General features: G+C 43.7%; 1 protein-coding gene across 6 annotated transcripts; it reads left to right on the forward strand.

Moving 5' to 3' along the window:
• Positions 1 to 47,996: 47,996 nt before the first annotated feature.
• Positions 47,997 to 203,516, forward strand: PBX1 (PBX homeobox 1). Of its 6 annotated transcripts, none has more exons than XM_069737439.1 (11): positions 48,028 to 48,534; positions 54,034 to 54,102; positions 79,730 to 79,803; positions 170,571 to 170,815; positions 173,304 to 173,494; positions 178,837 to 178,972; positions 180,771 to 180,930; positions 187,816 to 187,887; positions 193,775 to 193,887; positions 195,518 to 195,607; positions 201,732 to 203,516. In XM_069737439.1, the coding sequence occupies exons 1-11, from the start codon at positions 48,344 to 48,346 to the stop codon at positions 201,822 to 201,824; spliced, it is 1,434 nt and encodes a 477-aa protein (XP_069593540.1). In that variant the 5' UTR covers positions 48,028 to 48,343; the 3' UTR covers positions 201,825 to 203,516. The 6 variants fall into 6 exon arrangements, with proteins under 6 accessions (XP_069593543.1, XP_069593541.1, XP_069593540.1 ...); XM_069737441.1 differs by having other exon boundaries at positions 48,029 to 48,534; positions 180,771 to 180,819; XM_069737442.1 differs by lacking the exon at positions 54,034 to 54,102 and having other exon boundaries at positions 47,997 to 48,534; positions 180,771 to 180,819.
• Positions 203,517 to 288,358: the final 84,842 nt, after the last annotated feature.

A 288,358-nucleotide genomic window follows, 5' to 3' on the forward strand; every position in this document is an offset into this window, starting at 1 on the left:
AAATTTACATTTTTATGGGATTATATGACTGTGGAGTTGTGATATTTGACATTTGCATTGTGCAGTTGTCCCTTTCACGGTCCTGACATTCATGCATGAGACATAAGACTTTCGTCTTCTTTAATAATATTATCATCTTTCATTGCATGTAGAATGTATACTACAACTGTGCTATTTTAAGAGATCAGTTTGTGGATAACGAACTAAAAAGTTGTGTCAGAACAACTTTTTTCCTAACGGATTGTAGCTGGATCCGTTCTAACGGATCATTACTGGATATGTGAACACAGCCTAACTGTCAGGGATCATTGGAGATAATGCTGGAGCAGCGGAATATTTAAGGGGTAAGCGATGTATGTTTCTTAATTTTATAACATTCCCTACTCTTTGTCAACTTTTGAAAAGTCCTAGAAACCCCTTTCATCTTTCACTTTGTCTATAGACATCAGCAAACGAATGTTAACAATAAGCAGAATATTCTACAGTATAATGCTGGAATCTCAATCATGATCATACCAAACATATTGCCCAACTTGCTATGAGACTCATTTTTTAGGTTAGTTTATCCTTATTTTCATGGTTTCCAAGGTTGTGATTTCAAGTGTTATGAGCAAGCAAGAAAGTCAGAAACTGTATGAAAATAACGAAAAGGGGATGTGGGCAATGTAGTTTTCGGTAGGAGATGTTAAAAGTGTGGTGCACAAAACTAGGAACTGGCAGAGACGTAATTTTTGCAGTAGGTATCCCTGCACAAAGCAAAAGTCAATGCCATCAGTTGCTACATTTTTAAGAACTTGTGACAAGTGATGAGCGAGTGTACTCATTTCTCGAGTTTTCCGAGCACGCTCGGGTGTTCTCCTAGCATTTTTGGCGTGCTCGGAGATTATGTTTTTGTCTCCGCAGCTGCATGATTTGCGGCTGCTAGACAGCCTGAATACATGTGGGGATTCCCTAACAAACATGCAATCCCTGCATGTGTTCAGGTTGTCTAGCAGCCACAAATCATGCAGCTGCGGGGGATACAAACATAATCTACGAGCACACCCAAAATACTCGGAGAACACCCGAGCATGCTCGGAAAACCCGAGAACCGAGTACACTCGCTCATCACTACTTGTGAAGGGCATTGGCGTCACTCTTTCTGTTCTTCAAAACCCACAGGGGCTAACTTCTAAGCTGGATTCAAGATTTAGATATTTCTTCAAGATTTAGATATTTCTTTATATTTTATTATTTCTTTTTGTAAATACATGTAAATAAAAGCATGAAACATTTTTTAAAGTCAAACTTCTAAACATGTAAAATGGTGAACATGAAATAGACAGAACTTCAGGGTTAACGCCCTTTTCCTTATCCAAACGCAGGACTCACCAGTAGAGAACACTTTAAATATTTCTCCGAGAAGACGCCGTATAGTGGGTTACGGCGGCCTGTAAAATGTAACGACAGTGATATTTCTGCTCACAGATACTTGTTTCAGAGCTGCTGTAAATGCACCCACCGGCCTGAACCGATGTCTCTTTTGTGGCTGATTACAGACTCCGTTATGGTTTCGCCAAGGGGAAAATAGTCCTTAGCAAAATAGAGATTATCATTTGAGAAGGCTAGAAATGAAGTGGTCGGGTCAGCAGCTTCATCTGTGCTAGTGATGATGGACAGTTGCCTTAAGATTTATCTGGGTTTTTATTCCATTTGAAATGTTCCCTACAGTGATAGCAATGATAAGCCTACAAAATATCTATAATGCTGTTTGTTTTATTGTTGCCATGATTATGATAACATTGGAATATACATTAGTGATCGGCAAAGGCAGATCTATTTTTTTTTCTATACCCTTACTTTGTTGAATTAAAGGTACATGTTAACATATGCATTATTATATTTTATTTTTAGTATATAATGGACCTAATATCATACCGAGAAGAGATTTGTTGAAAATCTGAGTGCAACACATGATCTTCCATCTGGATTTGTAAGCAAAAAATAAACTTAACAGTTTATTGACGGTAGGAAAAAAATGGACGAGATATTGATGTAGATTTTCTACAGATCCGCAGTACATGTGAACAGACCCCTAAAGTTTCCTTTGGCTCTGTATCAAAACAAAAAAGAACGATAGAAAGTAGAAAATGCGTATGCAACAGTAATGAGCGAACGTGCTTGGAAAAGGCGCTATCCGAGCATGCTCGGGTGCCAAGCGTCTTCTGTGCACTCGAAATACAGGTTATACATTGAAAATTAAAATAGCATATGGAACCCCTACTACACAGAAAATCTATATGGCAGGGTGCAAGATAAGATGAAAAAAGAAAATCCATAGCATCTCATATTAAATGAATAAAGTGACAAAGTTTGAGGTCTTCATAGACATAAAAGCAGTAAACATATAGAAATAGTTAAACTGATCAGGAGGCCTCGGACAGTCCATCACACGTTTCGCCTTGGCTTTCTCAAGGGGTGCTTATGTTCATGTGCAGTTTTATTTTTCGTGGATTTTGAAGCAGATCTGTACATCAATTCACATAAAAAATACTATTTGAATGCACTTTCTATTGATCTGAATGAGAACTCTACATTGTTGTTTATAAAGCAGATTATATTCTTTCAAGGATTTTAAAACCATGCCGTGGAAACAAAAGAAGTGAAATGTCATTTCTTTGAGAAAAATTCCTCATGGATTCCACAAGAAACTTGACACTAAAGTAAAAAGAATGCGAAAAAAAAACCAACTGCATTGATTTCTGATGTAGATTAGGCCACATTTACATATTCAGTATTTGCTCAGTATTTTACCTCAGGATTTGTGAGCCAAAACCAGGAGAGGAACAATCAGAGGAAAAGTATAATGGAAACATATGCACCACTTCTGTATTTATCACCCACTCCTGGTTTTAGCTTACAAATACTGAGGTAAAATATTGACCAAATACTGCTAGTGTGATTGTGGCCTTACTCTTATAATCCACTTTGGACTCTACACCCCAAACATTGTGTGGTTTTCGAAGTGCTATGTTTTAAACTTTGACTCCAGTGTTAAGGGGCTTCTTTAAAACTCGCAAACTGGAAATGCCACATGAGACAGACAAAACATGCAAATTCAATTTTTTCTAAGGGACTAGAAAACTACGTTGAAGCCACCTTTTGGAGATAACTAACTCCAATGGTGACACCAGTGTTATAGGCACAGAGCTTATTTGCGAGTTCACAATTACCCTCTTCACGACCTTGGAAATATCCATATTCCAGGTCGGTAGGTACTTATATTTCAAAAACCTGACCGGCACATCCAAACATAGACTCAGTGTGAACAGGTGCTGAACCTAGAGTCGCCAACTCGTATATAGTTAAGTAAATAAGGCAGCACACTGCAGCGCTAGAACATACAAACTTGAAAAACTAAATTTGAACTGCATTACTGCACTAGAAATCTGAAAAATGAGAGCTTTTAGCGCATAAAAATGGCCAATTTTATGTGTACCTGGTAGCCCCTTTACGGCATCTCTCTTATACCAGGTCCTACACTTGCCTTACCTCGCTGAGAATAAACGTCTCCATCTGAATGGGTACATGTGAAACCTCTTCCTAGACCAAAATTCTCTCTCTCTGTGGAGGGGTATTGGACCTGCTGTAATTAAAACACCTGTGGCTAGGAGGCGGAGTGCACAATCAGAAGGCTAAAGAATACATTTCAAAAACCTGACCGGCACATCCAAACATAGACTCAGTGTGAACAGGTGCTGAACCAATACGAGTTGGCGACTCTAGGTTCAAGTCTGAGTTCCAAAACACCAGTCCGTCTTGCCGTGCACCCAAACAGTAGTTTTCCCCCACATAAGAGGTATCTGTGCACTCAAGAGAAATTGCACAACAAATTTAGGGTTCAATTTTCTACTGCTGTCCTTGTGAAAATGAAAAATTTGGTGCAAAAAAGAACATTTTTGTGGGAAAAAATATTTTTTTATTTTCACAGCTCTACATCATAAACTTCTGTGAAGCACCTGAGGGTTCAAGGTTCTCACCAAATACCTAAATAAGTTCCTTGAGGGGTCTAGTTTCCAAAATAGGGTCACTTGTGGGGGGTTTCCACTGTTTAGGCACATCAGGGGCTATTCAAACACGACATGGCGTCGCTAATGATTCCAGACAATTTTGCGCTCCCAAAGTCAAATGGTGCTCCTTCCTTTCCAGGGCCTGTTGTGCACCCCTACAGTAGTTTTCCCCCACATATGGGGTGTTGGTGTACTCAGGAATAATTGTAAAACAAAGTTCATGTTGCATTTGCTCATGATACCTTTGTGAAAATACAACATTTGGGGCTAAATGAACATTTTTATGGGACAAATGTGATTTTTTATTTTCATAGCTCAACGTTGTAAACTTCTGTGAAGCACCTGGGATTCAAGGTGCTCAACACACATCTAAATACATTCTTTGAGGGGTCTAGTTCCCAAAATGGTGTCAACAGTGTGAGGAGTTCCACTTTTTAGGCACATCAAGGGCTCTCCAAACACGACATGGTGTCCGCTACTGATTCCAGCCAATTTTGCGTTCAAAAAGTAAAATGGCGCACCTTCCCTTCAGAACCCTGCCATGCTACCAAACAGTAGTTTTCCCCCACATATTGGATTTCGATGTGATCAGGAGACATTGCAGAACAACTGTTTTGGGTCCATTGTCTCCTTTTACCCTTGTGAGGATAAAAAAATTGGGGCTTAATAATTTTTTTGTGGAAAAAAATTGATTTTTTATTTTCACGGCTCAATGTTATACATTTCTGTGAAGAACCTGGGGTTTCCAGGTGTTCACCTTACATCTAGATAAGTTCCTTAAGGGTCTAGTCTCCAAAGTAGGGTCACTTGTGGGGGAATTTGCACTGTTTAGGCACATCAGGAGCTCTACAAACGCGACATGGTGTCTGAACTCGATTCCAGCCAATTTTGCATTCAAAAAGGCAAATTGTGCTTCTTCCCTTCTGATCCCTACAGTGTGTCCAAACAGTAGTTCTTCCACACATATGAGGTATAGGCGTGGTCAGGAGAAATTGCACACAGTTTGGAGTCCACTTAATCCTGTTACTCTTGTGAAAATAAAATCTTCTTGGTCTAAATTAAAAAAAATATAAAAGTTAAATGTTCATTTTTTTCCCCCTTTTCCATTAATTCCTGTGAAGCATCTGAAGAGTTAATACAATTTTCTTATGTAGTTTTGAACACCTTAAAGGGTGCAGTTTTTAGAATGGTGTCATTTTTGGTTGTTTTCTGTCATATAGGTGCCTTAAAATCATTTCAAATGTGAGGAAGTCCCCCAAAAAATGGCTTTGTAAATTTTCTTGAAAAAATGAGAAATTGCTGGTCAACTTTTAACCATTATAACTTTCCCCCCAAAAAAAATTGTTTCAAAAATTGTGCTGATGTAAAGTAGATATGTGGCAAATGTTAGTTGTTATTTATTTTGTGTGACATAACTCTCTAGTATAAGGGCATACAGCTAAAAAGTTTGACAATTTCAACATTTTCATCAATTTTTTTATTTTTGTTGCAACTAACGCAAGTCAAATTGAACAAATTTTACCACTATCATGAAGTACAATATGTCATGAAAAACAACCTCCGAGTCAGTGGGATCCATTGAAGCATTTCAGAGTTATTACCTCATAAAGTGACACTGGTCAGAATTGTAAAATTTGGCATGGTCATGAATGTGAAAACAGGCTTGCGGGTAAAGGGGTTAAAGAGGTTGGCCACTACATTTTTGTTGATGGGTATCTTTAAGATAGGTTATCAATGTATGATCAGTGGGGGCATGACATCTGGCACCCTGGCCGATCAGCTGTTAAGGACTCCGGCTGAAAAGTTCTCAGATAATGCCAGAACACAGCAGCTAGGTCAAAACTGTAGTGGGGTGAAATTGCAGTCTTTGACCATAGCCATAGAAATGATGGAGCTGCTGTGTTTCAGTAGCACATGAGAACTTACAGCTAGCGTTGGTAACAGCTGATCGACTGGGGTGCAGGATGTCGCACCACCAATGATCAGATATTGAAATAAAACAATAGTGGGCAATCACTTTAATCAATAACACAGGTGGTGTGTGTCCAACCTGTGGATCGAGAGCCACATGTTGCTCGCGGGTTCATGATGTGTGGCTCTTGGCTGTCAGCTTGCTGCATTATCACCAGATCTAACAACCAGCTAAGAAGAGCAGGTCTCCAGATGGTGACTTTTGAGAGTAGCCTCGCACAAAAGAGCAGATCTGGATGCACATATACAGTACTTAGGGTTGGAGAGATAATTTAAGTGAGTGGTGAAGTGGAGACAGGATGGCGCCAGTTAAAGGGTTACTTGACGTTAGATGTGATAGCGTGGTGGCAGTGCCCGATGTGAAAATACCATATGGGAGAAATGTGGGAACCCCTGGCTGGAAGTATAGTACCTCAAATGTGATTTCTGTGGGAACATTTTGGCTGTTTTTACACCGCTAATGGGGGTTCTGGGTGTCACTATTGTGGAGGGAGGGAGCGGGATCTGGATGTCACTACGCGGGGGCTTCTGGATGTGGCTCGCAACCCTCTCTCAGAGCTAAATGTGCTGGAGTCGGCGGAACTCCACGTGCACAGGCCGGTCGCAGTCGCAACCTTGGTTGTTATACTCCCGCATAGTACTAACAGTGACAGAGTAACCATGTTAACAAGAATGATTAAGAAGAAAAAAAAAAAACAACGATTATAATACAATAATAGGAAAAATACCAGGAAGAGTATTAATAATAGCAACAATAATTATTTCATTGCTTTATAGCTACTCATGTGCTACTGAAAATTCCCCATTGTGTAAACCAGATTCCATAAGGTGTGATAAATATTATGTATAGACATCTGGACTATCTGTCCGTAACCTGTAACAAGATGCAAATGACATGTAAATCAAAACAAATCTTTTATTCTACAATATCACACATGCTGTTTCTGTCACATAAATTATTTAGAGGAATGCATGGTTTACACACCTTACGCGAAGCCTTTTAAATTGATCAGTGCTGGGGTAAAGGGTAGACAACTGTCTAAAATGCCACCTTGCAACATAAAAAAAATAATAAAAAAAAATCAGTAAATAAAAAACAACCTATAAAACTATACGTTTGGTATCTGTGAACTTCTAATGACCTGGATAATATTAACCCCTTAGTGACAGAGCCAATTTGGTACTTAATGACCGAGCCAATTTTTACAATTCTGACCACTGTCACTTTATGAGGTTATAACTCTGGGACGCTTTAACGGATCCCGCTGATTCTGAGACTGTTTTTTCGTAACATATTGTACTTCATGTTAGTGGTGACATTTCTTCGACATTACTTGCGATTATTTATGAAAAAAATGGAAATATGGCAAACATTTTTCAAACTTTGAATTTTTATGCCTTAAATCAGAGAGATATGTCACACAAAATAGTTGATAAATAACATTTCCCACATGTCTTCTTTACATCAGCACAATTTTTAAAACAATTTTTTTTTTGTTAGGGAGTTATAAGGGTTAAAAGTTCACCAGTGATTTATCATTTTTACAACAAAATTTACAAAACCATTTTTTTAGGGACCATCTCACATTTAAAGGGACTCTGTCACCTGAATTTGGCGGGACTGGTTTTGGGTCATATGGGCGGAGTATTCGGGTGTTTGATTCACCCTTTCCTTACCCACTGGCTGCAATATTGGATTGAAGTTCATTCTCTGTCCTCCATAGTACACGCCTGCGCAAAGCAATCTTGCCTTGTGCAGGCGTGTACTATGGAGGACAGAGAATGAACTTCAATCCAATATTGCAGCCAGCATGCAGCCAGTGGGTAAGGAAAGGGTGAATCAAACACCCCAAAACTCCGCCCATATGAACCAAAACCAGTCCCGCCAAATTCAGGTGACAGGTTCCCTTTAAAGTCACTTTGAGGGGTGTACATGACAGAAAATACCCAAACTTGACACCATTCTAAAAACTGCACCCCTCAAGGTGCTCAAAACCACATTCAAGAAGTTTATTAATAGTGATGAGGGAATATACTCGTTACTCGAGGTTTCTTGAGCATGCTCTGGGGTCATCCGAGTATTTTTTAGTGCTTGGAGATTCAGTTTTTCTTGCCGCAGCTGAATTGTTGTCCAATTAGTACTTAGTATGCTGATGCCCCATATGTGGGGGTAATCCACTGTTTGGGCACATGGCAGAGCTCAGAAGGGAGGGAGAACCATATGACTTTTTGAGTGCAAAATTGTCTGTCACGTTTGGAGACCCTTTGATGTACCTAAACAGTGGAAACCTCCAAATTCTAACTCCAACCCTAACCACAACACATCCCTAGTCCCAACCCGATCCATAATCCTAATCAAAACCCTAAACCCAAAACACCCATAACTCTAATCCCAACCCTAACCTCAAGCGTAACACTAATCCCAACCCTAATCCCAATACACCCCTGTTATGAAAGGTAATTCAGTACCACAATGGACATAGAGGTCAGTGCACATACAGTGACCTGGCAATAACCCAAAAAACAAGAACGAGCTCTGAGACGTGGGAACTCTGTTGACCGCAATCCCTAATCCTCTCCAACCACACTAAAGGCAGCCGTGGATTGCGCCTAACGCTGCCTATGCAACTCGGCACGGCCTGAGAAACTAACTAGCCTGAAGATAGAAAATAAGCCTACCTTGCCTCAGAGAAATACCCCAAAGGAAAAGGCAGCCCCCACATATAATGACTGTGAGTTAAGATGAAAAGACAAACGTAGAGATGAAATAGATTTAGCAAAGTGAGGCCCAACTTTCTGAACAGAGCGAGGATAGGAAAGGTAACTTTGCGGTCAACACAAAACCCTACAAAAACCACGCAAAGGGGGCAAAAAGACCCTCCGTACCGCACTAACGGCACGGAGGTACACCCTCTGCGTCCCAGAGCTTCCAGCAAGCAGTAAAAAACAAATTGACAAGCTGGACAGAAAAAAAACAGCAAACAAATAGCAAAGAGGAACTTAGCTATGCAGAGCAGCAGGCCACAGGAACGATCCAGGAGGAAACAGGTCCAATACTAGAACATTGACTGGAAGCCAGGATCAAAGCACTAGGTGGAGTTAAATAGAGAAGCACCTAACGACTTCACCACATCACCTGAGGAAGGAAACTCAGAAGCCGCAGTACCACTTTCCTCCACCAACGGAAGCTCACAGAGAGAACCAGCCAAAGTACCACTTGTGACCACAGGAGGGAGCTCTGCCACAGAATTCACAACACACCCCTAACCCTAATCCCAACCCTAACCTTAACCCTAATCCCAAACCTAACCCTAATCCCAAACCTAACCCTAATGCCAACCCTAACCCTAATGCCAACCCTAACCCTAATCCAAACCCTAATCCCAACCCTAATCCCAACTCTAACCCTAACTTTAGCCTCAACCCTAGCCCTAACTTTAGCCCCAACCTTAACCCTAACTTTAGCCCCAACCTTAACCCTAACTTTAGCCCCAACCCAACCCTAATTTTAGCCCCAACCCTAACCCCAACCCTAACCGTAGCCCAACCCTAACCCTAATTGGAAAATGGAAATACATACATTTTTACTTTATTATTTTTTCCTAACTAAGGGAGTGATAAAGGGGGGGTTATTTACTTTTTTATTTTGATCACTTTAATAGGATCTATCACAGTGACCAAAATGAAACGAGGTGCACTGTGCATGCACCCGCCATTTTCTTACCACTGGCGGCTAGGAGAGGAAGCAGGAGGACCCAGGGACACCGGTAGGTATGACAGGGTCCCCGATCCCTATTTCTCTGTCCTCTGATGTGCGATCACATCAGAGGACAGAGAATGACATACCGAATTTTTTTTTTGCAGTTGCCGGTAAACGGTTAATTACCGGAGATCGCAAAACAGGGGTCAGTAAAAACTGACCTGATCATGTTCTTTGGAGTCTCGGCTACCCCCGGCAGCCGAGATCCCAAAGATCTGCCGGGTGACGGCCAGCGGGCGCACTGCGCACTGCACATGCGCCCGCCATTTTTTTTGCCGGAAGAAGATGGAGGCGCCCATTGACAACCACGAGGAGCACCGGGGGAGATGGGTGAGCATCGGGGGCGATCGAAGACCCCATTTCTCTGTCTTCTCATGTGCGATCACATCAGAGAACAGAAAAATTAAATGGCAAATCATGTTTTTTTTTTGTTTTTTTTCGGCTGCCGGTAAACGTTTAATTACCGGCGATCCTAACACGGGGTTGGTAAAAACCGACCCGAATCAAGTTCTCTGGGGTCTCGGCTACCCTCGGCAACCGAGACCCCAGAGAAAATCCGACTGTGGGATTGCAATTTTGCAATTTCACTACACTTGGAATTTTTTCCATTTTTGGTACATTATATTGTAAAATCAATGGTGTAATTCAAAAGTACAACTTATCCCACACAAAAAAAAAGCTGTCACGTGAGCATATTGATGGAAAAATAAAAAAAGTTATGGTTCTGGGAAGGAGGGGAGAAAAAAACAAATACTGAAAATCCCAAGGTCGTGAAGGGGTTAAAGGGAATCTGTCAGCTCATTCAACCCCCAAAATTACATGTACAGTGCCTTGAAAAAGTATTTATACTCTTTGAACTTTTCCACATTTTTTCACATTACACCCACAAGCTTAAACATATTTTTCTTGGGATATTATGTGATATACCAACAAAGTAGCGAGTATTTGTGAAGTGTAAAGGAAATTATACATGGTTTTCTAATTATTTCAAAAAATAAATCTGAAAGTGAAACGTGTTTGTATAGAGCCCCCCTGAGTCAATACTTTTTAGGACCGTGTTCGCAACACGTTGCTTGCTGACCATCCTGTCCATTATTTTTAATTTATTTTGATGGAATAATGATCATTTTTGGAATTTCACCAGAAACTTTTCTTCTTTTGACCTAAGAGGTTCCCTTCAATAATTTAAAGTTTCCTGTGTCACAGAATTGCAAAGAATCCATAAAAATCGGATGCTATACTGTGGCTCTGTATGCCATACGATTTTGTTCACACACCCATAGACATAGAAGTCAGAATGTTTGATACTCAAATACATAAGCCAAAGAAGAAAGGCTGTATGTGTATCAACTGCCGCACACCCAAAAATAATGAAAAAGAGTCATTAGTATTTTATTAACATCTATTATACAGGAACCAGATACAAAAACGTAAAAATGAAGATGTCTTTCTAACATGTCGATGATCATAGCGCAGCTCTTAATAGCAGGTTTATATAGGCAGACCGCCATAAATGATTTCCAATCGGTACATGTTTACTGATTAGAGGTTGTTTAGTTCCATCGGTCAGTCTGCATAAACGGACTCCAATTACCAGGTCCTCTTAGCAGCAGACCTTACACCCACATTTACACCAAAACAGCTGAAATCCATTGGGGGGCAGACTCCACCAGACCCCTGAAGATGTTCTTTGGTATCGGGCACCAAGACATTAGCAGCAGATTCTTTATGTCCTGTAATTTGTCAGGTACAGTGTTCATGGAACAGACTTATTTTCCATTACATGTCACGGCAGAGGACTCAATAGGATTGAAATTTGCAGATTTTGAAAAGTAGTTTGAGTTATACCCAAAATGCATCGCGCAGTGATGTACACCATTTACTGTATATAAAGTAGAATAAACTTCAAAACATAAGAGCCATTGTATCTAGAAGTTGGAGGGTCAATCATTACCTTGAGCATTTTGTTAGTGTGGCACGGCATATTATTGCCTTCTTCCAATAGTCTCCACCCTTCTTTTTTTGAGCTGTGCGCACAGGAGCCGTTCTGTCCAGCGTGTCCACATGGACATTCCTTTTCTGAATCCTGCTCATACAGGTATTGTACATATGACCAGGTTTTAAATACATCAGATAGGGATTACATACATTAGTTAGGACTGCTCTGATATGGGTATACCTTGACGTTTGGTAGAGCGGCTTAATATACATTTTTTGCAAAAAACGTATCAACCAAATACCCTGTTTTTTCCATCTTTTTACTAGCACTTGCTGTCCACTGTGATTTTTTTGCAACAGTGTGTTTTTGGTTTTACTGTGCTTTTTTGTGTTTTCAAGTCTCTTGGTGGTGTGAACATGTCTCTACGGGCTTGTTCACTGTGCGCGCAGCTCATGTGTTCTGGTCTCTCTTCTTCCAATAGTGCATTATTGTGCCTTCTCTTCCCCAGGTAAGTGATCCACATACATTCATAACATTAAAGTAAAACATAATTCATTAGACAGGGCAGTCTTTGTCCTTTGGTCCAATTCTGAAAGCTCACGTCAATATTACTGTGGACAGGGGGCAGTATGGGCAAATTAAGCAGTCTGCAAATACACATTATAACTGCCAGCAAAAGCATTTTCAATAATTTGCACTACAGTAGCTCAGTCGGATCTGATGAGATGACCTCGCTCTTACTTTCCATGAGCATCGGTGAGTCTTATGCACCTAGAATCCTTTTTCTGATGCACTAGGTTGTCCTTCTTTTGATCACTAGTAGTGATAGATCATAACCACCATATACAGGGGTAGCACCACAAGACCTGCCATTTTGGAGATAGTCAGACCCACTGGTCTAGCCATCACAATTTGGCATTTGTCTAAGTCAGATGCATATGCATGCCCATTTTCTTGCTTCCAACATATCAATTCTAAAAATGACTGTTCACTTGCTGCCTAAAATATCTCAACCAATGACAGATACCAATATCAAGGAAAAATCAATGTTATTCACATCACCTGTCAGTAGTTTTAATGTCACTGCTGACCAGTGTATAGCGCCAGCATATTTGTAATGCTGGACACAGGGTTAATAGTCGTTTTTATGTAGGGAAAAGTCTCTGAAAATCTCTGCATGTCATTCATAAATAAGGCCCATGTCACAACTTCCAATTTTCCATGGTCTTTCTTTTCTTCATTCCTCTTTCACATCCTCTATACAACAGGCATATGTTTACGACGGTGGGTGTGGACCCACTGCACCGCTGGCAGATGTTACTCTGAAGGGGTGTAACTCTGTGAATACCTAGTCTTCACTAGCGCCTCAGACTGTGAGGATAGGCTTGGGACATTTGGGTAGTCCGAAGGGTCAGAGGCAGAACATGAAGCGCCGAGGGCAAAGACAGAGATGTGGTCAGTCTGAGGTCGGGATGGGCAGCACAGGCTCAAAATACAAAGTTTGGTCAGGATCCGAGAGGTCACACAAAACAAGTGAACAAGTCGAGGCGGTAAAAGGAGAGTCAAAACAAACGCGCACTTTGACAGATTATTAAAGACAGACTGAAACTAGGAACCCAAGTTCAGGCAAGATGTGCAGGAAACTGCCCAATATATTCCCTGCTGGTAGGGGATAGGTCAGGAAGCAAAACTCAGCAGGATACAGTGGGTTAGATTACTGCAGAATTTGGCCGTTCCTCCCTATAGCCAGGTGGAGACTCTCTAGCCATATGAGAATGCAGCAGTGCTAGGAGTGCTGCAAGAGGGAGTTCAACGAGATGGTCTGATACTGGGAGGAGCACAGCAGTGAACGCAGTGAGTAGAACGGCGCTTAGAAGACATGCAGGTTACTGGTGTGAAAGTGTACATAAAAAAAATAAGCGACCATAAATAGGCAATACATACGGTTAGTAAGCTCAGGTTAGGGATGAACAATTAAGGTGTGAGGTGGAATAATCACCTCATAGGTATGTGCTAGACAACGCTATTATACCACATGTAAGTATATTTGGTGGGTGTGGTATGGCATAGGTATGCATATTTAGAGGAAACCACTGAGGATATAGGATACTTCCAAGGAGGCACAGCCCCTGGCAGCCAAGTTGGTTCAAATCGATGAGAAGATTATCTTTAAAATCCCCAAAACAAATTTATTGGTTCGAGGTACCTTTTTTCAAGTTTTCAATACAGAATAGATAATAGATGCCTAGAGATCAAGTTTAAAAAAAAAACTAAAAAAAAGTGCCAAAAAACACACCAGAACCCCCAGCCGGAAGGTCTAAATAACGTGACATAACAGCAATAGCAAGTACAATTAAATAAATCTATATCTAATATACAGTTTGTATACACAACATTTGCTTATCATAGTAAAGTATTAAAAAAATGCTTAAAGGGATTAGCATTGTTTCTAAAACACAGTGACCGCAGTAGTACTGGGGAGTCAGCGCTGGATCCAAAGAAAGAGAGTACCCGCTGAGTTTGTTATTTTAACTACTTTACACATTTTGGTGCCCAATTTACTAATAGTTGATAACCTTTTTAAAAGTGCACATATTACTAGATCTCTATTGAGCAGGACTGGAAAGAATCATTAGCAAGGGTGGTGTTAGCCACAATACTGTTGCATGTAAAAGTTTGGGCACCCCAGGTCAAAATTACTGTTATTTTGAACAGTTAAGCAAGTTGAAGATGAAATGATCGCTAAAAGGCTCAGAGTTGGTGGCCTTAACGTCCATGTGAGCGGACGGGTGATAGAGCGCTCCCGCTGCTAACGCTGACATTATCCTTATAAGCCGCAGCTGAGCGGCGATTCAAGGCGCTTACCGGCTGCAGGAGAGTCCCGGGAGTGCGGCGGTGAATAGAGGCGGCCTCGAGGTCAATAAATATGACCAGGAGGAGGCAAAGAGATGCAGGAGCCGGCGAGGCTGGGATCAGCCAAGATGGCGCCGACGCCAGAGAGAAGGCGGAGAAGGACAACGCGGCATGCCAGAAGAGAATGGCGGCGGCGGCAAAGCTCCAGCAGTTTGCTAGAGTGGAGGCCGCAGGGAACACAGGAAAAGCAGAGGAGGACGCCGGAGCAGACACAGACACAGAAGGAGAGGAGGAAAGCCCAGCAGAGGAGCAGGAGGTACAACAGGGGAGCAGGGATGGTGACATGGCAGTGGTAGTAGGGGGACCTGAAGATAAGGAGTCAGGAGCAGAGCCCGCCCTTAGAGATGTCTTTGCACTGGTATCATCATGCAAACAATCCCTGACCCAGCAGCTACAGGAGGTCAAGGGGGATACAGCCCAGATAAATGCAGCCCTGCAGAAGATTGACAAACGTGTGGGGGCTGTGGAGGAAAGAGTGAGCACTGCAGAAGACCATATAGTGCAGCTGCAGAAAGCGGAGAGGAAGTTTACTCAGGCAATATCGGAGCTGGCTGCAAAAAATGAGGATCTGGAGAATAGGTCCAGAAGAAATAACATTCGTATAGTGGGTATCCCTGAAAAAACTGAGGGGAGGAATCCCACGGAGTATATTGAAAGCTGGCTCCTTGAGACTTTTAGTGATGCAGCACTGACAAAAGTATTTGTGGTAGAAAGAGCCCACAGGGTCCCACCGAAACCACCTGTCCCTGGAGCAAGTCCCCGTACCATGCTTGCCAAAATCCTAAACTACAGAGACAGAGACATTATCCTGAGGAAGGCTAGAGACATGACGGATCTGACAATTGGAGGTCAAAGAATTGCTATTTACCCTGACTATTCTGCCCTGGTACAGAAACAACGGATGATGTTCACGGGTATCAAGAGACGGCTGAGAGAACTGGGAGTGCAGTACTCCATGATGTTTCCGGCACGACTGAGAGTGGTAGCGTTGGATAAGATTCATTTTTTCCAGACGCCGGAGGACGCTACCCAGTGGATAGATCTTAACGCTAAAAAGCTTAAAGGGAAAGGAGATTGAAAATGTGGGGTGGGTTAGTCGGGAGGTATTTTAATTCTTTCAAAAAGGAGAAAAAGAGTTTGACTGACAGTACATTGATAATTGAAATGTGCAGGTTGGGTATTATTCAGGGAATGCACTGGGAGTGCTTATACGGCGGAGAAGTACGAGGGAGGAAGGGTGTGCAGCGTACTAAAGTTTATTTAGTTTCTTGTAGTTGTAATGTAATACAGGTTGAATTATATTGTTCTTCTAAGACTTGAGCCGAATTCTGTTATAAACGGTAGCGGGAGGCGGAAGGAGAAGGTTACGCTAACAAGAGTGTTTGCAATGGGTGATGGTGCCCCACTCTTGATAAGAGGCAGAATGTATAGTATTGGGGGGCGTGGGAGAGGGGGGGGGTGGGGTAAGGGTGGGGAGGGAAGTTAGACAGCTCAGAATCGGGAGTAACGACATAATTAAAGATGATGAGTCACATAATAGGGGACCGCTTTAAGATATTGAGTTGGAATGTGAGAGGTCTGGCGGATAAGTCAAGAAGAGCTGCGAGCTTGCAGTATGCGAAGGATCAGCGGGCTTCTATGATATGCTTGTTAGAGACGCACTTGATACAGGAGAAAGTGGATGTACTGAATAGACGGTGGATACAGAAAGGGTATCATTCTACCTTTTCGACGTACTCAAGAGGGGTGTCAGTGTTGGTGCCGATGGGAGTGCAGTATGAAGAGGTGAAAGTATGCGTGGATGCTGAGGGTCAGTATGTGGTGATACAATGTATATTGTATGGAGTGAGATTGTGTGTTGCGGCAATGTATATTCCACCTCCATATTCAAGTAAGAAGATCAGGGAGGTGTTGGAGAAGGTGGAACGATGGGAACCACTACCATTCTTAATTATTGGGGATTTGAACAATATCTGTGACGACTTTTGGGATAAAAATAAGAACACCCAGAACAGGTCGGAGGGGCACACTACAACATTTGGTACCTATGTGCGTGAAATAGGCATGATTGATCTATGGAGAGTTAGACATGTTGGGGAGAGAGGGTACTCGTGCTACTCGCCGGCTCATGCTACGCTATCCAGAATTGATATGGCACTGGGTAACCGCCTGTTGGACACAATGGTGGGAGAGGTGCGTTATCTGTCGAGGGCCCTTTCGGATCACAGTCCAATTGAGGTGGAGGTTAGGTTGTTGGGGACACGGACCGCAAGTGGGAGAGAATGGAAGATCCATCCTAACTGGTTACAGAGTATTGACTTGGACGGTATAGGGAAGGAGGTGACGGAATTCTTTGCTTTAAATGATGGGAGTGCAGATGCTCTAACTGTTTGGGATGCAATGAAAGCGTTCCTGAGAGGGTTACTATTTAGAGACATTAGTAGGTGTAAGAGGAGGACAAGGGAGGCGGAGAGGGTGGCGATGGAGGAGCTGAAAGCCGCAGAGGACGAGATGGTAGTGCTGGGGACTTCCGAAGCAGAGAAAAGGCTGAGAACAGCGCAAAATTGTATGGAAAAGATTCTGCTGGGAAAAGCTGAAAGGAAGCGGGAGTTTCAGAGGGTGGCTTATTTTCAGGAGGGAGAAACAGTGGGTCACATGCTATCGGTGGTAGTCGCGGCTCAGCGTAGTACCTCGTATGTGCACTCGTTGGTTTCGGATGGGGGGAGCAAGGTATTTGAAACACCTGAAATTATAAAGGTCTTTGCGAACTTCTACGCGGACTTATATTCCTCCAGGGTCAATGAGTCAGCTGGAGATACGGAGACTTTCCTTGAGAGTCTGGGTCTTCCGAAATTGAGTAAGGAGGATAGGGTGAGCCTAGATGCCCCTATCACCGAGGAGGAACTGAGTCGGGCGCTGAAGTCTATGGCCAATGGGAAGGCACCTGGGGTCGATGGGTTACCAGCTGAAATCTATAAAAGTTTGGGGGAAGTGCTGATTCCTAGCTTAAAGGTGGTACTGGAGGAGGCTGGACGCCAAGGGTATCTCCCAGCATCTATGAGGGAGGCCACTATAGTGGTTATTCCGAAGGAGGATAAGGATCTGGGGAAGCCTGAGTCATATCGACCAATCTCTCTGTTAACCATTGATGTCAAGCTCTTGGCCAAGGTGTTAGCTACCCGTTTGTCCAGCGTCATTGCTAACCTTGTACATCCGGATCAGTCTGGTTTTATGCCTGACAGGTCTACAGCGGTTAATCTGCGGAGGCTGCATATGAACCTGCAGCTGAAGTCTGACAACTGTGGCCGAAGGGTTATTGCGTCCTTGGATGCCCATAAGGCGTTTGACAGTGTGGAGTGCGGATATCTCTGGCGGGTTTTGAAGTGTATGGGTATTGGTCCGCAATTTGTGGCGTGGACTCAATTGTTATATTCACTACCAACAGCTAGAATTAGAGTGAATGGGGAACTCTCTCAGCCTATAAAGTTGGCCAGAGGTACGAGGCAGGGTTGCCCACTGTCGCCCCTTCTGTTTGCCTTAGCTGTGGAGCCACTGGCCGCCAAGATACGACAATCGGATGAGGTCCCTGGGTTCAGATATGGGAGTGTTGAGGAGAAAATCGCGTTATATGCAGATGACATCTTACTGTTCCTGGCGGACCCGGATGAAGCCTTGAATGGGGCTATCGAGATCATTGGGAAATTTGGAGACTTGTCGGGATTGAGGATAAATTGGGATTAATCGGTCCTCTTTGAGGTGGATGGGGTGGAGGAGAGCAGAAGTGAGCCATTGGGAGAGGGGCGGCTTAAGGTGGCATCCCTTTTCAAATACCTGGGAATATGGATCTCGATGCCAGTTACAGAGTTTTTGTATAGGAATTTGACACCTCTCATGGGCGCCCTTAAAGCAAAAGTGGATGCGTGGAATAAATTGCACCTATCGGTGGTGGGTAGGATTAATCTCATTAAAATGGTTCTGATGCCCAAATTACTTTACGTCCTACATAATGCGCCAGTTTGGATTCCACGTGGGAAATTCCGTCAGATTAGTGCTCTTTTTAGAAGTCTGATATGGGGGAGGCGGTACCCACGTGTTCGCCTGGAGACGCTTCAGCGACCCAAGGAAGATGGAGGATTGGCTTTACCCAATCCTGAGTTATATTTTCTTGCAGCCCAGGGCCAGCACTTGAAGGGCTGGGCGCGGGAGGCGTCTGCCAGTGCGGTACAGCACTTGATGGAGAGGGTGACGGACCGACGACCGGTGGCGCAGTGTCTGGAGGATGGCACCTTGAAAGTATTGGGGAAATTATACCCAACTATGTTTTTGATACATAAATTATGGACCAGACTGCGACAGATTCGGGGGGTTACGGGGCTGACTAAATTTACACCGATATGGCTTAATAATAATTTGGTTGAGTTTGCGGCCCTTGGAGTGCTGGCGGAGTAGCAGGCCAAAGGAATCCACTTGGTGGCTCAGATAGTTCAACAACGAGGATTAAAGTCCTTTTCACAGCTGCAAGGGGAGTTTGGATTGAGACCGACTGGGGAGTATCAATATGCTCAGATGAAACATGCTTTTAAAGCTCAAAACAAGGGCGGTGGTATTGAGATCCAGGAGGACATAGTTCTGGAATACGTGTGTGGGGAAGGATCCACAAGGGGAGTCATTACCACCCTTTATAAGGACCTTCTACATGCATATTTGCTAGACTTCCCCCTAAAAGCGAGAGCGAAATGGGAAAGAGATTTAGGCCCAATGGAGGATGAAACCTGGGAGTCGGTGTTGGAGTGGGTTCCACGAGTGTCACTGAGCGAGCCGTATAAACTATCGCAGCTGTACATCTTGCACAGAGTCTATAAATCACCGGAAGTGCTGTGCAGAGCGGGGTTGCGTGCTGACTCTGAATGCCCGAGATGTAAGACTGAGAATGCAGGAATATACCACATGATGTGGACATGTCCAAGACTGGTTGCTTTCTGGTTGGTGGTAATGAGCCGTGTGGAAGGGGCGTATAAATGCAGAGTGCCGAGAGATCCGATAGTGTGTATACTGGGACATGTAGAGGAAATTAGAGTGGACAACACCTGGAAGATAGCAATAGCTAGGCTATTATATATGGCAAGGAAGGTAATAGCAAGGAACTGGATCAAGGAGGAACCGCCTACAAGGGGTGAATTTCTGAAATATGTTAAACATGGTCTCAATTTGGAAAAGGGGGTCTACAAAAGACGTGGGAAAATAGAAACGTTTGACAAAATGTGGTCTCCGTGGCTCGAGCTGGGATGAGTAGTTATGGGAAATGGGAGAATGAGGGCCTCTGAAAGGAAGAGAGTGCTAAAGGAACAAGCGGACATAAGTGAGTCAAATGGCTCAAAGAACCATCAATACTGGTAACAAAAGTATAAATGGGTATGAGCTGTCACGGGAGGGGGAGGTTCGGGTTTTGTTGGGATTGTTGGGGATTTGGAAAATGTAAAAATTTTGTAAAATAATGGAAAAATGCATAAATTGTATTGTTCATATTCGACTTTAATAAAAACCTATTAAATAAAAAAAAAAAAAAAGGCTCAGAGTTAAAGATGACACATGACATGACACAAAGGAAGATGGGCCGATGCAAAAGTTTGGGCACCCTTGGAGATTTGTTTCAAATAACTTTGACCAAGGTGTCAGAAGATAATTAGCCTTTTAGGGTTATGGTTTGTTCACTATAATTGTTAGGAAGGGCCAGGTGTTGCAAATTTCCCAGTTTAAAAAAAAAACCTAGCCTCCTCTAACATTGTGCCAAAAAAACAGCTACGGGTTCTTCTAAGCAGCTGCCTAGCACTCTGAAAATTAAAATGGTGGAGGCCCACAAAGCAGGAGAAGGCTTTAAGAAGACAGAAAATTATTTTCAAGTTGCCCTTTCCTCAGTTCAAAATATAATAAAAAAATGGCAGTTAACGAGAACAGTGGAGGTCAAGATAAGGTCTGAAAGACCAAGCATAATTTCAGTGAGAGCAGCTTATAGGATTGCTAGAGAGGCAAATCAGAACCCCCGCTTGACTGCAAAAGATGTTCATAAAGAATTAGCAGACTCTGGAGTTGTGATACATTGTGCTACTGTTCAGAGACATCTGTACAAATATGACCTACATGGAAGAGTCATCAGAAGAAAACCTCTCCTGTGTCCTCACCATAAAATTCAGAGTCAGAAGTATGCAAAAGAACACATAGAAAAGCCTGATGCATTTTGGAAACAAGTCCTGTGGACCAATGAGGTTAAAAAAGAAGTATGTGTGAAGAACAAAGGGCACAAAATTTCAGGAAAAGTACATATCACCATCAATCAAGCCTGGGGGTGGATCAATCATGCTTTGGGGTTATGTTGCTGCCAATGGCATGGGGAATATTTCACGGGTAGAGGGAAGAATGGATTCAATGAAATTTCAACAAATTCTTGATGTAAATATACAGTTAGGGCCAGAAATATTTGGACAGTGACACAAGTTTTGTTATTTTAGCTGTTTACAAAAACATGTTCAGAAATACAATTATATATATAATATGGGCTGAAAGTGCACACTCCCAGCTGCAATATGATAGTTTCCACATCCAAATCGGAGAAAGGGTTTAGGAATCATAGCTCTGTAATGCATAGCGTCCTCTTTTTCAAGGGACCAAAAGTAATTGGACAATGGACTCTAAGGGCTGCAATTAACTCTGAAGGCGTCTCCCTCGTTAACCTGTAATCAATGAAGTAGTTAAAAGGTCAGGGGTGGATTCCAGGTGTGTGGTTTTGCATTTGGAAGCTGTTGCTGTGAGCAGACAACATGCGGTCAAAGGAACTCTCAATTGAGGTGAAGCATAACATCCTGAGGCTGAAAAAAAAGAAATCCATCAGAGAGATAGCAGACATGCTTGGAGTAGCAAAATCAACAGTTGGGTACATTCTGAGAAAAAAGGAATTGACTGGTGAGCTTGGGAACTCAAAAAGGCCTGGGCGTCCACGGATGACAACAGTGGTGGATGATCGCTGCATACTTAATTTGGTGAAGAAGAACCCGTTCACAACATCAACTGAAGTCCAGAACACTCTCAGTGAAGTAGGTGTATCTGTCTCTAAGTCAACAGTAAAGAGAAGACTCCATGACAGTAAATACAAAGGGTTCACATCTAGATGCAAACCATTCATCAATACCAAAAATAGACAGGCCAGAGTTAAATTTGCAGAAAAACACCTCAAGAAGCCAGCTCAGTTCTGGAAAAGTATTCTATGGACAGATGAGACAAAGATCAACCTGTACCAGAATGATGGGAAGAAAAAAGTTTGGAGAAGAAAGGGAACGGCACATGATCCAAGGCACACCACATCCTCTGTAAAACATGGTGGAGGCAACGTGATGGCATGGGTATGCATGGCTTTCAATGGCACTGGGTCACTTGTGTTTATTGATGACATAAGAGCAGACAAGAGTAGCCGGATGAATTCTGAAGTGTACCGGGATATACTTTCAGCCCAGATTCAGCCAAATGCTGCAAAGTTGATTGGACGGCGCTTCATAGTACAGATGGACAATGACCCCAAGCATACAGCCAAAGCTACCCAGGAGTTCATGAGTGCCAAAAAGTGGAACATTCTGCAATGGCCAAGTCAATCTCCAGATCTAAACCCAATTGAGCATGCATTTCACTTGCTCAAATCCAGACTTAAGACGGAAAGACCCACAAACAAGCAAGACCTGAAGGCTGCGGCTGTAAAGGCCTGGCAAAGCATTAAGAAGGAGGAAACCCAGCGTTTGGTGATGTCCATGGGTTCCAGACTTAAGGCAGTGATTGCCTCCAAAGGATTTGCAACAAAATATTGAAAATAAAAATATTTTGTTTGGGTTATGTTTATTTGTCCAATTACTTTTGACCTCCTAAAATGTGGAGTGTTTGTAAAGAAATGTGTACAATTCCTACATTTTCTATCAGATATTTTTGTTCAACCCTTCAAATTAAACGTTACAATCTGCACTTGAATTCTGTTCTAGAGGTTTCATTTCAAATCCAATGTGGTGGCATGCAGAGCCCAAATCGCGAAAATTGTGTCACTGTCCAAATATTTCTGGCCCTAACTGTAACACCATCTGCAAAATAGTTGAAGCTGAAAAGAGGATGGCTTCTACAAATGGAAAATGATCATAAACACATCAAAATCCACAATAGGCTACCTTAAAAGGCGCAAGCTGACGGTTTTGCAATGGCCCTCACAGTCCACAGATATGACCATCATTGAAAATATGTGGCTAAACATCAAAATAGTAGTGCATGCAAGACGACCAAGGAATCTCGAGGGTACTCAAAAGGGGGTACAAACCATGCAGGGTGCTAAAACTTTTGCATCTGCCCAATTTCCTTGTTGTAATTTAAAAAATGTAAAATATATATTTTTTTGTCTAAAATACAAAGGAAATGTGTCATCTTCAACTTTGAGCTTTTTTGAGATCACTTCATCTTCAACTTGCTTCACTGTTCAGAATAACAGTAATTTTGACCAGGGGTGCCCAAACTTTTACATGCCACTGTAACAAGTTTTTTCCTTTACCACTATACATATTCCATTGTTAGTCTGGTCTGTATATTTTTGTACACTATTACTACCACTTCCGTGTCAGCAGTGGGGTCCTCTAGATTTCCTGCCGTAGCTTTTAATTTCATTCAAATGTTAACAGATAGTTTTCACTGATACTGATGCGCCCTGAGCCTGCAGGGCAGATTTGTGATGCAAGTCACTTTTTATGGACAAGCTGAGAGGCTGGGTAATAAAAAGGTCCGAGGTTGGAAGCCAGTAGGGTATGTCAAAAGACAGAGGGTTATTACAAAAGAGTAGTCAGGTCAATGTCCTGAAGTCTTAATATCAGGAAGACAGTGGATCAAGCAAAGGGTCAAAGCAAACAGAACGAGGTCCAAGGTCAGGCAGCAGTAAATCAGAGCACAGAGCAACACGGCAAACATTCACCAGAGAGCAAGAAGCTGCAACTGTCACTAGTCTGAGGCAGAGAGCTGGCTAAATAGCCAGGCCATTATCCGAACAGGAGACAGATGGATGAAGCCCAAGCAATACCCTAACTCCGATTGGAAAGCTAAACTGCCAAGCAAGACACTGACAGCTCAGCACGTCCCAGCATCCGACTGAGCAACTGAGATGTTTATCAAATACTTGACAGCTTAGCATGCCCCGTGTTATGATCTGGTGGTTAGGACAAATAGTGGACCTGGTAGTTAGAGCACCAGAAAAGACCTGATAGCACATTAATACAGGACAAACCCTCACGAGAGCCCCAAAGCCGACCAGGATGAGCCAAATGAAAGGCACGAACCAGATCGGCCGCATGAACATCAGAGGCGAAAACCCAGGAATTATCCTCCTGACCATAACCCTTCCACTTGACCAAGTACTGGAGTTTCCATCTCGAAATACGAGAATCCAAAATCTTCTCCACCACATACTCCAACTCCCCCTCAACCAACACCGGAGCAGGAGGGTCAACGGATGGAACCACAGGCGCCACGTATCTCCGCAATAACGACCTATGGAACACATTATGGATGGCAAAAGAATCTGGAAGGGCCAAACGAAATGACACAGGATTGATAACCTCAGAAATTTTATACGGACCAATGAAACGAGGCTTAAACTTAGGAGAGGAAACCTTCATAGGAACATAACGAGACGACAACCAAACTAAATCCCCAACACGAAGTCGGGGACCCACACAGCGCCGGCGGTTAGCGAAACTTTGAGCCTTCTCCTGGGACAATGTCAAATTGTCCACCACATGAGTCCAAATCTGCTGCAACCTATTCACCACAGTATCTACACCAGGACAGTCCGAAGACTCAACTTGCCCTGAAGAGAAACGAGGATGGAAACCAGAATTGCAGAAAAACGGCGAAACCAAAGTAGCCGAGCTGGCCCGATTATTAAGGGCAAACTCAGCCAACGGCAAAAAGGACACCCAATCATCCTGATCAGCAGAAACAAAGCATCTCAGATATGTTTCCAACGTCTGATTAGTTCGTTCGGTTTGGCCATTTGTCTGAGGATGGAAAGCCGAGGAAAAAGACAAATCAATGCCCATCCTAGCACAAAAGGATCGCCAAAACCTCGAAACAAACTGAGAACCTCTGTCCGAAACGATGTTCTCCGGGATGCCATGTAAACGAACCACATGCTGGAAAAACAATGGCACCAAATCAGAGGAGGAAGGCAATTTAGACAAGGGTACCAAATGGACAATCTTAGAAAAGCGATCACAAACCACCCAAATGACCGACATCTTTTGAGAGACCCGAAATAAAATCCACAGAAATATGCGTCCAGGGCCTCTTTGGGACCGGCAAGGGCAAAAGCAACCCACTAGCACGAGAACAGCAGGGCTTAGCCCGAGCACAAGTCCCACAGGACTGCACAAAAGAATGCACATCCCGTGACAAAGAAGGCCACCAAAAGGATCTAGCCACCAAATCTCTGGTACCAAAGATTCCAGGATGCCCAGCCAACACCGAACAATGAAGCTCAGAGATAACTCTGCTAGTCCATTTATCAGGGACAAACAGTTTCTCTGCTGGGCAACGGTCAGGTCTATCAGCCTGAAATTTTTGCAGCACCCGCCGCAAATCAGGGGAGATGGCAGACAAAATTATCCCCTCTTTGAGAATACCTGCCGGCTCAGAAACACCCGGAGAGTCAGGCACAAAACTCCTTGACAGGGCATCAGCCTTCACATTCTTAGAGCCCGGAAGGTACGAAACCACAAAATCAAAACGGGACAAAAATAACGCCCATCGAGCCTGTCTCGGATTCAACCATTTGGCAGACTCAAGATAAGTCAAATTTTTGTGATCTGTCAAGACCACCACGCGATGCTTGGCTCCTTCAAGCCAATGACGCCACTCCTCGAATGCCCACTTCATGGCCAACAATTCTCGATTACCAACATCATAATTGCGCTCAGCAGGCGAAAACTTTCTAGAAAAGAAAGCACATGGCTTCATTCCCGAGCCATCAGAACTTCTTTGCGACAAAACAGCCCCTGCTCCAATCTCTGAAGCATCAACCTCAACCTGAAACGGGAGCGAAACATCTGGCTGGCACAACACAGGGGCAGAAGAAAAACGACGCTTCAATTCCTGAAAAGCATCCACGGCCGCAGAAGACCAATTGACCACATCAGCACCCTTCTTGGTCAAATCAGTCAACGGTTTAGCAACACTAGAAAAATTAGCGATGAAGCGACGATAAAAATTAGCAAAGCCCAGGAACTTTTGCAGGCTCTTCACAGATGTCGGCTGAGTCCAATCATGAATGGCCTGGACTTTAACAGGGTCCATCTCGACAGTAGAAGGGGAAAAAATGAACCCCAAAAATGAAACCGTCTGAACTCCAAAGAGACACTTTGACCCCTTCACAAACAAGGAATTAGCACGAAGGACCTGGAACACCATTCTGACCTGCTTCACATGAGACTCCCAATCATCCGAAAAGACCAAAATATCATCCAAATACACAATCAGGAATTTATCCAGGTACTCTCGGAAGATGTCATGCAAAAAGGACTGAAATACTGATGGAGCATTGGAAAGCCCGAATGGCATCACCAGGTACTCAAAATGGCCCTCGGGCGTATTAAATGCTGTTTTCCATTCATCGCCCTGTTTAATACGCACAAGATTATACGCCCCTCGAAGGTCTATCTTGGTAAACCAACTAGCCCCTTTAATACGAGCAAACAAGTCGGACAGCAACGGCAAAGGATACTGAAATTTGACAGTAATTTTATTAAGAAGGCGGTAATCAATACAAGGTCTCAAAGAACCATCCTTCTTGGCCACAAAAAAAAACCCTGCTCCCAACGGTGATGACGATGGGCGAATATGGCCTTTCTCCAAGGATTCCTTTACATAACTCCGCATAGCAGCGTGTTCTGGCACAGATAAATTGAACAATCGGCCCTTAGGAAACTTACTACCAGGAATCAAATTAATTGCACAATCGCAATCCCTATGAGGAGGTAGGGCACTGGCTTTGGGCTCATCAAATACATCCTGATAATCCAACAAAAACTCCGGAACTTCAGAAGGAGTAGAAGACGAAATTGACAAAAATGGAACATCACCATGTACCCCCTGGCAACCCCAGCTGGACACAGACATAGATTTCCAGTCCAATACTGGATTATGGACCTGTAGCCATGGTAACCCTAAAACGACCACATCATGCAGATTATGTAACACCAAAAAACGGATATCCTCCTGATGTGCAGGAGCCATGCACATGGTCAATTGGGTCCAGTACTGAGGCTTATTCTTGGCCAAAGGCTCCAAGAAAAAACCACAGCGCCTAGCATACTCCAAGTCCATCAAATTCAGGGCAGCGCCTGAATCCACAAATGCCATAACAGAGTAGGAAGACAAAGAACAAATCAGAGTAACGGACAATAGAAATTTTGACTGTACCGTACCAATGGTGGCAGACCTAGCAAACCGCTTAGTGCGCTTAGGACAATCGGAGATAGCATGAGTGGAATCACCACAGTAAAACACAGCCCATTCCGACGTCTGTGTTCCTGCCGGTCAGCTCTGGTCAAAGTCCTATCACACTGCATAGGCTCAGGCCCATGCTCAGATAGTACCGCCAAATGGTGCACAGTTTTACGCTCACGCAAGCGCCGATCGATCTGAATAGCCAAAGACATAGACTCATTCAGACCAGCAGGCATGGGAAATCCCACCATGACATCTTTAAGGGCTTCAGAGAGACCCTTTCTGAAGATTGCTGCCAGGGCACATTCATTCCACTGAGTGAGCACAGACCACTTTCTAAACTTCTGACAATATATCTCTGCTTCATCCTGACCCTGACACAGAGCCAGCAAGATTTTCTCTGCCTGATCCACTGAATTAGGTTCGTCATAAAGCAATCCGAGCGCCAGGAAAAACGCATCCACATCACGCAATGTCGGATCTCCTGGCGCAAGGGAAAATGCCCAGTCTTGAGGGTCACCACGTAACAAAGAAATAATGATCCTTACTTGTTGAGCAGGATCACCTGAGGAGCGAGGTTTCAAAGCTAGAAACAATTTACAATTATTTTTGAAATTCAAGAACTTAGATCTATCACCAAAAAATAAATCAGGAATTAGAATCCTAGGCTCTGACATCGGATTCTCAACCACAAAATCTTGAATGTTTTGTACCCTTGTAGTGAGATTATCCATCCAAGAGGACAGACCTTGAATGTCCATGTCTACACCTGTGTTCTGAACCACCCAGAGGTAAAGGGGAAAAGTGAGACAGAACACGCTTGAAAGAAAAAAAAAATGGTCTCAGAGCTTCACTTATCCCTCTATTGAGATGCATCAATACTTTTGGCCAGCTGTACTGTTATGATCTGGTGGTTAGGACAAATAGTGGACCTGGTAGTTAGAGCACCAGAAAAGACCTGATAGCACATTAATACAGGACAAGCTCTGGGAAGTGGAAACTCTGCTGACCGCAATCCCTAATCCTATCACGCACACTAGAAATAGCCGTGGAGCGCTCCTATCATGACCTAGGCGCCTCGTCACAGCCTCAGAACTAGCTAGCCCTAGAGATAGGAAAAATAAGCCTATCTTGCCTCAGAGAAAATTCCCCAAAGGAAAAGGCAGCCCCCCACATACAGTGGGGCAAAAAAGTATTTAGTTAGTCAGCAATAGTGCAAGTTCCACCACTTAAAAAGATGAGAGGCGTCTGTAATTTACATCATAGGTAGACCTCAACTATGGGAGACAAACTGAGAAAAAAAAATCCAGAAAATCACATTGTCTGTTTTTTTAACAATTTATTTGCATATTATGGTGGAAAATAAGTACTTGGTCAAAAACATAATTTCATCTCAATACTTTGTAATATATCCTTTGTTGGCAATGACAGAGGTCAAACGTTTTCTGTAAGTCTTCACAAGGTTGCCACACACTGTTGTTGGTATGTTGGCCTATTCCTCCATGCAGATCTCCTCTAGAGCAGTGATGTTTTTGGCTTTTCGCTTGGCAACACGGACTTTCAACTCCCTCCAAAGGTTTTCTATAGGGTTGAGATCTGGAGACTGGCTAGGCCACTCCAGGACCTTGAAATGCTTCTTACGAAGCCACTCCTTCGTTGCCCTGGCGGTGTGCTTTGGATCATTGTCATGTTGAAAGACCCAGCCACGTTTCATCTTCAATGCCCTTGCTGATGGAAGGAGGTTTGCACTCAAAATCTCACGATACATGGCCCCATTCATTCTTTCATGTACCCGGATCAGTCGTCCTGGCCCCTTTGCAGAGAAACAGCCCAAAAGCATGATGTTTCCACCACCATGCTTTACAGTAGGTATGGTGTTTGATGGATGCAACTCAGTATTCTTTTTCCTCCAAACACGACAAGTTGTGTTTCTACCAAACAGTTCCAGTTTGGTTTCATCAGACCATAGGACATTCTCCCAAAACTCCTCTGGATCATCCAAATGCTCTCTAGCAAACTTCAGAAGGGCCCGGACATGTACTGGCTTAAGCAGTGGGACACGTCTGGCACTGCAGGATCTGAGTCCATGGTGGCGTAGTGTGTTACTTATGGTAGGCCTTGTTACATTGGTCCCAGCTCTCTGCAGTTCATTCACTAGGTCCCCCCGCGTGGTTCTGGGATTTTTGCTCACCGTTCTTGTGATCATTCTGACCCCACGGGGTGGGATTTTGCGTGGAGCCCCAGATCGAGGGAGATTATCAGTGGTCTTGTATGTCTTCCATTTTCTAATTATTGCTCCCACTGTTGATTTCTTCACTCCAAGCTGGTTGGCTATTGCAGATTCAGTCTTCCCAGCCTGGTGCAGGGGTACAATTTTGTTTCTGGTGTCCTTTGACAGCTCTTTGGTCTTCACCATAGTGGAGTTTGGAGTCAGACTGTTTGAGGGTGTGCATAGGTGTCTTTTTATACTGATAACAAGTTTAAACAGGTGCCATTACTACAGGTAATGAGTGGAGGAAAGAGGAGACTCTTAAAGAAGAAGTTACAGGTCTGTGAGAGCCAGAAATCTTGATTGTTTGTTTCTGACCAAATACTTATTTTCCACCATAATATGCAAATAAAATGTTAAAAAAACAGACAATGTGATTTTCTGGATTTTTTTTTCTCAGTTTGTCTCCCATAGTTGAGGTCTACCTACGATGTAAATTACAGATGCCTCTCATCTTTTTAAGTGGTGGAACTTGCACTATTGCTGACTGACTAAATACTTTTTTGCCCCACTGTATATTGACTGTGAGTAAGATGAAATCACAAACACAGAGATGAAATAGATTTAGCAAAGAGAGGCCCGACTTACTAAACAGACAGAAGATAGGAAAGGTCACTTTGCAGTCAGCAAAAAACCCTACAAAAGCCACATAGAGAGTGCAGGGAAAAATACCTTCCGCACCGACTAACGGAGCGGAGGCGCCCCTCTGCGTCCCAGAGCTTACAGCAAGCAAGGCAAAATTCACATAAGCATGCTGGACAGAAAAAATAGCAAACAAGAAAAAAGCAAAGTGAAACTTAGCTTCTGCTGGAGGAAACAGGTAACCAGGAAGATCCAGGAGCGAACTAGACCAATGCTACAACATTGACAGCTGGCATGGGGCAAAGATCTAAGTGGAGTTAAATAGAGCAGCCCACTAACGAATTAGCCTCGTCACCTGTGGAAGGAAACTCAGAAACACCCACAGGCATCAGAGAAAGTCCATGGACAGAACCAGCCGAAGTACCATTCATGACCACAGGAGGGAGCCCGAAAACAGAATTCACAACAGCCCCGGCTCTAGACTGGACGGCAGACAGTAACTCACTGCATCCCGACAGACAGAAAAGTGGAATCAAGACAAGCTTGAATTTTTTTGGCACTTGATTGGGGCTGCTTATTCACCACGCTATCCTGCATTGTAACTTTTTATCAATTTTTCTCTGCTGTCCACGGAGATTAGGTACAGTGCCATAGGTTGTAAATTTCTTGATTAGGTTGCGCACCGCAAAGGAATATCACGATCTCAGGAGGAGGATTTATAACCTTGAGATTGTTGATATTGCTCAACAATTTTGGTTCCCTAATCCTCAGACTGTTCTCTTCCTCTTTCTGTTCTCCATGCTTAGTGTAGCACAAACACACAATGCAAAGACTGAGACAACTTCTCCCATTTTTACTTGGTTTTAGGTGTGATTTTCATATTGCCCACACCTGTTGCTTGCCATAGGTAAGTTTGAATGAGCATCATATGCTTAACCCTTCTACCATTGGACGTACTATTCCGTCCATGTGGGGTGCGCCCTACTTCCCAAGGATGGAATAGTATGTCCAGAGCGATCAGCCACGCTCACGGGGGGAGCGCGGCCGGGTGTCAGCTGACTATCGCAGCTGACATCCGGCACTATGTGTCAGGAGCGGTCACAGACCGCCCGCGGCACATTAACCCCTGGCACACTGCGATCAAACATGATCGCAGTGTTACGGCGGTATAGGGAAGCATCGTGCAGGGAGGGGTCTCCCTGCATGCTTCCCTGAGACCCTCGGAGCAACGCGATGTGATCGCGTTGCTCCAAGGGTCTCTTACCTCCTCCTCCCTGCAGGCCCGGATCCAAAATGGCCGCGGGGCGCCGGGAAGCCTCCCTGCTGTGCACGTCAGATGGCTGATCTGACACAGTGCACAGCAAAGTGTCAGACCAGAAATCTGTCACTTTACTGTGATGTCCCCCCCCCTAGGGCAAAGCAAAAAACTAAAAAAAAAAATTTTACATGTGTAAAAAAAAAAAAAAAATCCTGAATAAATAATAAAAAAATATTGTTCCAATAAATACATTCCTGTATCTAAATAAAAAAAACAAAACATTAAAAATACACATATTTAGTATCGCCGCATCCGTAACGACCCAACCTATAAAACTGTCCCACTAGTTAACCCCTTCAGTGAACACCGTAAAAAAAAGGAAAAAACAACGCTTTATAGACGGATATAAATAACCATGGTACCGCTGAAAACGTCTTCTTGTCCTGCAAAAAATGAGCTGCCAAACAACATCATCTGCGAAAAAATAAAAAAGTTATAGTCCTCAGAATAAAGCGATGCAAAAATAATTATTTTTTCTATAAAATAGTTTTTATCGTATAAAAGCGCCAAAACATAAAAAAATGATATAAATGAGGTATCGCTGTAACCATACTGACCCGAAGTATAAAACTGATTTATCCATTTTACCAAATGCAGAACGGTATAAACGCCCCCCCCCCAAAAAAAAGAAATTCATGAATAGCTGGTTTTTGGTCATTCTGCCTCACAAAAATCGGAATAAAAAGCGATCAAAAAATGTCACATGCCCGAAAATGTTACCAATAAAAACATCAACTCGTCCCTCAAAAAACAAGACCTCACATTACTCTGTGGACCAAAATATGGAAAAATTATAGCTCTCAAAATGTGGTAATGCAAAAAATATTTTTTGCAATAGACAGCGTCTTTTAGTGTGCGACGGCTGCCAATCATAAAAATCTGCTAAAAAACCCGCTATAAAAGTAAATCAAACCCCCCTTCATCACTCCCTTAGTTAGGGAAAAATTTTAAAATTCAAAAAATGAATTTATTTCCATTTTCCCATTAGGGTTAGGACTAGGGTCGAGGCTAAAGTTAGGTTTGGGGCTAAAGTTAGGGTTTGGATTACATTTACGGTTGGGAATAGGGTTGGAATTAGGGGTGTGTCAGGGTTAGGGGTGTGGTTAGGGTTACCGTTCAGATTAGTTAGGGGTGTGTTTGGATTAGTGTTTTTTATAATTGGGGGGTTTCCACTGTTTAGGCACATCAGGGGCTCTCCAAACGCGACATGGTGTCCGATCTCAATTCCAGCCAATTCTGCATTAAAAAAGTAAAACAGTGCTCCTTCCCTTCCGAGCTCTCCCGTGTGCCCAAACAGGGGTTTACCCCAACATATGGGGTATCAGCGTACTCAGGATACATTGGACATTAGAGGCTCTGCAAACGCAATGTGACGCCTGCAGACCATTCCATCTAAGTCTGCATTCCAAATGGCGCTCCTTCCCTTCCGAGCTCTCCCATGCGCCCAAACGGTGGTTCCCCCCACATATGTGGTATCAGCGTAATCAGGACAAATTGGACAACAACTTTTGTGGTCCAATTTCTCCTGTTACCCTTGGGAAAATACAAAACTGGGGGCTAAAATATAATTTTTGTTGGAAAAAAGATTTTTTATTTTCACGTCTCTGCGCTATAAACTGTAGTGAAACACTTGGGGGTTTAAAGCTCTCACAACACATCTAGATGAGTTCCTTAGGGGGTCTACTTTCCAAAATGGTGTCACTTGTGGGGGGTTTCAATGTTTAGGCACATCAGTGGCTCTCCAAACCCAACATGGCGTCCCATCTCAATTCCTGTCAATTTTGCATTGAAAAGTCAAACGGCACTCCTTCCCTTCCAAGCTCTGCCATGCACCCAAACAGTGGTTTACCCCCACATATGGGGTATCAGCATACTCAGGACAAATTCTACAAGAACTTTCTCTTACCCTTGGGAAAATAAAAAATTGGGGGAGAAAAGATCATTTTTGTGAAAAATATGATTTTTTATTTTTACGGCTCTGCATTATAAACTTCTGTGAATCACTTAATAGGTCAAAGTGCTCACCACACATCTAGATAAGTTCCTTAGGGGGTCTACTTTCCAAAATGGTGTCACTTGTGGGGGGGGTTTCAATGTTTAGGCACATCAGGGGATCTCCAAATGCAACATGGGGTCCCATCTCAATTCCAGTCAATTTTGCATTGAAAAGTCAAATGGCGCTCCTTCGCTTCCAAGCTCTGCCATGCGCCCAAACAGTAGTTTACCCCCACATATGGAGTATCGGCGTACTCCGGACAAATTGTACAACAACTTTTGGGGTCCATTTTCTACTGTTACCCTTGGTAAAATAAAACAAATTGGAGCTGAAGAAAACTTTTTGTGAAAAAAAGTTACGTTAATTTTTATTTAAACATTCCAAAAATTCCTGTGAAACACCTGAAGGGTTAATAAACTTCTTGAATGTGGTTTTGAGCACCTTGAGGGGTGCAGTTTATAGAAAGGTGTCACACTTGGTTATTTTCTATCATATAGACCCCTCAAAATAACTTCAAATGAGATGTGGCCCCTAAAAAAAATGGTGTTGTAAAATGAGAAATTGCTGGTCAACTTTTAACCCTTATAACTTCCTAACAAAGAAAAATTTTGGCTCCAAAATTGTGCTGCTGTAAAGTAGACATGTGAGAAATGTTACTTATTAAGTAATTCAAAGTTGGAAAATTGCGAAATTTTCAAAATTTTTGCCAAATTCCCGTTTTTTTCACAAATAAACGCAGGTAATATCAAAGAACTTTTACCACTATCACGAAGTACAATATATCACGAGAAAACAATGTCAGAATCACTGGGATCCGTTGAAGCGTTCCAGAGTTATACCTCATAAAGGGACAGTGGTCAGAATTGTAAAAATTGGCCCGGTCATTAACGTGCAAACCACCCTTGGGGGTAAAGGGGTTAAAACAAAGTTGTTTACCCACAATTTTGTAAAGATGACAATTTTGTCCGTCTATTTTGGAGGGTTTGTGTGAAATTGTGTCCAATTTTGCTTTTTCCTTTTTTTTTTTTTATGTTGTTCCAATACACACAAAGGAAATAAACATGTGTATAACAAAATAAGTGTAACTGCAAAAATTTTCTAGGAGAAATACTTCATTTTCTGGAACAATTTCAAAGGTGCCAACATTTTCAGCCACGAGTGTACATACTGTGAAAGAGAACATGCACGGGAAAGGGTAGTACTTAAGATAGAAATCTAAAGTGACAAATTTTAGAAAACGAACACAGGGCATCCTAGCTTCCCTGGAATTATTGAGATCTCTCCGCTGCAGACACCTTTTGAGATCCCAGGAACCACAGCATCGCCCTCCCCCCGCTCCTGCCACTGCTGCCCTCCTGAAGCAGTGGCCCTGTCTCCTGTGACCCCGCTGGATCACCACCCTCCCCCAGTAAGCTAACTTTGGATTATAAGATGCACACACATTTGGAAGAAAAAAAGTGCGTCTTATAATCCGAAAAATATGGTAGTTAAAAGTCCAAAATCTGGCACTATACCAAACATTATCTAAATCAATGTTATTTTCAACAATTATAGAAATGAAATATAAATTAATGGATAATTTTATAGTGTTATTGATTATAGGTTGAACTGCTAAAATAATTTGTAGTAACATTTTAAACACTAAAAAGGGGAGGCCACTATGGCCCATTATTATTCTCACAATTCACATTATTATTCTTACAATTGTGTTCTCAAAAAGGATCATATATCACTTCTCGACATGCAAATTGTAACACCAATAAAGAAAAGTCGTAGAATGATACTCACATTAGACATGTTAATGATATGCAAATGATGAACTTTTTAAAAAAAAACATCTCAAATTTATTTTGCATCAAGTAATAATGTCGTGCAAAGAAATAAACACACTTGCACACCTCGGCTGCTATCACTGAGGTTATTGTCTGAGAAACGTTCTGCCACGCTGAGTGCACTTGGGCAAATCATCAAGATCAGCTGTTGGTAGTTCCTTCTCTAATTGCCGACCAATGACATCACAGATGTGCTCGATTGGAGACAAGTCCAGAGACGCTGCAGGCCATGGTAGTATGCTTAGCCCATGAAGGCTCCTCACAGTTGCATGAGCAACAAGAGAACTTACAACGCAGTAAAGGTAATTCATTGTTGAAAGTCATCATTCAAGAGGATTCATAAACAATTCCATGACCGTTGTCTTTATCAAGGGAAAAAAAAACAAATGTGACATTTGGGATTTTCACTTGACAAAGACGGCCGTATAGCGCTGAAATGCATTGTGAATAACAAAACCTTTTTTCTCATCATTTCTGAAGAATTACTCCAGTAGTGCAGCCCACCTACATGTTCATCCAACTGGATCCAATATCTCCTGGAAGATTTATCCACCAGCAGCAGCGTCGGACTGGAGCACCTTGGGCCCACCAGAGAAAATCATTCTTGGGGCCCACTATGTAGCTACATAGAAATAGATACAAGACCACCAATTGTGCGGTAAAAAGCGCTAATATCAGGGTATAATATAAGGTAGTTCACGTCTTAATAATGTAGCAAGGGTTGGGGTAGCCCCCTCACAGAATATAATGTAGCCCCCTCATCAAATATAATGCAGTCCCCTCTCATAGAATATAATGCAGCACCCCACAAAATATAATGCAACCCTCTCAGGTATGACGCAGTCCCCACCATAGAATATAATGTAGCACCCCATAGGGTATAATGCAGCCCCCCCATATAGTATAATGCCACCCACCACAGAATATAATGTAGTCCCGAGAGAATGCAGTTCCACCACAGAATATAATGCAGCCCCCCCATAAAGTATACTGTAGCCCCCTCATATAGTATGATGTAGCCCCCATAATATTATGTAGTACCTTGAGTATAATGCAGTCCCCCCACAGAATATAATGTAGCCCCCCAGGGCCGTATTTAGAGTTTCTGCTGCCCTAGGCACTTTTAGTGCTGCCTCCCCTTTTGGTGAGTATGACACTATCGGCATAGACTTTGGCAAGAATCGCTGATGTGAAAGTCGCCTTTTGCAGCAGATCCTACAGTTTTTCTGCATCTGCCGCGTAACGGATCACTTACGGCAACACTGCGTTCGGCCTCATTCATTCCCTATGGGATTTGCGGCACTTGCCGTGATCTGGCAAATGTGGTACCATACCTCCCAACTTTTGAAGAAGGGAAGGAGGTATAATGTTTGCGGCGCGCGTAGTGCGCCGCGGCAAATTTTAGGCCACGCCTCTGACCAGACCCATTTCACAACTAGTCACACCCATATCCACGTCCCAACCGCAGCCGTTTAGCACTGCTGATCACACTGTTTGCTTATAATTATTGTATATAAAACAAAAATATGGCCACACAGTGCTCCATACTGTATAATGGCCACACATGATGCTCAATACTGTATAACGGCCACCACACATGATGCTCCATACTGTATAATGGCCACACATGATGCTCCATACTGTATAACGGCCACACACAGTTCTTCATACTGTATAATGGCCACACATGATGCTCCATAGTGTATAATGGCCAGACAGTGCTCCATACTGTATAATGATCCCACATAATGCTCAATACTGTATAATGGCCACAAATGATGCTCCATACTGTATTATGTCCATTGGCCACACATGATGCTCCATACTGTATAACGGCCACACATGATGCTGAATACTGTATAATGACCCCCCCTCCTGTATGCATGGCTCATTCCCCCCTGTATGGCTCATATTCCCCCCGTATGCATGGCTTATATTCCCCCCTGCATGGCTTATATTCCCCCCTGCATGGCTTATATTCCCCCCTGTATGGCTTATATTCCCCCCTGCATGGCTTATATTCCCCCCTGCATGGCTTATAGTCCCCCCTGCATGGCTTATAGTCCCCCCTGCATGGCTTATATTCCCCCCTGCATGGCTTATATTCCCCCCCTGTATGGCTTATATTCCCCCCTGCATGGCTTATATTCCCCCCTGTATGGCTCATATTTCCCCCTGCATGGCTTATATTCCCCCCTGCATGGCGGCTTATCTCTCTGCACCAGCACCCGCTCGGCGCGCCGGCTTATGTCCTCCTTCATCCCCTCCGTCCCTCATACTCACCTGTTCCACTGCACGGCCGTGCCGACATCCCTCGCTCTCTGTCCCGACTCCAGGCGGCGGCGCCGGCGCAGCAGCTTCTTCCTGCTTGAGCGGTCATGTGACACCGTTCATTAAGATCATGAATATGCGCATATTCATGATCTTAATGAGCGGTGTCACGTGACCGCTCGTTCAGGACGAGCTGTAGTGCAGACGCCGAGACCATCGCTGGAAAAGGGTGAGTATTCAAGGCGGGCGGGGCCCTGGAGCGGGGGGGGGCCCTGGAGCAGTGGGGGCCCTGCCAGTAGGTGTCAGTGCCAGGGCCCACCGGAGGATCCTCCGGTTCCCCGGTGGGCCAGTCCGAGCCTGACCAGCAGTAGCTGTTTTTCTTCAAGCCTACATAGGAGTTGTGCCTGTCACAACTCCACCAGGTGAGGGTAACCAGCCCTCTTCTACTCTACCTCCATAGGGTATCACCCTATTGTGCGCTCTGTTTCACACTTCTAGATTTGCGCAAAAACAATTCCAAGGCATTAGATAAACCATGTAACACTGTGAAGACAATCATCAAGAGGTGGCTTAAATTTGGCACAACAGTGACATTGCATAGAACGGGATGTCCCTCAAAAATTGATGAAAAAGACAAGAACACTGGATTGGGAGGCTGCCAAGAGGCCTATTACAACTTTAAAAAAGCACAGGATTTATTATAAGTACCGGTTGTGTGCTGCATGTGACAACAATCTCCTGTATTCCTCATATGACTGGACTGTGGGATAGAAACCTTTCCTTCAAGCCTAGCTATATTTTGCAAAGCCTACATCAATTCTGCTAAAAGAATGTGGGAAAACATGATAGTTTGTAAAGACCAAGGTTAACCTTTTGGGCCATAATTCCAAAAGGTATGTCTGGTGAAAAGCCAACCATCACATCACCAAAAGAACACCATACCCACAGTGAAACATAATGGAGGCAGCACTGTGATTTGACGCTGTTTTTCAGAGCTGTAACTGGGGTTTTAGTCAAGGTGGAGGGAATTATGAACAGTTCCAAATATCAATTTTACAACAAAACCTTCAGGTCTTTGCTAAAATGCTGAAGATGAATTTCATCTTTCAGAACGTGAACAATCCTAAACAAATTTCCACATCAACAAAAGTATGACTTTGCCAGAAGAGGATGCAATGGCCCAGCCAGAGCCCAGACCTGAATCCAATAGAAAATCATTGGGTGACCTGAAGAGGGCTGTACACAGGAGATGCCCCCACAATCTGACAGGCAGCTGGGAACAAGCTGTCAATTGGCATGACATTGGCAGTGACATCCTGTCAACAGAGCAGAGTGGACGAGGAGGTGTGATGTCACAGGAAGCAACTACATAGCTGGCAGGAGCAGTAGGTTACATCTCAGGGGTGAAAAAGAGCTTCTTGCAGGTCATAAGTCAGGTACTTAGCAACTACTAGTGTTGAGCGATACCGTCCGATACTTGAAAGTATCGGTATCGGATAGTATCGGCCGATACCCGAAAAATATCGGATATCGCCGATACCGATATCCGATACCAATACAAGTCAATGGGACATCAAGTATCGGAAGGTATTCTCATGGTTCCCAGGGTCTGAAGGAGAGGAAACTCTCCTTCAGGCCCTGGGATCCATAGGGATGTGTAAAATAAAGAATTAAAATAAAAAATATTGATATATTTACCTCTCCGGCGGCCCCTGAACTCAGCGCGGGTAACCGGCAGGCTTCTTTGTTCAAAATCAGCGCTTTTAGGACCTGAGAATCACGTCCCGGCTTCTGATTGGTCGTGGGCCGCCCATGTGACCGCCACGCGACCAATCACAAGCCGCGACGTCACCGCAAGCTATTAACGCGCTCATTTTTAAAAATGAGCGCGTTAATGGCTTTCAAAGACGTAGCGGCTTGTGATTGGTCGCGTGGCCGCGACCAATCACAAGCCGCGACGTCACCGCAAGCTATTAACGCGCTCATTTTTAAAAATGAGCGCGTTAATAGCTTGCGGTGACGTCGCGGCTTGTGATTGGTCGCGTGGCGGTCACATGGGCGGCCCGCGACCAATCAGAAGCCGGGACGTGATTCTCAGGTCCTAAAAGCGCTGATTTTGAACAACGAAGCCTGCCGGTTACCCGCGCTGAGTCCAGGGGCCGCTGGAGAGGTAAATATATCAATATTTTTTATTTTAATTCTTTATTTTACACATCTCTATGTATCCGATACCGATACCCGATACCACAAAAGTATCGGATCTCGGTATCGGAATTCCGATACCACAAGTATCGGCCGATACCCGATACTTGCGGTATCGGAATGCTCAACACTAGCAACTACCCATTAAATGTGCAAGTGCATTAGAATATGAAATACACCTATCTTCCACACAAATATTGATATATGTTAGGGTTTTTCAATTTTGTTATATTGTACTAGATGGCAGCCCGATTCTAAAGAATCGGGAGTCTAGAATCCATATATACTTTATTTATTCAAATGTAAGAATAATACAATTAATAAATAATAGTAAGAAAGAACAAAAAATGGCTGCACTCACCAGCTCTTGACAATTCTTGTTATTTAAGGTACAGTTACACACACATTAGGAAAATAGCCAGTTAATAATAGGCAATAGTTCTTTGCAGGAATGCAGATATTAATAAATAAGCAGTTTATATTGCAGAGAAATTGCTGGGCAATAATGGACAATGTCCTTATGTGGCAAATAATAGAGCAATATACCCAATGTGGCAAAGAAGAGGTTAATAAACGGCAGTCTCTCAGTATAACAGTCAGTGAATAATAGGCAGTATATGGAGAAAACACCAAACAAAAGTTCAAAATTGGTGTGAAAATGTCACTGAACCACTTCACAACTAAATATATATAGTTTTGGTAAATGGTATTATCATTTTTTTGACGAAATTCGGCAGGAGCTTGAAGAGCAACGTCACTGGGCCCGCCTCCACGCAGTAGAAACTTGCTGTGAGGTAAAAATTCAAAAATCACACCAAAATGGCGGGCGGAGTGTGTCACAGTACGGCACGTTTCTGATTGGTCGCTCGCAGCAGGCGGCAACCAATCAGACACTGGACACTGTTGACGTCACTTATCTCCGGACATTATCTCCGGACATTATCTCCGCACATTAGCTCCGGACATTAGCTCCGGACAAAGCCACGGAAGTTGGCACAAATTGCAGGAAGTAGTATTCTAGGCAATTATATATTAGATATAGCTGAAATGGTTATATTTGATTGTTCTATTTTACTGAAGGATGTTCTCAATACTTTCTTTTAAATCAAAGGGAACCAGACTGTTCAGCTCAAAACACAGAACATTACTGAGCATCTTGAAACCCGAGTACTGAGCTCTGCAGCGCCTATCATAGCCCTAGAAAAGTTAGGATTTTTGTACACAATTATGGTCCACTACATATATATGTATATATTCTCCCTATCAGCAGCTCACTGATGCGTCCCCTGGATGCTCAGAGCTGTGCCTCTTGTGCCTTGTGGGTGCTCAGTGCTGCACCTACTGGGTGCTCGGTGCTGTGCCTCATTGGTGCTTGGTGCTATTCCTCCTGGGTGCTTGGTGCTGTGCCTTGTAGGTGCTCAGTGCTGTACCTCCTGGCTACTGTTTCTCTTGGGCACTCGGTGTTCAGCCTCCTGGGTGCTCGGTTCTCTGCCTCCTGGTTGCTCGGTGCTGTGCCCCCTGGGTGCTTGGTCCTCATCCTCCTGGGTCCAGTTCCTTCCTGTGTGCTTAGTGCTCTTCCTCCTGGGTGCTCTGTGCTGTCTCTCCTGGTTGCTCAGGGCAGTCCTTTCAATGTTCTCTTCTTCCTTGGTGCTGTACCTCCTGGGTGCTCGGTGCAGTCCCTCCTGGGTGCTCAATGCTGCTCCTCCCTGGTGCTCAGTGGAGTTCTTCCTATGTACTCGGTTCTCTTACTACTTTGTGCTTGGTGCTGTCCTCCCTGGGTGCTCGGTGCTGTCCTTCCTGTGTGCTCAGTGCTCTTCCTAATGGGTGCTCGATGCAGTCCTTCTTGTGTGCTTGGTGCTCTTCCTCCTGGGTGCTCGGAGCTGTCCTTCTTGTGTGCTTGGTGCTCTTCCTCCTGAGTACTCTATGCTGCTCCTCCTGGGTGCTCAGTTCTGCTCCTCCAGGGTGCTCTGTGCTGCTCCTTCTGGGTGCTTGGAGCTGCTCCTCCAGGGTGCATGGTTCTGCTCCTCCTGGGTGCTCTTCCTCCTGAGTTCTTGGTGCTGCACATCCTCTGAGCTCTTCATCCTGGGTGCTTGGTGAAGCTCTTCCTCTGTGCTCTTCTTCCTGGGTGCTCTGTGCCCTTCCTCCTGGGTGCACGGTGCTTTTCCTCCTGTGCTCTTCATCCTGGGTGCTCGGTGATGCTCCTCCTCTGTGCTCTTCCTCCTGGGTGCTCAGTTCTGCTCCTCCTGGGTGCTCTGTGCTGCTCCTCCTGGGTGCTTTGTTCTACTCCTCCTGGGTGCTCTTCCTCCTGAGTTCTTGGTGCTGCTCCTCCTGGGTGCCCTTCCTCCTCTGTGGTCAGTGCTGCTCCTCCTCGGTGCTCTTCATCCACGGTGATGATCCTCCTCTGTGCTCTTCTTCCTGGGTGCTCTTCCGCCTGGGTGCTCGGTGCATTTCCTCCTGTGCTCTTCATCCTGGGTGCTTGGTGATGCTCCTCCTCTGTACTCTTCCTCCTAGTTGCTCTGTGCTGCTCCTTCTGGGTGCTCAGTGTTGTTCCTCCTGGGTGCTTGGTGCTGCTCCTCCTGGGTGCTTGGTTCTGCTCCTCCTGGGTGCTCTTCCTCCTGAGTTCTTGGTGCTGCTCCTCCTGGGTGCCCTTCCTCCTCTGTGGTCAGTGCTGCTCCTCCTCGGTGCTCTTCATCCTCGGTGATGATCCTCCTCTGTGCTCTTCTTCCTGGGTGTTCTTCCGCCTGGGTGCTCGGTGCATTTCCTCCTGTGCTCTTCATCCTGGGTGCTTGGTGATGCTCCTCCTCTGTGCTCTTCCTCCTAGTTGCTCTGTGCTGCTCCTTCTGGGTGCTTGGTGCTGCTCCTCCTGGGTGCTTGGTTCTGCTCCTCCTGGGTGCTCTTCCTCCTGAGTTCTCGGTGCTGCTCCTCCTGGGTGCTTGATGCTGCTCCTCTTGGGTGCTCTTCCTTCTGGGTGCTCGGTGGTTTTTCTCCTCTGTGCTCTTCATCCTGGGTGCTCGGTGATGCTCCTCCTTTGTGCAATTCCTCCTGGGTGCTCTGTGCTTTTCATCCTGGGTACTCGGTGCTGATCCTCCTCTGTGTTCTTCCTCTTGGGTGCTCTGTGCTACTCCTCCTGGGTACTCGGTACTGCTCCTCCTGGTTGGCCTTCCTCCAGGGTGCTCGGTGGTGCTCTTCCTGGGTGTCTTTCCTCCTGGATGTTTGGTGCTATCCTCCTCTGTGCTCTTCCTCCTGGGTACCCTTCCTCCTGGGTGCTCGGTGCTGCTTCTCCTGGGTGTTCTGTGCAGCTCCTCCTTGGTGCCTTTCCTCCTGGGTGCTCGGTGCTGCTCCTCCTCTGTGCTCGTTCCTCATGGGAGCCCATCCTCCCGAGTGATCGGTGCTGCTCCTCCTGGGTGCCTTTCCTCCTGGGTGTTCGGTGCTCTTTTTCCTGGGTGCTCTGTTCTGCTCCTCATGGGTGCTCAGTGCTCTTCCTCCTGGGTACCCTTCCTCCTGGGTTCTTGGTGCTGCTACTCTTGGGTGCTCTTCCTTCTGGGTGCTCCTCCTCCTTGGTGCTTGATGCAGTCCTCCTGGGTGCTCAGGGCTGATCATACTGGGTGCGCTTAATCCTGGGAGCTCTGTGCTGCTCCTCCTGGGAGCTCTGTTCTGCTCATCATGGGTGCTCGGTGCTCTTCCTCCTGGGTACCCTTCCTCCTGGGTGCTTGGTGCTGCTCCTCTTGGGTGCTCGTTGCAGTCCTCCTGGTTGCTCAGTACTGATCATCCTGGGTACTCTTCCTCATGAGTACTCTATGCTGCTCCTCCTGGGTGCTTGGTTCTGCTCCTCCTGGGTGCTCTGTGCTGCTCTTTCTGTGTGTTCAGTGCTGTTCCTCCTGGTGCTCAGTGCTGCTCCTCCTGGGTGCTTGATTCTGCTCCTCCTGGGTGCTCTTCCTCCTGAGTTCTTGGTTCTGCACCTCCTGGGTGTCCTTCCACCTGGGTGCTCGATGCTTTTTCACCTCTGTGCTCTTCCCCCTGGGTGCTCTGTGCTGTTCCTCCTGTGTGCTCTATGCTGCTCCTCCTTGGTGCTCTTTCTCCTGTGTGCTCTTTCTCCTGGGTGCTCTGTGCTTTTCACCCTGGGTGCTCGGTGCTGATCCTCCTCTGTGCTCTTCCTCTTGGGTGCTCTGTGCTGCTCCTCCTGGATACTCGGTACTGCTCCTCCAGGTTGGTCTTCCTCCAGGGTGCTCTTCCTCCTGGGTGCTTGGTGTTGCTCCTCCTGGGTGCCTTTCCTTCTGGATGTTCAGTGCTGCTCCTCCTCCTGGGTACCCTTCGTCCTGGCTGCTCGGTGCTGCTCCTCCTGGGTGCTCGGTGCGGCTCCTCCTGGGTGCCTTTTCTCCTGGGGGCTTGGTGCTGCTCCTTCTCTGTGCTCTTCCTCATGGGTGCCCTTCCTCCTGAGTACTCAGTGCTGCTCCTCCTGGGTGATTGGTGCTGCTTTTCCTGGGTGCTCTTCCTCCTGGGTGCTCTGGTCTGCTCCTCCTGGGTGCTCAGTGCTCTTCCTCCTGGGTACCCTTCCTCCTGGGTGCTTGGTGCTGCTCCTCTTGGGTGCTCTTCCTCCTGGGGGCTCCTCCTCCTTGGTGCTCTGTACAGTCCTCCTGGGTGCTCAGTGCTGATCATGCTGGGTGCGCTTACTCCTGGGAGCTCTGTGCTGCTCCTCCTGGGTGCTCTTCCTCCTGGGTGCTCTGTTCTGCTCCTTATGGGTGCTCGGTGCTTTTCCTCCTGGGTACCCTTCCTCCTACGTGCTTGGTGCTGCTCCTCTTGGGTGCTCTTCCACCTTGGTGCTCGGTGCAGTCCTCTTGGGTACTCAGTGCTGATCAACCTGGGTGCTCTTCCTCCTGAGTACTCTATGCTGCTCCTCCTGGGTGCTCGGTTCTGCTCCTCCTGGGTGCTCTGTGTTGCTCCTTCTGGGGGCTTGGTGCTACTTCTCCTGGATGCTTGGTTCTGCTCCTCCTGGGTGCTCTTCCTCCTGAGTTTTTGGTGTTCCTCCACCTGGGTTCTCTTCCTCCTAGTGCTCTTCCTCCTGTGTGCTCGGTGCTGCTCCTCCTCGGTGCTCTTCATCCTGGGTGATCGGTGATGCCCCTCCTCTGTACTCTTCTTCTTGTTTGATCTGTGCTCTTCCTCCTGGGTGCTCGGTGCTTTTCCTCCTGTGCTCTTCATCCTGGGTACTTGGTGATGCTCCTTCTCTGTGCTCTTCTTCCTGGGTCACCGGTGCTGCTCCTCCTGGGTGCTCTTCCTCCTGAGTTTTTGGTGCTCTTCCTCCTAGTGCTCTTCCTCCTGCGTGCTTGGTGCTGCTCCTCCTCTGTGCTCTTCATCCTGGATGCTCGGTGATTCTCCAACTCTGTCCTCTTCTTCCTGGGTGCTCTGTACTCTTCCTCCTGGGTGCTCGGTGCTTTTCCTCCTGTGCTCTTCATCCTAGGTGCTCGGTGATGCTCCTCCTCTGTGCTCTTCCTTGTGGGTGTAGGGTGCTGCTCCTCCTTGGGTGCTCGGTGCTGCTCCTCCTGGGTGCACGGTGCTGCTCCTCCTGGGTGCCCTTCCTCCTGGGTGCACGGTGCCCTTCCTCCTGGTTGCGCTTATAAATCATTACAGCGCCGGCCACGCTACATACCGGCAGCAGGGCGCGGGAGCGCCGCTTAATACCACTATACACCAGGTAACCTACACCCCTATACATTGCCAACCGGCACTGCTATATTACTTCAACTATAATAGATTTATGTCCCTTACACATGCCCATCTCCTGTGTCTCCATAGCATCCACCCAAGGGCTGATATTGCGTTATTACACGCACCACTATCTGGCATTCCAGGTACATCTCATATCCTCTCACACACCTTATCCTCTATGTACCTCCCCTATCTCATGTGTCTATATCCTTTTTCCTGCAGTGTGTAGCTTCGTCCACAAGGACCTTCTCCTCCCCTACTATAAACATAGTAAAGGTAATGTTTTTTTACTCTGTACCCTCGATATTGATTGTCATAAGGTCTGGTTTCCGGATACCTTAGTCTAGCCTTGTGAAAAAGCTTTCTCTTCCCCTTTCTGTTTGGGGAACATATGTGGTGTTTCTATATATGCATGTAACATGCTATGTCACTGCTATTGTAATTTTCTCCATTTGGAGTTTACCCATTCTCCTATTTATGCATTCCAATGTCTCTTTTTTCCAGGCTGGGAACATTATTGGTTTTTTTGTTTTTGTTTTGTTTTGCAATATGATTTATTGTATATATCTTATGTTTATTTTGTTTTTTTGTTTTATTTTTCTTTAGCGATTATATGATTAAGGCCCTGGTTGGGCCGAAACGTCATAGTTACTTCTGGTCGCTTTCCTTGTACTATAATTATACTTGTTAATAAACTTTCCATCACCTTGCAAATATACACATAGAGTGTGCGGTGTACTATATTTTATCTTCCTCCTGGGTGCACGGTGCTGCGCCTCCTGGGTGCCCTTCCTCCTGGATGCACGGTGCTGCTCCTCCTGGGTGCCCTTCCTCCTGGATGCACGGTGCTGTGCCTCCTGGGTGCCCTTCCTCCTGGATGCACGGTGCTGCTCCTCCTGGGTGCCCTTCCTCCTGGGTGCCCTTCCTCCTGGGTGCACGGTGCTGCTTCTTCTGGGTGCCCTTCCTCCTGGGTGCACGGTGCTGCTCCTCCTGGGTGCCCTTCCTCCTGGGTGCACGGTGCTGTTCCTCCTGGGTGCACGGTGCTGCTCCTCCTGGGTGCCCTTCCTCCTGGGTGCCCTTCCTCCTGGGTGCACGGTGCTGTTCCTCCTGGGTGCCCTTCCTCCTGGGTGCACGGTGCTGTTCCTCCTGGGTGCCCTTCCTCCTGGGTGCACGGTGCTGTTCCTCCTGGGTGCACGGTGCTGCTCCTCCTGGGTGCCCTTCCTCCTGGGTGCCCTTACTCCTGGGTGCATGGTGCTGCTCCTTCTGGGTGCCCTTCCTCCTGGGTGCACGGTGCTGTTCCTCCTGGGTGCACGGTGCTGCTCCTCCTGGGTGCCCTTCCTCCTGGGTGCCCTTACTCCTGGGTGCATGGTGCTGCTCCTCCTGGGTGCACGGTGCTGTTCCTCCTGGGTGCCTTTCCTCCTGGGTGCACGGTGCTGTTCCTCCTGGGTGCCCTTCCTCCTGGGTGCACGGTGCTGTTCCTCCTGGGTGCACGGTGCTGCTCCTCCTGGGTGCCCTTCCTCCTGGGTGCCCTTCCTCCTGGGTGCACGGTGCTGCTCCTTCTGGGTGCCCTTCCTCCTGGGTGCACGGTGCTGCTCCTCCTGGGTGCCCTTCCTCCTGGGTGTACGGTGCTGTTCCTCCTGGGTGCCCTTCCTCCTGGGTGCATGGTGCTGTTCCTCCTGGGTGCCCTTCCTCCTGGGTGCCCTTCCTCCTGGGTGCACGGTGCTGTTCCTCCTGGGTGCCCTTCCTCCTGGGTGCCCTTCCTCCTGGGTGCACGGTGCTGTTCCTCCTGGGTGCCCTTCCTCCTGGGTGCACGGTGCTGCTTCTTCTGGGTGCCCTTCCTCCTGGGTGCATGGTGCTGTTCCTCCTGGGTGCCCTTCCTCCTGGGTGCCCTTCCTCCTGGGTGCACGGTGCTGCTCCTCCTGGGTGCCCTTCCTCCTGGGTGTACGGTGCTGTTCCTCCTGGGTGCCCTTCCTCCTGGGTGCATGGTGCTGTTCCTCCTGGGTGCCCTTCCTCCTGGGTGCCCTTCCTCCTGGGTGCACGGTGCTGTTCCTCCTGGGTGCCCTTCCTCCTGGGTGCCCTTCCTCCTGGGTGCACGGTGCTGTTCCTCCTGGGTGCCCTTCCTCCTGGGTGCCCGGTGCTGTTCCTCCTGGGTGCCCTTCCTCCTGGGTGCCCGGTGCTGTTCCTCCTGGGTGCCCTTCCTCCTGGGTGCACGGTGCTGTTCCTCCTGGGTGCCCTTCCTCCTGGGTGCATGGTGCTGCTCCTCCTGGGTGCCCTTCCTCCTGGGTGCACGGTGCCCTTCCTCCTGGGTGCCCTTCCTCCTGGGTGCACGGTGCTGCTCCTCCTGGGTGCCCTTCCTCCTGGGTGCCCTTCCTCCTGGGTGCACGGTGCTGTTCCTCCTGGGTGCCCTTCCTCCTGGGTGCCCTTCCTCCTGGGTGCACGGTGCTGTTCCTCCTGGGTGCCCTTCCTCCTGGGTGCCCTGTGCTGCTCCTCCTCTGTGCTCGGTGCTTTCCTCTGGCTATCGCTGCCTTACTACTTTCACATTCTCCACCTCTGAACCCCGATGATTGACAGCTGGAAGGGAGGGGCGTGACCCGTGCAGCCGCCAATCACAAGCTGCTGTGGGCGTGGCTCCGTGCCTCCCGCGGCCAGTGAGCGCGCAGGGGGGGCGGGCCGTCGGTCTCCATTCTGTGCCCGCCGTGTGTCAGCTCTAGAGGAGAGACACGGAGGAGGGCGGAGGAGCGGAGACTGAGCCCCAAACAAAAGCAGGACACCGAGCTGCGAGGAAGTTCCGTGCTCCGGTCCACACCCAGCCTCCGGGAGCGCGGCCGCCGCGGGAGCCCCGAGCCTCCTCTGCCTGGATCCTCTTCTTCCTGGTGTGCCGGACTTGCCCGGATCTGGACGGATTCCTGCGCCCTGGGATTTACAGGAGGGAGCCACAACAAAGGCAGGAGAGAGGGCAGAACAATAAGAGTTCCCTGTGCGCTGCAGGGTGCGCGGAGGGCGCTGCACGGCGGGGCTCCTGGAGATGGATGATCAGCCCAGGCTAATGCACAGCCACCCGGGGGTGGGGATGCCCGGGCACCCCAGCCTGTCCCAGCACATGCAGGATGGCCCCGGGGCCGGCGAGGGGGAGGGGGGCAGGAAGCAGGACATCGGGGATATATTACAGCAGATCATGACCATCACCGACCAGAGTCTGGACGAAGCACAGGCCAGGTGAGACCCCCGACATGCGTGCGTGCCAGGACGGGAGCCCCCGACACCAGTGGCCAAACTCGGGGTTTACACAGCACCCGAAACTTTTCTGGCGTCTTGTTGTTGTGCGCCAGACACATGCACCGGGCCAGCAAGCGACCGAAAGTGACGGCCCCGTCCCCGGGTCACACCTGCTCGTACAGCCGAACAGCATGACCTGGAAGTGTGCACAGTGACACTGGGCATTGTGCGGTCCTGGAGCTCCCGTATGTCAGCAGACAGTGTGTGCTCCCTGCCCGCGGGGACGGTGTGTCACTGCTCGGACGGAGGATGTCTGGGGTGTCACAAAGTTTAGTGCGCCAGTAGCAGGACCACCGAGGTCATGGGACCACCAGGCCTGTGTAGTAAGGTCACCCCCTGTGCAATGTACAGGGCGGTATAGGGGTGTACAGCTACAATCCCCAATACTCAGGCTCTCACTTTGCCAGGTCACATGTTATACATATCACAAAGTGATGGTTAAACTTCCCTGCTGTGCCTATATGCCCGGCTGTGCCTATATATCCGGCTGTGCCTATATGCCCGGCTGTGCCTATATGCCCGTCTGTGCCTATATGCCCGTCTGTGCCTATATGCCCGTCTGTGCCTATATGCCCGTCTGTGCCTATATGCCCGTCTGTGCCTATATGCCCGGCTGTGCCTATATGCCCGGCTGTGCCTATATGCCCGTCTGTGCCTATATGCCCGTCTGTGCCTATATGCCCGTCTGTGCCTGTATGCCCGTCTGTGCCTGTATGCCCGTCTGTGCCTGTATGCCCGTCTGTGCCTGTATGCCCGGCGGTGCCTGTATGCCCGTCTGTGCCTGTATGCCCGTCTGTGCCTGTATGCCCGTCTGTGCCTATATGCCCGTCTGTGCCTATATGCCCGTCTGTGCCTATATGCCCGTCTGTGCCTATATGCCCGTCTGTGCCTATATGCCCGTCTGTGCCTGTATGCCCGGCGGTGCCTGTATGCCCGTCTGTGCCTGTATGCCCGTCTGTGCCTGTATGCCTGTCTGTGCCTGTATGCCCGTCTGTGCCTGTATGCCCGTCTGTGCCTATATGCCCGTCTGTGCCTATATGCCCGTCTGTGCCTATATGCCCGTCTGTGCCTATATGCCCGTCTGTGCCTATATGCCCGTCTGTGCCTATATGCCCGTCTGTGCCTATATGCCCGTCTGTGCCTATATGCCCGGCGGTGCCTATATGCCCGGCTGTGCCTATATGCCCGGCTGTGCCTATATGCCCGGCTGTGCCTATATGCCCGGCGGTGCCTATATGCCCGGCGGTGCCTATATACCCGGTTTTATGCAATAATGGGTATGTTTAAATTTATTTATTCTTTGCTCTGCCAACAAGCATTCTGTTTTTGTTTTTTTTTTGTTGTTGCCAGAACTTGATGTAAAAAATGGCACCATACATTATAGGACCTGGGATGAACCCCATGTTTTTTTTGGATGATCTCCTACATAAACTGCAATGTTTCCCCTATAGACTCCCATGTTGCTGTAATACCTGGGTCTTTTGACAGCCCCCGTCATGGTGGTGCAGGTATATACTGTATCTCTTCACTAATTCCCTTTTATCCCATTGCTGGGCCTAGCTCAGGTGCTGTCATTCTCTTCCCTGGCTCAGCAATATCCTGTTTATTTCTTATTTGTATGACTCCGTTATTTTCCGGATAGAAGAGAACATACAGATATTTATATACTTATTTTTTAATACAGTATTAGTGTGTAAGTGATGGTTATATAGCCCGGTGCGGTGTAATGTCGGCCATAGCCAACGGATATTGTTATTGTTGTTACTACCTGAAAGATGTTGTAAATATTTATCACTTCCTCTGATACATAGAATCGGCTGCTCACCGCTACATAGCGACAAATCTGTATCACATCAATAGTAAAATAAAATCTGCTCCTAATTAATCAAGGTGCTGGGCATTATCTGAAGTTTAGAAGAAATATAGTAACTTTTTTTTATATATATTTTTTACCAGCTGCTTTTTACAGGCGGATTGCAACAGGCAAAGCCTATGCTGCGGCCTGTGATGCTACGACGGCGTGTGCGGACTGCTCCTTCATTTTTCATCCTGGTGACTGCTGGTTGTGGACTATGTTGTCACTGGCAGCTAAGTTAATTCCCTCACTTGCTCTTGTGTTATTTGTTCGGTCTGAGCCGAGGTTGAAATGACACTAACATGAGCGCTGTCTCACCCTGTGCATGAGCCATTAGGCGACGTAGAATGCAGATTTTGCTGGGAAATGTATTTTACAGCAGTGTGCTGGCTGCCATTGGAAATAGATCCATGAGTTAATCAGTATTTTTTTTTTCTCTTTTTCTGTATTTAGAGGCTGACTGACGTTTATACCTGCAGTATATTCTGTATTGCACAGTACGGGTCGCTTTCTAGACAGCGTTTGTCATTTATACTGCAAGGCAGTTAGCAATTATTGTCGTCTTTTGTAATATAGCATCTGAGAATAAAAGATTTTCCGAGTTTTATATTATTTAGAACAATCTCAAGAGCTGTAACTCTAAGACATGTATAACACATGACATATACAGTGCACTAGTTATTATAATTAATATACCGTATGTACACTTAGGAGAACGTTATATCCTGCTAAGACGAGATACTGTCTATTAATATGTATCAAATATACACCAGTGTGTACATCCAGATCAGCTCCGGGGTCCACGTTATCATAATGTATCATGTAAAGAAAGTCGTTACAGTGGGAAATATCATGATTTTGTATTTTTAAACTGTGTTTATGATAAACTTAATACATACTGTCATATATTCAGGTGGTAAATCTAGGCCCCCTGTTATTTATATTCCTTCTATATTAGCCGTTTTTGGGGGGCTGTCTTTCGTGTCGGGGGGGGGGGGGGGGAACAAATATGTAAATGTTGTGAATGGATGAATCGCAGTCTGTTGTAGAGTAGTTTTTCCGAGGCTGCGAGCTTCAGGGCCGACCATGATGTGTATAAAATACTGTCACTAATTTGTGTTGGTAGTGAATTGGAAGTGGTGTGTTTAATGGCATTTTTCCGTATTTGTGCCCCTTTGAAATCACGTAATCTTCCCAATACCATCACTCTTTGTTTTATAGTGGGCTGGGCGTGCAGGAGTCTATGGGGCCCCTGGTACTATAACGTATACTGTGTTTGGCACTGCTGTAGGACTCCACATACGTCACAACGCCTCATCTATCACACTTGACACGACGGCACCGATAGTGATGATTGCCTGTCAGTAAACAGAAGTGTATTTTTATAAAATCTAAGTGCATTATTATCATCGTGATATAAAAATACCGGTGTGTTGGAGCGGACGCTATAAGCAAGGCACCGTAGAAATGATTTTTTTTAATAACCGATCCCCTGTAGGACAGGTCGTCGGACTCGTGCACGTGCTTCTTCTAATGTTTGGGAGGAGAGCTGTTGTATTTGCATGGTAGTTTATTAGCGTCATGTTTTGTATTTGTGCGAACTCCCTTAGTGTTTACTGTTTTATGGGCTATGGTGAATGGGGGACATAATGGATTTACAGCTGAAGCCCTGTGCCATTGTCATGTGATGTATTGAATCTCCCTCTGCACAGGGCTAGTGAGAACCCTTTCTAGTGCCAGGGGTGACACATGGAGAATTGTGACCCCTGGGCGAATGGAAGTGCAGATCAGATCCTGCAGGAGGGTTACAGGCAGGATACCTGGAGAAAGGTGCACCTTCTCTATGTGCATATTATAGCTGCCTTCAGATGGCTCTGCTATTTTACTTGTAAGCCTGGATCCCTGTGTATACGTTCCTCTATGATTGTATGGGATGTAAACCTTTGCTATTCTGAGATCTGTCCTTCTGATCACTTCTGGGGGACCCCCAATGATCAGCCTTTACTGATAAGGCGACTGGACTGAGGCTGCAGCTTCCAGTCTCCTAAGGAAACCATAAAATGAACATTGATGTCTGGTCTTCCATACAGTTCTATCTTCGTAGATCTCCGCAGTCTCTACTCTTGCTTATATAGAGGGGTCCTCAACCCCATTCTATTATGATATCCATGTGATCCAAGGCCAAGTTTACACTGGGCAGCGGTTCAGCAACTAGCCTGTACTAAAACAAAAAAAAAAAAGCCTTTTATTTTCAAGACATTTTGCTAAAACGGTCTCCCAAGATTCTGTGATGACAGTGGCCCATGTAACACTTTTCCTGCTCCCTTAAACACGCCGGAGTTGGGTGTATCATATACAAATGCGATCAGTCGCATCAGACTCAAGGTCACAAACTGCCGTTATGAAGACCCTTTTAAATGTTAATTTTAGGGCATCATGTATTTATTATTATTATTATAGCGCCATTTATTCCATGGCGCTTTACATGTGAGGAGGGGTATACATAATAAAAACAAGTACAATAATCTTGAACAATACAAGTCACAACTGGGGCATGAGGAGAGAGGACCCTGCCCGCGAGGGCTCACAATCTACAAGTATTTATGTTTATCTACAATGTATTTAGTTGTACTATTAAATTTCTAGTTAGCATAGGAAGTATATTATTTGTATACAGATAAGCGCTGGGTTACACCTATCTGTCTATCTGAAGTCGCATGCTGTGACTTTTTGTCTAATACCAGTCATGTGACTTTTTCACCTCCCCACCGTTGCTTGCAGTCCTCCGCTTGAACTGCAAGCTCTCGGACCAAACGTGTTAGTATGGAGGGCTCGAGCCTTGTATCCGTGTACTGTAGTAGATCCTGCCGGCTTCTCTGATAAATCTTCCGCTCACAAAGTTGTTTTATTTGGTCTTGCACAAGTACAATGTGAGTGCTTTAATTTTCAGGTAAGTACGTTGTAACCTTTCCACGCTAGAAGTGGCTTATTGTTCTTGGTTTATGTGGCCCATTACTTTCTTTTCTAAATATTGACTTGTGGTTTTTCCTTGTACTTATTGAGAAGGTCACGGTGGTGAACCTGACTCCTCAAGGAACCTGCCCAGCTGGGACAAACTTATACTTTCTTTATGCGAACTTCTCGGATTCTCTAGTGGTCCCATAATGTCGGCCAACATTTAAGTTGTTAAATCGGATGTGTCTGTGTATAATGAAAAGCCGAACGCCCAAGCCTACATTCCTGGTAACTCCTAGATGCTCGTGGTTGTAGAACCTTCATGTTACGGCGGCCATACACCAAAGCAAGGGAGAAGGACAACCCTTAAAATAGTGTGTGCAACCATCTTCTCATTGGGATCCATTGATGATTATCTAGTGGCCACCATACTTGATGCTGCTGGTCAACCCCACTATTACAGTCTCACACCCATCTTAATATATACCTGCATATTTTGTGTTCTTATCCTTTTTTGTTTCGAGGCCTAATCTGTTTATCGTGGTTTTTTAAGCTGGTCCTATATCTCCCCCGTCTGTCACACTCCCATTGGGGTTAAAGGATAAAACCTTGATTTTGTTTTGTTACAGAGAGAAAATCGCCAGCGATCACCAGTTGCCAAACCTTCCCTATATCTCCGCCTTGTTGACTCCCCAAGGGTAGGAAGTCAGATATCGGTGTTAACTTTGGTCACCCTTTAAGTTTCACACATTGAGCGATGTTGTGTTGTACAATATTTGCTGTCCTACATGTATAGTATTTCTCCAGCACACATTATGTGACATATTTCCAGTACCAATATGTTTCTTCATCCCTTTATAAAACAATGCAATATGTTGGTAAATGAGTTTGCCAATCAGATGGGTTTCTTTTCTAACCTTTTACGTTGGTTTTTATCCATGACCCCAGTTTGAGGTGACTCTTATTATAGAACATCTATTGGCTGGTTTTCAGGAGACTGCTGCTAAATTCTCATCGAACACATAAAATATTCATGTGACATGGGAAGTCATAGTGTTCAGAAATAATAATACAAATATAGTAAGTACATTAGGAAAGGGTTCAGTTTTTTCCATTGGAAGCTCCCAGGAGTAGAGCCCACTATACAATTTTTCATTAACCTGTATCTGGACGGTGAAGTATTATTACTTTTGTGCTCGGCTGTACAGTGCTTTGGGAATGCCCTATAAATAATCCTATTCTTAGTCTGCACATAAAGTGTATGCTGCCTGACCCATTTTTTTGCATAATTTGCTTGGTCAAGGTGGTGTTGGCTATGCATACAGCTGACACCCTGCTGCAACTACCCGGATTTTAGTCAAAGGGGTTTCCTCGACTTCTATTGAAGATTCGGGAATGTGGCACTCACCATCCATTAAACACTTTTATTATATATCTCCATTAGAAATACATGGGTGTGGAGCTAGCCGGGTGCTTGAAGACAACGGCCGTTTTGCTATGTAACAAGCGCTTCTTCAGGTCTCATACATGAACCGTAGACGCGCTTATTACATCGTGAAACAGCTGTCTTCATGCATCCCATTAGCTCCAAGGCTATGTCTTTTTAACAGTGATTTAGAATACGTTTTTTTTATGAGTGGTGAGTGCCACTTTCCTAGATCATATGAGCTATTCGCACTTCTATTTACGAGTAGATCCCCAATGGATCCACTAGCCAGAGGATAAGACCTGCAAATTAAAAAGTCCTTTATTTTGTGACCGTGCCAACCTTGTTTTATTTTTTTTTTTCTTGGGCCATCAATATCACAGTCCATTCTATCTTGACAAAATGAATAACGGAGTTGCAGTTCTCGAAGCTGGGCTGTTGCGGCTCTGTTTATATCCGGCCTCCACTGTAGCTAAAAGCAGCTGATCAGTGGAGTTGTCGGTTTTCGGACCCCCACCTATCTGGTATTAATTTTGCCCATTTCAATGGTCCATTTAGACAAGCCAATAATAAACATGTATAGGTCACTTCTAAACATGACGGCAATCGCTGGACAAAAATGTTGGCCAGGTGTGATGATTTCATACTAGCATAAGAATCAGTATGATCGACAAAACATCGGCCCATGTGAACAGGTAACGTGCTGCCAATGATCATGGTGATCTGTCCAAGTTGGATATCCATTGACCTGTTTAAAGGGGTCATAAGTGATCGGGCATCGATTTCATAAGCCTTCGACAACTCTTTTAAGTCTGAACGTGGCTTTTCAGGCTGTGGTCAATACTTATCATGACAACTGTAGATTTACAGAGAAGGGGCAGCCTCTGTCAGCCAATTAATGCCCCCACAGTTCGATGGCAGGATGCCAGTGGGTTGCCATGGCAGCCTGGGGCACAACAATGGTTAGAGGCAGGACGTTTCATCTACTGTAGAATGATCAAAGGACTCCGGGGCACAGTCCCATAGTGGGCCTAAAGAAAATAAAGTCACAGTATAAAAAAAAAAACTTCCGAAGTGTAAAAGAAAAACATTTTTTCCCTTAAGATTTTTAATTAATGTGGTAGTTCATGATAAATGTAACGTTTTTATGCCACATGGTGAACATCTTAAAATGTTCTTTATCTTCCACCTCCCAGAACCAAAGATACAAAAGCTATCAAAAAATGTGCCTCAAAATGATACAATGTAATCTGCAAAAATAGAGAGAACTGTGTTATGTCTCGTGAACAAAATACTTTGAAGTGGGGGAGGGGGGTTTGCAAAAACTAAAAAAAAAAAATCTTATACATGATGACAATCGCAAAGTGCTGTGTATAATCTCTAGGCCAAGTTCCCACAATGAGTATTTATTGCTTTATTTTTTATTTTTTTTTACAACTGCATATTTTGTTGCACAATAAGAAAATGCAGTGTATCACAGTTCCAGGCGTGTGGTGTTGTGTGTTTTTATTTATTTATTTTTTTATTACACCAAAAACTGACCTGCGGGGTCAATATTTGTCTTTCAGTAAAGATGCTTTTTTTTGTTTTTTTTCCAGGATTTTCTCCAGACTGCAGTGAGATGACAAAAAAATCCACTGATAAAATTGCATATGCATTTTTATTGCCTCTCCGCAGTGAAACCGCTTGAAATCCGCACATGACTTTATTAAGGCTATGTGCACGCGTTGCGGATTTTTTTCTGCTGAATCCGCAGGTAAAGCGCCCTGCCTTTTACCTGCGGATTGACCACGGATTTCACCTGCGTTTTTACACCTGCGGATTCCTATTAAGGAATAGGCGTAAAACGCTGCGGGATCCGCACAAAGAATTGACATGCTGCCGAAAATAAAACCGCAGCAATTCTGCGCAGAATTTTCCGCAGCATGTGCACTGCGGATTTGGTTTTCCATAGCTTTACATGCTACTGTAAAATGCATGGAAAACAGCAGCAGATCCCCAACATTTGCACATACCCTAATAAAGTTTTATCAAAGCTAAGCAACAGGAAGTATCCAAAACAGCGCAGTTTTAATTAAAATAGAACAGAAAGGAAAACTGCAGCTTAAAAAAATAAATAAAAAAAAAGCAAGTAACATGATTGGAAAATGTATAATTTTGATCTTGCCACCCTTGTGCACAGAGAAAGATATACATACTCTAGCAGGCATATATTCTCAGACACCTGATGAAGGTTATATTAGCCGAAACGCGTTGTTTGCCATGTTTTATGGTTGGTAGCTTTGGTATTTTCTCACTACGGCTCCAACAAAAAAAACCTTTTTAACTGATATAGATATATATATATATATATATTCTCAAATAAAAAAATATATATGTGTAGGCTCAAAACTCTTCTGTTCTATAAAAAAAAAAAAACAAATAAATAAATAAAAATATCTGCAGCAAAATTTCTCAAATAAAATGGGAAAACCGCAGTAACCAGAGAAATAACCCAAATTTAGTCCAATAGTGAAACACTGGCACTTCCTAATCAATTGATTACCCAAATATGGACTAACACATAACCAGAAGAGGTCCAATAATTAAATATTAAAGTCCACAATTTTATTGATAAATAATTTAAAGACCCATAATTGTCACATATAGCAAGAACGAACAAGAGTGCCCTAACCAGGAGGGACACCTGGTCCAAACCAGTGCTACGCAAAAATGAAAAATACTGGACGATAAGCAAGTACATCTCAATATCCCAAATAAACAGATAAGTATACCGCAGCACAATAATACAAGAGCACAGGTTATATATCAGGCAAGTGTGAGTCACGCTATATCCCGTCTAGTGACAGTGTATGGATAATAGCATTGCTGATCTATGTAAAGAAAGCCATATTTATCCCTAATGCGTGCATATTACTAATAGAGAACCCCATACTGTATATTACCCGATTAGTGTAGTACACTGCAGACCCGGTGACGAGATCGGCATCTCTCCTCACCCCGACGCACGTTTCGCATCCTCTTCTTCTGTAACCATAGAAGATTGTTACTGTGCAGTGTGGTACAAACACCTGCAGGAAAAAAAGCATCATTTTGCGTTACGTGTGAACATGGCCTTAGTGTTTGCACTCTCTGATATTTCCTACCTCTGGAGCAGTCTGAGATCCTACTGACCCTTGACGTTCCAGTTCTTCAGGTTCAGCATTTTTGCGGTGTGGTATTATTTATTGCCAAAGTAAGAAACCTTTGTATTTAGGACACCGTGTAAAATCTTTCCTCTTCTAACGATACTGTATGCCACATAGTGATCTGCAGGTTCCCACTCTTCCTTGTCTTGTTAGGCTCGTTAACCCTGCATCTCCTGCATCCACAGCTCTCTAATTTACGTGCAGTTTGTCTTGTGGAGGTCTAATGGAAATGTGTGAGGTGCTAATAACCACTGTGTGATTAATGATGATTCCTCTCTGTGTGAGATTTCCCCCTGGTATCATCTGCCAATGTCCTGGGGCACACCGCATTGGAAATCGGAAGCACTCTCCATTCTGTGTAACTTTCCCTTTTCTGCAGAATCCATCTGTCTTGGAGTGATTTTCTTCCTCCCTTCTTTATTTCTTAGCTGGTGAATGAGGGATCAAGTACAAAATACAGCACTTTCTCCATTAATTAATGACACCCTACTTACTATCTTGATACTAAAAAAAAAAAAAAAAAAACCCTTGACCCTCACATGTATAGTTTGGGTGCAGTAGGTATGCCTAACCACCATCATTTCGCGTGTCATGACTCCAAATCATATTTGTACTGGTAGAGAGGTTGCTTGATAAAACCTTTATATTGTCTTGATTATCTTATTGCCTCTGTATAGTGACGTGAAATGATTTGCTTGTTCGTTTTTTTTTTTTTTTTTGGTTTTTTTTTTTTCCGTTCTCAAGTGTTTCATGTTATGAGACCATAATTGTGAATTGAGGTTCTATAGAAGATATAGAACATTTGTGAGTCCTCATTTAATAGTATAGCAAATATTTCAGGTGTTGAATGCACCTCAAACCAATTGCTTGGTCTGTCTGAAGATTTTATTTATTTTTTATTTACGGTCTTTATTTTACTTATTTATTTAGCGCCATTAAGATATGACTTTTAGTGTTGCATTATTATAGGCAGACGTTGTTCACGGTTCTGGGTTCATTGCTGCAGCGATTCCACCATTTCTTTAGATGGTCCGGTGCTTAGTTATGTTCTAGGTGGCCACAATGTAGCGCTTGTGTCGGGAGACAGGGGTGGACATCGATCAGAGGCCGCCTTAATGGGCTTTAGGATGAGGCATCCCTTATTGAGTTTCTTATATTAATGGGCAGTGAGGACCTGTGTCGTGATTGTTTATCCACATCCACAAGTCTGTGAAAAATGAAGGGGGTGTCCAGGACTTTGGTTTAGGAAAAAAAATAATCGGTCCTTGGTCCTCTTTTCTCTCCATACCAGAAATGGACAGAATTGCCTGCTCAGCCAATCACTTTCTAAAGGGTTTGTATTTTTATATTGATGACTTCTCCTCAGGCCAGGGTCACAGGATCAAAGATTCTCTCGTCCGAGAGTAATTAGTCAATTATGCTATGACACTCCTATGAAACTCTGATCCAAGTTTTCTCAGAGTGCCAACCCAACGTAGTGTGATCCGATTTTCTCAGCCGAGTGAATCGTATCACACTGGAAGGAGCAGCTGAAAAACAAAATCTCTCCATCTTCTCCATTCTGTGAGTCTACGGAAATCGGACTGCACTCAGATGTCGTCCGAGTGCAGTTCGATATTTTCTATGCACCTACAGACTTGATTGTCTTCCAACTTCAGAACTTTGCACAACTTTTTTTATTTATTTTTTTCACAGACCTATTCTGTCAGTGGAAAAATTTGATCATCAGCACTGCTCCATTGAATACAATTTTTCCATGTTCTATCCGATTAAAAAAAAAAATCAGATTGCATTTGTCCAATGTGATAGGTTGTCAATATTGGATCGGTGGGGCACACCCACCATGGATCAGCTACGTGCAGCTTCGGCAGAAGATACACACAGTGTACCGAGTCGGAACAACGTGGCTCTAAACATACTGTAGTGGTCTCTGCTGGAGATGAGTGAACCTGAACTTTAAAGTTAAGGGTTCGTACCGGACTGTTCATACCGGACTGTTCATACCGACGCGTTTCAGAGTCAAACATACAGTGCCTACAAGTAGTATTCAACCCCCTGCAGATTTAGCAGGTTTACACATTTGGAATTAACTTGGCATTGTGACATTTGGACTGTAGATCAGCCTGGAAGTGTGAAATGCACTGCAGCAAAAAAGAATGTTATTTCTTTGTTTATTTTATTTTTTTTAAATTGTGAAAAGTCTTTTCAGAGGGTCATTTATTATTCAACCCCTCAACCCACCAGAATTCTGTTTGGTTCCCCTAAAGTATTAAGAAGTAGTTCAGGCACAAAGAACAATGAGCTTCACATGTTTGGATTAATTATCTCTTTTTCCAGCCTTTTCTGACTATTTAAGACCCTCCCCAAACTTGTGAACAGCACTCATACATGGTCAACATGGGAAAGACAAAGGAGCATTCCAAGGCCATCAGAGACAAGATCGTGGAGGGTCACAAGGCTGGCAAGGGGTACAAAACCCTTTCCAAGGAGTTGGGCCTACCTGTCTCCACTGTTGGGAGCATCATCCAGAAGTGTAAGGCTTATTGAACTACTGTTAGCCTTCCACGGCCTGGACAGCCTTTGAAAGTTTCCTCCCGTGCCGAGGCCAGGCTTGTCCGAAGAGTCAAGGCTAACCCAAGGACAACCAGGAAGGAGCTCCGGGAAGATCTCATGGCAGTGGGGACATTGGTTTCAGTCAATGCCATAAGTAACGTACTCCACCGCAATGGTCTTTGTTCCAGACAAGCCCGTAAGGTACCTTTACTTTCAAAGCGTCATGTCAAGGCTCGTCTACAGTTTGCTCATGATCACTTGGAGGACTCTGAGACTGACTGGTTCAAGGTTCTCTGGTCTGATGAGACCAAGATCGAGATCTTTGGTGCCAACCACACACGTGACGTTTGGAGACTGGATGGCACTGCATACGACCCCAAGAATACTATCCCTACAGTCAAGCATGGTGGTGGCAGCATCATGCTGTGGGGCTGTTTCTCAGCCAAGGGGCCTGGCCATCTGGTCCGCATCCATGGGAAGATGGATAGCACGGCCTACCTGGAGATTTTGGCCAAGAACCTCCGCTCCTCCATCAAGGATCTTAAGATGGGTCGTCATTTCATCTTCCAACAAGACAACGACCCAAAGCACACAGCCAAGAAAACCAAGGCCTGGTTCAAGAGGCAAAAAATCAAGGTGTTGCAGTGGCCTAGTCAGTCTCCTGACCTTAACCCAATTGAAAACTTGTGGAAGGAGCTCAAGATTAAAGTCCACATGAGACACCCAAAGAACCTAGATAACTTGGAGAAGATCTGCATGGAGGAGTGGGCCAAGATAACTCCAGAGACCTGTGCCGGCCTGATCAGGTCTTATAAAAGATGATTATTAGCTGTAATTGCAAACAAAGGTTATTCCACAAAATATTAAACCTAGGGGTTGAATAATAATTGACCCACACTTTTATGTTTAAAATTTATAAAAAATTTAACTGAGCAACAAAACTTTTTGGTTTGTAAGATTTATGCATCTGTTAATAAATCCTGCCTTTGTTTGAAGTTTGAAGGCTCTAACTTATTTGCATCTTATTAAACCTGCTAAATCTGCAGGGGGTTGAATACTACTTGTAGGCATTGTACCTGGCTGATACTTAAGGTACCGTCACACATAGCGACGCTGCAGCGATACCGACAACGATCCGGATCGCTGCAGCGTCGCTGTTTGGTCGCTGGAGAGCTGTCACACAGACAGCTCTCCAGCGACCAACGATCCCGAGGTTCCCGGTAACCAGGGTAAACATCGGGTAACTAAGCGCAGGGCCGCGCTTAGTAACCCGATGTTTACCCTGGTTACCATCCTAAAAAGTAAAAAAACAAACACTACATACTTACCTTCCGCTGTCTGTCCTCGGCGCTCTGCTTCTCTGGTCTGGCTGTGAGCGCCGGGCAGCCAGAAAGCAGAGCGGTGACGTCACCGCTCTGCTTTCCGGCTGACCGACGCTCACAGCCAGAGCAGGAGGAGTGCAGAGCACAGAGCTGGAGGACAGACAGCGGTAGGTAAGTATGTAGTGTTTGTTTTTTTACTTTTAGGATGGTAACCAGGGTAAACATCGGGTTACTAAGCGCGGCCCTGCGCTTAGTTACCCGATGTTTACCCTGGTTACCAGCGAAGACATCGCTGAATCGGTGTCACACACGCCGATTCAGCGATGTCTACGGGGAGTCCAGCGACGAAATAAAGTTCTGGACTTTCTTCCCCGACCAGCGATCTCCCAGCAGGGGCCTGATCGCTGCTGCCTGTCACACTGAACGATATCGCTAGCGAGGACGCTGCAACGTCACGGATCGCTAGCGATATCGTCTAGTGTGACAGTACCTTTACTGCCTGTGGATCAAGTAGCATGTATCAACTACCAAGATCACTAGACGTCCTGTCCAACCACTTTTCTCTTTGCTAAGAAGCCTCCAAACTTTTATGCATTCCTCTTCCACATGTTAATCCATCTGTGAAATAAAGGTTAGGAGAACATGGCACATTATACAGAAGTAGGGAGATGACCAAAGTAAATAATTCAATGATTTTCAGAGTTTCTTCAACTCCAAGACAACTTGCCATAATTTGTGATGTGTTGAATGCACAAAGAAGTGGCAAGAGGCATCCCCATCTGGGTTAAAGCCTATGAAATGGACCTCTGCTACTGCCGGCTGAGCGTCTGCTGTAAAGCTCGACAGTAGCATAACATAATCATGAATATCATTTTGCATCTTCAGCTCCATCTATCGCTTTTACGTAGCAGACTGCAACATGCATGTCATTCATGGAAAGTAGTATGTAAACATTTTTTTTTTCTTTTTTTTTATGTGTGAATGTGTAAAGTGGTTGAAAATCTGCTGATGGTAAGCATCTTTAAAGCTCTGTGGAAATGAGTCCTGTTAGGAAGAAATAAAATTCTTGCTTCCATGTAAAATCTAGTTTCATTTCAAAGCCACCACAGAAAAGTGCCGAGTGATTTTATTCTATTCTTCCACACACACATTTAAGAAGGAAAACTATCATTTTCTCTCAAATTGCAGCTGGGCTTTTTAGCTTTGGGGGGGATGAAAAAAAAAAAAAAAAAAAAACTTAATACATGCAGATGTAAATAGAAAAGAAAAACTGGAAATTTGTAAAACGCACCAGTTAATAGCCACGTTAACAGATGCCTGCTGTATCTTATCATGCATTGGTTTGCTATAAACCCTGCAACTGTTCTCTCTACTCCGGAGTCTGTGAGCAATGCAGTCGCTTGGTGTTGCCCTTAATCTTGCCCATGGTCTATGTGCACACGTCAGGATTTTCTGCAGAATTTTCCTGAACAAAACCGGACTTTTTCTGCAGGAAATCCGCATGCGTTTTTTTTTTTTTTCCGGAGCTTTCCCAATGCAATTAAATAGCGGTAAAAACAGAAAAAAAAAATCGTAAAATTAATGGACATGCTGCGTATTTTACAGCGATGCGTTTTTTTTTTGGCGAGAAAAACGCAACATATGCACAAATTGCGGAATGCATTACAAATGATGGGATGCATATGTATGCGTTTTTATAGCGAAAAAAACCACGAAAAATCCTGAACGTGTGCACAAAGCCTAAAAATTGGGGACAAAAATATAACATCTATTTTTTTTTTTTTTTTATGCAGCATAATGACCACAGAAAAAAAATATTAGGCCTCTAAAGGCTCTAGAAGTGTCCAAGAAATATATCTATTGTTAAAAATATATATATTTAACCCCTTAGTGACAGAGCCAATTTGGTACTTAATGACCGAGCCAATTTTTGCAATTCTGACCACTGTCACTTTATGAGGTTATAACTCTGGAACGCTTCAACGGATCCCGCTGATTCTGAGATTGTTTTTTCGTGACATATTGTACTTCATGTTAGTGGTAACATTTCTTCGATATTACTTGCGATTATTTATGAAAAAAACGGAAATATGGCGAAAATTTTTAAAATTTTGCAATTTTCAAACTTTGTATTTTTATGCCCTTAAATCAGAGAGATATGTCATGAAAAATAGTTAATAAATAACATTTCCCACATGTCTACTTTACATCAGCACAATTTTGGAAACAAAATTTTTTTTTGTTAGGGAGTTTTAAGGGTTAAAAGTTGACCAGCAATTTCTCATTTTTACAACACCATTTTTTTTTTTTAGGGACCACATCACATTTGAAGTCATTTTGAGGGGTCTATATGATAGAAAATAATGAAGTGTGACACCATTCTAAAAACTACACCCCTCAAGGTTCTCAAAACCACATTCAAGAAGTTTATTAACCCTTTACGTGCTTCACAGGAACTGAAACAATGTGGAAGGAAAAAATGAACATTTAACTTTTTTTTGCAAACATCTTAATTCAGAACCATTTTTTTTATTTTCACAAGTGTAAAAACAGAAATGTAACCATTAATTTTGTTATACAATTTCTCCTGAATACGCCAATACCCCATATGTGGGGGTAAACCACTGTTAGGGCGCACCGCAGAACTTAGAAGTGAAGGAGCGCCGTTTGACTTTTTCAATGCAGAATTGGCTGGAATTGAGATCGGACACCATGTCACATTTAGAGAGCCCCTGATGTGCCTAAACAGTGGAAACTCCCCACAAGTGACACCATTTTGGAAACTAGACCCCTTAAGGAACTTATCTAGATGTGTGGTGAGCACTTTGAACCCCCAAGTGCTTCACAGAAGTTTATAACGTAGAGCCGTGAAAATAAAAAATCGCTTTTGTTTACACAAAAATGATCTTGTCGCCCACAAATTTTTATTTTCACAAGGGTAACAGGAGAAATTAGACCACAAAAGTTGTTGTGCAATTTCTCCTGAGTACGTCGATACCCAATATGTGGGGGTAAACCACTGTTTGGGCGCACCGCAGAGCTTGGAAGAGAAAGAGTGCCGTTTTACTTTTTCAATGTAGAATTGGCTGGAATTGAGATCGGACGCCATGTCGCGTTTGGAGAGCCCCTGATGTGCCTAAACAGTAGAAATCCCCCACAAGTGACCCCATTTTGGAAACTAGACCCCCCCATGGAACTTATCTAGATGTGTGGTGAGAACCTTGAATGCCCAAGTGCTTCACAGAAGTTTATAATGCAGAGCCGTGAAAATAAAAAATATTTTTTTTTCCACAAAAAAGATTTTTTAGCCACCAAATTTTTATTTTCACAAGGGTAACAAGAGAAATTGGACCCCAGAAGTTGTTGTCCAATTTGTCCTGAGTATGCTGGTACCCCATATGTGGGGGTAAACCACTGTTTGGGCGCACGGCAGAGCTCGGAAGGGAAGGAGCGCCTTTTTGGATTGCAGACTTTGATAGAATGGTCTGTGGGCATTATGTTGCGATTGCAGAGCCCCTGATGTACCTAACCAGTAGTAACCCCCCACAAGTGACCCCATTTTGGAAACTAGACCCCCCAAGGAACTTATCTAGATGTGTGGTGAGAACTTTGAATGCCCAAGTGCTTCACAGAAGTTTAGAATGCAGAGTCGTGAAAATAAAAAATATTTTTTTTTTTCACAAAAAAGATTTTGTAGCCCCCAAGTTTTTATTTTCACAAGGGTAACAAGAGAAATTGGACCCCAGAAGTTGTTGTCCAATTTATCCCGAGTACGCTGATGCCCCATATGTGGGGGTAACCCACTGTTTGGGCGCACGGCAGAGCTCAGAAGGGAGGGAGCACCATTTGACTTTTTGAGCGCAAAATTGGCTGTCGTGTTTGGAGACCCCCTGATGTAACTAAACAGTGGAAACCCCCCAATTCTAGCTCCAACCCTAACCCCAACACACCCCTAACCCTAATCCCAACCTCATCCATAATCCTAATCACTAACCCTAACCATAATCACAACCCTTACCCCAAAACAACCCAAATGTCAACCCTAACCATAACCCTAATCAAAACCCTAAATCCAACACACCCCTAATCCTAATCTCAACCCTAACCTCAAACCTAACCCTAATCCCAATACACCCCTAATCACAACCCTAACCTTAACCCTAATCCCAAACCTAACCCTAATCCCAAGCGTAACCCTAATGCCAACCCTAACCCTAATACCAACCCTAATCCAAACCCTAACCCTAATCCCAGCTCTAACCCTAACTTTAGCCCCAAGCCTAGCCCTAACTTTAGCCCCAACCCTAACCCTAGCCCTAGGGCTACTTTCACACTTGCGTCGTTTGGCATTCCGTCGCAATCCGTCGTTTTGGACAAGAAATGGATCCTGCAAATGTGCCCGCAGGATGCGTTTTTTGCCCCTAGACTTGTATTGCCGACGGATCGTGACGGATGGCCACACGTCGCGTCCGTCGTGCACTGGATCAGTTGTGTTTTGGCGGAGCGTCGGCACAAAAAAAGTTCAATGAAACGTTTTTTTGTACGTCGCATCCGCCATTTCTGACCGCGCATGCGTGGCCGTAACTCCGCCCCCTCCTCCCCAGGACATAGATTGGGCAGCGGATGTGTTGAAAAACTACAGCTGCTGCCCACGTTGTGCACAATTTTCACAATGTGCGTCGGTATGTCGGGCCGACGCATTGCGACGGCCCCGTACCGACGTAAGTGTGAAAGAAGCCTAACCCTAAGTTTAGCCCCAACCCTAACCCTAAGTTTAGCCCCAACCCTAACCCTAAGTTTAGCCCCAACCCTACCCCTACCCCTAACCCTACCCCTACCCCTAATTTTAGCCCCAACTGCTGTTCTCCTGCCAGCCGGCAGATGGAGACAGATGGCGGGCGCACTGGGGATGCGTCCGCCATGTTCTGCTGCCGGCGGCCAGGAGGAGCAGCAAGAGGATCCAGGGACCTAGGTGAGTATGCTAGGGTCCCCGAATCCCCCTATTTCTCTGTCCTCTGATGTGCGATCACATCAGAGGACAGAGAATTACACTTTACTTTTTTTTTTTTGCGGTCGCCGGTAAACAGTTAATTACCGGCGATCGCAAAACAGGGGTCGGTAATACCGACCCCGATCATGCTCTTTGGGGTCTCGGCTACCCCCGGCAGCCGAGACCCCAAAGATTCTCCCGGTGCCGGCCGGCGGGCGCACTGCGCATGCGCCCGCCATTTTGAAGATGGCGGCCCCCACCGGGAGACACGAGGAGCATCGGGGGAGCTAGGTGAGTATTGGGGGGCCACCTGGGACCCCTTTTCTCTGTCCTCCGATGTGCGATCACATCGGAGGACAGAGAAATTAAAAAGAGATCTTTTTTTTTTTTTTTTTTTTGCGATCGCCGGTAAACGGTTAATTACCGGCGATCGCAAATGCGGGGTGGGTTAAAAACCCCCTGAATCATGTTCTCTGGGGTCTCGGCTACCCTCGGCAGCCGAGACCCCGGAGAAAATCGGCCTCTGGGGGGCGCTATGGACTTTTTCCACAGCGCCGTTAATTAACGGCGCTGTGGTTTAAGTACCCTTAGCGGCCGCCGTTAAAAGGCGTATCGGCGGTCGCTAAGGGGTTAAATATATAAAATGAGATGCCCCATGCCAAGAAGAGGCGCAGTAGCACAAAATTTTAGCACACCGTATATCAACACCTACTGGCTATGTCAATAATCTGGTATGTATGTTCACATTGGATGATCCATACAATAACCAATTGTGTGGAGTTCTGACTGAGGTAACTAGGGTGTGTGAAATAAAGTCATGAATATGGTATAAAAATAAGTTTTACCTATATCCTAATTATGAATTATATCCACCATGGAAATAGTACTACGTCCCTTCCTTTTTTTTTCTGTGCTGTCAGCCACCATATTGAATTGTACCAGCAAAAACCGTCACTTCAGTTCTTATAGAATTGGCCACATCTGTAAAAAAAAGTTGAGTCCAAAAATTACCTTTTTTTTTTTTTTTTCCCATTAAATAAACTTTTTCTAATCTGGGAATTAAAATCTCAGTTTAAAGCTATTTTTACAATATTATTATTATTATTTATTTATATAGCGCCATTGATTCCATGGTGCTGTACATGAGAAGGGGTTACATACAAGTTACAAATATCACATACAGTAAACAAACTAACAATGACGGACTGATACAGAGGGGCGAGGACCCTGCCCTTGCGGGCTTACATTCTACAGGATTATGGGGAAGGAGACAGTAGGTTGAGGGTTGCAGGAGCTCCGGTGTTGGTGAGGCGGTAGCTCCGGTGTTGGTGAGGCGGTAGCTCCGGTGTTGGTGAGGCGGTAGCTCCGGTGTTGGTGAGGCGGTAGCTCCGATGTTGGTGAGGCGGTAGCTCCGGTGTTGGTGAGGCGGTAGCTCCGATGTTGGTGAGGCGGTAGCTCCGGTGATGGTGAGGCGGTAGCTTCGATAGTGATGAGGCAGCAGCGGTGTCAGTGCAGGCTGTAGGCTTTCCTGAAGAGATGAGTTTTCAGGTTCCGTCTGAAGGATCCGACTGTGGTTGATAGTCGGATGTGTTAGGGCACAGAATTCCAGATGATGGGGGATATTCGGGAGAAGTCTTGGAGGTGATTGGATGAGGAGCGAATAAGTGTGGAGGAGAGAAGGAGGTCTTGGGAGGACCGGAGGTCACGTGAGGGAAGATATAATACAATAGGGTAATGACCTTTTTATGTAATATTTAGGCCACAGTCACACATTCAGTATTTGGTGAGTTATTTACCTCAGTATTTGTAAGCCAAAACCAGCTGAGGAGAAATCAGATGAAAAGTATAATAGAAACACGTCACGTCACCACTTCTGTATTTATCACCCACTCCTGGTTTTGGCTTTTAAATACTGAGGTAAAATACTGACCGGATACTGAACATGTGAAGGACTAGTCTACTAGTGAACCACCTCTTATTAATGGCCCCAAGGTGCAGCTTAAAATAAAAAAAAAAAAAAAAAAAAAGTTAGCGCCGTCCCTCTATCCTTGATTGCTGCAGCTAATTAATGGCCACTGATCATCTACAGCCTTAGCGATTACATCTGAGTGGCAGAAATGCTGTACTCGCGGCTGAGTGAAGGAGTGCTGCCGGCCGGGAGGTAAAGGAAGTGTAATCTTTTGTCTGGTTTGTTTTTTTTTACATTTACACAGCGCATAGAGGTTATTGATAAGGGGATATCCATTAGTGAACAACTTTAGCTTGGTAATTATTCATGTGCATGTCGCAAATTAAAATGTATCCCCCTTCCCCATAGTCAAATTTTAAATAAAAAGACTAAAAATAATTTCATGCATTTTTTTTTTTTTTTTTTTTTTTTTTTTTTTTTTTAAATGTCAACACTGGATACCGTAATTGGAAAAATCTTCTACAAAAATATGGTGTCACTTCCGTTTCCCCTTTATATTTTACTCTAGAGTTGGGGGGGAAGGGGGGTGGGGAATGTTCAGTGACTGTGAGGCCGGGGCTACATGGTTTCCTATGCTGTCACATTGCGACCTACTGTGACTTTCCTAAATATTTCCAAATGTCTTGGCTTTTCTGTCACAAGTCGCACACTTGCGCAAGTTCCATGTGATTTCTCTCCGACATGGATTTTTTTTTTTTTTACAGTAAAATCACAGCTGTAAAACTAGGCAAATCGCAGATGATTTTTGGTTGCGCGACTAGTCTGAGAACTGCTGACGTGTGACGGCACTAGGGAACACGACTAGCTCTGACGAAACCGCTCTGATCCCAGGTTTCATGTCTCGAGTGCAGATTACAGTATGAAAGAAATATCTGACCGGTCACTGAGGGCGGCTCCTACACGTTATACTATGAGCCGTGGTATACTAGGCCTCAAGGTTAATATCTTCATTGCACATGGAAACCAACCAGAGCTCAGCCTTCATATTTTTGTACTAGATGGTTGCCCGATTCTAACGCATCGGGTATTCTAGAATATGTATGTATGTATTTGTATGTATGTATGTATATAGCAGCCACATAGTATATAGCACAGGCCATGTACCAAACAGTATATAACACGGAATATATGGAATAAATGGCGCTATAACAATAAATAATAACACAGCCCACACAGTATGTAACACTGCCCACGTAGTATATAGCAGCCACATAATATATCACACAGCCCACGCAGTATCGAACACTGACCACGTAGTATATAGGAGCCACGCAGTATATAACACAACCCACGTAATATATAGCAGTGTGGGTACCATATCCCTGTTAAAAAAAAAAAAAAAAATAGTTCTACACTCACCCTCCGGCATCCAGCGACGCTGTCCTGATGCGCGCGTGGCTGCCGCCAGCTTCCGTTCCCAGGATGCATTGCGAAATTACCCAGATGACTTAGCTAAGTCTTCTGGGTAATTTTGCAATGCATCTCTGGGAACGGAAGCTGGCGGCAGCCGCGCGTGCCTCGGCAGACGACGGAAGGTGAGAATAGCATGTTTTTTTTGTTTTTTTTTTCATTTAACATTATATCTTTTTACTATTAATGACACACACACACACACACACACACACACACACACACACACACACACACACACACACACACACACACACACACACACGTCATGATTATTTACGTATACTCTTTACATATATTAAAGGGGTTGTCCACTACTGGAACAACCCCTGCTTAAACTACGGTAAATGTTTGGCCCTGATAGAATAAAGAAAAGCCTATACTCCCCTCTCGTGCTGGCCCATTCTGGTGGTGTCGCCACTCACGGTCCGGGGGCTCTCGTGTGGTGGAATGAGATGTGGTGCCCGATGCCCAATCACCTCTGATGTCACAGTCTCCGCTTGGGTACCGATTGAACATGAGGAGGAAGCCAGGGATCATCTGGAGCCCCGGCTTCCACTTCATGCTCAATGGGTACCCAAGTGGAGACCGTGACATCAGAGGTGATTGGGCATCGGGCACCACGTATCTTTCCACCACACGAGAGCCCCTGGACCACTAGTGCTGACACCACCAGAATGGGCAAGCACGAGAGGGGAGTATGGACTTTATTATTTTACCAGGGCCAAATATTTTGTTCAAGAAGGGGTTAACTCCTTTAAAGCCTCCTTACACCATGTTATCACTTCATAATGTCATGAATTACCTTTTTCAACAGCTGCCATGTTGTATCCATAACAGAGCAGTAAAGTAAATGGTTAATATTCTGTAGCACATATTTTTTTTTTTTTTCCTCCCCTATTCGTCGGTCAGGTAGCCTTTTAATACCGTGGTGTTTTAGAGAAGTGTTTTAGACTCCTTATCACACAAGAAATAATTTTCTGCTTGCACCTAATATAGGAATCTGCCTCTTCAATCTGACACTGATAGACAGCGAAAACGACTCCTCGGAGCAGCGTTCATGTCATCCTGGGATCAGCTGCCTCCTGAATAACGCTTTGTTTTCTGGTGCATGTGGTAACACTGACTGAAGTCGGCCTTGTGGAGTTCACATTCATAAAGGAAAATTCTTCAGCTGATCGCATGGAACAGCAATAAACACACTAAATTGTAAAACAACTTTTTTATTTTATTTATTTTTAACTGATTAGTTGGTTGATATGATCTCCTGGTTGAAGGATGGGGAAAAAAATCCTAAATTATATGGTCTATGACAATGAGCTACTTCTATAGTGTGGCCTATTGCACTACTTACCGTATCTTTTCCTGATCCTGTGTTGCAGATTGGCTACTTCACCCAGAGCTGCATTCTGAATTCTGCTGGTTGTCATATGACAATTATTCTTTACCTATATCCTTTTCCTGTACAGTGTCTGGTGCACAGGCTACATTTTTTGGCAAGGAATTTTGAGAGACATTTCAGTAATGAAGCAGAATGTAGCACTACATTATATTACAGGATGTAATTGCACCAGTTTAGCAAAAGTAACACTACTATAGCACTTCAGGAAACTTACATGAGCAATCTGCCATTGCTGGCCAAATAAATTTGTATATTCACCATGCCTAATGAGAGTACATCGGTGATGCCCCGTGAGCCTGGCCGGGGACTAGGAGTGATGCCCCGTGAGCCTGGCCGGGGACTAGGAGTGATGGCCGGGGACTAGGAGTGATGGCCGGGGACTAGGAGTGATGGCCGGGGGGCCTGGCCGGGGACTAGGAGTGATGCCCCGTGAGCCTGGCCGGGGACTAGGAGTGATGGCCGGGGACTAGGAGTGATGCCCCGTGAGCCTGGCCGGGGACTAGGAGTGATGGCCGGGGACTAGGAGTGATGCCCCGTGAGCCTGGCCGGGGACTAGGAGTGATGCCCGGGAGCCTGGCCGGGGACTAGGAGTGATGCCCCGGGAGCCTGGCCGGGGACTAGGAGTGATGCCCCGGGAGCCGGGCCAGGATGATCTGCTCCTAGACCATGTGATCACTATTAGGATGTCACAGAAGCCAGCAGAAAACATGTTTCATCACAATAAGAAGTCAAAGCAGTGGCATTTCTAAAGATTTTATTGTGTTAGAAAATAAAAGGTGAGCCCACCCGATCCATAGAATAGTCGATAACTTGCTGATCGGTGGAGGACTGATTGCTGGGATCCCTAGCGATCCCAAGAATGGGGACTTTGCAGCCAAGGCACCAGGTTCTACAGTGCCCTGTCTTGTATGCTCGACCTCAGCTCCTCTCATTATCTGAGTCCTGGAAATTGCCTAAATGATTGCTATGATTTATACAATTAGTGAACACTCCATAGACAGCAGTCCCTGCACTAATCCTCCTGCATATGGTTCATCATGGAGGGCTGTAATGTACGGTATATTCGGAGCTACATACCTTCCTTTTGGCTAGCTCTGTTACCCTCTGTACCTCACATCTGCACAGTGTTGTTATTGGCCTTTTGTGCTTTCCCGCTATTGCATTCCTTTTACATTAGCAATCGATAGTAATAGAAAGTAGGAGGGGGAAATGCTGTATATTCTAGAGCTTTTTACTAGCGCTGTCGGGGAGCTTACATGATCTTTGTAATGTCAACTCGTCAATGGCAAAGGTGTAGGAACGTTCACAGGAGCTATGCTCTCTGACTTTATGCTTTCTTCTGCTGTCCACAGTGATCTTTGCATTTTTATCCAACTTTAGGGGCCTCCTACTAATGGAATAACATTTCTATCTGTGAAATGTAGAATTGTTGTGCGCTTAAATTTCATCTTAAGTGGGTAAAATTGCAAAGTGCAGATTAAAAACAAAAAACATTGCAATTTGCCTTAAATTAAAATTTCTCTGCTCCCAAGAAAAATGGATTTTTATTTGTAATGTGCACCGGCCACTTCTGCAGCCTTTTCTAGGCAAGGATTGCACGCTTTTGCATGCTCTCTGCATTGGTCTAGATCTTGCAGGTGGTCAGATCCAGCGATCTGGGCAGATTCGGTGCCCCTGCGCTCCTCTGGTGAGGCTGATCCCAAGCTGCTATGCTTGCAGTTTGGGAGAGTATTCAGCTTTGACCAGCAGTGTGATCACGCCTCTGGCAAGCACTGTCAATCTTCAGGAGTACACCACCCCCTGGCAGGCAGGGAGGCAGAGGAGCTGTGTGCTCCTGAAGACGATGCAGCCCCTATTAATGAAGTGTTTATTGCATGGGTGGAATGATATGGCAGACACGTCACAATGACAACATTGGCTAATAAACTCTGCTAATGACAGAAGCCATGCCGAGGGCAGAGTCAGCTGTAATATATCGCTCTGCTGAGTGTATAGACTGGTCTGCATGAATTGAAATAAATTGAAATTTCTTATTGTTTTTACAAGTGTAAAGATACATACACCATCGATGGCAGTTTCCCGAATTTGTGTATGACTGATCGTTCCTTTTCCTGACTACTATTTTTTTTTTTTTTCTTCTTGGAGGAAGGATCAGGCGTTTAAATTCAATCTTCTCCCTCGACATCCTCTGTAGAGACTTTGGAGGCCCCATACACATTATATGGTCATCTGATCTCTCTGAAATGAGCAGCTTTGGCTGACTTTTTTTTACTTTTTTTTTTTTTTTTCTATTAATACCTTAAAGGGATTTTCTACTTTAACAAAAGTATCGCCCAAATGATTGCATAGTTGTAAAACCACAAACCCAGCGTATTCTCCCTACCTGAGTGCAGCGCTGGCTCTCTGCTGTTGCTCTGTTCTTTATTTTAGCTGCAGCTGTTGCATTACAGCTCACATAAACCGCTGCAGCCAATCACTTTTGGGAAAATGGAAAATCCCTTTAATGCATTAGTGAATAAAAAAAGTTGAGTAAAGCTCTCACTCCCTGGACAGAGGTGTATACTACAGTACTGACATTGCCTCTGATGTACAGTATAGGCATACAGTGACACATGTTGTCCACAGGCATCTGTATAGGAAAGTGCAGCTGACGATGCTTTTATGTACAGTTTGTGTCCATCCTCTGGAAAAAAAAAAATGCATTCACAATTTCCCCACCGCTCCTGTTCCATCACTGCCTAGGTTCTCCACTGGTCTCTGTACCTCCTGTTTGGGCCGGATGGACGTTGGCTGTAGCAGGTAAATTGTGGTATGTATATATATATATATATATATATATATATATATATATATATATATATATATATATATGTCTCTCCTTTTTCTCCGCTTTAAATATTATCTCCTTTTTCTCCGCTTTAAATATTCTCTCCTTTTTCTCCGCTTTAAATATTCTCTCCTCTTTCTCCGCTTTAAATATTCTCTCCTCTTTCTCCGCTTTAAATATTCTCTCCTCTTTCTCCGCTTTAAATATTCTCTCCTCTTTCTCCGCTTTAAATATTCTCTCCTCTTTCTCCGCTTTAAATATTCTCTCCTCTTTCTCCGCTTTAAATATTCTCTCCTCTTTCTCCGCTTTAAATATTCTCTCCTCTTTCTCCGCTTTAAATATTCTCTCCTCTTTCTCCACTTTAAATATTCTCTCCTCTTTCTCCACTTTAAATATTCTCTCCTTTTTCTCCACTTTAAAAAAAATAAAATTGATGCCACTAAGCCCTGAGTCTGATCAGAAGTTTATTCTCGGCAAGAGTGAAAATGTTTGTGCGCCCCTTTGGATATGTGGCTGTAGTCTAAGGCCTCCAGCATGGTTGACAGGAGTATATACATGTCTATGGGTCTGTATAAAACGCATACAGCACACCGTTGCCATCCGTACGCCATCTGTGTGCTGTAGGTGTTTAACATTGCAAAACTTTGCAATTGATTTTTCTTAAACTATACGGGAAACAAATGGATGGCGCTTTGATCCAAAACAGCGGTACCGGTATTATACGGACGTGTGAATGGGACCTAAAGGCTGTATCTGAGTTTCGCTACTTTGTTTAATATCCCCCTTGCTTTTCCGTTTTTCCTGTCGAAAGGGCGAACCCCGTTATTAGTAAACAGGATCAATTTGAGGTGGGTGGTGTTTGCTGTATGATTGAACTGACACAATGGTGCGGCTTCTTTTAGAAGCCCAAATCAGAGCAAAACTTACGAACATCTATTAAAGGGAATCAATCATGAGTTGTTGTGTTTTTGTTTTTTTAAATATGAGAGCAACATGATGTAGGGGCAGAGGCCCTGGTTCCAGCAATGTCACTTAATAGGTTGTGTGTTGCTGTTTCAACACAGTCAGTGTTTTAACAGGAGATTCACTACAAGGCTAGACATTTCATGCCTCCTGCTGTAACAAGGGTACCGGGAGGGGGATAGTTGTGGCTGGGTCACTTAAAAGCAAAGTTCCGCGACTAGAGTCCACTGAGCACACGGTTAGCAAGCACCCCCAGGCCCTAGTACATGTAAGATGTAAATGGTGCAGTTTTTCCCCACAGTTTACCTGTTCTCCTCCTTGGTCACTGTAGTCCAGGCACTAAGAGTCCAGGGTCACCCCTGGGAATCCAACAGGGAAAACTTTAATTTAGTTGTTTTTAATAAAAAAGATTATGGAACAAGGAAGGGTAGTAGAAACATGGCACAACATAATTTTCCTGTTCTTTCCCTGACACTATATCCATGGGCCATACCCACAACGTCCTCGGTAGCCGGGATGTACAGTCCTCCAACCGCTGGTATCTGGGCGCCTGAGACCCCTTCAGCAGAGGCCCTTTTTCCAGTCCTGGGGGCCTGTGTTGTAAGTCCGTAGTCCAGGGCAACAGACCTCTCCCGTCCGGGGTGTCTGGCAGTGCCCTGTCTATTAGCACGTCTGCTCTGGTAGATGATCCGGGCAGAACTGAGGAAGATGCAGCTTCCTCTCACCTCGTGGCTGCTAGCCCAGCCCCTCTACTGCCGCTGCTGGCCAGCCCACAAAATTATCTGTTGCCTGTCTTTAACTATATACATTTAAATAGGACCATGGAATACAGGAACAGTTCTCATAACATTAATAACGCCTCAATACAGTAACAGACATTATGCATTGCAAACACAGCACATACATTACAGTGAAGTGTACGGGGGGGTCATATGGAGGAAGAAGAACATAACTGAGGGGACCTGCCACCCTCCTACACAACCACGCCCCTCCCCTATTGATTGGTTGATTTCTGTCAATATTCAGTGTACAGAAAGCTGCCAGTCAGTGATGTGAGCGGGGTTATACAGGGCTCAGTATTCTGAGCACTGCTACATCTGCAGGCAGAGAAAACAGGGTTAGTATAAAAATGACGAGCCCAAGTCATGTGCCAAGGGTCGATATTCCCTTTTCGGGTTGCTTAACTATTGTATAGTTTTTCTTAAATTAAAGAAAAAAAAAAAGAAAAAGCACAAAACTTGTCCATGAGACTTTCCTGGTATAAATGAGGATTGTGGACTGCTGCGGTGCTGCCAACTTTGTATTATCTTAGGCAACCTTTCGGAGATCCTTGTCGCTGTAAGTGAATGAATAGCGTTGCCTTAAACTACAAGAAAACGACCTCCATTGTTTTCATGAATATCTATGGAGGTTCTTATTTGTTCTGTTAAGGTTCACTTCACAACGCACCTTCTGTACCGAAATCTTAGTAGTGGAAGTTGATTTGTGTTCCATGAGCCACTGAATGGAACTTCCCAAAGTTAACTCCTGGAAGATGTCGCTTCATTCTCTGCAATGAAGCGAAGGTAGTTGGTATTCTAGAAATGGTGGCTGTGAATATTCTATAGATCTATTGTAGTCGCCTGCCTTTTTCATGATGGCGGTAGAGAATGATATACAGAATATTTTCTAATACCGAACCATAGTTGGTTAGTGTAACACGAATCCATTAGGGGGTGATCAGATTTTTATTTTGTGAGTCTGCCCTCAAATGTAATATTTTCATGTACAAGCTGCCTTACTAGGACTGTATGCCTACATTAGTAATTGTGTTATTGTACCGGGTTAATCGGGCTTTTTTTTTTTAAGAACCTGTTCTTACTACAACTCTTTAAAAACAACTACCGTACATTGATTGTCCGCCTAAAGGTGTAGCAGAGCCGAATTCATCATAGTCCATGTTCCCACTGTTTGTCATGTGTATTTTTGCATAATTACTGCTTTTTATTTTTTTTAAATCATTTTTCAAAGTTAAAGGGTTATTCCCATCTTAATAGATGTTGTCAGAGAAGGCTTTTAAAAGAAAAAAAAAAAAAAAGATGCATTTTTTTTGCAACGTGCTGCTTATTAGAATTGACACAGTCTTAAGATATTAGCTCTTTACTTTTTGTTTTTAGCGCGTTGTCTAGGAGACCGACCACCGCTGCTGTCTGGAATGTAAGCACTGCACTGATGCTGGCCGGGATGAGGAGGGAACCGTGCGCTCCAGCGATCCAAGCTGGCTTCAAGACAGTGGTTGCAAAATGTTTTTCTATTGATCTTGGACGCACTGAGCATGTTGTATAGCAGTGGTGGTCGGTCTTCTAGGAAACAAGCTGCAAAGAAGTGGTAATTGGTGATGAGCGAACGTGCTCGGATAAGGTGTTATCTGAGCATGCTCTGGTGCTGAGTGTCTTCAGCGTTTTTGAATAATATGTTCGAATCCCCGCGGCTGCATGTGTTGCACCTGTTGAACAGCCGTGAGACATGCAGCCGCGTGGACTTGGACATATTATTTGAGCACGAAGAAGTCACTCTGTTAACGTCCCGGCACGTTTGCTCATCTCTAGTGGTCCTATCTCCAGTATTGCTGAACAATTTAACCCCTTTCCGACATCGGGCTTAATAGTACTCCCTCTCCAGCAGACCTCTATGGTTATCATTGCCAGATTGCTATGAGGTCTTCCTGGTTGTTGGCACTCACAGCAAGAGAGCATTTCCTGCTACATACAGGCGTTCTGATCATCGCCTGTATGTAGCAGAGGCGATCGACGTAGTGCAGCTTCTAGCCTCCCATGGAGACTATTGAAGCATGTTAAAAAAGAATGTTTTTACAAATATAAAAAAAAAATATATAAAAGTTCAAATCGCCCCCCTTCCACCACATTCAAAATAAGCAATAAAAAAAATCAAACCTACACATATTTGGTATCAATAAAAAAAAAAAAAAATTAACCTGATCGCTAGATGGTGTAGCGAGAAAAAAATTCAAATGTCAGAATTAAGTTTTTTTTTTTTTTTTTGGTCGCTGCTACATTGCAATTAAATGCAATAACAGGCGATCAAAAGACCATATCTACACCAAAATATCAATAAAAACGTCAGCTTGGCGCACAAGAAATAAGCCCTCTCCCAGCCCTAGATCACAAAAAATGGAAACGTTACAGGTCTCCGAAAATGGCACTTTTTTTTTTTTTTTTAACCTTTTGGATTTTTTTTTTTTCACCACCTAAATAAAAAAGAACCTAGACATGTTTGGTGTCTTTAAACTCGTAATGACCTGGAGAATCAGAATGGCAGGTCAGTTTCAGCATTTAATGAACATGGTAAAAAATAAAATAAAAAAATGTGGAATTGCACTTTTTTTTTTTTTTTTTTTTTGCAATTTCACCACACTTGGATTTTTTTTTTCCTGTTTTCCAGTACAGGATATGTGAAAACCAATGGTGTCGTTCAAAAGTACAACTTGTCCCGCAAAAAAAACCAACCCCTCACGTGGCCATCTTGACTGAAAAATAAAAAAAAGTTATGGCTCTGGGAAGAAGGGGAGCAAAAAAAAAAAAAATAAAATGAAAATGCATAAACGATAATACCTCTGGTCGTTAACCGCATCTCCCAATTTCCATTCATGAAAATTGGCATACCCGTTTACTGCTAGGTTCTCAATCTCCTCTGGCTTTCCGTTTTTCTGCGTCCTTAAAGAAAAACTGAACTCCAGCAAAAGAAAGAAAAGCCTCCTCTGATGTCCTCCATCTTCCGTCACTCTCGTTCTCGCTCTTCGTCACTGGCCATTTTTACTATAATGGGGTCTGTTTGGTTTGTTTTTGGGGAGAGCAAGGCTCGTTTTTACATCTAGCCACACAAATCTAGACTTAAATCCTATTATGACAGTGTAGATGTGGTCCTCGAGGCTTAATGTGTGACATCAGAATGAGTTAACGTTCACATGGGATGGAATTTTCACCGCAGGTTTCAGCTCACTACATTGAAGGGCGACAGCCACAGTAAAAATTTGCAACAGAAACGGACTAAATGTCACAATTTTTTTTTCTATAACGATCCTCTATATGTAGATTTGTTAGATATAATTTTTACTTCTGTACTTATTCATCTGAGGATTGTCCCTGTACAAATCTACACGGAAAATCTACAACATTTTCATATTTTAACAGTAAAAATTTGGAATTTGTTTTGCATATTGTTGGTCCTGCATGTTTGGCCCTAAACCTGATCACCTCTTCTTTGTCCGCTTTGCAGGAAACACGCTCTGAACTGCCACCGAATGAAACCTGCCCTCTTCAACGTGCTTTGTGAAATCAAAGAAAAGACAGGTAAGGGGCGACAGCTGCGCTCTACGGATAGCGGAGAATTCAGGGGTCAGATATTTGACCAAAGACGTTTGGATATAGGAGAGAACCTGGATTTCCATAGGGAACTGGAATAATATTAACCTTATTAAGTACTCGCGTGTTCCCAGCGTGCGATGTTAGATTTTACATTGTTGAATGAGGTCCTCTAAAATGTACCTCCTGCCTCGTCGAAAAGATCGGTCTGCTGCACCGTCCTTCACAACGCTTTACACCGCAGCTCTACTTGTCACTTTTGTCTTATGCATACAATGATTATATCCAATTGTCGTAAAAGAACATTGTCAGATAACAGCCACACCGATGCTGCATTCATGCCAGAAATTCCTCCGTGTGAACACTGTATAAGACCCTACATAGGATAAAGTCCAAGTTTATTGGGAAGGGTTTTCTGCTATTTCTGTTAAGAGCCACTACCCCATTTTTGGTTCTAAGGTCACAGATCCACAAAAAGCTTTCATAAGTCCATATCTATAGTCATGGCCAAAATTGATGGCACCCTTGAAATTGTTCCAGAAAGTGAAGTATTTCTCCCAGACAATTATTGCAATTACACATGTTTTCATACGCGTGTGTGTTGGAACAGCACAAAAAAAAGACAAATTAGACATAATTTTTTTTTTACAAAACCTCCAAAAATGGTCCTAACAAAATTGTTGGCACTTTTCCAAAATTGTGGATAAATGACTATGTTTCAAGCATGCGATGCTCATTCAAACTCGCCTGTAGCAAGTAACCGATTTGGGCAATTTGAAAATCACAACTGAAACCTGATAAAAAGGGAGAAATTGACTCCATCTTTGCAAAAGCATGGCGAACAGAGAGAAAAGAACTGTCTGAGGACTTGACAACCAAAATGGAGAAAGACCAACAATCTCAAGGTTACAAGTCCATCCCCAGAGATCCTGATGTTGGAATCTTTTATTTCTTTTAATTTATTTATTTTTTGGTGAAATTGTGTACAATTTCCTTTTTTATTCTGTTCTAATACACGCAAGTGAAATAAACATGTCTGTAATAAAATGTGTACTTACCAACATTTTCTGTGGGAAATGCTTCATTTTGGCCGGAGTCACACATGCGAGAAACACGTCTGTGTCTCGCATGTGAAAAGCAAGCTCTTGCGCCTGCACTTCGGAGCGGAGCGTGCGGCTCCATGTGTTGCTATTCGGCCGCACGCTCCGCTCTGGAGTGCCCGCGCCAGAGCTTGCTTTTCACATGCGAGACACGGACGTGTTTCTCGCATGTGTGACTCCGGCCTTTCTGGAACAATTTCAAGGATGCCAACCCTTTTCGGCCATGACTATGAATCCTTTAGGCCTCGTGTATATTGTTGAATTATGACCTATATATTTAATGGATTGGATCCCTTTGTTTTGGGATCGATTTAGGAAGCTCTTCCCATAGCGAGCTTTCCTGATCTTATATTGAGGCAGCTGACTCTCGGTAAGGGTTGGGGGATTCTGGAATTCCACTTTTCGACTCCTGTTCTGACTTGCCTTATTTAGTGCATTCCTGCTTATAGTTGTACTCTCCCTTTTTCTCTTGGATTATCTGATTATCCTTGTATTCTCTGTGCTTCAGTTGACATCTCTATTAATTACCGTTGTTACAGTATGTAGTTGTCTATACATATCTGGTACTAAATCCTAGCTCTGCCGCTGCCTGTATGCAGTTTCATAGAATACTTTTGTTATGCTTTGTACTAATACTTAAGCTGATTTTTTTTTTTTTTTCCCCTTCCATTAAACTATTTGCAGACCCCCCCAGCTCTAATAGTCTCCCATTATCTCCCCCACCATTCAGAACTGTGATATTGTACCTGGGTGCGAAATGAATGCCAACATTTAACATATTTGCAAAGGTTATTTGTGGTGGATTATCTCCGTGTGTAGGGTATGAGTTCTGATGATTTACTTGTATGTTCTTTCTCTGTTTAACCCCCAGCTGGTAGGTCACATTGGGTCCCAAGTGTCAAATCTTCCCCCCTCCTCTAGTTAATCCTTGTCACATCCTTTAAGTACACATTTCCTGGATTCTTGTTATGATAACCCAGTCGGTGTCAGCAGGTCATGGTAATCTAATGCCAATAAGTTGTCTACTCATTCTGGTCTGACCCATGATGACTTATGTCCAATGAATATTTGCATTAGTGATCTGAGCATTTATCGAAGTTTAACTTTTTTTTTTTTTTGTTACTGTACCCTCATTTATTTTTGCCTAAGTTACATGAGTAGCCAAGATGGGCTTTTTTTTTTTAGCTAAATAGAGAGTAAGGCCCTGTTCACTTCTGCCATACGTGAGAAATGTATTCTTAGGGCTCTTGTTAGAGGATGGCCAAAAGTGTCTTATTGGCCTTGTTTGACTGGTATTCATGATTGCAAAAAAAAATAATTGCATATACTTTTATTATTATTATTGGACTTACTGGAATGAAAATGTTGTTTTTTATTTTGTGTTTGTTTTTTTTGTCAATGTACTAATGAAGTCTATATTTGACTGTGTGGTTATTGTACGGCAGTGTTCCCCAATTCCAGTCCTCAAGAGCCACCAACAGGTCATGTTTTGAGGATTTCCTTAGTATTGCACAGGTCATTAAATGCTTGCCTGTCCAGATGATGATGATGATGATAATAATCTTTATTTTTATATAGCGCTAACATATTCTGCAGCGCTTTACAGTTTGCACACAATTTGCACACAGTTTGCACAATTATCACCTGTGCAATACTAAGGAAATCCTGAAAACATGACCTGTTGGTGGCTCTTGAGGACCGGACTTTGGGAACACTGCGTACGGCATCTGTAAAAATTTAGAACATTGAGGTTCCCAATAATTTTTGATGTGGCTCTCTAGCTAAAGGTCGGGGACCCCTACTATGGACTATAACTGATTCTGTGAAGTTGATCACCAACAGATCCCAGATCGGTCTACTGGTGAAGGATTCCCACGTGAGATGGCCATTGTACATGCTGCCTAATGCATACGTCAGGAGCTGCTACCGGAACTTGTTAAATGTGGGCCAAAAACAGTGTAAATCCAGCCTGACATGCGGATTAAAGAAAAGTGTGTATTCCCCTCTGAGAATTATCGGAAGATCCAGCAGGTCAATCAGTAGTGGTCGGGGAGCGGAGACGTCCACTGCTTGCCTCAGTGAAAATGCTTCAATAATATCAGTGGTCGCTCTGGCCTCTGCAATGAATGCTTCCTTCCGTCCCTTTTATTTCCACGCTGTCGAAATTAAGATGGCGTGTTTTTTATTTTGGAGACCTATTAGTTCTGCTATACAGTGGGTAAGCTCCGGATTGTACAGAAGTATGTGGAGATTTGGTACCAATAATAGTGTTATGCTTGGTCCTCTAGAAGCATTGCTTGTAAGAGCAAATCTATCCACACATACAAAGTCTGAATGTAAATAGCAAGGAACCTACAAGACGGAAGATGATTACGGAACCGGGCCTATGAATTATGAATGATCCGCGCTAGGCTTCTAGTTGGAGGCACATACAGATCTCTGCTATTTCTTTTAACAGCCTTTATTACTTTACCCGTCTCACCCCATTGTTTATCCATTCTTTTCTACTCCTCTATACTTATTTTTCTTTTCCTAGCGCCTGATGTCGGTTTTCCTCCCACATTAGACTTCTCCTATAATGCCTATCCCCCTGCTTCTCCCCATCCATCCTCTCCCCCAGTGATTGCTAATAGTACGGCCATCAGACCATTCACGTCAGGCATGAATTAGTGTGTGACAGGCAGCTTGCAGGAAATGTTACCTGTTCCTCTGCATTCCAGGCTCTTGATTTGCCTCCAGCGTGGTTAACCCTTTTTTGTCAGAACATTAAGCGCTAATGACTAGTGCGAGTGTAGTATGCTGAAATGCGTGCTTTAATATAAATGTAAATCTGAGCTACGCAACATGGTAATATGGTAAATTTGCTGAAGAGTACTAAATCACACATGCCTTACATTGAAGAAGAAAAAATGCATGACTGCATAATGTGTAATATCTGCTCCGCAGCATATGTGAGGGCCTTGTATCCACACTGATGCTGGTGTGTAGATGTGCCCGGCTTGTGATTTCCCATTGTGCATGGTGTATTATAGCATATACACATGCATGGTAGTCGGTGAGGTGGAGATGCAGTTGTATCACAGTGTAGAGTAGACCAATATGTATGTGGTTCCTTGTTGGTTTGTACTAATTAGGGTAATTGTACCTTTCATGGCCATGTTTAGATATTCTTGGACTCTTATTGCAGTTGTATAAGCAATTATCCATTCCATACACATAAGACCTCAAGTCGTTCAAACTAGGAGAGATCAGCGGGACTGGCTAATAGTCTATTGCGTAGTGGGCCTCCTGACCAGTAAAGAAACTAGAGTCCTTCCTGGTATAATGTCTCCCATCCAGAGCCCTTTCGAATAATGATGTCCCCCATCCTAGACCCCTTGCTATAATAATGGCCCCCATCTTGGAACCCTTTCCGTTTAATGCCCTGACTGGTATATAGTCCCCCATCTTGTCACTTACAGTAATAATGTTCCCCTTTCCATTCCAACACAACCCCTTCCCTGGCAGTAGCCGGCGCAGGAGGCAGCAGCTGACTTCAGTTGGGAGAGATACTTGTAGGCTGAACGATTTTTCGTCCTTCGGTTATCTAATGTGCATGAGGGTCTTTACACCATTATAGGGAATCTTCTTTGCAAGGTAGAATTATGCAGCCATTGAGATCTTATTTTTTTATTTTATATGGATTGGTTTCAACTGGTCCAGTGAACATCTCTAGTCACAAGTTTGAGAACAAAACACAGTATGTCGGTCATTAGTGAATAACATAGATATCTTGTTGCTTTAGAGATGATGGTCACAGTGCTGTTGATGCCTTACAGTTAGGCTGGACGCACACAAAGTGATCGTTCTCTTCAGACCTCGGTGTAGGAGGCTTTATGGCTGCACCTCCTCTGCGGATCTATGTGCTGCCACTCTCTGCAGTATGTCATTGGTAATTTTAGTAAAATAATGCAAACGCACAATAGGCTCTTATACAAGTTAAAAGGTTAAGGTGAGCGGTTCTACCTTCTAATTATGTGGTTGTGAGACACAACATTTATAGAGCCTGAGAAACCAGATGCATCATCTTCCATGAAACAGTAAATTTGAGAAGCAGGAATGGTGTTTCTGCTCCCTCCGGAATATGGCACAATTAGTCATTTGATAAAATTGTAGATTTATTGTCACCGACTCCTGCAGGACCACCATACATAGCAATAAGGTTTAATGTATGGATGTCCTGTAGGAGTTGGTGGACTCTGAAACGCGTTGATGACAAGTGTGGGTTTATCATACAACTAATTGTGTCGCATTCCAGAGGGAGCAGAAACTCTTCCGTTTCTGCTACTCAAGTCTATTGGTAATTTTAGGGCAGAATACCTTTTATAATAGAAAGAACCATGAAACGATTTCATGTTTTAGAAAAAAAATACCCTGTTTGTCCCTGTGTTAGGAGTGTGCTTAAAGGTACCGTCACACATAACGATATCGTTAACGATATCGTTGCTTTTTGTGAGGTAGCAACGATATCGTTAAGGAAATCGTTATGTGTGACAGCGACCAACGATCAGGCCCCTGCTGGGAGATCGTTGGTCGCTGGGGAAAGTCCAGCACTTTATTTTGTCGCTGGATCTCCCGCAGACATCGCTGAATCGGCGTGTGTGACGCCGATCCAGCGATGTCTTCACTGGTAACCAGGGTAAACATCAGGTTACTAAGCGCAGGGCCGCGCTTAGTAACCCGATGTTTACCCTGGTTACCAGCGTAAACGTAAAAAAAACAAACACTACATACTTTACATTCGGTGTCTGTCCCCCCGCGCTCTGCCAGCCGGAGAGCAGAGCGGTGACGTCACCGCTCTGCTTTCCGGCTGGCCGGCGCTGACAGTGCAGAGGAAAGCACAGCGCCGGAGGACAGACACCGGAATGTAAGTATGTAGTGTTTGTTTTTTTTACGTTTACGCTGGTAACCAGGGTAAACATTGGGTTACTAAGCGCGGCCCTGCGCTTAGTAACCCGATGTTTACCCTGGTTACCAGGGGACTTCGGGATCGTTGGTCGCTGGAGAGCTGTCTGTGTGACAGCTCTCCAGCGACCAAACAGCGACGCTGCAGCGATCGACATCGTTGTCGGTATCGCTGCAGCGTCGCTTAGTGTGACGGTACCCTAAGGAGACTATGCGGGAATGGAGTTTAATTGGCATTGCTCCATTTGGAAATAAAGATGCAAATTAGCCCATCCTAGAAGGAGAGAAGCTTTTTTTGGAAGTGCCTCCTCAAGGCCACACATCAGTATTTGTAAGCCAAAACCAGGAGTGGAACAATCAGAGGAAAAGTATAATAGAAACATATGCACCACTTCTGTATTTATCACCCACTCCTGGTTTTGGATTGTAAATCCGGATGTAAAAAAACCTCACCAAATAGTCGGCCTGAGAACCTGACCCAATATTTAATGTCTTACCATTTTAAGACTTCTTGTAACCAGACCGGAATAGTAGCCAAAGCCAGACTCCTCTACAGACGGCTGCTTTGGGGTCTTTGTATGAATTTGGAAGAAACCAGTAAGGCCCCATGTACCTTTTTATATGACCTAGTAACACTGATGTGTGTGAGGCATAATGCTGAATGCTTTGAGTCAGAAAATTAGATGTCACATAAAAAAAAAATTGATCTCATCATGGTTAGCACTCCAAATGATGCGTGCAAATGGCCTTCGCTACAAAGATGATGTGGAATAGCGGGGTCCAGTCCAACTGGCTCCTAACGCTTATTCCCCATGGACCAAGACCTGACTGTTCCTGACTCAACTACTTGTGTATGCGTGTATATATAAAAAATATATATAGACTTCGATCTACGTGACTGACCAGCACATGAACTTCAGCTTTAGAACACCACCTAAAAGCAGACTACATTACATAATATCGCATTAATAATATATTGCGTGAGTACATAAAAGACAAAAAATGAAATTGTATGCGCGTTTCACGGTTATCGTGCAATCTATGACTAATATTCTGCTTTACCTCTACTTTTCTGCCCTTTGACAAGTGGCTCAGCTTCGATGCAAGCCCTCCAACCATTTAATTTTACATATCGGGATTGGGAGAGATTTAAAAGCTGTTATTTCCAAGCTCCCAGACTCTTCCCCCTCTCCCGAAGTTCATCCAAAGTTCACTTGTGGTGGTTTAGGCTTTTCCCTGACTTTTTCACCTTCTGTCATCATAACTCAAGGGCAGACAGAACTTCATCCAAAGGAGGAGGAGAGAGCCATTGCTGAGAACATTCACCCTTCACTTAGTAAAACCCCTGACCAGGCAGCAAAGCTGGGACTGTGCCGCTTCTGTACGCTGTCCGATGGCCCAAAACGAATGACTAGTAATATCTCCACCGTTGAGCCACTTTCCGAAATTAAATTTGGTGATTATGACGAACATCCATAGTATCATTATGTTCACGTGTGTCAGGTGAACTTTGGTAAATGGAGCCAATTCGCCCACACTTCCACGTAGAATTCATGAATAAGTAGTATTGTACCATTTCTTGCCTATTTTTCTTTGTTGTGAATGTATGGAAAAAAATTTTTTTCAGTGCATGCACCTGGGTTATATCACAAACAATTAAGATGTATAACTGATATTTTAGAACAGAAATCCTCATCAAATGATGAATGTGTGAGCAGGGTCCTAGACTGCCAACCTAAAACTTGTCCTGTGTTGATCAAGTATTTGACGAATATGAAATTCCTTGCAGCCTCAAATGTGCAAATTCTACGGAGAATTAAGTTTTAATTGCTAGTTGAGTATTTTTCATATATTAAATTTAGAGAATTTAGGGGGTTGTCTGACAAACCAAGTACGGTACATGTTAATTAATAGATCTTGGAATAAAAATCAGTTCCACAAATGGAAGATAAAAAAATTGTTCCCGTGCTGAGATAATCTTATAACTGTGCCCCTGCTGTGTACTGTGTAATGTCTGTGTCTGACCGTACAGGAACATGGTCTGATCATACCACAGCTCCTTGTCGGGAAGAGTGACAAAAGTTGTGATGGAGACACAGTGGACCTTACTGTGAGAGCAGGATTTGTTGAAATCCATTGTATGATGGATCTGGCACAGAGTTGGGGCTTCGTTCACACTAATATGTACATTTTCATTAATTTTAGATTCCGTGCTGGAGAAAAACCCCCAAAACTCTCACAGGCTGAAATTCAATAACTGATAATAAAAGATCCACCATTCACAATGGGTGATAATCTCACCTCAACTCCTAGCCCCCATTACCACACACAGTGACCTTTGCCCAGATCAAGGCATGACTAGAAAACTAAAAATCTATACACATCAGTAGTCTTCTATTGCGGTTTATGTCCATATGGCAGCTAAATGGAACAACGTAGGAGTCTAATATTAGAACCAGTGAAAGGACAAAAAGCGCAAGATTTGAAAATGACTTGTTTAAGGTTATGTGTTTTGATTGCATTTTTAAAATATTTTTGGCAATATTTTATATGCATATCACTGTGTGCGTAAAAAACAAAACAAAAAAAAAACATAAACTTTTGCACATGCTCATTGCAAGATTTCTAAGTGGAGGGGAAGCGGAGTCAGCTGGGATGTCTCCTATTGTGATTGGTAGATCCTTTATCAGCGGTGTTACCTTTCATTGGAATCCTGTCTCTGATGATACTGAGCCTGCTGTAAGCACTCCATGAAAGTACATCTGAGTCTCAAATAACCCCAGTGGCCTCTGTGAAAAATGTAAGATTGCTAATTTTGTTTTTTAATAAATTGTGATATTAAAAAAATTACATTTAACACACATTTTAAACAATAGGTCATTTTCTGATTTATAGTTTCCCTTTAAAGGTTATTTTACGACACGTTCCCATTAAACCCTTCTATAATTCACCTCTTCCTGAGGCAGGGTTGCCAACTTGACTTTTTATTTTCTCTGAACAGTTTATAAAATAAAAAAATCAGTCGACAATATTTTTTTTTACGAACACATTGGAAAACCATAATAAACCATAAGTGATCCATGTCTAGAGACCATAATTCTGAGAAGACACAAGCTGCATTCACTGTAACCTGTGAAATGATGATTGAAGTCATAATAATCTATGCAAGCTCCTTCAGGTTAAAGAAGATAAAAAATATACCATGGACACCTTACATTTTTTTTTTTTATTATTATTATTTTGCGGACAGGGCCAAATGTGCCAGATTTTTACGAAATGTGTAGGGATTTCTGGATGGTTGGCAACTCAGTCCTGAGGTCTTGCACCAGGTGTTCCCATGTGTATCTTTTGCTTGGAGCTCTCCATTTAGAGTTTGGTCAATCCAATGCATAGTGTTAAGCAGGGGTGTGGAGACGAAGTTGTGAAGTCTGAGTCAGTGTCTTGGAAATTGAGGAGTCTGAGTCGAAGGTTTGGCTTACCGACTCCACAGCCCTGGTGTTAAGGTGGCCATATAGATGAGAGCTGTCGGCTGAACGTTCATTATCGCAGACTGTTATCTCTGTAGGCTCCTCAATACACTTGATCTCTTGACTTAGCGCGAGAGAAAGTCACTGCCGAACTCCTCGTATTCCTCTTATATCCTGTGAAATGATAGGATTGGTTGTTGAAATTCTGACTGCCTAAGTTTTGTTCCACACGTTGACTCTTTCGGCACTATTCTAGGTAATGGCCCCGTTGGTCCTGTTTTGCTTGGGGGTCCGGACAAAATCCCCAACTGGACCAATGAACATGGGAAAAACTGCTGTGTGAAAGCACCCCAAGTTACTTTCCGATTGGGCAATTTTTCATGATAAACTTGCACACTCTTTTCTGCCTTCAGATCTACATTGTTTATTATGATGCTTTTATCGATCAATTGAACGAATAATTGTGTTAGTATCCTTACACCAATTATAAGACCTTCCTTAATCCGTTACATTCTTGGCGGATCTTCGCTTGTCTGGCTCCTAAGATTTGCCCAGTCCTTCTCTCTACTTTTTGACATGAACCATGCAACTGAACTTTCCTGCATCCTAATAGTAGTCATGCAACGTGGCTTTGCGATATAGCTGCATTAAGTCAGCCTAACCCTTTGCTGAACTTCTCTGTCAAGATTTTATGACCAAATTTCAATTTATAGAGCAGACATTCCAAGGCAGCAACAGAAGGGATGCAGAACCCAAACCTCTCAAACTTTCCTTCAAACTCCCCCACATGGAGTCATCTCTTAACTCTTTCTGGCCCTCGCTTCCACATATTATTGAGCTCTTGTACAACCATGCCTATGCTTACTGGCAATGGGCTTATATCCCATACTGACTGCAGTAGAAAAGTGGGTCAGAGCAAAATGTGCAAAACAACGACAGAGGTTTAACGTGAACTGTAGTTTATACAATGGATGAGCAAACAGTTTGTTCATTGCTGGCGACGGTATCCCCTCTATTATATATGCAGTGGATGCCTTCAATGTTTGGAGAAGCCGTGTGAGCACATTCTGCAAATAGCGTTTGTTGGAATGAGCCGAGTTACCTGAATTTGCTTCTCTCACCAATTACTAGGTTGTTGGTATGAAATCTAATATATTTCTATTTATTTCAGAAAAGACAACATATGACCTGTATATATTTAATCTCATGATAAAGTTTAGCTTCACCAAAAGTTCCCGGTTTGCATACAGATGCAGATTTCTGCTAATGATCTTAGGCTATAACGCTGATTCATGCAGTGGATGCGAATGTGTACTGGTCCTGTTGACACTTTATTGGGTTTCCTTAGATTTAAAATTCGCAGCCTGTTAATTTTTTCTGCCCAGATTTTGCACGAAAATGGGGTGTAAAATACCATGGACATCAAATGGATGAAAATAGATATAAAGATGGATTCTGCTCAAACAGAGTAGAATTCCAAACTCAACAAATGCATTTACGGTAATGTAATTAATGTGCATCTAATAAAAAATGTACAAAAAATCTGCATGCAACGCCTAGGCGTTTCGGTGCATGTAGCACCTTTATTCATGGAGAGCGTGCATCATTCTGCAGCTCGTAAAATACCACCTATGCTGCAGAATGACGGAATCTTTCAGGATTTCGGTGCCGAATACTGCCAGAAACCTGAATGTGTGAATATGGTAAAAATAATAATATTATTTATTGTTATAGCGCCATTTCTTCCATGGCGCTTTACATGTGAGGAGGGGTAAAAATAATAAAAACAAGTACAATAATCTTAAACCATACAAGTCACAACTGGTACAGGAGGAGAGAGGACCCTGCCCGCGATGGCTCACAATCTACAAGGGATGGGTGAGGATACAGCAGGTGAGGATAGAGCTGGTCGTGTAGTGGTTTGGTCGATCGGTGGTTACCGCAGGTTGTAGGCTTGCCGGAAGAGGTGGATCTTCAGGTTCTTTTTGAAGGTTTCGATGGTAGGCGAGAGTCTGATGTGTTGTGGTAGAGAGTTCCAGAGTAGGGGTGATACGCGAGAGAAATCTTGTAAACGATTGTGGGAAGAGGAGATAAGAGGGGAGTAGAGAAGGAGATCTTGTGAGGATCGGAGGTTGCGTGCAGGAAAGTACCGGGAGACGAGCTCACAGATGTATGGAGGAGACAGGTTGTGGATGGCTTTGTATGTCATGGTTAGGCTTTTGTACTGGAGTCTCTGGGCAATGGGGAGCTAGTGAAGGGATTGACAGAGGGGAGAGGCCGGGGAATAGCGGGGGGACAGGTGGATTATTCAGGCAGCAGAGTTTAGAATATATTGGAGGGGTGCGAGAGTGTTAGAGGGGAGGCCACAGAGCAGGTGTAATAGCCCTTGGGTTTTTACTGGCGATCGGTGCAGCCCCGGAGACCAGAGTCCATCGTTTCTGGAGGTCCAGTGGCTGACTGGAGCAGTGTACATGCTCATTAGAAAAAGTCTGTACATTGCTCTACTTGCACATTGATCACCAGTACTATCTAAATGGAATGTGTTTGGTCCACCAAACCAAACAGCCACCATTACACCTTACAGCCAAATTTCCTGCTTTTAAAATTATTTGAAAAACTACTTGTATAATATGGGTCCCCATATGATAAATGGCTGACTAGTCCAGAAGGGCATAGTTTCACCCAAACGAGACCCGCGTCGATTGCATTTCTTGTCTATCTCCCAGTGATTAAAGTCCTACCCTCTTACAATATAATTTTTGGACTGATGTATCTACTCTTTCTTGAGCATACTTTTCAAGGCTACGGAGGCATAGTACCCAACTAGCCCCATCTAATCGATTGACATTGTAGAAGGTATTTTGCCGCACATTTGAAGATTAGTCTGTGACATCAAGTAAATCAAATATAAGAGCAAGAATGAGGCTGCTAGGTTTAATGGTGGCCACTTGGGGGACCTGACAGGTTCCCTTTTTAAAATTTTTGTGTTCTGGAAAGCCTTATTGTATGATCCCATTATACCCATTGTTATATTAGTGGTATTAATTCAAGAATCCTGTGTTTCCTCAGTCTACTTGAACTTCTTAAATACCTTTTTTAAGAGCAGGTTTTATTTTTGGTTTGACATAGTCTTGCCCTCCTGTCCTTGAGGAGAATTGAATTGTTGGTCTTTTGGTTGACTGAACCATCATTTGTCTGTCAGGAATTTGGAGCCTTCCATCATCCATCTGACCCCAGCCGCAACTGAGCTGTTATTCATCCTCTCTTCCCATGTCGGTCTGCAAACTTCCCTCCACTCTTTCCTCTCTTGTGAATTGGTCTCTCGTATTTTTTTTTTTTTTTTCCCCACACAGCGTTAACAGGTTTTTGCACTGATAATAAATATCTTGGAAAGAAACCTTATTCTAGAGGAGATCTTAAAAAGAAACGAATGTTAAAAATTAACGAAGCCCCATTTTTTTGGTTATCAATCCATGCTTCATAATTCTGAGGCCCAAGCCCCTCATTTCGTTCCAAGTCTGTGGTTAGGACTCAGTGGGAGTCATCGCCCGCGCTCACACACGATGTAATTTCGCAGATCAAGAGCATAGCCTGATGTATAGAATGTGCCTGGATAATGGGGCTTGTGAGAGAGGCAGCTCCCGATGCTGCATTGTTATGCTAATAGGCTCTCCGCAACACTCATTGTGAGGGCTCAGTGTTTTATTAACACCATAATATTGTTATTAATACATGCAGAGAGCGGCCATGGAGAGGCTAGGATCCCTCAGGCATCAGATCAGTATTCCAGCAGTGCCATGCAGTAAAGAATGGAACACAAAGGAGAACAGATCTCCCATTTTTACCGTTCAAAAACTTCAAGCCACTAAATGGCGTGATCCAATGCACTTAGCATGTACCACTAAGAACTGACCTCCGAGACCTCTATCCAGATTTGCTTGTAATGTTCTGTAGCCTGACTCTTTGGGGGACTGGTCCTATCCATTTATGTATTTGGTTAAAACTGTGGGTTTATAATAAAACCATATATTTGCATTTAGCGCTGAGGCCATTTAATTGCTGTACTCACATGGAGTATGCAAGGGTGAGTATTTGCATATTTCAACAGTATTGCTGCATGTAGGCCCCTTTTTTAATTACCATATTTTTCGCTTTGTAAGACGCACTTTATTTCCCCCAAATATTTTTTTGGGAGGTAGAATGGGAGTGCGTCTTACAAAGCGGATATACCGCTTACCATTACCGTTGCAGGCTGGGATGAGGTGGGTGTCCGCTGCTACCCAGGGTGATGCTGGAGTCTCCGGTGCTGCGGGGCCTCTGACGACATTTTGTGAAAGGCCAGAGCCCCCCGGCAGTTCGTCATTGCTTTCCTGTGCGACAGACTCTGGGAAAATGGCCGCCGGGATCTCGAGAGATGAGATTTCAGCGCTGAGATCTCGTCTCTCGAGATTTTGGTACCGAGATTTTCCATCTGCGCATGCGCCGCCTCCCGGCGGCCATTTTCCCGAAGTCCACAGCTCCGGAAAGCATGGACGAACTGCCGGGGGACTCAGGCCTTTCACAAAATGTCGGCAGAGCCACCTGCAGCATTGGAGACACCCCTGCAGCACAGGAGCCCACCTGCAGCACAGGGCACCTGCACACCCCCTCATCCCAGCCTGCAGCAACGCTCCACTCCTGCCTCCTCCAGCAGCGACCCTGGGACCCCGCTTCACCGCAGCCACCACCCCCGGAGAGCAATAAGACGCATGAATTATAAGAAGCACCACCAATTTATTAAAGGGAACCTGTCACCCCGTTTTTTCAGATTGAGCTATAAATACTGTTAAATAGGGCCTGTGCTGTGCGTTACTATAGTGTATGTAGTGTACCCTGATTCCCCATGTATGCTGAGAAATACATTACCAAAGTCGCCGTTTTCGCCTGTCAATCAGGCTGGTCAGGTCGGGTGGGCGTGTTCACAGCGCTCTTTTCTTCCCCAGCTTTCCGTTGGTGGCGTAGTGGTGTGCGCATGTCCAAGGTCCGAATTCCCTGCGCCCACGTGAAGACACAGCGCGCGATCTGCGCTGTCATCCCTTTCATCGGTGGGGGCGGCTATCTTCCTGGGGCCGCGCGTGCGCAGATGGAGTGCTCTGCTGCACGGGGCTTCAGGAAAATGGCCGCGGGATGCCGCGCGTGCGCAGAAGAGATCGCGGCGGCGGCCATTTTCCCAAAGCCGAGATGCAAACTCGGCTTTGGGAAAATGGCCGCCGCGATCTCTTGTGCGCACCCGCGGCCATTTTCCTGAAGCCCCGTGCAGCAGAGCACTCCATCTGCGCACGCGCGGCCCCAGGAAGATAGCCGCCCCCACCGATGAAAGGGATGACAGCGCAGATCGCGCGCTGTGTCTTCACGTGGGCGCAGGGAATTCGGACCTTGGACATGCGCACACCACTACGCCACCAACGGAAAGCTGGGGAAGAAAAGAGCGCTGTGAACACGCCCACCCGACCTGACCAGCCTGATTGACAGGCGAAAACGGCGACTTTGGTAATGTATTTCTCAGCATACATGGGGAATCAGGGTACACTACATACACTATAGTAACGCACAGCGCAGGCCCTATTTAACAGTATTTATAGCTCAATCTGAAAAAACGGGGGTGACAGGTTCCCTTTAAAAAAAAATTTTTTTTTCCTATGTTTCTCCTCAAAATTTGGGGTGCGTCTTATAATCCGGAGCGTCTTACAAAATGAAAAGTACGGTAACTTAGACAGCCACTTTTATATTCAGGTCTAACTGTTAAAAACAGAAAAAAAAAATAAGTTTGGGGCATAAAATGTTTAATAAAATATATATATATATATATATATATATATATATATATATATATATATATATATATATATATATATATATATATATATATATATATATAATCAGCATACATTATTAGCTAGAACTCTTAGACCTGATGAGGCTGGTGGACTTGGATAGAAAATCATCTCAAAATGCTTGTGTAATCCTGATGTTAAGATGAGCGGTAGAATGAAATGGCTTAGGAGGTCAATATTCAATCTCCACCCACCTAGTCTGACAGCAGTAGTGTAACATAGCAGCAGCAGGGAGGAAGTACACTGATAAATTATCAATCAGTTTAGGCGGCAGAGATTGAGTGTAGACTTAAATATAAGGCAATAAAGCCATTCTGAAAAGATTTATAAAGTCAGATCTGTTTAATAATGTATGCAGTTTGGAATGTGATATCTAATGATGAATCCGCTTTAGAATAATACAATTGGCAGTTCTTATAAGTCGCAGACCCTGTCACTCCAGCTCTGCCTCTCTAACATTTTGTTTGCTGGACTGAAGCAGTGACTTGTTGTATACAACACATGACCGCTGCAGCTAATCGGTAGCTCTCAAGCCGCCATGCAGAGGTCGGTGGCACAAATTTGCTTAGTTCGGATTGGCCGCAGCGGTCTGATTTTTGTAGATATCATCTGGCAGTTCTGTAAAGAAGCATCAAATATAAGATGTGAGATAAAATGGAAAAATTGTTGGGTTCTTCTCCTGGTAATCGCTGGTACTGTCTATAGAAGAGCTGGCCGTAATGGAAGCCTTAAACTAGTTGTATATATCTGATCTCTCCTTGTCTATGACTGCACAGAACCGCTCTTTATGTAGGCCCATAATATTTATTGTAGCCGGCCTCACATTCTATCCAGATGATGCTGTCCTTGTTCTCACTTGTATTGTCATCTCTTTGGATTCTCCGTACACCTAAATCTCAAATGTGCCGAGTGTTAAATTGTATGTTTTCTCCTTGTTCGTTTTTTTTTTTTTTTAATGGTAAAATGTTATCATTGTTAAAGTTTGAAAAGATGCAAGTCAGACAGAAAATGTAAATGGTAAGGGTCGCCTAGGTGGGGAGCAGCCTGACCGGCTAGCTAGACCTCTCCCGAATTTCACAGTTCATCGGAAATTATGGGTTTACTGGACCGAATTCCGCCGACGTGACGGAACGTTCCTGCTGGGCGCCTGGTAAATGTTTTTTCTGGTCAACAGGAGAAGGATAAATCTTTTGTTCCCTTCAATTGTTTAAAGTTTTCTTTATTCCCGCTCACTTCTCATTGTTAAACATTCCAGGAATTCAGAAGGCAGAAGAGTCTGTCCTGGAATTATAAACCATCTGCTTTCAAGTTTCTGAAAGCATTTTTGGAAGAAACAGATGGGTGCGTGCCTGTTGGTGTAGGAGCGCGTGTAAATACCCAGCTAACTACAGAGTCTTGCGCTGGTGACTGGGGCTTTCTTTATACACATGGGCATTAATTCCGGACTTGTGCTGAGTCTGAAGAAATGCAGTGATGCTATTGCGTTCTAGATCACAAACACAAGCTAGAAGTTACATTTTAATGATTTTTTTTTTTTTTTCCCCCAAACAACCATATTTTTAGACCGGAAACTCCTGAAGGTGGCTGTGTGAACACATGGAGAAGGTCTCCGAATGGGTGGTCAGATTCCTTGAAGTAACTGCAAGCTCGATGTGATCCACTAGGATTATTCCCATCCTTGAATTGTGATCACCTATCTCTGAGATAAATGTTAGCATTCTGCTCAGTGGGGTCTGACCAGTGGGAAACCCACTGCCCTGGGCTGTGGAGTCGGTGTCATGGAAATTAAGGAGTCGGAGGTTTGGGCCACTGACCCTGAGAACAGGGCTGTGATTAGCCCAGTTGGGATGGCTACTGCAGGGCATGGCACCCTTTTTCTATGGCAGCTCCCTAGACAATGAATGGAGCACTGACATTCATGTTCCGTGACCACTCTAGTCCATCAGGGCAATTCAAAGCCTGTTCTATGGATCGGTGATGATCTAGACCCCCGCCAATCTTCATTATAATCTATCCACTATTAAAATTTGAAATGTATATTTTTGTAAACCTTTATTGATCTATAAACTCCGTAGGGTCGACATTTGTAATCACTCAGTTGTTTTTTTTTTTTTTTTTTTTAGCAATGATACAATGTAACGTCTCACGCTTGCATTGCTAATGCACCTTTTCTTAAGAAATCCTTATTGCATTTGATGGCTACTGTTTCAAGGTCACTTGTTTTTTTTTTTCCTAAAAAAAAGCTTTATGAAAATGTGGCATTCCTTTCCATTAAACAAAACTCATCTCGGCCCATTTTTTTTTGGTGCCATCAGCAATTATTTAATTGGGACCACCTGACTTTCCCTTGACCGCCATTGTTGTAAGGGTAGGAAAGAAAGATTGGGCATATTGGATTTCAACATGTACAGTCCCGTGTTCTTAACCGATTATCTCACTACTTATTCCTCTACCCCCATTAAAAGAATTGATGTTTATGGCAAAGTTGAGAGAAATGAGCATTTGGCCATCATTTATTCAGTGCGTGTGGTCATATTAAACACATTGGGTAGATTAGCACACAGATGTGTCAATGAAACCTTATCTATTTGAGGTCTGCGGAGTTGTGACTTCTAACCAGTGTTCCCAGTTTATAGATGTTTTGCCTCATGGAATAGTCAACTGCCTGTACCTGCTCTGGCGTGGCCAGGTACACTGTGACTTTATTGACTCTGGCTCTGAGCCAGTTCTTACGGCCTATTCATTGTGAACCTTGTGAATATATGTATCTAGCCAATTATCCACGGACAACACCTTGGGATGCTTCTTCCGAAAACGAAGTTTCTACTTCATTGCAAAGTCCACTAGTTACTAGTCTATGATTTTTTTCTGTCTCTTGAAATTCAACAGACTAAATGTAGCCCAAAATGTTATCAAACATTTAGCAAAACATGAGCACTCACTGCTCCATCAACACCAAAAACAATGGTGGAATGACTTTATTTTTTTATTTTCAGTTTCCCCACTTGGATTTTTTTTTTCCATTTTATCTGTGAAATTTATGCTAAAGTTAATGCAATTCAAAAGTACATCTCTTCCTGTATAACATAAAAAAAAAAAAAAAAATAGATATAGATATATATATAGATAGAGAGATATATATATATATATATATATATAGATAGAGAGATATATATATAGATAGAGAGATATATATATAGATAGAGATATATATATATATAGATAGATAGATAGATAGATAGATAGATAGATAGAGAGGAGATATATATATAAAAAAATAAATACAACCTTCATATGGCTGCCCAAAGAACTAAATAAATGAAATAAAAAGTTATGGATTTTGGAAGAATAAAAAAAAAAACCACAAAAATAAAATCACAAAGTGGAAAATCGCCTGGACATGAAGGAGTTAAGCATATGTTCAGTGTAAGGTACTTGCATTTTTAAGGGGATTGCCTATACTCATGGCGGGCCACATGATGCTACCCAGACATATTTTTCATCTTCTCGTCTCCTACATCTTTTCAATGATCTCCAGCTCCATTGCCAATGTATGGCACGTCATTACTGATGCCACATACAAGGGGGCCAGATTAGCGAAGACCTAGAATGAGCAAGCAAAAGGACTAATATCACCAGGAGGTAAAGTGTTCCAAGATTATGAGTTGTATAAAATGTTTCTAGGTGATGCCAGCGCAGTGCAGTCTGGTCTGGATTCAGAGGTTAGAGTGGTAAATGGCGTGGTTTTGCAGAATCTCAATTGGTAGAATAACATCAGAATATAATAAAGCCACTATAATACCTAATGTATACCATTCTATAAGACCACCTGCAAGATTGCTCAAATGTCTCAAAAAAAAAAAAAAAAACGTTCCCAAAGCACGTATGGCTTTTTGTCTGGACTTTCAAGTGCATATATATAAATTTTGGAAAGGGGAAGAAAAGTGTTTTGTGTAGATCTTCAGTAAAATGGGTTGTCTCTCCTTCTTAAACAGAATCTGTCACCAGGTTTTTGCTACCTCATCTGAGAGCAGCCTGATGTAGGCAAAGAAAAGATGAATCCAACGATGTAAGACTTGGACTACTCGGTGCAGTCGTTCTTGCACTATCAGTATTTTTAGATTTGTCGTGAAGCAGAGCTGAGGAAGCTAACCCCGCCCACATCACAGCTAAACCCACCCACATCACAGCTAACCCCGCTCACACCAGGCACTCTGTGTACAAAGTCCATAGACCATGAGCTGCCTATCACAGGGGGGACGTGTGAGACCATGGCTTACATAGTCAGCTAGTCATGCCAATAATAAGCTGCTAGTGCTAAAACAATCAATGCAGACAAAGAAAACCTCAGACCTTGATGAGATGCACTGCTGAAATCTGTGTTTTAACCCCTACCTCCTGCTGTATTCAGCTTACATAGCAAAACCTGCTGACAGATTCCCTGTTAAATGGGTAAATCTGCAAAGTGCTTGTAAGGCAGGGTTTCTCAACTCCAGTCCTCAAGACCCCACAACAGGTCATGTTTTCAGGATTTCCTTAGTATTGCATAGGAGATGGAATTAATGCTTGAGCAGGTGATGAAATTATCACCTGTGCAATACTAAGGAAGTCCTGAAAACATGACCTGTTGTGGGGTCTTGAGTACTGGAGTTGAGAAACACTTGTAAGGCAAACAACTTTTCATTTTTACCTTTTTATTAAAACTTGTCTTGTCAAGAACAAAGGAACTGTTAAGCCTATTGTTTACTGCACGTTACCTAGGTTACCAGCCATTTTTGTCTTTGTGTATCAGAGGTGGCAGGTTTCTTGGCAAGGAATGTGCACTTGCAACCTATAGCGCTTACAAGCACTGTTCCGAAGCTTGCCAGATTGCTGGACTTTAGTGCCCTTGCTTTCCTCCGATGATACAGAGGTAAAGGTGCCCCTGCTTGCAGCATGGAGAAATGCACGGTTCGGGTCAGTGCCTCAGTGATGCTGCTGTAGGTCTTCAGGAGTGCATCACATGCCATCAATCAGTAAGGCAGGAGATCAGTGTGCTCCCGAAGATAGTGCTACTTGATTTTCACAAAGACCAGTTTTCAATGATCACTTAAAAGGGATATTCGGGGCTTTAAAAAAAAAAAAAGTAACATACAGTAGTTGTTAAGAGGCCTGTCTGTTGTATCTGGTGCCGGTCATTGACCGCTCCTGCCAGAGATTCAGCTGCTCCTTGTCAACAGAGCAGGAGTTTCTCTTTCTGTTGAAAGGATGGTGCTACTACCGTCATGCTGATTGACAGCCGCCTTGCCCAATTAGGCAGCAGGAAGCTGGCTGTCAATCAGCATGATATCAATAGTCCCGCCCTATCAACAGGAAGACTAACTGCTGCTCTCTGTTCACGTGACATCAGTGGAAGTCTGTGACCAGTCTGTGCCAGCGGAGAATGGCGTCGGGCACAAGTCCCGGATATCCCCTGAAGCTTTGTGCACATGTTCTTATACGGACTGATCCCTGTTCATATTATCGTAGGCTTTGTTTGCGGCTCTGACTTCATGAGTATAAGCTGGACTGAGCAAGCTGTGGCACGTGCCCTTGTGTTACACGCTGGGAGAGGGGACATACTGTTCAGGTAATCCGTAGGAGGCAGGAATAGGTTTCTTTTTGGGTTTTATTGAACAGTCATCAGGGTTTTGAGGCTGTAAAATATCGATGATATCATAGACTCTCTTACCATATACCGCGTACACGCAGACTGTATATCTACATATGTATATTTTTGCTGTTCGCCTTGCCTGTGCATTTGCATATGCTTCTGCAAACAGGATGGCATTACCCAAACCATTTTAGCGTCTCGCAGTTGTCATAATTTACACCTTAATGTGGTACGTCTCCATACCATTCATTTCCTCTGTCATAGGTCTCAGGGTTCTGATGCATGTTGGGATTTTTTTTGCAATCCCTCTGTCTGAATTTTCATTACCCACTTAACAAACTCAAGGCCTGTCTAACCAAGGACGCCTCATACATTATGCTAATGATCAAGAGACATGTTAATGATATTTTAGGAGCCTAATTAGTGGAATATATAACTATATGCAATTTGGTAATGGGCTGTGAAGCAGTTGAGAGGGCGGCAGGAATCTGTGAGGAGCGCGCCGTGTGGGGGGATGGGAGGTGAGAATGTATTCTGGGTGTGTTCCAGGTCATGTTCAGTTTTAATACCTCTGCCCAAGATGCACAGTACGGAATTGCTCATAAGGTTAAAAACTATGGTTTTAAAGGCTTTTTTTAGATTTGGAAAGTGTCACATTCTGTATTTGCAGGGATTGCACATGGTCCCTAACCTGAAATGCGAGTCTGCTTTATTATGATCTGTGTTACCTCCAGTTAAAACTTTAGTGAACTTCATCTGACTTTAATGTACAGGTTTTTACCATCTTTGGGTTGGTTCTCCAATATGGATTTTGTTGTATCACTATTTTGTAGTTTTATTGTATTTTTCATGTTACCATAAAATTCAGTTTAAGAAACTGAAAATGGCTAAAGTTGTTCATGTAGTGCTGATTTTAGATGGATTTATAATGAACAACTTATTGTCATTTATAAGGGCATGATACACCACCTCTAAATCTCTCGTCATGAGTGGCTGCATTCATCCACTTCCATCGACACCGCCCAATGACTGACATAATCTTACCAGCCAGACGAACTTTTCCACTTGTATAACTGCATTTAAACTGTGTCTGTCACACTTTCCAATGTTGTAAATGGGCTGTATTGGTCTTTTTGGTTGTCTGAATCTAAAAGTTGGGCATATATCCTAGTTAGTTTAATGGGGAAAGACATGGCACCCCCTTTACAGAACAGATTGTAAACCTGGTTTGGCTGACATTCATGTAGTGCAGACATTTCAAACTGTGGCCTAAGGGCCAAATCAGGCCCGCAGGAGGAGTATGTTTGGCCCATGACACCGGTTGGGTCACCCGCTTGGCATCGCACGTTCGCCCAGCATCGCACTTTCAACAATACTTGCACCATGGAGATGGATACAGCTGAAAGCTATGATGGAGGAGGGAGTGTCAGCTGACTCTCCATTTCTTGTACTGTGTGGACCCACTATGTGGGCCCATTATACTATATGGAGCCCTGTGTGGGGCCCATTATACAGTCTGGAGCCCTGTGTGGGGCCCATTATACTGTCTGGAGACCTGTGTGGGGCCCTTTACACTGTATGGAGCCCTGTGTGGGGCCCTTTATACTTTCTTCCTCCATACTCCCCAGCCATCTCACCTTCTCCTCAGAACTGTTCCTCCACATACAATCCTTTTTCTCCAGACACACACGGCCACATCATGTCCTATCCTGCTCCCACCTTCTAATATTCTGTCTGCTACTCCTCATCGCTGGTGACATATCCCCAAATCCCGGCCCTCCCCAACTCATCCCTACACTCATTTCTAACCCCCTGCCACGAGCCTCCGCACGTTTTCCCAACCATGACAACCTCATACCCATTCATCCAGCCCCCACTCCCCCGCTCCCTCTATCTGGAGCACTATGGAACGCACGCTCCATCTGCAACAAACTGACATTTATCCACGACCTCTTCATCACCAACAAACTCTCCTTCCTCGGCCTCACTGAAACCTGGCTCACCCCCTCTGACTCTGCCTCTCCAGCTGCGCTCTCCTATGGCGGATTCCACCTCTCTCACACCCCTCGCCCCAGCAACAAATGCGGTGGAGGAGTTGGATTGCTCCTGTCCGACACCTGCTCCTTTACTCCAATCCCGCTACCACCCTCCGCTAATCTTCCCTCGTTTGAGGTGCACTCTGTCCGCATCTACTCCCCCTCCAACCTCCAGCTGTCATCTATCGCCCCCCAGAACTAGCCATCTCCACCTTTCTCGACCACTTCACCACCTGGCTACTTCATTTCCTCTCTGTTGACATCCCCACTATCATCATGGGTGATTTCAATATCCGCATTGACACTTCCACCTCAGCTGCCTCTAAACTTCTATCACTGACTGCCTCCTTTGGCCTCACTCAATGGTCCTCTGAGGCCACTCACAAAGATGGCCACACGCTGGACCTCATCTTCACCCGCCTCTGCTCCCTTACTAATCTCACTAACACACCCCTCCCCCCCTGTCTGACCACAACCTACTGACATTCTCTTCCCTCTCCTCTCCTAATGTGCAACCCCCACTCCACAAACTCCCTCGCAGAAATCTCAAACATCTCAACTTACAATCACTCTCGGAGTCCCTTCTCCCTCTCACAGACATAGCCTCCCTTCATGACACAGATGCTGCTGCCACTTTTTATAACACCACAATAACAGCAACACTCAATTCAGCCGCCCTGCTCATGCATAGTAAAACTCGTACAATTAACAGGCAGCCCTGGCTGACCAGCCTGACCAAAGAATTAAGACGGGCTTCCAGGATTGCTGAGCGGAGATGGAAGCAATCCCGCTCTGCCGACCACTTCACTACATACAAGCAGTCCCTCGCCAGCTTCAAGTCTGCGCTCACTGCCGCAAAACAAACTTACTTCTCATCTCTCATATCCTCCCTGTCTCACAACCCTAAACAGCTTTTCAACACTTTCAATTCTCTACTCCGTCCCCCAGCACCTCCTCCCTCCCCCCTCATTTCTGCTGAAGACTTCGCCTCTTTCTTTAAACAGAAGATCGATACGATCAGAGAAAGCTTTGGCCCACAGCGCCCACTGCCCCTCTTAGCTGCTCAACCCTGCTCCAAAATCAGCTTCTCCACCATGACAGAAGATCAGCTCTCCACCCTCCTGTCAAGATCACACCTCACCACCTGCACGCTTGACCCGCTCCCATCCCACCTCATCCCTAACCTTTCCATGGTCTTCATCCCAACCCTAACGCACCTCTTCAACCTCTCACTCACAACAGGTGTCTTCCCCCTCATCCTTCAAGCATGCCAAGATCACACCCATCCTCAAAAAGCCCTCCCTCGACCCATCCTCTGTGTCTAGCTATCGCCCGATATCTCTTCTCCCTTATGCCTCCAAATTGCTGGAGCAACACGTCCATCTTGAACTGTCCTCCCACCTCTCCTCCTGCTCCCTCTTTGATCGGTTACAATCAGGCTTCCGTTCCCATCACTCAACTGAAACTGCCCTAACTAAAGTCACCAATGACCTACTAACTGCCAGGAGCAAGCGACACTACTGTCCTCCTTCTCCTGGACCTGTCTTCTGCCTTTGACACTGTGGACCACTCCCTTTTGCTACAAATTCTCTCATCTCTTGGCATCACAGACTTGGCCCTTTCCTGGATCTCGTCATATCTGACAGACCGAACATTCAGTGTCTCCCTCCCCCACACCACCTCCTCACTTCGCCCCTTGTCAGTCGGTGTTCCTCAAGGCTCTGTTCTAGGACCCCTACTCTTCTCCATCTACACTTTCGGCCTGGGACAGCTCATAGAATCCCACGGTATGCAGGACCATCTCTACGCTGATGACACGCAGATCTACCTATCCGGACCTGACCTCACCTCCTTACTTACCAAAATCCCGCACTGTCTGTCTGCTATTTCAGCCTTCTTTTCTGCTCGCTTTCTACAACTGAACATGGACAAAACAGAATTCATCATCTTTCCCCCATCTCACTCTACCCTTCCACCAGACCTATCCATCAATGTCAATGGCTGCTCACTTTCCCCAGTCCCACACGCCCGGTGCCTCGGGGTGATCCTCGACTCTGCCCTCAGAGCCACATATCCAAGCCCTTGCCTCCTCCTGCCGTTTCAAACTCAAAAATATTTCCCGGATCCGTGCTTTTCTTGACCGCGACACCGCAAAAACGCTAGTGCGTACCCTTGTCATCTCCCGCCTCGACTACTGCAACCTCCTACTCTCTGGACTCCCCTCTAGCACTCTGGCACCGCTCCAATCCATCCTACACTCTGCTGCCCGACAAATCTACCGGTTTCCCCGCTATTCCCCAGCCTCTCCCCTATGTCAAGCCCTTCACTGGCTTCCTATCGCCCAGAGACTCCAGTTCAAAACCCTCACAATGACATACAAAGCCATCCACAACCTGTCTCCTCTATACATCTGTGACATGGTCTCCCGGTACCTACCTACACGCAACCTCCGATCCTCTCAAGACCTCCTTCTCTACTCCCCTCTCATCTCTTCCTCCCACAACCGCATCCAAGACTTCTCCCGTGCTTGCCCCATACTCTGGAACTCTCTACCCCAACACATCAGACTCTCGCCTACCATAGAAACCTTCAAAAAGAACCTGAAGACCCACCTCTTCCGACAAGGCTACAGCCTGCAGTGATCCTGAAGTTACTGAACCGCCGCACAACCTGCCCTACCCTCTCCTAGTGTTTCATCACCCATCCCCTGCAGACTGTGAGCCCTCGCGGGCAGGGTCCTCCCTCCTTATGTACCCGTGTGCCTGTTATCTGCTCATGTTTAATGTATTTGTCTATATTTGCCTCGTATTCACATGTAAAGCGCCATGGAATAAATGGCGCTATAAAAATGTATAATAATAATAATAATAATGTGGGGCCCTTTATACTGCGTGGAGCCCTATGTGAGGCCCATAATACTGTGTAGAGCCTTATGCGGGCTCATTATATTGTGTGGGGCCCATTTTACTGGGTGGAGCCTTATGCGGGGTTCATTATATGGTGTGGGGCCCGTAATGCGGTGTGGGGCCCGTAATGCGGTGTGGAGCCCTGTTTGGGGCCCATAAAACTGTGTGGAGCCCTGATGGGGCCCGTAAAACTGTGTGGAGCCCTGTTTGGGGCCCGTAATACTGTGTGGAGCCCTGTTTGGGGCCCGTAATACTGTGTGGAGCCCTGTTTGGGGCCCGTAATACTGTGTGGAGCCCTGTTTTGGGCCCGTAATACTGTGTGGAGCCCTGTTTGGGGCCCGTTATACTGTATGGGGTCCATTATACAGTGTGGAGGGCTGCTTGGGGATTACATTTGGAGAGTCCTACTGTGATACGGTCGTCATCTTTGTCGGGGGGATTGAGGGAGGGTGGTACAATATGGTCATCATACGTGCGTGTGGAGGAATTAATGGTGGGGGTACCGTACTGGGCACTTTGGAGGGCACTTTTGTTGGCATCACGCTTTATTATCTGTATTCAATGTTTTTTATCCTTTGTTATTACATATTTAAATTAGGCCATTGGGCCATATGCTTTTTACTGCTCTTGCATAACATATTGCAATATTTTATTCTAAGATTATATTAATTAAATTGTGCTTTGTTGGTAGACAACCCCTTTTAAGTTTGTTTCCCTATGAAAAAGTTTGCTATATTTGATAAGGAAAAACTTGCTGAATTGTAGACCTTTTTTAAAAATAAATATCAAGATTGGCCTGTGACTTTGTCCAATCTTTTAATTTTGACCCTCTGTGTTTGGCCGGTTTCACACGTCCATGGCTCCGGTACGTGAGGTGACAGTTTCCTCACGTACCGGAAACACTGACTCACGTAGACACATTGAAATCAATGTGTCTCTGGACATGTCAGCGTTTTTTCACGGACCGTGTGTCCGTGTGCAAAACACGGAGACATGTCAGTGTTCGTGGGAGCGCACGGATTACACGGACCCATTAAAGTCAATGGGTCCGTGTAAAACACATACCGCACACGGACAGCGTCCGTGTGCAGTCCGTGTGCCGTGCAGGAGACAGCTCTACAGTAAGCACTGTCCCCCCCACGTGGTGCTGAAGCCGCCATTAATATCTTCTCTCCAGCAGTGTTCGCTGGAAAGAAGATATGAAAAATCCTTTTTTTTTTTGTGTTTAAAATAAAGATCCCTGTCCTCCCATAGGGGTGGAGCCGCATATTCATGACTGGAAAGAAGATATGAAAAATCCTTTTTTTTTGTGTTTAAAATAAAGATCCCTGTCCTCCCATAGGGGTGGAGCCGCATATTCATGACTGTAATGGGCGGCACCACGTGACCGCTCATACAGGAGAAGCTGCGGCGAGGACAGGACGCTGCAAGGGAGCCGGGTGAGTATTTTATTAACAGCGGGCGGGCGCACAGGGGGTGGGAGGGGGGTGGGGACAGGGATCTTTATTTTAAACACACAAAAAAAAGGATTTTTCATATGTTCTTTCCAGCGAACACTGCTGGAGAGAAGATATGAATGGCGGCTTCAGCACCACGTGGGGGGGTCAGCGCTTATCTCTAGCGCTGTCTCCTGCACGCTCCATGTGGTACCCAGTCGGCACACTGGTGGCTTACGTGAGCACACGGACACGGATAACTCCGGTACCGATTTTTTTCGGTACCGGAATTATCTGGACGTGTGGGACAGGCCTTTGAGTTTGACATTTCTATTCTAATGTGAATGGCTGCCCTTAAAGGGGTGGTCCTAAGTAATTTTCAGTAAAAATCCCTATGTAGTTTATTGGTATGTATAGCTCTGGCAATATAAGTCATGTTATCACGCCCACAGTGGCGTGATAACATGCTAAGGGGGCCAACTAGTCTGGACTCTAACACCCCATCCACTAGTCAAAGGCCTGATTTAAAACAAACTTTAGAAATACTTTTTCTAAAGATCTGTTTATGTATGTAATGTAATACAGGTACTGTTATTCAATGTGTCTACATATGTAGACGCAACTGCTGATGCTTTTGGGGGCACGGGGGACCTGATGGGTTCCATTTAAGGACACATAATCAAAATTATTTTCTAATATTCTTGAATTAAAAATTCCTTACTGTTCCCGAACTACACTATTTAACTACTTTTCTTTTTTCACTTCCTATTTTACTCTTAGTTCGAGAATCCCAGTTCTTGCTGGAATACTCAAACGAAACTTCATCAGGGGGTAGAGACTGCAGTCACTGCCACAGTCACTGTTCCCTCCCTGAAACGAAGCGTCATCACTGATGACTCTTCGTTTCAGGGGCTGGGCTAGTCTATGTTGTCATTGTGCACATCGCACAATGACAGTGCGCTCTCTGTTGCCGGCTCAGAACAGCAGTTACAAGGAGGCAATAGAGCCTACTGTCAGATTACCCGGCATATAGTGACAAGCGCTGCCCCCAAATGTGATGTCACTGGTCTCTGCATGTTGCGTATTCTCACAGTGCGCTCTGTTGCTGGTTTGTTACTGCTGATCTGAGCGAGAGAGTGCACTGTCTTTGTGCACATTACTCAGGGACTAGCCTAGCCCCTGAAACGAGCTTCACACACTTAGTTTCAGGGAGAGGGCAGGGACTGCGACAGTGATTGCACCCTCTGCCCTATGATGCTTCATTTGAGCCATCCCAGTATGCACGAAGAGTTATCAAAAAGGAATTGGGTGGGGGGAAGAAAGTAGTTAGAGAAGGATGATGTATTTTTAATTCAAGTATATTAGAAAATCGTTTACTGTGGCATTAAATAAATACATATCTAGAGTGAAAATTACTTTAGACTTCAGTCCACCCCTTTTTAATGCCCCCATACACAATAGATAGCTGTCACTTGTACGGTTTTTATTTTTGTCCCTTGATTTCCTATACACAGGAACCATCGGCTTGGCAGAGCGCTCGTCTTGACTATGAGAGAGCCATTGTCATTCGTGACAGCAGCTTATCTCTTGGAGAAGAAAAGGATTGGCCACTGGCTATCCAACAGACCAGATCCTTCTCTTCCGCAACATCTGTCGGGAGTATCAGGTGGTCCCCTTAAACATAAAACTGTGAGCAAATATTGGAGATAAAAATGGGTTTGACCAACTTTTCAACAATGTCATTAGCTCGGTTCTCTATTTATTTATTTATTTATTTATTTATTTTTTATATACAGAACCTGACATTGTCAAGCCTCCTTCACACGTCTGCGTTTCCAGTATGTGTGTGAGTTTGAGGCTCTCGTAGACTTGCATTGATGGGTGACCTCTGGCTTGCTCCACAAATCACTGGAGCTAACCCAGTAGGTCCGAAAGGGCTAGAGACTGATGGGAGGGACAGCAATAAAAAATGAAGATGGTGGCAGGTACGCAATGGACTAAAGGTACCGTCACACTAAGCGACGCTGCAGCGATACCGACAACGATGTTGATCGCTGCAGCGTCGCTGTTTGGTCGCTGGAGAGCTGTCACACAGACAGCTCTCCAGCGACCAACGATCCCGAGGTCCCCGGTAACCAGGGTAAACATCGGGTTACTAAGCGCAGGGCCGCGCTTAGTAACCCGATGTTTACCCTGGTTACCAGCGTAAACGTTAAAAAAAACCAAACACTACATACTTACATTCCATGTCTGTCCTCCGGCGCTCTGCTTTCCTCTGCACTGTCAGCGCCGGTCAGCCGGAAAGCAGAGTGGTGACGTCACCGCTGTGCTTTCCGGCCGGCCGGCGCTGACACAGGATGGAGGAGGAGTGCAGAGAAGCAGAGCGCCGGGGACAGACAGCTGAAGGTAAGTATGTAGTGTTTGTTTTTTTAATGTTTACGCTGGTAACCAGGGTAAACATCGGGTTACTAAGCGCGGCCCTGCGCTTAGTAACCCGATGTTTACCCTGGTTCCCAGTGAAGACATCGCTGGATCGGCGTCACACACGCCGATCCAGCGATGTCAGCGGGAGATCCAGCGACAAAATAAAGTTCTGGACTTTCCTCGGCGACCAACGATCTCCCAGCAGGGGCCTGATCACACATAACGATTTCCTTAACGATATCGTTGCTACGTCACAAAAAGCAACGATATCGTTAACGATATCGTTGTGTGACGGTACCTTAAGTACAGGGACCTTAGATTCAAAGCACCACTCCAGCTTTTACAATGTTATTTTTTATGTATCCATGCCGGAAAAACACTGATGACACTGACCTAAAACACTGATACATTGGTAGTGTTTTTATCACATAACTGTTTAACCTTCGTCCGGCTGAGGAGATACAATTGTAACTATTCCGTTTTAAAATTGCAATAATTTTTTTTTTTTTCGAAAAGCCGTAGAGGGCTGAAATTTCGTGACATCTCTGCAGTTTTGGTCCAGAATATATTGGCCAAATATCAATAAAATATATATGAAGGTACAATTGTACCTCTGCAGCCTGTTAACGTTGTAAAATTATGCAGCCTGACGAAGGTTAAACATCTTCTCGTGAAGACGGCTTTAAACATATTTTTAGATCTGTTACCCTGCTTAGGAAAAATAAAACTTTTTTGAGCGCTCATGATCAAATGTATTGTGGCGCCACTTTAGGGGTGAAGAACTGTTGCCCAGTTGCAAAAAATATAGGGTGGTCCAAAAGTAGGTGGACAGTATTTATCAAACATGGTGTAAAGTGAAACTGACACCGTTGCCCTTATCAACCAATCAGATTCCACCTTTCATTTTCCAAAGAGTCTGTAAAGCATGAAAAGTGGAATCTGATTGGTTGCTAAGGGCAACTGAGTCAGTTTCACTTTACACCGTTTGATAAATCCCCCCTTAATAACCCTATTATACATACTGTCCACCTACTTTTGGACCACCAATAATAATAATAATAATAATAATAATAATAATAATAATAATAATAATAATAATAATAATTAATTTATTATTATTGTTACATTAAAGCAGTGCACCGTGTTTAGAAGCAAGTTTACATTATTTTTCTCCCTTGGCTTATATCCTCTCCCACGAGCAAATCTGTGAAATGTAAATGTTCCAGAGCACAAAAGATCTGTAATTGTCATATAATGCTAGAACTAACTCCTGAGCTCTAGATTGCTGCAGAATATGCAGATTTATCAGAACAGGCCCTCCAAAGAGGCCGAAAATGCAAACTCTTCCTAATAAAGTATCTTGAGGGTTAAACTGTAGCATCCCAGGAACATTCCGGAATGAATGCCATGCTAAGCCTGTAGCTCGCTGTACTTTTTGTGCAGGTTTTGTTTCTCTTTTGCAATACGTAATGCTGGTGCATACCCTACATGTGTATGTAATGGAGCCGGGGATAGTTTGAGCTTGTTAGCAGCAGACGTGCCTTTTTATAGAGCAGTAATAGATACCTGTAGAATTAGTAATCTACTAAACCATGCGACGAAGATCTAGTGCGGCCACACTCCATTATATAAGGACAATGTAATGGATCCCCCCATTCCCCACCAGGACCGTATTCATCACCACTTTTCACTGTTAGTAATTGTTAATCTTTAGGGACAGTACAGTATAGATGCTGCTATGTTCCGAAAGTGTCAGGGGATCAGAGAAATGTACTTTTTTGTGTGTCTTTGCTCAGTGTTTACGATATACGTATATATACACCGTATGTTTACATTTATTATCAATTTAATAGTCAAATGTATCACTCTTTTTTTGTTTGTGCAGAGATGCCCCAAAGTTTACTTGTTGCCTTTTTATGTTGAAAAAAAAGTGTGCTTTCTAGTTGTATTTTCCCATTGAAATCAATGAATATTTATTTTTATTTATTTTATTCACTTACATTAATTCCACAGCGCTTTACATACATTATACAGGGCAGCAAGCCATTGGGGCTTACAATCTAAATTCTCTATCACCATGTCTTTGGAATGTGAGAGGAAACTGGAGTACCCCGGAGGAAACCCACGCAAACACAGGGAGAACATACAAACTCCTTGTAAATGTTGTCCTTGGTGGGACTTCAACCCCGGACTCCATCTAACCACTGAGCCAACGTGCTTTAAAGTGTGGTTTCTTGTTCTTTTGAGCACAGAATCCATGTGCCGTTCCCTCCAATAGCAAATTTCTCAGTAAAACCACCCCTCGAGGGCCGAGGTCATGGTTAGCCCTGTCCCTGTTAGGACAGGGCAATTTATCACAGCGCTATCCTGTAGCTGTAAAATTTGGCTTTTATTGATGTACACATTTAGTTTTGCAAGTGCACTGTTGGGTTTATCTGTTCACTTGGTGTCTGTGGCTCCACTTTGCTTCTCTCCATTGGCGCCGCCCCACTTCTGGATCAGCAGTGGAGAGCAGAAGTGGCGTTGTTCGGCACAGCCTACGGAGTTGCTGCGAATTGTGAAAAATCCGAAGTGGCACCAACTGGGAGGAGCAAGGAGGAGCTTGAAGTAACAAGTGCACTTGCAAACCTAATTTCTATATTAATGAAGGACGAATTTTGGATCAGGGGATGGCGTCGTAGTAGACATTTCACTTTTTACGGTGCCTTATCCTGCACTACCTCTGTGTATCAATTACTACCCCCTAGGAAGAAGCGACAAGCGAAACGCGCGTCGGGGTTTTTCTCCCTGCAACCTCCACATCACAGGTACTGAGAGCATCGTGTAATAGTCTTTTTATATTTTTTTTTGCATCTTGATATTACAGGGGCGATGTTGTACTTAGACTTGCTTATAAGCTATGCACTTTTCCTTTAGCACAAATCACCTGTAGCCCTTTTAGGATATATTCCTTTAGACTTTGCATTCACCACATTGTTATCTTTGAAATTTCTTCATGTAAATAATCCAGGGCCTGCTGTTGCACCTGTGTTCAATATGTGGTAACGCCACAAAATACTGTGATCTATTTGTTGCACACTGACGCCCACTACTTTTTATGTGGCTGCTAATATTATCAGTTATGGTGTGGGTTGTTTGGAGCTCACTCTGCCTTGTTTGACTTTCTCTTATGTATATTTATGATTCTAGATTTTATCTACTTGTCAATAAAATCTTCTATTTTATCTTGGGTCTTGTACTTCCCCTTTCTTTGGGTATACCTCTGTGTATGTACGGGGTAGTGTTCCTTACCAATCACCTTGGAAGTAAGAACCCTGTGTAATACAATGTGACGATATTTGGTGATTGCGGTGATAATAATCCTCACTAGGGCAGTCCAGCAATATTGGACAGACAGATGGCATCCACTCGTTTCATGAAGTCTGCTATAATGACCTTGTATGTATACTGTTAGCCAAACTGCTCCCATGCGCGATTGTGTAGCAGTGACCCCTGTGCCCGCACTTTATCCATCTAGCTGGTGATAATGGGCCGTATGGGAGATGTAGTTCATCATGAGCTGTTGGCCAGCGATTTGGTGAATCTGTCCTGCTCTTGAGTTGTCCATGGGTAAGGTTAGTGGTGAGTATGGCAGCCTCATGTCTGCAGCACGTCGGTGTACAGGGACCTGGATGCACACTGGGCTGAATTTTTCTGGGACCTTATATACCCACTGTGTTTTCTAAATAAGGTTTAATGGCAGAATACCAAGGAAACATGGCCGCCCAGTCTGGATTTACATCCTTTTAGGTTTTCACTGGGAAGACTACCAGGACTACCATCAGGATCGGCCTCAACTTCTCTTAGAGGCTACAAATTGTATGGATGTGCTTTATGGTTTTTTTGTTTTTTTTTAATACATTCTTTCTTTTCATAACCATTTCCTATTTATTAATTTTGAACACTAACTCAGCAAAGTGAGGTGGTAATCAAAGATTGTATGCGCCATTTTTTTTAAAAGCAATAGGGCCCCTGTTATCATACATCTCCTCCATCTCCAGGCCGTGAATCGCGCTCTCGTCTGCGCGGGGTTTTTCTCTCCATATTGTCTCGCGCGGCCTTTCTTTTCAGTGGTCTTTCGTCTGTTGTCTTGCGTCCTCTCCTCTCCTTTGCTTGTTCCCTCCTTTGTCGTTCTCTGTCCCCCACAACCCCCTCCTGTTGTTCAGTATCAGCGGCTCTTCTCCCTCTAGGCCTTTTATCTGCTGCTTCTTTTTGTTCCTTGTAAAGGAAATGTTAATTTCTTAATCACTGCGTCCCCCCTTTGCTCGTGGTTGCCATGCCAACACCCCGGGAGTGGATTTTGCTAATTCATGGGAGCTTTGTGTTGAGTCCTGAGCCCTCCTGCTGCTTCCATTTGAATATCCCCGTGGTCTGGATGCGGGAGGTGTGTGGGGGGGGGGGGGGGGAGCAGCACAAGAGCGAATCTATAACCGTCTCCCTACGACTTAGTAAAAATGACACAAATTAATATACAGTATTTAAACCAGAGCGAGATTAATGGATCCCTTCACTGCATCTTAGCTTAACTGTCACTCGCTGGGTGTTTGAGCCCCTGGGTTTGAGGAGGCTGGGAATCCCAGCACATGAGCGGCAACACTGACCGCCTTAGATCTGCCAGCAAATATCAGTACTCGCATCACAAAAATAACCACAAATTGTAAAATTGTATATCCCGCCTATATGTGTACAGATAGTCCAAAGGAACATGTATATAATATATAACGCTTGCATGTATATCCGCTGCTCCGTAGCCCCGATGTCTGGTGTTTGATGCTTATTTACATGCAATAGTGCAAATAAATCTTATAGCGTGTGTGGTGTACCGTGTATGGATATGTATGAGGAGCCCATTAATGTCATATAAGGCTACTAATAGTTTTACATACAATAATTTTTCATATTTTGCATTGTAAATCATTTTTTATTACGGTATATGTTTTTGTTCTAATAGTAGTTTGGGTGATGTTCTCCTTTTGGTATGTGCACTCCTCCACACTAAAATTGCAACAACACAACAGAAAAGTTGTGTCATGGTGAAAATCACAGGATGGATAGACACGTTACAGATAAGTAAATGATGAAAAATGTAAAATAATTTTAATTTATTCAGTATACAGTATGAGCTCCACGTACACACACACACACCTCTTGGCTGCTATCGATCAGATTGTTAATGGTTGTCTGAGCAAGGCTCTACTACATTGCATGTTCTTGGTCACAGAAATTTCAAGATCCGCTGCTGACAGCTCACTTTGCAATTTCCGACCTATAATTGCCCAGATGTACTCCATAGGAGACCAGTACGAAGAGACTACAGCTCAAGATGGGCCAATTTCCTGTTCACAGTAGCGGTAGTAACATGCAACATGGCTTTGTCTTGTTGGAAAACTGCTCCTGGGACACTTTCAGGTTCCCTTGAGACTGTCTCTTTATGCTTTTGCCCAACTGGTCTCCAACTATCACTGTGAATAATGTAAAGGTAGGACTCCACACTGAAGAGTATAGACCTCCATTGCAATCTTGGTATTCACCTTGATGGCCTTTTGGGCGTGGTGGCATGAGGACAATGAAATACATGTAACTGGATGTCTGCCTCGTAGCCCAATGGTTTGCAGACACTGTTTGATGACTTAGGCTTATTATGTGATATCTTATTTCACTTGAAATAGAGAATGGATCAGAAGGAGCCATTCTTCTAATCTGACTTGTCAATGTTGGCAACACCATGAAGAGGCCTTCATGAGAGAAAGTCACAACTGTCCTCTTCCATCGATTTTGGCATTTCTGTGGGAGGCATAATGTGGGGAAGTTGGGCCCTCTAGTCTTAATTCCATATACATTAACAGCTCAGTGATACTTATTTAGTGATGGAACCAGTGGCACTGCCATTTCTCCACTGTGTCTCAGGAACCATTTTTCAACACTAGACCGCATTTTGCTTTTGCTACTGTGAGCAACCTGCATAGCCTAAACATGCTACCATGGCCTGCAACGTCTCCGGACTTGTCACTGGTCAGCAATTACACAAGGAACTGCCAGCAGTGCATCTTAATGATTTGTGTGCCCAAGTGCACTCAGCGTGGCAGAACATGCCTGAGACAACCATTAATAACCTCATTGATGGCAGCCAAGGTGTGCAAGTACCTTCATTTTTGCCTAAGGCCTGCAGCATGGGATTTGTCTCCGATCAAACACATTGAGATGTCAATGGTCGGCAATTGCAAAGGGAGCTGCCAGCAGTGGATCTTGATTGTTTTCCAAACTGCATTCAGCATTCCAGAACATTCCTCAGACACCCATTAGTAACCTCATTGAAAGCAGCTAAGGCTGTACATACGGTGATTTCTGCATGTGGCACTCAGTCGATACTGAATATATTGACGTTTTGAAAATGTTATTTCCATCTTTTCATCATTTACATATGCTTAATACAGTTGTGGCCAAAAGTATTGACACCCCTGCAATTCTGTCAGATAATACTCAGTTTCTTCCTGAAAATGATTGCAATCACAAATTATTTGGTATTATCTTCATTTAATTTGTCTTCAATGAAAAAACACAAAAGAGAATGAAGCAAAAAGCAAAACATTGATCATTTCACACAAAACTCCAAAAATAGTCCAGACAAAAGTATTGGCACCCTCAGCCTAATACTTGGTTGCACAACCTTTAGCCAAAATAACTGAAACCTACCGCTTCCGGTAACCATCAATGAGTTTCTTACAATGCTCTGCCAAAGAAGTATGGTCTAGAATTCCAGCAAACTGCTCCAGGTCCCTAATATTTGAAGGGTGCCTTCTCCAAACTGCCATTTTAGATCTCTCCACAGGTGTTCTATGGGATTCAGGTCTGGACTCATTGCTGGCCACCTTAGAAGTCTCCAAAAAGCACTAGAAAATGGTTTGAGAGAAAGCACTGAAGTGTGTTTGGGTCATTGTCCTGCTGGAAGACCCATGACCTCTGAGGGAGACCCAGCTTTCTCACACTGGGCCCTACATTATGCTGCAAAATTTGTTGGTAGTCTTCAGACTTCATGGTAGTCTTCAGACTTCATAATGCCATGCACACGGTCAAGCAGTCTAGTGCCAGAGGCAGCAAAGCAACCCCAAAACATCAGGGAACCTCCGCCATGTTTGACTGTAGGGACCATGTTCTTTTCTTTGAATGCCTCTTTTTCTCCTGTAAACTCTATGTTGATGCCTTTGCCCAAAAAGCTCTACTTTTGTCTGATCTGACCAGAGAACATTCTTCCAAAACGTTTTAGTTTTTTTCAGGTAAGTTTTGGCAAACTCCAGCCTGGCTTTCTTATGTCTCGGTGTAAGAAGTGGGGTCTTCCTGGGTCTCCTACCATACAGTCCCTTTTCATTCAGTCGCCGACGGATAGTACAGGTTGACACTGTTGTACCCTCGGACTGCAGGGCAGCTTGAACTTGTTTGGATGTTAGTCGAGGTTCTTTATCCAACATCCGCACAATCTTGCGTTGAAATCTCTTGTCAATTTTTCTTTTCCGTCCACATCTAGGGAGGTTAGCCACAGTGCCATGGGCTTTAAACTTCTTGATGACACTGCGCACGGTAGGCACAGGAACATTCAGGTCTTTGGAGATGGACTTGTAGCCTTGAGATTGCTCATGCTTCCTCACAATTTGGTTTCTCAAGTCCTCAGACAGTTCTTTGGTCTTCTTTCTTTTCTCCATGCTTAATGTGGTACACACAAGGACACAGGACAGAGGTTGAGTCAACTTTAATCCATGTCAACTGGCTGCAAGTGTGATTTAGTTATTGCCAACACCTGTTAGGTGCCACAGGTAAGTTACAGCTGCTGTTAATTACACAAATTAGAGAAGCATCACATGATTTTTCGAAGGGTGCCAATACTTTTGTCCACCCCCTTTTTTATGTTTGGTGTGGAATTATATCCAATTTGGCTTTAGGACAATTCTTTTTGTGTTTTTTCATTTAAGACAAATTAAATGAAGATGGTAATACCAAAGAATTTGTGTTAGTATTCATTTTCTTCCTGAAAATGATTGCAATCTGACAGAATTGCAGGGGTGTCAATACTTTTGGCCACAACTGTATGTCTGTTTATCCTGTGGTTGCCTTAATTCCATGGCTTTTCCTTTTTGGTATTGCAATGTCATTGTTGAGGAATGTTTTTGCTTGTGAATGCACATTATATGTGCCACCCGGTTGTCTTTGTCTGCACAAATAATTTTGGGTTATTTTCCCACATTATTTCAGAGCTGGTGTCACAACAAACATCTGCAAAGTGACTTTAGCTGATGATGTGGTTATCCCACTTGTGATTATTTGGACTTCGGCCTCATTCAGATGTCCATGATTTTGACAGATAGAACATGTATCCAGTCTGGAGCTGTTCACTGGTCCTTTTTGTTTTTTTTGCGGATGGTTAAAACTGACTCTTTTACCAAACACCGATGAAACTCGGATCCAAAACGGTGATGAACAACTGTCCCGTGTGTTTTGCATAGAAGAAAAATCAGACGTCTGAATGAGGCCTTAGTTCTAAATATATATATTAAATAATGAACCCACCTTGGCCCCGTCAGTGTGTTGCCTGAGTGTTGAGTAGGGGTTGGGAGAAGGGTCAGTCGAACCATGCACATGGCATTCAGTGCTAATGATGGCCAGTCCAACTCATGGGTCAGAGCTGGTCATGTGTAGCTTCCAATCTTTTCTGCCATGATACCGAGAAATGATTGATGGCTAAATGTGTGTGTGTGTGTTGGAGGTTCTGTGGGTACACACTGTGTGATGACTTGGTGGCAGTGCATTTGGGATGTCCATGTTATATTTACTTGCATAAGTGTATAATCCGTTATCTATCGGGCCAACATTTTCCTGCCACGCTGTACCTCGTAGAATCTGCATGACTAAGTGACCTGGATAAAGCTCCAATGTGGTTTTACATATTTTTGATTGTTTTAGACGCACCTCTGCTTCCTTTTCCACATAGAAAACTACTTGTAATATTCTTTAAATCCTTTTTGTTACGGATTTTGCAATGGATTCAAAATCCACCTAATAAAAACAAACAAAAACCTTTTTGCTGACACAAGTTTAAGGGATTGTTGGACATGGCATTCTAGGACATCTACAATTAGCTCTTTACATAAACCAGAAATCTGCAACAAGTGATTGGTGTGGGGTCTAATGCCCACTATTGCCTGGCAGATAGCTCCACAGACCCCAGCTACTCTTCTCGTAGAGGTATGTTGGGGAATTACAGTTTAGTTTTTTTTTCCTTCCATTTGATTGAGGCATGGCTCAGTTTTTGTCTGAATGGTAAACCCCTTTAATATTTCCGTATATAAAAACCCTAAACTGCAGAAATTAGTCGTTCAACTGCTTCTCTTAAAAGGTTTGTTCCCTATATCAAACACTTCATAAGTAGAACCTGGGGTTCCTCTTGGTTGGATCCCTCACTGATCAGTTGTATTTATCAGGGGAACCACAACTAAGTGTGTCCAGAATGCAGGTTTGCCAAGATCTCCATGGCACGAGCCTTTGTCTACTGTGGTGCTCCACTCTTGCCTATAGCGGAGCGGTGGGTTTCTACTCTATACGGGTCTGGTTACATTTTCTTTTGTCTTTTTTTTTTTTTTTTCTTATGTTCCACAAATGCCTATGAAAACTCTATGCAACCTGTATTTTTCAAAACCTTTCTGCAATAAATTCATGTATTCTCTTTGACCAGTACGTTAGATGCTCTAGACGTGTGGTGAAAAATACAATTTTCTCGGCTCTTCCTCCATCTTTCCCTGCCCCCATTCCTGTCGTCTTATATTCTAGGGGGATGGTAAAAGACTCCTCATTAGACAGTACACATTTTCTGTTTTAATTTCCATCTATTATTGGTCCTCAGGAGACTCCCAAATGTCCTGTCTCTACATATTCTGTAAAAGATGTATGTGCTAATGCATCCCACCGAGCCAATCTCCGGTGTATGCCAGGGCCCCGCACAACATCATGGCATGCAGGGCACTTAGTGTATGCACACTGCTGGATTCTGGTAATGTGCTGCCGTATGATGTGATCCCCTGTCAGTCTCCGCTCTGCTCAGCTACTTTTCAGCCTAGGGCTGCTGAGACTTCTGACAATTTCTTTCCCATAGTTCCTTGCAGTCTGTCAGGAGAGGTGATGGCCATGTCACCTACTGAGGAAAAAGAAGGTTGTGCTTCACCTATGGCAAATATTGGAACAAGATTTTGTTGTCAAGGTGTTAGTAATAATTCCATATATATGACAATTTATGAATTTGTACATTTACTTGTCTTTTTCCACTCAAATTTCCACAAGTGGTACTGATAGAACATACAGTTTCAGCTTCACTATCCTCCCTTCACCACGCATTATATAAAAAGGAACTTTTTTGCAGTTCAACATTAAAAAACAGATGCTCAGTATAATGGTCAGTATATCCTGACAGGAAAACCACATCATGCAACTGATTATATGCAACTTTGCGTTACGCACGTGGTTGTCATTGTACGAGCCCGGCCTACTCGTGGTTGTATCGTACGGGCCCGGCCTACTCGTGGTTGTATCGTACGGGCCCGTCCTACTCGTGGTTGTATTGTACGGGCCCGGCCTACTCGTGGTTGTATCGTACGGGCCCGGCCTGCTCGTGGTTGTATCGTACGGGCCCGGCCTGCTCGTGGTTGTATCGTACGGGCCCGGCCTGCTCGTGGTTGTATCGTACGGGCCCGGCCTGCTCGTGGTTGTATCGTACGGGCCCGGCCTGCTCGTGGTTGTATCGTACGGGCCCGGCCTGCTCGTGGTTGCCATTGTACGGGCCCGGCCTGCTCGTGGTTGCCACCGTATGGGCCCGGCCTACTCGTGGTTGCCATCGTACGGGCCCAGCCTACGAAAAAGCCATCCCACCACTCCACGGTGATCGTAATTGGGACAGTCCTAACTCTAATATTAAAAACCTTACTGTTTGTCAAGTGACATGTATGTGGATAAGAGCTGAGAAGAACTGGACCCAGTTAGTAGACACACAGCCATGGGAGACGACATCAATATAATGTCCAGCTCAAAGCAAAGGCACGCCACACCTTTTTATATGTGCATGGTGCAAACAGACTGAAAAATCCAAAAGATATGAACTGGGATATAAACTGGTGTTCATGTAGCATGTAAGCGCACGTTCACACTGACCACTGAACAGAAAGAAAAAAAACAAAAACAAACACCGAAAAATAATTATTAAATACCCTGCAGTATGCATGTTAACGAAGTACACTATATTATTGTCATGCACTATTGCTGTTTATTTACTGCACGGTATTTACTAATAATGTTTCTGATTTTATTTGTTTTTTTCTGTTCAATGGCCAGTTTGAAAGTGTGCTGACACGCTGCACGCAAACTAGTTTGTATCCCAGTTCATATCTTTAGTTTTTCTCTGACATACACGCGGTTGTCATCCTGCAGGCCCGGCCTACACGCGGTTGTCATCCTGCAGGCCCGGCCTACACGCGGTTGTCATCCTGCGGGCCCGGCCTACAGGCGGTTGTCATCCTGTGGGCCCGGCCTACACGCGGTTGTCATCCTGCGGGCCCGGCCTACACGCGGTTGTCATCCTGTGGGCCCGGCCTACACATGGTTGTCATCCTGCGGGCCCGGCCTACACGCGGTTGTCACCCTGCGGGCCCGGCCTGCACGCGGTTGTCATCCTGCGGGCCCGGCCTGCACGCGATCCTCCTCCTGTAGGTTATCATTTAGCTTGAATCTGTTTATAAGATCATTAAGAAATTGGAGATCTGCATTCACACTTTGACAATTTCATAAACTGTGAAAGGTCCCCATACATCTCCCCTGACAATCAGTTGACCATCGCTCCCATACACATTAGGGGGTGACCGGACCCATTAATATTATGTGTATGGGGGACTTAAAGGGAACCTATCATGTCCTTTTTAGCAACTGACTGTCCCCAGTGCTTTGTTAGTGATGCAGTGTTAGACAGCACTTGATTGTCTCACACAAATTTTCATTAAAAACGGCAGTGTAATCATGTGGAAAAAGCACTTTATATAGTTATGTCGTACGTGCTTATTTAGTCATAGAGGTGTGCTTACAAGAAGATTCCATTGGATGCCTGGTTAGGCAGGGACCAAGTAAGTATAACTTTGACGGTTGAGAAAGAAGTAGGGAAAACATCTAGATTTTTAGCTTTTGCTTGGTGGGACATTAGCCCAGCGGTGTCATTGACTTGGAGTTGGCAATCAAGTCCAGGCCATAATCCAATCTGTTCTTGGAAATGGCTGCCATGCAACCGAACAGTGCTCGAAGTTTATCATGGGTATTTGCCAAGACGTTAATTACATATCCACCATATATGCCATAAATGACTGTCTGACATGCAGGTCCCACTTCTGTCCCCCATCATTTTGGCCAGAGCGTTCAAGCACAGAATGATTGAGAACAGACCGGAAACGCGTGCCTGACCCTTAATAGGAGAAACACATACAATATGACCAGCAGCGATGCTACTGAACGCTCACATTAAACAGGGTACATAGGTATGCTTATTCTCAATTTGTATTTTAATAAGTGTTAACCTAAAGTTCATCCCCTTGCAGAAAGTCTAACCCAAAAATCCACAGTGATCTAATAAAGCACGATCCAGTCCCAGGGGTTGAATAGTTTTGATAAATTGAATATGTTGCTGCTGAAATAGTTAACGGGAGAGAAATGCCGAGTACTACACTGTCTGGAAGTTGACATTTCTTAGGCTAGGGACTGTCACAGATCGATCTGACTACCAATGCGGTAAGCTTTCTCCTGGTGCTGCTGTGAGATGCCGGAACAATACATTTCTTAAAGCAGGAGAATAGACTCCTATATTACCTAATGTTCTCTTCCACTTGTTTAACCAGGCATTTTAATCCATACCCTTCTGTGTCTGATAAACAATCCTCAGTACCCCTCCCTCCCAGACCTGTTGAATCCCCCCCCACCCCTCTTTTCTGTGGAATCCCTGCACCCTCCCCTCGCCCTGGCACAGCACTGCTGCTCGTTAGAATGAAAGAATGCTCAGTTTTAATTAATGATATGTAAATATCCTTGAATGGGCCACATTTGCATATTAAGAGAGATTTGCCGAATCTGCGGAGTAATATATTTTAATTAAGGATTAATTAAAAATAATGTGGATTTCATTCTGCCTGGCAGGAGCATTTGGGCTGTGTGCATATGTGTGCACCCCTAATTCTCTCTAGCTGGTGGGTTGTAAGCACATGCAGGGTCTCCTAATCTGGGGATCTGTTTACTTATCCTCATGGGCACATGATTTGCAGGTGTTTGGGGATTTGGGTTGGTTTTAGTGTGATTTACCTTCTTATCTGTAATAGACGTTTAAAGAATCGCTCTGTTGTGGGCATTTGCTGTATAACTCCGTGGAGGTTCTTAGGATTGGCACTTTCTAGCGGGATGCATAATGGGATATCATTTGCAAACTGGGCATCTTTACCGCCTATAATTGGGCACTTCTGCAACTTTGTCCTTGTTGCTCTGGCGCATATAAAATAACAAGGCAACTTTTAGCCCTCTACTGTTATTTTGTGTCAAGAGGTCTCCATAGAATCCAACTGCAAGCAAAGATTCTGCGTATGGTCTCGTGCTTTAGTGCTGACTACACATAGGGTTTGTTTGTAGTCTGTAACCATGGAGACGAAAGAATGTTGGTTGTAAAAGTGTACCCTTGTAATGTATCAATGACTCTGAACACAAGTCCTCTATCTGACCTGGGATGGTTGGCTGTTCCTGAGATTTGTACTATGCTGAAACGCTACGTGTGTGTGTATATACATTATGCAATATAGTAAATGTATATAAAAAAAAGCATTGATCTAAATCACAAAACGTAGCTCAACAGTACAACAATGCATATCATGAATTAGTCATAACAATGCAAACACTTACATCAAATAGCAGAGGAAATAAACAAGAGCTCAAATAGCAAATAACAAGAATTCATAACTTAATATAAATATTAGAGAATCCAGCGCCTCTCTATCTTGCCTTCTGCGTGGTGGTAGCACAGCGTGTGCGAAGGAGACCCCGGCTGTGGCCGCACACTTCCCCCTTTAGGAAGCTTGTGAGGTTTAGCACTCGCTGGTTTATTTAAAAAACAAAACAAAACACACATTCATAGCAAAGAGGAGAAGTGGCAGGTTTGCTTTTACTTTTTCATTCTTTTATTTGTGCTATGGCAACGTAATGTTCGTGAACTAATGACATACGGTAGTTACTCTGAAATGCTAATGTATGCATTTAGGCTGCATTCACACATCTGTTTGTGTTACCATCAAGAGAGCCTTTTTTTCTTTCCTCAGGTGTCAAGGTGTCAACCTACGGTACTTGTTTGTGTGTGTTTTTTTGTTATTTTTTTTTGCTTCCAAGCCCATAAAAAGATGCCTTGAAGGTCAAACGTTTTTATTAAAGTTTTATCGTTTCAGCAACGGATGGATCCGTTAGGCACAACTAAAATGGACGGGTTTCAGAAGAATTCGAATTTGCATCAGTGTTTCAAGGATCCCGCTAAACTTGAATGACCTATTCCGATCCGAGTTTGTAGACCAGAATAGAACATGCGGAGTGGCTTGGATCTAATACTGTGATCCGTCATTTTAAGGATATATAAATGCATCCGTTCTGCTGTATGGGCCCGATGGCTGTCTGATAAAAAAAAATCGGGACAACAGTTGTCACACAGATGTGCGCATGCACTTGTAGTTGACATCAGAAACGACTTAAAAATTTTTTTAATTCTTTCTAGAATTTTAAAATTTTCCTGGAAGAAATAAAATGAAAAATAAAATATACCATAATTATTTATTATTATTATTATTATTATTATTATTTATATTTTTTCTCTGATAGCCGTAGGACAGACAGTGGTGGATAGATCTCTTCGCATATCCATTATCATTACAGATCCGTGTGACTCGGAGCTTTATTTTATTTTTTTCTTGCAGTCATTATGCACTTTTTGCCTTTTTTACATTGTGATACAATATTGCTGGCTCTTTGCCCTTTACTGTAGATTTCTCTCTTCCTTCCTATTGACCTTTTCTTTCATATGTTGGGCTGCTTTTTGCCTTTACACTCCACATAACCCCATCTAACCTTTCCAGTTCCTTCATTGATTTTTTACCTTCCATCCTATACTCGCTCCTTTTTTATCCTCCTTCTCCCTGACGGTCTCCCTCCCCTCGCGGCTGTGTTTTTCATGCCCCTGCTCCAGCTCTTTTGTGACTTGCCCGCGTCCTCCTGGCTGGCTCATTACATTAAGTGGCAATAAGATAATCACAGGGAGGTGATGCGGCGAGCACTGCTTTGGATTTGCATGGTTTTGATTAGCTGTGCGTAGAGGAATCTGTCTTATAAAATACAGGATGTTGACATTAAATATCACAGCTTTCTCCTTCTCCGTTTATTTATCTGATTTATGCAACATAAATCAGAGCATTTGATTAATGACGGAGATCAGAGCGGCTGCTCCAGACCCTCTTTCTCTGTCTTGTGGTTGCATATTGTACCACGTAGACAATTCTCTCCATGCTGTGTGTGAATAGACACATGTCTTAGAGAATGTACAATAGTTTGCTGGTCATTCCACTTCTATAAGATCATTAACAGATGAAGGATGGATGGTTGTTGTTTTTTTGTTTTTTTAATGCACCAAAAACATCTGCATTGTCCATTATTTTTTTTTATGTTGGGATATTGACCTATATAATAACTACAAGACAGGATCTCCAGATTTTTGGAGCAGCAACATCCTTGATGTTGTAGAAAAGGACAGATCTGAGCCCAAATATATTTCATATGTAATGGCATAGGCAATGAGAATTGGCCATGTCCAAGTGTGACCTATACTAAGCCCATCTATGGTGTCACTCTGCTGAGACATGCCACAATGGCCTCCTTACCGGTCATTAACACCTTCTACAAGCTGATAAGAAAGCCCAGCCAGCAGAGGTGAAATGTTCCCTGCTTCCCTTCTACCAGCGCTTGTTTGTCAGCTGGGAACAGATGCGTTCACATTGCTACTTTTTAATATCTTTCCAAAAATCACTGCAGCATATCCAGCACAAAGACTGTACGGTTGTTGTTGTCACTCTTTACACATGGACCACTGACTACTCTTCTCATGCACCCGCATCCCCCTCCTCTCCTCCTCCCATACTGTCAATGTCTCTATTCCCATAAACCCCAACGACGGATAATATCCTGACTCAAACACCTACAGTATGGCACCTGTTTAAAAAAATTTAAAAAAAGGGGCACCCCACCAGGTCAGACATGGCGAGGAGCGCTCCTCCGCATCTGTGTGCTTTTCCTGCAATACCACGTTGATACACAATTACGGTATAATCTTTGGTAATTGTACCTTTTGTGTTGAATGCCTTTAGTCCGATGCTTAGTGTTTTTCCACCCTTTACCTTGTCTGACACTGCCTCTGCTCCATAGGTTTTGTCTCAGCCTCTCCCCCTCCCTTATTTTCATCCGCCAAATATTTTTTTTATCAGAATTTTTCTGTCCCCTTCCATCTTCTCCACTTAGTCTCTGTATTGTAATTTTTCTCCATTTCCCCGTTGCCTGCTCCTTGTACATTGTCTCTTCTGCTTTCACCGTTTCGTAGCTTTAGCACCCCCGTTACCCTTCCTGCCCTGGCCTCTCTGGTCTATATTTCGCACCTCGCGGCCCCCTCTAACTCAACCTCTGGCTCTGCTTTAATGAGAATCCCTCCTAATTATTTCTTGGGCTGCTGCAGAGAAGCCGCAGAGCTTCAGATCCTGATATCGGGAACGTGACTGTGCTACTGATGGGGACGGGGGATCAATAATTTAGGACGCTGCTTTAATAGCAAAACTGACAGAGCTGGAAGAGGCAGCGATCAGACCCTGGCTGTGTCTCTGTTCTCAGTCTGAGGCTGCCTTCTCTCTAAATAAATGTGCCTTCTCATATACGTGTTGTCTTTTGTGTGGATATAGATGGAAAGAAAATATCTGTGATTTGTGCGAGGTTGTGGTGCTCCTAATCCTCCAGGCTGATGATGGAAGCTGCCCAGCCGGTATCATTCCAGATTACGTCTTTACTCTGTGTGTGGACTTGATTCAATTACTCTAATTCATAAATTGGCCACGCTTATTGTGCGTTGGTAGGTGTAGACCTAGAAGTTGTGTCAAATGGTCTTCTTCTAATATGAAAAGCAGTTTGTCACGTTCCTGGGTTGATGTCCTTGTCGTTCTGCTGCCTCATGACACTGCCTAGAGAGTTGTACCACGTCGTTCTGACCATTTTTTTTTCCGCCAGCGTTTATAGTAGAAGCATTTAAGAGCATGTGTCCGATGTTTATTTCCATCCTCCGTTGAGCGATGAGGAGTCGGTGGCTGTTGTAGCAGGTACAATTGAAATGAATGGGGTGTGAGGTCCAATGTGCTGACAGGACATTAAAAACGGCCCCCGTCCAAGAGGGAATGGATGGCTATAAAGACGTGTGGAATATTTATCACAAAGTGGGTGTAATGTAAAGGCTTAATGAAAGCAGAGTGGAAAAGGAGGAACACAACAGCTGGGGCACAGAAGAGGGTGCTAGGTCAATGTGGTGCCATTTATCAGGACTGAAAGTGAGCCTGACAGCTGATTTATGCTGCTCGAACCATGGGCAGCACATGTCAGGCACAAGCTCTGGCATTTCTGGCTGATTATGCTTTAGTCTAAAACACTGCGACATTTCAGAGAAAATACATACGCTACTTAAAAGCCAGCCGAGGACCAAGCTGCTTAAATGATTAGTCCAACAGTCCGGCATGCATCTTTTCCCCACCTTAATACCCTTGAGTGCTAGGTCTCTCCCTACTTGTAAGCATAAGGAGAGACCTGTCTGTTGAGGAGAACTGGGCTTGGAGAAGTTGTTGAGGAGAACTGGGCTTGCAGAAGCTGTCGAGGATCGGCCTCTTGGATCAGTCTTTCTGGTGGAATTGTCCCTTCTATATGCGATAGTTAGGGGCTATGTCTACACAGGATGAAAATGCTGTGTATTTTCCATGTGAATGAGGTGCTAACAACTTTTAAAAAAAAAAAAAAAAATTGGCATGCTGAATATTTTTATTGTAGAGGTGTGAAAACCGGTGAATTCTGTGACAAATACCCATGTTACAATGTAAATTTTGCTGTGGGTTCACTAAAGTTTTGCGATGTCCTTCTCCGGTGTCCAGTCCTCTGCGGCAGCTGGACCAGGGCAGTGTTCACTTTTCCTCGGCCTGGCATTAATTTGTCCGTGTGAGATCATCGTACTGTGTGAGCCTTAGTCTGTACTAGGCCTGGTAAACTCTAGAGGCTCCACGGATGTCACCCGTGGAAGTGAACCTGCCCTGGTCCGATTGACGTGGAGGACCGGACAAGTCGCTGGACTATGACAGCACAGTTTGTTTTGCTAAACTCTGTTTACTATGGTTTCACGTAAAAATTCACATGTGGAGGCTTTTTTGGCCAACGTGGACATATCCTAACATGTCTATGGTATTTCTTTATCCTGTGGTAACTAAACCACTTCGTGAGGGCTGGTTACCGCCAAAATATTTTGTGCAATAAACTTAATTTTTCAACAATTTTGCAACCACTTATTCCATGATAAATTCTAGAATATCTGCTCTGCCACATCATCTTTATTCCAGCCCCCTGACATCAGGTAAGAAACCTGAAGTACTATAATACAGAGCCCTTGTCACACTGCCACAAGCATACATTGAGGGTATGTGCACACGTTGCGGAATGTAGTGCAGATTTTTCCGCACTGATTTTGGTAAATCTGCACTGCGGAATTACCGCTGATTTACTGTGGTTTTTGTGCAGATTCCACCTGCGGTTTGACTCCTGCGGATTCCTATTGAGGAGCAGGTGTAAACCGCTGCGGAATCCGCACAAAGAATTGACATGCTCCGGAATAAACAACACGGCGTTTCCACGCGTTTTTTTCCACAGCATGTGCACTGCGGATTTTGTTTTCCATAGGTTTACATGGTACTGTAAACTCATGGAAAACTGCTGCGAATCTGCAGTGGCCAATTCGTTGCGGATCCACTGCAAATTCCGCAGTGTGTGCACATAGCCTTACTAACCAAGAATATTTTCACACATGAATATATTTAGCAGCCTATGCATGGTTTTCTGCATGCCCTATTCAGATGAAAATGACTATTTAAGACTTTTAACAGATCTGTCACATGTGAATATAGCCAAGATGCAGTGAACCACCATTTAGTAATAGACTTTTATACTATGATCTTATCTTGTATCCTCTTTCCAATATTAGACATACTAGTACTTCCAATGTCTGGTTCCCATGCAGGGTTGGACTATGGTATCTGGGGCACACAGGAGGAATGGACTCTAGGGGCCCACCCTACAGCTATGTGCAAATATCTGTTAGCCGTTCTCTCCGTTATAGTGGAGCATCGACTGTAAAACACAGGCGGCTCCTGCACATCTACTGTGCGCCACCATAACTGGGATGTATAGCTACGGTAGTTGACATTAAAGGGGTTCTTTGTTACAAAAAAAGTTATCACTGATTCACAGGTTAGTTAGGCAATAACTAGTGATGAGCGAATATACTCGTTACTCGAGATGTCCCGAGCACGCTCGGGGATCCTTCGAGTATTTGTGACTGCTCGGAGATTTGGTTTTCTTCGCCGCAGCTGGATGATAAGTTATTGATCGGTGCAATCAGACCATTGGAAACTGCACCAAAAGAACGGGGAATTTATGTCCCTGACAGGGCACTTTTATCCCCATTTTAAAATGCAGCAGTAGGTCAGAACCATTCATCCTCTTTGGGGCAGTGTGCACCCACTGAGAGAAAGAATGGATCAGTGGTAGAATCGAACATGCCATTCCATGCTAATGGGGGTAAAAGTTCCACATTCTGCTGATCGGCCGGGTCTCAGCAATCATACCCCACCAATCAATATCTTTATCACTTATCCTTAGGCCACGTTCAGGATTTTAGATCACTTAATTGTTCCACTCGTGATTTTGGCTTACATTCAGAGGAAAAGTATAATAGGAACATGTCACCACTTCTGTATTTATCACCCACTCCTGATTTTGGCTTCTAAATACTGATGTGAAATACTGACCAAATACTGAGCGAGTGAACATGGACTTAGTATAGGTTATTTACTTTTTTACCAGAGAACCTCTCTAAGTGCATATTTGCTACTGTGTAATAGTCACAGAACAGGGAGGGGTTAATTGTCCAAGTCATTAACCTCTATTGGAAATAAATAATCTTCCCCTTATTAATATCACAGAGAACAAGTGACCTCCAGACACAACATAATCCACTATACCAAGACCAGTGATATCGCTTTGAAGGAGAAATACCGCCACACCATGACCACACCACATAGTGACCAAATAATGCAACACACAAGGAACAAATACCGCCATACTGTGACCAGACCACAAATTACCACCACATAATGACAGAACAATACCACATACAAAGAACAAATAGTCACACCATGGCCAGACCACTTATTCCCACCACATAGTGACCGAATAATGCTACAATAATGATGAATAAAAGCCACAATACTAATAACACAAATATTACCACTGGTGACCTTGCACAGGAGCTCTGTATAATAGTGTACAGGTAATACAGGGATCACCGGTGAGATTATATGCCCCCTCATTACAAATAATTAAAAAAAGAAATTGAAGTAAACTTGGTACTTTCGTGTCTGTAAATGACCCATGTATAAAAATATTTAAATAACCTGTACAGTAAAAACTGTAAAGAGCAAAAAGATGCAATAAGAAAATAACTAAATTTTATTAATATCAATCCTAAAATTGTATCAATAAAAACGTTGGCTCACCACATAAAAAGCCCTCACACAAGTCCAACAGAAAAGTTAAACACTACAGGACTCAGGATGGCAGAACAAAAAAAAATTTGTATATTTTTTCTAATTACTAAATATGGTAACATTTTTTGGCAAGTTTGATCTCTCCATACTGACCTGCAGAATAATAGTTCCAGGCCACTTTTCTTTTTTTTTTTTACTGCACGATGAACGCCATAAAAACAAGCCCTGAAATAGTGATGAAGTTGCGTTTTTCTTTTTGTGATTTCTCTGCACTTACAGTTTTTCTTCACCATTTTCCAGTACATTCTATGTTAAAATAAATCATGCCATTCAAAACTACAACTTGTCCTGCAAAGCATGAGTCCTCCTACAGCTTTTTCAATGGAAAAATTAGTTATGGCTCTTGGGGAGGAAAAAAACTGAAGAGCAAAAATAGAAAATCACCCCGATCACGAAGGGGTTAGAACGAAGGTTCGCCTGTTATAATTCCATAACGATGCTCTATAAGAGAATTACTATTTAAGCAATTCTTTCATATCTATGTAGGTTCACTGAAGGTGATCAATGCATAGGTATTCTAACTGTCTGTAACATCTAACGTGTCTGCTGGTGTCTGCGTCACACTATGCCTTGGAGAGTATAAAAATTGACAACAGCCTAATTAGCCAAAGGCCACAATTTAATTAACTTTGTATCTAGGGAAACCTTTCTTCTAATTTGAATTGCTGTATACCTGGATTATAAAAGCCTTTATCTGACTATTTCAACACTTGATGCAAAAAAAAAAAATCTAATTTTCTAAATTCATTAATGCGCCAGACTGGTCTATGCTGTGTGCTTCCTCCAAACAGTAAATTGTAAAATAATAAAAACTGAGCAGAAAAGGGAAACGATCGTATTGTTGGATAACCAAGATGTCCTCTGTCCCCAATGGGCAAAACACTGTTTGAATTGATATCATCTGTGCCCAATAGCCGCGAGTCAGAATCATTCACCGTGTTTTCAAATGATTTTGACAAATATCTGATGCCTTGATCATATCAAAGTAGTTGATTTTAGATACGGTTCAATTAGCAGTATCGCATTGTATGAGATCTGTAACGGGAAGAAACTTTAGTATTTGGATTGTTAGACATAGGCACCATTTTAAGAAAAAATGTTTTAATTATTAATGGACACAAGTCATGACGTAGGCTGGTGGCTCGGGAGCTGTTTGTGGTGTCAACATTGGTCAAGCACTTTGTATCTCATATAAAGGCACTGTTCTTTGTATAAGGCATAGCATGTGATGACTGGAGAATCCATTCTAAAGTTTTCACATCTTTAGCTTTCTCTCGAACAGATAATTTGTACCTCCTATTTCGTCCCTTTTTTTAGCTACATTGATTGTTTCAACCCCTTAATGTTCGCCAACTATTGACGAATTCGGCCGTCCTACTAATGTGCAAGGGGTCAGATCAACTGATGAGGGGAGATTTAGATCGGACATGTCCGACTTGGGACCACCGATCACTGTTTCTCGCAGAGATAAGCCACTGGCAGAGATGGCTGGTGACAACCTACTCATAGAGCACACAGGCTGGTCCGATCGAGGATCAATTCTACGGGAGACAACTCTGAACACTGGATCGGATGAGTCCGTCTAATGTACATTGTGTCTTTAATATCTAAGTTGGCCATGTGTATTAGAATCCCGATGCTAAAGTTGGCCAATCCCACCAATAACAATCTAGTGTGTGGTCTTCTTGACTTTTCTTCCCATCCCAGTAGATGATGTTGGGCAGTTTGTAGTTTAATGCCCGGCCCATTTGGTGATCAGGAGTTGAGCGTCTGCTGACAGACTTCTGCAATCTTCCCTATAGAAATACATGACGGCTCGGCCAAGCCGACCGTTGATTTGTATGGGGAACTTGGGAGAGATGACTAAGAGCTGAATGAGTGCCCAGCCTTCGGGTAACGTGTATGGTTTAATTGTAGACCAAAGAAGGCTGATGGTTGAACAGCCACTAAATGGACGATCGCCTGGTGAACGATGGTTGTGCAGACACGGCCATAAACATTATAGCCCATATTGACCGTTCCATTCATTCAAAGTGGCCATACATGTAAAATCATATGGGACGAAAGATGAATTATATTTTTGGGGATGGCCTAGGAATAGTTTAAACACTGATAACTTTCCATACAGTAAAGATAAAGAAGCAGTACTTTAAAAAAAAAAAAAAAAAAAAAAAAAGAAAAAAAAGGGTGCTAACCCCTTAGTGATCGCAATACTTCTTTTTACTGACCTGTGATTTAAGAGACTAGCATCCCCTGACGGGAGACCATCCAGCAGCTGTCGGCTGTACACTGTAGCTGACAACTTGCTACATCAGCCATGATCAGTGTTGACACCGACCATGGTTGTTTAACCCCTTAAATGTTGCTGTCAATATTGATTACAGCATCTACATGGTTAAGTGTGTGGGGGCTTCATCTGTAACTCCATTGGCAACCTGAGATTTTGATTGTGTGGTCCTAATGTTCGCCATGGCAGTCCATGGCCAAATAACGGCCTTAGAGTCTGCTGACCATAGTGACCTGTTCAAAAGTTATCAAAATTTAGGTGGTAAAATTACACACTTTTTCGTTCCGATCATGCCACTTTACATTAATTCCTGAAAAGCATCTGAAGGGTTAATGAACTACCTGAAAGCAATTTAGAATATGTCACGGGAAGGGGAGGGGAGTGCGGGTTTTTAAATTTCTTTCACTTTTGGGGGTTTCCAATATATAGGACCCCAAAGTAACTTCAAAACTGAACAGGTTCCTAAATAAATCTACTATATAATTGTCTAAGGGTCACTCCCGTCTGTCAGATATTCATTGGTCGCGGCCTCTGTCTGTCATGGAATCCAAGTCGCTGATTGGTCTCGCCAGCTGCCTGTCATGGCTGCCGCAACCAATCAGCGACGGCCACAGTCCGATTAGTCCCTCCCTACTCCCCTGCCGTCAGTGCCCGCTCCATACTCCCCGCAGTCACCACTCACACAGGGTTAATGCCAGCGGTAATGGACTGCGTTATGCCGCGGGTAACTCACTCCGTTACCGCCGCTGTTAACCCTGTGTGACCAAGTTTTTTACTATTGATGCTGCCTATGCAGCGTCAATAGTAAAAAGATCTAATGTTAAAAATGATTAAAAAAAAAAAAAATAATCATATACTCACCCTCCGGTGCCTTTCCCGCTCCTCACGACGCTCCGGTCCTAAAGATGGTATGCGACAAGGACCTTCCATGATGTCACGGTCATGTGACCACGACGTCATCACAGGGCCTGCGCGAGAAGGCCCTTCGATGATGTCATGGTCATGTCTTTTTAATCTCACACAATAGCGGATACAGACTGAAACCATGATTGAGTCATTATTTGGGGCGCACATGTGATCCAAGCTTAACTTTTAAAGGGTTTTACACTTATCAAAAAGTAAATCCCAAACCTTTTTTGTCATGAAAAATAACATACGGATAGCACTCCCCGTGTCTGGTGCCAGCTGTCTGCTGCTGCTCTGATCTCTGTGTTTTGATTGCAGCATTGACGTCACGTCGGCAGCTCACCTCACCGCTGCAGCCAATCACTGAGCTTGTGCTTTTTGTGTTGGCCGAGCCACTGCTCAGTCATTGACTGACTGCATTGGTGATGTCCCCACTACAGCCATAACACTAAGGCTCCAATTCATGAAAGCTTCCTCACCAGAACTGTGGTGTAAAAAGCTTTTACGGTAATTATTTTTCGCAATACAAGGAAGCGCTAAAAGTTTGTGAATTGACGTCTTTACACTATCAGCTCCGGCAAAGTGAGCACAGTGGAGGCATGGCTATCTCTGCTCGTAAATTTAATGATGAGAAGTGGCATTCCTTGTGCCACAAATTATACTCTAGTCCGTGACTGGAATAAGATTTGTGGTGAGATGTAGGGAGGTACACACCGCTTTGCTCCTTGTCTGAGTCATTTAGGCCTGCACTTATGAATAAATCAGGTGCCTCACACTCAAAATTCCCGTTTAAGCTGTCTATACACAATGGGGTAGCGGTTGGACGAACGTTCGGCGATCTCTCATGACTGCCATGAGACACATGATATGACACATGAACACTCGGCTTAGCCTATGGTTTTCTTGGAAGGAGTGTTGAAATCTATTGCCAGACGCCTTACAGCATCTTATCCCTCTTACAAACCTATAGATTGAGCTTTGAAGTTCCATCTGCCGAGTCCTTCTCTTCTCCTGACATCGCCTGTCTGGGCAGAACTGGAAGCCCCCATAAACATTGAATGGTCCTGCCAAAATCAGAGGGTTTGTCCCACCTTCATCTATTGTGTGGGGCAGGGCTGTGGCGTCGGTAAGCCAAACCTCTGACTCCTCAATTTTCCTGACTTCCCGACTCTAACGCCCTCATACATTCTCACTACTGAGCATGTGCATAAAGTGTAGCACAGATTCATCTGAACTAAAAGCTGAGATCCTTACATCAGGAACAGAACAGACATTTATAGGACATTTCAGAACTTTCCCAATTTTTTATGAAAAAATATTCAACACATCCTGCACTGAACTACTGTACCCAATTTATTATATAATTTCAGAGTATGTCCATTTTATACCGACTCCACCAAAATGTACACCGACTCAACAGCCCTACAGTAGGGGAGCCTTAGTAACTTGGTAGCCATGTGGTTGCACAATTTTGGTATATTGCTGGTACCACTTGTATATCATCAATACTTTTGTTGATTGAGATTAATTGGTGTGTTAGATTTATAGATATAGACTTCTAACATACTTGTCCTTTTTATTTTGTATCAGGTCTTTTATTCTTTTTTTCTTTTTTTTTCTTCTGAGATGTTTGTGTCACAAAATTCTGTTGGGTCGTGATTTCTCCCCCCTACACATTTGTTGTAATGTAATAGAGGAAACTGCATGTGAAACGGTTTTACTTTTCGTATAAAAAAAAAAAAAAAGAGTAACAACTTTGTAATGGGTAGCCTTTACTTTTTTGTAATACGGTATTTTTGTAAATGCCACAGTTCTCCTGAATCTGGCACTGTTGATCTTTTTCTGTTCTTGCGCTTCTCCGTCCCTGAGAAATGGCCCCCTCTTCCTTTAAAATAAAGGACATTTACATATATTATCCAAGTGGGTGTGTCCTCATTTCTTCTCTATGGGCAACACCCAGTTTGCTAATGGGTCTAGATTTCCATGTAGTGAAGATGAGGCAGTATCTTGGTAACAAAGTTGCGCTAAAAAAAAAATTAACAATGGTAGATTCAGGAGAGCCGAGGCATTTACACCAGGTAAAATAAGTTGCATATTTATGGCATGTGACTGGTCCTCCTTTAAATTTAATAATATGTCTTGTTAGGAACTGTCGCTTTAAGGATTTTAAAAAGTAACACAATGGATGTCCGGCTTGGACGAAAAGTGCATTGTTACGTAGGGATTGTGCGTGCTCGGGTCAGACTGATCACGCATGCACGAGTTGGGTTCTGTTTCTACCGATGCCGGAGAATAAAGGGAGGCGCGCGGGCAGTTATGGTGTATTTATTTCCCTCCCTGCTTGTCTCGCTGATAACTCACTGTAAAGTGGAGAGGGGAGGGCCGGTAGTGGGGGTGCAAACTGCTGACAGCACAGAGGTGTCATGCGAGAGGAATTGACACTGGCCAAGGGGTCTTGTGGGGAATATGATAATAACAATAAAAGAGATATATCGCTCCCCCGCCACAGCCATTCAAACCTTTTTACAGTCAGTTCAAACATATAAAACTTTATTGCTCCTGCGGATAACGGGAAGACTTGGAGGCAGCGTAGAATCTCGGGGCTGGCTGGGTACGCTCGCTCTTATAGCTCTGTAGTGGCATTTTAAACTTTATTGAACAAGACTTTTAGAATTGAAGGAAGTATATAAAACCGTAAATTTATTAGATTCTGTTTTTCTCCCCCCCCCCTTCTCTCTCGCTCACTCTCTCAAGCTCTTCTCTGGAAAGTGGTTGGTTTATCAGCGCTCAGATCCCTGAGCCGCCTGTTACTGAAGTGCTGACATTTTGGGTTCTTGAGTTAATGTGAAAGAAGGTGACAGAGATTCCATTAGAGTCAGAGCTGTTTAAAGGGATCATGCAGCATTTACAGGGAAACTAAGGCGAGATCCGGAGTGAGTGAGGCAGAACGAAGATCCATTATTTAACTGTTTATTTCCATGCCCATTGTATATGGATGATGGGTATTCAGCATAGCGGTAACAGCTTGCACATATCTCAGTACCAGTAGCTGGTGGGACATCCAAGGAACTAAACGATGACGTTTTCATATACCCGTGTATCAATTGGACATGTCGGAACATTAGGGAGACAATGGTAGCAGTCTTCTGCCCATTAACTTTGACGAACATTTCTGTAATGTAGACAATACGATCTAATGGCATCCCATAAAGTAAAATACAGACCCCTTCTAACCTATTCTTGTTTTTGCTTTTTTGTGCGTTCATTTTTTTCTTCCACTTCAAAGAGCTATAACTTTTTTTTATTTGTCAGCACAGCAAAATGAGGGAATTATTGCAAAACTAGATGGTGGCCCGATTCTAACACATCGGGTATTCTAGAATATGTATGTCCACGTAGTATATTGCCCAGCCACGTAGTACAGTCATCTCCAAAACTTTTGAGAATGACACCAAAATTATATTTTCACATGATCTGCTGCCCTCTGGTTTTTATTAGTGTTTGTCTGATGTCTATATCACATACAGAGATATCATTGCAATCATATTATGAGTACCAATAGGTTATATTGACAGTTAGAATGAGTTAATGCAGCAAGTCAATATTTGCAGTGTTGACCCATCTTCTTCAAGACCTCTGCAATTCTCCCTTGCATGCTCTCAATCAACTTCTGGACCAAATCCTGACTGATAGCAGTCCATTCTTGCATAATCAATGCTTGCATTTTGCCAGAATTTGTTGGTTTTTGTTTGTCCACCCGTCTCTTGATGATTGACCACAAGTTCTCAATGGGATTAAGATCTGGGGAGTTTCCAAGCCATGGACCCAAAATCTCTGTTTTGTTCCATGAGCCATTTAGTTATGACCTTTGCTTTATGGCAAGGTGCTCCATCATGCTGGAAAAGGCATTGTTGGGCGCCAAACTGCTCTTGGACGGTTGGGAGAAGTTGCTCTTGGAGGGCATTCTGGTACCATTCTTTATTAATGGCTGTGTTTTTAGGCAAGACTGTGAGTGAGCCGATTCCCTTGGCTGAGAAGCAACCCCACACATGAATGGTTTCAGGATGCTTTACAGTTGGCATGAGACAAGACTGGTGGGAGCGCTCACCTCTTCTTCTCCGAATAAGCTGTTTTCCAGCTGTCCCAAACAATCAAAAAGGGGATTCGTCAGAGAAAATGACTTTGCCCCAGTCCTCAGCAGTCCACTCCCTGTACCTTTTGCAGAATATCATTCGGTCCCTGATGTTTTTTCTGGAGAGAAGTGGCTTCTTTACTGTCCTCCTTGAAACCAGGCCTTGCTCAAAGAGTCTCCGCCTCACAGTGCGTACAGAAGCACTCACACCAGCCTGCTGCCATTCCTGAGCAAGCTCGGCACTGCTGGGAGTCCGATCCCGCAGCTAAAACAGTTTTAAGATACGGTCCTGGCGCTTGCTGGTCTTTCTTGGGCACCCTGGAGCCTTTTTGACAATGGAAGCTCTCTCCTTGAAGTTCTTGATGATCCAATAGATTGTTGACTGAGGTACAATCTTTTTGTAGCTGTGATACTCTTCCCTGCGCACAGGCAATTTCAGGAAAATCAAGCTGGTCAAATGTTAATGTATTTAATGAGATGATGTACACAGAGGTATTTATTAGTGACTAGATGGTGGCCCGATTCTAACGCATCGGGTATTCTAGAATATGTATGTAGTTTATTAAGTTTTCAGAATAATGGAATTTATACTCAGGATTTGGCCGGCCGGGCGTGACCAATTAGCGAAGCGTAGTTTAAATTCTGCGCCAATTCGCGGCTGGACTGCGCCTGTCCCTGATTGGTCGCGGCCGGGCGTGACCAATCAGTGCATCCAGGGCCGGCACCAAGTTTTTGAGGGCCCTGGGCGAAAGAGTCTGTGGGCCCCACAATTAAACACATACCGCGATTCATGATGCACAGATGCAGCCGAGAAATATACCACAGCCACGCAGCGTATAGCACAGGCCACGCAGCGTATAGCACAGGCCACGCAGCGTATAGCACAGGGCACGCAGTGTATAGCACAGGCCACGCAGCATATAGCAATGTGGGCACCATATCCCTGCTACAAAAAAAAAAAATATTAAAAATATAAGTTATATACTCACCCTCCGGCGGACCCCCGGATCCAGGCGAGGCGTTTAGCGATGCTCCTCGCGACGCTCTGGTCCTAAGAATGCATTGCGGTCTCGCAACGTCATCTCGCGAGACCGCACTGCATGGCCAGGAGCGTCCTGAGGAGCAGGAAAGGCGCCGGAAGGTGAGTATATAATGATTTTTTTATTATTATTTTTAACATTAGATCTTTTTACTATTGATGCTGCGTAGGCAGCATCAATAGTAAAAAGTTGGTCACACAGGGTTAATAGCAGTGTTAACGGACTGCGTTACACCACGGCATAACGCTGTGTAACGCAGCCATTAACCCTGTGTGAGCGCTGACTGGAGGGGGACTGACAGAGAGTAGGAAGGGGCAAATTCGCGGCCGCACTGTGCCCATCGCTGATTGGTTGCAGCCGGCACGGGATTTCCGTGACAGACAGACAAACAGACGGAAGTGCCCCTTAGACGATTAGATATACAGTACAGACCAAAAGTTTGGACACACCTTCTCAGTCATAAATACTCCTCGGAGGTCACCCGAGCGTGCTGTGGAAAACCCAAGCAAGGAGTACTCGCTCATTTATCTATCTATCTATCTATCTATCTATCTATCCATCAATCTATCCATCTATACAGTACAGACCAAAAGTTTAGACACACCATCTCATTTAAAGATTTTTCTGTATTTTCATGACTATGAAAATTGTACATTCACACTGAAGGCATCAAAATTATGAATTAACACATGTGGAATTATATACTTAACAAAAAAGTGTGAAACAACTGAAAATATGTCTTATATTCTAGGTTCTTCAAAGCAGCCACCTTTTGCTTTGACTGCTTTGCACACTCTTGGCATTCTTTTGATGAGCTTCAAGAGGTAGTCACTGGGAATGGTTTTCACTTCTTAGGTGTGCCCTGTCAGGTTTAATAAGTGGGATTTCTTGCCTTATAAATGGTGTTGGGACCATCAGATGTGTTGTGCAGAAGTCTGGTGGATACACAGCTGATAGTCCTACTGAATAGACTGTTAGCTGTTTTTTTCTTGCCATAATTCAAATTCTAAGTAAAGAAAAACGAGTGGCCATCATTACTTTAAGAAATGAAGGTCAGTCAGTCCGAAAAATTGGGAAAACTTTGAAAGTGTCCCCAAGTGCAGTTGCAAAAACCATCAAGCGCTACAAAGAAACTTGTTCACATGAGGACCGCCCCAGGAAAGGAAGACCAAGAGTCACCTCTGCTTCTGAGGATAAGTTTATCCGAGTCACCAGCCTCAGAAATTGCAGGTTAACAGCAGCTCAGATTAGAGACCAGGTCAATGCCACACAGAGTTCTAGCAGCAGACACATCTCTATAACAACTGTTAAGAGGAGACTTTGTACAGCAAGCCTTCATGGTAAAATAGCTGCTAGGAAACTACTGCTAAGGACAGGCAACAAGCAGAAGAGACTTGTTTGGGCTAAAGAACACAAGGAATGGAAATGGAAATCTGTGCTTCGATCTGATGAGTCCAAATGTGAGATCTTTGGTTCCAACCACCGTGTCTTTGTGCGACGCAGAAAAGGTGAACGGATGGACTCTACATGCCTGGTTCCCACCGTGAAGCATGGAGGAGGAGGTGTGATGGTGTGGGGGTGCCTTGCTTGTGACACTGTTGGGGATTTATTCAAAATTGAAGGCATACTGAGCCAGCATGGCTACCACAGCATCTTGCAGCGGCATGCTATTCCATCCGGTTTGCGTTTAGTTGGACCATCATTAATTTTTCAACAGGACAATGACCCCAAACACACCTCCAGGCTGTGTAAGGGCTATTTGACCAAGAAGGAGTGCTGGGGTGCTACGGCAGATGACCTGGCCTCCACAGTCACCAGACCTGAACCCAATCGAGATGGTTTGGGGTGAGCTGCACCGCAGAGTGAAGGCAAAAAGGCCAACAAATGCTAAGCATCCCTTGGAACTCCTTCAAGATTGTTGGAAGACCATTCCCGGTGACTACCTCTTGAAGCTCATAAAGAGAATGCCAAGAGTGTGCAAAGCAGTAATTTCAGTTGTTTCACACTTTTTTGTCAAGTATATAATTCCACATGTGTTAATTCATAGTTTTGATGCCTTCAGTGTGAATGTACAATTTTCATAGTCATGAAACTACAGAAAAATCTTTAAATGAGATGGTGTGTCTAAACTTTTGGTCTGTACTGTATAGATGGATGGATGGATAGATAGATAAATGAGCGAGTGTACTCCTTGCTTGGGTTTTCCACAGCACGCTCGGGTGACCTCCGAGGAGTATTTATGACTGCTCGGATATTTAGTTTTCATGGCTGGCAGCTGAATAATTTACATCTACTAGCAAGGTTGAGTACATGTGGGGGTTGCCTGGTTGCTAGGGAATTTTCACATGTAATCAAGCTGTCTAGTGGCCGCAAATCGTTCTGCTGAGGCGCTGAAAACAAAATCTCTGAGCAGTCATAAATACTCTGAGGTCACCCGAGCGTGCTTGGGGAAAACCCGATCAACGAGTATACTCGCTCATCACTAGTATTTATATATGTAGATTGGTACTACAATAAATTGGTTTGCTAAGTAGAGGCTAATAAAATGTCTAGAAGTTGTGATGCCACCTGCAGGTTATTGTTTTTTTCTTTTCTGCAGGTTTCTGAAAATGAGTGTTTAAACTGTTGATCAAATCGTGAATGTGTTGTTTGTTTGTGTCTTTTCTTGCTGAAGGGGGCAAGTTTACCTTTCAAGTGGTGTATTATTTGTGTGTGTAGGGCAAAGTAATCACCGAAAAAGCAGTTCATGTTTATAAATGTGTTTGCATATGTGACTCACCATTTGTGTGTGTGTGTGGGGCGAAGTAATCACTGAAAAGCAGTGCATGTATACAAATATGTTTGCATATGTGACTCACCTGCAGTGAAGTGTGCAATTCTTGAATTTGCCTGAAATAGGCAGGGCAAGCACTTTGGCAAGCTGGAAAGACCCCAAGGCAAATGCCACCTACAGGCAATTTGACCTTTGAAATGGTGTATCATTTGTGTGTGTCAGTGGAGTATAAACGGAGCAAGTGTGCAATAGAATAGGCAGTTCATCTTTACAAATGTGTTTGCATATGTGACTCGCCTACAGTGAAGTGTGCAATCCTCCAGTGTGCCTGAGATTGGCTGGGCAAGGAGTTCGGCAGGTTGGAAAGCCCCCAAGGCAAATGGTAGGATTTGTTTGTGATGTCTGTAAGCAGCTTTGGGGTAGTGTGGTGCCACCTGCAGGTCATTTTACCTTACTGCAGGTTTATGAAAATTAGTGTTTAAACTGTATTTTGTGATCACTTCGTGGATGTGTGGTTTGTTTGGCTATTTTCTTGCTGAAAAGAGCAAGTTTACCTTTCAAATGGTGTATCATTTGTGTGTGTGGGTGCAGTATGAACGGAGATTCAAAGTAATCACCGAAAGAGTGTTTAGAAATAATATAGAAGGATAGAGGGCTTGTATTTGCATGATGAGCTTTTCATCAACACCGTCTTTTGTTTTTTGTCTTTATTTTTTCACAACTTTCTTATGGAGGTGTGGCAGCCAACAAAAAACAAGTTCTGTCCTCCCAATCACTCTTTTTACTGTATTTACAGTTCCAGTTATTTCATTCTATATATTTTGACACATCAACCAATGGAGAAATATGCTTTATATATATATATATATATGTACTAGATTGTGGCCTGATTCTAACGCATCGGGTATTCTAGAATATGCATGTCCCCGTAGTATATGGACAATGATGATTCCAGAATTCGCGGCAGACTGTGCCCGTCGCTGATTGGTCGAGGCAACCTTTGACATCGTCGCCATGGCAACCATTATGACACCTACGTCGATACTGTGCCCGTCGCTGAATCAGAAACGTGAGATGTCTACGTCCTTTATGACATCATCGTCGCTGTGCCCGTTGCTGATTGGTTGAGGCCTGGCGGCCTCGACAGATCCCGCGTCTCTGATTGGTCGAGGCCTGGCGGCCTCGACCAATCAGAGACGCGGGATGTCTACGTCCTTTATGACATCATCGTCGCTGTGCCCGTTGCTGATTGGTCGAGGCCTGGCGGCCTCGACCAATCAGAGACGCGGAATTTCCAGGACAGACAGACAGACAGACAGACAGACAGACAGACAGACAGACAGACAGACAGACAGACAGACAGACAGACAGAAAAACCCTTAGACAATTATATATATAGACTAGATTGTGGCCCGATTCTAACGCATCGGGTATTCTAGAATATGCATGTCCCCGTAGTATATGGACAATGATGATTCCAGAATTCGCGGCAGACTGTGCCCGTCGCTGATTGGTCGAGGCAACCTTTATGACATCTACGTCGATACTGTGCCCGTCGCTGAATCAGAAACGTGGGATTTCTACGTCCTTTATGACATCAACGTCGCTGTGCCCGTTGCTGATTGGTCGAGGCCTGGCGGCCTTGACCAATCAGAGAACCGGGATTTCCAGGACAGACAGACGGAAAAACCCTTAGACAATTATATATGTATATATACACACACACACACACACACACACACACACACACACACACACACACACACACACACACACACACTAGATGGTGGCCCGATTCTAACGCATTCTATTTTAGAATATGCATATCCACGTAGTATATTAATTGTAAAGTGCTGCAGAATATGTTGGCGCTATATAAATAAAAATTATTATTATTATATTGCCTAGTGACATAGTATTTTGCGCAGCGACATAGTATATTGCCCAGTTACGTAGTATATTGCCTAGTGACGCAGTATATTGCGCAGCAACATAGTATATTGCCCAGTTACATAGTATATTGCCCAGCGACGTTGTATACAGCACAGAGCCACGTAGTATGTTGGCCAGTCACGTGGTATATTGCCCAGTGACGTAGTATACAGCACAGAGCCACGTAGTATATTGCCCAGCTACGTAGTATATTGCCCAGCGAGGTTTGTCACAGGTTAAAAAATAAAAAAATAAACATATACTCACCTTTCCGAGGGCCCCTTGTAGTCCACGGCAGCTTCCGGTCCCAGGGTTGGTATGAGCGCAGGACCTGTGATGACGTCGCGGTCACATGACCGTGACGTCATGGCAGGTCCTTCTCCCATACCATCTTTGCCACCGGAACTTGCAACGGAAGATGGCCGCCGGCGCAAGCGACTACGGAGGGTGAGTATAGCAGGTTTTTTTTTATTATTATTTTTAACATTACATTTTTTATTATTGATGCCGCATAGGCAGCGTCAATAGTAAAAAGTTGGGGACACACAGGGTTAATAGCAGCGGTAACGGAATGCGTTACCCGCGGCATAACGCGGTCCGTTACCACCGGCATTAACCCTGTGTTAGCGGTGACCAGAGGGGAGTATGCGGGCGACAGGCACTGACTGCGGGGACACACACACACACACACTCACGTTTTATTTTTATTTTTTTCTCTCAAATTGGAAAACTAAAAAGTAATAAAATATAGATGGAGATAGCTGGACTTTTTAAATATCTTTTTTATTGTTTTTTTTTTTTTGTTTTCCATTTGAGCATGTGAACCAGCGATTATTTGGTAGTTCTGTGAACTGCAATGCTGTTGTATGAATAAAGATGATGGTTTTCCTATGAAGCATAGCTGTGAGCAGAGTTTCATTATACAGCTAGGCCTCTGGCTTCCTTTACAGCCCATCGGTATCCTGTAATTGCATTGTAGGCTGCCAATGTAAGCCTTTGTGACATTGAAGTGGTTAAAAAGCAATAATTTGAGCAGACTGCAATGGCTGATGTTAAACAGATGCTGGCTGTGTTACAGGCTCAGCTCTTGAGCCTGTAATATGCATAGGGACCCAACTTGGAATGTACAGTTAGATCCTTTTTTGGAAAAGATTAAAGAGGTTCTGTTGGAACATAATGAAAATATTGTCATGTATAAACGCCTCCTAAATACCATTAATTATCATATATGATTCATTTTGCACAGGGAAGTGATCTCTATAGAAGTACAGTGACTGCAGTCTTGTTACAGATAAGTTTATTCTAGAATGTTAATAGGGCGAGTGCCTGTGAGCATGTGCAGAAGGAAGCTCCGCTGCTGTGACCTGCAGATAGTGGACACTACACGGTATCTACAGGTCACAGCAGCGGAGCTTCCTACTGCACATGCTCAGAGGCACTCGTCCTATTAACATTCTAGAACAAACTTTTGTCTGTAATAAGACTGCAGTCACTGTAATTCTATAGAGATCACCTCCCTAGGCAAAATGAAAGAGATTTGCTAATTAAGGTACCGTATTTAGGAGTTTATTCATAATGACCTTTCTCTTTCTATGTTTGTTTTTTCTAATACCAGAGAACCCCTTTAATATCGGTCTGTAATGCAATAGCCAAATAAAAGCTAAAGTACTTTCTCTGATCAGCACATCTGGTTTGATAGTTTGTTTGTTTTTTTGCACATTTATTATTTTTTATATCCCGGCAATGACTTGCATATGAAATATGTGAATTTGAATAATGAAATCCGACTGATAATTGCAATAAAATTATGAAATAATTAAAAACACCACAGGTGTGCTGTCCTAAGAAAGTAACCAAGCTGACTTGCAGAATGGCAGGAACTCTAGTGGTGCTGCCTAATGTCTGCGTGGTGTCTCCCAACCCCCTCAGTCTTCTGTTTCATTATACAGATTAGCCATTTGGAAATTAACCTCTGTTCTGCATGAATTAATACTGCTACTAATTATTTCTATAGTCTAGATAGCAAAACACGCAAGATAGGTAATATAAGACCTAAGTGAAGTTTGTGGTTATACACGTAAGTTTTGTACTTGAGGTTGTCCACAACTTTATTATTGATGATGGAGTTTTTATGTTCTCCCCGTGTTTGCGTGGGTTTCATTGGGTTCCCCGATTTCCTCCCACATTCCAAAGACATACTGATTGGGAGCCCCAATTAAAACAGCGATAATAATGTCTGTAAAGCACTGTGGAATATGAACATGACTATACAGTCGTGGCAACAAGTGTGGGCACCCTTGAAATTGTTCCAGAAAATGTAATTATTTCTCCCAGAGAATTATTGCCATGACGTTTTTTGTTATACTCCTGTTTATTTCCTTTGTGTGTAATGGAACAACACAAAAAAAGGCAAATTGGACATAATTTCACCCAAAAATGGGTCTGACAAAATCGTTGGCACCTTTCCAAAATTATGGGTAAACCACTTTTTCAAGCATGTGGTGCTCATTCAAACTCACCTGTGGAAAGTAACAGGTGTCGGCAATATAAAAATCACACCTGAAATCAAACAAAGGGAGAAGTTGACTCAATCTTTGCATTGTGTGTCTGTGTGTGTGCCACCCTGAGCATGGAGAACAGATGGACAAGAGAACTGTCTGAGGACTTGTAACCTTGAGTATTGATATTTTTCAACAATTTTGGTTCTCAAGTCCATATCCAGAGATCTTGATGTTCCTTTGTCCATAGTGCGCAACATAATCAAAAAGTTTACAACCCATTGTGCTGTAGCTTATCTCTCTGGATGTGGACGGCAAAGAAAAATTGAAAGGTTTAAACGCAGGATAGTCGGGATGGTTGATAAGCAGCCCCAATAAAGTTCTAAAGAAATTCAAGCTGTCCTGCAGGTTCAGGGTGCATCAGTGTCAGCAAAAACTGTCTACATTTGAAATGAAATGCTATGGCAGGAAACCCAGGAGGACCCAACTGCTGATAGACTATAACATGATAGACTGCAGTTTGCCAAAATGTGTGTGACAAAGCCAAAATTCTTCTAGGAAAGTGTCTTGTGGACAGATGAGACCTAGGTACCGCTTTTTCTTTTTAGTAAAGCACATTGGTTTACTGAATACTGATTGAGGCCTACAAAGAAAAAAACACAGTACCTACAGTCAAATATTGTGGAGGTTCAAATATGTTTTGGGGTTGTTTTCTGCCTCTGGTACTGGGTGCCTTGACTGTGTGCAAGGCATCATGAAATCTGACGATTACCAAAGGATTTTGGGTCATAATGTAGTGCCCATTGTCAGAAAGTTGGGTTTGCGTGATTGGTCTTTCATCAGTACAATGAACCCAAACATACTTCAAAAAGCACCAAGAAATGGATGGAAACTAAGAACTGTAGAGTTCTGAAATGGCCAGCAATGAGTCTGGATCGAAATCCCATTGAACACCTTTTGAGAGATCTTAAAAAAATTGCTGTTGGGAGAAGGCACCTGAGAGACATGGAGCAGTTTGCCAAAGAGTGGTCCAAAATTCCAGTTGAGAGGTGCACGAAGCTTGTTGATGGTTATAGGAAGCAATTCAATGCAGAGATTTATTCCAAAGGGTGTGCAACCAAATATTAAGTTGAGGGTGCCAACAATCTTGTCCAGCCCATTTTTGGGATTTAGTATGAAATTGTCGAGTTTTGTCCTTTTTTTTCTGTTTATTTTGTGATGTTCCAATACACATACAGGAAATAAACATGTATATATAACAAAACAAGTGTAATTGCAATCATTTTTTGGGGGAAATACCGTACTTCATTTTCTGGAACCATTTTAAGGATGCCTATACTTTTGGCCCTGACTGTATAAGCCTAATAAATAGCAAAGCCAGCCTTTTTCTTGATCCATGCATCAGCCATGATAGAGAAAGGGTCTGTCTTAGGCTATGTGTACACTGCGTCCAAGCCCATTTCCTACAGTATATGTCCAGAGCTTTTGCTGACCTATATACTGTAATGGTAAAGTAGAAGGTCTACTTAACTGTGTGGGTTTCCTGCTGAAAGGGATCCTGTCAGCAGGATTGTCCTCAGTAACCCACACAGTGTCAGGTCGGCACCGTTATACTGATTAAAATGATTCCTTGGTTGATGAAATCCATCTTGTGGTTGTTGTGTAATCCTCCTTGTGGTGCTTCGGGGCGGCCTGTGGGTGGGGCTTATGTGGTTCTATGCTTACATATTCATCCTTCTGGGCTTATGACAGGTCACTGATCCCTATTTTTACATACTGCATATAATACTGTGTGGAAATAAACTATTAACATTCATCATGCATGCGCTGGCGGCGCCTGTGCTGTAGCACAATAATATGCATATATTCATCTATTATTTAATCATATAGTCTTGTGAGGAGAAAAAAATATATATTTTCATCCAAATGGCAATTGCATCTTTTCAGTAGCATCTATCGCGTTCTAATAGATGCTACTGCGCCGGCGCCATGTTGCTAAAGGAAAAATTTGGCTCCACCAAAATGGCGCCTCTCTGCACAGGTGTCGCCGGCACCATTTTGATGGAGCCATTTTTTTTTTTTTTACCAGTGAAACAGACAAGAATCCCAACGTTTTGGCCACGTTATAGGAAAGTGCAAGAGAGCCTGTTTGTTCTTTTAGTTGTGTATTGTTTTTGTGTTTTTTTTTTTTTTTGTTTTTTTTGTTAGCTAGAAACATTTGAAAACCTCAATTGTTTTTAAAGGGCACTTTTTTCAACAATGCACTAGACATCTAATTACGTATATGTATTTGTACGGAGTCTTCCTCTATATGTTTATTAATCTGTAATAACTGCATGTGACCTACTGTATAGTGTCAACTCCTCTTCATTCTGGAAAGGGCGATTTACTGGGGCAGAGAAGTATGTGAGAAGCGTGCCTCCTCGTTCCTGATCTTGGCATTTAATTCGTTATTCTCAGCTTTATAGAACATTAGCATTCTCTAGATGGAGAACCCTTGATTTCCTAGGGATGACTCCTAGCTATCTGCCATGGTTAGAGTTTGCATTGCTTTTCCTCCACATGTCTATTTATCTAGTTTTCTCATTTCGTTGCCTGCTGTCCCCCGACGGAGCATCATGTGCCACCTGGACGTATAAAGGCATGTGGCACACACTGTGAGACGGATGTTTGTCTAATAAAATATATTGTCTTGTTAGAAGCGATCCGGCTGCCCTACTTCTCTGCACATGGCCCTTTTTTTTTATTTATTTTTTTTTTTTAGGCTCCATAAGGCTGATCTGGTAATGTTCCACTTGTTAGCGTTACGTGGCGGCTCAGAGTAAACCACCGATTTCATGGCCGCTTTTTCTGGGAGCGAACCGGTTAATCATGGTTATTGCCTTCAACTTATTAATATTCCCGTCTCTGTGTGTCCTGGGCTGACGCTCTGTCTCCCGGTCGGGTGAAAATCATTTCCTTGCCCAATTCCCTCCTGAGATTTATTTGTCTGACCCATACAGGAGCCAGAGCAAGGGAACAAAACAGAGAGAGAGAGGAAGGCGAAGCTGGAGACCTGAACGGAATAGCAAAGAGGCTGATGGCACTGTAGAGCGACTTGTACCGTGGACTTTTCCTTCTCTCCCCGCGTAAAGCGAAGAGCGGGAGAGAGATTGTCTAGGGCAGAGGGAAAGTCAGTATGTGTTGAATGTTTCATGAGGTGGATATTCTCATTGCAGCTCCTCTGACAGTGAGATCAGAATACAGATTATAAACTGGGCTTGCCCGTGACGTCCTCACCCATCTATATACTCCTTTTCTTTGTCTAGCTTCACCCATTTGTTTACGTGCGTGTGTAATCCAGGCCCTCCCTCCTGTCCTCCTGCTTTAGTGTCTTTCCACGGCACATAAATTATCCATCTTCCCTATGTTTTATGATGGAAACATTAGTCCACAGCAAACACTTGTGGGCTGCAGGTTGCCCAGTGGGAGTTTTAAAATGGCTACATCGTTTTTCAGTGAAGGGGAATTGGCTGCTCCATGTGGTCCCCTGCTCCTCTCTGGCATCCTCCATCATTATTCTCTCCTCTGTCCATAGTTCCGCTCAATATCTCCAGCCCCTGAGCTAATTTCCCATCCATAAACCTGCTGAATTACTCCCGGGAAGCTGTGTGAGTGGAGGCCTCTCTGCTGCTTCTCAAGGCTTGGATTCCCATTCACCCAGCGGACACAATTACCGCAAACACTTACGGTGGCAGGGCACTGATTCCTAACCATTCCAGAGCGTGACCATTTACTCATTTATCACAGGGAATGGGGAGAAAGACAAAATGGAAAAAAAAATGATTACCAATAGAATGGTAGCATTAAAAGTAAGAAAAATGTCACAAAATGCATAAAGTGCAGGCGCAAAATATGGAATGTAACAAAGAACCCTGTGGAAGACAACTTAACTGTTAGTTTTAGTTATAGACTTTTTTATATATATAATTTTTTTTTCACAAAATTTTTCAGTTTGTTTTTACTCTTGACGGCGTAGGAAAAATCACCAACAAGTTGCTGCTGACACATCTGTCTGTGTCTTTCATTTTAGTACATTAAGTGCATAACAGCATCTGCAAATGTCGGTTTTCTCGATGGCCCTAAATGTTACATGAATTTTTGGAAATCAGTGTAGCCTGTTAAGAACAACCTCTCTCTCGCGCGCTCTCTGATATATAGATATATATAGATAGATAGATATATACCGGTAGATATAAATATATAGATATATATTTATTTACATATCTTATTTATTATTGTTTCTGGAGTCCTATCTCACAACTTTCCTTCAAACTTCATGCTTCGTCATCCTTGGGGTTTCACATCAAATATCCATATTTTCCGGGGCTGAACCGACTTTATTTTTATTTTTTATCTGCCATTGGAGGACAAAACCACATGACTTGTTTTCACATGGATTGAGGCCCAATTCAGACATCCTTTTATGGACCGCAATGCACAGACTATCCCACAGTTATCCCGACAAACTCAACAACCTCACTGATCTATATGTGGATGTTGAGGGTTTTTATACATCATGGTCACGGGTGGGTGTTCACATGTTTGTGGGGTTTTTTTTGTATTTTTCTTTCTTTTGCTGACTGAGTGGTCCATGCAAAATTGCTGAAACATGTTCCATATTGATCCAAGTGATGGATTAAACTCGTTAATGATGGTCAATGAGTCTGTGAAAAAAAATCAGAGAACACTCTGATGCCATCCAGAAAAACGGACTGATACCTAAATGAGGCCGTGGGGTGAATTTTATTCTGGCCAGCTATTGTTCATGAGTGTTCCGAAAATTGCTCGTACCTGTTAATCATGCAGTGTAAACGTTCTTTCTTTCGGGGACATAATTAAGCGTACTTAAAAATCATTGTTCTCGGCAGCACCTTATCCTGTGTAAGCGGGACAAATGTTACAGAGGACAATAGCAACCCAAGTGTAAAGAAAGATCTATTACTGACTGTTCTGTGGACTTTGGAGATGCAGTTTGCCTGATTAAGCAGGTTATTAAACTACTGCAGATCGGCATTCATTTACCGACCAGCACCATCAACTAGTGTAAACCCACCCCTAAGGTGTTGTCCAAGATTAGAAAGACATTCATCTTTTTTTCCAAAAAGTGTCCCATCTTTCTACAAGTTGTGAGTTATTACATCTCTGCTGAATTGAAGTGAATAGAGCTGAGCTGTAACTCTTCTAGATATTAGACACGTTCAACAAGTTGGCCTTCATGCTTTTTTTAAACTCTTTACAAAAAATCTAGACTATATATATATATATATATATATATATATATATATATATATATATATATATATATATATATATATATATATATATATATATATATATATATATATATATATATATATATATATATATATGCATATATGCATATATGCATGCACGCACGCACGCACGCACGCACGCACGCACGCACGCACACACACACACACACACACACACACACACACACACACACACACAGTGGGGCAAAAAAGTATTTAGTCAGTCAGCAATAGTGCAAGTTCCACCACTTAAAAAGATGAGAGGCGTCTGTAATTTACATCATAGGTAGACCTCAACTATGGGAGACAAACTGAGAAAAAAAAATCCAGAAAATCACATTGTCTGTTTTTTTTAACAATTTATTTGCATATTATGGTGGAAAATAAGTATTTGGTCAGAAACAAACAATCAAGATTTCTGGCTCTCACAGACATGTAACTTCTTCTTTAAGAGTCTCCTCTTTCCTCCACTCATTACCTGTAGTAATGGCACCTGTTTAAACTTGTTATCAGTATAAAAAGACACCTGTGCACACCCTCAAACAGTCTGACTCCAAACTCCACTATGGTGAAGACCAAAGAGCTGTCAAAGGACACCAGAAACAAAATTGTAGCCCTGCACCAGGCTGGGAAGACTGAATCTGCAATAGCCAACCAGCTTGGAGTGAAGAAATCAACAGTGGGAGCAATAATTAGAAAATGGAAGACATACAAGACCACTGATAATCTCCCTCGATCTGGGGCTCCACGCAAAATCCCACCCCGTGGGGTCAGAATGATCACAAGAACGGTGAGCAAAAATCCCAGAACCACGCGGGGTGACCTAGTGAATGAACTGCAGAGAGCTGGGACCAATGTAACAAGGCCTACCATAAGTAACACACTACGCCACCATGGACTCAGATCCTGCAGTGCCAGACGTGTCCAACTGCTTAAGCCAGTACATGTCCGGGCCCGTCTGAAGTTTGCTAGAGAGCATTTGGATGATCCAGAGGAGTTTTGGGAGAATGTCCTATGGTCTGATGAAATCAAACTGGAACTGTTTGGTAGAAACACAATGTGTCGTGTTTGGAGGAAAAAGAATACTGAGTTGCATCCATCAAACACCATACCTACAGTAAAGCATGGTGGTGGAAACATCATGCTTTGGGGCTGTTTCTCTGCAAAGGGGCCAGGACGACTGATCCAGGTACATGAAAGAATGAATGGGGCCATGTATCGTGAGATTTTGAGTGCAAACCTCCTTCCATCAGCAAGGGCATTGAAGATGAAACGTGGCTGGGTCTTTCAACATGACAATGATCCAAAGCACACCGCCAGGGCAACGAAGGAGTGGCTTCGTAAGAAGCATTTCAAGGTCCTGAAGTGGCCTAGCCAGTCTTCAGATCTCAACCCTATAGAAAACCTTTGGAGGGAGTTGAAAGTCCATGTTGCCAAGCGAAAAGCCAAAAACATCACTGCTCTAGAGGAGATCTGCATGGAGGAATGGGCCAACATACCAACAACAGTGTGTGGCAACCTTGTGAAGACTTACAGAAAACGTTTGACCTCTGTCATTGCCAACAAAGGATATATTACAAAGTATTGAGATGAAATTTTGTTTTTGACCAAATACTTATTTTCCACCATAATATGCAAATAAATTGTTAAAAAAACAGACAATGTGATTTTCTGGATTTTTTTTTCTCAGTTTGTCTCCCATAGTTGAGGTCTACCTGATGTAAATTACAGACGCCCCTCATCTTTTTAAGTGGTGGAACTTGCACTATTGCTGACTGACTAAATACTTTTTTGCCCCACTGTATGTGTATAATTTTTTTTTTTTTTTTTACATTGTTTGGTATTTATAAAGTTGGATTAGTTTATTTTGTTTCCAAAAGAAAAGGAAGCCATATATGAGATGGCTTACAGATCCATTTGTCGTTGGACCCCATACATGTTTCTGAACTTTATCTGTCAACGCTCGGCATCATTGTAGGAGAAGGATGGCCATACATATTCGATAGAAATATGTTGATGGTTGGACAACTGTTGAATAAACGATCACTTTCCTTATGCAACCAGACACGTTAGTATATGCTGTTCTACACATGCTCAATGACATCTGATGAAGGGCGAATGGAGAACATGGGTTTGTTTTTGTTTCTTTAAATATTCTCTTTCAACTGTTGGTGTGAAAATGTCAAATTTGTCCGATTTTTTTTTTTTTTTTTTTTTTTTTTCTTTTCTTTTTTTTTTTTGTTAAGAAGACAACGTGATCATAGCTGAAATGTTCGTTCATTCAGTAAATTGATTATGGTTGATATCGTCAATTTTGATCTCTAGTCAAAGGTGTACGGCCATGTAAAGTCCTACACGTGACATGATTAACCATGTATGTCCTTTTTATGGTGTGCCTTTATAATTAGACAGAGGGATATAGTGTGCATGTGCGGACTGCGGCTTGTAGCATCCACATTGTGGTCCTTGTGCTGATGCTGGCTGGATTATTGTGTCACCGGGGCTTTGATAAGAGCTGTTTATAACCTTGGCTCAGACCATGGCCTAATCAGAAAGCCGCACATTTCCAGCGAGCGGCTGATAAGAAGTCGCCCTTATCGCTAGCACAGAGGCAGCATCAGAACAGCATTATTATGTGGAGATGCCCCTGTCCCTCCATCCCGCCTCTTCTCCAGCTCCAGGGAGATCTTCCAAACATCATCAATCTGATGGGACAGATGGGCTGTGAAGAGGATAGACCCATTCACAGCCAGAAATTCACAGCAGAAATGTATCTTCTGCATAAAACGTGCATAGCATTGACCCTGGACCAAAATGGGTCACATGAGAATAGATTGCACAATGCTGCATTAACCTGCTGCTGATTCACCGCCCGTGGTAATTTATATGATCTGCTCTAAATATGGCACAGCACGGTCTATGACGCTGCAGTACTAATGCACTATATATTCTTACTGAAATCCACTTTTTAAGTATATAAAGTCCAGAAAATTATATTTAAAATAAATGGTTATTTCTAAAGATGTCAACAGACAACCAAATCTTTGTTAAAATATTCAGTAGTCGCTAAGGAATTTTCTGAATGGGGAGTCGTACATTTCCATTTCCTAGTCACATTCGACTGCTAATTTAAATTTTGATTCCAATGTGCCACAAAAAGTGTCCTTAGACCCTTTTAAAACTTTTAAAATGCCTGTTCATGTGCAATTATGAATGGACGTGCACAATTCTGGCTTCATTATCTCAGAAGATGTTTCTTGGCTCATCTTACATGATGGTTTTGTACCAAGCTGTTGGGTAACGACACAATTTATCAAAACCATATAAAAGATCACTGGTATACGCAGTTATGTCGAGAGTCAGGCCACCTCATGCACACAGGTGTGCCACCATATGATATAAGGAGTCTATAGGGAAATGCCTCCATTATAGAACAGCCAGTTGGGCAAACCAATCATACACATTGACATTGGAAGCACTCGGAGATGGACAATGTCCCCATTACGGCTATCTACAACCCAAAGGTAGAGTGGAACCGTAATACAATAGTCTGATTTGGTTTAGCCATTATCCACAATATAACTGGCTAACAACTAGGCCTATTTAATCTATTCTTTGCAAGATAAATATGAAATATGGATCAGGTTTACTTTTTTTTTTTGATGACCCATCACATCTTTTGAGCTGTAAAATGGCAGTTAGACAATACTCATAGTCCAGTATTCAAGTGAAATTTCTCATAATGATTCTACTGTGACAGACAGTGGTGACCTTTCTGAACTGTATCTTTGGGACAACCACCTAAAATTACATTGGTTGTCCTAAAGAGGACCTGACCCAGGTCAGAAGTGGCTTATACCTGCTGCTCCCCTGAGTATTCAGGTCCTTTTTTTTTTTTTTTTTTTTTTTTTTTTTAAATTTTCCTGCATATTTGCTTCTCATGCTTATGGTCTTTACCACAAGGCAATTTTGCAAAACAATCCAAAGACATGGTCCCAAAGAGTCCGGTGAGCCATGCCCTATTGGTAAAGACCACAAATATTAGCACTAAAAAAGCCCATAGTTTTAGAACTTTATGGTGGTTTAGAAGACCTAATAATTAAATGCTCAAGTGCAACTGGAATAAAATAAGAGGAAAAAAACTCCACTTTTGAACTGGTGACAGGCACTCTTTAAAGAAGATGGATATCATGCATACTATGGTGGAACTGTAGATCTGTCACAAGAGTCACCTGGTGGTTTAATTTTAAGAGGTTATTTTTTTGTTTTTGTTTTGTTGGTTTCTTTTGTTTGAGAAGTTTCATTGTATATGTGTAAGGCTGTTTTCATACATCTGACATTCATGGTTGAGCATGAACCACAATGTCTGGACTGGCCGCAGGTGTCCTATCCCAAACTCTACAATTTCATGTATGCCTATTTTGCTGTTGAGTTTGGGTCAGGAGAGCCACAACCAGTAAGGTCCATTCTCAGATCATGAATGTTAGATGTATGAAACCGGCCTAAGTGGTTTACCATCATTTTGGTGTTGCGTAGCTGACTTGAAGCTTCAGTAGACAAAATTCAATGTTGATTATCACGATTGACTCCTTTGTGTTTCACTGCTATGCAAGTTGGGCATGTTTTACGACGAAACCTCCATAACGTGGCATGTTCATGGCTATGTATATTTATTCAAGTCTGTGTATTCTTATACAGATTTTTATTGCTCTGCTAATTATTGCCGTAGTTGCCACCTAATTATTTTCACTTGAAATGAGCAATTAAAATTAGTAAGTAATTACATTTTGCGTGTAGTTAGCATGTATGTAAATCCCACTCTGGAGACACTTAAAGACAACTGCCGTTAATGTGTCATTATCAGACGTAACGCTGTTATGTAGCCTCAGCTGTAATCTGCACAGTGACAATTTTGAACCTGAACTAGTCCCCTAACTTGTTAAATGTTGAATAGAAAAAAAACCTGCAAGAAATGGAGTGACTTGGATTTCTTGCATTGTATTTTTATCATTCCGTGTATGGGTTAAGTCCAAAATTATCTCACATAGTCTTTTGAGGATCGGTGTGTATTTTTTTAATTTGTTCTAGACTTTTTGCTGTATCCTCATATAAAAAGTCTAAAACCATATCAGACATCACTTCAGATGTGTAGCAGTATATAAACATTCCCATATACCTGGGTGAAACTGCAACCTGAAAATTGCAATTACCAAAAATTTGGTAAGCACAGTGATTTGAGGCCCCAACAAGGAACCTGTTGAAGTCCATCTTTGACCACTTGCCACTTTTTTTTTTTCTAATAAAGGGCTACTAGCAAGACTGACCATAGATGTGGCGTCTATATGACCAACACATTTTTTATAAGAGGAAGGGAAGAGGGAAAAAATAATTTTCCTGCTCCAAGTGTTTTTTTGTTTTTTGTCCTGTTGAAAAAGGGGTTGTTTTCTACAAATTTGTACAATTGTGTCGCACTGCATTTAATTTTCTTGGATCATCTCAACCAAGAAAACTTTTTATTCTAACTTTAACGTTCACGCCTGTGAAAAATTTGGATGCAAGATTGAGAAGTTTTTTTCAACCAGTAGAAATTATTTCAAATGATGACTACTGATCTTTTTTAGTGTTGTAATACTGGTAAATATCGTTACCGGATCATTGATTCATTATGTCCAGATTACTCCATGAAGAGCTATTCCTTACTTTTACAACCTTAAATAAGTTTGCTTCTTATCATACCCAAAATCGAAATCGCTTTTTTTTTTCTTTGCCAGTTTGATTAATGTATCACCAGTATCGTCTCTAATAAACCAGTAAATGCCGTACACTGTTAAAATCTAAAAATAAACCCTGACGTCAATCACAACTTATATTTTCTGATTTTGTTGATCTAGAAGAAGAATATAGATAAGAGGATGGAGTTCTGTAAGGTGGATATACTAAACCTTCAGACCATTTGCACATATAAAGGTTTACAACATTATAAAATGTGTATATGCAATTTATTGGGCTGTAAAACCTCTGATGTAAAGTATATATTTGAATGTTTTATTTCACCGAGTATACTGGGCAGCCATCACTAGGGAAGAATAAGATTTACCATCTCTCTTCTCGGATAACCTATACTCATTATTTTAGTAAATGTCCTCAGTTATGTCGGCGCCGGTGAGGGTAAAGTGCACTGGTTCTTAGGTTGCTGCCACCATTATTTTAGCCATAACCTCCCACCCCATTATGGCCTCCCCAACCAGAACATTAATATTGGCATCACTTTCTTCTGCACTCCGCTAAATCACTGGGTCGTGATAAATGCAGAAGCGGTGCCAAGAGCCAAGCCTTCTACAGTAGTGGAAACATTTCCATTAAGGAATAGTTGTGTGTTCTTTCCAGTCGGATTTCATTTACATTTTTTTTTCTTCTTTTGTAAATTTGTTAGTTAATTCTACGTAACTAAAAATGGGCCAATTGTGTGTGGCGACGTGGGCTATAACCGTGGCTTGTGTTCCGATGTCTGTCCCCTCCTGCGTGTGCCTTGCGTTGGTGTAATCAATGGTAACCCACCATTTATTTTCGACTAGTCCCCTTTTGAGAAGTCTGTATGTGATTTGTGTAATGAGTATCTGTGGCTGCATCCTCTTCAGGCTCTGACCTTTTCGCAGCTCGTTATAATCAGACGTGGTTGTGTCAGCAACGCCTCCTCACGAGATGTCTCCTACTTTAATTGTGCTGCTACCCTGAGGCTGGGATTAAAGGGCCGATTCATTCCACACCTCACATCCCAGGAGTCTATACATGTCCACTGTATCCTCCAAAGGATACACACAGTGAACGCTGCAGTGACACTTTCAACTTCGGCACTCAAGTAGATTGCTAGCTTCTCTGCCTTTTGGCTTGGATGACTTTAATATGCTGTGACATAGTCTTGCTGAATAAAATGGGTCACCGCACAAGGTCACAGCAATTCTAGGGTCTCACATGACATCTGTCATTCCGGGCTATGGTGGTCTCTGAAGTGGGACATGGCAAATGCAGATATTAACATATTTATGGGTTGTCGGCACATACTGGAGATGGTGCTCTCTTGACCCGGGACAATTAAGATGTATGATTGGATGGAGCCGAGTGATTGTACTTATACCGAGCAGTATAAAGGAAGACCGTCCAGAGTTGGGATGACTTGTCACAAGACGTCAAGTTTAAGTTCACCAGGCTCCTTACTTAAGATCGCTGTGTAAAGGAATAAGCGTAATAGGAGCATATTGTGTTATTGAGGCCTGTACTGGGTATTCTCTGCCAGGGAGATAATCTGATTATTGCTCTCACTATTTAATGCCGGTCTGGGAGGCAGCTGGTGATGTTTTAATGAAGCTGGAATTGTATAGTCGGCAGCGCAGGATAATCAGAAGCTGCAGAGTCAGAATCAAATTAATAATTCATGTCATTAAAGTGTGTAATTAATTCGAACAGTCCAGATGAGGGAAAACCTTTTCAGCTTTAGAAATGTATCCCGAGGGTTTGGAGAGATGTGCCAGGCGGACATGCAGTCTGTGCAGGGGTGGGGGGTGTCTGGTGGTAGAAACATTAGCATAGGTCCTTTTGTTCTGGATTTTATCTTAAAGATGGCACATTCCTTCAGTTTACAGAGTGGCTCCTCAGCTCACCTCTGTGAGCACTGACCAGTGTCCTCCGGTTTGTCCTCTAGGTAGCAATGTATTGCAAGAGGCTGTCAACGCTGTTTCCTAATAATCTGTACCTCAATGGGGATGTTCAGACCCTGATCGGATGGTATGTCCAAATGAAAAAATAAAGCCGAGAGAAATCAGGTCAGTGGCAGCATAGGAAGTTTTCTAAAACAAAAAGAAATACTGAGTGCTACGAACTATCGGAAACGTCACATAAATTAGTCTCGTTCTCTTCTGTTCTTCTAATCCAGGACAACTCCTAAACAGCCTGTGATACCTATTCATGTTGTAAGCTAATTATAGTAGTACTAGATGGTGGCCAGATTCTAACGCATTGGGTATTCTAGAATATGTATGTAGTTTATTTATGAAGATTTGAGAATAATGCAATGAATACACAGGAGCCGGCCGGGCTCGACCAATTAGCGAAGCGTGGTTCAAATCCCGCTCCAATTCGCGGCTGGACTGCGTCTGTATCTAATTGTTCGCGGCCGGCCATGACCAATCAGTGAAGCCAGGGCCAGCTGCAGGTTTTTGAGGGCCCCGGGCGAAAGAGTCTCACAGTACACGTAGTATATAACACAGCCCACGTAGTATATATCACAGGCACGTAGTGTATAGCACAGGCACGTAGTGTATAGCACAGGCACGTAGTGTATAGCACAGGCACGTAGTGTATAGCACAGGCACGTAGTGTATAGCACAGGCACGTAGTGTATAGCACAGGCACGTAGTGTATAGCACAGGCACGTAGTGTATAGCACAGGCACGTAGTGTATAGCACAGGCACGTAGTGTATAGCACAGGCACGTAGTGTATAGCACAGGGCACGTAGTGTATAGCACCGCGCACGTAGTGTATAGCACAGCGCACGTAGTGTATAGCCCACGCAGTATGTAACACAGCCCACGTAGTGTAGAGCACAGCCAACGCAGTATGTAACACAGCCCACATAGTATATAGCAATGTGGGCACCATATCCCTGTTATAAAAAAATAAATAAATAAATAAGTTACCGTATATACTCGAGTATAAGCCGACCCGAGTATAAGCCGACCCCCCTAATTTTGCCACAAAAAACTGGGAAAACTTATTGACTCGAGTATAAGCCTAGTGTGGAAAATGCAGCAGCTACCGGTGAATTTCAAAAATAAAAATAGATGCTCCATACCGTTCATTATGGCCCCATAGCTGTGCCATATAGTGCTCTGCACCGTTCATTATTACCCCATAGCTGTGCCATATAGTGCTCTGCACCGTTCATTGTTGCCCCATAGCTGTGCCATATAGTGCTCTGCACCGTTCATTATGGCCCCATAGCTGTGCCATATAGTGCTCTGCACCGTTCATTATTACCCCATAGCTGTGCCATATAGTGCTCTGCACCGTTCATTGTTGCCCCATAGCTGTGCCATATAGTGCTCTGCACCGTTCATTATTACCCCATAGCTGTGCCATATAGTGCTCTGCACCGTTCATTATTACCCCATAGCTGTGCCATATAGTGCTCTGCACCGTTCATTATTGCCCCATAGCTGTGCCATATAGTGCTCTGCACCGTTCATTATTGCCCCATAGCTGTGCCATATAGTGCTCTGCACCGTTCATTGTTGCCCCATAGCTGTGCCATATAGTGCTCTGCACCGTTCATTATTGCCCCATAGATGTACCATAGAAAGCTGTGCCATATAGTGCTCTGCACCGTTCATTATTGCCCCAAAGCTGTGCCATTGCTGCTGCAATAATAAAAAAAAAATGCCATACTCACCTCTTGCTTGCAGCTCCTCAGCGTCCCGTCTCGGCGTCTCTCCGCACTGACTGATCAGGCAGAGGGCGGCGCGCACACTAATACGTCATCGCGCCCTCTGACCTGAACAGTCAGTGCAAGAGGACGCGAAGACAGAGCGGCACCCGGCGTGTGGAACGCGGACAGGTGAATATGTAATACTTACCTGCTCCCGGCGTCCCGCTCCTTTCCCCGGACAGCTGGTCTTCGGTGCCGCAGCCTCTTCCTCTATCAGCGGTCACCGTTACCGCTCATTAGAGAAATGAATATGCGGCTCCACCCCTATGGGAGTGGGGTCCATATTCATTTCTTTAATGAGCGGTCCCACGTGACCGCTGAACAGGGGAAGAGCTGCGGCACCCGGACACCGTGGTGCTGCAGGGACAGCGCCAGGAGCCCCGGAAGCAGGTAAGTATGCCTCAGCGCCCTCTCCCCCTAACCCGCCGACCCTGCTGCCGACCGTGACTCAAGTATAAGCCGAGAGGGGCACTTTCAGCCCAAAAATTTGGGCTGAAAATCTCGGCTTATACTCGAGTATATACGGTATATACTCACCTTTTGGCAGCCCCCGAATCCAGCCCAGGCCTTTAGCAATGCTCCTTGCGACGCTGCGTTCCCAGTAATGCCTTGCGGCAATAACACGTGATGATGTAACGGTCTCACAAGACCGCTACGTCATCACGGGTCGTTGCCGCACTCATTCTTGGGACCGGAGCGTCGCGAGGAGCGGGAAAGGCTGCCACGGATGCCGGAAGGTGAGAATGTAATGATTTTTGTTTTTATTATTATTTTTAACATTATTGCTGCATAGGCAGCATCAATAGTAAAAACTTGGTCACACAGGGTTAATGGCAGCGTTAACAGACTGCGTTACACCGCGTTATGCCGCGGTGTAATGCAGTTCTTTTAACGGACTGCTAAAACGCTATGTGGGCGCTGACTCTGGGGATTATGGAGGGGGGCAGTAGGGAGGGGACAATTCACGGCCGGACTGTGCCTGTTGCTGATTGGTCGCGCCCAGCCGGCCACGACCAATCAGCGACGCGGGATTTCCGTGACAGACAAACAGACAGAAGTGGACCTTAGACAATTATATAGATAGAAGGGCTTATTCAGAGTCAGTTTTTCATGTATGCATTCTATCCGTGTTTTTCATCGAACTTGTAGCTCTTATAGTTTATGGAGCTGTTGACATGTCAATATGTATTTTTTCAGACTGAGTGGTCATCACAAAATCATGGGAACATCAATTTTTTTACCTTAATTATGGATCAAACTGCAATGCAAATGTATGGGTTCATGAAAAAAGTCTGAGGGCTTTCGAGTGCTATCTGTGTGCCATCCATGTGCTGTCTGATGTTCATGTTTGGCAGGAGAATATTCAGAAAACTTTTAGTAAGGAACAATCTGATGAAACTGTATTTTAACTCAATAACTAGGCTGTGAGTGTGCATCTCTTGAGACACCATTTCTATGAATGGCTCTATAAACCAGTACTCACACAATGAGATTTCATCAAATAGCTTGACTTGCAGAAGGCACGTTTGAAGATTCCAGAAGATGAGATGGTTTACCTTCAAGCTGAATTCTTGTAGCTACTATGCACAATCACAGTAGGGAAATAATATGGCTGGCATACACTGCCTCATGAGAAATAAGGGAGGGGTTAGTGATATCAGCGCTGGGGAGAGAGACCGGACAAAACTCTAAAAGGCAAACCTGACTACATAGCAGTGAAACCATACAATGACAATACAATACTGTAAGATTCCCAAGTCGTGACAAACAGCGATGGTAAAAAATAACACATGAACCAAATACTGATGAAAATTGTTTCCAAAATACTGATGAAAATTGGTCCGTTTTTTTTTCAGTGCTAGAAAAATGAATGCCATCTGAATGAGCCCTTAGAGTGTCCTTGGAAATGAATGTTGAAGCCTTTTAGTAATCCCCATGAACCTGCAGCCTGCCCAGTAATAGCATGTTCTCTAGTTTTGTCAATATAGAACTTGGAGCTAGGTAGGATTTACTGCCGATTTTGTAAAGGAATAGAGCCCGGAATAAGTATGGACAGATGTTGGTTGTATAGATGTACTCGTCACATCATAGTGACAACTATGGTTAGTAACCTCTTGCTGTCTTGGAGTAGACTGATGACCGGTTTTGCTGTGTGTTTTTAGTATTGGTAATTTATACATATGGATGGACAGTTTTTATGGTGTGTTTGCTCATGAGTATTTATAGATGCTACAGAAATAAGGTTGTTAGCCCAAGTACTTGCACTAGATCTTCACATTACATTTCTAGTAGTCAGTAGAAGCCATGACTATTGCTTTTTATACTTTGAGTTAAGGCTGAGCCACTAGCGGCAACAGTCATCATTACACCTTGCCTCTCGTGTAATAAAATGGTCTTCAAGTAAATGGCTGCAATGTTATGATAATCAATAGTGATGGGCAAGTATACTTGTTGCTCGGGTGGTCTCCGAGTATTTGTGACTGCTCGGAGATTTAGTTTTTGTTCACTCAGCTGCATGATTTATGGCTGCTAGCCAGCCTGAGTACATGTGGGGGTTGCCTAGTTGCTAGGGAATCCCCACATGTAATCAAGCTGTCTAGTAGCCGCAAATCATGCAGCTGCGGCAAGGAAAACTAAATCTCCGAGCAGTCACAAATACTCGGAGACCACCCAAGCATGCTCAGGAAAACCCAAGTAACGAGTATACTCACTCATCACTAATAATCAACCAATCAGAATTCAGGTTTCAGTTGTTTAAGCTCCACTAGAAAATGAGACGGGCACTGTGGTTGGTACAAGACTTGGGTTTTTGTTTTGTTTTTTGTCCCTGAAAGTTTTGAGGCCATTTGTGTTTGGGTAATTTTAATTTTCCAGATTACCAAGTATATATTTGTCTTCTGCTTATATAAATATTATTGCGTACCTGTCAAATGATATATGTACGGTCCTCCTCGCAACAGAAACCGGCTTTACCGTCCCTTCTGCCAGCTCCCCCTGCTCCTTCCTCTGCTCCAGGCTACGAGCCGCCTCAGTTCTCCTGATTCATATCTTCCTAGGCCGGCATTCCGGCATCTCACAACCGATATCCCCTCCTCACCTAGCCTGTAGCATCCACGCCATTCAAAAGCCCTCATCTGCTCCAGATGTGGCTTAATTTACTGCGACTCTACTAATTACTGTAATTAAGGATTAATTACTGTTAATTACTTTCACATAAACTCAACGCCAGTCAAAAGTGCATAGCCTTGTGAAGCTGCCACACACACATACATACGAACACATGATGCTGCATATTACCCATAGCAATATAAAGGGTTTCGGCAGCTGGGACATGGTGTCACTTTACTGTCACCTCAACTTGTCTTGTGCAATGACTGGTAACAAGAAGGCCTCCCCCAGTGTCTCCACTCAAATGCCAGGAAAATACCTTCGCTAACAAGATGATTGGCATTAAAGAGCCCACATGAAAAGACAAGACACTCTATAATGGCATGGGTTATTATATAATCGATTATTTCCTAAATATTGTTTTTTGTACCTATTATATTGTACAGTGATCAGCCATAATATTAAAACCTCTGAGGAATGACCTCAATAAGCGATTAGCCTGTGAAAAAGGCATATGCCAAGGAATTGGACATAGAAGGCAGCAAGCAAATGGTCCGTTCTTTTTAAGTTGAAGGAGGCAAAATGGGGAAATGTAAGGGTTTGAGCCACTTTGAGTCATCTAGTGGTCACAATTTTTAATCAGAACAGCTCCAAAATGGCATGTCTTGTCGGACGTTCTTGGAACGTTGGTTATTACGAACCTAAAATGTTCCAAAGCAGGACATGGATTAACAAGCAACAGTCACTGGTTCCCAAGGCTCATTGATGCACATGGGGAGGAAAGGTTAGCCGGTTTAATCTTACAAATGATACTGCAGCAGAAATAGGCGGCGTGTGACAGTGGACAAAGGTCTGCCGGCATTCATGTGGATATTTCTTTGATGCCTGCGCCCTAGCTATACATTCTTCGAGAGCAAGTATACCTTTACAGCCTTGGCCTTTTCAACAGGATAATACTCTGTTCACTCTGAATTATTTGGAATGGTTTGAGGAACATCATTTCAGTTCAAAGGTGTTGACTTGGTTTTCAAATTTACCTGAGCTCTTTCCAATCCAGCACTTGTGGGATGTGCTGGAGAAACAAATCCCATTTATGGATTGTCCATCACAACAAAGATTTTAAACAAAATTGTGTTTACCTCTTTGTGACAAATATTACAGGGCACCTTCTTCTTATGGATTGTTTGGCAGCACGAGCAGGTCCTACACAGTATTGGGGCGCAGTCAGATGGCCGTCTAAATCTGACATAGATCGGATCGCAGTGCTCGGACTGGCTGGCTGCTCTCCAGACCCGAGTGGGAAAGCTTCATATATTTCTATGCAACTGTCATGCTTGGGTTAGGAGAGCCGCCAGCCAGTTCGAGCATTGTGATCCGATGTTGGTTCAATTTATACGACTGCACCCCAAGACAGATGTTTTTGTAATGGGTTTTACGTGTCATATTCTTATGGTTTGAGGTCGTAAGCATTGTAAAGCACAACTATGTAGCTGCAACTTAATGCAAGCAACACTAGAGAAAGTAGCTGCAATAGTTGACCAGAAAATGGATGAAGCAATTTGTAGACAACCTCTTCTGTCCATGGACACTTTGCTTGATAACAAGTGGACAAGCAAGGGTGGCATCTGGTTAATTGTAGACTTTTTATTTGAACGTGGGAGTAATTATGTTCTTTCTAGTTTAGTAGTAATTACATATTCATAGTTAGGGGGATCACATCAGTCTCGCGGCATCTCCGGAGAATCTTATGTCTGGTGACTGGCAGACCATCAGAGAGGTTGGATTTCAACCCTATCCTCTCCTACAATTTCCGTCCAAGATAAGCGTAGTTTTTCATGTTTTGCACATAGAAATATGTTAATTCAGCGCCGTGTCATAGATGTTTACTGTGAGATATGACAAGAAATCCTTGTTTAATTATCTTTTAGACAACATTTCTGGAAAAAAAAATGTTGGCATGTCTGTTGCCACCATGTGAATACTGAGTAGTAAGGTGCTGCTCCAGATATCTGGAAATTTGGGCCCGCTTCAGGATATGGAAAGTACAAGGATGTAACCTTGGAGTCTTGGTCTGTCCCTTAATGGTATATTTCCCCGTCTCTCTCCATTGATCAGATACATGGATAAGATATGACCTGAGGTTCTTCGCTGAGCACATCAAAGAATGTTTGTCGTCTTTTTGTCTTCCTCCGCTCTTCTCGCTCCATCTTTCTTTCTGTTTTTCCGTCTTTCCCCTCCTCTTTTATCTCCCTGCTAATCCCCCATCTCCCTCCCTCTTCCTTCTCCTCTGGCTGGATATTTTCCCAGCAGACGCCAGTAATACAGTATGTAGAGCTGTGCCCCAGCTCTCAGCATGCAGCAGACCAAATTATTCTCATGTATTCATGAAAAGCTGCCACCGATCCGTCCCTAACACAGAAATGGCCTTTGTTAGTGTTTCTCAAGTGGATTGGCACAGAGAGCGACCCATGCAATTTGGCTTCAAAAGAAAGAAAAGATTTAACCGCGTCACCTCAAGGAAATTTTATTCCTAACACGCAAAAAATACAGATATAGCAATTTGCCTAAATTGCTGGGCTTTTTATTGTACAATTATGATTTTTTTTTCCCTCCCTTTTGACACCAACACGAAGAGTTTCCTGCAGGCGGCGGCCGTTCTGTTCTGGTATGTTATTGTCTTCAGATACACGAGCGAAGGAATGGATAATGACAGGAACAGAGCGGTGATACTGTATAGCCGCGCGGGCAGCTTTCCAGCCATTAAAAGAAAAGGTTAAAAAAAAAAAAAAAAAAAGAAATAAACAGCCAGATGTATTGTATGGACATCTTGTGTGTGCGGTCTACCCTATAGTCCATGAAAGTGAATATTAGGAACATTTCACTCGTATCCAAGAGCGCCAGCCTGCATCGTATTACCTCTAGTCACAGGATTAGAGGTCTACTCGTCACTAGTAAAATGAATGCATGAATCTGGATCCAGGTCCATGTTTACCGCGACCATACATACACGCAGAATGTGCTGCAAAGGGTTAAGCGAATACCGTCATACATTACATTCCTTGTGACGGGTCTGTCGCTTCCATTTAAGAATGGCAAACTCAGGCTTGGCAAGCTTTTTAAGCAAAAGTTTGATTCTAGATTTGCAATGTTGTCTCCAATGACTGCTCTTACGTCTTTATGCCATAGCCGTGGGCTCGTGTTCAGCCCAATCTCGACACAAAATGACTGTTCAAACAAAGCACGCCCACTAGGTGCACTCCTGACGTGACCAAACAGTTCAGTGCACCTTTCCACCTACTTATTTTACATTGCTCTCCCTTGATTGACAGCTTTGGCTTAATTGGGTTCAAAGCGGAGATGGATGAAAAACAAGTAGGTGGGAAATTGCCCTGAACTTCCTGCCTATGGCATCTGTGCTTGGTTTGGACAGTCATTCTTCTACAGTTTACAAAACATTAAAAGTTTCTACATGATGATATTGAAAAAAGCAGTGCTGCAGTGTAAAGCATTAGGAAAGACCGGCCCATGTAATTTTAATAATTCAGCTAAACAGATGATAATGTAGCAAAATGTGAAGATAATCGACTAACATGATTGGATTATCGCCAGACATGGACTGGCCCACAGGAGAACAGGAGAATCCTCTGGTGGGCCGCTCTGAAGCAGTGCTATTTCACTTGATTCACAATTTGCAGAAAAAGGTGTCATCTAATCATTAAACAAGCCAGAAAAATTAATGTTACATAGAAGCCAAAGTAAATGTGTCCTAGGGTCAGGTCATTTATTGCATGCAGCTGAACAGCGGGCCCCAAGAATCAAGGTTACTGGAGGGTTTTTGCCAACCCAGTCCGACACTGATCCTATGCACCATCTAATAGCATAATATATTGTATTCTATATAAAAAAAAAAGTAAAATATTTTATAATATATTTTCTAATGGGAATGCAATAATTTGCTCCCCCTAATAGCTGTATCATACATTTGTGGCCAAAAGTATTGACACCGCTGCAATGCAATTCTGTCAGATAGTACTCAGTTTCTTCCTGAAAATGATAGCAAACACAAATTCTTTGTTATTATCTTCATTTAATTTGTCTTAAATGAAAAAACACAAAAAATTGTCCTAAAGCCAAATTGGATATAATTATACACCAAACATAAAAAAAGGGGTGGACAAAAGTATTGGCACTGTTCGAAAAATCATGTGATGCTTCTCTAATTAATGTTATTAACAGCACCTGTAACTTACCTGTGGCACCTAACAGGTGTTGGCAATAACTAAATCACACTTGCAGCTAGTTGACATGGATTAAAGTTGACTCAACCTCTGTCCTGTGTCCTTGTGTGTACCACATTGAGCATGGAGAAAAGAAAGAAGACCAAAGAACTGTCTGAGGACTTGAGAAACCAAATTGTGAGGAAGCATGAGCAATCTCAAGGCTACAAGTCCATCTCCAAAGACCTGAATGTTCCTGTGTCTACCGTGTGCAGTGTCATCAAGAAGTTTAAAGCCCATGGCACTGTGGCTAACCTCCCTAGATGTGGACGGAAAAGAAAAATTGACAAGCGATTTCAACACAAGATTGTGAGGATGTTGGATAAAGAACCTTGACTAACATCCAAACAAGTTCAAGCTGCCCTGCAGTCCGAGGGTACAACAGTGGCAACCCGTACTATCCGTCGGCGTCTGAATGAAAAGGGACTGTATGGTAGGAGACCCTGGAAGACCCCACTTCTTACCCCGAGACATAAAAAAGCCAGGCTGGAGTTTGCCATAACTTACCTGAAAAAGCCTAAAATGTTTTAGAAGACTGTTCTCTGGTCAGATGAGACAAAAGTAGAGCTTTTTGTGCAAAGGCATCAACATAGAGTTTACAGGAGAAAAAAAGAGGCAATCAAAGAAAATAACACGGTCCCTACAGTCAAACATGGCGGAGGTTCCCTGATGTTTTGGGGTTGCTTTGCTGCCTCTGGCACTGGACTGCTTGACTGTGTGCATGGCATTATGAAGTCTGAAGACTACCAACAAATTTTGCAGCATAATGTAGGACCCAGTGTGAGAAAGCTGGGTCTCCCTCAGAGTTCATGGGTCTTCCAGCAGGACAATGACCCAAAACACACTTCAAAAAGCACTAGAAAATGGTTTGAGAGAAAGCACTGGAGACTTCTAAGGTGGCCAGCAATGAGTCCAGACCTGAATGCCATAGAACACCTGTGGAGAGATCTAAAAATGGCAGTTTGGAGAAGGCACCCTTCAAATATAAGGGACCTGGAGCAGTTTGCCAAAGAAGAATGGTCTAAAATTCCAGCAGAGCATTGTAAGAAACTCATTGATGGTTACCGGAAGCGGTTGGTCGCAGTTATTTTGGCTAAAGGTTGTGCAACCAAGTATTAGGCTGAGGGTGCCAATACTTTTGTCTGGCCCATTTTTGGAGTTTTCTGTGAAATGATCAATGTTTTGCTTTTTGCTTCATCCTCTTTTGTGTTTTTTCATTTAAGACAAATTAAATGAAGATAATAATACCAAATAATTTGTGATTGCAATCATTTTCAGGAAGAAACTGAGTATTATCTGACAGAATTGCAGGGGTGTCAATACTTTTGGCCACAACTGTAGGTGTGAAATTCACTGATGAGAATCCGTTGAGAAACAATAGAAAATAAAACACAAAATTCTTGTATATTTTAAGTCCGTCTGTGTTGTCTTTTATAATATGGCTGATGCCTTTGAATTCTGGACAATTTTTTATGAATAACTTTATTTGCCGTTTTCACTGCTTTTCTGTATCAGTTTCTGTGCATTCCGTCATCCAGTAGCAGAGGGGACCCCTAGTGGATTTTTCTGGAATACTCGACCATATGTTTTTGTACCTAGCCCCTCACTACAAATCCCACTATCATTATTTTTTTTTTATGTTAGACTTTAAGTAGAGGTATGTATTCATAAATTTTGTAGGATGTAACACAAATACTAATATGTGCAGAAAAGCTTTTCTACATCCGCATAATAAATACTGTGTGCAATAAAAGGTTCAATGATTGTATGTCAGTTGAATGAATTTTCAGCAGAATTATGTTTTTGTGTAATTTTTAGGACTCAAACTTTTGTTTTATTTTTTTATAAGGGTAATAAATACAAAATCTATAAGAATACATGCTGGGATCAGTGTGATTTATATGTGAAATATGGTTTTATGGCATGAATGTAATACATATAACTTGTTGTTGTCGTCCTTTTATGCTTCTGAACAGTAGATGCTGTGTTTATATTTTTGTGTTCTGAATAAAGGATTTTTAAATGTTGTTTTTTAAAAGCAATATTTCTGTTATTCATTTATGCAGCATAATACATTTTTTATTAATTAATATAATTAATATATATCTCTCCATACTCCCCCTTTCCTCCCTCCAAAAATCCTAATCTTATATTTGTGTCTTTCAGTACTCAGTATTCGGGGAGCACAAGAAGAGGAACCAGCAGATCCTCAGTTGATGCGATTGGATAATATGCTACTTGCAGAAGGAGTAGCAGGTCCAGAAAAAGGAGGAGGTTCTGCAGCAGCCGCAGCAGCTGCTGCCGCTTCAGGTGGTGCTGGGTCTGATAACTCAGTGGAACATTCAGATTACAGAGCCAAATTATCCCAAATCCGACAAATCTATCACACAGAGTTAGAGAAATATGAACAGGTAAGCAAGAGGAGACTGAATTGCTTATGAAATTATTCCCGAAGAGTCAGCCTCTAATTATCTTAGTGGTGTTGTCCATGATTGCGTGTTATTATGTGAGGGGTTACGTACAGTCCATTCTCATGTGGGGTGGATCATCTATTTATAACATTGATTTAATTCTGACATTCCATTTTTCCAACTGGAGTTAAATGTATTGTTCCGATTGCATTCTTTCATGGCACTCTGGTACCATCAATGGTCATCACATTACCTTGTCCAGTATATGGTGGTCTTTAACTATAAGAGAGTAAAGTTTTCATACTGGGTTGCAAGAAAGAATTTACAGCGACCCTCAAAGTTTAGCATTTTCTCAATTTTCAAGATGTCTGCAGTCATTAAATGAAAATATCATAAAATCCAGATGCTTAAAAGGACCTGTAAGCAAGTGCAATGGGAAGCTCTTCGGCTGTGACCTGGAAATAACCTATAGCACATACTATCCAGCTATTTCCAGGTTGGCACAGCTGCGTTCATAATTACAGATTGGACAGCAGTGCGAGCAGCCTCTTCTTACTTCATCACCCCTGATACCTCCAGTATTCGATCAGATAGGAAGAGGCTACTCACACTGCTGTCCAACCCTGTCTACCTCAGCACCCCTGGCACCTCCAGTATTAGATCAGATAGACAGGGTGGACAGCAGTGTGAACAGCCTCTTCTTACCTCAGCACCCTGGTATTTCCAGTATTAGATCAGATAGGCAGAGTCGACAGCTGTGTGAACAGCCTCTTCTTACCTCAGCACCCTGATATTTCCAGTATTAGATCAGATAGGCAGGATCGACAGCAGTGTGAGTAGCCTCTTCTTACCTCAGCACCCTGGTATTTCCAGTATTGGATCAGATAGGCAGGGTGGACAGCTGTATGAGCAGCCTCTTTTTACCACAGCACCCTGTTATCTCCAGTATTAGATCAGATAGACTGGGCGGACAGCAGTGTGAGCAGCCTCTTCTTATCTCAGCACCCTGTTATCTCCAGTATTAGATCAGATAGACTGGGTGGACAGCAGTGTGAGCAGCCTCTTCTTACCTGTGTTCTCCTGGTATCTCCAGTATTAGATGAGATAGACAGGGTGGACAGCGGTGTGAACAGCCTCTTCTTACCTCTGTATTCCTGACATCTCCTATGTTGGATCAGAATATCAACTGGGATTACATCTTCCTACACATAAAGGGAAAGGACAGAGCTTCCTACAGCATATGTTCCCTGGCACCTGTCATAATAACATTCAAGGACACGTTTCTGTAGAGTAAAAAATCGTCAGCCTTTAAAATTCTTTAGTGCCTACTTCCATAGACCAAATGCGTGTGATTTGATAAGGAATCTGCTTAGAATACTTTTTTTTTCTATTCCTCGACAGTATAAAATCACATTTTTTTTATCTGCATCAGCTTACACATGATATCAAAAAAGCTGAATGCATTTGTATGCGTTTTTGCCTGCGTTAGCGCTTTTTATGCGCATGCGTTCGATATTTCCAGGAGGGCGTGTCTCAATCAGTTACTGGACATGTACTCAAGCAAATCGAACTCATTCGTATGCATGTCCTTTCGTACCAATGCGTTCCAATAAATAGTAATGCGTAGTTTTGACGCATGCATGCGCATGTCTGCAGATATTTGACGCGCAAAAAATGCAACATGTTGCATTCGGCGGGTACGGCGAAACAACGCATGCGGACGCATCCGCACCCAAACTGATGCCAACGATTGTCCCTGTGTACACAATGTTAAAGATGGCTACGCAAGACGCATGCCATTCTGTACGCTGCGCACAGACACGCTAATGTGAACCCGGCCTAACACAAAGAATTTTGCTACAGTTCTATACAGTCTACCCTAAGCAATGCTCTTTGAGTCAAGTTCATCAGCAGAACTAATGGCTCTCCTGTTCTGTGAGGAGACTCCATGGCAGATTCTGATATATATCAGAAGTCAAAACAAAGTTGCTGCACTCCACAAGACCGAAAACCACTCAAGTCATCTCATCCCCGATTTCTCTAATCTGATATATTGCAAAGTTTCTTTTCTTTACTTGTGTATTGCTATGTGAAAAAGCTTAAAACTGTGGTTACTTTCAAGTAGAAAATAGTCATTATTTCCCATCAGAGGGTCCATAGATGAAGAGCTACCATAGGTTTAGAAGATTAGGATTTATTGTATTATTCTGGGGTTCAAATCTCTAATCTACATGTCACATTGTGACTTATTGATTATAATAGTGCACACATATATGGTGGAGTTGAACACTGTCCACTTTCTGCATTATTGGAAGAGCTGAGGAAAAATTGTAGATAGAAAACCCTCTAAGGTAACTTCAGGTTTAGACAAGGCAATTACACATGATGAAAACCTGACGTGCTTGGCCGAAATGGTATGAAGTGAATAATTCTATGTGTCCGTGCAGAAACGTAGACTATACATTTTAACACTCCTGTTCAATTTTAGGCCTGTAATGAATTTACAACACACGTGATGAATCTGCTGCGGGAGCAGAGCCGGACCAGACCCATCTCCCCCAAAGAGATTGAACGCATGGTCGGAATTATCCACAGAAAGTTTAGTTCTATCCAGATGCAGCTCAAGCAAAGCACATGTGAAGCCGTCATGATCTTGCGGTCCCGCTTTTTAGATGCACGGTAAGACCACAGTAGATAAAGTCCCCCAGATATTCACTATACTGCATTATTAAGGTCTACACATCTCTTATGGGATACGGTGTGACCGCCTTGGTTCCCGTAGTTTCCAGTCTGAGAACCTTGAAACTGAGCGCTTCAGTCACATACTGTGGAGACTTTTACTTTTGGAAAGTCCCAGTTCTCAATGTGGAGAGCTTCCTCCTATACGAAGTCTTATAGGCAATGCTCGTTGTGAACGATATGCTAATTGGCCTTCCTCCAGAAGTCAGAAACCGGTCTCCTGTCACCTATTCAATGTATCTTTTGAAAGGTTGAAAGTTTCCTCTTACCAAAGCTTACCGTATACCCAAACTTTAATTGTAGGCGTTTAACAGACGAGAAGTGACCCAGTTGCTATCATGAAATACAGATCAGTTTTGCCTCCTGTTCCCCTGAGCAGAATTTGTGGTCAAATCCTTTCCAATTCCAATATTTAGACAGCATGTATCATTTATGTGAAATAGAAGCCTTCTTTTTAACTGTATTTTGTGGAAATGTGGTCGAGTTAAGATAAGAACAAATCCCCCAAAACAAAGGCGTAGCTAGGCTTTTTTGATTCAATTAACCCTGATTACAACTATGGTGGCGCACGGTCATTTCTGGCTGTAAGAGAACCTCAGCAGGTGACCGCGCTGTTACCAATAAGAATCTCTATACAAAGACCAACACTGATGTTACTGCCATATAGTGACCACATAGTGGTAGATACCCGTGCTGCAGAACATGTCAGAGATTACAGTACAGTTATAGATGGTGACTTACAGCTGACGTTCTTTCTGGTGGAGTCGTTCACTTTTCCCGTCTTTTCAATCTGGCCCAGACTGACATGACCACATCTTCCAGCCAAGACTCTGCTGCAGAGATTACAACAAAGATATATCTGACTTCTCACATTTCAGGCACTGTCTCCATCTGTTCCCAACCTGCGCTCCTTATCCTATTAATACCCCAATACTGAGCCACTGCTGCCATATCTGTCCCTATTACTGCACCTATTGTGTGGTACTGTGTGCCCTCTAGATGGTAAAACAAACTTCTAGACTATATTAATGCCCTGTGCCTTAGAAAACCATGCCCATTTTGACCCCTTAGAACAGGGGTGGGGAATCTTTTTCTGCCTAGGGCCACTTGGATAATTTTACCATCCTTTGGTGCCGTACACACTCTGCCCACAAAGTGCATCCTAGCTCTGGCACTGATTTCAGCACGTAATCTTTCATTGCATGCCCTTCAGTGTAGTGAGCACTGCATGTGTGTGCTAACAGAGCAAGAAGAAATGTAATGAGCTGGTGGCAATCAAAATACAGCTCCCTGCCCAAGAATGCGGTCCCTGAGAATCTGCTCTGGGCCCTGATAAAAGGTCATCGAGGGCCGTAAATGGCCCTGGGGCCTGAGGTTCCCCACCTTTTGCCTTAGAAAATAATAATGCCCTCTGTGTACCCCTTTAACAGTCACAATACTCAGAGTGCCCCTATAACAATAAGTGCCCTCTTAACATTTAATAATGTTCTGAGTATTCCCCTCACCCCCTCTACAAAATGATGCTCCCCTACACACAGTATAATGCCCTCACCCAGTATACTGACTGTGAACAATGACACTAGAGAGAGCACGCAGAATCCCATCGCTGCCACCACTTGTGAAGGATCCGCACCTTGCCATCCCGCCTGATGACCGTATTATATCAGCAGGATCATGTGGTAAGGTCTCCCCACTTGTAGCAATGTGATGTTTCGCAACCCCTGTGGACACGTCAGATTGGTACAGTTTTACACAATTCCCCACTGTCCACACGGACCCAAGGAGGCACTGGGAGTAAGAGGGTTTGGCTCACGCAGTTACTGATGTGGCCCCACACTCACCTACAACTCTGATAGGCACCTTTTCCATAGCCCCAGTGAAACAACGTTATCAGCCCGGTAGTACTGCCACCAGTTCCTCGTTCTATATACGCCTGGTCTCTTAACCGGGTTATATCTGGCCAGAAACCAACCTCGGCAGCATGGAAAATTAAACCGAGAAACGAACGTGTGGATTCGTCGATCGACATAAAAGAGCAGCCCAAGGTTAAATTTTATATTTAATTGCCTTAAGGACACACTTGACAATACACTATTTACACAATGGTTATACATATATAATGGTCAGGCATACAAATATAGGTGAAGTATAAAAGCTATAAGCAGATATTAAGAGTCCGTTACCTGTAAAATGAAAAGCCTGACTTGCGGGGGAGGGGCTATCACATGGGAGGCTTGTGGTCCCCTCTGTTCCTGGACTTCTCACACCATATGTCATTGCAATTTCCCCAGAGATAAAACTTTAGGCCAAGCTCTTCGGGAGCATTTAACCCCTCTGAGTCACTCCCCTCCTGCTCATTGAGCTGAACCTAAATCCCTTCCCCTTGCCTCTGGAGCTGCAGAACTCCAAAACCTATGAAAGATCATAACTCCGTTTTGGATGGTCCTAGGGTGGCAGTTCTGGTGCCATTAGATCTGGCTGGGTTCCTGCTACGCGTTAAGACCAAACACAGCGTTATCTGGTTTCTACTGGCTGTTCGCTCCATGCCCCTGAGTGCTAGAATGGGTCGAGACCCAGACGGGCGTTCGTCATGCTCTGGGGATCTCTGAAATATATAACCGGGGTGTGGTCAGGACATACGATAAGCACATATACTCCTTATGAAATGCTAGTTGTCTGAACAAAGCAGACTGCGTGGTTTGAATCCACAGGAGGTCTTCCTGTAAGAGCTGGATTCTAGCTGCTGGTGGGTGTGTGAAGTCTGACTTTGCAGCTGAAAGGCAGGGCCACCTGCAGAGCCAGCTTTCTTCTTACAGCTACACATGCTTACAGGATGATTTACATATGCCATTATATCCCCCCATGTTTCACACTGACCCCTTAGTAGCCCCAAACTGTTTGTTTGATGGCCCCCGCAATGTACAAAACCCCCACATTAGCTCCCACACTGTGTGATTGCCCCCTCACTCTAATCCACACCCCGAGTCCTCCATATAGAATACTGCATTCCTCATAGGCCTCAATATAGTATAGTGCACTCCCCATAGGCCTCCATACTGTATAATGCACTCCTCATTAAAAGGAAATACAATACTCACCACGTCGGCCACAGAGGGAGAATGATGGGAGAGGGAGTGTGTCCCTTCTTGTCTCATCATTACTTCCAGCCAATACAATTAAACTTGCTCAAGTGCCCCATAGCGGTCGGATGGCAGTGCAGGGAGATCGAGACTCACAGCTCTGCTGCAGAGTGTAACTGTATGGGTATGCCGATACAGTTACAGTAACGTAGCTCCGGTGGGCTCCTCAGTGCGGTGCCCAGGGCTAAACAGAGCTCACAATTAAAAATCACAAATCACACAAGACAAGTTCAAATACACAGTGCCTTGCGATAGTATTCGGCCCCCGGGAACTTTTCAACCTTTTCCCACGTATCATGCTTCAAACATAAAGATAACAAATGTAAATTTTTGGTGACGAATCAACAATAAGCGGAACACAATTGTGAAGTTGAAAGAAATTTATTGGTTATTTTAAATTTTTGTTGAAATTCAAAAACTGAAAAGTGGGGCGTGCAATATTATTCGGCGCCTTTAACTTAATATTTTGTTGCGCCACCTTTTGCTGCGTTTACAGCTGCAAGTCGCTTGGGGTACGTCTCTATCAGTTTTGTACATCGAGAGACTGAAATTCTTGCCCATTCTTCCTTGGCAGACAGCTCGAACTCAGTGAGGTTTGATGGAGATCGTTTGTGAACAGCAGTTTTCAGCTCTCTCCACAGGTTCTCGATTGGATTGAGGTCTGGACTTTGACTTGGCCATTCTAACACCTGGATATGTTTTTGTGAACCATTCCATTGTAGATTTTGCTTTATGTTTGGGATCATTGTCTTTTTGGAAGACAAATCTCCGTCCCAGTCTCAGGTCTTTTGCAGACTCCAACAGGTTTTCTTCAAGAATGGTCCTGTATTTGGCTCATCCATCTTCCCATCAATGTTAACCATCTTCCCTTTCCCTGCTGAAGAACAGCAGGCCCAAACCATGGTGCTGCCACCACCATGTTTGACAGTGGGGATGGCGTGTTCAGGGTGATGAGCTGTGTTGCTTTTACGCCAAACATATCGTTTGGCATTATTGCCAAAAAGTTCGATTTTGGTTTCATCTGACTAGAGCACCATCCACATGTTTGGTGTGTCTCCCAGGTGGCTTGTTGCAAACTTTAAACGCCACTTTTTATGGATATCTTTGAGAAATGGCTTTCTTCTTGCCACTCTTCCATAAAGGCCAGATTTGTGCAGTGTACGACTGATTGTTGTCCTATGGACAGACTGTCCCACCTCAGCTGTAGATCTCTGCAGTTCATCCAGAGTGATCATGGGCCTCTTGGCTGCATCTCTGATCAGTCTTCTCCTTGTTTGAGATGAAAGTTTAGCGGGATGGCCGAGTCTTGGTAGATATGCAGTGGTATGATACTCCTTCCATTTCAATATGATCGCTTGCACAGTGCTCCTTGGGATGTTTAAAGTTTTGGAAATCATTTTGCATACAAATCCGGCTTTAAACTTCTCCACAACAGTATCACGGACCTGCCTGTTGTGTTCCTTGGTCTTCATGATAGTCTCAGGGTTCTGTTTGAAGCACAGAGAGCATCACAGAGCAGGTGCATTTATACGGTGACTTGATTACACACAGGTGGATAATATTTATCATAATTAGGCATGTAGGACAACATTGGATCATTCAGAGATCCACAATGAACTTCTGGAGTGAGTTTGCTGCACTGAAAGTAAAGGGGCTGAATAATATTGCACGCCCCACTTTTCAGTTTTTGAATTTCCACAAAAATTTAAAATAACCAGTAAATTTCGTTCAACTTCACAATTGTGTTCCACTTGTTGTTGATTCTTCACCAAAAATTGACATTTGGTATCTTTGAAGCATGATATGTGGGAAAAGGTCGAAAAGTTCCCGGGGGCTGAATACTTTTGCAAGGTACTGTAAAGTGCCATGATTGTATATATAGAAAAAAAAAGTTCAGTTTTATGGAACGCCTCATTGAGCCAACCTAAACAATTGTTAGCAATGACGATCAGTAAGGTGAAACAGAAGATGGGCTGAATATGTGCAAAACAATTATACAGATGGAATCAATATGCCATGTATTGTGCAAGCCTAATAAATTAGTAACATTAATTTAGGAAAAAGGAGAGAAAGCGATCATCACTCTGCATTTTTACTGCCTGTGTTTTTAATAATGGGCTTATTTTATTTTCTTTTTGATAGACGGAAGAGAAGAAACTTCAACAAGCAAGCTACAGAAATTTTGAACGAGTATTTCTATTCACACCTCAGCAACCCATACCCCAGTGAAGAGGCCAAAGAGGAGCTAGCCAAGAAGTGTGGCATCACCGTATCACAGGTAGAGCACGTCTGCACGCCTTCTATTGAATTTCTTAGTCCCTGTGACTCTTGGAATTATTATTCCTCGAAGTTCTACGACATGTAGTGGATTATGTCCTACACATTACCATTGGAGGGCACATTCGAGCTTATAGATGTGGCTCGTCTTATCACAAACCCCAGAGTCTCATTGAGACAAGTTCATAGTGTTGGTTAATTGTTTTATTAGAAAAGCGTAGACTCCGTGTATCAACTTTAAAATGTTTTCCTATATTACCTTAAGGGTACCGTCACACACTGCCATTTCAATCGCTACGACGGTACGATTCGTGACGTTCCAGCGATATCGTTACGATATCGCTGTGTCTGACACGCAGCAGCGATCAGGGATCCTGCTGAGAATCGTACGTCGTAGCAGATCGTTTAGAACTTTCTTTCGTCGCTGGATCTCCCGCTGTCATCGCTAGATCGGTGTGTGTGACACCGATCTAGCGATGCGTTCGCTTGTAACCAGGGTAAACATAGGGTTACTAAGCGCAGGGCCGCGCTTAGTAACCCGATGTTTACCCTGGTTAAAAGCGTAAAACTAAAAAAAAACAAACAGCACATACTTACATTCTGGTGTCCGTCAGGTCCCTTGCCGTCTGCTTCCCGCACTCAGTGACTGCCGGCCGTAAAGTGAAAGCAGAGCACACCGGTGACGTCACCGCTGTGCTGTGCTTTCACTTTCACTTTACGGCCGGCAGTCAGTGAGTGCGGGAAGCAGACGGCAAGGGACCTGACGGACACCGGAATGTAAGTATGTGCTGTTTGTTTTTTTTTACGCTGGTAACCAGGGTAAACATCGGGTTACTAAGCGTGGTCCTGCGCTTAGTAACCCGATGTTTACCCTGGTTACCTGGGTACCTCGGCATCGTTGGTCGCTGGAGAGCTGTCTGTGTGACAGCTCCCCAGCGACCACACTACGATTTACCTACGATCACGGCCAGGTCATATCGCTGGTCGTGATCGTAGGTAAATCGTATAGTGTGACGGTACCCTAACTCTTAAAGGGGTTGTTCTTTAACATTTGTTTAACAATGACTAAATTGGCTTTACTCACCAACTTCTCCTCCAGTGCTGCCTTTTCAGTGCTCCTTTGTTCTTTAACACAGCTGTAGCAGTGGCATCACATTTGCATTATGTGACCGCTGCAGCTAATCACGGGGCTCATTGGTCTTGTCCCGTCTACTTCAGCATCACTGCTGATTAAATGATTGGCTGCAGCAGTCACATATAGACAAGACTGCATCGCTGCAGCTGTGGCAGCAAAGACTGGGGAAGCAACTGCACCGCAACACTAGAGCTGCCGTCTGTGACTAAAGATCACTTTGATGTTTCTAATAACACAAGGCTTTGGACAATTAAATTGTAAACAAATGGACAATCCCTTAAAGTGTACTATTGATTGGTGAAAGTTGGGATTCCTGGTACCCCTGCCGATGACTGAAACCAAAGGGCTGAGCTAATGCACTAGAGCATGATGATCGGTCTATAGGCTCCATACAAAGTCTGTAGCTCTGAACATTGATATGCTCACACACATGCCTCAGATATAGTGCTCCTGCCCCTTGTTTGCTAGATCAGTGGGGGTCTCAGGACCTCACACTCGTCAGCAATCCTTAAAAGGGGTACAATCGATCTATTTCCGTAAAGTTTGGGTGCATGGATAATTCAATTTGCCGTTAAGTGAAGGACAATGTATATACTGTACGTATGTTAAACTTTACAAACTTCTCCCTGTAAACTGGTCTCCCTGTTTGTCGCACAAACTGCAGGTATCAAACTGGTTTGGAAATAAGCGAATCCGCTACAAGAAGAACATAGGTAAATTTCAAGAGGAAGCCAATATATATGCTGCCAAAACAGCTGTGACTGCTACCAATGTGTCAGTTCACGGAAGTCAAGCCAATTCGCCCTCAACTCCCAGTTCTGCTGGTTAGTTTATGTTTTTTTGTTTTCTTTTCTTTTTTCTTTTTTTTTCTTTTTTTTTTTTCTTTTTGTTTGTTGCTATTTTAGTTTTCTCTTTTACCTCCAGCCTTTCATTACTATAGACTTTTTGTCCACTTTGTTCTCTCCCCATCTTGTCTCGATGCCATCGCCGTCCTCGTCTTCCCTTCTGTCTTGTTTGTGCCCTTACTCTTTGCTCTTCTATATTGTCTCTTCCCTGTTTTTGTTTTTGCTTTCCCTTGCTTATTTTCTAGATTAGCTTCCCGCTGTCTGTGTTCAGATATTACCATATTCTCTAATGTCTTTTTCACACCTATAATTACCTCAGTAATATTGGGATTTGAGTTATTAAAGCCTCTTGAAATAGCCCGCAGCAGCTGCCATTTTGTGCTCTTTTTCTACTATTAAACATTATGATAACTTGTACTTTTACTTTATTTGTGGCCTTTATGAAATGGCCGGTCTACCGTCTCCACAGGGTGGCTTGCCCATATTACCTATATAAAAAAGGGTTGAAATTATAAAAGGGATAACCCATGAACCTCAATGCTGATGCATTACATTTTTTGCAATTGTCGTGAACTTTCTTCGTTTATGGTATTGTAGGACCACCAAGATCTTACTGAAACTTTGCGGCCTAATTTACTCTTGATTTGTAATGTTCTTGCTGATTTGATTTTTAATTTTTTTAATATTGTAATATATTTAAGATTTGTCCTTCAACAGGACAAGACCGATCTGTACTGTAGACTTTTATGTGGGTATTTTTGAAAATTTTAGTTTAATATTAAAGGGTATGAAGTCTGGTTTTGTAATCACAACCAAAAAGTTAAATCAAGGATATCAACTATTTTTCCTCCCCTACCAATGTATATAAAATGGGAGGCTTAAGAAATAAAGATTCCTAAGCTGCGCCATTGCTCTGTCAGCAGTAGGGCAGCCAAAGCTTTATTCAGGCCCTCCCTAAGGTGGAGAATCAAAGCTTTCACAAAGACAGACGGGTCAACTCTTACCTGCTCTTCGATGTGTCAAAAATATTTCTGCACCAAACCATTTGCTGCACTATATGAATGCTACCCATTATGCAATTTAATGGCCGCTCTACACTTACCAGAACCGTTGTCTGATCATTACCTTATTCACCCTGTACGGAGTGTTCCTCATTGGCGCCTTACTGGATTTGAGAGCCAAGTGTGAAGGGTGATCTTACCAAATCCTTCAATAATACGATCATTATTTTGGCACAAACTCCATTGGAATGATCTGTATAATTTATTGCTACAGGCTGTGCAATAATTAGATCTCTGTAGTTGATCACTTGTTGATGTCATCATTAAGTCATTTGGCTAATGAAATCTCCAGGAATTGATTCTGGGATAGTTGGCAAGTCTCCAGAAAAGAGATTAAGGATTGAACTATGGGGAATTGAGCATAACACGGATAGAGGTTAGGAATGATAGACGAAGAGCGATGGGGATTGGGGCAGCAGCATGGAATAAAATGGATCATAGCACAGAGGCGATATTAAAAAAAAAAAAAAAAAAAAAATTAGACCTTGGTAGGGGCTTTGTTCCTGTCCATGTATGCAAGGTTACACTTTTTTTTCTTTATTATGCCTTTTGTATGTTTGCATAGGTTATGGGTTTGATCTAATCATTCGTTTTGCCAATTTGCATCAAGTAACCATCCAATATAGTATGGATATTTCTTTCATTAGTCATCTTGTGATCATTAATTTTAATTTTTATAGATTGTATATATTTGTCTTATTGCTTGTTAAACTATAAAGATATATGGTTAGTGTTACATTTGATGCAGTTTTGTTCTCTGAAGTCCCACCAACAGTAAAGGTGGGCATCACTCAGTCACTAATACAATCTTTGTGTACTTATAAAGCATTGACACTGACCTATTTCAGGCCACGATCCACGGGTGTTGCTAAAACTAACTGAAGCCCAAACCTGTCTGATGCCTAAAATTTGGCGCTGTGGAGAAAAATTAGGTTTTAGGGGAATATAGAAACCAGCTGAAGATATGGTGATCACTTGACCATTTTTGTATTTCTGGAAGACACTAATAGACTATGTGGTCTCTTCTCCATTTGTTACCTTCTGACTTCATTATAGACAATGGTCTAAACGGAGCAGCAAATCTTGTGATCTGTTTGAGTCTCTGTTTTCAGACCCACACTTATCTAGCATAACCCCAGAAACTAAGTTATCAATCAATAGCCAACATTACCGAAATGAAAATTACCGGTAACCACATCCAAATCCTTTTAGAAAAGCCTATCCAGTCTTATGGGGGACCTTTATTTTTATTTATTTTTTTGCCTCAATCTCTGTCTGTAAGCAGTCTTTCTCTGCGTCGGGCAGTATTTAACTTTACGGGCACATTTCGTGCCTTCATTTGTTTTTGAAGAATAAACATATGCTGTTGGCAATATGCAGTTCTGTTTGTTAGCTGGATGACAGGTATATGGTACTTTAATAAACATAAAGTGGAATTCCCTTCCCTGAAAGCGCTTACATTGCAATTAGGAGTATAGGGAAATAAAAGAAACAGGAGGCATGTATTTAAATACACATTTCTGTTTCCCATAAGCCAGCCTGTGCTAGAGGCATTTCATCGCTATTGGCAGCGATATTGTGAGGACAGAGCACTCAGAAGTTCGACATCTGACTATGTGTTGACATAAGATAAGGAGAAGAGGAGACCACAGTATAGTCTACAGGGGTTGATGGCCTGGGAGCTCCGCTAAAGGGAATGTGTCATCCGAAAATGATCTACGTAAATTGGGGTTACAGTACTGCAAAGGAAGAATATATTAATTGATCAAAATAAACTAGTAACAATTTTCTATGTTTTTAATGCAAAGTGAACAGATCAAATATGGAGTTGATTTAGATTTCTATTTTGAAAACCTTTTTTTAGCTAGAAAAACGGATTCTGTTTTTAAGCCACATTTGCGCAAAGTTAGGGATTTTTAAAGATGTCCTATCACCAAATTTTTCATGTTGAATTAGACATATGATGTAATAGTGACTGTAGAACGGAATAAAACTTTTTTTTTTTTCTCTGTTGCAGAGGTATTGGCATTTAAAGTATTTGGCACCTAATGAGTTAAGATCAAGTGGGTGTTATCAGATAGTTTTCACTGGGGGCGTGCCCTTCTCCCTATATGTTCCTGTCTGAGAACATCCACTTGGACTTAGCAAAAGTTAACTCATTAGGTGTCAAATATTTTGAATGCTAATATGTACGCAAAGTAGGGACAAAATAAAAAAAAAAAAGTTTATTCTGCTTCAGCCACTCTTACATCCTGTGTCCAGCTCAACATGAAAAAAGTGACGAAAGGTCCTCTTAAAGATTACAGCCAAGTGTATGTGCATACCATATCATTTTCTTATGTAAATTGAAGCATGGCCATTAATAGAAAAAGAAACCACCATGCAGGAGTCCTAACACTGGGTGAGGAACAGCCAATCTCTGCTACTAAGGTGAGGTTGTACAATTGGTGAAGTGTTGGAGTAGTAGTCTGCACTGCTGTACTAGATTCCAGAAATCCCGAGAACTTGATGTATTAGATCATGCGGTTTATTCTCAACGCGCTTTAAAGTTGAACCAACTTCTTCATCAAGAGAACCACAAATGTGTTGAGAATGAACCTCATGATCTAATCCCTGATCCCGTCCTCTGGATTTCTTGACTCTAGCTTATCAGTGCAGACTACAATTCCTATCCACCGATTGTTTTGCATCGTCGCAATTTCCGACCTGAGGGTACTGCAGCAACTCTCACCTGGATTCCTCAGTTGTGGGTAAAACATCCCCAAAAGGTGAGCAATTCCTTAACCTCTCATCTAGACCAGTATCTAAGTCCATATTGCGCTTCGTATCGCCCCCCACTTTAAAGGTGAGGTTGCGGAAGGATTGTTTCTAGTGATGAGCGAGTATACTCGTTGCTGAATGATTTACAGCTACTAGCCAGCCTAAGTACATGTGGGGGTTGCTTGGTTGCTAGGGAATCCCCACATGTATTCAAGCTGTCTAGTAGCTGTAAATCATTGAGCTGCGGGGATGAAAACTAAATCTCAAAATTCTAACAAATACTCAGAGGTCACCCGAGCGTGCTCGGGAAAACCCGAGCAACGAGTCTACTCGCTCATCACTAATAGTTTCATGTCACAGGTTATATATATATTTATTAATTATGTTATATTCAGGAGCTGCTAGGACAAAATAAAAGCAAACACTGAATACTATTTACCTGGTGACAGGTCCTTGTTAAAGTACGCATTTAAGACTTTGCTTCCTCTGGCAACGACACTCGGTTGCCAGAGGTTAAAGAAGGCCAACCTCCAGTTTTTTCTTAAGTATTTATATGTGCAGGGCTCTCTCTTACATGCTTTAGTTTTTGTTTACGATCAGCATTATTATGGTATTTATTACACTTTTATCCATTTTATAACGCATTGTTATTGTCATAGAGGACAATGTAAAGCAATAAAGCTTTCTTAAAGCTTGTATGTATTAGTAGAGTATATGTACACCATTTTCACATGCTTTGTTAAATGTTGTTTCTTTGTGCCATCATATCTGACTATGGATTTATGTCTGAACATGTTTTGAGTTTTCCATGTTTCTCCCTTTATGTTGGTTTCTGCATGGTACTACACTCCCTTCCACCACATGCTAGAGTTAACGCATGTTCCTAAAATCAGACTAAATGTTATGCATTGACTTGATAATGGGGAAATCCGATATTGAGATCTATCCAGTTGAAGATAAATTATGTTTGTGCTAAGTTAACTGATAAAGTAAAAAATTGCGAAACTAGAAAATCCAATAAAGATTAAAAATAAAGTAGCTGGAAAAAGTTTTCTTTCCAGTAGGGGACACATTAGTCGCGACAATTGCCTGCATAGCTTTGATTTTTCTACATCACAAGATCTTTGACACATATGTTTTTGAATAAAACTTTACAGAACTCCAGTGATGAAAGTCAGTAGAATAAAGACCCGCTAGAGTTTTCCAACAATAAGATTTGAAAGGATTATTCCTTTTACTGTCACATGCATCAGCCAGTGACTCAAAATCCTTTATTAATATGGCACTCTCCAACGTTAAGTTTACCACCTGGAGATGCAAGATGAGAGGCCCGTCTGAAGAAAAAAGAGAAATAACTCGTAGGTGTGTAACGTTTGAAGAGCGAGGCCCAGTCACTTTTCATATCATAGTTCCCCTGTTTATATTTGGCTGTAGCACGCATCCAAAAAGAAGTTTAGGAAGTTATTGGTTGTTCCTAACCAGGTACCACCAATCTACATTTGTGCATTAATTGTAAATTAAGTGTTTGTAGAAATTGACTCTAGTATGATCCTCCCATGTCTGAACCTCATACTTGGCGATTATGATGAAGAACAATTGCCACAGTTGAAAATGTATAGTCTACGATCTTTCACTCTCTTTTTAGTTGGCTTTTTTAGCTATTGAAAAGTCATCCCAGCCCACTGATTTTGGCATAGCTTGATGACTTTGATACCCAAGGAAAGAAGTCTAAGGCATGATGAATTAGAAGGGTTGATACTTTTGTAGAGGCGATCCTTTTTTTTACCATTTCCTTTTATACTTGGTACATCACACAGATTTTTTTCCCCCTACTTTTTTATTTTGTCTCACAGATATCTGAATGAGGTGTGGATCATGTGACTCAATTTCCTCTACTTTTCTCATCCAAGGTCCTGTTCTGTACATCCGACACTTGATCTTGGCTGCATTATTCCCTTTTCCCTTGTATATGTTATCAGCATTCATGCCAAGTCCACGGTCAGGATGCAGCTGTGATTGTCACCGTGCATGAGCAACACTAAGATACCGCGCATGCGTTGAGATTATAAGCGAATGAGCCCAGACGTCCCGTAGACCCAACGTGATCACAGAGGGGTGCTGGGTAGGTGCTAGGGATAAGTGGAGAGCAGTCGCAATATGTTATTGGAAGTTAAGTTCAGGGCTCTGTGCTTGTAGACAAACTCAAGCACGCGAGGAAATCAAAATGCATGAGCCAGATGGATGATTTTGATTTAAAAAAGAAAAACTATGTAATTTTGAGTGAAATATATATTTTTTTTTATTAGTACTTTGAATGTACCTGCCAGGTTTGCACTCTTGAACAACCCGTTTAGGGGTGTTGTGCATTTCTGTTCATTTTGGCATTGATTGTGAGCCACTTGTATACACTGGATGGCATAGCTGTCAAGGCAGCCATTATATGCCCGGCCAGTATCGTGATACTGATCAATAGGTTATTTGTACGATACTTGCCAGGCATTCAACTGTTTCCTCGGGAACTGTCTGGTCCATCTTGCATCAGCACGTCCCAAAGCCTGGTTTGGAAATACGTGGCTTTGCGCAACCCACATTTCCATGCATTGTTTTTTGTAACCCATTTAGATTAAAAAGAAAAATAATTCTAAACTAGTAAAGTTCTAAAAATGGGAATTATTTAAGTCCTTTATGCAGGAACACTTATATTTTTTTTCTTTCTATATAACGTACTCCCACATTACCTCTTCGTTATGAAAATACAGCATTTGTACTTCCAGTTCTTGTTGACCTTCTGCTATGTGAAGCTATGATGTAACCACGGGTCGCTCCTAGAGAGCTAGGATAGGATTAACATGTCTCGCCCGTGTCTCTCCTAATTTACACTGACTGTAGATCACAGACGGTACACGTAAAGCCATGTGGTCAACCAGTCTCCAGCTGCACACATTGCTCGCTAACCCTGCAGTTAAATGCTTCTCTGTATGCCAATGACAAGCTAAGGGCTGATATCCTTGAAATTGCTGGTTTTGTATTGTGTTTCATTCAGGAAGCAAACAGACGGAACGCGGGGCAGTGGCACCACAAAACAAAATGCAGTTCCTGTCACCACAGAACCTCGGTTAGTACGCATGGTCCTCCGGACGCGTGCACGTGACTTTGGCTACAGTCTTGTGGTTTTGTGGTATCAACGATTGGTTGGTGTTAAAAATTTTTATTTTATTTTAGATGGTTGTCATCAGTTTGCTCTTTACATCCATTTGTCTTGGTCCATTCTTCAGCCTTGGTATTAGGAGGATACCCATCTATGGTGGTTAGAAATAAAACAGGTCCACGTACAGTCATGCTCGCCCACAGACTCCATAATTGTCACTGCCTCTTTTACCTTTGTGTGGGCAGTAATAATATATAATCAGTCAAAGTGTAAGATTTTACTAACCATACTGTAGTATGTGCTGTGACTGCACATCCGATCTGTAACTTTACCATAGCAGTGTGCTATGCTACAACCATGTGCAACACTGTACAAGTCCTGTCCATAGGACCAGTGCACATGTATAATGGCTAGTGAAAGCAGAATTAATACCGCATTTACGCCCACTTTACTGCTTTTCGAATAAATATATAATCCTGATCTTTGGTTTACTCTTATGAGTCGATACTAGCTGTAGTTCTTTTGTAAGGCTGCCGTCACACTATCAGTATTTGGTCAGTATTTTACATCAGTATTTGTAAGCCAAAACCAGGAGTGGAATAATTATAGGAAAAGTATAATAGAAACATATGCACCACTTCTGCATTTATCACCCACTCCTGGTTTTGGCTTACAAATACTGATGTAAAATACTGACCAAATACTGCTAGTGTGACGACAGCCTAAGGCTTAAAAGTGTGTGTGTGTGTATGTGTGTGTGTGTGTATATATGTGTAATATATATATATACACTGCTGAAAAAAAATAAAGGGAACACTAAAATCCCACATCCTAGATATCACTGAATTAAATATTCCAGTTGTAAATCTTTATTCATTACATAGTGGAATGTGTTGAGAACAATAAAACCTAAAAATGACCAACGTAAATCACAGCTAATATCCCACGGAGGTCTGGAGTTGGAATGATGCTCAAAATCAGTCGAAAATGAAGTTACAGGCTGATCCAACTTCAGTGGAAATGCCTCAAGACAAGGAAATGATGCTCAGTAGTGTGTGTGGCCTCCAAGTGCCTGTATGATCTCCCTACAACGCCTGGGCATGCTCCTGATGAGGCGGCGGATGGTCTCCTGAGGGATCTCCTCCCAGACCTGGACTAAAGCATCCACCAACTCCTTGACAGTCTGTGGTGCAATGTGACGTTGGTGGATGGTGCGAGACATGAAGTCCCAGATGTGTTCAGTCGGATTCAGGTCTGGTGAATGGGCGGGCCAGTCCATAGCTTCAATGCCTTCATCTTGCAGGAACAGCTGACACACTCCAGCCACATGAGTTCTTTCATTGTGCTGCATTAGGAGGAACCCAGGGCCAAGCGCACCAGCATATGGTATCACAAGGGGTCTGAGGATTTCGTCTCGGTACCTAATGGCAGTCAGTCTACCTCTGGCGAGCACATAGAGGGCTGTGCGGCCCTCCAAAGAAATGCCACCCCACACCATTACTGACCCACTATCAAACCGGTCATGCTGAAGGATGTTGCAGGCAGCAGATCGCTCTCCACGGCGTCTCCAGACTCTGTCACGTCTGTCACATGTGCTCCGTGTAAACCTGTTTTCATCTGTGAAGAGCACAGGGCGCCTGTGGCGATTTTGCCAATCCTGGTGTTCTGTGGCAAATATCAAGCGTCCTGCACAGTGTTGGGCTGTGAGCACAACCCCCATCTGTGGATGTCGGGCACTCAGACCATCCTTATGGAATCGGTTTCTAACCATTTGTGCAGACACTTGCACAGTTGTGGCCTGCTGGTCATTTTACAGGGCACTGGTAGTGCTCCTCCTGTTCCTCTTTGCACAAAGACTGAGGTAGCGGTTCTGCTGCTGGGTTGTTTCCCTCCTACGGCCCCCTCCACGTCTCCTGGTGTACTGGCCTGTCTCCTGGTAGCACCTCCAGCTCTGGAAACTACGCTGGCAGACACAGCAAACCTTCTTGCCACAGCTCGCATTGATGTGCCATCCTGGATGAGCTGCGCTACCTGAGCCACTTGTGTGGGTTGTAGAGTCCATCTCATGCTACCACGAGTGTGAAAGCACAACCAACATTTAAAAATGACGAAAACATCAGCCAGAAAGCATTGGTACTGAGATGTGGTCTGTGGTCCCCACCTGCAGTACCACTCTTTTGAGTGTGCCCTGATAATTGCCAATAATTTCCATCTGTTGTCTATTCCATTTGCACATCAGCATGTGAAATTGATTGTCAAACAGTGTTGCTTCCTAAGTGGACAGTTTGATTTCACAGAAGTTTGATTTACTTGGAGTCATATTCTGTTGTTCAAGTGTTTCCTTTATTTTTTTGAGCAGTGTTATGTATGCTTTTGTATATATGTGTGTGTGTGTATGTATATATATATATATATATATATATATATATATATATATATATATATATATATATATATATATATATATTCATAATGTACCAAGTGGAATTAAAGAAAACATCCCACCCGCACACAGACCGCCCAACTGATAAATTTGAATTATTTCCGTACTTTTAAAGGTGCATAAAAAAATACTTTTAATTGTTTTTATCGTGCATCTATAAAAAAAGAAAACCAGGCCTAAAACGTTATCAATTTGGTAATTGCTGTAATCATACGGACACATTCACATAAAGCTATCATGTCATCAATAATTTAATGTGAGTGCATCAGTACCAGAAATCTAGCAGTGGAATTGCTGTGGTTTTTAAATTACCCTTTTTCCCTCCTTTTAAACAAAACCCTAAATAAAAGTTGAATCAGAAAAATATATGGCTTCAATTGTTCTAAAACAGCGCCACACCTGTCTCCAGGTCATGTGAAGTATTAGGCTATGTGCACACGTAGGAAATGTGGTGCAGAATTTTCTGCACTAAATCTGCAGATTTGATGCAGTTTCTGTGCAGTACAATGTAAATCAATGTGAAAAAAAAAGCTGTGCACAAGGTGCAGAAAAATCTGCTGCAGAAACGCTGCAGAACTGCACAAAAGAAGTGACGTGCACTTCTTTGAAATCTGCAGCGTTTCTGCGCAGATTTTTCTGCACCATGTGCACAGCTTTTTTTTTCACATTGATTAACATTGTACTGTAAATCACAGTGCAGTTCTGCTGCGTTTCTGCAGCAGAAAAATCTGCAGCAGTTCTGCACCAATTCTGCACTAAATCTGCATCGTGTGCACATACCCTTAGGCCATGTTCACACAGTGCGTTTTTTTCTGCGGTTCAGCAGCTGTTTTCCATGCAGGGTACAGTACAATGTACCCTATGGAAAACAGGAACCACTGTGCACACGATCCTGAAATTCAGAAAAAAAGCCGCGCTGAATAGCTGCGGGAAAAAAGAAGTACCATGTCACTTCTTTTTTCGGAGCCGCAGCGGTTCTGCACCCATTGACCTCCATTGTGAGGTCAAACCCGCAGTAAAACCCGCAGATCAAAAATATATCTGCGGGTTTTATTGCGGTTTGTGGTGCCGAACCGCTGCAGCAGGAAGTGCGGGGAAGCGGGCGGAAGTGCGTGGGCGGAGTGTGGCTGCCCCGATCCCACCCCCCCATGCTCCGATGCCCCCCCCCCCCGTGCTCCGATGCCCCCCCGTGTCCTAATCTCCCCCCCTTATACTTACCCGGCCTCCCGGTGTCCGTCCGGCCGTCTTCTCCCTGGGCGCCGCCATCTTGCAAAATGGCGGGCGCATGCGCAGTGCGCCCGCCGAATCGCCGAATCTGCCGGGCGGCAGATTCGTTCAAAAGTGCATTTTGATCACTGAGATAGGTTATATCTCAGTGATCAAAATAAAAAAAATAGTAAATGACACCCCCCCCCCCCCCCTTTGTCACCCCCATAGGTAGGGACAATAAAAAAATTAAGAATTTTTTTTTTTTTCCACTAAGGTTAGAATAGGGGTAGGGTTAGGGTATTTTCAGCCATTTTAACCCTAAAAAACTCCCTAGAAAACAGACTCTGCATAGAAAACTGCATCAAAAAACGCATCAAAAAACGCACCAAAAAACGCACCAAAAAAGCACCAAAAAAGGACCTGCGTTTTCTGCAAAGAGCTGCGGTTTTTAGTCCTGAAAAAAAGGATGGAAATCAGGAACGTGTGAACATACCCTTACAGCTCGGTCTCATTCAGTTCTGTGGTCCTGACAAAACCCAACCCAACCGATGTATGTGATTTTTAATCATTTACAACCCTTTTAAAAAGGACTGAGGAGATTCTGGAAGAGCAGCAAAAAAAATCAGTCAATCTATATTGTATAAGGACATCGGATAGCTAGTAAAGCCTCTAACGGGATGGTATATTGTATAGGATATTGTCGTCCATGGTGGCTGTCCGCACTTAAATGTAGGCTGTATTTCACGCAAATGTTGCTAGGGGCTTTTTATTTTCACATGGTAAAACACAAGTATTGCCCAGGGGATTTCAATTTCTAGAATCCACCTCCCCAAATTGAAAATTTTTAGAGTTAAATTCATTTTTCTAGAACATGTTACTACTAGTGATGAGCGAACGTGCTGGGATAAGGTGTTATCTGAGCATGCATATGTTTGTGTCCCCATGGCTGCATGTCTCGCGGCTACAAAACAGGCCATCCCTGCATGTGTTGCGGCTGTCGAATATCCGCGAGAAATGCAGCCGCGGGGACTCGGAACATATTTTTCGAGCACGATGAAGTCACTCAGTTAGCACATGAGCATGCTTGAATAATGCCTTATCCCAGCACGTTTGCTCATGACTAGTTACTAGTACATTTAGCGCTCATATTGTGTAAATTAAAGGGGTCCTCTGTGACTTTAATATTCTTATAATGGGTCATCAATATCTGATTGGTGGAGGTCTAATGTAGAGCGGATTTTAAGTGGGCTTATAGAGTTCACAATTTGGATTCGAACACTCACCTAATACTTACATGCCTATGTCCTAGTCCCCCCAAAAATTGTCCCCCAAAGGTAGACACCACCCTTTAACTACGGAAATGCATTTATTTCTGTACGTGCAATTGTGTTTTGTTAGATTTTGCACCATTGGGTTTCTATAGGCTTTTTTTTTCCACCACATATTTACTTTAATGTCATTTATGGTCATAAATCAGCTTAGAGGAATTAAAAATAAATAAATAAAATAATGGTTTCCAATGCTCCCATCAGTGTGAGCTTACTGACGGATTCTCAGTTAACCCATTTAAACAAAATAATACAGAGGTTCCATACAGCAAACAGTGCAACATTTTCAGCAAATCACAATTGGAAAAACTGATTTTTAGCTCCAAATACATGCATTTAAGTAAAAAAATGTTTCCAGTGCTGTAGCCTTTAGATCCTTTTGGCCTTTATTACATTGTTTTATCAGTTACTAAATTGTATTACTTGATTAAATTCTGATTCAATAAGGTTTTTCTACAAGTTTAATGTCTAATGATTTATTTGTTACTCTCATGACATGAGACAGGGCAGTATACAGTAAATGGCTTGTCTAATTCTTGGGCACAGAAAACCAAACCTGTTCACCTCCATGTGATGCAAATTCAGTGAACAAATCCTCCCTACTAACCCATATCAGATCACAAGAATAATTACTTATCCTCCTCATACTAAACATGGGCTGTCTTCACTCGTTCCTTTCTTTCGTAAACCTGCAGATATCGTTTCTCTCCTCCTAATTTTCCCTTTTAATTATTGAATCTTTATCCCTTGTACTAACTCTGTTCAGCCTCCTCATCTGCCTGTCTCACCATATAACTATGCATGTCAGACCTCCTCTCCGGGGTTTGAACTTCCTTCTTTCTTTGATTCAGGTGCCTCACTCTTTCCTTTCCAGGTTCTTCCAGTTCTTTTAACATGTCAAACTCTGGAGATTTGTTCATGAGCGTGCAGTCTCTCAATGGAGATTCTTACCAAGGTGCCCAGGTTGGAGCCAACGTACAGTCACAGGTAGGGACCTTCAGATGATTTGGGAACAAAGCCATTGGTGACGTAATGGTTTATGAAGGAAGTTGTCGACTGTTGGGGTTTTCTATCATAAGCTTCTGGATATAAAAACATAGCGGCAAAAAAATACACTTCTTTATAAAGATAGATAGTGGATAATGGTGTTTACCACATTCTCAAAGATACAGTATAAAGAAAATGATGGTCTTGTGACCTGGCCAAAGCTAATGTTGGTGGTGTACTCTGGCAACCAAACGTTTAGAGATTGTTCCGTGGGAAGTCCAAAGGCAATTTGGGGCAAGTCCAAAATCCCTGATACAGGATGAGATGTGATTGGAATAGAACAATAAACCTGCTGGCCAACAGCTCGGGTTTATGGCCAACGTTTGTCATTTCGATCTTCTGTCTTGATCATGTTTTCAGTAGGCAGAGGGGAGAAAGCCACATCCAGACAACTATGTCAGTGGCTTATATCCCCTGAAAACAAAAGGATCAGGCATTTGAACGGTCTGATTTTTGTCAGTGGAGATTTAAGAGGCCTTTCGTACATGTCAGATGGTTGCTCATCCAATTTTCGTGGGACTGCCTTTTATCTGTGTATTGGGGTCTTTAGGTTCTGGGGCAAGTTTCATTATATTTGACAGGAGGACTAGCATAGCCTGTAGCAATAATCCTCCCGGCAAAGTGTCGCACACCATAGCGTAACACCAACGTCCAATATTGATTTAAAGCGCCATGTGACTGATAGATGTGTGGCTTTCCATTATACACTCAAGCGACTGTGGCGAAAACCGAGCCTTCCTGGCGCTACTATGTTACAGAAGACTGAGACCAAATATATCCAGATGTAAAACCAAAGTGGGTTGTAAATAATAAAATGGTGGGCTCTTTGGGTGTGAGTTATCGTGATGTTTGGAGATTGGTTGTCTTTCGATCCGATGTCACTCTGATTGTTTGTGCGCTCAGACCTATGCAATTTGACGTAAATTTCTTGATGGATGCAGAACTCTTCTAAATGTAGTGAACTGCTTTCTTGAGAGTTCGTCTCCTGGATAAAACTATTAATAATCTGATGGTTCTAGAATTATTGCACATCTAAAATTGAACAGAATTTTTTTTTTTTTTTTTTACAAGAATATGTAAAAATTACACCTCGATTCCCAAATTGTATCTACTAACTGCTTTCATTACTGCTGCATTCACATATATTGCCCGTTTGATAGGGTCTGACAGACTGGTTGCTGCTGTTGGCTGCTTACAGAGGACGAATGAAAATATTTTGGTTTCCCCTTCATTATTTTAAGCAGTTATATTCTGTTCCTTGGTTTCAGCATATACATACATTGTTTTGTTTTTTGCTTTTTTAGATGTTTAATAGTTTTTTGCTGGTTTTGTTTTCTTTCTTTTCCCCTTACTTCTGACTTTCTGTATGTTTCCTGTGACTTTACCTTTCCTCTCTCTTCCCCTCAATGGCTGGATTCCTTGTTTCCCTTTCCTTATCATGTGTCATGTATTTCACACTTTATCCTTTCGATGTTCTTCTTTTTTTTTCCTGTATGTTCCTCTTTGTGTCCTGTCTCTGTCCTCATCGTGTCATGGTGCCCTCTCACCATTAGTATTGTCTGTCTTCCAGGTGGATACCCTTCGCCATGTTATCAGTCAGACAGGCGGATACAGTGAGACTCTGTCAGCGAATCAGATGTACAGTCCGCAGGGCATCAGTGTAAGCAAAGAAACCTCTTGTTTTCCCTGTCTGTTTCCCAATTATTTCAAGTCCACAGGGCCCTGACTGCCACATTGCGCACACTTCTCTCCCTTTCATGGTCACCTATTCTGCTCTGTGCCGGTGAAGCCAGCGGCCAGCGCTCTACCCACAAATGATGCTCGATGTAGGCAGCTGGAGCCCAAGCCTGTCACACGCAATCAACTTCCTTGTGCCACCTGCGGCCACTTACAGTCAGCCGAGGGAAAGCGCCAAACAGGTGACACGTAGCACGGCCACAGCGGAACAAGGGTGGGATCCAGCTGTGTTAACCAGTTCTGTGCTAAGCAGACATGTGTCCATTTGGAAGGTGGGGCCGAAGTATGGAAGAATGAATCTCCAGACCCGAAGACGGAGACTATGACAACCCAACTGAACTGCCCTCTACACGCGCTATATTTTGCAATAAGCCATTATTACAGCGCTCTCATGCAGCAGTTCGGAGCCGCAGACATACATGCACGGACGTATTTGTGTGTTTGTTGGAGGGCGGCAGAGAGGAGCAAACATTCCTGGCAGTGCTTGCGGCTGGGAATGACATGTAAATTCATAGCGACAAGCCGTGTCGTATGGAGTGAAATCAATAAGACAGACACAGGGAGAGCGGCTGCAGATTTGGGACAGCAATCCAAATACATTTCTCAGATCAGCCATCCACCATCCAAAGGCCGTGACAGAGGAATGGAGGAGGGGGTGAGATCCGACACAAACACAGAAATAACACAAGATGCCCACTGTGCCGTGGGAGGGGAGAGCCGCAGGCTCGCATAGGTATACAATTGTTTTGTTATTTTCGGCGTTGCATTTGCTTGGCGGAGAATGTTTGCACTGCGCTGTATCTCTGCCGTAACGACCTGCTATTTAATTATACACATTTCACACCATGAGGCGCTCTCCGCACATTTGCATCAGAGCGTGCGAGGCGTGTGACATCCGCAATAAGCAGAGCGCTCCAGAAGCAGCTATTGATTCATTCCATTTGTTATCGGAGACCATTTTAATTCAGAGATCGCGTGAAACGGCAAACGTTTCTTAATAACAGGGAAAAAAAATGACCAATTACCTAAATAAAGCATTCAGGAGCAAAAAAACAAACAACCTTTCTATTGTAGCAAAATCTATCCCTTCTACTCTCCATAATGAGTCCTTCCCTGTGATCACCATTTACTCGCTGCAGTTGTACGGATAATGGTGATTGTTCCAGAAAGAAATAACAGGTCAGATCATTTCTCCCCAGCTCCCACAACCCACCCCACCCCCGCCAAATGCAATCATTTCGCCCGTAAATGCACAAAGAAATCATGGATACAATTATTTTTTTTGTTGATAGAAAATAATCTGGAAGTGCACAAATGTGATCACTAGGCTTCAGTGACCTTCTTTCCTCCTCCAGTTTTGGCTGCTAATTCTTATTTGTTGCTATGATGTGGTATACATTTGACATAAATGGCATAAAATGAATCAAAGTCTGAATTGAAACTGTGACTTAATTTAATTTACCCCACCACCATGTTGCAATATAGTGAATAAAGATGCCCATACTCCCTAGTAGTTGTTGACCAATCTCGTAAAACACCCACCCTCCCCCCCATACACAATCGCTGGCAGCTCGGCCGAGGATGGGTGTAAACCGCTGCCGGACACTCGGGATATCAAAAAGGTTAGTGTTTAATTCAATATCCACGATGGTCGGGGAGCCCCTAACCATGAGCTTGTCAGAGGGTCGCACCCACATCGGCAGATATGGACCGTTTTTAATCGAATGGATCTGAAGACTGTTAGCATTAATGGGGCAGTCTGACATCTGGGTATTTTTTTGCATGTGTTATCCTTGCTGTTAAAGTCGACAAAATTCATTTTCGGCCAATGGGGACCTTCAAGATTTCATGTCATCCTTCAAAACAAAACCTATGCTTAAAGTTTCTCATATCGCCTTATGCACTTATTTCGAGGGGCCTCCCCACTATTCCACCAAAAGACAATGTTAGGAGAGAATAAAAAGCATCAGGAATATTGAACCTCAGTCCCTCAATCAGTAGAGAACTCCTGTGTTTTCTTTTGGAAGCCACCGATGGACATCTCTGCCTGTTGACTTATCTCAGGGAGAACAGTGATTGGCAGTCTGAAATCAGACATGCCTCTTTGACATCTCTCCCAACAATCAGTCGGCGTGGCCCCTATAAGAACGTTTAGATATTGGCGGGTCCGGATGGTATTAGTCTTTGTATGGTGGGCTTTAGCCCAACCAAACGTGTATGGAGAGATGGGAAATGGATTGAAAGCCGTGAGCTAGATATTTGCTGATAGATAAAGCAACAATATGCAAATGCCAACAATAAAAAACACCCCCAAATAATAATTAATGAAAAAGTGTCATAACATGGAAAACTGCACAATGCACGGAAGGTACAAGTTTAGGGACCATATGGAGAATACGTACAGTATGTTGCGGGTGTGTATATGTATATGTAATTTTAGATGGTGGCCCGATTCTAACGCATCGGGTATTCTAGAATATGTATGTCCACGTAGTATATTGCCCAGCCACGTAGTATATTGCGTAGTATATTGGCCAGTCACGTAGTATATTGCCCAGCCACGTAGTATATTGCCCAGTCACGTAGTATATTGCCCAGCCATGTAATATATTGCGTAGTATATTGCCCAGTCACGTAGTATATTGCCCAGTCACGTAGTATATTGCCCAGCCATGTAGTATATTGCGTAGTATATTGGCCAGTCACGTAGTATATTGCCCAGTCACGTAGTATATTGCCCAGCCACGTAGTATATTGCATAGTATATTGCCCAGCCACGTAGTATATTGCGTAGTATATTGCCCAGTCACGTAGTATATTGCCCAGTCACGTAGTATATTGCCCAGCCATGTAGTATATTGCGTAGTATATTGGCCAGCCACGTAGTATATTGGCCAGTCACGTAGTATATTGCCCAGTCACTTAGTATATTGCCCAGCCACGTAGTATATTGCATAGTATATTGGCCAGTCACGTAGTATATTGGCCAGTCACGTAGTATATTGGCCAGTCACGTAGTATATTGCCCAGTCACGTAGTATATTGCCCAGCCACGTAGTATATTGCCCAGCCACGTAGTATATTGCATAGTATATTGCCCAGCCACGTCGTATATTGGCCAGTCACGTAGTATGCACCATATCCCTGTAAAAAAAAAAAAAAAAAATTTAAATAAAAAATAGTTACATACTCACCTTCTGGAGCCCCCGGATCGAAGCGGCCGGTTACCGATGCTCCAGTCTGAAGAGTGCATTGCGGTCTCGCGAGATGATGACGTAGCCGCACGTCATCTCGCGAGACCGCAATGCATGGAGCGGTCACCGGGGCGTCGCGAGGAGCATCGGTAACCGTCCGCTTCGATCCGGGGGCTCAGGAAGTTGAGTGTGTAACTATTTTTTATTTTTTTTAATATTTTTAACATTAGATCTTTTTACTATTCATGCTGCATAGGCATCATGAATAGTAAAAAGTTGGTCACACAGGGTTAATAGCAGTGTTAACCGAGTGCGTTACACCGCGGTCAACGCTGCCATTAACCCTGTGTGAGTGCAGACAGGAGGGGAGTACGGAGCGGGCACTGACTGCGGGGAGGAAGGAGCGGCCATTTTTCCGCTGGACTGTGGCCGTCGCTGATTGGTCTCTGCAGCCATGACAGGCAGCTGGCGAGACCAATCAGCGACTTGGATTCCATGACAGACAGAGGCCGCGACCAATGAATATCCGTGACAGACGGAAGTGACCCTTAGACAATTATATATTAGATAGATAGATATATATGTAGAACTTCTCAGTCAGTAATAACTTCTTTTGTGAGAAACTTAAATGCGGACCTTACGTAATACACCATTACTGTCCTTAGTCCTGAAAGAGAACGTTAACAAAACCCTTCCTTTCTGAAAATGAGTGCTGGTCCGAGATCACAGACCCCATAAGTGAGGTCTTCTCACAAGAATGTACAATTTTAATTTTTCATCTTCTGTCAATAGTTCTCCTGTCAATAGGTATTACACCGATTGCTGTTGTTTTGTAGCCAGGGTGTAAGGTTTTAGTTCCCCGGTCTATTATTGCTACTCGATATGTAAATTGCAGACCCTGAAACACACAAAGTTGGATATAAATATGAATGACCTAGAACAACTTGTCACACTCTTGAATACTTTCTCATTCTCTACCGTCCCTAGCCGTCACTTACTTTGTTCTCAATGACCCCACATAGCATAAAATGTCATTTGTGTGCATTAAAGAGACGCAGAAGGGACAGGAACAGATGATCTTGTGACATGGCAATTACAGTTCTGAGATAGATTGGCCGCTAGAGAGGAGGGGACAAGACCGGGCCACTGTGATTACAGAAAGGCCGCCACAAAATCATAGGCTGGGAAATAAAAGGCTGCCAGGTTCTGCTTAGAGGTGGATCCAGAAATGCAAGCTGTGTCCTTGAATCAAGAAACACGCAGCATTAAGGAGAGAGGTCACACCTTTCATAAAGCCATGATAGCCGTGTAGGCTCGCTGGATTCAAGGTTCCGTGAGGACAAGATGCATGCATTGTGCATATATAAAATGGGAAAGCTCATTACAGAATCTGAATTAAGTCAGCAGGCCCAAGATAGATTCGTTATTTGATATTGATGAAGAACAGTTCAGATACAATTCCAATTAAGCACAAAGTCAGGTTTTACTTAGGAAGAATATTTGCCCTTTAGAGCCCCTGTCGAATGCCTCTCACCCAGTCAGCCACTGTCCTACTTTGCACTGATGGGGGCTGCAAGAACCTTAAAACATGATATAAAGCCAAAGATGAATCTCCATTTGGATACAGCTATATCATGCCGCAAGACCCTTCTTAGGTTCGATATTGCCTTATAGGATTACTCCCCTCCAATAGGTGGCACTAAAGACCCGTTCCCTCCACTGTGAAGAGCTTTTCGTATATTGGATTTCCTGGGGAGCATCGCATGGCCTATAAAGCTTCCTACACCTGCTTGGCTGTCTTCTTAGGCAGACACTTAACCCCTGAAACCGCACAAAACATAACAGCCTTACCTTCTGTTAAATTGACAAGCCACAATGTTATGCGATGAAGGTGTAATATACTGGTGAACGTTCATGCTCACATCATCCATGAAGGGGATGCTTGGTATTCTAAATACACACACACCTAAATAAGACTTCTGGAAGGTTCCGTATAGTGCGCCATGTTGGCTAACAGCCTCTTGGTCACTTCAGTACAGTTAGTCAGGCTTCCCAGCAGCATATAAGTACACCCCCCACATAATGACAACCCATTCTACCCGATCTTCACAACGCCAGCTAGCTACCGGCCAAAAAGGTGACGTACTCATTGATATTTTGGCTAAAATATGCATGCTCACAATCCAGATTAAAGGAGTTTTCCACCACATTGACATCAATGACCTATAACAATGGTGGATGTCCACCGATCTGTTATCGATAGGCTGACACTCGGCACTTTTCCCCGCTCAGCTGTTATAACCTACAGTAAATAGTGTCACTGCTGATTCCTGCAGATTAGACCCCCACCGATCTGCTTTTGATGACCTGTTGATAATTACCAATACAGTGGAAGTCCCCTGCGTTTGTCCTTCTTTTCCCGTGCAGTAAAATCAACCTTCTAGTACCCATCTGAAGCCAAAACATATGTACAGATCGTTCCACTGGGAGCTAGAAAGAAGTTGAGCATCTTTTAGACCACCAACGGGAAAACAATCAATTCTAAGATTCTTGGCTTAAACCATGATTGTTTGATGGAAGGCGGACCTCTACAGATCAGTATAATGAGAGGCCACAGTGATCTTATGAGCACCACATCTCCTTCATTGTTGACCTGGGCACATGGAGCTTTGCCGGGCGTGATCACTCATCCCATTCTCTTAAATGAGACTGCGCTTCAGTACCTGACACATCTATCTGTAGGAAAAAAAACTTTCTTACTTTACTTTCCTGTTTAAATATTGTCCTGATGGTGTATGTTAAAGTTCTAGTTTTATACTTGTAGCGTTGACTTTTTAATTTTTTTTTTTTTAGGCTAACGGAGGGTGGCAGGATGCGGCCACCCCTTCGTCTGTGACTTCCCCTACGGAAGGACCTGGCAGCGTCCATTCTGATACCTCCAACTGAGCAGCCGGCTCCTGAATTTCTACTCTTGAAAGCCAGAATCCATCTCTTCCCTCTCACTCCAGATGGCCACTGTGGGAATGCAGCGAACAAAGCAACCTCTTTTGGCATATCCATTAGAAACTCTCCAACCCTTCATTATTACTCACATTGACTCCTTAATCCATGCCTACATTTCTATCAATGATTCCGGTTTTTGTAGGTTGTAGCCTTTACATTTTCTTTTTTTTTTTATTAAACTATTTTTTTTTTTTATTATTATTATAGTTTGGGATGAGCAGAAAACTAGCTACCGGTGTATGAAACATTAATTGGGTTATTGATTTATATGTGGCTGCACCTATGCACACAAACGGCCATGTCTAAATGGTCCCAAATAATGCTTCTGAAGACCTATAACGAATTATGGGACAATTAGCAATTGTGTTTGGCATCTACCCCTCTGAAAACGCTTAAATTATGGGTGAGGGCCAAAAATCCTGACATTCATTGTCTTCTCATGCAGTAAGATATCCTTTTGGAATATAGTACTGAACCATAGTTACTGCAATACGCATGACCTTGAGTTTTTTTTCAGTATAACCATTCTTTGGTGACTTCTGTCCTTCAAACTTCTGGTTAATTTGTTTCTAGCTTAGAGAAAGACCATCTTCAGAAAATTTACTAGAGATACAGGATCATGAGGAAACCCTTAATGTACGTGGATTAAGTATACTAACCAAAGGCTGTACATTTTAAAAGACAATAAACTGGAATAAAGTTTCCATGATGTGTTGCTACCAGAAGTAGTTCCAGCTACATATATCATTAAAATGACCTTGGCGCTATTCTTCAGACCGTAGTTCTTCTACGAACATAGAAGCAGATCTTGTGCTAGTTCACTTGGGGAAAACGAAATAGTATCCGTGCAAAAAAAATATATATATCCGTAAGCTTTATCAAACCAGAGCTCCGTCCATGGTTTGTAATCTTGGATTTGGACATTGCTCTCTTTTTGGGAAGATGGAAGTCCACCGTACGGACATTGCAAAATCATAAGGATTGATGGACGTGAAACCTACATTCTGTTCTGTGGTCAATTTCGTCCAGTTTCTCCACCCGGATATTAATTATATCCAGTCATTGACTCTGTTTTTGTCCACTAGAAATGATAAACAGAATTTTCTTGGATCTTTTTCGCAACACTTATCCGTCCAAGATACTATGGCTGCTTCTACCTTCAAACCTTCTTACATCTTGTAAATTATGATTTTTGACCCAATGAATTGTTTTGCCTAATATCGGTCACGTTTCTGGACCTCCATTTCATTACTGAATAATCTTCGTGTCTGGCAATTATCCACAAGCACCTAAACGGGGTGTTATCAATCCACGTTTGATACCAAAAATCCGCATGTACTCGCACAGAGGAAAGACGGACACAGAGGGAAGTGCTCAGCTTTATTAACATTCACTGCGGTTTCACATAACTTGTGTATCGTCGATTGTTCTATTTGAGATAAACATTTGATGCTGGATGTTCTTGTATATTCTGAAGAAAACACAAAAAAAGACACAAGATAAAAAGACAGAAGAAAAACAAAAGACATCAAACAGCCAAAAAGTTGTCCTGGGTTTAATAATCTTTATTACTAAAAAAAAAAAGATGAAAAAAAAAAAAACTTAAAAAAAAAAAAAAAAAAGTCCTGTTACAGAGATCACACCCGTTTAGCATGGAAATAGGTTGATGATTTCTATTTTATGTCTTTCATATTTCTTGCTTAGTTTTAACACAAAAAAAAACAAAACTACCTACATGTGATTTTATTTTATATTTTTTTTCTTATTTTAATTTTTTTTTTTTTTTTTTTTTTAACCGCGCGTTTGTGAATTATAACGCAATGCTAGATAAATGTAGTTGGGCACCTTTTTAGTTATTGTTTTGATTTTTTTTTTTCTAAGGGATGGGTAAGCGGGCGGGCACAGGGTTTGGGGCAAATTCGGGATTGTTTCAGGGGAAAGGGTGGGGGCATTTTCCATATCTGACCCCCTTTACAGCCAGAGTAATCTGACATATATGCTGTTATTTGCCCCTCTGGCAGAATCGGGGTTAAATAAGCAGACTCAAAGATTCTGCCGGATAAACCCATTTTGTAAACTAAAGTTAAAAAAAAAATAAAATAAAAAGCAAAAAAATTATGAAAAAAAAATGTTGGAAAAAAAGTTGGAATAGTTAAACCTTAATAGGTACATCATAAAATGTACATTTAATAACTTTTCTGAGAACCAGAAATAAATTCTTTTTTTCCTGTTTTCAGTTCGTATTTGTTTCAAAACTCATGTGATTAATTGTGATACTTCCTCATAAAGCAGCAAATCCTTTCATAAAACCTTTCACTACTGAGGCCAATGACTGAAAGAAAAAATTGGGATGTCTGATCCAGTGTTATATTAAGGTGTCAAAAATACTTCTGGGAAAGATTGATAAATATGGCAAATAAAAGGAGAACATGCCTTCAGTATCGGCATGATGCTATGCATTTGTTTTAGATTTTTGGCGACCCATAACCTCTCCAATACTGTAGATGAAATTGACCAACATGACAGTGCATTTTGCCTTACATATCCAGGAATAATTGGTCAACAGGAGAACAGCATGATGTAGGGGCAGAGACCCTGATTTCAGAAATGTGTCACTTATTTGGCTGTGTTGCTGTTTCAATACAATCAGCAATTTATCAGCAGGAGATTATCACTACAAGACAAGGTGTCTCATGCTTCCTAGTCTAACCTCACCGCACTGATTAGCAGCTTTTTTTTCCATATGCATAAAAGCAGCCAATCAGTGGTGGGTATGGGGTTACACAGGGCTCAGCATTTAGAGATCTGCAGAGAAAAAAACTGTAACAACTGCTACCAACAGTAAACTTAATGATACATTGCTGGGATCAGGGTCTCTGTCTCTGCTGTCAGATTACATAACAAAATCATGTTGACAAATTTGCTATAAAGATCTGATCTGATCAGTCACGGTTTGTTTTTTTCTGTTCCCCCTGCATTCCAAAATTTGTCAACCGTTAATAACTGTTCACTTTTTTCCCTTCAACCAACTGGAACTTCTGTATTAGAGGAGAAAAGGCATACATCCAGAAAGGGGTTCTGTGGTACATGTGTAGTAGGTTGAAGAGAAAAGATGCATGTTAATTAACAGGGGGCATACCTTTGGAATGGAGGGGCATAGAAATAATGAAAAATGTGCCACAACAGCACCATTTGGAAGAGTCACTCTTTAAAAAAAAATTTAAAAAAAATCGAGAAAGGTACCGTATGTTATGCTTTTTTTTTCAATTAATATTTAGGTACTTTACCCTAGACTAAACAATGTCACCCTCTCCTCATTACAATGGAGTTTATCACCAAGAAATTACACGTCACAAATACTTATGACTACACGTTTGCTGTTTATTCTCTTTAAATATATCTGCTATGTTCATAAATCTCCTAAGCTCTGGCACGTTCAAACTGTGCAATCGCGGTTTTGTTTTTTTTGTTCCAATTTTTCAGACTTGCAGTAAAGACAGTGGCTTTAATATTTTATTTAAATAATTTTTGAAAAACCAGAGTGGGGACCCCTCTATTCTTGGTAACCAGCCTTACTAAAGCTGATCATTGAGGGTTGCAGCCCGTAGCTGTTTTGCCTGGCTGGTTATCAAAAATACAGGGGGAACCCACAATGTTTGTTTTTTTTTAATTATTTATTTAGAGTGCAGGTGCAGGCTGATGATTACTGCCATCAGCCGCTCCTGCTTTTGCTGTTACTAGCAGCAGCAGCCGTAAGCTGATGGGACTATTCCTATCAGCTAATGCCCTGTGACCTGAGGTAAACTTTTCACATCCGGTTACACCTGACTCACGCTGACATCTGACAGCATCTCTGACCGGTGGTATTAATCTTACACAGAAAATCACTATATTGATATAAATTCAAATAAGGTACAAAATAATAAATCCTCCCCATAAAAAATATTCAATCCAGAGTGGTACAGGGCAATCGCCCTATTCTGTCCCCTAGTTTTGTCCCTACCTACCAGCAGAGGTTGGCACCCTCTTGGAAGCAAATGGCGTCCCCGCTCCACGATGGCTCTTTAGAAGTCCCTATAAGACCCCATTGTGATGACATATGTAGGGACAAGCCACAAAAAGGTAATACAGTACTATATATCTAAAACCAATCCTCTGGACAATATACAACAGACAACAATACAGCACAAGGAGAAAAGAGTTTATAGATACAAATATATAAAAATGTAATCACTATATACCTCTCAACACAGTAGCATGTTTATAGATCATCACATACAAGTGCTTTTCATTAAATTAAAATATCAAAAAGTTAATTTATTTCAGTTCTTTAATACAAAAAGTGAAACCCATGTAGTCATTACAAACAGTGATTTATTTCAAGTGTTTAATTCTGTTAATGTTGGTGATTATGGCTTACAGCCAATGAAAACCCAAAAAGTCGTCATCACAGTAAACTAGAATACTTTATAACACCAGCTTGAAATATTATTTTAAAATTCGAAATGTTGGCCTACTGAAATGTATAAAAAAAAATATATAGTTACTTACCGACAACTGGATTTTTCTGACTCCATGACGGCACCACGGAGAGAGGGGATCCACCCCGTCGGGACAGGAAACTTACAGATAAAAAGGCTTTACCCCTCTTCCGCATCAGTTGTTTTTCAGAGCACTGAAGGAACTTTCAGATTAAAGACATCACTAATTACATAAAATACTCATATTATTACTTAACGGAAGCACCGTGTGACAGTTTTTACTAACCATATAACTAGATAACTAAATAACTGAATGCGCACACCCACGCGTGAATGGAGGGAATATACGGGTGCTGTCATGGGGTCAGAGAAATACTGTTATCGGTAAGTAACTATATTTTTCTCTCTCCCCCCATGACAGCACCACGGAGAGAATTGCAAAGATATGCAGACTAGGGTGGGACCACCACCTCCAGAACCATTTTGCCAAAAGTAAAATTTGAAGAGGCTAGATCCAGTCGATAGTGGTTGAAAAATGTAGAGGGAGAGGACCAAGTAGCAGCTCTACATTTCTGTTCATCTGTTCTATCGAGGCTCCTGCTCTTTCCGCCCAGGAAGTTGACACTGATCTCGTTGAGTGAGCCTATATTTTCTCTGGAACGGCTGCCCCGTGAGAGGAGTATGACAGTGTGATGGCATCTCTTATCCACCTTGCGAGTGTACTCTTGGATGCTTTTCGCCCTTTCCGTGGTCCCTGAAAGCAGACAAAATGAGACCTGTCCTTCCTACACGCCCATGTTGCTGCTAGATATTGAACTATGCATCTCCTCACATCTAGGGTGTGTAGAGCTTCCTCCCTACTATTTTTGGGGTTGGGACAGAAAGCAGGGAGGGTTATCGCCTGAGCCCTGTGAAAACGAGATGCCACCTTTGGGAGCTAAGGCGGGTCTATTTTAAGGACCACTCTATCCTCTAAAACTTGGGTGAAAGGTGTATATGCTGATCGAGCCTGAATATCGCTGACCCTGCATGCCGAAGTTAAGGCCACTAGTAAGGAAGTTACTCCGAGATAAAGATGGCTCTAGATCTACTTGCAGCCTTGATAAATCTAGCTACCCATTGGTTCCCTGCCAAGTTATAATTGTACAGGGCACCTTTTGCCGCAACCTGAACTTTTAAGGTATTTGTGGCCAGCCCATGTTCTAGGCCCTTCTGCAAAAATTCTAATATAGCCGTGAGTGGAACCTCCCCATTCCAGGAAGCACCTGACATTTTTTTTCCAAATTCTACTGTATGTTTTTGGTGGTTATCGGTTTTCTGCTTTTTTGGAGGGTGACCACCATATAGAAAACTACGATCAAAAAACACCCAAAATCATATTTAGAAAAATTACAAAAAACTTTATTAAATATAAAACAGGACAATTGGCAAAGCCAAGGGGAGAAAAGTTGGACTCAGGCCACAATGTGCACAAGGAAACGGCAGGGGTACACACATGAGGGCTGACAGTATTGTAACAAGCAATATCACGGTCCCAAGATGAGACTCAAACAGAGTCTTAATACTGGTTTAAGAACAATGCAACATGCTACAACCAGCCATGCAAGGCAAGATATACCTTGAAAAAGGCTATCATGCCGAAACGCGTGTTGGGGTGGGTACACGTTGAGGGTGAACGCTCTTCCTTGCCTGCTCAGGTAACTATACACAATTGAATACTAGCCGTATCATGGCATTTATAGATACATGATTTGATATTGTATATCTTGCCTTGCATGGCTGGTTGTAGCATGTTACAGTATTACATTGTCTGTTTTTTTTTTCCCTTCTTTTTAAAAGGGAGTCCTCCATCTGATCTTTAATTAGGGAACTGAGGTTTGAGGCGAAGTTTGGCGCGTCTTCAGAAATTGTTTGCTGAATACAGGAGTTACACAGCCTCTTCGCCCAAGTAGTGGGCAGATCCTCAGCACATAATGCACATATGCTATGTTTAGTCTTGGTGGCACATTTTTTGCCCGGATACGAGGATCCTTTCTTTGAAGATGGATTGTCCTTCCCGCTGACGACCACGGTAGGGCTCTTGCTGCGTTGAGAGCCTGAACGGTTGCTGCTGCTGCGTCCGTTTCTTCTGTTGTGGCTGTGGCTGCTGCTGAAGGCTTGGCCAAACAAAATCCTGGCTGGGACAATGACCCACTAGAGCCTGCTTTACTGGGAGCTCTTGGTCGCTCATACCTAACATGGATGTTGATTCTCTAAGTAGCGCCTGCTTGGTGCCTGGAATGATTTAAAAAGCTGCTTCCGGACCTCCCCCAGTCTCCGTTTCGATAGAGGAACGCTGCATGTCTCATTATAGCTTTCCCAGTAATGCACTGCATCCCCGATGTCATCGGAGACCCGCGCATGCGCAGTTCTGGATTACCCAGCAATGCATAGTGGCCACCTAATTCACGCGTGTGCCCTCTCGTTCTGGAGCTCCGGAAACTGCAGCCATGAGGGACGCTGCACAAGCGCCGGGAGAAGTGGTATTCTGTTCCTTCTGCCACCTTTCCCCACACACCCTCAAGGGCCCGCTGACCCTGGCAGTGGCGCTTCAAAAGCTGCCCTAGTCGAGGCAGGGAAACCCCCCCTGTATGGTTCCCTCCGGACAGGAAACCAACTGATGCGGAAGAGAGGTACCGCCTTTTTATCTGTAGGTTTCCTGTCCCGACAGGGTGGATCCCCTCTCTCCGTGGTGCCGTCATGGGGGGGAAAGAGAAAGGAAAAAGTGTTGTCACTCACCCGATTGCTGTTAAAACATAGTCCTTTATTCAACCATTGTGGGTTTTAGACATTGTTCATGGGACAAGCAGGTAAAAGAGGCATGTGGGGAAAAGAGACGGCCATTTTGCATGCTTGACGTTTCTATACCTGGACCCGTAGAAGCGTCAAGCACGCAAAACGGCTGTCGTCCATCTCTTTTCCCCTCATGCCTCCTTTACCTGCTTGTCCCATGAACTTTTTTATTTCATGTGTTATTTTTTTCTGATGCTGAGCACCAAATACCTACTTCTTTATACCGCTTGTTATCTGCCATAGACGATCCTTCTCCATGTGCGTACAGAGTTGATACCTTAGTGCCGTTCATTTGTTCTTTTTTCTTATTTGGTTTCCACTGAAATGTATGCACTGAATACTTGGTCGGGGCTCCTTTTGCATCAATGAAGCGTGGCATGGAGGCACTGTGAGGTGTTATGGAAGCCCAGATTGCTTTGATAGCAGCCTTCAGCTCGTCTGCATTGTTGGGTCTGGTGCCTCTGATCTTCCTCTTGACAATACCCCATAGAGTCTCTATGGGGTTAAGGTCAGGCGAGTTTGCTGACCAATCAAGCACATTGATACTGTTGTTTTTAAACCAGGTATTGGTACTTTTGTCAGTGTGGACAAGTGCCAAGTCCTGCTGGAGAATGAAATTTCCATCTCCAAAAAGCTTGTCGACAGAGGGGAAGCATGAATTGCTCTAAAATTTCCTGGTAGACGGCTGCGCTGACTTTGGTCTTGATAAAACACAGTGGACCTACACCAGCAGATGACTTGGCTCCCCAAACCATCACTGATTGTGGAAACTTCACACTAGACCTCAAGCAGCTTGGATTGTGGCCTCTCCACTCTTCCTCCAGACTCTGGGACCTTGATTTCCAAATGAAATGCAAAATTTACTTTGACCTGAAACAACACCTTTGACCATTGAGCAACAGTCCAGTTCCTTTGGTGCTTGGCCCAGGTAAGACGCTTTTGGCGTTTTCTATTGGCATGAGTAGAGTTGAGTGAATTTGATTGGGTCAGGGCCTATTCAGCAAGCTATAGCGCTTACCGAATAAACTGCAGAGGAAACCTGGCTTCCTGGATCGCTCCACCTGATTAGCTGTTTGGCTCTGCAGCTGCGTGTCGCGGCTGTGTGACAGTCACGACACATGCATGGAGAGTCTGTTTGTTGGGCTTTCTATGCATGTAACAGCCAAAAACAAGATGACATACAAAAGAGCAGGGATCACCTTTAGAAAACGTACCAAATGTTATTATTGCACACAAAACCCACAACAACAGAGTTTAAAAACATTTAAAATATAAAGAAATATTGCCACTTAGTATGGCCTTAACCAAACGGGAACAACGGTTAGCCTAATAACACCAAAAAGTTATGCATAAATAAATTCAGCTCAATATAAGAGCTATGGGACTCTAAATTGGTTGAAAAGTGGTCAAATAATCAGATTTCTAAAATACATTAGTAAATCCAATACATTCTTACAAATAAAGATTGGCACCAAGTACAAAAGTGGAAAGGCTATAACCAAGTGGGTTTGGTAGAAGGGGTATTCAAACCTATGAATATCAGGGTAAATGCCCATTATACCAATTCAAATTCAAAAAGACTCTTCCAACATCCCCTACGGAAGCATATGTTATTTTTTCAGAGATACATTACCAATCGTGTACCAGTCATCAACTCAGACCAACTCATGGGACCCCATACATCCATAAGTATATCCCCTCCTTAAAGAAAAGGCAAATAAAACTGGTATATGTCCAGAGAATACAACACCAGGTATCTAATAAACTGGAAAAAGAATCAACTACATATGCCCAGGATGCCAGAGAAAGGAAAAGAGGAAATCATATATTAAGGTTAGTTTACCTGTAGTGCAGAGATGAAACAAAAATAGCCGTGCACCAGAGTTGGAGTACCTGTGCTAAATTGTCCCGAGCCTGACGAGCGCCGTTTCGTAAATGCTTCTTCCGTTGGGGCAGGTCCTTCAGCTATGTATTACATATTTGCAGTCACATGACCGCAGGTCCTCCGAAAGAGCCCCATGACCCAGAAGAGGCCAAAATACGCCATGAATCTATCTGACACGTTGACATGGCGTCTATCAGAATGTCACATAGCAAGCAAGATGATAATTTTCCTAAGGAATACATCCATTTAGTACACTGCCACCGCAAAGTCCCATAGATATAAAGACCCTTACAGGGGTATCCCATTTAGGGGGATGTTGGCAAATGTATACTCTTTTGTTGTGGGTTTTGTGTGCAATAATAAAATTTGGTACATTTTCTGAAGGTGATCCCTACTCTTTTGTATATCCTCTTGTTTTTGGTTGTTGATTGTCTTTATACAGACATACTACAGGTGGATCCCTTTAACATTCTATATATCTGATGGTGCCCTCCTTGTTTAGTCTACATTGGCTCTCCATGCATGTGTCGTGACTGTCACACAGCCACGACACATGCAGCTGCGGAGCCAAACAGCTGATCAGCCGGAGCAATCCAGGAAGCCGTGTTCCCTCTGCAGCTTATTTGGTAAGGGCTATAGCTTGCAGAATAAGGCGTGACAAGATAACATTTGCTCATCTCTAGTCATGAGTGGCTTGACACAAGGAATACGACACTGATAGCACATGTCCTGGATACATCTGGTGGCTCTTGAAGCAATGACTCCATCAGCAGTCCACTCCTTGTAAATGTCCCCCAAATTTTTGAATGGCCTTTTCTTAACAACCCTTCAAGGCTGCGGTTATCCCGGATACTTGTGCACCTTTTTCTACCACACTTTTTCCTTCCACTCAACTTTCCATTAATACGCTTCGATACAGCACTGTGTGAACAGCCAGCTTCTTTAGCAATGACCCTTTGTGGCTTACCCTCCTTATGGAGTGTGTCAATGACTGCCTTCTGGACATCTGTCAAGTCAGCAGTCTTCCCCATGATTGTGGAGCCTACTGAAACAGTCTAAGGGACCTTCAAATGTACGCCTGACATCGGACCCCTTTCTGACATCGGGCATACATTTACGCAGATGTCGGGCTCCCTCCCTTTGATGTAGGCTCTGGCGGTGAGCCCACATCTTTTCTGGTACGTCAGCTGTTTTGAGATCTCGCGATCCACCCGTGGCTATTATATTGTTAAATGCCGCTGTCAAATGCTGACAACGGCATTTTACTTGTGCATCCGGCCATCGGACCGGAAATCCGCCCACCGGTGACCCACGCCACGTGACTGCAGGTCACCGGTTCATTGGCATGACAACCAGAGGTCTTCTGGTTGTCACTGCCGACTTGCTTGTTGTGATAGCAAGTGAGTCATTCTACTACATAGAGGCGATCGGGTAGTGGCAGCTTCTAGTCTCTCATGGAGACTGTTAAAGCATGCCAAAAGTTAAAAAAAAAAAAAAAAAAAATTTTAAAATATAAAAGTTAAAATCACCCCCTTTTCGCCCCATTCAAAATAAAACAATAAAAAAAAATGCATATTTGGTATTGCCGAATTCAGAATTGCCGAATTCAGAATCGCTCGATCTATGAATTAAAAAAAAAAATATTAACATGATCGCTAAATGGTGTAGTGAGAAAAAAAAGTAAAAACACCAAAATTATGTTTTTTAGTCGCCACGACATTGCATTAAAATGTAATAACGGGCGATCAAAAAATCATATCTGCACCAAAATGGTATAATTAAAAAGATCAGCTTGGCACACAAAAAATAAGCCCTCACCCAACACGACATCACAAAAAATGGAGAATCTACGGTATCAGAAAATGGCGCAATTTTTTTTAACAATGTTTAGATTTTTTTTTTTTTGCCACTTAGATAAAAAAAGAACCTAGACATGCTTGGTGTCTATGAACTCGTAATGACCTGGAGAATCATATTGGCAGTTTTAGCATTTAGTGAACCTAGTAAAAAAGCCAAACAAAAAACAAGTGTGGGATGGCACTTTTTTTGCAATTTCACCGTACTTGGAATTTTTTCCCATTTTCCACTAGAGTATGTGGTAAAATCAGTGGTGCCGTTCAAAAGTACAACCCGCCCAGCAAAAAAAACAAGCCATCATACGGCTATATTAACGGAAAAATAAAAAAGTTATGGCTATGGGAGGTAAAAAACGAAAATGAAAAAAGGGAAGTTATCCCAGGGGTGAAGGGGTTAAACCTAATGCCCATCCTTTATGTTTGGCGTTGTGTAGACTGTTGTTAAATGTTGTTCACTCCAGTTTTGTTCACACCTCACCATGTTGCTATATAAAGAATACTGACATGGATGATGGGTTTTTTTTGTTCCCTAAGGCTACTTTCACACTAGCGTCGTTTTTAATACGTCGCAATGCTTCGTTTAGGGGGAAAAAACGCATCCTGCAAAGTTGTCTGCAGGATGCGTTTTTTCCCCATACACTAACATTAGCGACGCATTGACACACGTAGCAACCATCGTGCGACGGTTGTGCCGTGTTGTGCCGGACCACCGGCAGCAAAAAATGTTACATGGTCTGCCATTTCCGACTGTGCATGTGCGGCCGGAACTCCGCCCCCACCTCCCCGCACCTCACAATGGGGCAGCGGATGCGCTGGAAAAATGCATCCGCTGCCCCCGTTATGCGGCGCATTCACTGCTAGCGTCGGGCCGACGCACTGCGACGGGCCGAGTACGACGCTAGTGCGAAAGTAGCCTAAATTGAATCTTTTACATCCATTCTACAAAAAGGTTTTCCATGGAGCAGATTAAAGGGAACCTGTCACCCCGAAAATCGCGGGTGAGGTAATCCCACCGGCATCAGGGGCTTATCTGCAGCATTCTGTAATGCTGTAGATAAGCCCCCGATGTTACCTGAAAAAGGAGAAAAAGACGTTAGATTATACTCACCCAGGGGCGGTCCCGCTGCTGGTCAGGTCGGATGGGCGTCTCCGGTCCGCTGCGGCACCTCCTATCTTCTTTCCATGACGTCCTCTTCTGATCTTCAGCCACGGCTCCGGCGCAGGCGTACTTTGCTCTGCCCTCTTGAGGGCAGAGGATAGTACTGCAGTGCGCAGGCGCCGGAAAGGTCAGAGGCCCGGCGCCTGCGCACTGCAGTACTATCCTCTGCCCTCAAGAGGGCAGAGCAAAGTACACCTGCGCCGGAGCCGTGGCTGAAGATCAGAAGAGGACGTCATGGAAAGAAGATAGGAGGCGCCGCAGCGGACCGGAGACGCCCATCCGACCTGACCAGCAGCGGGACCGCCCCTGGGTGAGTATAAACTAACGTCTTTTTCTCCTTTTTCAGGTAACATCGGGGGCTTATCTACAGCATTACAGAATGCTGCAGATAAGCCCCTGATGCCGGTGGGATTACCTCACCCGCGATTTTCGGGGTGACAGGTTCCCTTAAAGAAACATTTCCAATATTTGTTCCCACTTTGTTCTTGGGGGGTCCCCTTCTATACTGATGTATAGTGGATGTCTCTAGGCTGACACAGCCAGTGATAATACTTTTATAGGACAGACCTCTGTACTTTGGTTGAATTTATTTACATCTAAGGCTGCCGTCACACTATCAGTATTTGGTCAGTATTTTACATCAGTATTCCTCAGCCAAAACCAGGAGTGGGTGATAAATCCAGAAGTGGTGCATATGTTTCTCTGATACTTTCCCTCTAATTGTTGCACTCCTGGTTTTGGCTACAAATACTGATGTAAAATACTGACCAAATACTGCTAGTGTGACAGCAGCCTAAGTATTACATTTCCTATGACCCTTCTTTCCTTTTCTTCTTTTTTTTGTTCTTCCAAAAATAGAAACATTTTGAACTTTTTGGGCACAACAACAAAACCACTTTAGTAATGAGAAAAGATGCAATATTTTAAGCCATGCTCTCTTATTTCTCAGGCTCATGCAATCTGTCCAGGCCTGCTACCTTGACAATAAGCTGATCACAAAGTATCAGCAACTCGCTGTTATTTTTGGAGAAAACTGGCTTCAGCGCTACCACAGAGGAAAATAAAGCACTCCACAAGCTTTGGTCAATAGCGATTGTCACCTACGTGGTGTTACAGAAAGAGGTCCCACTCAGTGATGCCATCGGAAACCTCACAACATAATGTTGATAAATTACCATGGTAGTTAAAGGTCCTCACATCTGCCATGGGCTCGGACCTAATTGGCATCTTCTCATCCATAACTACCCGAATTGTGAAACCTCCACATTATTTAAACTGTACGGTGAATGTGGGAAAAGTAAGAATTACTATTTTTTAATTATCCATTCCCTGGAAAAAAAAAATAACAAGAAGTGACAAATAAGCCACGTGAACCATCAAACTGTAGGAATTCAACTCCCGGGAAAAAAAAATTGATCTTGAAATACAGCAAAGTTATATATTTTTATGGTTTGTGCAAAAGTATTACTGTACTGTATTTAGAAAAATATATATACAAACATATTACTTTAATAATAACAGCATAAAGAATAAGGCATCCCCTACATACAGTGCCTTGTGAAAGTATTTGGCCCCCTGGAAATTTTCAATCTTTTCCCACATATCATGCTTCAAACATAAAGATACCAAATGTAAATTTTTGGTGAAGAATCAACAACAAGTGGAACACAGTTGTGAAGTTGAACGAATTGTATTGGTCATTTTAAATTTTTGTGGAAATTCAAAAACTGAAAAGTGGGACATGCAATATTATTCGCCCCTTGAACTTAATACTTTGTTGCGCCACCTTTTGCTGCGATTACAGCTGCAAGTCCCTTGGGATATGTCTCTATCAGTTTTGTACATCGAGAGACTAAAATTCTTGCCCATTCTTCCTTGGCAGACAGCTCGAGCTCAGTGAGGTTTGATGGAGATCGTTTGTGAACAGCAGTTTTCAGCTCTCTCCACAGGTTCTCGATTGGATTGAGGTCTGGACTTTGACTTGGCCATTCTAACACCTGGATATGTTTATTTGTAAACCATTCCATTGTAGATTTTGCTTTATGTTTGGGATCATTGTCTTGTTGGAAGACAAATCTCCGTCCCAGTCTCAGGTCTTTTGCAGACTCCAACAAGAATGGTCCTGTATTTGGCTCCATCCATCTTCCCATCAATTTTAACCATCTTCCCTGTCCCTGCTGAAGAAGAGCAGGCCCAAACCATGATGCTGCCACCACCATGTTTGACAGTGGGGATGGTGTGTTCAGAGTGATGAGCTGTGTTGCCTTTACATCAAACATATCATTCGATTTTGGTTTCATCTGACCAGAGCACCTTCTTCCACATGTTTGGTGTGTCTCCCAGGTGGCTTGTTGAAAACTTTAAACAACACTTTTTATGGATATCTTTGAGAGGCCTGATTTGTGCAGTGTACGACTGATTGTTGTCCTATGGACAGACTGTCCCACCTCAGCTGTAGATCTCTGCAGTTCATCCAGAGTGATCATGGGCCTCTTGGCTGCATCTCTGATCGGTCTTCTCCTTTGAGATGAAAGTTTAGAGGGACGGCCGGGTCTTGGTAGATTTACAGTGGTATGATACTCCTTCCATTTCAATACGATCGCTTGCACAGTGCTCCTTGGGATGTTTACAGTTTTGGAAATCATTTTGTATCCAAATCCGGCTTTAAACTTCTCCACAACAGTATCACAGACCTGCCTGTTGTGTTCCTTGGTCTTCATGATGCTCTCTGTGCTTCAAACAGAACCCTGAGACTATCACAGAGCAGGTTCATTTATACGGAGACTTGATTACACACAGGTGGATTATATTTATCATCATTAGGCATTTAGGACAACATTGGATCATTTAGAGATCCACAGTGAACTTCTGGAGTGAGTTTGCTGCACTGAAAATAAAGGGGCCGAATAATATTGCACGCCACACTTTTCAGTTTTTGAATTTCCACAAAAATCTAAAATAACTAATAAATTTCGTTCAACTTCACAATTGTGTTCCACTTGTTGTTGATTCTTTACCAAAAATTTACATTTGGTATCTTTATGTTTGAAGCATGATATGTGGGAAAAGGTTGAAAAGTATCAGGGGGCCGAATACTTAAGCAAGGCACTGTATATTACACTGCGAGGTGAACGCTAAAGAAATAAAAACAAAAGCCCCTGACTTACGGACATCCCTTAGTAACAAACATTAGATGTTCAAAATGAAAATACTCGCCTCACTGGTGACCTCTCTGGACAGCATTTGGTCCTCTTTTTATCCGCTGTCATGTATTGCATCTCCAGCCTCTTCACTATAGTCCAGGCTCCTGGTGGGGTCCAGGCAAGAGCTTACTGTACCTCATAAGATTTCGACGTCATCGCAACCTTATGCCGTAAGTGAGTCTGGAATCCTGGGCAATAGTGAAGAGGTCGTATATGTGGAATGCCTGACAACAAAAAGAAAAGGATTACATGGTGAGGTGAGTGTTGGTAAAAAAATAAAAATAAAACCCTAAATTTTCACCTCTCCAGACGCACTGCTGCTTGCCATCTGATGCTATGCTTGCAGATCAACTGGGGGTTTCTTTGGATTATTCTCTAAGGACATGCGCTTTCAACTCTCTCCTAGATTCTGCCAATCACAGCTTGGTGGCGTGTCTAGCTGTCTCAGATGCTGCTGAGAGGTTTTACCGTTATTTAACCAAAATATTTCCTTCTTTTTGTCATCATTACTAATCATCTTTGGTCTTTTTTTTCCATTGCTCCAGACACACAACATGTCTGAACATTATTCTCAGTGGAGTTTTCTTGATAGAACAAGTGCAATGGCAGTACTCTTGTTCCATCTAGAACCATTTAAAAAATCTAAAAAAAAAAACCGAAAACCTCTAAAAAAATTAACGATTAGCTTAACAGCTTAACAAGAAATCTGTTGTAGGCTTACATTTCAACAATTTAGTAAGATTCTTGTTTCCTTGAGTCCCAGCTGTGATCTGATGCTCCATAGACTTATATTGTTAAAGCTACTTTGGGGTCAATCAGAGCGCAGTGGGATTCGGAGGAGTCTGAATCATCGTCAGTCGTCACATAACTCAGAAGAGAAGCGGAACAGTGCTGGCTACCAGGGAAGATGGTGATCATTGAGTATATTAACACACTAACACTACACTAGCATTTACACAAGATAAGGATCCAAGAAGTATCGTTTCTCCTTGTGGAGAGTGACATGATAAGCATGTCGAGATGAGGAGACTTAAAGCCACAATGCTCCTCTGGGAAATATGCAAATTGTCTCTTCAGAGAGGAAGAGGACTAGAACTCTAGTGCCACCTATTGGAAGTAGCAATCCTAACAGTCAATGTTGACCCTTTACCGAGCCTTGTCACATGACTTAGGATAATAGCCAAACCAGAATCTCAATTTGCAGACACCATGTTTAAGAGAACTGCCCCTCGTCAGTGCAAAGTGGAGATCTGGTTTGGCTGATTGAGAGGCGTCTGACCGGGATCCAAGAAGTATTGTTTCTCCTTGTGGAGAGTGACATGATAAGCATATCGAGGTGAGGAGACTTAAAGCCACAATGCTTCTCTGGGAAATATGCAAATTGTCTAGTTCTCTTCCTCTCTGAAGAGACAATTTGCATATTTGCATCTCGGCTTTGGGAAAATGGCCGCCGCGATCTCTTCTGCGCAAGCGCGGCATCCCGCGGCCATTTTCCTGAAGCCCCGTGCAGCAAAGCACTCTATCTGCGCACGCGCGGCCCCAGGAAGATGGCCGCCCCCACCGATGAAAGGGATGACAGCGCAGATCGCGCGCTGTGTCTTCACGTGGGCGCAGGGAATTCGGAACTTGGACATGCGCACACCACTACGCCACCAACGGAAAGCTGGGGAAGAAAAGAGCGCTGTGAACACGCCCACCCGACCTGACCAGCCTGATTGACAGGCGAAAACGGCGACTTTGGTAATGTATTTCTCAGCATAGGTGGGGAATCAGGGTACACTACATACACTATAGTAACGCACAGCGCAGGCCCTATTTAACAGTATTTATAGCTCAATCTGAAAAAACGGGGTGACAGGTTCCCTTTAATGAACCCAATTTTCCAGGCTTATTTTTAAGCCACTCAAATTTATAGCAGAAGATGCTTCGTTAAGAAAAAGGGACTTTAAGGGATTTTTAGATCAATATGTGCAGAGACAATGGCTTCTACTGCATGATGGTAGCAGGGGTGGATTAAGGGTAGCCAGGGCCCCGGGCTGTTCAGACACTGTGGGCCCCCCGGGTCATGTGACGGGGCCCGGGGGTCATGTGACATACCCGAGCCAGATTATTCCAGAAAAATGGCCGGGCCCTACTCTACTGTAACCTATTAAATATTTGTTAAAATCTGCAATACAATTTAGGTATATTTTGACCAATAATATCACATACAAGGAACAAATACCACCGCACCATGACCAGACCACATATTACAACCACAGTGATCGAATAATATCACATACAAGGAACAAATACCACCGCACCATGTCAAGACCACATATTACCACTTGGTGACCAAATAGCACATACAAGGGACAAATACCACAACACCATTTCCAGACCACATATTACCACCACATAGTGACTGAATACTACAATACTGATCAGTAATAAAAAAAAAACAAAACAAACAAACACAATACTATCACTACAAGTGCCAGTATTCACAGGAGATCTGTACTTAGTATGCAGTGTCTGTGTAGAGGTAATACAGAGATCACTGGTGGTATTATACACAGGAGCTCTGTATATAATGTATATGGAATACAGTGATCACTGGTGACATAGTACACAGGAGCTCTGTATATAGTATACAGTGTATAGTGTCAGTGTATAGGTAACACTGACTCACCAGTGAGGTCTCTAGGTGAAGTCCTTCATCTTTTATCCAGCAAAGACCGCTATTATTTTTTCCAGCCAGGACTCGTTTCTGCAGGAAATAACACAGTTATCTCGAGCTCCGCTTGCAGAACACATTACTTAATTTTTCACAACTTCTACATTACAACACGAAGAAAAAAAGGCGACAGTGTCACTCTGCACAGTAACAGGACCGCCCCCCCATTTAAAACAGTATACTCAAAAAAATAAAATAAATACATCACTGCAGTAATAATATCCCTTAATTAGCCCCTATGGTAATAATATTCCCCACCCTGGCCCCGTGTGTCTCATTCCTGGCTCCAGCCATATGTTCTCCCATCCTGCACTCATGACTATCCATTCTACACCATATGATCGCCCCATCTGTCTCCATCGTATCCATCCTGCCCCATGATCCAATCCTGCCCCATGTCTTTCATTCTGCCCCGTGTCTCCAATCATGCCACGTGTCTACATTCTGCCCATGCCTCCAGTCCTGCCCCCAGTGTGTCCAGCAATCTGCCCCAGTGTGTCCAGCATATTACCCCCAGTGTGTCCAGCAATCTGCCCCAGTATGTCCAGCATATTGCTCCAGTGTGTCCAGCATTGCCCCCAGACAGTGTGTCCAGCAATCTGTCCCAGTGTCTGACTCCAGCATATTGCCCCCAGTGTGTCCAGCAGTCTGCCCCAGTGTCCAGCATTGCCCCCAGACAGTGTGTTCAGCAATCTGCCCCAGTGTGTCCAGCAATCTGCCCCAGTGTGTCCAGCATATTACCCCCAGTGTGTCCAGCAATCTGCCACAGTATGTCCAGCATTGCACCCAGACAGCGTCCAGCAATCTGCCCCAGTGTGTCCAGCATATTACCCCCAGTGTGTCCAGCATATTACCCCCAGTGTGTCCAGCAATCTGCCCCAGTGTGTCCAGCATATTACCCCCAGTGTGTCCAGCAATCTGCCCCAGAATGTCCAGCATATTGCCCCAGTGTGTCCAGCATTGCCCCCAGACAGTGTGTCCAGCAATCTGCCCCAGTGTCCAGCATTGCCCCCAGACAGTGTGTCCAGCAATCTGCCCCAGTGTGTCCAGCAATCTGTCCCAGTGTGTCCAGCATTGCCCCAGTGTGACCAGCAATCTGCCCCAGTGTGTCCAGCAATCTGCCCCAGTGTCTCCAGCAATCTGCCCCAGTGTCTCCAGCAATCTGCCCCAGTGTCTCCAGTATTGCCCCCAGTGTGTCCTCCAGCAATCTGCCCCAGTGTCTCCAGTATTGCCCCCAGTGTGTCCTCCAGCAATCTGCCCCAGTGTCTCCAGTATTGCCCCCAGTGTGTCCTCCAGCAATCTGCTCCAGTGTCTCCAGTATTGCCCCCAGTGTGTCCTCCAGCAATCTGCCCCAGTGTCTCCAGTATTGCCCCCAGTGTGTCCTCCAGCATTGCCCCAGTGTGTCCTCCAGCATTGCCCCCCAGTGTGTTCTCCAGCATTGCCCCAGTGTGTCCGTTAGCTTATCAAAAAAAAAAAAAAAAAAACAGTCTCCTCACCTGTCCGCGCTCCAGGCGGCGAGCTCCTTCCAGCAGCGCACACTCGCCGGCACGTGTGCGCTGCGGCCGACATCAGTTGCCAGCCTCCAATTGGCTGGCGGCTGTTGTTGTTAACTATTGATGTGCGGGCGCGCGCCCGCACATCAATAGGAAACTGCCGCAGCGCCGGAAGGGGCCCGGTGAGCAGATGAGAAGGGGCCCAATGCGGGCCCCCCTGTCTCTGCCCACCGGATCCGGGGGCAAATACATGCCGGCCCGGCGGTGGGCATTCACAGACGATTAGTGGAGGGTCAATCTGTGCGGCAGCCCAGGGCCCCCCCAGACCACTGGGCCCTGGGCTACCGCCCATATTGACCCTCTGATAATCCGCCCCTGGATGGTAGGCATCATGAATGGAAGATACAGTGGGTGAAATAAGTATTGACTAGTGATGAGTGAGCGCTAAAATGCTTGGGTGCTCATTACTCAAATTAAGCAAATCATAATGCTCGGGTGATTGCTTTGAGTAACAAGCATAATGGAAGTCAATGAGAAACTCGAGCATTTTTCCGACAGACACTACCAGGAAATCTGGGGGTCCGGAAAATCGTTCAAATAGATGGAAACACCATTGAAATGGAATGGGAACAGCATGGGGAAGACACCTGGACGCATCTCTGACTCCCATATCGCTGCTGGGAACAATGTTGTCAGAGTATTACATCGCTTTTACGGACTGATAACAAAACATACGAAACCAAAGATAAAATGGAGTTTACAGGAAAAAAATGCTAGAGAACATTCTTTCCTGTATAATGACTTCTATATGAGGCAGAAGAAAAAGATTTAAAAAAAAACTCTGTCATTTTTAGCAATAAATAAATAATTTAAAAAAATTATGTGAGGTCCCCCCTATTTTTAATAACCAGATTAGGCAAAGCAGACATATGTGGGCTGAAATTATCAGGCTGGTAAGGTCCATGGTTATTGGCCCCTTCCTAGCCTAAAAATACCATCCCCGAAGCTGCCCCAGAACTGGCACATCACACTGCACTGTTAAGAGAAATAAATAGATAAATAAAAATGGTGTGCAGTCCCCTCTAATCTTGCTAACCAGCGCAGATAAGGCTGACAGCTGCAGGCTCAGCTGCCAGCTTAATCTTGGTTGGTTATTAAAAGTAGAGGGTTCCCCAAGCAGTTTTGTTTTAATTATTTAAATAACGAATATTTAAAAATGGTGTGAGGTCCACACAATCTTTGATAACCAGCCAAGCTAAAGCAGGCAGCTCGATGCTGGTATTCTCAGACTGGGAAGGGACCATGGATATTGGCCCTCCCCAGCCTAAAAATAGCAGCTTGCAGCCACCCCAGAAAAGGTGCATCCATTAGATGCGCTTTGCCCATATTTTCCCACTTGTCCTGGTGCAGTGGCAAGTGAGGCTATAGGTTTTGCTGTTGCAGTCAGCTTTTTTATGGCCACTGACATAAAGCTCAGGGCTTAGTAATGGAGAGGTGTCTATAAGACGCCCCCATTACTAATCCCATAAGTTTCAGTAAAATAGCACACACACAGAGCAAACTCCTTTATTTGAAATAAAAGCTCCCCAACCCATTTATTCATCAAAAATGAAAAAAAAAAACAAATTTATACTCACCTGTCCCACGATGAGGTCCAACTCTGCTACATCTGGATACATTGTTGAGCAGTGCTATGATGCGACCGCTCACCCCTGCATCTAGGATACACTGAGCAGAGCGTGAGAACACAGCTTCAGGGACCTGCAACGATATCATTGTTTGATAGCGTGGGAACTGCAGCACTATGACCAGGGGGTAACATGTATTATTATCGCCGGGGAGAGATGCGGTTTCCCTCACTGTCACACAGATGACAGCATGGGAAAAAGCAGATGTTCCGGCCCCCATTCATTTGAATGAGGTTCGGGAACCGTTTTAATAGTGTGGCTGAACCTGAACATCCACGGGTCTGCCCATCACTATAGTCCACCAATCCCACAATGTCCCACATCATCTGAAGAGTATGGAGCACCGTAATGACACTCCATAGGCTTTCACAGCAGCAACCACTACCGGGCACACTGCTCTGCGAGATCAGCTGGCTATGAAGTGATGTAACCTCAGTGATGTCAATGAGGTTACATCAGTTCACAACCGGCTAGGTCTCATGGAGCACTGTGATGGGCAGTCTGGCAATACACGTGACCTGGCGGAATCGCTGTAGTACGTCGGATTGCACTGCTGCCGTGTTACAAAGAGTGCAGTCTGGCAGTCTGATGTACTACAGCGAATCCCCTGGGTCATGTGGACTGCTCTCTGCATGACCAGTGACTGTGAGGATCCTGTAACTTTAAAGGAAGCTTTTAAGGGACTCTTTAAGGTTACGGGAGTTCTCAGCTGCTGGGACACGTGGAAGCTGTAAACTAAGATTACTGGAGTTGATAACCATCAGGTCTCAGCAGCTGTGAAGCCAGGAAAACTTAAGGCAACCTTTAATGGAGACTTAAAGTTACTAGAGTTCCTAGTTGCTGGAACACCTGGAGATAGTAAACTCTGGTAACCTTAGTTCACGGCCTCCAGGTGTCCCAGCAGCTGGGAACTCCAGTACCTTAAAGGCTCCCGGCTGTGTGCACATTGCGTTTTTGCCATATTTTTATTGTGGTTTTTTTTTACCTCATTTTGTACAGCAATGAATTCTGTTTAAAGCTTGTTGAAAAAAAAACAATGCTTCATATGCTGGAGTTGGAGCAGTTATCATGGTGCCGTGTACTACGTCAGACCTGCGCTGGAACTTTACGTTCTAATAAATGGGTAAATGAGGTAAATTGTCGGGGAGCGCTTTTTTAAATAAAGGACTTTTGTGAGTGTTTATTTGTTTTCAAATAACTCACCTGCCAGTGAAGCAGATGTAAAAGCCTAGTGAATATTGACTACTTCCCCGGCCCGTCTCTTAGGCTACTTTCACACTAGCGTCAGAATCTCCCTGTCGCAATGCGTCGGGCAGAGATTCCGACACTAGCGTTTAACGCACTGCACAATGGAGGCAGCGGATACATTTCTCCGGCGCATCCGCTGCCCCATTGTGAGGTGCGGAGAGGTGGGGGCGGAGTTCCGGCCGCGCATGCGCGGTCGGAAAATGCGGTCCGTCAGGAGCAAAAAACGTTACATGTAGCGTTTTTTGCTCCCGACGGTCCGCCAAAGCACGACGCATCCATCGCACGACGGATGCGACGTGTGGCAATCCGTCGCAATGCGTCGTCAATACAAGTCTATGGGGAAAAAACGCATCCTGCAAGCACTTTTGCAGAATGCGTTTTTTCTGCAAAACGACGCATTGTAACGGATTGCAGTTAACACTAGTGTGAAAGTAGCCTTAGCGCCAACGTCAGTGGGCCGAGCATTGGGTCCCAGCTCTTAGATAAACCCGATGACGAGATGCCAATCGCAGTAATGCCAGCAGCCAACATGGCTACTGCATTACTGTGTATGGCAGGCAATCCCCGCATGTTGATGGTCTAACAACCGCAAAACATGCAGGACAGGGATACGAGCATTGCAATCGAGCACCCCGACACTTGGCCGAGTAACAGGCAGAAACCTAATGTTCGATTGAGTAACGAGCTGTACTAAGCACACTCGCTCATCACTAGTATTAACCAATTTTCTAAATAAATATATTTCTAACGGTGCTATTGACATGACTTTCTCACCAGATGTCGGTAACAACCCATCCAATCCACACAGGCAAAGAAATCAAACCATAGATATCCATAAATGTATGTGTAATAATTAGAAATGACACAGTGAAAAAGTATTGAACATTCTTAATGAAATTGGTTTAATATGTCAAACAAAAGCTTTTGTTGATGGTAACAGCTTCAAGACACCTCCTGTTTGGAGAAACTAGTCGTAGGCATTGCTCTGGTGTGATTTTGGCCCAATCTTCCACACAAACACTCTAAAATTCCTGAAGGTTTCATAGGCTCCTTCAATGAACTCTGAGCTTTAGGCTGGGGTTACACGAGCATATAAACAAATCAGTCCAATTTTCATCCAGCAAAGTGGGGCAAATTTCTTCTCATTTGTCATCCAGGTGATGTCTATGTGCAGTCTGTTTGCAATCAATTTTTTTTCTTGTTTTTAATCATTTACAGGACCATATACAGTTTCCCACGCTGTTTCACAGTTTTGTCCTATTTAATGTAGTGATCCTATAAGAATAGGTGCCCACTCCCAAATTCAAAACATTACAAAATCCTAGGTAAGTATCCCACCAAAGGATAGGGGAGTGAATCAGAAGAACAAATGAGTATTAATAAAAACAATTTTTTATTTTGTTAAATCGATGACATGATAAAATACATAAGTAAAATATTAATATTAAGAAAGATGCAGGATTGATAAAGAGGGACGCAGTACTCCAAATAATAATAATTGCTGCCTGGAAAAAAAAATACGTGTCTATAATAGTCAGTGAAAGCGCGGAGCTCAGATGTAACAAAGCAGAAAGCTTATAAGGAAACACTAAAGGATTAAGTGATTAGAGTATACAATCAATAAATTGATAAAAAAATTGAATTAATAAACTATAGCTTCATGTAAACAGTTTGTAGACTAAGATGCATACACACAATATACACTGCTCAAAAAAATAAAGGGAACACTTAAACAGCAGAATATAACTCCAAGTAAATCAAACTTCTGTGAAATCAAACTGTCCACTTAGGAAACAGCACTGTTTGACAATCAATTTCACATGCTGTTGTGCAAATGGAATATACAACAGATGGAAATTATTGGCAATTATCAAGACACCCTCAATAAAGGAGTGGTTCTGCATGTGGGGACCACAGACCACATCGCAGTACCAATGCTTTCTGGCTGATGTTTTGGTCACTTTTGAATGTTGGTTGTGCTTTCACACTCGTGGTAGCATGAGACGGACTCTACAACCGACACAAGTGGCTCAGGTAGTGCAGCTCATCCAGGATGGCACATCAATGTGAGCTGCGGCAAGAAGGTTTGCTGTGTCTGTCAGCATAGTGTCCAGAGGCTGGAGGCGCTATCAGGAGATGGGCCAGTACACCAGGAGACATGGAGGGGGCAGTAGGATGGCAACAACCCAGCAGCAAGACCGCTACCTCAGCCTTTGTGCAAGAAGGAAAAGGAGGAGCACTGCCAGAGCCCTGCAAAATGACCTCCAGCATGCCACAAATGTGCATGTGTCTGCACAAATGGTTAGAAACCGACTCCAGGAGGATGGTCTGAGTGTCTGACGTCCACAGATGGGGGTTGTGCTCACAGCCCAACACTGTGCAGGATGCTTGGCATTTGCCACAGAACACCATGATTGGCAAATTCGATTCGCCACTGGCGCCCTGTGCTCTTCACAGATGAAAACAGGTTCACACTGACCACATGTGACAGAGTCTGGAGACACCGTGGAGAGCGATCTGCTATCTGCAACATCCTTCAGCATGACCGGTTTGGCAGTAGGTCAGTATTGGTGTGGGGTGGCATTTCTTTGGAGGGCCACACAGCCCTCCATGTGCTCGCCAGAGGTAGCCTAACTGCCATTAGATCCCGAGATGAGATTCTCAGACCCCTTGTGAGACCATATGCTGGTGTGGTTGGCCCTGGGTTCCTCCTAATGCAGGACAATGCCAGACCTCATGTAGCTGGAGTGTGTCAGCAGTTCCTGCAAGATGAAGGCATTGAAGCTATGGACTGGCCTGCCCGTTCCCTAGACCTGAATCCGATTGAACACATCTGGGACATCATGTCTTGCACCATCCACCAATGTCACGTTGCACTACAGACTGTCCAGGAGTTGGCGGATGCTTTAGTCCAGGTCTGGGAGGAGATCACTTGGGAGACCATCCGCCGCCTCATCAGGAGCATGCCCAGGCATTGTAGGGAGATTATACAGGCATGTGGAGGCCACACACACTACTGAGCATCATTTCCTTGTCTTGAGGCATTTCCCCTGAAGTTGGATCAGCCTGTAACTTCATTTTCCACTTTGATTTTGAGCATCATTCCAGCTCCAGACCTCTGTGGGATATTAGTTGTGTTTTACGTAGATCATTTTTAGGTTTTATTGTTCTCAACACATTCCACAATGTAATGAATAAAGATTTACAACTGGAATATTTCATTCAGTGATATCTAGGATGTGGGATTTTAGTGTTCCCTTTATTTTTTCAGCAGTGTATATAATGTTTACCAGAACTGGCATCTACAATTAGTTTCATATCTATCTCAGGCTGTGCAAAGTAATACGGATACCACTATGTGTCTCCTATCAGAGCAAGGCTATGTCAGTGAACCAAAAGAAAAAACCTCATGATATTGCTTGAAAGTGACAGCAAATGTTAGTGATTATGGTTCTATACTGACAACAAAGGCACAAAACTTCTACCTGGATCCTGGCAGAATGCAAAGTCGTGAGTCCTGTCCCTCTGCCCCCAAGATTTTGTAATATTAAGTTTCCTATGTTACAGAATTGCAATGTATCCGTTAAAATCGGATACCATATTGATGGTCCCTTTGACATCCAATTTTTTTCTTATATTCATCCGATTTCAGAGTGAAATCGCAGCATGCTGTGATTTTTTTCTCAGTCCAAATACAGCTGAGAAAAAAACGCAGATCTGCACTGCCTCATTGAATAACATTGATCCGAGTGCAATCCCTTTTCATAACGGATAGCACTCATCCAATTTATACGCTCATGTGAGTGAGCCCTTAGTTTGTTACATAAATTAATCTATTGGATTTAGGTCAGGTGATTGGCTGGGCCAATTCTAGCAGCTTCATTTTCTATCTCAGAAACCAATGGAGAGTTTCCTTGGCTGTGTGTTTGGGATCATTGTCTTGTTAAAATGTCCACCCTTGTTTCATCTTTATCATCCTGGTGGATGGCTGCAGATTTTTATTGAAAATGTCTCGGAACATTTGTTCATTCATCCTTCCTTCAATCACATGAAGTTTGCCAGTTTCATATAGTGAAAAACAGCTCCACACAATGTTGTTCCTACTTCCAAACTTCACGTCTGATTTGCTATTTTTGAGTTGATAAGCAGTGCCTTTTGGCCTCCAAACATGGTGTGAATTATGACATCCTAAGGCTATGTGCCCACGTTCCGGAAAGTGTGCAGAATTTTCCTGAGCAAATCCGGACTACTTTCGCAGGAAATCCAAACGCTTTTTTTTGCTCTTTTCTTGCATTTTTTGGGCTTTTTTCTTTTTTTGTGTGGATTTTTTTCTTTTTTTCCGGAGCTTCCCAATGCAATAATATAGCAGCAAATCCGCAAAGAATCCGTAAAATTCATGAACATGCTGCGTTTTTTTTCATGTGCACAAAAATTGCGGAATGCATTAAAAATGATAGGATGCTTAATGTAAGTGTTTTTTAAGCGTTTTTGCAGCAGAAAACCACTGAAGAAGCGCAAAAAAAACCGCAAAAAAAGTGTGCACATAGCCTGAAAGTTAAATTTTAGTCTCATCTGACCAGACTATATTCTCAAAGTATTTCAAAGGCTTGTCTAAATGTTGTTGAGCAAACTTTAAATGCGCTTGAACATGCTTTTTGTTCAGCAATGGAGTCTTGCATGGTGAGTGTGCATACAGGCTTTGGAAGATGAGTGCATTACTTATTGTTTGTTTTTTTTATAAAAAATTGAACCTGCTGACACCAGGTCTTTCTTTGACTCTTCACAGGTGGTACGTGGCTCTTGGACAACACTTCTGATAATTGTTTTCCCTTCTCTTTCAGTGCTCATTGGAAACTTCAGTAGTTTAGAAATTTTTCTGTAACCAATCGGTAGTGCAATACAATAGTACAATAAGGTTTCAAAGGTCTTGAGATAGCTCACTGGTTTTACCCATCATGAGATGTTTCTAGTGTGGCACCTTGGTCATGTGACACCTTTTTATAAGTCATCAGATGAACCTGCTGATATTATTTTTCATTAAGTGGCACGATTGCTTTCTAATTACTGATATTTTACACATAACTTAATTTATGGACATCTATGATTTGATTTATTTGCCTGTGTGAATTGGACGGTTAATTACCGACATCTGGTGAGAATTTCATGTCAATAGCACTTATTAAATTTGTGGTGTGTTCAGTACTTATTTCACCTGCTGTATGTACTAGTGTTCTTGGGATATCAGGACTACTGTTTAGCTGCTACTTTATAGCCATTTAGTAATTACTTTTGTGTGAAAACTGAGAAACCTAAGGTTCCAGACTTTGAATGCAGACACCATATTTATTACTTGCTAAAGGGTCAAAAAGTAACATACAGGTCTATATTATTACATAAAGCTGCAGTAATATAGTGAATCAAGGTATCTATAGTATTCAACTAATATAGACTAGGGTTGAGCGACCTTGACTTTTTTAGAGTCGAGTCGGGTTTCGCAAAACCCGACTATCTCAAAAGTCGGGTCGAGTGAAATCGGCCGATTATGTCGTAAAGTCGGGATCGACCGAAACACGAAACCCAATGCAAGTCAATGGGGCAGCATAGTCGGCAGTGAGTGGGGGCCAGGAAAACACCTAGAGTGCGCATTTTAATGGCAAAAACATCCATTCTTCTTAATGAAGCTTGTCAATCTTAATTTCCCTTACAATAATAGTTAGGCATTGGAAATTGGGGGTCATTTGGCTAAAGTTGTTGAGGGTAGGGCTGGTTCAAGTATTTTGTGGGCCCAGGAAATCTGGACCACGTCATGGCAGTGGAGCAGGGCGAGGTAGGTATTTAAACTTTGCAAGTGCTGTGATCCTGAGCAAGTAGGGGGGGGGCCCACTCGTTGGCATTGGCACTGGCACAGGGCCCCTCAAAGTACGGCGGTGTGTTTGCACAGTGGGGGCGCCTCCCACCGGCAGCGACACTTTTGCGTACTATGAGGGGCCCTGTGCCAGTGACGTCGCCAACGAGTATGGCCCCCCCACCTGATGATGGAACTTGCACTTTCATCTTCACCTTCCTCTTTGTCCCCTTGTAAGGTGGTATACTATGTGGGAAGGGGAACCTGAATTTCTGCAGGGTCAGATTCTGGCTGTGTAGCGTGCAAGGGGAATGTAGTGGTCTGGGGCAATGTACCAGCAGACTCATCTATCACTGGCTGGGCAATGGGCAGGATGAGGAGGAAACACAGATATAGGCCCAAAGAATAAAGTGGGCTAAATGCAGTTCAAAATTGGTAACAGGACTAACCAGGGGGCATTGCTTTGTTCAGTGGAGGACAACTGTAATGAGAGGCTGACACAGAGAGTAGGCCCAAATCAGTAAGTAGTCGAAATGCAGTTCAAAATTGGCAACCGTAGTAAACAGGCGGCACAGCTTTGTTCAGTGGAGGAGAACAGCAAGGAGCGGCAGACACCGATAGTAGGCCCCAACCCAACTAGTAGGCCAAATGCAGTCTAACATTAACAACAACTTAACGAGAGCCTGAAAATGGAAGTTCAGGACAGGAAACCAGGAGAACAGCAAGGAGCGGCAAACACTGTTAGTAGGCCCCAACCCAACTAGTAGGCCAAATGCAGTTGTTCCATTTAACAACTATTTAACAAGAGCCTGAAGATAGAAGCTCAGAAAAGGCAACCAGGAGAACACCTTGGAGCGGCAGACACTGTTAGTAGGCCCCATCCAAACTAGTCGGCCCACTGCAGTTTTAAAATTCCGATAGGCTGAAAACCAGATAATTGCAGGTCATTTTTTGTAAAGAGGACAGCTGTATTGAGTGGCGCAGCCAGACACTACAAGTAGGCCTTACACCACAAAGTTGGCTCGACGCACGTTTAGAAAAGGTTACATGGGTACACGGTCTGCATTGGTGTGCTCAGTGGAGGACAATTGGAAGGAGGGACCACAGAAAGACTTAGTAGGCCTAAAATAACAAAATAGGCTCTATGCAGCTTCGATTATGTGGCAACCTGGAGAACACCTTGGAGCGGCAGACACCGTCTCTACGACCCAGACCCAACTTGTAGGCTCAATGCAGTGTTGTTTCAACAACTACTTAACGAGAGCATGAAGATTGAAGCTATGGAGAGGCAACCTAGAGAACACCTTGGAGCGGCAGACACCGTTCGTAGGCCCTACTGTTATGACCTGGTGGTCAGGACAATAATGGACCTGGTGGTTAAGAGCACACGGAATGACCTGATAGTTACTGATAATAAAGGACGAGCTCTGGGACGTGGGAACTCTGCTGACCGCAATCCCTAAACCTATCAACCACACTAGAAATAGCCGTGGATTGCTCCTAACGCTCCCTATGCAACTCGGCACAGCCTAAGTAACTAGCTAGCCCTAAAGATAGAAAAATAAAGCTTACCTTGCCTCAGAGAAATTCCCCAAAGGAAAAGTCAGCCCCCCACATATAATGACTGTGAGTAAAGATGAAAATACAAACACAGAGATGAAATAGATTAAGCAAAGTGAGGCCCGACTTACTGAACAGACTGAGGATAGGAAAGGTAGCTTTGCGGTCAGCACAAAAACCTACAAAAAGACCACGCAGAGGGGGCAAAAAGACCCTCCGCACCGACTCACGGTGCGGAGGCGCTCCCTCTGCGTCCCAGAGCTTCCAGCAAGCAAGACAACAATCAAAATAGCAAACTGGACAGAAAAATAGCAAACCAGAGAAAAACAAGCAGTCACTTAGCTTCTGCTGGGAAGACAGGTCACAAGAACGATCCAGGAGCGAACCAGACCAATACTGGAACATTGACAGGTGGCATGGAGCAAAGATCTAAGTGGAGTTAAATAGAGCAGCCAGCCAACGAATCAACCTCGTCACCTGTGGAAGGAAACTCAGAAACACCCACAGCCACCAGAGAAAGTCCATGGACAGAACCAGCCGAAGTACCAATCATGACCACAGGAGGGAGCCCGACAACAGAATTCACAACATACAACCTTAAGGGACGTTTGGTAGTTAGTCCAGGCTTGCAAATGCATGGTGGTTAAATGTCTATGCATGCAACTTGTATTTAGACTTTTCAGATTCTGACCTCTGCTTAAGGTAGTTGAACATTTTTGACAGATGACTTTGCGCTGATCATTTGGATGTTGTTTTAAAAAATGCCAGACTGCACTCTTTCTATCATCGGATACCTTTTCAGGCATTGCAGACTGAGCTTCTTTAATCGGATGGCCACGCTGTCCTCCAACTTGTTTTGGCTTTGCCACGCGTTTTGGGCCAGATACGGGCCTGGCAGATGGAACCTGTTGTGATGTTGATGCCTGCTGCGACCCCTCCTCCTCCGCTTCTGAACTACTGCCGCCTGCACCCTGTTCCCCCAATAGCTGCCAATCGGGGTCAACAACTGGGTCATCTATGACCTCCTCTTCTATCTCGTGTGCAACTTCGTCTGTGTCACCGTGTAAGCCGGTGGTATAGCGTTAGTGACGGGGCACCATAGTCTCATCAGGGTCTGATTCTGGATCAGTACACTGCGAGGGCAATGTTGTGGTCTGAGTCAAAGGAACAGCATAGTAATCTGGCTGTGGCTGTGCATCTGTGCACTCCATGTCCGATTCAACTTGTAATGGGCATGGCCTGTTAACTGTTTCACTTTCTAACCCAGGAACGGTATGTGTAAAGAGCTCCATGGAGTAACCCATTGTGTCGCCTGACGCATCCTTCTCTGTTGTTGTTTTTGCTGAAGAGGACAAGGAAGCGACTTGTCCCTGACCGTGAACATCCACTAACGACGCGCTGCTTTTACATTTACCAGTTTCAGAAGAGGAGGCAAAAGAGCTAGAGGCTGAGTCAGCAAGGAAAGCCACAACTTGCTCTTGTTGCTCCGGCTTTAAAAGGGGTTTTCCTACTCCAAGAAAAGGGAGCGTTCGAGGCCTTGTGTAGCCAGACGACGAACCTGGCTCCACAACTCGAGACTTAGGTGCTATATTGCTTTTCCCACGACCACCTGATGCTCCACCACCACTACCATCATTACCAGCTGGCAATGACTGCCCTCGGCCACGACCTCTTCCACCAGACTTCCTCATTGTTTGCAAAACGTAACCAAAGTAATGGTATTTGTTACTGTAAAACAACTTACAAGGTGAACTCAAACTTCAGTAGGATTTAGATATCCCTTTATAGGTGGGTGAGACTGCAGGGAAAATCAGGCACAATGTTACACACTCGGTTTTCTGTGGCACAAAATGAGAGAGATGCCACATGCGCAGGACTGTCACTCAAGCACAAATGCCAATATTAATCTCCCACTAATTTTTTTTTCTTCAGGGAGAATTTAAAAACAAAAAAAAAACAGTATTATAGACACTAGGCTTTCTGTGCCCCACAATTTGGGAGAGATGGCACACACGACTGGCACTGAAGCACAAATACCAATATTAATCTCCCACTATTTTTTTTTTTTCAGGGAGAATTTAAAAACAAACAAAAAAACAGTATTAGACACTAGGCTTTCTGTGCCCCACAATTTGAGAGAGATGGCACACACGACTGGCACTGAAGCACAAATGCCAATATTAATCTCCCACTATTTTTTTTTAAGGGAGAATTAAAAAACAAAAAAAAAAACAGTATTATAGACACTAAGCTTTCTGTGTCCCACAATTTGAGAGAGATGGCACACACGACTGGCACTGAAGCACAAATGCCAATATTAATCTCCCACTATTTATTTTTTTTCAGGGAGAATTTAAAAGAAAAAAAAACAGTATTAGACACTAGGCCATCTGTGCCCCACAATTTGAGAGAGATGGCACACACGACTGGCACTCAAGCACAAATGCCAATATTAATCTCCCACTATTTTTTTTAAGGGAGAATAAAAAAAAAAAAAAAAAACAGTATTATAGATACTTGGCTTTCTGTGCCCCATAATTTGAGAGAGATGGCACACACGACTGACACTGAAGCACAAATGCCAATATTAGTCTCCCACTATTTTTTTTTTTTTTATTTCTGGGAGAATTGGCAAGAAATCAGGCCCACTGTTAGACTGTATGTTTTCTGTGCCAGAAAATGACACACAGATGCCACACTCAGGACTGCCACTGATGCAGATTTGCCAATTTTAATCTGCACCCTTTTTTTTTATTCAGGGAGACTAGTGAATAAATGTGGGCCACTCTATTAGAGTATATTTTCTGTGGCAGAAAGTGGCTTGAAGAGATGTAACGAGAAAAAAAAAAAAAAGGGACTGTCCTACAATTACTATCTCCCTGCAGTTATCTCAGCGATGTATGGCAGGCAGCAATAACAAGGAGTGGACTGCTGCACAAATTAAATCAAAAGTGTGGACAAACAAACAAGATAGCTGTGCAGAAAGGAAGCAACAACAGGATTTGTGCTTTGAAAAAAGCAGTTGGTTTGCACAGCGGCGTACACACAGCAATGCAGCTATCAGGGAGCCTTCTAGGGCAGCCCAATGAGCTACAGCGCTGAGGAAAAAAAAATGTAGCCTCCACTGTCCCTGCAAACAAAAGGTGGTGTTGGACAGTGGAAATCGCTACAGCACAAGCGGTTTGGGGGTTAATGGACCCTGCCTAACGCTATCCCTGCTTCTGACGAAGCGGCAGCAACCTCTCCCTATGCTCAGATCAGCAGCAGTAAGATGGCGGTCGGCGGGAACGCCCCTTTATAGCCCCTGTGACGCCGCAGACAGCAAGCCAATCACTGCAATGCCCTTCTCTAAGATGGTGGGGACTGAGACCTATGTCATCACGCTGCCCACACTCTGCGTCCACCTTCATTGGCTGAGAAATGGCGCTTTTCGCGTCATTGAAACGCGACTTTGGCGCGAAAGTCGCGTACCGCATGGCCGAGCCCACACAGGGATCGGGTCGGGTTTCATGAAACCTGACTTTGCCAAAAGTCGGCGACTTATGAAAATGAACGATCCGTTTCGCTCAACCCTAATATAGACCATAGTGTGAACTTTGGTGTTTTTTCACCTGAACAGATGTCTTTAAGATATACCAAATAGACAGTCAACAAAAAACGTATGAAAAATCAAAGCAGCTGTGACCAATGCTTTAGACCAGGGGTGGGGATCCTCAGTTTCCTCCAGCTCCCTGGCAGATTTCTGTGGAGCACAGTGCTTGGGCTGGCAGATGTGTTTTGATGGCCACCGGCCTTTTACATTCATCCTGCTTTGTGAGCATGTGCCTCAGTATTCACTACTGAACGCTGAGGTGCATGCAATAAAAGATTACGTCCTGACACCAGTGCCTGCATCACGACGTATTTTGTGGGCAGAGTTAGAGCACAAGTTGTACGGCCCCCAAAGGATGGTATAAATATCCAAATGGCCCCTTTGCAGAAAAAAGGACCCCCTCTCGCTTTAGACCATTCTAGACCACCTCCTCACCCAGCCATGGTTGATTAGCCTCGGTATTTGGATTGTAGACCCAATAGATACATGGATGTTCTCGGAACTAGGAAACTGCATAATTTAAAGGGAAGCTGTCACCTTATATTGGCGGGATATTTAAATGACTTTTTACCTGTCCGATGGGCGGCGTTTCATCTTCATTTCTCCACCCTGCCAACCCTGTTGTCCGCAATATGTTAGTGAATTAGAGTACCTGTGCTCCTTAGTTGGCGCGTGCACAATGCAATCTTCAGTCACGCACGCGCAGTATGCTTTGCCCAACTGCGGGCAAAGCCGAAAAGCATTACTGCGCATGCGCCTGCGCACTATGTCCCGGAAGTGTTTCGCTGTGTTGCGGGACATAGGGAGCGGGCGCATGCGCAGTAATGCATTTTGGCTTTGCCCGCAGTTGGGCAAAGCATACTGCGCGTGTGCGACCAAAGATTGCATTGCGCATGCGCCAACTATAGAGCACAAGTACTCTATTTGACTAACAGATTGTGGACAACAGGGGCGGATGGGGTGGAGAAATGAAGATGAAACGCTGCCCATCGGACAGGTAAAAAGTCATATACATATCCCGCCAATTTGAGGTGAGAGTCCCTTTAATCTTTGAAGCAACAGCAAGAAAAGCCATATGTCAGATCTGAAGTGCCCTCCTTACCCAACCTCAGAATATTCCTGGAAAAGCTATCATACTTGTTTTAGATTGACTTCGCTTTTCATAAAGTGGGAAAGCTTATATCATTAATTGTCTTACATTTAATTTTACCTTATAACACATTTCCAACAGACAAGTTAGATTTATATGAGCGTTAATTGTCCAGCTCTTTGGTTCAACTAAAACAATCATGGAGGTATGGTTTGAGAAATGGGTCTCTCCCATCTGCTAATTTGTATGTTGGTGAATCCAAGTGTATACAATCATGAGTAGAGGGGTAACTATCGCGGTCGCCACTGCGACCTGGTCCAGCGGGTTAGAGGCCCGCTGATGGCAGCACAAACTTCAACTAAATGTGCATCCTCGGATGCACATCCAGTTGAAGTGTATTGCGGCACACAGACATATCGAGTCCGCGCACCACAATCCACGGTGTGAATTACTGGTATGATGGACTCCTCGCCAGAGACGGACTACACCTCAACAAACCTGGGAAACACACATTCGCCAGAAGACTCGCTACACTCATCAGGAGGGCGTTAAACTAGAAGAAGAGGGGACGGGAAGAAAAACATTAGACTCGAACAAAGACGACCCAGGAAAACATACTCAGAAGGGAGGTAAGAACATTTCTAAAACAATCCACAGTGAGGAGATTGGAACAAAACAAAATCCTCTAAACTGCATGCTCGCAAACGCCAGAAGCCTGACAAACAAGATGGAAGAACTAGAAGCAGAAATATCTACAGGTAACTTTGACATAGTGGGAATAACCGAGACATGGTTAGATGAAAGCTATGACTGGGCAGTTAACTTACAGGGTTACAGTCTGTTTAGAAAGGATCGTAAAAATCGGAGAGGAGGAGGGGTTTGTCTCTATGTAAAGTCTTGTCTAAAGTCCACTTTAAGGGAGGATATTAGCGAAGGGAATGAGGATGTCGAGTCCATATGGGTTGAAATTCATGGAGGGAAAAATGGTAACAAAATTCTCATTGGGGTCTGTTACAAACCCCCAAATATAACAGAAACCATGGAAAGTCTACTTCTAAAGCAGATAGATGAAGCTGCAACCCATAATGAGGTCCTGGTTATGGGGGACTTTAACTACCCGGATATTAACTGGGAAACAGAAACCTGTGAAACCCATAAAGGCAACAGGTTTCTGCTAATAACCAAGAAAAATTATCTTTCACAATTGGTGCAGAATCCAACCAGAGGAGCAGCACTTTTAGACCTAATACTATCTAATAGACCTGACAGAATAACAAATCTGCAGGTGGTCGGGCATCTAGGAAATAGCGACCACAATATTGTACAGTTTCACCTGTCTTTCACTAGGGGGACTTGTCAGGGAGTCACAAAAACATTGAACTTTAGGAAGGCAAAGTTTGAACAGCTTAGAGATGCCCTTAATCTGGTAGACTGGGACAATATCCTCAGAAATGAGAATACAGATAATAAATGGGAAATGTTTAAGAACATCCTAAATAGGCAGTGTAAGCGGTTTATACCTTGTGGGAATAAAAGGACTAGAAATAGGAAAAACCCAATGTGGCTAAACAAAGAAGTAAGACAGGCAATTAACAGTAAAAAGAAAGCATTTGCACTACTAAAGCAGGATGGCACCATTGAAGCTCTAAAAAACTATAGGGAGAAAAATACTTTATCTAAAAAACTAATTAAAGCTGCCAAAAAGGAAACAGAGAAGCACATTGCTAAGGAGAGTAAAACTAATCCCAAACTGTTCTTCAACTATATCAATAGTAAAAGAATAAAAACTGAAAATGTAGGCCCCTTAAAAAATAGTGAGGAAAGAATGGTTGTAGATAACGAGGAAAAAGCTAACATATTAAACACCTTCTTCTCCACGGTATTCACGGTGGAAAATGAAATGCTAGGTGAAATCCCAAGAAACAATGAAAACCCTATATTAAGGGTTACCAATCTAACCCAAGAAGAGGTGCGAAACCGGCTAAATAAGATTAAAATAGATAAATCTCCGGGTCCGGATGGCATACACCCACGAGTACTAAGAGAACTAAGTAATGTAATAGATAAACCATTATTTCTTATTTTTAGGGACTCTATAGCGACAGGGTCTGTTCCGCAGGACTGGCGCATAGCAAATGTGGTGCCAATATTCAAAAAGGGCTCTAAAAGTGAACCTGGAAATTATAGGCCAGTAAGTCTAACCTCTATTGTTGGTAAAATATTTGAAGGGTTTCTGAGGGATGTTATTCTGGATTATCTCAATGAGAATAACTGTTTAACTCCATATCAGCATGGGTTTATGAGAAATCGCTCCTGTCAAACCAATCTAATCAGTTTTTATGAAGAGGTAAGCTATAGGCTGGACCACGGTGAGTCATTGGACGTGGTATATCTCGATTTTTCCAAAGCGTTTGATACCGTGCCGCACAAGAGGTTGGTACACAAAATGAGAATGCTTGGTCTGGGGGAAAATGTGTGTAAATGGGTTAGTAACTGGCTTAGTGATAGAAAGCAGAGGGTGGTTATAAATGGTATAGTCTCTAACTGGGTCGCTGTGACCAGTGGGGTACCGCAGGGGTCAGTATTGGGACCTGTTCTCTTCAACATATTCATTAATGATCTGGTAGAAGGTTTACACAGTAAAATATCGATATTTGCAGATGATACAAAACTATGTAAAGCAGTTAATACAAGAGAAGATAGTATTCTGCTACAGATGGATCTGGATAAGTTGGAAACTTGGGCTGAAAGGTGGCAGATGAGGTTTAACAATGATAAATGTAAGGTTATACACATGGGAAGAAGGAATCAATGTCACCATTACACACTGAACGGGAAACCACTGGGTAAATCTGACAGGGAGAAGGACTTGGGGATCCTAGTTAATGATAAACTTACCTGGAGCAGCCAGTGCCAGGCAGCAGCTGCCAAGGCAAACAGGATCATGGGGTGCATTAAAAGAGGTCTGGATACACATGATGAGAGCATTATACTGCCTCTGTACAAATCCCTAGTTAGACCGCACATGGAGTACTGTGTCCAGTTTTGGGCACCGGTGCTCAGGAAGGATATAATGGAACTAGAGAGAGTACAAAGGAGGGCAACAAAATTAATAAAGGGGATGGGAGAACTACAATACCCAGATAGATTAGCGAAATTAGGATTATTTAGTCTAGAAAAAAGACGACTGAGGGGCGATCTAATAACCATGTATAAGTATATAAGGGGACAATACAAATATCTCGCTGAGGATCTGTTTATACCAAGGAAGGTGACGGGCACAAGGGGGCATTCTTTGCGTCTGGAGGAGAGAAGGTTTTTCCACCAACATAGAAGAGGATTCTTTACTGTTAGGGCAGTGAGAATCTGGAATTGCTTGCCTGAGGAGGTGGTGATGGCGAACTCAGTCGAGGGGTTCAAGAGAGGTCTGGATGTCTTCCTGGAGCAGAACAATATTGTATCATACAATTATTAGGTTCTGTAGAAGGACGTAGATCTGGGTATTTATTATGATGGAATATAGGCTGAACTGGATGGACAAATGTCTTTTTTCGGCCTTACTAACTATGTTACTATGTTACATGCTGCCGGCCAATCAGAGGCCAGCAGCTGATGTCGGCATGCATGTGACGGGAGCATGGCAGTGGCGTCACACACTCCCATCACACTCAGAAGTCAGCTGCCTGCTTCTCAAGAGGACGTGCGTGGTGGGGAACAAAGGGAAGGTGAGTATTTAAAAAAAAAAAAAATCAGTGGCCATACTAGTACATGGGTGACTATGGGGATGCATTATACTTTATGGATGACTATGGGGATGCATTATACTTTACGGATCACTATGGGCTGTGCGTTATACTACATGGATAATTATGAGCTGTGGAGTATATTATATGGAGGACTATGGGATGCATTATACTATATGGAGGACAATGGGGAGGTACATTATACTTCTCCTATGGAGCCCCATGACTTCTATGTACGCTCCTGGTGAGTATAATGGTTTATAGTTTTCTACATGTTAAAGAACAGCGACAGAATGGTGGACATATACCAAGATGGAGGATAAATACCAGGATTGGGCCCAGGAAAACGGACACATAGCAAAATGGGAGATATGTATACCAGGATGGGTCCAGGACGAGGGACATATATACCAGGATGGAGGACATATACATATATAATATACATATATATATATATATATACACACATACAATTTAGTCAAGACGGGGGGGGCCCCGTCCAAATCTTGCATTGGGGCCATCAGACTATAGTTACGTCACTGATCATGAGAAAGACTACCCTCTATGAATTCTATGGTTTTACATATCAGGACGTAATAAAAAATTCTGGTCCTCAGAAGGTCTTAAAATTAGATAAGTTCAACTTATATCCGATGCTCAGAGAAACTGCATAAAAAAAACTGTTATAACTGAGACGTTAAAGGCCTCCGCATGTTGAATGTTCAAGATCATTACAGTACTAAGTTAAAAACTAAACAAGTGTGACTTGTTTGGAATGGTTGCCAGGAAAAAGTCAGAAAAAAATAAGTCTTTCCGAACAACGTCCTTTACATAAACAAAACCAAAGTGGAGATGTTTGGCCATAATGTCCTGTGCCATGTTTGTTGAAGACCATCTAGCGTATCAGCACAAATACCTCATACCAACTGTCAAGCACGGTGGTGGAGGGGTGATGACTTGGGCTTTTTTTTTTTTACAGCTAAGGGACCTGGGCACCTTGCAGTCATTGATTCATTACTGAACTTCTCTGTATATCAAAGTATTCTAGAGTCAAAAATGACACCATCTATTCAAATCTAAAGCTTGGCCAAACTACGATTCTAAGCACACCACCAAATGAGAATGGCTGAAACAAAGGTGTTCCATGGCCTAGTGGACTGCTTGGAGTACTTTTGATTTAATCACTGTTGTCACTGCTGCAGATGTACCAGTGCTCACTCAGAATGCTGAGCTGCGTAAGCCCCCCCACACCACTAACTGACAGCTTTCTGTGTACACTGAACATTGATAGAAAGCTACTAATGAGTGGTGTGGTGCACGGTTACACAGAGCAGGTTGACTAGGTGGCATGAGGCAGCTAGTCCTCTACTGATAATATCCTGCTGATAAAACACTCATTTTATTAAAACAACAAAACACAAGCTAGTACGCAACATATTGCTGGAATCAGGGTATCTGCCCCTACATTATGCAGCTTTCAGCTTACATAACAAAAACCAGTTGATAGATTCCCTTTAACCCCTTTACCCCCAAGGGTGGTTTGCACGTCAATGACCAGGCCAATTTTTACAATTCTGACCACTGTCCCTTTATGAGGTTATAACTCCGAAACGCTTCAACGGATCCTGGTGATTCTGACATTGTTTTCTCGTGACATATTGTACTTCATGATAGTGGTAAAATTTCTTTGATAGTACCTGCGTTTATTTGTGAAAAAAATGGAAATTTGGCGAAAATTTTGAAAATTTCGCAATTTTCAAACTTTGAATTTTTATGCAATTAAATCACAGAGATATGTCACACAAAATACTTAATAAGTAACATTTCCCACATGTCTCCTTTACATCAGCATAATTTTGGAACCAATTTTTTTTTTTGTTAGGGAGTTATAAGGGTTAAAAGTTGACCAGCAATTTCTCATTTTTACAACACCATTTTTTTTTAGGGACCACGTCTCATTTGAAGTCATTTTGAGGGGTCTATATGATAGAAAATGCCCAAGTGTGACACCATTCTAAAAACTGCACCCCTCAAGGTACTCAAAACCACATTCAAGAAGTTTATTAACCCTTCAGGTGTTTAATAGGAATTTTTGGAATGTTTAAATAAAAATGAACATTTAACTTTTTTACACAAGAAATTTACTTCAGCTCCAATTTGTTTTATTTTACCAAGGGTAACAGGAGAAAATGGACCCCAAAAGTTGTTGTCCAATTTGTCCTGAGTACGCTGATACCCCATATGTGGCAGTAAACCACTGTTTGGGCGCATGGGAGAGCTCGGAAGGGAAGGAGCGCCGTTTGACTTTTCAATGCAAAATTGACAGAAATTGAGATGGGACGCCTTGTTGCGTTTGGAGAGCCACTGATGTGCCTAAACATTGAAACCCCCCACAAGTGACACCATTTTGGAAAGTAGACCCCCTAAGGAACTTATCTAGAGGTGTGGTGAGCACTTTGACCCACCAAGTGCTTCACAGAAGTTTATAATGCAGAACCGTAAAAATAAAAAATCATATTTTTTCACAAAAATTATATTTTTGCCCCCAATTTTTTATTTTTCCAAGGGTAAGAGAAGAAATTGGACCTCAAAAGTTGTTGTCCCATTTGTCCTGAGTACGCTGATACCCCATATGTGGCAGTAAACCACTGTTTGGGCGCATGGGAGAGCTCGGAAGGGAAGGAGCGCCGTTTGACTTTTCAATGCAAAATTGACCGGAATTGAGATGGAACGCCATGTTGCGTTTGGAGAGCCCCTGATGTGCCTAAACATTGAAACCCCCCACAAGTGACACCATTTTGGAAAGTAGACCCCCTAAGGAACTTATCTGGATGTGTGGTGAGCACTTTGACCCACCAAGGGCTTCACAGAAGTTTATAATGCAGAGCCATAAAAATAAAACAAATTTTTTTTCCCACAAAAATTATTTTTTAGCCCCCAGTTTTGTATTTTCCCTAGGGTAACAGGAGAAATTGGACCCCAAAAGTTGTTGTCCAATTTGTCCTGAGTACGCTGATACCCCATATGTGGGGGGGAACCACCGTTTGGGCGCATGGGAGGGCTCGGAAGGGAAGGAGCGCCATTTGGAATGCAGACTTAGATGGAATGGTCTGCAGGTGTCACATTGCGTTTGCAGAGCCCCTAATGTACCTAAACAGTAGAAACCCCCCACAAGTGACACCATTTTGGAAAGTAGACCCCCTAAGGAACTCATCTTGATGTGTTGTGAGAGCTTTGAACCCCCAAGTATTTCACTACAGTTTATAACGCAGAGCCGTGCAAATAAAAAATATTTTTTTTTCCACAAAAATTATATTTTAGCCCCCAGTTTTGTATTTTTCCAAGGTTAGCTGGAGAAATTGGACCCTAAATGTTGTTGTCCAATTTGTCCTGAGTACGCTGATACCCGATATGTGGGGGGGAGCCACCGTTTGGGCGCATGGGAGGGCTCGGAAGGGAAGGAGCATCATTTGGAATGCAGACTTAGATGTATTGGTCTGCAGGCGTCACATTGCGTTTGCAGAGCCCCTAATGTACCTAAACAGTAGAAACCCCCCACAAGTGACCCCATATTGGAAACTAGACCCCTCAATGAACTTATCTAGATGTGTTGGGAGAACTTTGAACCCCCAAGTGTTTCACTACAGTTTATAACGCAGAGCCGTGAAAATAAAAAATCTTTTTGTTTTCCCACAAAAATTATTTTTTAGCCCCCAGTTTTGTATTTTCCCAAGGGTAACAGGAGAAATTGGTCCACAAAAGTTGTTGTCCAATTTGTCCTGAGTACGCTGATACCCCATATGTTGGGGTAAACCCCTGTTTGGGCACACAGGAGAGCTCGGAAGGGAAGGAGCACTGTTTTACTTTTTCAACGCAGAATTGGCTGGAATTGAGATCGGACGCCATGTCGTGTTTGGAGAGCCCCTGATGTGCCGAAACAGTGGAAACCCCCCAATTATAACTGAAACCCTAATCTAAACACACCCCTAACCCTAATTCCAACGGTAACCCTAACCACACCTCTAACCCTGACACACCCCTAACCCTAATCCCAACCCTATTCCCAACTGTAAATGTAATCTAAACCCTAACCCTAACTTTAGCCCCAACCCTAACTGTAGCCCCAACCCTAACCCTAGCCCTAACCCTAACCCTAGCCCTAACCCTAGCCCTAACCCTAGCCCTAACCCTAGCCCTAGCCCTAACCCTAACCCTAGCCCTAACCCTAACCCTAGCCCTAACCCTAGCCCTAGCCCTAACCCTAGCCCTAACCCTAACCCTAGCCCTAACCCTAGCCCTAACCCTAGCCCTAACCCTTGCCCTAGCCCTAACCCTAGCCCTAATGGGAAAATGGAAATAAATACATTTTTCTTATTTTTCCATAACTAAGGGGGTGATGAAGGGGGGTTTGATTTACTTTTATAGCGAGTTTTTTAGCGGATTTTTATGATTGGCAGCCGTCACACACTGAAAGACGCTTTTTATTGCAAAAAATATTTTTTGCAATACCACATTTTGAGAGCTATAATTTTTCCATATTTTGGTCCACAGAGTCATGTGAGGTCTTGTTATTTGCGGGACGAGTTGATGTTTTTATTGAAAACATTTTCGGGCACGTGACATTTTTTGATCGCTTTTTATTCCGATTTTTGTGAGGAAGAATGACCAAAAACCAGCTATTCATGAATTTCTATTGGGGGAGGCGTTTATACCGTTCCGCGTTTGGTAAAATTGATAAATCAGTTTTATTCTTCGGGTCAGTACGATTACAGCGACACCTCATTTATATCATTTTTTTATGGTTTGGTGCTTTTATACGATAAAAACTATTTTACAGAAAAAATAATTATTTTTGCATCGCTTTATTCTCAGGACTATAACTTTTTTATTTTTTTGCTGATGATGCTGTATGGCGGCTCGTTTTTTGCGGGACAATACGACGCTTTCAGCGGTACCATGGTTATTTATATCTGTCCTTTTGATCGCGTGTTATTCCACTTTTTGTTCGGCGGTATGATAATAAAGCGTTGTTTTTTGCCTCGTTTTTTTTTTTTTTTCCTTACAATGTTTACTGAAGGGGTTAACTAGTGGGACAGTTTTATAGGTCGGGTCGTTACGGACGCGGCGATACTAAATATGTGTACTTTTATTGTTTTTTTTTTTTTATTTAGATGAAGAAATGTATTTATGGGAATAATATTTTTTTTTTTTTTCATTATTTTGGAATATTTTTTTTTATTTTTTTTACACATTTGGAAAATTTTTTTTTTACTTTTTTACTTTGTCCCAGGGGGGGACATCACAGATCAGTGATCTGACAGTTTGCACAGCACTCTGTCAGATCACTGATCTGACATGCAGCGCTGCAGGCTTCACAGTGCCTGCTCTGAGCAGGCTCTGTGAAGCCACCTCCCTCCCTGCAGGACCCGGATCCGCGGCCATCTTGGATCCGGGGCTGGACTGGGCAGGGAGGGAGGTGAGACCCTCGCAGCAACGCGATCACATCGCGTTGCTCCGGGGGTCTCAGGGAAGCCCGCAGGGAGCCCCCTCCCTGCGCGGTGCTTCCCTGCACCGCCGGCACATCGCGATCATCTTTGATCGCGGTGTGCCAGGGGTTAATGTGCCGGGGGCGGTCCGTGACCGCTCCTGGCACATAGTGCCGGATGTCAGCTGCGATAAGCAGCTGACACCCGGCCGCGATCGGCCGCGCTCCCCCCGTGAGCGCGGCCGATCGGCTATGACGTACTATCCCGTCCAGGGTCAGATAAGCCCAGGGCACCTCGACGGGATAGTACGTCTAAGGTCACAGAGGGGTTAAAAGAACTATGCATTAATGAATGCCCACAAACCTCAATGAACTTGAGCAATGTTTTAAGGAAGAGTGAGCCAAAATCCCTCCAAAACCATGTGAGAGACTGGTCAAATGATTCAGAAAACCATTAATTCAACTTATTGTTTCTAAATGTGGATCTACAAGCTATTGATGCATGGGGTGTACTTAATTTGTTATGTGACACCCACTAGGACCATGGGGTACTCTGAACTGGGTCGGACGATTCTTAAAGGGGTGGTCACGGCAGGAGTGACCCGGTCCGTGGCCCTGGGCGCGCAATAAAAATGATGAGGGAATGTTTGTAGGGGATTTCATGTGATGCCACCTGTGGTGTTCCGCAATAGGTAGCCGATGCTGCTTAAGGGGACTGCTGGGGCCGATGGTGTCACAGCTGAGATTGTTCTGCTCCCCACAGGTGGAACAAGGGCCCAGGGTTACGAGTACAGTCTATCAGGGATCGTGGATGTTGGGGTGCAGGACTGAGGGTACAGGCAATGACTAGAGGACACAAGGGCTGCAGTTTTATTTACCTTTAATTCCTGGTTAAAGGTGCAGTCTGGAGCACTGGTAACAGGTGGTATTGGAGATCCCGCCAGCCTGGAAGCAATTCAGAATTCACCTAGCCAGGTGGGTTTGGAGGCCTCCCTACTGCACCGTTCTCTGGATTGTTGATGATTTATGCTCTATTCAAGTTCCTCTCTCAATCTGTCCATTAAATGGAACAGTACCCGCATGGCAGGCAGCTTGAGCCTGTTCCAGGTATCACTCCCTTGTGGTGACTCCGGGCTCTCGTATGCTGCTGTGCCTCAGGGTGTAAGCTGGGGCCAGGAGACCTGCAATCTCCTGCCCTCTGGTTTTAGTTGCTGGGCCTGCAGTTCCCACACAACCATGGACTCTGGTGTCTGGTCTTTGGCACTCAGTTCTGGGGTGAGGTCAGTCGCAGCTCCAATCCCCCAGGTTCTCCTCACTTGCCTCTTCCTCCTTCACCATCTCAGACTAACTAACTAACCTCGTCTCCAGGACAGAACTTATAGGGAAGCTCCCCTGAAATCAGGTGTTAAAGCTCCTCCATCTGGTCTGGAGTAGGAAAGGTGTTGCATGCTGATGCACCTGGAAAGGGGATCCCTCCTTGCTTCCAGGCATGACATCACCCCCTGTAAAGAGGCAATGCCACTGTGGCAACCAGACTCATGGGGTGCCATAGTTACATATTACATCTGCATTTTGGACTCAGTTTTGTTAAAGACATTGTGTAATTTGTTGAGGTGCTGTTCATCTTGGGTATTAATGACCTAATATAAAGACCTTCTAAGAATCAAATACGGTAGATTTTTAATGACTATAATACTATAGAGTTCAAAGAGGGTATTGTCATGGGGTTACCACAACAGAGAGGAGCCAGAAGACGCAGCGTCTGATTGCTCCTACTCCTGCTCTGAAAAGAAGCACTTCACCTTTTTTAATGGTGTTTTATTTATTTTGACAGAATAGGGGTTAATCAGCCATGTTGGAAACTCTGGAAGTCTGAGCTCTCAGTTGAGCTCAGTTAGTCACTCCTATCCCCTTTATAATCTGGGTCCTGATTCAAACCTATGTCAGAGCTAGCTTAAGATGCATGTCTTGGAGGACAGGTGTTTTCATGATAAGGAGTCTGGAGGAGTTATCTGTGACTGTTGCGTGGGTTTGCAAGTGTGGTAATTCCCTTCCCTCTTCATACTTTGTTTTTTTCCCCGTATTTCACTCCTCTGAGCATTCTTCTGTTATATGTGAGTGAATATTTGTATGCTAGGTGTTTTCCTTTACCCTTGTTTGTGTTGCCTTGTTCATCGGGTTGGTGTACTGCAGTGCACAGAAGCTCCCCTCTTCCCTGGTTGGGGTAACGAAACAGACGGAGGGCTGATTCAGGAGATAAGGCAAAGGGTGGCGGCCCCGGAATCTTCACCTTCAGAAGTATCCTGGGGAAAAGGGCAAGCTAGGGCACCCCCCCAATGTTAGGGACAGAGAAGTTGTGACAGGTGTACTTAGTTTTTTTCTCATGACTGCATGTCTATGGAAACCTATTGCAAATAACCAATATGTTGAAAGGCTCAACCACTTAAAGTTTGAGATACCAGGGATCGGTTTTATTTTAGGCTAGAACACTGATTATGCCATTATATCATTGTCACCATGATCTAGGACTATATGACTATGCTCTTTGATATACCTTTGGATGGGTTACGATTTTTAATGTAAATTATAATATACTAGATGGTAGCCCGATTCCAACGCATCGGGTATTCTAGAATATGTATGCGTAGTATGTAACAGCCCACATAGTGTATAGCACAGCCCACGTAGTATATAGCACAGCCACGTAGTATATTGCACAGCCCATGTAGTACATTGCACAGCCCACGTAGTACATTGCACAGCCCATGTAGTACATTGCACAGCCCACGTAGCACATTGCACAGCCCACGTAGCACATTGCACAGTCCACATAGTACATTGCACAGCCCACGTAGTACATTGCACAGCCCACGCAGTGCATTGCACAGCCCACGCAGTGCATTGCACAGCCCACGTAGTCCATTGCACAGCCCACGTAGTACATTGCACAGCCCACGTAGTACATTGCACAGCCCACGTAGTACATTGCACAGCCCACGTAGTATACTGCACAGCCACGTAGTATATTGCACAGGCCACGTAGTACATTGCACAGGCCACGTAGTACATTGCACAGCCCACGTAGTACATTGCACAGCCCACGTAGTACATTGCACAGCCCACGCAGTACATTGCACAGCCCACGCAGTACATTGCACAGCCCACGTAGTACATTGCACAGCCCACGTAGTACATTGCACAGCCCACGTAGTACATTGCACAGCCCACGTAGTATATTGCACAGCCCACGTAGTATACTGCACAGCCACGTAGTATATTGCACAGGCCACGTAGTATATTGCACAAGCCACGTAGTATATTGCCCGGCCCATGTAGTATATTGCCCGGCCCACGTAGTACATTGCGCGGTCCACGTAGTATATTGCGCGGCCCACGTAGTATATTGCACCGCCCACGGAGTATATTGTGCCGCCCACGGAGTATATTGCGCAGCCCACGGAGTTTATTGCGCAGCCTATGGAGTATATTGCGCAGCCCACGGAGTACATTGCTCAGCCCAAGTAGTATATTGCGCAGCCCACGTAGCATATTGCGCAGCCCACGGAGTATATTGCGCAGCCCACAGAGTATATTGCGCAGCCCACGGAGTACATTGCTCAGCCCACGCAGTACATTGCTCAGCCCACGGAGTATATTGCACAGTCCACGTAGTATATTGCACAGCCCGCGTAGTATATTGCCCAGCCCGCGTAGTATATTGCACAGCCCACATAGTATATTGCACAGTCCATGTAGTATATTGCACAGCCCACGTAGTATATAGCAATGTGGGCATCATATCCCTGTTAAAAAAAAGAATTAAAATAAAAAATAGTTAGATACTCACCCTCTGTTGGCCCCTGGATCCAGGAAGCGGTTACCGACGCTCCTTGTGCGCTCCGGTCTCAAGAGTGCATTGCGGTCTTGCGAGATGATGACGTAGTGGTCTCGCGAGACCGATACATCATCATCTCGCGAGATCGCAATGCATGGCGCAGTCACCGGAGCGTTGCGAGGAGGGGCTGACGGACGGTGAGTATATAACGATTTTTTATTTTTTTAAATTATTTTTAACATTAGATCTTTTTACTATTGATGCCGCATACGCAGCATCAATAGTAAAAAGTTGGTCACACAGGGTTAATAGCAGCGGTTACGGAGAGCGTTATCCGCGGCATAACGCAGTCCGTTACCGCCGGCATTAACCCTGTGTGAGCGGGACTTCCGGACTGTGCCCGTCGCTGATTGGTCGTGGCTGTTTTGCCGCGATCAATCAGCGACTTGGATTTCCATGACAGACAGAGGCCACGACCAATGAATATCCGTGACAGACAGACAGAAGGACAGAAAGACGGAAGTGACCCTTAGACAATTATATAGTAGATCTCGAAATTGCTAAAAACACCTTTAAGTGGATGAATGCTATAAGTGTTACAAAGTATTAGGGGATACTTGACTCTGTACCTAGAAGACCAGTGTAAATGAAGTAATGAGATTTTGGATCTCTGGAACACAGAATCCCCACAGAATTTGTCAATTCTTCTTTAATATCATCGCTGACCTTTCCATTCTAAATAACACAGTTGTATGACAAAGACCGGCCACACCTGCTGCAGGAAAATGAACTGCATCGGTCAGAAAACCAGAGGGAAAAAAAAAATCAGCGCAGGGCATTATCTGTGTCTAATACCAGTCTAAATATCACAAAGATCCCAGCTGGTCCGGCCTCATAAACGCTCATTTATTCTGATACAAGACAAATGTTACATCTCAGGTGGCGTCATTTCTCATTGGAAGCAAGATTGCAAGAACCATTGTTAATTCACTAAAAAGATTGGTAGAAAGACCGTTCAGTAAGGTCGCTCATCAGAAGAAAAAAAATCATATATCGGGAAAGGTATTTCTACAGATATAACTCCACCAAGAAGGTTGGCGTTTCTGGGAACACTTGTGGGATGATGTGCGCCTTTAGTAGATACTAGAAATAATTTACAGCTAGGAAATGAGAAAGTGAATATTGCATGTTTCTACTTTTAGGTAGAAAATACGGCTTTCCTGGAGGTCAGCTATCCTGGTGGAAAGAGAAAGAACACCACTCAGTATCTCCTCATTTGGTGACAGTAGAGCTGTGAGAGAAGCTCCCTGGATTTACAGTGTTCTCTGAACACCGGACATTTGCTTCCAGGCCAGACTGACCCTCTGGCAATTCTGGCAAATGCCAGCTGGGCCTCATTGATCGTACCACATTTAATAGTATCGGAGTCTTAGGCCGGGATCACACATGCGAGAAACACGTCCGTGTCTCGCATGTGAAATCCAAACTCTGGTGCCGGCACTGTGGGTCGGAGAGTGCGGCCGCATAGCAACACATGGAGCCGCACGCTCCGCTCTGGAGTGCCGGCGCCAGAGCTTGGATTTCACATGCGAGACACGGACGTGTTTCTCGCATGTGTGATTCCGGCCTTAGGATCATTTTAACTTTCAGCTCTACTACAGCTGTTATTGGCTGCATGCTCCACCACTTACTCTGTCTGTCTCTGTATATGCTGGCTAGAAAAGAAGATGGACATTGTGATGGATGTATAATTAGAAAAAGGTCAATATAAGCTTGGTTTTTAGTTTCCTTCTTTATATTATCAGGCCTGGGAGTCAATGGGTGGTGAAGAACCTGTGGGAGGCTGTATTGACCATCAAACTGTATGTGAGGAGCAATGGGGTCCATCATACTGTGTGTCGAACTGTAGGGTCCATAATACTGCGGGGTGGATGGGGGGCTGTAGTGGCCATCATTCTGTATGGGGGGAGCTGTGGGGTCCATAATACTGCTAAGGGGGTTGTGTTTGGTGGCCATCATTCTGTATGGGGGGAGCTGTGGGGTCCATCACACTGTGTATGGAGCTATAGGGTCCATAATACTGTGGAGGGGGAGCTGTGGTGGCCATCATTCTGTAGACGGAAAGCTGTGGGGTCCATCACACTTTGTGTGGAGTTCTGGAATGAATGGAAAAGGAAAATGAATGACTACAATCAGTAAGAATGTTACTGTCAAGAACCTGTACAGTACACATGTATATAGTCTACAGAGCATTGGTGAAGAATGAATATTACCATTATATGGTCACTGTATGGTGGTACTATCAGTCTTAATGCAGTGGTTTTGGTTCATAATCAGTGTTGCACTATTATTACAACTGTATATGCTGGTAATATTTAATTATGGACTGGTGGTGTTTGTCTATGATATTTCAAGATTATTATTTATTATTGCAGTATTATTTAATCCTATATAACGGTATTATTAGTAATATTGGTCTTTAAATCTTGATTTCCTCCAGGCAGGGTGGTAATATTCATAATAGAGACCCCGATCTGGGGAAAGGGGGGATTACTGGCAGTATGGGCCAGTGCCTATCCGGCTATGTATGCCTAATATGGAAGTCAATATCCTATTTGTCGAAATTGATTATTTACAGATTATCCACCATTGCATTTGAGGCAAAAGAAAAATGGATGATTTACACAGTGTCAGCAAAATCCATCCCAAAAATGAGTATTAAAATTCTCCTCAACATATAAGGATATACATCAAGGACAATGGAAGAGTATTTTTATCAGAAAGATAAAGTGGGCATACAGTACCATTTTCCTTAGAATAACAGGATAAATGATATTTAGAAGCGAAGAGCCCTATCATCTGTAATAGAACTGAATCACTGCTGTGATCCGTCTAATTAACTGAGTCTGCTGTAATTAACTTAATAAAAGTAAGGTGGTTATTGAAATCCACTTAATTGTAATGTCCAAAATCTGCTATTATGACATTGTAGCGCCATTTACTGTAGTTGAAACATTCATGACAAATGCATTTCCAGTTAATTAACATTCAATAAATGACTCATATGCCAATTAAATAGTTTGTGCATCCTCGGCCCCATCCCTAAGGAATGTTTTTTTGTTTCGTGGATTGACATGTAATGTCAGTGTAATCTCCTGGGTTTATTCATTAAAGCCCCGCATAATTAGTGGCCACTAGATTATGCTAATTGTCTGTTTTGTTAACCAGTGTTGTGAAATGTGATGGGCAGGGGGATCACTGGCATCCATGAGCTTTCAGGAGAAATGTTTTTCTTAGGGTTGTGTGCAAAATTATTAGACAGGCGAGTATTTGGACCATATCATTATTCTTAAGCAGATTTTCCAACTCCAAACTTTATATACTTGAATGTTTATTGGATGAAGTAGATCAGGTGACATATAAGTGCAGCGCCCCAGGGTCCTGGTCATTGCAGTAATATAATTTTCCTCTAGGGAAAGTGATGTTACGTTTGAAGGCAATAAAGGAGATCTCTTTGCCAGGTAACACCAACACACAACACATTTCATACTCCAGTCCGCCAGGGTGAGCTATGCTCCTATTTATTAGGGCACTCTTCACAATTAGTTAAAACTGGTGGTCTGGGGAGGAAGTTAGTCAGTTGCTGGCTGAGCTTTGGCTCAGTTAGTTGTTTCCTGACAGGGGTGGGATCCTGTCAGAGGCCTAGACAGAAGGCCAAGGAGCTGCGCCTGCCCCACGTGCGGCAGCTTCCAGAAAGAGACACGAACAGAGAACTGTATTGTAGAGAGTGAGAAGAAGTCATAGCAAAAGGAGAGGAAACTAGAAGGAGTTCTGCCCTACACAGGCTGCCTCTTTCTGAGGCGCAGGATCCCGGTAGCCGGAACACCGAGGGAGCAACAATTCTTTATGCCTTGCTCCAGAGGCCGGCAGGACAGCTAATTTCATGTTACCTGCCCGCCCTATACCCAGGAGGCAAGGTGGCACCCACGAGAGGCTGGGGCATGATAGAGTCCCTGTAAAAAGACTCACGCCAACGGTCATACGGGTTTGTCCTATCCATCTGGGGGACAGAGAGAGACAAAACATCTAGAACATCTACAATAGTTGTGAGGACATTATGAGAGGCTCAGCAGTAAGGCACTACAACACCCAGGTGCTAGAGGAAGGCTACTGATTTCCACCTGGATAAGGGGACCCTGGATTTGCCTCCAAACCAGCCGGACTCTGCCTGCCCTGTGATCTGGTGCCCTGGACTGTGGATGATGAAGCCTTCAGTAAAAGGTAAAGAGACTGCAACCATATGTCCTCGTTCTTCACTGCGCCTCACACCATCCACCATCTACACTCTGCGAAGCCCTGGGGACACACTTCAGCTGTGGGAAGGTATACCATCTAGCTGCCATAACATCATCCCAGCGGACCCCTAAGCAACGTCGGTCACCCTGATCGAATACCATAGGTGGCATCACGAACATATCCCTTTAGAGACCTTTCCCCCTTTTACAACGGACCTCCCGAGGGTCACGGACCGGGTCAGCCACCGTGACATACCCCTTGAGAACCGAAGGACCCGGTACCGAGTACCCCACAGCCCTTGGGGGCGCTCCATATTTGTGTAATTAGGGATTGCATGGCTTAAGTACAAGGCAAGGTGTACAGGATGATTAGGCAAAATGGGCCAAAAACAGAGATGAAACTGAATGATTTAACGCTATGCCGTGTGAAGCACATGGCTTCACTTTGCTTCCTACTGCAGTGATAATGTCTGGACACAGGGGTATGTGTCTCAGTAGTGTAATGTTGCACGTTTCATTTATTGCCAAATATAAGTGTTCTCCCCTAGAAGCATTGCTATTAGTGAAGAGTTTGTCAGAACACACTGAGTTTAGTGGAACCTGTACTGTACTGCTCTGTAGCCCTTCTGTGCACCTCCATACAAGCTCCATGTCAGTGTGCATGATCCCTTATGTGCAATCAGGGAATTACTGCCCTTACTGGTGTATGGGGCCCAATTAGCAGAAATAACTTGGCTCCCTGGGCCCCAGATTATAATAAAGAATCGTGTGCCGGCGCACCGCCATCGGCATCGCACTTCTTAGCACAGAGAGCCCTCTTGGAGCTTCATGGCTGTCAAAACTAAACAGCCAAGAAGTTCCAAGGGAGTACCTCCGCCTCATGTGTGACGCACTGGTGATGGCACGTACATGATGATATCATAGCATGTCACAGCATGTACGTGCGCCACTTGCCAGGATACTAGTCCAAAAGTGGAGCTGCAGGGGATAGTATGATAGGTAAGTATGAAAGCAAATTATGGTAAATTGAGGGTGTGGGACGGGGGACTATGAATGATGATGTTTTGAGGTGGGGGAGTGTAAATAATGATGAATTGAGGATGGGGAATGCAAATGATGAATTGAAGGTGGGGGTGGGGAGAGCTAATTATGAATTGATGGTGGGGAGATCAAATAGTGATGAATTGAGGGTCAGGGGAGAGCAACTGATTATGAATAAAGGGTGAAGTACAGCAAGTGATAATGAATATGAGGGGGAAAGCAAATGATGGTGAATTGACACTGGGGTTGTGGGACAGTAAATAATGATGAATTGGGAGTGGAGGAGAGTAAATTCTGATTTATATTTAGAATGGTAGCTTGTATGATAACTAGTTATTATATACTAGACTGTGGCCCGATTCTAACGCATCGGGTATTCTAGAAGATGCATGTCCCCATAGTATATGGACAATGATGATTCCAGAATTCGCGGCAGACTGTGCCCGTCGCTGATTGGTCGAGGCAACCTTTATGGCATCATCGTCGCCATGGCAACCATTATGACATCTACGTCGATACTGTGCCCGTCGCTGAATCAGAAACGTGGGATTTCTACATCCTTTATGACATCATCGTCGCTGTGCCCGTCGCTGATTGGTCGAGGCCTGGTGACCTCGACCAATCAGAGACGCGGGATGTCTACGTCCTTTATGACATCATCGTCGCTGTGCCCGTTGCTGATTGGTCGAGGCCTGGTGGCCTCGACCAATCAGAGACGCGGGATTTCTACGTCGATGCTGTGCCAGTCTCTGATTGGTCGAGGCCGCCAGGCATCGGGTATTCTAACGCATCGGGTATTCTAGAATATGCATGTCCCCGTAGTATATGGACAATGATGATTCCAGAATTCGCGGCAGACTGTGCCCGTCGCTGATTGGTCGAGGCAACCTTTATGACATTGTCGCCATGGCAACCACTATGACATCTGAATCAGAAACGTGGGATTTCTACGTCCTTTATGACATCATTATGACATCATCGTCGCTGTGCCCATTGCTGATTGGTCGAGGCCTGACTGCCTCGACCAATCAGAGACGCGGGATGTCTACGTCCTTTATGACATCATCGTCGCTGTGCCCGTTGCTGATTGGTCGAGGGATTTCTACGTCGATGCTGTGCCGGTCTCAGAGAGGCGGGATTTCCAGGACAGACAGACAGACAGAAAGACAGACAGACAGACAGACGGAAAAACCCTTAGACAATTATATATATAGATTAATGGTTGGTGTTTGTCTATATTCAGCTGCATAGTGTAGAAGTTGGGTAATGTGCTCTGTAATTGGTGCTCTAGATATAAGTGTCATTTTATGCAGAGACAAATCCTGGCTGGTAGAAGTGATGGTGGTCTGTGATAGATAAAGAAGAATAGCGAAGATGAAGGACTTCAACTAGTGATGTCACTGGTGAGCCAGTGTGTACACTATACACTATATACAGAGCTCCTGTGTACTGCATTTCTGTTTTGTTTTCAGTCAAGATGGGGTGCAGAGTGTACATTTAAGAAAAATAAATAAAAACATACCTAAAAAGAGTATTGAATATTTTAAGAATTTTTTAATAGGTTAGAGTAGGGTAGGGCCCTGCCAAAAGAGTCTACCTTGTCATGGTGGTAGGGTTAAAAAATCTTTTGGCAAAACAAAAGCTGATGGCTATTTCTGTAATGTGGTGTTCAATGGGAATTATTAATGTGTGACTGATGAGGACTAGTGATGATCGAGTGTACTCGTCGCTCGGGTTTTCCAGAGCACGCTCGGCTGCCCTCTGAGTATCTATGCTTGCTCGGAGATTTAGTTTTCATCTCGGCAGCTGAATGATTTAGAGCTACTAGACAGCTTGATTACATGTGGGGATTCTCTAGCAACCAGGCAACCCCCACATGTACTCAGGCTGGCTACAAGCTGTAAATCATTCAGCTGCCACCATGAAAACTAAATCTCCGAGTAGTCATAAATACTCGGAGGTCACCCAAGCGTGCTCTGGAAAACCCGAGCAACGAGTATACTCACTCATCACTAGTGAGAACGTAGTGCAGAAGTGGAGTTTTTCTAAGAGTGGGCGTGGGGCTGTGGAAGGTTTGAGGAGTGGAGGCGGAGCTGGGGTGGAGCCTGGGCAGAGTCTGAAGGGGGTATAAAGATGTTGACAGTATGGGGCCTTGAAATTCGTGGTGGCAGCCCTGTGTGCAATGTCTTAATCAGGAACAACCCAGGAATACCAAGAAAGTGTTCCACCAAGGATGGAAGACGCATTGAACGCTAGTGTTATTAGCTAGTGTTATTAGCTTCCCTGGATATCTTTTCTGGTCTTAGCTGACATGGCAGCCACAATTCGGTACCACAGCTAGACTGGTGGCAGTTTTGGCAACCAGTGACTGCTAATGATAGAACTGACAGGTTACTAAGCTCCTAGCATCTGTGATTATGAGGGTTTCTGCCTGTCTCTTGACATTTTGCCATATTTACAACCATCTCCTTGTACATATACTGTTGTTCCAGCAGTATTCTATCACCAAGAGCCTTTCTATTGATTCAAAATGCATCTTTGCTCCAGGCATCTTAGTTGTACCAACAGCAATCCAATCTTGGCATTGAGGAATTTAGTATTGAGGTCACTAAAAAATGTCCAGCTCATAGTTCACCATAATAAATATGGAATCAGCTCAATGACACTACATTTATTGCAAGTGTGTACTGTGGGGATTCACTTGCTTGCTGGCAGCGATTCAGGCATACAAAGCCAATGTAGTTATGACCAAACAGGTGAAGTTTTTTGTGATCATAAACTTCAGCAAAATCAAAAATAAAATATCCTCTTCCAGACACAAAGGTATAACGTAACAAATAAACAATTTATGCACCAGCAAATACAGGTTCCCCCACTCAGGTTAAAGTCCACACTCTCAGTCTCTGGCAAAGACTAACCACGATTAGCGTCCTTTCCTAGTCTCACACACAGACCCTGAATGAAGCAGTTGGACTGCCTTAAATAGGCCATTCCAAGGCCTAGACCTAAAGATATGGGAACGGCCAGTCCCACCAATCTATTCTGCTTGTTCCTAAAACCTGGACTAAAAATCCTGGCCCATTAAACAAAAAACAACTTTCAGCGCTATCCGTGCTGGAGCCTGCTTCTCCAGGTCCTGTATCACCGAGGCCAAGCACCTTGCTGACACACACCCTCCATCCTAAATTTGTCAGGCTGCCACTTTACAGTACCAGCACCTTCCTTGATACCATCTTGAAATAAAATAAAGAATGCCCAGTTTCACATTAATGGTCTGAGTACAGATGAGCCATGGGTCTAATAACTTAAACTTAATAGCATCACATAAGGCTGTTGAGTTGGAGTCATGGGATTTGCAACCGGTCCATATGTTGCAGTCCATATTCAGACTGTGAATGTTGGATGGGTGAAACTGGCTTTAACTGGGTTATCTCACAAATTCATATGATATGATTTATTCTCTATGAGGATGACTTCTGGAAAAACAGCTCTGGTGTTTTCATCAGCTCCAAAGACCTTGAATAGAGTGGTGGTTGTATGCTTGGCCCCAGTACATTCAAACTTCTATTTGTTGCCATACAGTGAGGAGGAACTCAGGACCACTGTGCTAATGATTTGTGGGCCCACTTCAATCAAACATTAACAGGGCTGGGCGAACTTGAACGGTAAAGTTCGGGGTCTGTAACAAACACCTAGTGTCCGTGCACAGACCCCGAACAAGGACCTTTCCCTGAAGTCCGTGTTATTGTTTGGGTTCGGCAGCCCGAACATCCGGCATTTCCCACGCTGTCATCATGGGACAGCGCAAGAAACACTGGCTCTGATTGGCAGTAAGTTCATTACCTGCTATCAGCGAGACCAGACGTATGATGATGAGGGTAGTACTCTTATCAGCCAATACCTGTGATTGGCGGTAACCATTTTACCGCCGATTAGAGTTGGTGGCTCACACACTGTCATCTGTGTCATAGCATGGGAACTCCAGCTCTCTATCCGGTGGTATCAAACTTACTACCGATCAGAGCCTGTGTTTCTCACGAGGTCACACAGGGTTCCGGGTTCAGGTTCCGTTCTAGTACCTGAACATCCACGGATCCGCCCATCGCTATTTATTACATATCCTGTGTATGGATGACTAATGTGTATTGTGACCACAAAGAACAAAAAGACAGCGCCACAATGGATGGTGAAAAAATAAGAGCTTACATTTATTCTGCCTCCTGTAGCAACGTTTCGGTCAACAGACCTTTATCAAGCACAGTATACAGCGTTCTAACCACCAATATATGCACATAACCCCTCCCACTAATTAACAAAGCACCAATAGGGTGTCAATACAAAAGTGAAAAAAACACATAATATCCTTAACACGCATACAAAAATATTAAAAAAGGTCCCATAGAGTCATTACCACAAAGGCCCTTCACATACTAGGCAGTTAAATAGCTCTGATCGCTCTTATGAGTAAATCATATCATTTTAGAGCTCCCATCCCTTAAATTGTAAACAAAGCGATACCACCAATCAATACACAGCATTACAGTCCCCACGGCGATAACCACCCCCACAGGTATGCCCTTTTAGTGCACAAGCCAATCACGGTAGTAGCTGAACCCCAACCCAAAGCACACACCAGTGTCCATGTCCACTCGCAATGTCCAGACCCTATCAATCAAACATTGATAGGCGAGATCGATGCAGCTGTGAATCGTGAGTTCCTCCATGTGCGTAGTTGAATCAATCCTTTGGTGAGCACCCAGCTGGCCAAACTGCGCATGTCCAAGTTAACCCCGGCTTGCGCTTCTCCGGAGAAAGTATTGCGCATGTCATCCAAAGTCCTTCCCAGTCAGCGGTGTCTAAGTACCGAAAGGCACTCACTGCGCATGTCCCAATCCAAAGGCTTCCTCTGGTCTGCGAAACCGCGCACACCTCCCAGAGTCGCAACAGCGAACCCACTTTCTTCGCATCACTTTTTCAGCGATGCAGCTACTGGATCGAGAATGTGCTTAGGGTACATAAAATCCAAAATATTATACATATGGAAAATCTTAATTCCCAAAAGGGGAAAACCATATACGCTGCCATAAATGTGGATCAATTAAGACAACCTACATATCCATATACAGTTATATTACGTGTAATTTGTGTAATCAATTCGTTCCACAAAATAAATGTAAATGCAACATCAGACCCAACTGGAGCATAGCAGAGTAAATAATGAATGATCATTAGGTCAAAAAGAGTCTCAAGGAGACATAAACTGACCATATATCTGTCTCCCATACTGATATCTGCCCAGCCTCAAGCTGCTTAGCATTCACAATCCGACACGGGCATAAGCATTCTATAAATTAGATGTTCCTGTTGGGTCTGCTGTAAACAACACTCAACCACAAAAGACAATCTGTCACAGAGTGGATATAATAACAGATTTTGTAGGTATATATATATATATATATATATATATATATATATATATATATATATTTATGCTGTCATAAATGTGGATCAATTATCAAGACAACTTACATATCCATATATAGTTATACTACGTATAATTTGTGTAATCAGTTTGTTCAACACAATAAATGCATGTACATGGAAAAAGAATGCATGTATATGCAAAAAACAAACATGTGCAGCATCAGACACAACCGGAACATAGCAAAATAAATAATGAATATTATGAATGATCATTAGGTAAAAAAAAAGTCATAAACTGACCATATACCCGTCTCTCATACTGATACCTGCCCAGCCACAAGCTGCTTAGCATTCTACAAGTTAGACGTTATAATAATAATAATAATAATAATTTTTATTTATATAGCGCCAACATATTCCGCAGCGCTTTACAAATTATAGAGGGGACTTGTACAGACAATAGACATTACAGCATAACAGAAATACAGTTCAAAACAGATACCAGGAGGAGTGAGGGCCCTGCTCGCAAGCTTACAAACTATGGGGAAAAGGGGAGACACGAGAGGTGGATGGTAACAATTGCTTTAGTTATTCGGACCAGCTATAGTGTAAGGCTCAGGTGTTCATGTAAAGCTGCATGAACCAGTATGTAGCAGTACAGACACAGAGGGCTAATAGTCCCGTTGGGTCTGATGTAAACAACAAAACCACAAAAGACAATCAGTCACAGAGTGGATATAATAACAGATTTGTAGGTATATAGAAAAAACATCAGCTAAGGGGCACTTCCCACCTAATTTACAGAGGGCAAAATAGATTCTCATATGGGACAAGGTAAGTATATACTAGAAAGTTAAAAACATACACTGATGAAGAGCTATATTAGAACCACAGATTGCTAGAGAAAGCAATGCTGATATTCAATATTCATCCCCTTTGGATAAAGGGTATCAAGTTCAAAAATCCATTTCAATTCCTTCTTCTTCAAAAGGGAGATACGATCACCCCCCCCCCCCCATTCCCCCGTCTCAAGGTCGGCACGTCATCTATTACTCTAAATCTCAACTGATTTATTGAATGACCCATGCACAGAAAATGTCTAGGCACGGGGAGTTCATTCAATCGCGTCCTAATGGTACTTTTATGTTTACTAATTCTCGCTTTGATCTCCATAGTGGTCTCTCCCACATAGAAGAGACCACAAGGGCAGCTCAGGACATAGACTACGAAACTATTCGTGTACGTAAACCTCCTACGTATCTCATAATTCTTCCCCATACGTGGATGACAGAAAGAGGAACCCTTAATCATGTTATTACAACAAGCACATCCCAAGCAAGGGAAATTACGCAAACTTGGGCGGCTAAAGGTAGTTTGCAAATCTTTTTTCGTGCTTCCTATATCCGATACTACCAATTGGTCTTTCAGATTCCTATTCCGTCTATAGGAGAACAATGGAGGCTGTTAAAATTCCACAATATCAGTATGACCCCTACCCAAGAGTGGCCAATGTCTACGTATAATATTAGAGACTTGCTTACTCATTCCATTATAGGTGGTAACAAATGGTATCCTTTTCTGGGATTGCACAGCCATCTTTGGGACCAAGAGTTCATCCCGACTTCTGCTCAAGGCATGTTCTCTAAATTTATCAAGTTCAACCTTTGGGAATCCCCTACAAAGAAACTTTTTACACATTTCATCAAGTCTCTTATTAATATGTGTCTCCACAAAACAATTCTTCTCACTCTTAATAGCTGACTCCATGGTAGGGATTCCACCATCCTCCACGGATGTTTACTAGAAAAATGTAGAATGTTATTGCTATCCGTACCTTTCACAAATAGATCCGTGTGTAACTTCCCCCCACTCTTATACACACATGTATCCAAAAACTGCATTTTTGTTTGAGAACAGTTAATAGTAAACCCAAGTTCTGGGTAAATGTCATTCAGATATTGAAAAAACAATTCCAATTCATCCCTATCACCATCCCACACCAGGAAGATGTCATCGATGTAACGCCGCCAACCCCTAACATGGCCCCAAAACCTAGAACTGTACACATGTTCGCCCTCCAGGATAGCCATATAGATGTTTGCGTACGTAGGGGCCACATTGGACCCCATGGCTGTCCCGCGACACTGCAGATAGTAATGGGTTCGCTGTTTCAATTCAAGGAGGTGTGCGCGGTTTCGCAGACCAGAGGGAGCTTTTGGATTGGGACATGCGCAGTGAGTGCCTTTCGGTACTTAGACACCGCTGACTGGGAAGGACTTTGGATGACATGCGCAATGCTTTCACTGGAGAAGCACAAGCCGGGGTTAACTTGGACATGCGCAGTTTGGCCAGCTGTGTGCTCACCAGAGGATTGATTCAACTATGCACATGGAGGAACTCACGATTCACAGCTGCATCGATCTCGCCTATCAATGTTTAATTAAAAGGGTCTGGACATTGCGAGTGGACATGGACACTGGTGTGTGCTTTGGGTTGGGGTGTAGCTACTACCGTGATTGGCTTGTGCACTAAAAGGGCATACCTGTGGGGGTGGTTATCGCCATGGGGACTGTAATACTGTGTATTGTTTGGTGGTATCGCTTTGTTTACAATTTAAGGGATGGGAGCTCTAAAATGATATGATTTACTCATAAGAGCAATCAGAGCTAATTTACTGCCTAGTATGTGAATGGCCTTTGTGGTAATGACTCTATGGGACCGTTTTTAATATTTTTGCATGTGTGTTAAGGATATTATGTGTTTTTTTCACTTTTGTATTGACACCCTATTGGTGCTATGTTAATTAGTGGAAGGGGTTATGTGTATATAATGGTGGTTAGAACGCTGTATACTGTGCTTGATAAAGGTCTGTTGACCGAAACGTCGCTACAGGAGGCAGAATAAATGTAAGCTCTTATTTTTCACCATCCATTGTGGCGCTGTCTTTTTGTTCTTTGTGGTCTTGGTACTGTCCGGGCTCCCTGGTTTTGGACGTGCACCCTTGTGTCCGCTGAGACCTTCTATCTATAAAGAAAAGGGTGCGGTTTTGACTTTCTTTTGTTTTGACTCTAATGTATATTGTGGTCTGACCCCTTCAGTTTAAAACTATTACTATATCATGTAAATGGTTGCACAGGTTTGCTTCTCATGAAATGTCCCTTAGCATGACTGGTCCTTTTTGGTGCCTAGCCTGCAACTAACTGTGTTAGAAGCTGGTCTGTGAGGGTCCGCTTTGCAAGACAAAAAAGCAATAAACATAAGGAATTTTAATACAAACTGTTGTTTTCCAGACAATGATTTATCTGTTGTTAAGAACAAGCTGGCCAGTGGTGCAGCCAATTAGTTACTGGATAAAGGAGGTTTTGGCAAGGCTGTAGGAATAAAAGTAGAGAGGTCTGCAGAGAGGAGATTCCTTCTCTGCGTACCCTTGAATTATCCTGGGTAAGACATGCTTTCCAATTGTCTGCAGATAAGTATGATTAGCAATTCTGTAATGTAACATTAAGCAGCTAGTAAACCAAATTTAGCTGGAGCTGGCTGTGGTTCAGACCAGCTAATTGAATTAGCTATTGTTGCATTACCGATAAGGGCACTTTGGGGAGAGAATAAGAAGCACAGGCTTCGTAACACAGACAAAACCGTGAAATGGGATCAACAGGAAATGTGCAACTAAAACGCAGGAATTCTCAGACCCCCTCATGTAATTTTAAGGTGGGACACCGAGTCTGAGCTCATATCAAGTGGATTCATTCTATTACACACACATTTAACCACTCGCCCATATTAAAGTGTCGCCCCATTCTGAGACATTCTATTAAACACTCACACAACTGGCTCACACACAGAGGCAACTATGATGCAAACCCTCCCGGTGTAATGATCAGATCTTTATGCAGCAGTCAGCAGAAAAGTAGTAACATTCACATGGAATATCATAGTTTTATCATAAGACCAGATTCCCATCACTTCCGGGCCACATGTTTGTGTCTCTGTTACGGTTTCCATATAATGCCCTGAAAACAGGATCTGATGGAGCCACTGAAACCAGGCAGTCACTTTGTGGCTTCTCTTCCACCAGTGTCCATCTTATTTAGGCATGCACAAAAGCGCGGTTGTTTTTGGGAGTGCAGTCCTCGTGTCACACATATTGCGCAGTGTGAGAATTCTCCGATGTTGACGACAGGACTTCCGGCAACATTCTGACTAGACTGTTTACGGCCTTGCTCAATGCACTTCCATTTAGTCGTCACAAGACCGTATGTATGCAAATCACATACATGTGGTCACGTGCCCATGGCTCCCAATAATCACCACATAGAATGACTGCAGACTTGTGGCCTAGGGCTGGACAACAACTTCATTGAGCCAAGATCTCATTCTGTGCATGCGCCACCTCCAGAACCATTTTTCTGAAGGTCCGCCGGAGGTCAATCTGCGCATAAAAATGCCTTGGCATCGGAAGATCGATAAGCTTTGTTCTAATAGTGCTTTTATGTTTAGAGATCCTTGCTTTGACCTCCATCGTGGTCTCCCCTACATAGTAGAGACCACAGGGGCAGCTAAGGATGTAGACCACAAAACTACTTCTACACGTGTAACGTTTTCGTATCATGTATTCTTTCCCAGTATGGGGATGAAAAAAAGATGCCCCTTTAACCAAATTATTACAACAAGCACATCCGTGACAGGGAAAATTCCCCAGGCTCGGACGGCTCAGAGTAGTTTGTAGGTCCCTCCTTGAACTGCCCACATCAGATACCACCAGTTCATCCTTCAGATTTCAAACGGGGGCGATTGAAACTCGTTCACATTAACATGTCCTGAAATGTACACTCTGCACCCCATCTTGACTGAAAAAAAAGAAATGTAATTTTTTCATATTTATTAAAAAAGAAAAACTGAAATATCATATGGTCATAAGTATTCAGAATCTTTGTTCAGTATTGAGTAGAAGCACCCTATTGAGCTAGTATAGCCATGAGTCTTCTTGGGACTGATGCAACAAGTGAACCTCCGGCCAAGACTGAGGTCCAGAGCACTCTGGAAGAAGTTTTCATCCAGAATATGTCTGTACTTGGCCGCATTTATGTTTCCTTCAATGACAACCAGTCATTCTGTCCCTGCACCTGAAAAACACCCCCATAGCATGATGCTGCCACCACCATGTTTCACTGTTGGGATTATATTGGGCAGGTGATGAGCAGTGCCTGGTTTTCTCCACACATAACGCTTAGAATTATCACCAAAAACGTCTCTCTTGGTCTCATCAGACCAGAGAATCTTATTTCTCATAGTCTGGGAGTCCTTCAGGTGTTTTTTTTAGCAATCTATATGCAGCCTTTCATATGTCTTGCACTGAGGAGAGGCTTCCGTCGGGCCACTCTGCTATAAAGGCCCGACTGTTGAAGGGCTGCTGACATGATAGTTGACTTTGTGGAACTTTCTCCCATCTCCCTACTGCATCTCTAGAGCTCAGCCACAGTGATCTTGGGGTTCTTCTTTACCTCTCTCACCAAGGCTCTTATGCCTTGATTGCTCAGTATGGCTGGACAGCTGTTGTGAATTCTGCTCTTGGGCTCCCTCCGGTGGTTGTTGATGGTAATGCAGTTATTCCTGAGCAGCAGTCTTGGACAGGTGTTTCAGCTAATTGCAATTCTGACTGGGGTATTTAGCTGTGCGGGATTCATTAGTCCTTGCCAGTAGTCAATGTTCCTTTGGAAGTGTTGCTTCTCTGCCTTGCCTCTCCTGCTTGCTGCCATCATGCCCGAGGGCCATTTTGAATACCTTGTGATGCCATTCGGACTCTCTAATGCTCCATCTGTTTTTCAGTCCTTCATGCATGATATATTCCGGGATTATCTTGATAAATTCCTGATTGTATATTTGGACAATATTTTGATTTTTTCCGATGATTGGGAGTCTCATGTGCAGCAGGTCAGGATGGTATTTCAGATCCTTCGTGACAATGCCTTGTTTGTGAAAGGGTCTAAGTGTCTTTTTGGGGTGCAGAGGGTTTCCTTTTTGGGCTTTATTTTTTCTCCCTCGTCAAGAGAGATGGATCCGGTTAAGGTTCAGGCCATTCATGATTGGATTCAGCCCACATCCATGAAGAGCCTTCAGAAATTTTGGGGTTTTGCTAATTTTTATCGCCGTTTCATTGCTAATTTTTCCAGCGTGGTTAAGCCCTTGACTGATTTGACGAAGAAGGGCGCTGATGTGGCGAATTGGTCCCCTGCGGCTGTCTCTGCCTTTCAGGAACTTAAACATCGTTTTACTTCTGCTCCTGTGTTGCGTCAACCGGATGTTTCTCTTCCGTTTCAGGTTGAGGTTGACGCTTCTGAGATTGGGGCAGGGGCTGTTTTGTCTCAGAGGGATCCTGTTGGTTCCTTAATGAAACCGTGTGCCTTCTTTTCCCATAAGTTTTCGCCTGCTGAACGCAATTATGATGTCGGCAATCGGGAATTGTTGGCTTTGAAGTGGGCGTTTGAGGAGTGGCGACATTGGCTTGAGGGAGCTAAGCACCGTATTGTGGTCTTGACCGATCATAACAATCTGATTTACCTCGAGTCTGCCAAACGGTTGAATCCTAGACAGGCTCGATGGTCTTTGTTTTTTTCTCGTTTTGATTTCGTGGTCTCGTACCTTCCGGGTTCTAAGAATATTAAGGCTGATGCCCACTCTAGGAGTTTTTTGCCTGATTCTCCTGAGGTCTTGGAACCAGTCGGTATTTTAAAGGAAGGGGTGGTCCTTTCTGCCGTTTCTCCTGATTTACGACGGGTTCTTCAGAAATTTCAGGCTGACAAACCTGATCGTTGTCCTGTGGGGAAGCTGTTTGTTCCTGACAGATGGACTAGTAGAGTGATTTCTGAGGTTCACTGTTCTGTGTTGGCTGGTCATCCTGGCATTTTTGGTACCAGAGACTTGGTTGGTAGGTCATTTTGGTGGCCTTCTTTATCGCGTGATGTGCGGTCTTTTGTGCAGTCCTGTGGGACTTGTGCGCGGGCCAAGCCTTGTTGCTCCTATGCTAGTGGGTTGCTTTTGCCATTGCCGGTCCCTGAGAGGCCCTGGACGCATATTTCTATGGATTTTATTTCCAATCTTCCTGTTTCCCAGAGGATGTCGGTTATCTGGGTTGTTTGTGACCGATTCTCTAAGATGGTTCATTTGGTGCCTTTGCCTAAATTGCCTTCTTCTTCTGATTTGGTTCCATTGTTTTTTCAGCATGTGGTCCGTTTGCATGGTATTCCTGAGAATATTGTGTCCGACAGAGGTTCCCAGTTTGTTTCTAGGTTTTGGCGGGCCTTTTGTGCTAGGCTGGGCATTGATTTATCTTTTTCTTCGGCATTTCATCCTCAGACAAATGGCCAGACCGAGCGTACTAATCAGACTTTGGAGACTTATTTGAGATGCTTTGTGTCTGCTGATCAGGATGATTGGGTGGCTTTTTTGCCATTGGCCGAGTTTGCCCTTAATAATCGGGCTAGTTCGGCTACTTTGGTTTCGCCTTTTTTTTTGTAATTTTGGTTTTCATCCTCGTTTTTCTTCTGGGCAGGGTGAGTCTTCTGACTTTCCTGGTGTGGATTCTGTGATTGACAGGTTGCAGCAGATTTGGGCTCAGGTGGTGGACAATTTGGTGTTGTCTGAGGAGGAGGCTCAACGTTTTGCTAACCGACGTCGCTGTGTTGGTTCCCGGCTTCGGGTTGGGGATCTGGTTTGGTTATCTTCCCGTCATGTTCCTATGAAGGTTTCTTCTCCTAAGTTTAAGCCTTGGTTTATTGGTCCTTATAGGATTTCTGAGATTATTAATCCGGTGTCTTTTCGTCTGGCGCTTCCGGCCTCTTTTGCGATCCATAATGTCTTCCATAGATCTTTGTTGCGGAAATATGTGGAGCCCGTTGTTCCCTCTGTTGATCCTCCGGCCCCTGGATTCTCCTTTTTCGAGGCGGAAGCTTCAGTACCTTGTCAAATGGAAGGGTTATGGCCAGGAGGATAATTCTTGGGTTTCGGCCTCTGATGTCCATGCCGCTGATTTGGTTCGTGCCTTTCATCTTGCTCGTCCTGACCGGCCTGGGGGCTCTGGTGAGGGTTCGGTGACCCCTCCTCAAGGGGGGGTACTGTTGTGAATTCTGCTATTGGGATCCCTCCGGTGGTTGTTGATGGTAATGCAGTTATTCCTGAGCAGCAGTCTTAGACAGGTGTTTAGGCTAATTGCAATTCTGACTGCGGTATTTAGCTGTGCAGGATTCATTAGTCCTTGCCAGTAGTCAATGTTCCTTTGGAAGTGTTGCTCCTCTGCCTGGCCTCTCCTGCTTGCTGCCATCTCAGCAAAGATAAGTGTTTGCTTCTTTTTTTAGACACACAGCTGTGTGTTTATTTTTTGTGCTTATCTTTTTTCTATTTTGTTCCTGCTAGACTGTGCCTGTTGTTTTTCTCAGTCTAGTTGGATTCGCTGGAGTCGCAGATATACTCTCCACATCTTTAGTTAGGCGGTGGAGTTTTTGTATTTTTCTGCTGTGGATATTTTGTAGTGTTTTATGCTGACCGCATAGTATCCTGTACTAACCTTTTCTATCTAGGTAGTAGTGGCCTCCTTTGCTTATCCCTGTTTTCTGTCTGCGTATGTCTTTTCCTCTCCTACTCACAGTCATTATTTGTAGGGGCTACCTATCCTTTGGAGGTCTACTCTGAGGCAAGAGAGTGTTCCTATTTCCATCTTTAGGGATATTTAGTTCTCCGGCTGTGTCGAGGTGTCTAGGTCTGGTTAGGCACACCCCACGGCTACTTCTGGTTGCGGTGATAGGATTAGGGTTTGCGGTCAGTAAAGTTACCACTGCTCCAGCGAAGGTCATTTCATGCTGCTCCAAGGCCACCTGATCATAACAGACAGCCAGGAAATCTAGGAAGACTTCTGGTGGTCCCAAACTTCTTCCATTTAAGGATTATGGAGTTCACTGTGCTCTTAGGAACCTTGAGTACTGCAGAAATTCTGTTGTAACCTTGGCCAGATCTGTGCCTTGCCACAATTCTGTCTCTGAGCTCCTTGGCCAGTTTCTTTGACCTCATGATTCTTATTTGGTCTGACATGGACTGTGAGCTGTGAGGTCTTCTATAGACAGGTGTGTGCCTTTCCAAATCAAGTCCTATCAGTTTTAATAAACACAGCTGGACTCCAATGAAGGAGTAGAACCATTTCAAGGAGGATCACAAGGAAATGGACAGTATGTGACTTAAATATGAGTGTCTGAGCAAATGGTCTAAATACTTATAACTGTTGTGAATTCTGCTCTTGGGCTCCCTCCGGTGGTTATGAGTGGTAGTGCTGCTGTCTTTGGATCTCAGCATTTATCAGGTGTGTCCACTTGGACAAATTGCAATTTGGACTGGGCTATTTAGTCTTGCTTGATCCTTTAGTCAGTGCCAGTTGTCCATTGTTTTTGGAGGATTCACATCCCAGACTGGTCTCTCCTGTTTGCTGTTCTTTTCAACAAAGAAAAGTTCTGGCTTTGTTTTTGCTGTCCACATGCTGTGGGCCTTATAGTTCTGTGCATTTTCATGTTTTTGTCTTGTCCAGCTTTGTCTGTGTTAGGATTTTTTTGCAGCCAAGCTGTATCTCTGGAGATGCAGATATACCCTCCATGTCTTTAGTCAGAGGTGGAGTTTTGTATTTTCTGTGGTGGATATTTTCTAGTGTTTTAATACTGACCGCATAGTTCTCTGTCCTATTCTTTCTTTTTAGCTAGCAAGGCCTCCTTTGCTAATCCTGATTTCAGTCTGCGCATGTCATTTCCCTCTCCTCTCACAGTCAATATTTGTGGGGGGCTGTCTATCCTTTGGGGATTTTCTCTGAGGGAAGATAGTTTTCCCGTTTCTATCTTTAGGGGAAGTTAGTCCTTAGGCTGTGTCGAGGTGTCTAGGGAGTGTTAGGTACATCCCACGACTACTTCTAGTTGCGGTGCTAAGTTCAGGGTCTGCGGTCAGTACAGGTACCACCTTCTCCAGAGTACGTCACATGCTGCTCCTAGGCCACCAGATCATAACATATAACCATGTGATATTTCAGTTTTTCTTTTTTAATAAACTTGCAAAAATGTTTACATTTCTGTTTTTTTCAGTCAAGATGGGGTGCAGAGCGTACATTAATGAGAAAAAAATGAACTTTTTTGAATTTACCAAATGGCTGCAATGAAACAAAGAGGTAAAAATATAAAGGGGTCTGAATACTTTCCGTACCTACTGTATGCCTCAAGTGGAAAAATAACCTTCAGTTATTGCCTGGAAAATAGATCAACTGGTTTTTTATAAGACCAAAAATGATCCAGACGACTAGACGTGTCTGGTCTCGCTCCATTCACTTGTATTGAGTGAGGCCATGCACGTATAGTTGGCATGTAACCGCACGCAGGGTCGGACTGGCCCACTGGAAAACCAGAGGATTCTCTGGTGGGCCCATGCACTGACAACTGCTTACATACTGGCCAGCAGCAGCCTAGGGCCCCCACTTCTCCAGCAGCTATGGGTCAATGAGTCAGGGGGGCCCGCCCAGTGTCAGATGAGCAACAGCTGGAGACAGGAGCCTGTTCCCTTTGCTAAAGAAAAATGAATATTCACGCTTCCCTATGCCCTCATGGGTGTGGAGAGGAGTGAGTATTAATTTCACATAGCAGGCAGTGTTAGCCGCAGGCTGAGGCAAACACTGCCCGCATGTAAATCTGGAGCGGCTGCATTGAGGCCGCAAAGGTGGGCAGCTATTCCCTGCAGCTTGGCAGCGAAGTGGAGCTGCAGGGATTCGATGCCGTCCTGCTTCCTGTTTGCTGCCCGATGCTTCCTGTCTGGCTGAGGCTTCGGGGAACGTGTGGATAGGTGAGAGTTGCTGTGTCTCTGTTTGTCTGCCTGCATGAGTGTATGTGATGCGGTGCTGTGTATGTGTGTGGTGCTGTTTGTGTATTGGAGATTGGCAATGATGTGAGTGATGGAGAGAGCAGTGATGGGAATGGTGGGGGAGAATGCAATGTTAGTGGTGGTGGAAAGGATGATGGGGTGGTGGGGGAGGAGTGTTATGAACTGGTGATTCAGAAACACAATGGACCTGGTGGTTAAGAGCACACAAAGTGACCTGATAGTTACTAATAACATAGGACGAGCTCTGAGACGTGGGAACTCTGCTGACCGCAATCCCTAATCCTATCACACCACACTAGAGGTAGCCGTGGAGCGCTCCTGACCAGACCTAGGCGCCTCGGGCACAGCCTGAGAAACTAGCTAGCCCCAAAGATAGAAAAATAAGCGTACCTTGCCTCAGAGAAATTCCCCAAAGGAAAAGGCAGCCCCCCACATATAATGACTGTGAGTAAAGATGAAAATACAAACACAGAGATGAAATAGGTTTTAGCAAAGTGAGGCCCGACTTACTGAATAGACCGAGGATAGTAAAGATAGCTTTGCGGTCAGCACAAAAACCTACAAACAACCACGCAGAGGGCGCAAAAAGACCCTCCGTACCGACTAACGGCACGAAGGTGCTCCCTCTGCGTCCCAGAGCTTCCAGCAAGCAAGAAAAACCAATATAGCAAGCTGGACAGAAAAAATAGCAAACAAAAGTAACACAAGCAGAACTTAGCTTATGCAGGGCAGACAGGCCACAAGACGATCCAGGAGAGAGCAAGACCAATACTGGAACATTGACTGGAGGCCAGGAACAAAGAACTAGGTGGAGTTAAATAGAGCAGCACCTAACGACTTAACCTCGTCACCTGAGGAAGGGAACTCAGAAGCCGCAGCCCCACTCACATCCACCAGAGGAAGCTCATAGACAGAACCAGCCGAAGTACCACTCATGACCACAGGAGGGAGCTTGACCACAGAATTCACAACAGTACCCCCCCTTGAGGAGGGGTCACCGAACCCTCACCAGAGCCCCCAGGCCGACCAGGATGAGCCAAATGAAAGGCACGAACCAGATCGGCAGCATGAACATCAGAGGCAAAGACACAGGAATTATCTTCCTGACCATAACCCTTCCACTTAACCAGGTACTGGAGTTTCCGTCTCGAAATGCGAGAATCCAAAATCTTCTCCACTATATACTCCAACTCCCCCTCAACCAAAACCGGGGCAGGAGGATCAACGGATGGAACCACAGGTGCCACGTATCTCCGCAACAATGACCTATGGAATACATTATGGATGGAAAAAGAAGCTGGAAGGGTCAAACGAAAAGACACAGGATTAAGAACCTCAGAAATTCTATACGGACCAATGAAACGAGGCTTAAACTTAGGAGAGGAAACTTTCATAGGAATATAACGAGACGACAACCAAATCAAATCCCCAACACGAAGTCGGGGACCCACACAGCGCCTGCGGTTAGCGAAACGTTGAGCCTTCTCCTGGGACAATGTCAAATTGTCCACTACATGAGTCCAAATCTGCTACAACCTATCCACCACAGTATCCACACCAGGACAGTCCGAAGACTCAACCTGCCCTGAAGAGAAACGAGGATGGAAACCAGAATTGCGGAAAAACGGCGAAACCAAAGTAGCCGAGCTGGCCCGATTATTAAGGGCGAACTCAGCCAACGGCAAAAAGGACACCCAATCATCCTGACCAGCAGAAACAAAACATGTCAGATATGTTTCCAAGGTCTGATTGGTTCGTTCAGTTTGGCCATTTGTCTGAGGATGGAAAGCCGAGGAAAAAGACAAATCAATGCCCATCCTAGCACAAAAGGCTCGCCAAAACCTCGAAACAAACTGGGAACCTCTGTCAGAAACGATGTTCTCCGGAATGCCATGTAAACAAACCACATGCTGGAAAAACAATGGCACCAAATCAGAGGAGGAGGGCAATTTAGACAAGGGTACCAAATGGACCATCTTAGAGAAGCGATCACAAACCACCCAAATGACCGACATCTTTTGAGAGATGGGGAGATCCGAAATAAAATCCATAGAGATATGTGTCCAGGGCCTCTTTGGGACCGGCAAGGGCAAAAGCAACCCACTGGCACGAGAACAGCAGGGCTTAGCCCGAGCTCAAATCCCACAGGACTGCACAAACGAACGCACATCCCGTGACAGAGACGGCCACCAAAAGGATCTAGCCACTAAATCTCTGGTACCAAAGATTCCAGGATGACCAGCCAACACCGAACAATGAACCTCAGAGATAACTCTACTCGTCCATTTATCAGGGACAAACAGTTTCTCCGCTGGGCAACGGTCAGGTCTATTAGCCTGAAATTTTTGCAGCACCCGCCGCAAATCAGGGGAGATGGCAGACAAAATTACCCCCTCTTTGAGAATACCCGCCGGCATAGGCAAACCCGGAGAGTCGGGCACACAAATCCTAGACAGGGCATCCGCCTTCACATTTTTAGAACCCGGAAGGTACGAAACCACAAAGTCAAAACGGGAGAAAAACAGCGACCAATGAGCCTGTCTAGGATTCAACCGTTTGGCAGACTCAAGATAAGTCAAGTTCTTGTGATCAGTCAAGACCACCACGCGATGCTTAGCTCCTTCAAGCCAATGACGCCACTCCTCGAATGCCCACTTCATGGCCAGCAACTCTCGATTGCCAACATCATAATTACGCTCAGCAGGCGAAAACTTCCTGGAAAAGAAGGCACATGGCTTCATCACCGAGCCATCAGAACTTCTTTGCGACAAAACAGCCCCTGCTCCAATCTCAGAAGCATCAACCTCGACCTGGAACGGGAGCGAAACATCCGGTTGGCACAACACAGGGGCAGAAGAAAAACGACGCTTCAACTCCTGAAAAGCTTCCACAGCAGCAGAAGACCAATTGACCACATCAGCACCCTTCTTGGTTAAATCAGTCAACGGTTTAGCAATACTAGAAAAATTATTGATGAAGCGACGATAAAAATTAGCAAAGCCCAGGAACTTTTGCAGACTCTTCAGAGATGTCGGCTGAGTCCAATCATAAATGGCCTGAATTTTAACAGGGTCCATCTCGATAGTAGAAGGGGAAAAATGAAACCCAAAAATGAAATCTTCTGAACACCAAAGAGACACTTTGACCCCTTCACAAACAAAGAATTCGCACGCAGGACCTGGAACATCATTCTAACCTGCCTCACGTGAGACTCCAAATCATCCGAGAAGACCAAAATATCATCCAAGTATACAATCAGGAATTTATCCAGGTACTCTCGGAAGATGTCATGCATAAAGGACTGAAATACTGATGGAGCATTAGAAAGCCCGAATGGCATAACCAGGTACTCAAAATGGCCCTCGGGCGTATTAAATGCTGTTTTCCATTCATCGCCCTGTTTAATACGCACAAGATTATACGCACCACGAAGATCTATCTTGGTGAACCAACTAGCCCCCTTAATCCGAGCAAACAAATCAGACAGCAGCGGCAAGGGGTACTGAAATTTGACTGTGATTTTATTTAGAAGGCGGTAATTAATACAAGGTCTCAGCGAACCATCCTTCTTGGCCACAAAAAAGAACCCTGCTCCCAATGGCGACGACGGCGGGCGAATATGACCCTTCTCCAAGGATTCCTTTACGTAACTCCGCATAGCGGCGTGCTCAGGCACAGACAAATTAAACAGTCGTCCCTTAGGAAACTTACTACCAGGAATCAAATCGATAGCACAATCGCAATCCCTATGCGGAGGTAGGGCCCTGGACTTGGGCTCATCAAATACATCCCGGTAATCCGACAAGAACTCTGGGACCTCAGAAGGGGCGGATGACGAAATAGACAGAAATGGAACATCACCATGTACCCCCTGACAACCCCAGCTGGACACAGACATTGATTTCCAATCCAATACTGGGTTATGGACTTGTAGCCATGGCAACCCCAACACGACCACATCATGCAGATTATGCAACACCAAAAAGCGAATATCCTCCTGATGCGCAGGAGCCATGCACATGGTCAGCTGGGTCCAGTATTGAGGCTTATTCTTGGCCAAAGGCGTAGCATCAATTCCTCTCAATGGAATAGGATACTGCAAGGGCTCCAAGAAAAACCCACAGCGCCTAGCAAACTCCAAGTCCATCAAATTCAGGGCAGCGCCTGAATCCACAAATGCCATGACAGAATAGGATGACAAAGAGCAGATCAAAGTAACGGACAAAAGAAATTTCGACTGTACCGTACCAATGGTGGCAGACCTAGCGAACCGCTTAGTGCGCTTAGGACAATCGGAGATAGCATGAGTGGAATCACCACAGTAAAAACACAGCCCATTCCGACGTCTGTGTTCTTGCCGTTCAGCTCTGGTCAAAGTCCTATCACATTGCATAGGCTCAGGTTTATGCTCAGGTAATACCGCCAAATGGTGCACAGTTTTATGCTCACGCAAGCGTCGATCGATCTGAATGGCCAAAGACATAGACTCATTCAGACCAGCAGGCATAGGAAATCCCACCATGACATCCTTAAGGGCTTCAGAGAGACCCTTTCTGAAAATTGCTGCCAGCGCACATTCATTCCATTGAGTGAGCACAGACCACTTCCTAAACTTCTGACAATATATCTCTACCTCATCCTGACCCTGACACAAAGCCAGCAAATTTTTCTCTGCCTGATCCACTGGATTAGGTTCATCATAAAGCAATCCGACCGCCAGAAAAAAACGCATCAATATTACATGTATTGCGTAATGTGCGTATTCTCCTGGCGCAAGGGAAAATGCCCAGTCTTGAGGAACGCCACGTAATAAAGAAATAATGATCTTAACTTGTTGAACTGGGTCACCAGAGGAGCGGGGTTTCAAAGCCAGAAACAGTTTACAATTATTTTTAAAACTCAGAAACTTAGCTCTATCTCCAGAAAACAAATCAGGAATAGGAATTCTTGGTTCTAACATAGAATTCTGAACCACAAAGTCTTGAATATTTTGTACTCTTGCAGTGAGATGATCCACACAAGAAGACAGACCTTTAATGTCCATCACTACACCTGTGTCCTGAACCACCCAAATGTCTAGGGGAAAAGAAAGACAAAACACAGTGCAGAGAAAAAAAAATGGTCTCAGAACTTCTCTTTTCCCTCTATTGAGAAGCATTAGTACTTTGGGCCTCCAGTACTGTTATGAACTGGTGATTCAGAAACACAATGGACCTGGTGGTTAAGAGCACACAAAGTGACCTGATAGTTACTAATAACATAGGACGAGCTCTGAGACGTGGGAACTCTGCTGACCGCAATCCCTAATCCTATCACACCACACTAGAGGTAGCCGTGGAGCGCTCCTGACCAGACCTAGGCGCCTCGGGCACAGCCTGAGAAACTAGCTATCCCTGAAGATAGAAAAATAAGCCTACCTTGCCTGAGAGAAATTCCCCAAAGGAAAAGGCAGCCCCCCACATATAATGACTGTGAGTAAAGATGAAAATACAAACACAGAGATGAAATAGGTTTTAGCAAAGTGAGGCCCGACTTACTGAATAGACCGAGGATAGTAAAGATAGCTTTGCGGTCAGCACAAAAACCTACAAACAACCACGCAGAGGGTGCAAAAAGACCCTCCGTACCGACTAACGGCACGAAGGTGCTCCCTCTGCGTCCCAGAGCTTCCAGCAAGCAAGAAAAACCAATATAGCAAGCTGGACAGAAAAAATAGCAAACAAAAGTAACACAAGCAGAACTTAGCTTATGCAGGGCAGACAGGCCACAAGACGATCCAGGAGAGAGCAAGACCAATACTGGAACATTGACTGGAGGCCAGGAACAAAGAACTAGGTGGAGTTAAATAGAGCAGCACCTAACGACTTAACCTCGTCACCTGAGGAAGGGAACTCAGAAGCCGCAGCCCCACTCACATCCACCAGAGGAAGCTCATAGACAGAACCAGCCGAAGTACCACTCATGACCACAGGAGGGAGCTTGACCACAGAATTCACAACAGAGGAGGCAATGATGGGGTGGTGGGGAGGAAGGCAATGATGGTTCTGGTGGAAAGGGCAATGATGGTGGTGGTGGGGGGGAGGCAATGATGGAGGTGTTGGAAAGGGCAATGATGGGGGTGGTGGGGGAGAAAGCAATGATGGGGTGGTCTAAAGGATGATGGGATGTGGGGGAAGATGCAATGATGGGGTGGTGGGGGAGAAGGCAATGATGGAGGTGTTGGAATGGGCAATGATAGGGTGGTGGGGGCGAAAGCAATGATGGGTGTGGTGGAAAGTACAATGGTGGTTGTCGGGGAGGAGGCAATGATGGAGGTGGTGGAATGGGCAATGATGGGGGTGGTGGGGAAGAAAGCAATGATGGAGGTGGTGGAAATGAAAATGATGGTAGTAGTGGAATGGGCAATAATGGTGAGGGAGGAGGCAATGATGGAGGTGGTGGAATGGGCAATGATAGGCATTGTGGGTGAGAAGGCAATGATGGAGGTGGTGATGAGGACAATGGTGGAGGTGGAGGGTGCTGCATTATACCCTATGAGGGGATTTGCATTATACTTTGAAGGGGCTACATTATATTCTGGTAGGGGGCTGCATTATTCTCTCAGGGGGCTACATTATATTCTGGGAGGGCTACATCATACCATATGAGGGGGGCTGCATTATGCCCTATGAGAGGGCTACAGTATATTCTATGGGGGCTGCATTATAACTTATGAGGGGGTTGCATTATACTGAAAGGGGGCTACATTATATTCTGTGTGGAGGGGCAGCATTATACTGTATGAGGGGGACTGCATTATTCCCTATGAGGGTGCTACATTATATTCCATGGGGGGCTGCTTTATACCTTATGAGGGGGTTGCATTATATTTTGTGGGGTGCTGCATTATAGCCTATGAGGGGGCTGCACTATATTATATGAGGGGCTGCATTATATTCCGTGAGGGGGGCTATATTATATTCCATGAGGGGGGTTGCATTATATTCCATGAGGGGGGCTGCATAATATTCTATGAGAGGGCTACATTATATTCTATGAGGAGGTTACCCCAACCCCTGCTACATAATTAAGACGTGTACTACCTTATATTATGCCCTGATATTAGCATGTTTTACCACACAATTTGTGGAATGGTATTTATTTCTATGTAGCTACATAGTGGGACCCAAGAATGATTTTCTCTAGCAAGCCCAAGGTGCTCCATTCCGACGCTGACAGCATGTATGCAAATCACATACATGCAGTCATGCGCCTGCTTGACCCTGGTGAATCCAGATAGTACACATTGTGCACGCTGTGAGGATTCGCACATTTGTAGTCACATAGAGTGACTGCCTACTTGAGCCCCAAGCCTGGACAACCCTTTTAATAGTCTTGAGACTTGATAGTCCCATATGAATGGACCCTTACATGAAATGATCATAACATTTGGTACTATCATTAAAATCATACTGATTCTGTCTATCCATTGGGTCACCTCTGCATGAAATCTTCACATCTAATTTCACTTTTTTATTTTCATGTGTCTGTAGTGAGAATCTTGGCTTTTGATTCAGGTGGTTTTGGTAATTGTCAAACTGAGAGGACATATTTGGTGAAGATGACGTATTTAGAGTTCACTTGAGAATAGAATAGAGTGAACTTGTTCAGAAAACGTTCGCTAATCTCAAATTTGGCACGAACATTGCACATTCACATTCGGCAAAATTCGGCCAAAGCTCAGTAAATCATCAAGCTTCCACTAATGCTTTTCTTGGTACTTTGGCTAGGATAGTGGTGCTGTATGATGAGCGGGGGATGTGTTTGATGAGGGGAGGGGGTGAGGAGATGTCAGAGTAGCTGCAGATTGTATTTTTTTTATTATTGTGTGAAGATTCTGGCAGCCAATCAGGGCACAAAATCCAGTAACAATATTTAGACACAAGGGCTCCTATCATTGGCTGCCGAAGTCACATGTCCCTCTCCATATAAAAAGTGGACATGTTGTTTTCGCACCATTTTGTCAGTGTAATAGCGCAGAGCGGCCACTACTGCTGCAATTAGATAGTTAGCTAGGCGGTTTATTGTCAGCTAGAGCAGGTATTATTATTATTATTATTATTTATTGTTATAGCGCCATTTATTCCATGGCGCTTTACATGGGAGGAGGGGTATACAGAATAAAAACAAGTACAATAATCTTAAACAATACAGGTCATAACTGGTACATGAGGAATGAGATCCCTGCCCGCGAAGGCTCACAATCTACAAGGGATGGGTGAGGATACAGTAGGCGAGGGTAGAGATGGTCATGCAGCGGTTTGGTCGATCGGTGGTTACTGCAGGTTGTAGGCTTGTCTGAAGAGGTGGGTCTTCAGGTTCTTTTTGAAGGTTTCGATGGTAGGCGAGAGTCTGATGTGTTGTGGTAGAGGGTTCCAGAGTAGGGGTGATACGCGAGAGAAATCTTGTATACGATTGTGGGAAGAGGAGATAAGAGGGGAGTAGAGTAGGAGATCTTGTGAGGATCGGAGGTTGCGGGTAGGTAAGTACCGGGAGACGATGTCACAGATGTATGGAGGAGACAGGTTGTGGATGGCTTTGTACGTTATGGTTAGGGTTTTGTAGTGGAGTCTCTGGGCAATGGGGAGCCAGTGAAGGGATTGACAGAGGGGAGAGGCCGGGGAATAGCGGGGGGACAGGTGGATTAGTCGGGCAGCAGAGTTTAGAATAGATTGGAGGGGTGCGAGAGTGTTAGAGGGGAGGCCACAGAGCAGGAGGTTGCAGTAGTCAAGGCGAGAGATGATGAGGGCATGGACTAGGGTTTTTGCAGATTCATGGTTGAGAAATGAACGGATTCGGGAAATATTTTTGAGTTGAAGTCGGCAGGAAGTAGAAAGGGCTTGGATATGTGGTTTGAAGGAGAGATCAGCGTCAAGGATTACTCCGAGGCAGCGAGCTTGTGGGACTGGGGAGAGTGGGCAGCCATTTACTGTAATGGATAGGTTCGTTGGGAGGGTCGCGTGAGATGGGGGAAAGATGATGAATTCTGTTTTGTCCATGTTAAGTTTCAGAAATCTAGCGGAGAAGAAGGATGAAATAGTGGACAGACATTGAGGGATTCTGGTTAGAAGGGAGGTGATATCTGGTCCAGAGATGTAGATCTGTGTGTCAACAGCATAGAGGTGATACTGAAAGCCATGAGATTCTATGAGCTGTCCCAGGCCAAAGGTGTAAATGGAGAAGAGCAAGGGCCCAAGGACTGAACCTTGCGGGACTCCGACAGATAGAGGGCGAGGTGAGGAGGTGGTGTGTGAGTGGGAGACACTGAATGTCCGGTCTGTTAGGTATGATGAGATCCAGGATAGGGCCAAGTCTGCGATGCCAAGGGATGAGAGGGTCTGTAATAATAGGGAATGGTCCACTGTGTCAAAGGCAGCCGACAGGTCGAGGAGGAGGAGGACAGAGTAGTGTCGCTTGCTCTTGGCGGTTAAGAGGTCATTGGTGACTTTAGTTAGGGCAGTTTCGGTGGAATGGTGTGACCGGAAGCCAGATTGTAGGCGGTCAAAGAGGGAGCAAGAAGAGAGATGGGAGGACAGTTCAAGGTAAACGTGTTGTTCCAGTAGTTTGGAGGCATAGGGGAGAAGTGATATAGGGCGATAGCTAGATACAGAGGATGGGTCAAGAGAGGGCTTTTTGAGGATAGGTGTGATGGAGGCATGTTTAAAGCTTGAGGGGAAAACACCAGTTGTTAGTGATAGGTTGAAGAGATGGGTTAGGGTTGGGATGAAGATTGTGGTGAGGTTTGGGATGAGGTGGGATGGGAGCGGGTCAAGTGCACAGGTGGTGAGATGCGATCTTGAGAGTAGAGTGGAGAGTTGATCTTCTGTAATGGTGGAGAAGTTGGTTTTGGAGAAAGAGGTAGATAGGATCCTGTGTAAAATCGAACTTCCAGCATCTAAATTGTTTGTAATAATAGTGTGGTGCAGCCACGAGCCCACATTTGAGAATCTAGATCCTTTCTGCTAATTGTGTGGTCCAGCCAGGAGTCGACATTTCAGAATATAAATAGTTTGTGCTAATTGTGTAGTCCAGATATCAGTGCACATTTGAATCAGCATCTAAATCTTTTGTGCTAATTCTGTGGTCCAGCCACACTATCTCATAAAATAAATACAGATTGCTAATTTACTGACAGGTGACTGAGAGGTCTGGGCCTAGGGTTGTAAAACAGCTGGTTAAAAGAGGGGAAGGAATCAACCACTATGAGTGGGAAAAAGTGAGGTTGCAGTGAAAGGGGGAATAGGTTTGGTGTTAAAAGTGTGGGTTGGGTAAGTGGTAATGTTACTGAAAGCTCTACTGAACAAACACCGGCTCGTCCTATCCAAAGACAACTGATAACTTCTGTTACTGAACGGGTGACTCGACTCCCTTTCTTTGGCAGCTGCACAGTGGTACACCTTGTAGATGAGGGCCAGAAAGAGCATGTACTCCAGTGGATGGCAAGTGCTGCCTGCCCTCAAGTGGTCTCTACTCCTCTTCCTCCACCATAGCATCACACACAATACAGTCCTCTGATGTGGCACCCCAATTAACCTTGTTTCCACCTGCATCTTAATTCTCCAACCGCCCAACTGACCAAGAGTACAAATAGAATAATTGCGCAGCATGGATGCATGGGATAGGGCCTGGGGCAGGGCTTGGACCAGCATTTCTACCTTAAACATTGATCAGTAACCGATGGATGAGTAGCAGATGTAGGCCTGGTGCTCTGAAAGCTCTGCCAAATTCAGGCAACACTTATGAAGGAGACCAAACATTTCCAAAAATTAGGGGCAGACACCACGAAAAGTTGCATCAATTGATCAACAGCATACATTTTATAATGGCACAGCAGCAGTCAGGCATGGGCCATACATAAGACAGTGTCTGGGCCAGCATTTACAGCTTTGAATTTAAGTTCAAATTAAGAGGTGAGTGAGAGACCGGTGTAGGCATGCAACAGCTCAAACTGCTGTTCTGTTTAGCCACACTCAGGTGGCACAAATATCAGCTTTGTAGACTACTATTGTTTGAAAAAATGTATGGATAGTAACACAGGTAGTTGAGTGAAAGTAAGTGCAGATCTACTACAAGCAACACACATGAAGGAGACTCAACTTGGAGTTCAAACATTTCCAAAAATTAGGGGAAGACATCAGGAAAAGTAGCATCAATTTTCAAAGAGTAGAAATAGTATAAAGGGGCTCTGACACTCCTTCCACTACAAGCAACCCAACAGATAGAGGCCCAGAAGCCATGACAAAGGTGTCACAGACTGCAATAACGCAAGATCAATGCAGCACACTAAAAACTACATCATCGTCTAGTCTAACAAGTCTGCGAATAAGGTGCAAAAGTCAATGGAGATCCATGACTTCTTGATCTTGATGAAAGTTAGGCGGTCTACACTTTCAGGGGACAGCCGGATGCACTTATACGTCGAGACACCACCAGCAGTGCTGAAGACACGTTCTGAGAGAACGATGGCAGCCAGGCATGACAAAACCTTCAAGACGTGACAGGCAAGCTCAGGCCACTCTTCCATTTTTGCAAGAGGGTCCAATCTCCCCCCTTTACCAGATGGCATTGATATTGAGCTCGAGATACTCTCCAGTTATTCACAATGTGTCAGACTTGTACTCTGTTTTGCTGGTGGAAGGGCTGGTCTAAAAAATGTGTGAAACAACTGACAGAAATTGGTTCTGCCACTTACATTGCTGCTGCTGCTAATGTTTTTGCATTGATGACTCGATGCACACTGTGTGCCTCACTGCTGTCTTGGGGAAAAATCACTCTTAAGATTGTCTACAAGTGTGTTTCGATACTCCAGCATGCATGCGTCCCTTTCCATGGGAGGGAAACATCTAGCAAAATGTACTCTTTTACTATGGATCTTACAGAGTGGCAACCTAGTAGTCAGCACTGTTAATCCTAACAATACAGGAATCATGCTGCAGACATGGGTCAGGCTCTCTCATGATGTCCAAGTACATGGGGTGTTGGTGGTGTGGTAACACTCAAGCTTGCTTTCTCCATCCCCTCCCACCAACCACAAACAACAAAGAGGGAATCATTATCCTCTTCATCTCCTGACTGTTGTGTGCCCATCACCTCTTCCTCCTCATCCTTCTCTATATGTTCCTCGGCTCCTGCACCTTCACTAACAGTCCACTAACTTTTGGAAATATTTGGACTTCAAGCCGGGTCTCCTTCATTTGTGTTGCCTGAATTTGGCAGGGCTCTCAGATTGCCAGGCCTACATCTTTCACTGATCCACCTGTTACTGATCAATGTTTAAGCTATAAATGCTAGTCCAAGCCATGTCCCACACACTGTCCCATGCTTTCATGCTGCACAATTATACTATTTGTACTTTGGGTCAATTAGTGATGACCTTTTTCCTGGTGTCTGCCCCTAATTTGAGCTGTTTTGGCAGCTTTTTGGCTCCACTGAAGGTGTTGTCTATAGGTTTGGTGTTCCATCTCATTGAATTCAGTGGCGTTCATATATATTCGACGAACATCGGGACGTTTGCCAATCTGAACCGAACCGAACCTTGAAAGGTTCGCTCATCTCTACTTGCGACATGGAATGAGCACAATTACTCAACCATAATAAACTCCCTTTGTTCTTGAGAGCTCGAGATTGGACCCCTAATGGTCAGCCTTTTATGACTTGCCTACTTGATACTGGCATAATCCTGCTCTGATCTTAAATAATCTCCTGAGATTGCTTCCATTATTCTGTCCAAAGCCTCTTTTATTATTTCTACAGAATGTAAATAAGTAGCACATAACTTGTCCGTAGGATCTCAGAACAATCTCTTCATCACTTATTCTACGCTTGATTCTCAGAAGACAAAGGGATATAGAGTTACATTATTGTAATCTCCTCTCCATATGGATAGAATTAATGAAACTCTTTAACAAATGGCCCCAAAGCTACAGCTTTTGTTTCAGGAACACTGGTTTTCTAATGTAGACTTTCTTGTCGGGAACAGTCATTGGGAAATGTCACTTTATATATTAGGAGGATTAAACAGCCCAGCCGAGGATGGAAACTGTCAGCGTATTGTTGTAGGGTTTATTTGTATAATGTTAGATGCATTTTTCTTACATTTTTAGATTGTAAATTAGAATTATTGGCTTTGGAAACTACAGAATTTCAAGGAAATAGACCTGGGTTTCTAACATTTGTTTTGATAAGAAACAAGCTGCATGTTCTAAACTTTACCTTTATATAAAAAAAGAACCAGTTACTAACTTTGTAACAAAGATAAATCCAACTTTTATCAATTCATATTCATGTATAAACCCCCAAATGATCTAGACTCTATAGACACAAGTATTGGAATATTGGAACACCTACACATCACATCTACAGGAGCTTTTATGACCAAACATTCTAAATCCTCAGGTATTAATTTGTGGTTGGTCCCTTTGCAACTAAAACAGCTTTCACTTTCCTGGGAAGGCTTTCTTCAAGATTTTGAAATGTGTTGGATAAGAGGGTCTGGCTCGCAATCCCACTTCTTCCCAAAGATGTTCAATGGTGTTATGGTCAGGAGTCAATGCAGCTGGTCATGTTCTTCCACAGCCACCTCGCCCAACCATGCCTCTATGAACCTCACTTTACTACTGAAACAGAGAATGGCCTTCCCCAAACTGTTCCCACAAGTTAGAAGCAGACAATTGTCCAAAATGTTTGGTATATTAAAGCATTTCCCTTCAGTGGAACTAAGTAGCCACTGAACTTAGGCCAATTACTAAAAAAGCAAGTCTATGGCATTATCCTTCCTCCACCAAACTTTATTATTAGAATAAGGCAGTCAGGCAGGTAACATTCTAGTGGCATTCACCAAACGCAGATTAGTCTATCAGACGGGAACAGTGGAAATACATTCTGTGGCGCAACAGATCATGCTGACAGTCAAGTGGTGTTTGCTTTTTTACTACTCTATCTGAAGCTTGCATTGTGCGTGATGAACAGTAACATAGCTCCCGGGGGGAGGGGGGCAGAGGGGGCGGTCCCCCCTGGGTTCCCGCCCGTCATCGCAAGTTCAAGCCGATACAGTTAAAAGCGATGATGAGAGAGGGAGCGACATTCAGTACATGGCGCCCAGTGTACTGAGATGTCCAGATGCTTGTTGCAGATACCAAAGCAGCGGGGGAACGAGGAGGTATTGTATTTTTTTTAATGGGGAGTGCATTATACTGTATGGAGGCCTATGGGGAGTGCACTATACTATATAGAAGCCTATGGGGAGTGCATAATACCATAAAAAGACCTATGGGGAGTGCATGATACTATATGGAGGCCTATAAGGAATACATTATAATATATAGAGGACTATGGGGAGTGCATTATACTGTATGGAGGCCTATGGGAAGCACATGATAATATATAATGGCCTATGGGGAGTGCATTATAATTTATGGAGACCTATGGGGAGGGCACTATACTGTATGGAGGCCTTTGGAGAGTGCATTATACTATATGGAGGCCTATGGGGAGTGCATTATACTTTATGTAGGACTATGGGGAGTGCATTATACTATATGGAGGACTATGGGGAGTGCATTATAATATGTGGAGACCTGTTGTGAATTCTGTTATCGAACTCCCTCCTGTGGTCATGAATGGTACTTTGGCAAGTTCTGTCCATGGACTCCCTCTGGTGGCTGTGAGTGGAGCTGCTGCTTCTGAGGTTCCTTCCACAGGTGACGTAGTTTATTCTTTGGCTGGCTGCTCTATTTAACTCCACTCAGATCGTTACTCCATGCCAGCTGTCAATGTTCTTGTACTGGTTCAGTTCGCTCTTGGATCTTTCGGGTGACCTGTCTACTCCAGCAGAAGCTAAGTCCCTGCTAGTTTATTATTTGTTCTTTGTTTTCTTGTCCAGCTTGCTATCATGATTTTGCCTTGCTAGCTGGAAGCTCTGGGATGCAGAGTGGCACCTCCGCACCGTGAGTCGGTGCGGAGGTCTTTTTGCACACTCTGCGTGGTCTTTTGTAGTTTTTTGTGCTGACCGCAAAGATACCTTTCCTATCCTCAGTCTGTTTAGTTAGTCTGGCCTCCCTTTGCTGAAACTTGTTTCATTCCTGTGTTTGTGACTTTCATCTTAACTCACAGTCAATATATGTGGGGGGCTGCCTTTTCCTTTGGGGAATTTCTCTGAGGCAAGGTAGGCTTTATTTTCTATCTCTAGGGCTAGTTAGCTCTTAGGCTGTGAAGAGGCGTCTAGGCCGAGTTAGGTATGCTCCACGGCTATTTCTAGTGTGTGTGATAGGATTCGGGGTTGCGGTCAGCAGAGCTCCCACTTTCCAGAGCTTGATCTGTGTTAGTTTAACCATCAGGTCGTTCCAGGTGCTCCTAACCACCAGGTCCATAACAGAGACCTATGTTGAGCGCATGATACTATGTAGATACCTATGGGGAGTGCATGATACTATATATGTCACGGCTCCCGGATAATACTTCTATGGGAAATGCTGCAAACAGCAGCAAGGGAGCTGAGCAAAGCACTGGGTTACTAACCAGGTACAAACAGGACCTGAACCATGTGACAGAGTGGAAGGTGATCGGGGGTGGAGCCAGATGACGGGGAACAGAGAAAAGGATAAACACAAGAGAGTTGTCGAGCAAGCTAAGATCAGAGCCAGGAAATCAAGAAGTACCAAAGGGGTGAGACAGGGGATTGTCAGAAGTGAAGCCAGAGGTCAGAAATCCAGAAGAACAAACAAACAGAGTAACGCATGGAGAGCAAGGAAAACAATTGCAAACTGGGCACACACTTCAGGGGTCAGGCACACAGACTAGAACAGAAAGTATAGCTGACAGCGAATTCTAGTCTGGAGTGAGTATAAATACCCCTCCCAGATCGAAAGGGAGGCCAGCAAAATGAACCCTGACAGAGCAGAACATTAACCATGTCCTAACCATGACAATATAGAAGCTTATGTGGAGTGTATTATACTGTATAGAGGCCCATGGGGAGTGCATTATATTATATGGAAGCCAATGGGGAGTGCATTATACTATATAGAGACCTATGGGGAGTGCAATTATACTGTACAGAGGCTTATGGGGAGTGTATTATACTATATAGAGACCTATAGGGAGTACATTATACTGTACGGAGGCCTATGGGAAGTGCATTATGCTATATAGAGGCCTATCAGGAGAGCATTACACTATGTCGCCATATGTGACAATTCAGCAGGGAGGCTAAACGTGTGCTCTTTCTATCATTTCTAAACTGGGTCTTTATTTCCCCAACAGAAAAATAATAATAACTTCAAGGGCTGGTCCACTACTTGGACAACCCTTTCTCACTCTTCAGGTTTGGCCTCCTTAAAATAAAAAAAACCTATACTCACCCTGGTGCCGTTCCAGAGGTTTTGGCACTCACATTCCCGATGCTGCTGGCATAGGTGTGAGTCACCCACCAGGGCAATGGGGATACTCGGTACTGGGTCCGGTCACTCTTAAAGGGGATGTCACGGTGGCTGTGACCGGTCCGTGGCCCTGGGAACTCAATAAAAGGGGCAAAGTCTTTAAAGAGAATTTGGTAATAAAGTTTATTCATGATACCACCTGTGGTTCTCGGTTAGCGGGACCGACACTGCTAAAAGGGGTCCTCTGGGGTGATGTTGTTGCAGCAAGATGGTGATGCTTCCCACAGGTAAAGCGGGGTCCCCAGGGCTCCCAAGGTGTATGACAAGGATGATGGGTTGCCGGTAAATAACGGATAACACAGAGTTGCAGTTTTTACCTGGTTTACTGATGGTAACAGGCCTCAGTCCAGGGTACCGGTAAAAGGTGCAGAAGGAGTACAGGCAGCCTGAAAACAAGTAGTGATCTCCCTTGGCAGGTCAGGTTGGGAGCCTTCCTCTGTGCTCTGGTTTTCTGGTATCTTGCTTCCTGTAGTTCGATGGCAAGGTACCCCTTTCTCTCTCCTGTCCTGGGACAGTACCTGCATGGCAGGCAGCTTGAGCTGTTCTCTTGGGGTTCTCTGACAGGGTGACTCCAGGCTCTATCTGCTGATATACCTCAGGTATGGAATGGGCAATTAACATACAGTCCTATG

The sequence above is a fragment of the Ranitomeya imitator genome, chromosome 8 (genome assembly GCF_032444005.1).
Source record: "Ranitomeya imitator isolate aRanImi1 chromosome 8, aRanImi1.pri, whole genome shotgun sequence".
Lineage (NCBI taxonomy): Eukaryota > Metazoa > Chordata > Amphibia > Anura > Dendrobatidae > Ranitomeya > Ranitomeya imitator.

Coding starts and splice junctions, on each gene's coding strand:
- PBX1 (XM_069737439.1), top strand. CDS start 48,344: ATGGATGATCAGCCCAGGCTAATGCACAGCCACCCGGGGGTGGGGATG. Junction 178,973..180,770: donor GTGGCATCACCGTATCACAG/GTAGAGCACGTC, acceptor CACAAACTGCAG/GTATCAAACTGGTTTGGAAA. Junction 180,931..187,815: donor CTCAACTCCCAGTTCTGCTG/GTTAGTTTATGT, acceptor TGTTTCATTCAG/GAAGCAAACAGACGGAACGC.